At 38.1% G+C, this 285,584-nt stretch overlaps 24 protein-coding genes, 1 long non-coding RNA gene and 1 other non-coding gene across 33 annotated transcripts in view; 14 read left to right on the top strand and 12 right to left on the bottom strand.

The window, feature by feature from the left end:
• Window positions 1-24,230: 24,230 nt before the first annotated feature.
• Window positions 24,231-24,303, bottom strand: Trnar-acg (transfer RNA arginine (anticodon ACG)). Its single transcript has one exon. It is a non-coding gene; the product is annotated as a tRNA-Arg (tRNA).
• A 2,218-nt stretch (window positions 24,304-26,521) lies between these two features.
• LOC131774152 (uncharacterized) lies at window positions 26,522-31,253 on the top strand. Of its 4 annotated transcripts, none has more exons than XR_010718175.1 (7): window positions 26,522-26,726; window positions 27,324-27,633; window positions 27,773-27,853; window positions 28,554-28,636; window positions 28,986-29,055; window positions 29,387-29,451; window positions 30,235-31,253. XR_010718175.1 is itself a non-coding variant. In XM_066169660.1 (6 exons), the coding sequence occupies exons 2-5, from the start codon at window positions 27,351-27,353 to the stop codon at window positions 29,010-29,012; spliced, it is 474 nt and encodes a 157-aa protein (XP_066025757.1). In that variant the 5' UTR covers window positions 26,522-26,726; window positions 27,324-27,350; the 3' UTR covers window positions 29,013-29,055; window positions 29,387-30,086. The 4 variants fall into 4 exon arrangements, 2 of the variants coding, with proteins under 2 accessions (XP_066025757.1, XP_066025758.1); XR_010718174.1 differs by lacking the exon at window positions 30,235-31,253 and adding an exon at window positions 30,038-30,086; XM_066169660.1 differs by lacking the exon at window positions 30,235-31,253 and having other exon boundaries at window positions 29,387-30,086.
• A 5,235-nt stretch (window positions 31,254-36,488) lies between these two features.
• Window positions 36,489-38,090, bottom strand: LOC131795942 (kelch repeat and BTB domain-containing protein 8). The gene has a single exon (XM_066170047.1). The coding sequence runs from the start codon at window positions 37,947-37,949 to the stop codon at window positions 36,537-36,539; it is 1,413 nt and encodes a 470-aa protein (XP_066026144.1). The 5' UTR covers window positions 37,950-38,090; the 3' UTR covers window positions 36,489-36,536.
• A 3,215-nt stretch (window positions 38,091-41,305) lies between these two features.
• Window positions 41,306-46,734, top strand: LOC131795923 (uncharacterized). The gene is made up of 3 exons (XM_066170165.1): window positions 41,306-41,405; window positions 44,908-45,063; window positions 45,761-46,734. The coding sequence occupies exons 1-3, from the start codon at window positions 41,306-41,308 to the stop codon at window positions 46,321-46,323; spliced, it is 819 nt and encodes a 272-aa protein (XP_066026262.1). The 3' UTR covers window positions 46,324-46,734.
• Window positions 46,735-48,377: 1,643 nt separating this feature from the next.
• Window positions 48,378-88,343, bottom strand: LOC131795894 (zinc finger FYVE domain-containing protein 26). Its single transcript, XM_059113494.2, is given in 39 exon segments — window positions 48,378-48,996; window positions 49,882-49,932; window positions 50,044-50,226; window positions 50,714-50,773; window positions 51,714-52,136; window positions 52,901-53,098; window positions 53,293-53,442; window positions 53,690-53,740; window positions 54,006-54,104; window positions 54,358-54,523; window positions 55,310-55,405; window positions 55,947-56,027; window positions 57,320-57,480; window positions 58,815-58,978; window positions 59,510-59,583; window positions 60,251-60,390; window positions 61,023-61,375; window positions 61,813-61,954; window positions 62,273-62,650; window positions 63,067-63,273; window positions 63,956-65,257; window positions 66,282-66,382; window positions 67,108-67,193; window positions 68,066-68,465; window positions 68,857-68,979; window positions 69,333-69,433; window positions 69,612-69,753; window positions 70,287-70,591; window positions 71,316-71,565; window positions 73,020-73,643; window positions 79,996-80,088; window positions 80,511-80,786; window positions 81,226-82,436; window positions 83,218-83,306; window positions 83,964-84,131; window positions 84,982-85,710; window positions 86,150-86,239; window positions 86,795-86,879; window positions 88,019-88,343. Coding segments are annotated over 39 exon segments (9,792 nt in total). The 5' UTR covers window positions 88,231-88,343; the 3' UTR covers window positions 48,378-48,768.
• Window positions 88,344-88,409: 66 nt separating this feature from the next.
• Window positions 88,410-95,084, top strand: LOC131795891 (proton-coupled folate transporter). Its single transcript, XM_059113491.2, has 7 exons — window positions 88,410-88,495; window positions 89,162-89,430; window positions 90,082-90,302; window positions 91,130-91,777; window positions 92,228-92,311; window positions 92,872-93,043; window positions 93,586-95,084. The coding sequence occupies exons 1-7, from the start codon at window positions 88,484-88,486 to the stop codon at window positions 93,683-93,685; spliced, it is 1,506 nt and encodes a 501-aa protein (XP_058969474.2). The 5' UTR covers window positions 88,410-88,483; the 3' UTR covers window positions 93,686-95,084.
• LOC131795892 (DNA repair protein RAD51 homolog A-like) lies at window positions 94,562-100,295 on the bottom strand. Its single transcript, XM_059113492.2, has 8 exons — window positions 100,045-100,295; window positions 98,842-99,097; window positions 98,236-98,327; window positions 97,747-97,841; window positions 97,094-97,207; window positions 96,679-96,808; window positions 96,359-96,480; window positions 94,562-95,546 (listed from the first exon to the last, which is right to left on the bottom strand). The coding sequence occupies exons 1-8, from the start codon at window positions 100,126-100,128 to the stop codon at window positions 95,423-95,425; spliced, it is 1,017 nt and encodes a 338-aa protein (XP_058969475.1). The 5' UTR covers window positions 100,129-100,295; the 3' UTR covers window positions 94,562-95,422.
• Window positions 100,296-100,540: 245 nt separating this feature from the next.
• On the top strand, window positions 100,541-122,741 carry LOC131795937 (vacuolar protein sorting-associated protein 54-like). Its single transcript, XM_059113546.2, has 25 exons — window positions 100,541-101,039; window positions 103,194-103,474; window positions 106,858-106,972; window positions 107,107-107,144; window positions 107,725-107,862; window positions 108,798-108,940; window positions 109,387-109,486; window positions 110,291-110,433; window positions 111,130-111,265; window positions 111,597-111,704; window positions 112,255-112,301; window positions 113,261-113,363; window positions 113,883-114,004; window positions 114,384-114,513; window positions 115,437-115,618; window positions 116,031-116,110; window positions 116,212-116,250; window positions 116,871-116,943; window positions 117,775-117,880; window positions 118,711-118,798; window positions 119,240-119,361; window positions 120,487-120,567; window positions 120,686-120,793; window positions 121,526-121,620; window positions 122,238-122,741. Exons 1-25 carry the CDS (start codon window positions 100,790-100,792, stop codon window positions 122,398-122,400), a joined length of 2,991 nt encoding a protein of 996 aa, XP_058969529.2. The 5' UTR covers window positions 100,541-100,789; the 3' UTR covers window positions 122,401-122,741.
• Window positions 122,742-123,949: 1,208 nt separating this feature from the next.
• Window positions 123,950-136,484, bottom strand: LOC131795936 (ADP-ribose glycohydrolase MACROD2-like). The gene is made up of 11 exons (XM_059113545.2): window positions 136,338-136,484; window positions 134,563-134,715; window positions 134,072-134,182; window positions 132,670-132,699; window positions 131,753-131,848; window positions 131,233-131,253; window positions 130,093-130,196; window positions 128,540-128,570; window positions 127,515-127,609; window positions 126,151-126,838; window positions 123,950-125,469 (listed from the first exon to the last, which is right to left on the bottom strand). The coding sequence occupies exons 1-11, from the start codon at window positions 136,405-136,407 to the stop codon at window positions 125,276-125,278; spliced, it is 1,593 nt and encodes a 530-aa protein (XP_058969528.2). The 5' UTR covers window positions 136,408-136,484; the 3' UTR covers window positions 123,950-125,275.
• Window positions 136,485-136,505: 21 nt separating this feature from the next.
• On the top strand, window positions 136,506-150,321 carry LOC131795938 (mis18-binding protein 1). The gene is given in 17 exon segments (XM_066169419.1): window positions 136,506-136,778; window positions 138,212-139,019; window positions 139,557-139,628; window positions 139,631-139,656; window positions 140,804-140,904; window positions 141,606-141,739; window positions 142,889-142,945; window positions 142,948-142,978; window positions 143,760-143,890; window positions 144,054-144,103; window positions 144,956-145,117; window positions 145,408-146,894; window positions 147,392-147,570; window positions 148,110-148,267; window positions 148,381-148,583; window positions 149,182-149,260; window positions 149,495-150,321. Coding segments are annotated over 17 exon segments (3,987 nt in total). The 5' UTR covers window positions 136,506-136,613; the 3' UTR covers window positions 149,639-150,321.
• Window positions 150,322-153,866: 3,545 nt separating this feature from the next.
• Window positions 153,867-158,725, bottom strand: LOC131795930 (uncharacterized skeletal organic matrix protein 5). 2 transcript variants are annotated; one of them, XM_059113539.2, is made up of 6 exons: window positions 158,649-158,725; window positions 156,624-156,916; window positions 156,098-156,212; window positions 155,648-155,684; window positions 155,209-155,335; window positions 153,867-154,796 (listed from the first exon to the last, which is right to left on the bottom strand). In XM_059113539.2, the coding sequence occupies exons 1-6, from the start codon at window positions 158,722-158,724 to the stop codon at window positions 154,269-154,271; spliced, it is 1,176 nt and encodes a 391-aa protein (XP_058969522.2). In that variant the 5' UTR covers window position 158,725; the 3' UTR covers window positions 153,867-154,268. The 2 variants fall into 2 exon arrangements, with proteins under 2 accessions (XP_058969522.2, XP_066025816.1); XM_066169719.1 differs by lacking the exon at window positions 156,624-156,916 and adding an exon at window positions 156,967-157,046 and having other exon boundaries at window positions 158,649-158,717.
• Window positions 158,726-159,138: 413 nt separating this feature from the next.
• On the top strand, window positions 159,139-164,937 carry LOC136282424 (uncharacterized). Its single transcript, XR_010718274.1, has 3 exons — window positions 159,139-159,249; window positions 163,734-163,922; window positions 164,688-164,937. It is a non-coding gene; the product is annotated as an uncharacterized lncRNA (long non-coding RNA).
• LOC131795906 (uncharacterized) lies at window positions 162,478-176,910 on the bottom strand. Its single transcript, XM_059113508.2, has 6 exons — window positions 176,659-176,910; window positions 174,838-175,130; window positions 174,311-174,425; window positions 164,816-164,852; window positions 164,380-164,506; window positions 162,478-164,023 (listed from the first exon to the last, which is right to left on the bottom strand). Exons 1-6 carry the CDS (start codon window positions 176,732-176,734, stop codon window positions 163,502-163,504), a joined length of 1,170 nt encoding a protein of 389 aa, XP_058969491.2. The 5' UTR covers window positions 176,735-176,910; the 3' UTR covers window positions 162,478-163,501.
• Window positions 176,911-179,217: 2,307 nt separating this feature from the next.
• LOC131795929 (uncharacterized) lies at window positions 179,218-187,649 on the bottom strand. The gene is made up of 6 exons (XM_059113538.2): window positions 187,568-187,649; window positions 184,265-184,560; window positions 183,970-184,084; window positions 181,962-181,998; window positions 181,174-181,300; window positions 179,218-180,830 (listed from the first exon to the last, which is right to left on the bottom strand). Exons 1-6 carry the CDS (start codon window positions 187,641-187,643, stop codon window positions 180,309-180,311), a joined length of 1,173 nt encoding a protein of 390 aa, XP_058969521.1. The 5' UTR covers window positions 187,644-187,649; the 3' UTR covers window positions 179,218-180,308.
• Window positions 187,650-199,471: 11,822 nt separating this feature from the next.
• LOC131795943 (uncharacterized) lies at window positions 199,472-205,019 on the top strand. The gene is made up of 6 exons (XM_059113553.2): window positions 199,472-199,547; window positions 202,216-202,508; window positions 202,672-202,786; window positions 203,234-203,270; window positions 204,192-204,318; window positions 204,492-205,019. The coding sequence occupies exons 1-6, from the start codon at window positions 199,472-199,474 to the stop codon at window positions 205,017-205,019; spliced, it is 1,176 nt and encodes a 391-aa protein (XP_058969536.2).
• Window positions 205,020-210,538: 5,519 nt separating this feature from the next.
• Window positions 210,539-215,892, top strand: LOC131795884 (uncharacterized). The gene is made up of 6 exons (XM_059113484.2): window positions 210,539-210,614; window positions 213,119-213,411; window positions 213,730-213,844; window positions 214,302-214,338; window positions 215,064-215,190; window positions 215,365-215,892. The coding sequence occupies exons 1-6, from the start codon at window positions 210,539-210,541 to the stop codon at window positions 215,890-215,892; spliced, it is 1,176 nt and encodes a 391-aa protein (XP_058969467.2).
• A 788-nt stretch (window positions 215,893-216,680) lies between these two features.
• Window positions 216,681-222,238, top strand: LOC131795921 (uncharacterized). The gene is made up of 7 exons (XM_066170166.1): window positions 216,681-216,896; window positions 218,760-219,044; window positions 219,170-219,284; window positions 219,736-219,772; window positions 220,381-220,507; window positions 221,196-221,577; window positions 222,102-222,238. Exons 1-7 carry the CDS (start codon window positions 216,681-216,683, stop codon window positions 222,236-222,238), a joined length of 1,299 nt encoding a protein of 432 aa, XP_066026263.1.
• A 5,468-nt stretch (window positions 222,239-227,706) lies between these two features.
• LOC131795887 (uncharacterized) lies at window positions 227,707-233,369 on the top strand. The gene is made up of 6 exons (XM_059113486.2): window positions 227,707-227,782; window positions 230,183-230,475; window positions 230,634-230,748; window positions 231,201-231,237; window positions 232,087-232,213; window positions 232,851-233,369. The coding sequence occupies exons 1-6, from the start codon at window positions 227,707-227,709 to the stop codon at window positions 233,367-233,369; spliced, it is 1,167 nt and encodes a 388-aa protein (XP_058969469.2).
• Window positions 233,370-240,529: 7,160 nt separating this feature from the next.
• On the top strand, window positions 240,530-245,647 carry LOC131795886 (uncharacterized). The gene is made up of 6 exons (XM_066169902.1): window positions 240,530-240,605; window positions 242,518-242,810; window positions 242,968-243,082; window positions 243,534-243,570; window positions 244,368-244,494; window positions 245,129-245,647. The coding sequence occupies exons 1-6, from the start codon at window positions 240,530-240,532 to the stop codon at window positions 245,645-245,647; spliced, it is 1,167 nt and encodes a 388-aa protein (XP_066025999.1).
• A 4,349-nt stretch (window positions 245,648-249,996) lies between these two features.
• Window positions 249,997-264,268, bottom strand: LOC131795879 (uncharacterized). 4 transcript variants are annotated; one of them, XM_059113477.2, is made up of 5 exons: window positions 264,199-264,217; window positions 255,609-255,774; window positions 255,115-255,176; window positions 254,258-254,384; window positions 249,998-252,716 (listed from the first exon to the last, which is right to left on the bottom strand). In XM_059113477.2, exons 3-5 carry the CDS (start codon window positions 255,133-255,135, stop codon window positions 250,807-250,809), a joined length of 2,058 nt encoding a protein of 685 aa, XP_058969460.2. In that variant the 5' UTR covers window positions 255,136-255,176; window positions 255,609-255,774; window positions 264,199-264,217; the 3' UTR covers window positions 249,998-250,806. The 4 variants fall into 4 exon arrangements, with proteins under 4 accessions (XP_058969462.2, XP_058969460.2, XP_058969461.2 ...); XM_059113478.2 differs by lacking the exon at window positions 255,609-255,774 and having other exon boundaries at window positions 264,199-264,268; XM_059113475.2 differs by lacking the exons at window positions 255,609-255,774; window positions 264,199-264,217 and adding an exon at window positions 258,731-259,109.
• A 1,054-nt stretch (window positions 264,269-265,322) lies between these two features.
• Window positions 265,323-267,574, top strand: LOC136282408 (multiple inositol polyphosphate phosphatase 1-like). The gene has a single exon (XM_066170050.1). It carries the CDS (start codon window positions 265,570-265,572, stop codon window positions 266,986-266,988), a length of 1,419 nt encoding a protein of 472 aa, XP_066026147.1. The 5' UTR covers window positions 265,323-265,569; the 3' UTR covers window positions 266,989-267,574.
• A 185-nt stretch (window positions 267,575-267,759) lies between these two features.
• LOC131795883 (WD repeat and SOCS box-containing protein 1-like) lies at window positions 267,760-269,927 on the bottom strand. Its single transcript, XM_059113483.2, has one exon. It carries the CDS (start codon window positions 269,806-269,808, stop codon window positions 268,465-268,467), a length of 1,344 nt encoding a protein of 447 aa, XP_058969466.2. The 5' UTR covers window positions 269,809-269,927; the 3' UTR covers window positions 267,760-268,464.
• Window positions 269,928-274,580: 4,653 nt separating this feature from the next.
• LOC131795881 (multiple inositol polyphosphate phosphatase 1) lies at window positions 274,581-276,653 on the top strand. The gene has a single exon (XM_059113481.2). It carries the CDS (start codon window positions 274,727-274,729, stop codon window positions 276,143-276,145), a length of 1,419 nt encoding a protein of 472 aa, XP_058969464.1. The 5' UTR covers window positions 274,581-274,726; the 3' UTR covers window positions 276,146-276,653.
• A 131-nt stretch (window positions 276,654-276,784) lies between these two features.
• Window positions 276,785-279,119, bottom strand: LOC136282403 (probable serine/threonine-protein kinase PkwA). Its single transcript, XM_066170038.1, has one exon. It carries the CDS (start codon window positions 279,012-279,014, stop codon window positions 277,641-277,643), a length of 1,374 nt encoding a protein of 457 aa, XP_066026135.1. The 5' UTR covers window positions 279,015-279,119; the 3' UTR covers window positions 276,785-277,640.
• A 465-nt stretch (window positions 279,120-279,584) lies between these two features.
• Window positions 279,585-285,584, bottom strand: part of LOC131795888 (fibropellin-1-like) — a 20,878-nt gene continuing 14,878 nt past the window's right edge. The window contains exon 10 of the mRNA XM_066169867.1: window positions 279,585-281,060. Coding sequence (XP_066025964.1) covers window positions 280,740-281,060 — 321 coding nt within the window. The 3' untranslated portion in view covers window positions 279,585-280,739. The remainder of the gene's footprint in view (window positions 281,061-285,584) is intronic.
• LOC131795882 (multiple inositol polyphosphate phosphatase 1-like) overlaps window positions 283,822-285,584 on the top strand; it is a 2,103-nt gene continuing 340 nt past the window's right edge. Inside the window, exon 1 of the mRNA XM_059113482.2 lies at window positions 283,822-285,584. This exon is cut by the window's right edge and continues 340 nt beyond it. Coding sequence (XP_058969465.2) covers window positions 283,920-285,338 — 1,419 coding nt within the window. The 5' untranslated portion in view covers window positions 283,822-283,919 and the 3' untranslated portion in view covers window positions 285,339-285,584.

The following is a 285,584-nucleotide window of genomic DNA, read 5'->3' on the forward strand; positions in this document are numbered from 1 at the left end:
ACCAGAGGCAAATTATTCGGAAGTATTAAAACGACCCATACAGTCGGCAGACGACGAGGATTCGGAAGTGGCCGACCGAACTGAGAAAGAAGTTGAGCTCTTCAAAAGTTAGAGGTCAACAGAGAAAGTACAAAATCGATTTACATGAAAACGTTTCGTTAATTAAACAACAATAGCTTTATTGGTTCTCTAAAAACATCTTTTTTCTCATCTAATGAAATATTATGGGGAAGCCAGTTGTTCGGGAGCCAGCGCTGAGCCCGTAAAAGACACTGACATGTCTGAACCTTTGCCTGAATTCGAAATACGTATCAAAGAAAGAGAATTCGTTGATATCAGTGTGTAATAACGTGATCTGGAATTTTGTCGGTTCGATACAAAGAATTCTATACAGGATCCCATAATCAGCCCTTATGTTCGATAAGAAAATCCGCGCCAGCCCCACTTGGTGCTTCCTTTGAGAAACCCTGCAGAGAAACAGCAGAAGAATTTGTGTCACGGTTTTTACAGCAGTGAAAATGCATTCAAAGGTCAGTAGGACAATATTCATCATTTTGAGTACAACTTAAAAGATCCTGATTTCAGCTTGCAAAACTATCTTTTCAATATTTCAAATCGAAGCAAACACAAACAGGGTTGGATAATTATGAAGGCCACACAAGGAAATGTACATGATACAACTTTTTTATCCATGGAAATGTTTCTGAGATGAAGGATATTGTTTACCGCACAAGATAGCACAGCGACCCTAAAGTGTTTGCCGACATATCCCCAACACCAACGAACAAGCAATCTGTAGGCAATTAAGTGAAATTTCCTGCCAGGAAAGAAGCGAAAAACAACTAGCTCTAGTACTGTATTATTAAATCAATGGCAGAAACAACTCAAGTAAATCGATCTCAAAATGTAACAAAACAGATGAAACAGAAAATATTTAGCTTAGTCGTTTCCGGTGTGATTATCTGTGCTTTGCTGCTGCCTGTACGCGTACTTGGCCGTCTCCAGCACCCAGAAATAGAGGCAAATTGACTGGAAACCTGGATGCTCAGTGATACAACTTATCTGGGTTTCAGGCCATTTTGCCACAATTGCCCGATTTCCGTACAACAAGCACTTTCATGAGTCGTCGGCATTGGTTGACAAGTTCCACACTCGCACCTTTGATAATTTTATATAAAACACTTTCAGAAGCTCAAGTTAAAAAAAATTATGTTGCATTCCTTTAGATTGTACCCTCGCCTTATTGCATTTTCATGTTAAATACAAATAAATCACAAAGTAAATTAAATACCAGTCTGAGTTTCCGAGACGGTCGCATCGCTGTCGACATGTTCTGTACTGTCTTCGTGCTGATCGCTTCGGTGAACCCTACGCGGCTCATATTGTTAAGGACGTGGCCCAGACTCTCCTGAAGATTCTGGATTATCCCCAGCGCTGTCATGTACTAAGGTTAAGGCATTCGAGTCGCTATCTTCTGAAAAAACATCTTCCGAACTACCGCTACTTACACGAACTCCCACACCAGTTCTACTGGGGAATATGTGTTGCGCAATATTTTGGTTCCACTGCTTACGTCACGACTTCTCGCTATTGTTTTTATGGGAAATGGAATTTCAGTTGAAAATGCCGATTTTCTCCTAAAATAAGTCGAATTGGACAAAACTAATTTCAAATTCGTTTTCTGCGCCACTTTTTACATAGTGTAAGAAAAACATGTATTTTTGGGTTTACATGCCCTTTAAAAAGCTCAAACCGCTTGAAATTGGTAACCAATTCTCAAGCCATTTTTTTTTAATACTCGTGTAATGTAGTAGTTAATGATAATTTTTCTTTAATTCTTATTCTTACTTTATTATATCTCTAGAATAACTTTTTCCCTGACTGATTTATTTTTAACACAATCTAAAATGATTTGATGATCGATAAAGAATATCCTTCTGATCAAACTGAACCTTATTTCACTTTTATAATTAACCTTTGTTTTGTCAGTGCTACACAACAACTATAACAAGTGCTACACAACAAGTATAGAGTCCACAGATCTCCTCAGGTGAAACACTTGTGCAAACTGAATAAGCAAAAGCAAAGGTAAAACTTTTAAGTTTCTCACTATGTTAATGAACTTTGGGGAAAGCAGAAAATGTTTTTCCATGCTCTCACAGACACTTGAGAAATTGGTTGTTGGTTATTGTGCTAATATCATAGTATCCTAACAACAGTCTGATCACACAAGCACTGTGATGCCTTGTATATTTTATTACTTTAATCAAGATTCTCCTGTCAATTACAAAGCCAAGAGCAAACTTAAGTAAAGTCCAATTTTGGAAACCAGTCAGAACAAACTGTCCACAGTCGAACAAAAACTGGATAGTGGCATAGAACAAAAGTACATTATTCTATGATGATGTACTACTGCACATTTCAAATAACCCCTTATAGTTGAAAATAGGTCGCTTGATTGGCAAGCATTACATCAGCTTTGAATAGTGATGAAGATCTTCACAATTTTATGAGGGTGATTCTATTAATACACTAATACAATCATGCATAGTCATGGTCTTCATACATCAAAAAATGGGCAAGGAAGAGATATCTTCAAAATCACAATGTAGGGAAAATTTAACAAAAGAATTGTCATCAAGTGTTATGGTCCAAACTTAGAGAAGATTAATGAATGAACAAAGGCATTTTTATCATCGTTTTTACATTTGTAACATTTTGTAACTCATAAAACATTGGACTCCAACTTGAAAGCATTTTGTGCAAGCAATGTGTACTTCTTTGACAGCTCCTATCCGTATCAAGAAATGGGCCATTGTTGTGGGTTAAATTCGACTTCACAAGTTCAAACAAAAGCCTTTTGTTGTTTGTTGCGCTGAGGAAATTGTGCCGAGACTCGACGAAGATGAATTTCAAATCGTCGCAAAATTGTCGGCGTGTCAAATTAGCGGCACTCGGGGAGAGGGGTTGGAAAAGTTGCTCATAAGCGTGCTGTTCACACAGGGGTACCCAAGGGAGAAAATGCCCTTCACTATGCTTGGTCTCTCAGTATAATTTTTTCAAATTTCAATTACGGTTTTTGGTCCAAACTTCAATAAATCTACATGTGCCAAAGGATGCTTCTTTGGCACTGAATGTACCCCTCATGGGAGGTGGCAAGTTTTCCAGCAGTTAGGCAGTCATGATGCATAGATCCATCAGAATATTTTATTTCAATTACTATTCACTTATAAAAGACCTTTATGGGAAGTTCCGTTAGTTTTTGAGAGAAACCTTTCAGGATTTGCAAATTGCCATTCTTCCTTTCAATACTGTCTTCTTACTTAACATAATCTTAAACTCAGTTACTCCCCAGGTTATTAGTGGTTCACAATACAACGAAAGAAAGATGGTATTTTACAGGACTTGTTCAGACGCTGGAGATGCAAGAGTTGTGCCAACTCACTTACCATTTCCCTCAAGAGAATAGTTGTGATTAATCATGGAATACTCTGTCAATCTCAATCCCAAGTGACAGCCACACTGCCAACTAAACAGTGGTTGACAAAGAAGAGCAGAAGATACATTTTACATGTGCATCTTCTTAGCAATTATTGATCGATCACTTTAGGACAAAGATGAGGAAGTTTTGCCACACTGTTATTGGTACATTGCATAAACAAACAGATAGCACCCTCCATTTGCTCAACATTCTAGATACTCTAACTGTAAATAATTTGTATCAACACAATGCTTTAAAGTTTTTCCATCTATGGCAGAAAGGCCTGCTTAAGTGGATCAACTCCAAAATTTTCAATATGCAAGCAGTATTCTTGGATACAACACCAGATATGCTCCCAAAAAATTTATGTAAACCTTGAGTGTGCAGTAACTCTGGAGAACAAACAATTGCAAAGAAAATAAAAGCTGACCTTGACAAAACAATAGAGAATCTCGATAAGGGAACATCGAAGTCATCACTGAAAGTCCCACTCTGAACCAGAAGTACCAGCGCCCACCCAAGCAGAAATGGAAAAATTTTAATCAAAAACAAAGCCTGCTTTTCTGAGCATGGTACTCCGTATGCTGACCAATACATATTGCCCAGTCACAAAATCCCAATCCAAATTTAGCGGTTATTTAGCCTCCTGGCTCTTCATTTGAACTATTCCTCAGTGTTCTAAGTATTTTTTATTTTAAATTTATAATGTACAAAAGTGTATAAAGTATTACATTTTATGCGTAAAAAATGGTCACTGAGTCTCCAGGAACTGAGACCAATAATTTCAAACCTTAAATACAACAACCAGCGAGAAAAAGGAAACAAATTTGCTTCATATGCAATTTAGACAGCAATCTATGAAGCTCAGTAAATCAAAGTAAACAAGTGAGAAAACCTTTGTACAAGTGAGCAAAGAGAACTAGATGCTGTGCGCATACATTGTCAGTAATGCATATGCCCCTTAGAGATTTAATAGAATGACACAGTTGTAGTAATGATAAACAAATTTAATGAAAATTAGACACCTATGCCTAGAGAAAAACACTTTCTGGACTATGTAAATAGATTTTAAATCGATACTTTGAACTATTTTTATACAACCAAAGAATTCTTTTTATTGGTCTCGATATCTTGATATTTACATGTTTGCAATCAAGATAAAGTTATACCAAGGGGTTAGACTTGTCTTTGTATAGATATTCCAGACTGTATTTTGATTCTTTCTACCGTAATTTTAGCTTTTATCAATTTTTTTACTTTCTTATTTGTAATGGGTAATGATATAATTGTACATGGATGACATACATGAGTAGCACCATGCACAAAAACTCGCCACTCTCATGCTGACAAACACTAAGAAGTTCAACACATCTCCCCAGCCCTGTAGGGACAAGGTTTCTCCTATTTTAAGAAACAGCTGCTAGTATGCAATGCCACACAGTTGCATAATGCTATGAACAGCCTTGAGCCCTCATATAATAAACATTTTGCTTCCAAATTCAAACATTTTCTTTAAGGAGGCATACTTTACCTTAACTATTTAGGTCACCTCTAAAATGTGTTTTGAAGCCCAGATATTAGTGTAAAATCTCCTTTTTTTGCCATCTTTTCATCCCCTGAATTTCTGTTGTTCCCATAAATGTCAAAGTAAACCACAAGGAATACATTTATAACATGCATATCCACACCTATTATTCAAATCTGCAAATAGACGTCATGGTAAATTTCAATTCTCTGTTCAATTGTTACACAGTAGACAACTTCATTACGTTTCTTGAGTGATGATAATTCAGGTTGGTGGAAGATAAGTAATATTTCTTTGAAGCAGTGGTTGCATCTTTTGCTTGTGCTGTTGTAGGGTAATCTTCATGAAAGGATGCGCCATGAAATAAAGTGGTCAATGTTATTTTCTTGAAGAGTCCAGACATTTTTGCTGAGTTCAGTAGAGTTTCTGTGTTTTGTGTGTTAGAAAGATGCGGTGTGGTTTCTGTATCTAGTCTTGAAGTCGTTTTCTGTAAGTCTGATGTATGTCTAAGTGGTGGTGTTGTCCTCACGTGCGACAGTGGCTTGGTAGATTGGTGATGACTGGAGGTAGTTTCCGTTAAGTGGACATGTGATCTTCTGTTGGCAGCTGTAAGTTTTGCTGTCTTTTGTGTTAGTGTTATCTATGGTGTCATTGATGTGTTTGGATGAATTTACAATGCATTTGTTGTGGTTGTCAATGATCTGTTAAGTGTTATTCATGCAGCTGTAACTGATTTTGATTGTGTTACGATTAAAGATTCTTCTGAGTTTGTGGTCTTTCGGGAAATGCTTGTCTACTAGGGCAAAGAATTGGTGTCCAATATTGGTGCTGACAATTTTGTTGAATGGGAGGTTTTACCAGAGTACATTGTTCCATTGTCAGCTTTTTTTTTTGTTAGTTGTGGGTGGTTCGTAGTGTAGAGTGTACCAGTATCTGCATTCTTCGAGTGCTTATTGATATGGAGCCGCCCCTCCATATCAAAAAGCATTCATCAAGTGCTTTTTGATATGGAGGAGCGGCTCCATATCAAAAAGCACTAGAAAAATGCGGATACCAGTCCACTCTACATTATGAACCACCCATAACTAACAAACGAAAAGACAGTCAACAGAACAACATACTCTGATACAACCCCCAATTCAGCGAAAATGTCAGCACCAATATCAGACACAGATTCCTTGCCATAGAAGACAAGCACTTCACGAAAGACCACAAACTTAAAAGAATCTTTAATCGTAACACAATCAAAATCTGCTACAGCTGCATGAATGACACTAAGCAGACCATCGACAACCACAACAAATGCATTTTAAATTCATCCAAACCCTTCAATGACACCGCAAATAACACCAACACAAAAGACACCAAAACTTGCAGCTGCCAACAGAAAAACACATGCCCACTTAACGGAAACTGCCTCCAGTTATCACTAATCTACCGAGCCACCGTCACACGTAAGGACAACAGAACCACTGAAACGTACATCGGACTTACAGAAAACGACTTCAAGACTAGATACAGAAACCACACCACATCCTTCCAATACACAAAACACAGAAACTCTACTGAACTCAGCACACTTATCTGGACCCTTAAAGAAATAACATTGACCACTTTATTTTATGGCACATCTTTTCATCAAGATCACCCTACAACAACGCAAGCAAAAGATGCAACCTCTACCTCAAAGCAAAATTACTTATCATCCACCAACCTGAATTATCATCACTTAATAAACGTAATGAACACGTGTCCTCAAGCCACCACAGAAACAATTACTGTGTAACAATTGAACAAAGCATTGAAATTTCCCGCCACGCCTTTATGCAAGTTTGTAAATTATATAAATGATGGTTATGAATATTCTTCACTATAAAATCCCCTGATGAGTGAGTAATCACGAATCAGGCTTGTAGGGATGAAAGTATAGTCTCTGTTTTTCCCCTATCTCATACATAGTGCGCTCTTCTTCTACGTATCAAGCACTGTACAACAGAAAAATCAGATCACAGACTTCCTATATGTGTATCTATGTATAGTTTTACGTGAGGCATATGTCTTGAAAGGGAGCTCATGAGATAGATTTCTAGCAAGCTACAATCAACCTGACAACTAACCTGCCGAGACTTTTCTCTTGAGGTAGCGATTGTCCTCTGAGATGACCAGTAAAAAGTCCTAAACCATTATAGAAAGAAAAGAAAGGCAAACTAAAGAAACACCCCCTGTGAATAAAATTGTTGATGCAGACTCCTTAATTAATAATATGCCTTGGACACTCCACTCCACCCCACCAACAAGGAATTGTTAGGTCTCTGAGGATAATCTAGACTCCCATGAAAATTGCACTTTTTCAGTCATTGCTCCCTCACTCTGGAACAATTTACCAGACCAAATAAGAACTGTAGCATGCTTAAGTTTCCTTAAAAGCAAAGTTAAGACATTTTCATTTAGTCATTCCTTTTAGCTTTCAAACACCTCAGATTTGTTCCTGTATTAACAAATATTAAACTTATAATGTAATTTACATATGTATTAGCAACTTCAGTAGGTTCTTTTGGTCAATTAGTACAAATAACAATTATCATTACTATTATTATCATTATTACTATGATTATAACAACACCTGATACATCAAGAAGGTCATCTTTCTTTGAAGCTGACATTGATCGACCAATCAGTGAGTCTAGATTCAACCTGGCTTTATCAGAATATTGATCATAAAGCTCAGATGAAGAAAGGGATTTTCAAAGAAAGGGATATAAGCTAGTATATCTAAGCCCGTTTTCCTCAACTATCTCTATTATTTAACATGTGGTCAACTTCTATTGTTCTGAACAGTTCTCTGAAAAATGTATCAATTTTGTTGTACAGTTTCTGTTTGACTGTGTGTATCAGACAGTAGGTACATAGTTGTTGATTTATTGTTTAGCAATGTTTGCTCTACTATAAATTACTTTAGTAATTCAATCAATAATTTTTTGCTTTCTGCTTGTTCTGTATATTTAATGCCCTACAATTTCCTTGAGGCAAGTGTTTTTCATATGAAAAGCCAGTTGAAGGGCGTGGCCACCTCACACAAACAAGTAAAGAAGATTCAGAGATACCATGGTCTAACCATTACACATAACGTTCTGTCAAACCTCAAATCCATCCGATACTGAGATAAATGTAGCTGTTTACACCATGAAAAAGAACTTGATAGCCATCTTACACCACTCTATCCAAGCTGGAGATTCAGCAAAGAAACACAGGTTTTGTTCCCCCTGACAAGAACTCCTGGTTTGACAGGCAACAAGAACATTGACCGATAAAGGGATGACTGCTTGCCTCAGGTTTTTGTGGAATTGTTACACCCCACCCTTGTAATGTTAAAGTTACACAGAACTGAAATGAATGCATCAATTCTCTGGTTTGGGTTCAGTGCCCAAAGCATAAATGTCATGATGTGAACGTGATTCCCTGTGCTGTGGTTTCTGCAGTATTACAATTTTATCATGGAACTGTTAGCTGTCAAAGATATCATCAAAGACCACCATATTTTCACTCAAATATTTCAAATTTTCACTAGTTTGTACGCTTGTGGATTTTAAAGCATGTTGTAATTCTAAATAATTTTATCCGTAATTTAGTCTGTACTTTCCTAATAACTATTATAATTAGCTTTTATAATCATTAATTGCAAGTTGACTCAGAATAGACTTCTAGGAGAGGAAATAAACTACTGCATGGTTACTCTGGGAGACTAGAAAGACACAAAGGCAAAGAAGGTTCAAGTTAACCAACAAGCAAAGCAATTCTAATTCAGGCCAAATATGCAGATGAAATATTAATGCACCCACCTAATCTCCCTACTTGGAGACTTGAGGTTATTAAGGAGCAAATGGTAGATCATGAAGACATTTAGTTAATACCATAAACTCATCTGAAAGTGGCAATCCCTTCTGCCACACTTACAAGTTCTTACATATCTTTGCCTAGTGATCCTTTTTATTCTTTATATTCCCCTTTGGGAGAGCCTTCATGTGTCTGCTTTAAATGCCAAGGTTAAAGCTACCACTCAAGCCCCAACCAAAGTACAGAACATGGAAAACTAAAACCTTCCAAAGACTGCTCACAAGAATTGACAGATACAAAATTAATGTTCTTTTATACCATCTGTGTATGGCAAAGACAATTCCTATTTTTTACTAGTCATAAACGATTTTCAATGAGTAAATATCAGTTTTACATAAACTAAGTCTTAATTAGTAAATTTGATACTAATAAACATAGATTTTATAATGCAAATTTTACCATGTATAGTAGTTTTTAAGGACCATGCAGAATGTTAAATTTTTTCCAAAATTACTTTAAATTTTCTGCAATTCAGCTTACTAACTGCGATGTGATATTTTTGCATATTTTATGCCTGATAAATCCACTAAATTTATCAAATACTTATCCAGCTAAGAATTCGACCAAAGTTAATCCAACAACAAAGATAAGTCCACACTTTTGCCCCCCTCAGACCGGAAGTAGCTTTATACCTTAACCAATCACAGAGATGCCATCAGCGACACACATGCCTCAGCCTTGAAATCAATAATTGAATAATTCTACCGGAATTTTCAAGATCAAAGTGCCAAATTCAAGGTGGTATTATGTAGCTGTGTTTCTGGCCACAACAGAAAATGCTGAAAGGCTGGGCAAAAAAGCTTGTTTAAAGTCTTCCAAAAGGGCAAAGAAAGAGAGGGAAAATGCCATAAATTTATCTTGAAGATAAAAATTCCAGACATTGATTCAAGTAAAATTTGAGGTAGGCTATCTAGGGATACTATGACTCTATGTTCACAGAGCATTTGTTGTCTTTGGAATATTGCATGTTGTGATCTTGAAAGATCATTCACTCAAAAGTTTGTCTTTTCAGCTTGAGGTGTTTGTAATCTTAATTACACACAATTTTTCGTTTGTTGCCAATTTCTTATACCACAGTCTTTAAAGCACTGATTTACCTGTGACAATGAAAGTTTCAGCAATAGAAGAGGCAGTTTCATCTATAAGATGTCAACTGAAGCACATACTTGAGCAGTCATTTTTGATTCTTGTTTGCAGAATATCTGCAGCCACACTCCATTTCTGGTCATCACCTACGTTCCTGGCCTTCTTAAGATCCGAAGAACTAATTTCAAGACCTTACACTCCATTTCTGGTCATCACTTATGTTCCTGGCCTTCTTAAGATCCCAAGAACTAATTTCAAGACCTTTGGTGATCACACCTTTGCCCGTTCCAGGCCACTTCTGTTGAACAAACTGCTGCTTGAAATTCAAAACAGTCAGTGTAGCCATTTTTAAGTTGTTTTAACATTTTTAATAGTTTTAACATTTTAATATCTTTCATATTTTTCATATTTTATCGTTTAATTCCTTTAATATTTTTATATAATATTTTGTAAGGTGCTTTAGAATATTTTTATAATTTTGGTGCTCTAGAAATGTTAATTATCATTATTATTATTATTATTATTGTCCAAGACACATGAAAGCAGTGTGGACCTATTTGTTTTGTAGAAGGCAAGATCAGGGAACACGACTTTCTACTCATTAAGAAGCAATTGATTTGACTATTTTAAAAAACTTTAAAACTTGTTGAATTGGTGACGAAAAAATAAGGTAACGTGTATGGCCTTACATCAAAATGGTCACCTTTCATAGCAATGCAGATGACTCTCATACAGAGTGCATCGCTGCAGTGTGAGAGCAAATCTACTTGTATCACCGCTATTAAATGTCGTCTTTAAACTTCTGTAAAGCCAGTGATAACTATTAAGATCATGGCAACACGTTCCTTGCTCATCTTTAAGAATGTTTAATTCTTTCACAAGAGCGAACTTAATACCTTTCAACTCCTTGACCTTAAAAATAAGACGCTTGTATTCCCTATAGAAACACTTGACACCTCCGCTTTAAATTAACCACCCTGGGAGGGTAAGGTTTTTTAATTCCTTACTCCCTTGGCACGGACGACAGTCAAATGCACACGAGTCGTACCGGGCAGGAGGGGGGCAGGTTGAAACAACACATAAGCTCTTGTGCTTTATCATAAGAATTAGAATGTTTGTACGAATAAATTTAAGATAAATCAAATATTAGATGACTCGCCTCGTTTGGCTCACCAAGTGTCCGTATGTTCCCCAGACTTCGCCTTCGGCCACAAACACTGTAAACTAGAGGGAACTCACTCGATATTCATTTTTCTTCGAGGTCTTCATCCTCGTGAGGCTGTCCCCGCTTCATTACGACCCTTCCCATCACCAGCTAAAACCCTAACGGCATGAAATCTTTACTTGAAAATGCTTCCCAAGTCAATAGTCAACCGGCACAGTACAAGATTTCCAAGATCAGAGACGTGAACAACCCTCCGGCACTTTGGAAAGATGCTGATTTTTCCACCAAAAATAGCCCATTCTCCGAGTTAAGAGCTTCAACTTTTCTTTTGTAAAAAAACCAAGAGACTTAACTAAAAGATTCTGCCTACATTACGATTGCTACGATGCTAACCTCATTACCACAAAACAGCTGTTCAACCTGGCACCTTAATGTAGATTTCGATCATGAGGCCAAGCCAGTATGTAAAATTCATTCTCAGACATCTCGCATCATCGAAACCTTATAATTTCAAGGATTTTGGGCTTCATTGGGAGTCGAAAGACTAAGCGTAACTCTGTTTCGTAGGAGATTTATATGCCCCCACTTTTAACTTGCTAAAAGGTATAGATAATAGCTGTATTTAAAATTAGAAATTATCCACCTTAGTGCCTAGCGAGTTTTCCTGAATAGACCTTTTTTTGTGCATTTTATGTTATTTTATTTTTCTGAGCAATAGATATGGCCCTCGCAAGAGGTTCATATGTTTTTAATAGCGCTTTATGAGATATTCTTAAATCATGTAGTCACATATTTGTTCATCGTAAGCAGGTTAGATTTAGTTTTCTATTTCTTTACTTATTGTAAAGCGCCATTGTGCTAAATGGAAATGGCGCTACATAAATTTTGTAATTATTATTATTAGTATTATTTCAGTTATAAATAATGCTGGTTACAGGGCCTGTTCCCAGATGTTCTACTTCCTATGTAGAATAAGTACGTTTAGTCGTAGGCGCTGCGTGGTAGTAGGCAATATATTTGGATGGGTCAATCGTCATTTGTAATAAAGTTCAAGCCCTTTCCTGCGCTGACCGACAATACAATCCAACAGTTCCAAATCTCCAAACCTTAAAAAAAATCCTTATGAGCAAGTGGCATTTAGTACAGCAACAACCATTGCCAAGAGAAATCCTCAAAAAACCGATAATATCGTACAGAAACAAATGATCACTCAGACATACTCGTGAGAGAAAATTACGATAGCGAGAAAACTGAATATACCATGGTGTTTCGTGTAAACATTTGTAGCTAATACAGAGAAAACTGGACGTACTACTGAATCATTTAGGCATGTCAACCTCAATTTACACGGGAGCATTAATTAAGCCCGTTTCTAAAGCAAAGAAATACTTTTTATGAGCTCGCCTATACCTGTCCCAACCCCTATCCCGCATTCGAATCGGAGTATGTCCCGGTCTCGCCTTCCTATCTTCATCCCGCATCTCGCCTTTAAAGTATCTCGTATTCCACATCCCGCCTCGATTTTAAGCCTCATCCTGCATCCTGCCAAACCTATGTTGGACCCTCTCTATCACTTTCATTCAGTATACGGAATTCATTGTTGGATTTAATACACTGAGCACTCAGGAAATCTGCGGAGAGCGCGTTAAAGTTGTTAAAAATGTTTTGATTACCTCTATAACTAAGATGCAGTCCTCCCTTGATTAGGCCAATTTCTGTGATCTTTAGATGCTGGATTAGGTTCCATCCATTCTGACGGCAGTAGCTCTTTAGATGTTTATTCACATCTTTCACTGCTCTATTGAATTCATCCCTTGTGGAAGTAAGCCTCGATATGGCGGAGGTGGAATCGGATGAATTTTCGATTTGTCTATGATCGATTCAGCATCTTGCAACTCTTTTTATATTAAAGGTTATTGGAGCCGACATAGAGAACGAATTGGTCCGGCGAATTCTTCAGGCTAGCTTTGAGGTTGGCCTTCATAGCCTTGGAGGTGGCCCTACAGAATAACTTGACCACTGCTCGATGGCCAACTTTTTCTAGCTTATAACATATATTTGTCTTTGTTAAGGAAGCTCCAATTGATAGGGTTGTACATCAGTGTTGTAGCCACAAATGCTCGTTACATGTCCAACTTCACTTCCAAAATGGCTAAACGAAACGAAGTTCAGAAATAAATATGTAACCGGTTGCAAGAAATGGATTACAAGTTATAGTTGTCACAATTCAAGGTAAAGAAATAAACAAACAAGAAAGCAAAAATAAAGGAAAACAAAAGACACTTACAAACGTCGCACGAGATGTGGGTCAACTGCCAAATTAAAGACGATGTAAAGCAACGGAAAGCAACGTAAAGCGGCGTAAAGCGATCGACAGAGACGGCATAAGCAGTTAGACGGTTCGAATAGTTAAACAGTTGATCCGAATGAATAAAATCCGCGGTAAAGACTAATACAAGGGACATAAACAAAAGGCAATTATGCAGGAAAGAGTAACAGAATATTGATGAAAGTTATGCGCACAGAACAAAAGGCACGAATGAACTGTGACAAAAGAAGAGTACGAATTTGTAATCAATCGAATTTTTGGCGGCAACAGGAATGGAATTATCGGAGACCTTTGCAACGGACTGTGTCCCATCTTCATTGTTCCTTTGTTTTTGTTTTTTAAATCTTTTTCTTTTCCTTGCTAACAACTTGCCATTGATTGCGCATTTGTATTGTCAGAAGGTATTTTTGACTCCTCCTCATTACTTGGATTCATTGCCAGAAATAACGGACAAAATGGCGGCGGTGGTGGTTTGCTGCTTGGGAACGGAGTATTTAAAAATGGCTGGAGCGTTACAATAACATGTATGGCACAATGAACTAAATTGAAAAATAAAAATACCTCGAGATGCTGCACATGTTTCCCCGACCTCTCACTTTTTTTCAGAACATCTGACAAATTCGAAAATATAAATAGATAAATCAAAGAGACTTCCTTGTAAGGTTCAAATGCATATCAAATAGGGTGTTTTTTGCTCAAGTGTAACTCCTTCAAGTGTCTGAGATTTGTCTGAGATATCCTCAATCAAAGGTCGTAAGGTTAGGCGTCTTATGACAAAAAGTGGTTCCTCGACCTCGCAAAACATTCTCCTGTTGTTGCAGATTCTTTTTGTGTATTTCGCGGCTTCCGCCCATGTAGGAAATAAGGTCCAAGGGAACTTAAAAAAGGCAAATTTTATCCTGTAAATACGTCTGCAAATGGACTGATGTGAGTGTGTGTGGAGTTCGAGAAACCACCGTGGTCTTGCGCAAAATTTCTTTACGACGGGCCTCCAATTTCTTTCTCCCAAAACAAACTTTGCAACCTGGCTTATTCGGCTGCATAGATAGGCGGCCAATTCGGTCGTGTTTGAATGAACCGTTCATCAGACACGTGCGTTCTAATACATCGAGGAACTGGGACTTGTTATAGAAAGCCTAGATTTACACACTTGTAAATTTGATTTCAGAAATGCAGATTTCCTTCACATAAAATATAAGGAACCCAAAATACATCACAAAAATGTCAGATGTAATTTCAAGGTACATGCAGAGAAGCTATGAATGGAAAATCTTTGTCCCAGAGCCAACTTTATCATATGTAAAACAGGTAGTAAATATATCATACCTATTACTAAAGATATGGCATGAAAATGTTCAGGATGGACGTGATTACATTGAATTTCTTAATGCCACGGTTTCCAGATCATGGTTTAGAGTTAGTTGAGAGACAGGCTACCCTATCCAAGGCAAGCTAGAAAGAGAAGCAAGAGTTGTGGCAAGCAAATATGGGCAAACCAAAGGAAGAAAAAGGGAACAGTTTTAGTCAAAATATCTCACTTTAAGCATTCTATACAGTGAACTAGTGTCTATTGAGGGAGCGGAAAGGGACCTTCATCTCGCAGGAGATGAGCTTTCAGACTGAAAGAAAAATTTTAATGATCTAGAGGAAGAAACGCAAAAGCTGATACATGAAATGAGGGATTTGCAAAGAAATACAGAGGAAGAAAGGACTCTGCAAAATGAACAAAACCCAACTTATTTCTCTCCTTCACTAACGTCAGGGGAGGCATTGCTGCACAACTTCTATTTGGCTTGACTTTTATATCTCTTTGACTTGTATTCACTTCAAATTCTGCTACCTTTCAAAAGCTGAAAACTAGGGGAAATAAATATCAATCAAAATGGTAACTTAAAAGCACCTCTGAACACATTCAGTTTCATATAAAAACATAATTTAATGTTATTGATGACAAGCATGTTGTATTATGTGTTAAATACATTCAAATGTAAAACTATATATCCTTCTTTAAAAGTACCTCTATCAACCAAATATCAATGCCTCGTTGGTGTTACAAAAATTATTAATTAGCTAAAAGTTAAGTTGGTAAATATTCTTCAATGCATGCTTTAGTATTAATTGTGAGAGATACCATCTCAAGGGGCATTTTTGGTGCTTGAAGAAGTTTCCTTGCTTGCACAACGAAATGCTTTGGTGAGTTTCCAAGGTAAGCTTTCATCTTTAAAGGAAAATCATAGGCCTTTCCCTGGCCATGAGGGTCCAAATAATAATTATTTGGTGACTTTTGACCAAATTTGTCAAAGTTGTTCATCTCTTTTTTATTCAAATAAACGTGAGATGCAAATGAAGTACATACTTTCGAAGACAATATCAGTTTGAAAAAGTATGCTGGGATATGCATTCCGATTAGCGTGGTCCATGATGCACCATGCATTATTCACTGTAAAGGGTACTGGCAAACTGTTAGGCAAACTTCGTGCTGATGAAGATAATCTCAGCTATGTAAATTTTGTCTGTTCACAAAAGAACACAGAGTACGCTGAATGTCGACCCTTTTCCTCAAACGCTGAAACAAACATTGAAATGGGAGCATAACTTAGCATAACTATTGCCAACAAGAGCCTTACCTCGCATGAAGTGGCTTGGTCCTCTCAGTTCGGCAATTTTTACCCCAACAACAATCAGCCCGTCTCTGCAATGTCTCTCTGATAAGAAAGGACATGCGCACAAAGAGTTATCTTTGGGTTTGACAAAATGTTCTCATCTGTCATCAAACCGATATCAACTTCTAGAGCGTTATTAGTTTTCAGCACCAACTGGAAAGCTGACGTATCATGTTTGTATTTCGACGGTGTATGAAAACAGTTTACCTTTAAAGTTGAGTGTCGAAAGTAACTGACATCTTTTTGTGATTGGTCCTGAAAACTCGCACCATTCTTTCAACCAATCAGATGCAAAACTAAAATTAATCACGAAATGGTCGTCCGCGCTTTCCCACGCTTCAGGCCGTTTGATTACTATTACTTTATGTTCCCATTGGCTATAAAGGTTTTCTCCTTTCTTCTGATTGGCCTTTTGGGTTACTTTGGTCTTGGTTTCACGACACTCAATCGAAAAGCGCTTTAGATCGCATGCTATGTGACAGACTGCTCCGTTAATTTTCATCATGTTTTCACTTATGAATACGTTTAGCCGATGGGTATCTTGACTTTAGTTTTGTCCTAGTTTTGTTAAGTTCGTAACCGAACTCTGAGTCTCCCAATCCTGCCTGCATGTAATCATTACAGTTATGAAAAAATCAGACTCTTGAAATACTTGCCTTGCCTTCACGACGAAACTGATACGCTAGCTCCTTGAAATTCGGCAATGCATATCTGTAACAGAGCACACATTCCGAGTTGATATCATGGCATGCTGCATCTATAGAAGAAAATAAGAACGAATGCCTTAGCCTTCAGTTGTTGAGTTTACATTAAGCTGACTTTCAATAATAAGTTGGGAAAACAAGCAAACGTGACAAGCATCATAACTGGACCGGGGGTGGCTGCATTTTACTAAAGGATGACATTTTATAGAAGCCGGAGAATATTGAATAACCATTCCATGCTTTTTGATAGCAAACGCAGCAATGCTACTCTAGAAAACATAACTACGCCCCACACGTAGTATCTGGTTTTCTAACCTTGTGAAAGATGATTAAAATGATAAAAGAAATCCAGTGGCTAAAAAGTTTATTTACTTAAAATAACAGCGACCCCACCAGGATTCGAAACTGGAATCCCCTTATTCGTAGTCGGATGCCTTATCCATTGGGCTACGGGGCCTTTCTCGAGATACAGAGAGCGCCAAAGCAGACAAATAAAAGGAGTATTATGTTCTGAAATGACATCTAACCCAATCAAAAAAGAACTATTTGATTAAATTGCCTTAAAAAACAAGGGGAGATTATTGGAAGGAAGGCACTTAATCGAAGTAAAACGGCAAAAAAAAAAAGTTGTCAGGCGTATGAAATCGACGAATTTTAGCCGTTAGTCGTCAACAAAAGTTAACCGTAAAAATTTCTCTTTAAAAGAATGCAAAGAAACTAACCGTTAGCGGTAAAATGGCAAAAATTTTAATTGCTAGCCGCATAAGCCATCACCCTTCAAGTTCTAAGGAGTTACTTTGTTTTCGGAGTCTTTGCATTCGTAATCGCTTGCACTCTGAACACGGAGTAGCCATTCTTTAAACAATGTACCAAATGCTCGCACATTTTGCTCTGGACTTAGGAAACCCGCGCAATAATATTATATCACTTCTGCTGAGAAAAGTTATATGTATGTCGTTGTCTGCTGATATTTTTACGTGTTATTCATTAACGTTATAAAAACATTTTAAAGTCCACCTCTGGTGTTAATGCTTCAAGAAAATTCTAGTGCCCAGACCTAATACTTTAAATCCGGTAAGATGTCATAAAGTGACGGCATAAACACGTTACCATGCAACCAGTCATAAACAAATCAAAACTTTGTTTCGCATCAAGAGCTCGGTTCATGCTAAAGCACCGTGAAAGAGAATGCATTTTTCTTGTTTATCGAATGGTTTGAATGAAGATATCAGTTACAAAATGAACAAAAACAAGTCAGGTGACAAAGAATCTGTGAGGAAATCCTGTTCTGCGAGAATTTTCGATGAAGAAGTCAATGTCACAAATTGTTCTGCTGAGAATTATCATGAGCCTTGGGAGGCCTCACACGGGGCACGAATCATGGCTGTTGAGGTGGGCGTTTCCTATCATTAAACCTCCTTTTTTTCGTTAAAAAAGTAAGTTTAGTTGTTTTAGAAGTTACAATTTGTTATCCGAAGGGGCATGAAAAAAAGAAGCTAAAGTCATTTTCATAGCAAACGCGCAACTAGACCTGATTCTATACAGAAGCTGTGAAAATAGGTCGTAATTGGTTAATTTCAATTGTAAAACGGTTCCCTTCAAGAGTAGCTCATTTCAAAGTCTGTCCAACATTGACGAAACATTTAACGCAACTGAAATTTTTCTGCATTAAAGGCGTTCAGGTAACTGAGTTTAAAAAGCTTTTTCTTCGTGGAGAGATGAAAAAGCGCGCGCAAATGAAATTCTTAGATTATGACGCCACTCTTAGACATTCCACTATCTTCACGCGGGATTGCAAGTTGATAATGTTTTGTATCCCAGCTTTTTTGCTCTCTTCTTATTTCGTTAATTAAAAAGATACCATTTTTGGCAATTTTTTTTTCCAGTCTGCAAGAGAAAAGGAACAACTAACACAGAAGATCATCTACCTTGAAACAGATATTAACGGTTAGTTTTATGTGGTCACGCATGCATGAAAAGAAAAGTGCGCACGGACTAGGAAGCCATTTTACTAGGAGTTACCGATCCCCCCCTCCCTCCTGCTTCTCGTTCTAGATAGTTCCGTCTTTTGTGTTTTCCCGGTTAACTTTATCGCTCAGACCTTGAATTTGTTCAAACGTTTATAATAAGTAACTGCAATATTAATTTGTGTTTTAACAGCTAAAGAGAAGGAGATTGGCTTTCTTAAGCAAACCCTCTTTGGAAATGACAAAGACATTGCTGATCTCAAAGAAAAACTGTCCCAGCTAAAACATACTGTGCAAAGAACTCAATCTGATTTTGTCAAGCACATGGCATCAATAGACGAAAAGCTACCGGAGGCAAGAAACAACATTGCCGAGCTAAAGGGGGGCCTTAATTTTACTGTCCAGAAGAGTAAAACAGAAGCAGAAGAGTCCCGGAGCAAACCACAAACGGTTAATGGTGAGTATGTAAAGTGGGATGGCGTCGTATCAACTGAGTGGTGACAACGCGGTTGATACGAAGGCCTCGTCTTTATGAACTCATTTTTTATTCCAGGAAAGCGTTAGGGGACGTAATTGGAGAGGAAAGAGGGGTCTGCACCACCTATCACTGAAAATAAATCGGTTCTTTCACAAACTATGGAAAATGAAACATGACTCAAACTCAACGAAGTCAGCATTTACGGGCCTGACTTAAAAGTACGTTTCCCATTTCCCTAAAGGCATAACTTGTAAATACCATTTCCATCCTCAAGACAAGAAGAACAATTTTACCCTGGCAACTTTTCAATAATCGTTTGATTTTATTAAGAGTTCTTCCATGCAGTTTGGTTTTCATTTCTTCTTCTTTTTTTTTCTCTTTTTTTTCTCAACTAGGCAAAGTTTACTTTGACTTTCAACCATCATGGTTTGACACTCCATCCAATAACGGTGGATGTTTCAAAGTTGAAAACTTTCCAGTTACAGCAAAAGATCTTGAAGCCTTAAGGAATGTTAAATCAAATTCTAGGGCCGTCACTGAGCAAGCTAAAGGTATGAAGAAGGAAACTTGTAAAATACGATTCCTCCACAGTCCACATCTGCGCGAAAGCAGTGTAGTCTTATGAGTCACAAAACAGTTAGATACTTAGGACTGATAACATGTTCTTCCATACATCGGCTTTGATTTTTTAATTATCTTTCATCTAGACAAAGATTATTTTAACCATCAACCATCATGGTTTGACACTCTATCAAAAAACGCTGGATGTCTTCAAGTTGAAAACGTTCCAGTTAAAGCAAAAGATCTTGAAGCCATAAAGAAAGGTTTGTAGAGGGAAACTTTTAAAATACGATTCTACATAAGTGATGGTCCAAATCTGTGCGAAGTACTGTCTTCTGATAGTGACGAACCAGTCAAGTCAATTAGAATTGTCGATGTACCCTTCAACTTTAGTACTTTTGCAATGTACTCGCCTGATTCTAATAAAATGAGCAAATTACAGAGGTGTTACATCATACAAACACAGAACCAGTTAAGCCAATCAGAACTGTCGATTTAACCTTGAGCTTTAGTACTTTTGCAATGTACTCGCCTGATTCTCTTAAAATGAGCAACTTAATGAGGTGTTACATCATACAAATATAACACAGATTCCTCTGGTATTAAGGTGAACTTCTTTTCCAAGAAAGCCAAAGGCGTAACAAAACCAATACATATCCCTACTTCCAACTTTGTTTAAGCTCAGACTGTTATGATTTCTGCTGCATCAAGACTCGTGACTTATCCAGTCAGATCAACCCTTTTTCGGAGGAGGTAGCTTGAATTGAAAAGAGTTAGCCTACTCCCTTATCGAGTGCTCAAGGTTACGGTTTTTGCGGCGGTTTAGAATAAATGTCTCGCTGAAATTAATCCACTTTTGGTTCAGTAAGCTAAAAATCTCAGGTATCTTTATGTGGAAACAAAATTCTCTGCCTTGCCATCATAAAACAAAACTTCATTTATCTTTTATCTAGGCAAAGATTATTTTGACCTTCAACCATCATGGTTTGACACTCTATTGGAAAACGCTGGATGTCTTGAAGTGGAAAACTTTCCGGTCAAAGCAAAAGATCTTGAAGTCATGAAGAATGTTGAATCAAATTCAAAAGCCTCCACTAAGCCAGCTAAAGGGTATGAAGAAGAGAACTTGTAAAATACGATTGCACATATTCAACAGTCCACTTCTGTGCGAACGGTGGTGAAGTCTTCCGTAGAGACAAACCAGTTAGACAATTAGAATTGCCAGTGTACCCTTCAGCTTTAGTACCTTTGCAAAGTACCCGCTAATCTTTTTTTCAACTGTCTAAAGAGTCCATATCCTTACCATCGCCCATTACATCTTATTATGGCGAGCACTGTTTCCCGTGGAAAAAAAATAAGTAAACTGTAAAATGCATGTTATAAGCTCCCTGAGTTCAAACATTGTCGTAAGACCTCGTAAGGTGTTTGCCAGTAAGACAATATACGGAAGTAAGTGTAGTGCTGTTTCGTAAATTAAATGCCAAAAATTAACCTGTCAATAATTTAGCATTGTGTTAAATGTTCGTTTGACTTAAAATCGTGACACTGACTCGGATTCTCTTTTACATTCCACAGATCATCGTCAATGCGGGCGACCAAGTCTTCTATTTTTCTAATTGCTTAATAACTTCAAAGCCGGGCGTTGTTTGTAACTTTGAGTTTGTTTTATTCATCGTCTTTGGAAAACTTTTGTGAGCACCGAAATAAATCAACAACCATGTCTTAAGGAACAAATATTTTAATTTTTGGAACATCATTTTTAAAAGCTTTTGTAAATATGTATGTAGCGATGTCATATTTGATAATTACTTAATTAATAATAAGTGAATTTTGACCAAATTTGTCAAAATTGTTCATCTCTTTTTTATTCAAATAAACATTAAATAACACACAAATGAGGTATTTCGAAGACAATATCAGTTTGAAAAAGTATGCTGGGATATGTTTGCAATTTGATGAGTGTGGTCTATTATGCACCATGCATTATTTATTGTAATAGTTACTGACAAACTGTAAGGCAAACTTCTTGTTGATGGAGATAATCTCAGCTATGTAAATCTTGTCTGTTCAGAAATGTGATTGAAGCGACTGAAAACAAAAAGAACACAGAGTACGCTGAATATCAACACTTTTTCCTCCAACCAGACACTGAAATGAGAGCATAACTTAGCATGACTATTGCAAACAAGAATCTTACCTTGCATGAAGCGGTTTAGTCCTCTGAGTTCGGCAATTTTGCCCCAATAACAATCAGCACGCCTATGCACTGTCTCTGTGATCAGAAAGGACATGTGCACAAAGGGTTACCTTTGACTTTAACATAATGTTTTCATCTGTAATCAAACCGATATAAAAATTCTAGAACGTAATTGGTTTTCAGCCCTAACTGGACAGCTAATGGATCATGCTTGTACTTCGACGGTGTATTAAAGCAATTTACCATTGAGAGTGGAGAGTAATCCGAGATCGCTTTGTGATTGGTCCAGAAAACTCGCACCATTCTCTCAACCAATCATATGCAAAACTAAAACCAATCTCGTCTTTATCGCCGGGATTGGCTCTTGAGGTTTTTTCCTTTCTTCTGATCGATCGTCTGGATAACTTTGGTTTTGGTTTTACGACACTCAATGGAAAAGCGCTCTAAATCGCATGCCGTGTTATAGACTGCTGCGTCCATTTTTATTATGTTTTCACCAATGAATACGTTTAACCGATGGGTATCTTGTCTCTGTAACTTTGTCCCAGTTTTTTTTATGTTGGTAACCGAACTTTGGGTCTCCCAATCCCACCTGCATGTAATCATTAGAGTGATAAAAATAAAGACAGGCTTCTAGGATACTTGCCTGGTAGCTGATCCATTGGTATGTCACGACGAAACTGATACGCTAGCTCCTTGAAATTCCGCAATGCGCATCTGTAACAAAGCACACTTTCTGAGTTGATATCATGGCTTGCTGCATCAATAGGAGAAAATAACCAGGAATGCTTTAGTCTTCACTTGTGTTGAGGTTTCAGTTGAGTTGATTTCCAATAACATTAACCTGCGCTAACTCGAACCTTGCGCTAATCCAAACCAAACTCGGTCTCCCATGGATTTCCGTCTTACATCTATTGCAATGTACAAGAAAGCAAAAGCTCTTAGTCCCAAGAACATCTTTTAAGCTCGCGCACAGCCGCAAGGGAAGGGGGGGGAAGGAAGGATCCTGGAGTGACTGGAGTGCGGAGCGCACTTAGCCCCTACCTACAAACGCCAGAAGGTCGCTATCGCTGGACACCCGTCCCTCCCACCTCCCCTCCTCCTCTCCCTCACGAGAAGATCCCTCCTATACCTTAATAGACACTTTTACTTCGGATCAAAAACGCAACGCACCACCCACCCACTGTCGTGTATTATTTGGAGTACAGCTTTAGAACACACTTCTGTAACAAGTCTTTTTCACAAATGTTTTGTTCGGTTAAGTAATCCTGTCGAGAATGAAAATGTTGACGTGTTAGCCTTTTCACTCACAGGTGTGACCAAAAGGGAATATTCCTTAAATATATCATTACAATTTCAAGTACAAAGTGTTGAGAAGAAAGACCAATTAAACAAGGGGATATTGTTGGATCAACGTTAAATTCTCACAGCAAAAACTTCAAGAAATGCTTGCCTGGCGATGCAGTGAATTGATAGTTATATTTTGGAGTTAAAGGGTTAGATTTCTTACTCATTGAGTCAAAAATTTTCCAGCCTAAGTTTCATTATTGAGGATTCATCGAGGAGCTGGTATTGGATAGCTGTTTTGAAAAATACCTTTTCAAGAGGAAAACTCCCTCAAAGAGAAAAATGTTAAAAAAAAAAAAACAGTTTTGAGTAGCACTAAAAAGAATTCTTTGCTTCATTTACTTACGTTGTGCAAATTACACATAACAAAATGAATCACTTAAAAAAAGACAAGTATCATAGACTAAGCATCAGGTAAAGTTTGCTGGAAAATAAAAAAAGTGTTTCTTCCGACATTTTCATGGGATGAAACTAACTAAAGGTTCATAAACTGCAATATTAAAAAAATGCATCTTGTTTTAAAGGATAATGGTACTATTTAAAACTTACCTTAAATATTTTGGATTCACATGGATTGTTGTTGATTATTACCAAGAAAGTGTTATCTCCAATACTGAAATCTGCCATAAATTTAAAAAAAAAATAATAATAATTTCAAGGCTATAAATAACAGATGTCTGGGGAACTAAACTTTGATGCACCAATCTATACATGCACCAGTATTTGCTTGTCTCACTTGACCTCTTTCAAACAATGTGGTTAGAATTTAGGACACAATTAAAAATGTTAAAAGAAATCCAGTGGCTAAAAAGTTTATTTACTTAAAATAACAGCGACCCCGCCAGGATTCGAACCTGGAATCCCCTGATTCGTAGTCAGATGCCTTATCCATTGGGCCACGGGGCCTTTCTCGAAAAACAGAGAGCACCAAAGCATAGAAATAAAAGGAGTATTATGTTCTGAAATGACATCTAACCCAATCAAAAAACAACTATTTGAATAAATTGTTATTCTTGTTGTTGTTGTAATTGTTTGAATACAAAGCCTAAGAAACAAAGTATTTTTCGTTCTGCATGTTTTTTTCTTATTTTTTCCCTCTATTCTTTGCATGAGATAAACAAGGCATGATTTAACCCTAACTATTAGTGCTTGACTCCAGGAAAAACAAACTTCTTCCCGACTAGTCTCAAATCTTCCAGCAGGTGGAGAAGCGTGTGTCTTGCAGCATTCTGAATAAAAAAGGCTAGCAGTCGACTAAAAACTACTCTTATCCACAAAGTACTATTTACCTATAATGACTGGTCCAATACACGATGCAAATCTGACGCCAATGACAAGAAAGCCGCAGCCTCCCTCTGTTCTTTTACGACCTACACATTCCAGTACAACAAGACGCATTAAGCCCTTAAGGTGAACGTCCATGAGCACAAACACGACTGAAAACGCCACCATAGCGTTGTAGGATCCAGTAAGGGTAACAAAAGCAAGCAAATACAAAACCATCTCGTTGCTAGTTGGTAGAGTTCAAACATGCCTCAAAAACTTGAATTTAAACCCGCTGACTTTACAAAAGAAGTGGTTGCGGAAGAACGGAGCAATTCCCGTGTAGTTGTACACGAGGCTTACTCGGTCCGAAGATATGTTCTTACTCTCTCGATGCTTTTATCAAATTTCGGTTTAAAAGACAATGGAAGATTATTGGAAGGAAGGCACTTAATCGAAGTAAAACGGCAAAAAAAAAAAGCTGTCAGGCGTATGAAATCGACGAATTTTAGCCGTTAGTCGTTAACCCTAACCGTAAAAATTTCACTTTAAAACAATGCAAAGAAACTAACCGTTAGCGGTAAAATGGCAAAATTTTAAATGCTAGCCGCATAAGCCATCACCCTTCAAGTTCTAAGGAGTTACTTTGTTTTCGGAGTCTTTGCGTTCGTAATCGCTTGCACTCTGAACACGGACTAGCCATTCTTTAAACAATGTACAAAATGCTCGCACATTTTGCTCTGGACTTAGGGAAACCCGCGCAATAATATTATTTCACTTCTGCTGAGAAAAGTTATATGTATGTCGTTGTCTGCTGATATTTTTACGTGTTATTCATTAACGTTATAAAAGCATTTTAATGTCCAGCTCTGGTGTTAATCGCGTCAAGAATTCTAGTGCCCAGACCTAATGCTTTAAATCCGGCGTGATGTCATAAAGTGACGGCATAAACACGTTACGATGCAACTAGTCATAAACAAATCGAAACTTTGTTTCGCATCAAGGGCTCGGTTCATGCTAAAGCACCGTGAAAGAGAATGCATTTTTCTTGTTTATCAGATTGTTTGAATGAAGATATCAGTTACAAAATGAACAAAAATTAGTCAGGTGACAAAGAGTCTGTGAAGAAATCCTGTTCTGCAAGAATATTTAATGAAGAAGTCAATGTCACAAATCGTTCTGCTGAGAATTATCATGAACCTTTGGAGGCCTCACACGGGGCACGAATCATGGCTAATGAGGTGGGCGTTTCCTATCATTACACCTCCTTTTTTTCGTAAAATAGAAGTACGTTTAGTTGTTTTAGAAGTTACAATTTGTTATCCGAAAGAGCATGAAAAAAAGAAGCTAAAGTCATTTTCATAACAAACGCGCAACTAGACCTGATTCAATACAGAAGCTGTGAAAATAGGTCGTAATTGGTTAATTTCAATTGTAAAACGGTTCCCTCCAAAAGTAGCTCATTTCAAAGTCTGTCCAACATTGACGAAACATTTAACGCAACTGGAACTTTTTTACATTAAAGGCGTTCAGGTAACTGAGTTTAACTCAGAGACGTACGGTCTGTTTATTTGGCCTGCTTGTTTTCGTGTTTCAATTTCTCAGCTGCACTTTGTGAGATTCAGGAGAAACGACAGCTTCTAAACCTACTAACTAATGGGGTCACCTGTCAGTTTCGAACACTTTCTTTGCATCAATAAATATACCAGTCACGATCGCCACCCTTTGCTTGAAAGGAAGCTTCTCTGCGAAAGTGTCAGGGCACGGCGTGAACCCTGGTTACGAGTCAAAACACTGTCTTTACAGGGGAGGGGCAGGGAATAAATTTTAAGGTTAACACATAGCGAAGTTTTCTAACGAATCACAATCGATCGTCTGGTAGACGTTACAAAAGGAGTGTGTGAGAGAGTATTGGACAGAGTATTTCAGTCCAAAAACGTGGAGGAGAACTCTAAGTGATCGATAGAGAGGAAAGCAATCTTCAGCTGCATGTTCATTTCCTTCATACGTCCACTTAGTTATGGCGGCCGTTTCTTTGTCGAATTGCTTGACACTCAATTTGTACGGTGAGGGTCTCATTGTCATAGAAATGCAGTAACCTACCTTTTTTTAAGAAAGAGCGCAGTTGGATTTTACATTTTGCAAAGGCGCACTTTTAAGCATATTTTAAACATTCCCCAATTGGGCGAAATTGTTCACATAATCTGGATGTTAGAGCGGTGGAGGAAAAATGATGATGATGATTATGATAATGACTTGGATCACATGTCAAATGATGTCTAGCAGAGGAGGAATACCACCCCCCCCCTTTCCCCACTAATAAAGGGGCACCTAAAATATCCCAAGCCATGCTATATATTGAAATCAATTAAAAAAACCCAAACTAATAATACATACAACTAACCTTGTCTAAAGTGCACTAGATTCTCCTTAGTTTGAAACCCTGCTTATCAAATCTCTTTGAGTCTACTACTATGCATGAACCTATGAGGATTTACCAGCTTTTGGTTTGCCAGTTTATATATTGTAACAGAACTCTGAAGAATTAAGATTTAGTGTGTAACCATACATGAACTACATGAACCTCTAAAGGAATCAATACTAGGGTAATAGTTTCTACTTTACTTTTCTTAGGTGACTTTATTATTATTTATTACTTTCAGAATGCTGCTCCCAGTTCTAGGGAGTCAATGAAAATTGATGGACAGCAGGTTGACTGTTACATTGGGAGCATAATAGAAGCAGCCACATCAAGCTTGCGGGACATTGTTGTAAGGGTATCAAGCAGCACTGAACAGTCAGAGAAGGATTTTGGTATTAGTAGTGCATCATCACTAAATTTCTGTGGAATCTTGACATCATCCTATAATGAAGTGACTCCAAGTGAGAGTCTTACTGCAGTCTGTGAGCCTGAGGGAGGAACTCCAGATCCAGCTCAGAAATATGAGGCACTTGATGCCCCCAGTCAAGAAGGTAATTACTGCTGTTTCATGAGTATGTTCTATTGCAAGTAGTTCAGCCAAGGACTGCTGTTAGCCTTTTGTATCTCAGGTGGAATATTCTCTCAATCTGTACTTATGCTTAGGATAGTTAACTTGTTGTCTTACCACAGTCTTTGAGCCTGGAGGAAGAACTCCAGTTCCAGCTCAGAGTTATGAGGCATCACCAGCACTTGATGCTCTCAGTCAAGAAGGTAATTACTGCAGCTGTTTAATGAGTATGCTCTATTGCAAGTAGTTCAGCCAGGGCTGCCATTAGCCTTTTGTATCCCAGGTGGAATATTCTCCCAGTCTTTGAGCCTGAAGGAGGAACTCCAGTTCCAGCTCAGAAATATGAGGCATCACCAGCACTTGATGCCCCCAGTCAAGAAGATAATTACTGCTGTTTAATCAGTATGCTCTATTGCAATAAGTTCAGCCAAGGGCTGCAGTTAGCCTTTTGTATATTCCAATTGAAATATTCTCTCAATTTGTACTTATCTAGGATAGTTAACTTTTGTAAAATTTGCCAGTGTTTTAACCCTTTAACTTAAATATCTGAATGTTAATTCTCCCCACTAGCTGCTACTCATTTCCTTATAAATTAGTTATGAGTATTTGGTGTTAGATCAAGGTAAAAAGTTCTACCAGATAAGTTTGAGTATTCTCACTACCTGTCTGCTGGATAATGTGTGAATATTACAGGGAGAAGTAACATGTTAAATAGGGTTAAGCTGAAGAAAGGGTAATTTGCTATTATTATGCATCTGTAGACTCAGTATAAACCTCACCATGAGTGAAAATTAGTTGATGTTCTATCATGGGGAGTAATCCAAAAATTTTCTGTGAATATTTTTATATCTACTGAACATAAAAATAAACATTCAAATTATCAACCATTTGACCTCTTTATAGTGCCTGTTCAGGAGAGCTCTGACCCCCCTATTGATCAACCTCCCCAGTTCCCATCATCACCTGAGCCCAGTGGAAAGAAGATCGTAAGTAGACAGTTCAATGGAACTTGCATTTGGTATAAAAGAACCTTTGATTCATCTAATGTTTATATATTCACTCAATTATTACATAGCTTTAATTTTCACCTTCATTTGCCAAAGGATGATGTAAGAGTGTCCTTCTGCTTGTGGTGGCTGTTGATTTTCCTTAGGATAACCTAAATTATCAGTGGGCGCATCGACAGTCACCCGAGGCTTATGAGAAGGGAAATGTAAAATATAGAATGAATAATGTAGACAGTTAACCTTTTTAGCAATCAAGACAGTGGTTAAGAAGTTCAATCAACTTGGGCCGATCATTGATTAATGATGGAATGATTTTATTCTTGAATAGAAATCCTGCTGGTTCAAATGGCGATGAAAGTCTTCAGTAGTTACACCAACAACAGAGGATACTGAGAAAGGTAAATTGTAATGTAACAATCTTTGTGGTGAAAAATTTAAGGCAATAACATTCTATCATGCTCAGGGTTTTTAGTGACAGTAAGCTCTTGTATCTGATGAGTATTTTGCTATGAACGATAGATAATATACCTAAAGGTAAAAGGTTTTTTTTTATATTAACCATTTTGTATTGCATGAGATTTCAACTGCAAGGTCTGTGAAAAGTTGTGTGATTGTCTGGGTTGAGATTATTAATGTATAGGTAGTGTAAAGATTTCTTCTAATTAATGAACTACAGTTGAATTAAAAAGGAAATCTGTCTGTTAAACAAAAATTTTTCAACCCATGTAGACTCACAGGTTGGAGTACCTTGCATTGCTTTTGAACAATCCCATCTTACCTTGGACAAAAATGAGGTCAGTTCTTCCTTCGCAAAAAATGGTGATTGAAATCACAAGGGCTTGAGTTTTTAATGCATGTAGTTTAAGAAAATAATTCAATAATGGTATGATCAGGGTTTTTCTGACAGTAAGCTCTTGTATCTGATGAGTATTTTCCTATGAATGATAAATAAATACCTAAAGGTGAAAGATTTTTTTTATATTAACCATTTTGTATTGCATGAGATTTCAACTGCAAAGTCCATGAAAAGTAGTGTGATTGTCTGGGTTGAGATAATTAATGTATAATTTGTTTAAGGATTTCTTCTAATTAATGAACTACAGTTGAATTGTAAAAAGGAAATCTGACTGTTAAACAAAAATTTTTCAAACCATGCAGATATACTGGTTCAAGTACTTCAGATTGCTTTTGAATAATCTCATCTTATGAAAAAAGAACCCACATCATATTCATATATGATGTAAGCTCTTTCTTCAAAAAAAGTGGGAAGTGATTGAAATCACAAGGGCTTGAGTTTTTAATTCACATAGTTTAAGAAAATAAGTCAATTGTGGTATGATAATCTTTTCTGAAAGGAGTTTTAAATATTTCTTTATTCAGATCGCTGGGATGAATCAGGTAATGATGTTTTCCTTTTGAACACTGGGAAGGTACCTTTGGTATCAAAACTGTTCCAAAGGTCAAAATCAAAGACACTTACTGAGAATCTCTGCTCATAAGTGAGAGTATTTCTGTAATTCTATGTTAATTAATAAACTATGTCAATGACTATATTATCTAAAAGAAAACTTTTTAAGGTGGTAATTAGATGCATACTCTGCTCAAGATATTTGGAATCCAGTTGAAAGTGCAGTGCAGGTACTTGCATGATTGTTATATACCATTTGATTATTCCCTGTCTTGCAAAATGCAGTGAAATTGAGGTAAATTTTTTGTTTTCTGCAATCCAAGATTTTACATCATGTATTTTCAATCACTATAACTATAATGTGGGTTAATCATCTTTGTTTGATCTCTGAATTCAGAAATATAGAAAAGTACATCTAGAAAAATCTTGTCACTGACAGATTCACTGTTGTTATCCATGGAGAGGATGATGGTGCGAAGCTCTGTTGATTCATTTGGCGAAAATATTCTGTAAACTATTGAAAAATAGGTAAGAGAAGTTTAAACTGATGAAAACATATACTAACTTCAAATATAAGCAACCAAATCAACAAAGTCAGAAGTCAGATGATAAATTTGGTGAATTATACTTATAATTATCATCTTTTCATTTCATGCATGCCGCCCATGGAAGATTAGTTGTCAAGCTGTTACACAGTGATTGATGTAAGAATCTCTAGTTGACAAATTGTTTGGCCAACAGTAACAAGATCATGTCAGTTTTACCCAATTTATTCCAGCTTTGTCTCTGTTGTGATCATTAGGAAGCACTGAGGATACATTGTAGGGGATTTTTTAGGGTTTTCAAATTGTAGGGGCTTTTATTAGGATTTTCAAATTTACTAGTATCTTCAAGAGAATAAATTAGGACTAAGTTTTAGTCTTTTTATCATGGAGGAATGCATAATGTAACTGCGATCAAGATCAATTGTGCCTCCTAGTGGTTTCATCACAAACTGGCTGCAAAGTACATTGCATGCTTATTTTTTGCAGAGACCCTTGAGGATCTTGTTAAGAAGAGTAGCTTAACAACAGGTCTCTCTTTCTGTAGTATTCATCATTTTATTTAGTACAGAATGTGACAGCAACCAATCACTGTGCATCATGCAAAAAATATATGCCCAACTTCTTATAATGATATATAGCTAATCATTATAACAAGTTGGGCATTAATTTTTTTCACTCTTGTAAACTGAATGTTTAACAGTCTGCTTTGGTGATAATCACTTCTTTCTATAGAAAGAAGTGATTATCACCAAAGCAGACTGTTAAACATGCATACAGCTAGAGTTATGGATAAGAACTTTCAGAAGAAGTTGGGTATATATTATCTCTCAATTTTTGTAAACGTAACATAATCATGAAGGGTCCAATTAAAATGCAAGATAATTACTTCAAATGTTCCCAGAATTCTTTCAAAGATCTATATTCCCTGACCTTGAGGAAATTTTTATATCCCTGAGTTTTCCTTAAACTTGCAGCAACCATGAATAATGCTGTGAAAAAGAGATATAGCTAAAAGCGTGCACGAAGCATGTTACTTGATGCAAATTATGACTTTGACAGCGACGATTTGAGGAACTTTTAGAGTCAATGTTGTTCATAATTGTGCGATTTTTCCACAAATTATATATCAAATTGTTTCATATCATTTCATACTTTAAAAACCCTTGCCTCCAGCTACCGTAAAATGTACCGTGAACTGATGAAATAATGCACATGATTAGTGTCCATCATACCTCTTAACCTTCTACACCTTAATATCAGTAAAGGTATTCTCCATACTGTTCCCCATACATTCCGTAAGGTACTGACAAGAAGAATTTGTGTAACAATCAACAGCTTCTTTTGATGCTGATAACTTTTCCTTACTCTCATGGCCTTACCATGATGCGCACATTCAATGACGATAATTTGCATAAATTCAACGAGAACCTTTCAAACGCAAAATGATCCTTATTTCGTCACATGGAAGATCCCAATGAAGCCTATAATGATTTTATTGAAGGATACTCCAGAATCTATAACACCTGTTTCCCTTTAAAGGTTCTCAAAGGTAAGCAGGTAAACAAGTTCTTTTCTCCATGGCTTAGCCGTGGACTTCTGAAATCATCTTCCACATCTTCTGCGATGAAGTATAAAGCCTACAAAAACAAACTCACCCATCTTATTCGCATTACCAAACGTAAATACTACGACTCCAAATTTGAGAATGCCAGAAATGACCTCAAAACAACTTGGAAATTGTTAAATGAAGTTATCAACAAGCGTAAAAGTAAGTCATCTCTTCCCATATCATTCAAATCTGAAGGCAGAACATAAACGGATCCAATAGAGATCGCTGACAGATTCTGTAAATACTTTACAAACATTGGTCCCAACCTAGCTAAATCTATACCCAAGGTGAATCCTTTTCGTTCTTATCTTGGTGATAATATCCGTTCCTCCATAAACTTAAAGCCCACCACAACAAGTGAACTGGAAAGCATTTGTGACATGTTCGCTTCAAAGAAGGCTCATGGCTATGACAGTATCCCAATGCATGTCATTAAATATTGATTTCACCTTATTTCTGCTCCATTGGCAGATATTATCAATCTATCTCTGCTAAAAGGCATTTTCCCGGACAAACTTAAAATCGCTAAAATTATTCCCATCTTCAAAGCAGAGACCTATTTCTTTGTTGTCTAATTTTTCCAAATTTTTTGAAAAAGTCATGTACAATCGCTTGGTAGAATTTGCCGAAAAACACGATATACTTTACCGCTGTCAGTTTGGATTTCGGAAAAATCACTCGACATCGCACGCACTAATTCATTTGGTAAATAAAATAGCTTCTGCAATCGACCAACACGAAACAACGGTGGGTGTTTTCCTAGATCTTTCCAAAGCATTTGACACTCTCGACCATCATATCTTGTTTGCGAAATTGGAGCACTATATGGTATCCGTGACGTGGCTCTGCAGTGGTTCAAAAGCTACTTTTCTTGCCGCCAGCAATTCGCCCAATTCAATCAAGCTTGCTCTCCTATGCAAACCATCAAGTGTGGTGTCCCTCAAGGTTCGATTTTAGGCCCTCTAATGTTCATTCTATACATAAATGACCTCCCTAATGCCTCTGAATTAACAGACCCTCTGCTTTTCGCTGATGACACCAGCATCTTTTATTCTCACTCAAACCCAAATTGCTTAGAATCCGTACTTAATGATGAACTCCAAAATATTGATGTCTGACTAAAATGCAATAAGCTCTCAGTTAATATAAGGAAAACTAACTACGTAATTTTTAAACCCAGACAGAAGAAATTTAACTCCAGCATTTCTCTCTCCTTTGGAGGTAAACCCCTACAACAATCTAACGTAACTAAATTCCTTGGGGTCTATATTGATGATCATCTCACTTGGAAACACCATATCAGCTATGTATGTAAACACATCGCTAAATCAATAGGTATCCCAATGCATGTCTCGCTTTTTCTTATCCTCTACAACCAAGCTCACTTTGTACTACACCTTAATTTATCCTTATATCGTCTATTGTAACTGTGCCTGGTCGTCCACATACGTATCTAACTTAAATAGAATTTACGACTTGCAAAAGCGAGCTGTGCGGGCTATCACCAACTCAGACTATCGAGCCCATTCCGCTCCTTTATTCTCCAAACTAGGAATTTTAGATATTTTCCAAGTCAATACGTTTGAAATCGCCAAATTCATGTTTTATTATAGAAATAACTTATTGCCTCCATTGCTTCTCAATCTTTTTGTAACGAATAGCCAAATTCACAACTATGGTACCAGAACAGCCAGTAATTATCGAACGCATTTGTGCCGTACAAATCTCAAGCAATTTACAATTCTTTACCAAGGTCCTAAAATTTGGAACTCTCTTCCTGTTTCAGTCACTCGTTCGTCAAACCTTCTTAGTTTTAAGACGAAAATGCAAGAGTTTTTACTTAAATAATCCTTGAGTTGGCCTAGCCGCACATTCGCAGCACTTTTTCTTTACTTTATTTATTAATGTAAGTGAGGTGGCTCTCCCATAAGCCCGGTGGCTTCCTGGGTCTCCTCGCCTTCTAGCTATAACCGCTGTAAATAAATTTTTTTTTTGTATTATGTAAATAAGGCAAATAAAAATATGATGATAATGATGATGATGATATTGCATGATTCAGGGGTGATATTGTAAAGAGAAATTAGATGCTAGTCACTCTTAGGAGTTAAAGAGTTAATTAAACAAGCACACTGAACTATCTTTTTAATTGTATTTTTCAAAAAAGACAATGCGAGAGAACATTTAAGGAAAGTTTAAAAAAATCGTTGGATAACTTTTTTTTTCTGAGGAATCACTTTAAGACAAAGTCTTGTGTTAACATTATCTTTTTTTTCTAAACTAGTTACTATCAATGGTGACTGGAGAGTTTGTCCTCCCTGCTGGCATTGCATCTGAACAAACAAAAAGCTGTGGTACGTAAGCTGGACACAAAATTTTTTGAACTAAGTTGTTCGGAACATAATCAGAAGGTTTTTTCATTGCTACATTGCAATCCGCAAGTGTCGATTAGGGAAACTGATTTTAACTTTAATTTTATCAAAAACAAGCTGTACATTCATATAGCACAAGACGTTCCAATGATCTTTGTTTACCCCTTCCTCGAACTAACTGGGGTAAACAAACATTTACCGATCAAGCTGCGAACGACTGGAACAGTCTTCCAACTGATCTGAAAGAAACACATCTCTTATCTATTTTTAAATCCAAGCTGAAAACTTTTTTAAAAGATTTTGATTAATTTTAAACTTTGATATTTTAATTAGTTATCAATTATAAGATTTTGACTCTTTAAATTTATTTATAAACATTTCATTTTATTTTATTTATTTATTATTATTATCATTATTATTATCATTATTATTTTATCAATTAGGGTAATTAATTGAATTAATTAGTTAATGAGGGCCCCACTTAAAACTGCTGTGGTGAGTTGGGCTCCCTTGTTAAATATTATTATTATTATTATTATTATTATTATTATTATTGTTATTATTATTGTTATTATTATTGTTATTATTATCATCATCATTATTATAGTACCATGCTGGATACATGGAATCAGAGACCTGGTGTAGACATTGTGCAATAAAAAGTTCTTCAGCATAACCCTTACAACTACACCTCCCCTTAGCACACACAGAGTATGTCCATGTTAAAAGAATTCTGCTACAGTAAAGAGCTGTTGCTACCCCTAGCTAAAGTTCCATCATACAAAGGCTGCTTATCCAATCTAAGTAAGACTTCCTCAAAGAGGTAAATAATCGATTCAAGCACATTTTTAACAGTCCCATCTATTTTAATTACAGGTCTTGAGTTCTTTCAACTATAAATACAGCTTTCACACTTTCCAAGAAAGCTTAAGTTCCCTGTCAAAGACTTCTAAAGTAGCTATGTATTCTGATAATTGCATGAAAACACCCACAGTACCATCCCGGGAAAATTTGTCTCGCTGGTCAGTGTAATTTTTTTAATAATAGATTTTATCAAACGATTTTTATGCACCTCATGTGCCACCTTCTTTTGTCCTTGACACATTTTAACACCATCTGTGATCTATTACTGAACAGATAAACAGAAGAAAAACTCTGACTTACTACCCCTAGCGCAAAGTCCATCACACAAAGGCTGAATTTGACTTATGAACTTATACCAAGGCCTGTATTGCAAAGCCCAAATGAATGTTTGCTTCCACCAGGAAAACAACCCAAACGTTGTCAAGGGGCTAGCTTTTGACTTAAGCTCTGAACCTATCATCAATAGAAAATTATTTGAAAAATCACTGTGATAATCATAATTTGATAGAACACAAACAAACAGAATTTGACTTTTAAGGTCCTGAATACACAAGATTTCTATCACAAAATGTCGGTTCTCAACATTCACAAAGTATTTTTCATTGCGATTGACGAAGGGCTAACGCTCGAAACGTCAGCTTTTTTACCCTTTACAGTGGCTAATTTACGTTTTCAACTCAGTTGTTAACACTAAATTACCTGCATTTAGGACAGTTTTCCCGGCGGGAAAAAAAACTCAAAGAAGCTTCTTGTATCTGTTTCTACGTGTTACCTGAGGCATTTTGACGGTATTCCGAAAAAGTGACCTTTTAGCCATCAGTTCGTCAGTTACCCTTTAATGGCCACACTTTGTATCATGTAACCAATCACATATAAAGTACACAAATTGATATTGAATCTCTTCTCTCGAATCAGTGCTTAATTTGGTGGGCAGATAAGTTATTACAATGAAAAATGGAAAATAAATTCATTTTGTATTCAGTCAGGTAACAACAGAAAAAATTATGGTATATATTCTAAATTAATTCGTCCATTTTTAGAATCACAGTAAAAATCACGAGGCTACTTAAATGATATATTGTCATCAAAATGCCCTCCATGCAAACTGAAGTCTGGTGATACCTTCTTCACCCTGTGAGTAAACAACAGCAGCACTAATTCCGGCCAGGAAACCATACGACCCTGGTGGAGTCTCAGTGTAGAATCCTCCACCATCCCCTCCATAAGGACCATAACATTTAGGATCACCATTTTCATCTTTCTTGTTAGTGTAAAAGGAGAGGCGGTCAATCATCCATCCAGAATTAACATCAACTTTGACGATCCTTTCATTTTTTTCCAAGTGAAATTCATGGTGTTCGGACAGATCAGAGTCACTTCCCATCATAATCTCTCGGTCACCATCATGATTAAAAAAAATCTTCAGCCCTCCCAGGACAGGCGTCCCATACCAGCGTCGAATCCAAAGTTTCATTCCCTTTATGAAGACGTCACTGCCAAGATCTTCAGCAGCCTCTTTGTTGTTGTGATGTGATGTTTCAGGATGTACGTAGCCACCAGTGGCAAAGGAACACCCCCAACTGACGGTAGGTTTGGCAAACGCCCGAGTGGTCGCCCATATTTCATCGGCTGAATCTTTCTCGGGGGAATCAGTTTTTAGCTTCCGAGCCTTTGAAATGCTTCCTCTGCTGGAGTCTGCAATAAGTTTATGTTCTGAGATTTCTTCCAGATAAGACTCTGATAAAGTTGGGAGTCGTACCAAGGATAACAATTCTGGAAAATGTCTTTTTCGGTTGTCGATATCATGCTCAACATACTTGAAAACAGCTTCCAACACGACCTTTTCCCTTTCCTCTTTGGACGGAATCAGGCTCTCGATAACCACGCAAATACCTTCATCAGCAAGAATCTCTTTCAGGAAACCAATTGGAAGCGACAAAAACTCTTCCATCCGAGTGACTTTGGTAAAATGCAGCAAAAAGTGCTTTTTAGCCTCCTTCATTAGCTGTTCCAGCGCAAACAAATCAGCAAGTTGCCAGATGCTAGGACAAGTTTTATCATTAATTGCACCTTTCAGAAAATCTCCGCACGATTCCTTGACAAACTCCACTTGCAAATAATTGGATACCTCGAGCAAAGTTTGCACATTGTCTTTGCTGATGTCAATTTTTCCCGAATATGCGAATTCGATCAAATCGCTGATAGCATTCTCGTCAAAGCCAAGAACTTCTACCTCTTTTTTCTCTCCATCGTCCCAGTTTTTCCCGAACAAGGCTTCAAAATAAGGACTAAAAGAGGCCAGAACAACACGATGAACTGAAAGCCGTCGGTCTTCACTAATCTTTAAAGTGACATCGGAATATCTGCCATCTTTGTACATGGTCAAAAGCCCCTTCAGCAGACTACAGCCGTGGCTTGGATCGTTTGCATGTAAGGTTTCCAACTCCGTCGAAAAATACCTTTCCAGAGAAGGTAAACCTCTTTTCATTGCGGCCATTTTGAAGATTTTCCGAGAAGAGAAAAGTTTAAATGTTCGGTTTCGCTAACGTGGTCTGCAAAGTCTTTAGATTTTAGTTGACAGCGGAAGTCGGGGTGACTAGTTACCAGATGTCACACTCAGGTGGAATACATGATCAAAAGTCCCTTCAGCAGTTTGGAACCATGGCTGTAATCTTTTGCGTTAAAATTTCCAGATTAATATTCGTCGAAAGAGAGCTGACAAAAGAAGAAGTTTACAATCTCTTGGCAGTGGCCATGTAGACGATTTTTATACCAAGGGAAATCCTGATTTTTCGGTTTAATCACGTTGCTTGCAACCAATCAAAAGCAATATATTTTACCTTCATTTTCGAAGCTGAGTATAGCTTTGTTTCTCTATTAATACATCTGGAGAGGACCAAAATACCTCAGTTCGATTGGTGGTCATGGTAATTGGCACTATCAGTCCAGGGCCGGAATGAATCTGCTACAATCAAAACTAGAAAATTTTATATAGCTGCCAGAGCTGATGTAGCTGTGAGAACTGAATGTCATTATTTTTGTCTAGTTGCTTTGTAAAAATCATTACGCTATTCAGAAAGTTTTTGTTTCGACGCGTGATTCCCGATTCAAACTTCAACGTAGCCAAGCACTGAGAGGACAAGCTCGAAAACCCGTCTTACTTACAGTTACTTACTTGCATACCGGGTGAAAATGTTTACACGTGCACAAACTGATCTGATAATGAGAGAAATTTCTCTATTTGTGTGGAACATCAAGTAAAGCTTAGTTTGACAATATGTGCCGAAACTGAAAAATTCTGAAAATGAATTTGTTTTCCGTGTTTGATTTAGTATCAGACTCTAAAACAAGACTAATTCCATATCAAGTTTCGATAACACTTTTTTTTTAGATTGCTGACTTATAACGTCTAAAACTGACAGTCGTGTGATGTCTCGAGCCATTTGCCACTGCATGTTTTAATTTATTTCTCCACATCATTAAGTCAACGCGCATTCATAGTAATACTGAGAAAAGGGAAAAAGAAAACAGCAAAGCCAAATGAGTAACTAGTTGAGCCGAGCCATGATGAAAAGAAAACAATTCATCACATGTATCTCTTGGTAATCCAGCGTTCATGAGAATATTCTTAATGCCAGAAGAGAACAAGTTATTTGTGTTCCCAGAAAGACTACTTGGGTTGTCGTGTTGTTCGTGAACTTTCTTTCCTCCAACCTTGAACATTGACAATGATTCCCTGTGTAGCTCCATCCTAACTATCATGACCTTAAGCTTATAACTTGTGTTGAATTTTATCAATTTTTTTGAGTACACCTTCGCCACTGACTTCCGCTCCTGATTTTATTGCAAAGAGAAGCGTTTGTCTGAGAAAAACAAGCACCTCTCTCTACTTTTTGGGTCACAATCCGACAGCTAAATGATTAAAAGAATCGTAAAGGAAAAACGAAAAATACCAAATAAGACAAAATTCATAAAGAAGACCTTTCTTTAAAAAATATAATCCCCTCCTAGCAAGTTAGCTTTGAATGGCCGAGGACGATTTGGACGCTTACTAAAGCCATCCTTGTCAGTTAACCCAAGTTCAATCTCTTGGAAACTGCGCATGACCAGTGAGATAACCGGCTTAACTAACTACCGGCGTAATGAACACGAAATGGAAGCAGAATATGCAAACACACCTATGTAAACATTGGACCACCCGGCCGGCAAGTGATGAACAACTACGTCACTCGCCGCTGAACAACGACGTCTTCACTGATCTACAGGGACACTACCCACCCAGGAATTCGAATGAAATAAGTCAAACTCACACTTTTATACATTTTCATCACCTGTCTGATTGATATTGTATTGATATTGCTTGGAGAAATTCGGTCTTGGTCACTCGTGGGAGTTAAAGGGTTAATGAATGATTCAGCAGTTTTACTGTTAGTAAGGGCAAATTAGATACAAGTCACTCTTAGGAAAGAGTCAAAGTGCTTCTCAGAAAATCTAACCATGCTGATTATAGCCATTCCAAGATGTCACCAATTCATACGTCAATACTTTCACCGACTAGTGCAACTGTCTGGCTTCGTTAACCGGCGAAAACATGCATAAGCATCTAATTTCTCATCACAATTATTACCCCTGAATCACACATTTAAGTCACGAGAACAAAGGAAATGATCACCGACTAAAGAAACTCTTGATCGGTAAACAAATTCTTCATGCCTGTACTGTACTGCGCATAAACCTCACATAAACCAATAAATAAGCAAATAAGCGCGTGCATTCTTAAAACACGTTGTTGTTTTTCAACAAATGAAAAAGAGGTACCATGGTCTTTAGCTCTTGAGAGAGCACGGTACCTCTTAACCTTTTATACCCTAATATCAGTTAAGGTATTCTCCATACTGTTCCCCAAACATTTCCTAAGGTACTGACAAGGAGAATTTGTTTAACAATCAACAGCCTCTTTTGATGCTGATAATTTTCGTTATTCTCATGACCTTACTGCATGATTCAGGGGTGATATTTTAAGGAGAAATTAGATGCTAGTCACTCTTAGGAGTTAAAGAGTTAATTAAACAAGCACACTGAACTATCTCTTTTATTGTATTTTTCAAAACAAACAATGAGAGGGAACATTTAAGGAAAGTTTAAAAAAATTGTTTGATAACTTTTTTTTTTCTGAGGAATCACTTTAAGACAAAGTCTTATGTTAACCATTATCCGTTTTTGCTAAACTAGATAATCTATGGTTACAATAACAATAATAATAATAATAATAATAATAATAATAATAATAATAATAGGCTTTATTTAGAGATGGTAACAAACACTTAACAGTAGCCCAAAGACACTGATGACTCTGTGGCCCTCAAACAATTACAAAATATAGATGCTACAACTAATAACAATAATATATACCATATTAAAAAGATAAAATATAAGAAATAATTCATATATACAAAATTACGGTCTAAGGCACATTGCAGCCTTTTGTTCAGCTAGAAAGGATTTAAAAACATGGTGCTTAAAACTTGCAAGCGAGCCATTATTTCTTATATTAGCATTCATACAATTCCTGTCCTTTATAGTCCTAATAGTGAAAGTATGACCTCCTTCTGATTTTCGTTTATCCTTAGGGCACATCAGACTTATATTTGAATGTCTAGTGGCTTGATTATGAATTTCTGAATTTCTAACTAATAAATTATTTAAATAACTAGGCATAATATAGTTGTGTTATGGTGACAGGAGAGTTTGTTCTCCCTGTTGGCATTGCATCAGAACTCAAACAAAAAGCTGTGGTATGTAAGCTGGACATAAAATTTTCTGGATTCAGTTGTTCCAAACATGATTAGTACCATGCTGGATACATGGAATCAGAGACCTGGTGTAGACATTGTGCGACAAAAAGTTCTTCAGCATAACCATTACAACCACATCTCCCATTATCACTCACAGAGTATGTCCATTTTATAAGAATTCTGTTACAGTGAAGAGTTGTTACTACCCCTAGCTAAAGTGCCATGACCAAGTTCTTTTATTATTTCTTACCCACTCTCTCGGGTAATCAGTCTTTAGTTACCTGACTTATCTCCGTGAGGGAAGAACCTTCATTTTTTAATTTTTTTCCCGGTTTTGTCATTCGTATGTGAGCTGCTGTTATCTGAAAGCAGAACCTTTCCTTTTTTTTTCCACCTGGTTCTGTCTCTCTTGGGTAGCCAGTTCTGTCTGGGCTGTTGTTATCTGAAGGCAGAACCTTTCCTTTTTTTTCCACCTGGCTCTGCCTCTCTTAGGTAGTCAGTCCTATTTGGGCCGTTGTTATCTGAAGGCAGAACCTTTCCTTTTTTTTTCACTTGGTTCTGTCTCTCTCGGGTAGTCAGTCCTATTTGGGCTGTTGTTATCTGAAGGCAGAACCTTTCCCTTTTTTTCACCTGGTAATTTTTACGTCGAGGTTGTGTTTGCCTTGGTGATGTTTGTCCTCAAATCCCGTGATGTTTCAATTAAAAATAAATAACGAATTTAGGAATAAAATTACCAACGAGTAAAATACCTCTTCTCGTAACGTATTAAATTGCATTTACATTTCCAACTCTTGCTTCAGACACGAGATGTAAAATCGGTCATAGATTGCAAAAGAGATTTGTGAGTAAAGAACTTTTTCTACTCGTCCTTTTTTATTTTCTCGCAGCCTTACACATGAGGTTCGCTGTGTTCGCAGTGACGCGCCAGGAAACCACTGCAGGAAAATTTTTTTAAAGATTTTACTCCTTTAATGATCTCTTTAAAGTAAATTACTTCCATAGCATTTAGCCAATTGTATGGTGCCGGCGGAGGGTGCAAAAAAACTCCGTTATATATTTCTTTACAGGCCAATATTATTGGTAAAAACCCACACAAACAAGCAAAACGAGTTCTGTTACGCTGTGTGATCCATGAGTGTTCTCATCGCGTTTAGGGCTTGCTGTTGTTTGCGGTATTATTTTCCGGAGTGGACATACCATTACTACATTTTTGTTAGCGTTTAAAAATCGGAAATACATGGTTTTGGTAAAAAACTTCATCTTTTTCAACTCTTAACGACTGTCGAGTTGTGTGTATCAATAAAGTGGGTCAGCAAATTTGCATTCTATGTTGCGCAAGGGGCAAGAGAAAATGGTTGACTCCCCGCGAGTGAAGCTGACACTCTAGGTCGATGTCGATCCATTATTATCCTTTGTAAACAAAATTTCGATCATGGAGTTAAATTATAAAATTTCTTTGGCTTACATTGTGCGCTTTAAAGTAAACTTGAGTTGTTAGTTCCACGCGTGGGTTTAACCTTTAAAAATGCAATCACGCGAGTAAAGCTGACATTAACGCGTGTCCCTATCTGAAAAACATTCGTATTGTGACAAGAAGGGTCTACTTTAGGGTTTTGGGTTACTCTCGCCACGCAATTTGGAAGCCGAAAAGTGCCAAAAAAGTAATTACTGAAAATTTATCCACAACACCTCGGTCGTTCTGTGGGCGCGAAGTCAGTTGTTCTCTTACAGTTAATAATTGCCAGGCGGATCTCAGATCTGCCTCAGCCTCATTTGCATAAGTTCTTTTGGTGAGCAAAGCTCGTCATGGTCTCTGTAAAAAATGTTATGTGGGAGAATATTGTAAAAAGGGTAATGACCCTATCATTAGTCCTTCTCTTAAAAATATGTTGTCGTGAAAAATTCAAATTGTTCTGCTAAAGTTATTGTTAAATCTTTATGCCTCTGAAGTTCCTCTTGCACCCTTTGGATGGCGGGAAGGGATCCATGCAATTTGATTCCGTCTCGGAAAAGAGAGAACTGTTTTTTCTCCCTTCTTTTTTGTTTCTTAAAAAATATGCAATATGCTTAGTCAAGAACTTTGTTATACCTGAACACACACTGACAAAAGAAGGAAATGACGTTAATATTTAAATCCATAGCATTGAATAAAAAAGGAAACTTTGGTAATAGGAATCTATCGTTGGCCATGGAAATCAATAAAATCAGAACTAAGATTATTAAAGACAGTTTTGTCAGATACTTTAAGGGGTTTAAGATGGTGAACACTTCCTTTTTGCTTTTCAGTAAAAGTAACATCTTGCAAGGAACATTATGACGTCTTTATGTAAGTATCTTTCTAAAAATGTTTCTTGGTTCTAAGCAGCAACAACATTATCAAGCCATTGCAAATAACCCAAAGGAGGAGTGGGAGGGGTTAGTTCCTTCTAATTTGCTAACAGGAAGCTCGAAGCGGTCGCATTTTTACGACTGGGTCGACTATGATAGGATTGCATTTTCAATAGAGTTATTAGAGTAGGGTCGCACATTTTCGGGATTTTGGAGTAAGAAAATCCTTGTTAGTAGGTATTTCGAAATAGGAAGATTGAGACGTACAAAAATATTTGTGCGGTAGGTGAAGAGTAAAGTGTTCTGCATTAAGTTTACCAAATTTATCAATTTATTTTAAGGATGATATACTTAAAAGACTTCGTAAGGTAGATACATAAACACAAAGTGACTAAGTTTGGATCGCGAAAACTACGTTTTCCCAAAAGTAACTAAATTGAGGTCTATAGACTGACCACGGAATAGATTTAGACCAGAAAAACTGTTCAGCAACTCATCATATATGTTATATATAATATTAAACTAGATTAATTGCAATTTACAAATATGCATAGTAGTGTTACTTCACCCGTGCTACCGAAAGGTCATTTTTGAGATTCCTGGCCCATGACTAAGAGATAATGCAGTCAGCTCTTCTATGCTCTTGCTATCCCTCTAGAGTAAGGCCTAGTTTATTTTTGTTAGAAAAAAATATTATCGAATAAGTTGCAAAGCCATACGAAAAGTAGTAAGGAATAGTGACCCGGTACGAAGTTATTCATTAGGAGAAATTTAGCCGAATCCTAGGCCTAGTCTTCCTCACGCAGGGAAATTCTGAAGAGAAAGCCTAATCGTCCTTCGATCGAGGAGATTGGGTGAGGAGAAGATTTACGAACAAAAATTAAATTCATAACATGTTACTAGTCATTATTTATGCTGGGACTACATCGAGTCATGATTCAAAGCGTACATGTATAGCAGTTAACTGTATCTGTTTTATATGTTAAGTGGTTTTCTTTGTCCTTGGTCACCAGGTCTAATGTCAGCCAACTAGTTACCCTGTATCTTGGCTCAGAGCCAACCTCCGTTTTCTGTCACATGGGAGATTTTGGATGTGGATTTGGAGGATAGACGCCGGTCATGAAGATTAACGGCACCGAGGTGCCATAGTTTTTCTGTTGGTTTTTTTTGGTTCGGTTTTTGTTGTTTAATTCCTTCTGTATATATGTGTGTGCTTTTGTTGAGATTCACGAAGCCGTAATGCCTCCAAGACTTCGTAACCCACTGAAATAAGTGGCTTTATTTAATGACTATAAATGTTAAAGAAGCGCGTGGGAAAATTTACAAAATAAGTGATAAATGATGACGATGACGATGACGATACCGATAACGATAGCGATGACGACGACAACTGCAATGACAACGATGACGATGACAATAAAGATGATGATAATAATGGCGATAACGATGACGATGACGATAACGATGATGATGATGATGATGACGATAGTAACTACGTTAAAAAAGGGAATCGCTCTCTTCGCGGAATGATTAGGAATTAGAGCGCTTTTTGATTGAGTCTTGTAGAACCATAACCAAAGCTATCATAACGGCGGATCAGGAAAAAAAAAAAGAAATTATGAGAAGACAAAGTGACCTCGGAGTTGTCAAGTAAACTGCGCATGCCTTAGGCGCTGGGAAACGCGAGTGACCAATTTCAACTCGGAATTAGTCTGAGTTAATTAGCATTTGAAGCGGATTACTCACGACACTCAATTAAGGACAATTAAAGCTTGGTCTGATTAGTAACGATGAGATGGAGATTAGCACGGTGAACGCGTCCGGCCTGTTCCCTTGTACAGTTTAATTGAAGTGAGTTAAGGGCGATTTGGTCTGAAGTCACACCTATGATGTTAGATGATGCACTTGGTATCATCCGTTTCGACATCATACAACTAAATCACCTAATAATAGGATTCGGGTCATAAAAAGTTAGTGCAATATGTAAATACCTCAATTAGAATACTCAAATCTGAATTGAGTCTGATTCCCAGAGAAAGAGATGAAGGCAATTTAGAGCGAAAAAAATGTGATTTGTAAATATTTCGCTCTGCTGAGAGGAAATGAAACTAGAAACAGCACCAGTGATATCGAAATGAATTTAATAAACTGAGATTTAGGATCGATTTGCAAAATGTTTTCACAGAGGAGCTGAACCACTGTTTCATTACTCTTTTTCAACCCACCTTTCATTTTAACTCGCATTATTGGAAGGATTACGAAGTATACAACCTTCCCGGAGGGGAGACTGGGTTTGACGAACTGGAAACGAAACTGCCTACCTACTGGGACACATCCTTCTCCAAGATCTGTCTCGGTATGAAGATTGGAAATCAGCTCAACTTTATCGTGATTAACAAGAAGGCTAACTCTTTGTATACATTGATTGCTGATGGGCAATACCGCTCAACCTTACTGGGTCGTGACACATGGAAAGAGTTGATTGGTTCACAGGCCTCTTTGCAGCTTCATTGCAACAGGGAAGGTTTTAATGTTGTTTGTAACCGCAACCAATATTCAAAAGCTAGAATTGGTATTATTGGCGACCTCTTCTACCGAGCCCGCCGTTGCTTATTTTGCACATCACGGATTGGATTTGGTACAGGCGGTTTACCTGATTACGACAGTTCGTGTGGTAACGAAGCACGGCTGCAATCAGATAATGAAGAGAAACGTATAAGGGCCATGGGATACATTTTGGTAGAATAGCAAAACGCGGATGCAGAAAGAGTTTAATCATTAAGAGACGGAGGACTCTTGTAATTTCGAGCCCAAGATATCTTTACCTTTAGGAAACGTTCCTGGGTATGGGGCGCGGACTCATTTTTGAGTGTCACCGTAGATTTAGGCTGGGAAAACTCTCAGACAATTCTTGCTGATCTCCATTGTTTTGTCTAAGAAAATCAGCAAATCAGCATTCAAACATTATGTTACTTAAACATATTAAATATCTTAAAGAAATATTTCAGCCACAATTACCACTTGTGTTTTTTTTAGCCTTCTCAAAGTTTAACATGCACCACTCACGGGCTGGGGAAAAGAAGGCTGTGGACCTTTCTCTCTGGTCTTGAGAGTCAATTTGACTGATGTAATCTTTAATGTGAATTTGTATGGATAACACTGGGGATGCAATGTAGCTTGAATAAATACGAAGAGGTATTCAATAAACTAAGTTAAGATCGCTTGCTCCAGCTATGTTACATTTTTTCTAGTGGAATTTACAACCAGACACAGTTCAGGATTAATGTTCGGATGATCAGCTCAGAATGAGAAGTCCAGTCTGTCTTTATCTACGTCTGACTAATTTTCTACAGTTGCCTTCATCTTTAAGCCATCTCCACATTACCGAGTCAACCTTCTAATCACCTACATCTTAAGCCTCAACACCCTTTAACCATTTTACATATTTTCCAGTGTTCACTCTACATTTCCTAAGCCGCTGACAAGGAGAATGTGTTGCACAGTCAGGAGCTTCTTTAGTCGGTAGTCATTTCCTTTATTCTCATGACCTCAATGTGTGATGCGGGGGTCATATTGTCATGAGTAATTTGTTACTGCTCACTCCTAACGGTCAAAGGAATGAACCTATAAAACTGCCCCGCTTATTGCCAGACTCCTTTAGGCGGCCAGCATTTTAAATCATTCGGCCCGCGTTCTCTTTATCTCTTTATTTAGTTAAATATTTCCTTCAAACCGCTTTCTTCTCATGGTGCGATTTTTTTAGGTTCGCAGCTAGTGAGGATGCTATTTCCTGGCCGTCATCAGTTGGCTACAACTTAATTAATGATGGCCCTCCACCCCACTCTCTACCAAGCACAAAGAAACAACATGTCAACTGTGTTACACCACTGCGCAACAGAAAGGTTTACTCCAGTTCACTCAAATTGATAATTATTTTATTTTAGTTTGGATTTGTTTATATGAAGTCCATACACTTCCACAAACTTAAGGTCCACTACAGTTTTCGGTGGCTGTTTCGGGGGAAGGGTAACGAGAGAACAAAACCCTTTGCCCCAATCCTCTGAAAAAATAGGGGTGTCTTCAGACGTAACTAGTAGTTATATTTGCTGGGACGGATCCAGAAAATTTCCTAACTAACATCACTGTGGCGAGAGCGTGAGCCCCCTACTCTTCCACCCATCTTTGTGAACATACTCTCCTGATAATGCAGCACAGCACACCGCTGGATAATGTTCAATTCCAGTGTTCCTCGTTACTACATAGAAGAACGCCTGTCACATTTGAAGTTTAGCGCGAATTTTTTTCAGGTTATCCAGTAAGGAGCTTTAAAATTGTCAGGGTTGATCATATATATATATATACATATGTATATCTATCAACACGAAATATATCAGAAATGAGGAAAACTTCACAAAATAGAATAAGCAAACAAATAAACAAAACTAAAATCCTAAACGAACTCACACAAAAAAGAAATAAAAACAGTTTCAGTGCATAACAACACACAAAATAAGGCTGGGTGGGTAGGCCGAGGCCCCCTCCTCTCACCACTAAATCCCGCTTCGACTGTGAAACTACTTGTCATCACAATTACAGCCATTTTATTCTCTGCATTAATTTTTATTTACGAAACTGAAAAACCTCTTTGGACGAGAGCTACCACTTCTCCTGTTCACCTTAATTGCTGCCTCGGCAATCGTTTTCTTCTTCATTAAAACGAATTCACTTTTTATCGTGATGGATATTAGAGATGAGTAACGACAAAATACTGACATACTATAACCAGGAATTTAACTTCAATAGATGGTTTGCACAATTTATTGAATACACTTTGAATTCCATATGTGACCGAAGGTCTATAGATCAGCTGAAATAAATATACGAATATAAATTTTTCAATGTCTCTCATTTCATAATTTTCTAGTTTAATGCCCATTTTTCAATGAAAAAATACTTGTACAAAATTTGCCTATTTTTTAATAAGTTTTCCCTATATTGATCGAAACGATTTTCTAGAATTTCGAGCCAAACATGATACGTTATGTTTCCTCGGTTGTTATGTCTAATTGTTTGGTAATTTTCCATCATTTTTTTTCTAAGGAAGGGGAGGGGGTCAAAACAATCAGTCGAAAACTCTCCTCATTCCCCATGGCATGGGTCACAGCATCACCAACCAAATCGTCCGGTTGGGCGTTATCTGTTTGATTCTGCCCCGTGTTTTCGTTGTACAGCGGTTCGGCGCTCCGTGGCAGCCCTCTGCTTCTCGTACTGTGTCAAAAACTTGCAACATATCTCCACCATTTTGCTTTGACCTGATTTCTCCGCCACATCGGCGATTTCTCGAATGGCGTCCACACGATTACCTTGGACAGCGATTAGGTAGGCGGATTTCAGCTTGCCGCACATGATGAAAGCGCTTATCTTAAGGAAAGAAAAAACGAAAAAATGATAAATGGAGAAAGACTTATAAACACAGGTTATGTCGAATGGAAGGCAATTCGACTGAGGGTCGTATAACGAAATCAAAGTAATCACAATCACCAATCAGATGAAAGGAGAATATAACAAAGAGCCAATTAGAACTCAAAATAAAAACAAGAAATTGTCTGAATCCGATTGTTTGAGAAAGTGGTTCAATTCTTCTGACCAATCACGGAGCAATGGAAAACCAAACATAATTCTCGTAATACTTCCGACACTCGATTGAAAATGGCAACCCCGAAATCTGTAAGAGTGCTGTTACCAAATGCTCACAAATTCTTCCTACGACTTGTGAACGACAGAGTGAGGATAAATTCAACCCTGATCATCTTAAACTTTATATGGGTTACATGTGGTTTCAAAAGGATGAAAGAGCCCTCAGCCTTGTCAGCCGCTTTATTAACCAAACCAGATACTAGTAGTGGGAAATAAAACTATCTGCAACGTTAAAATCCTCTTTATCATCTTACTCATTTTTTGTTATACATTTATATCCTCGAGCGAGTTACATCATCCCGGGTACCTCCGCACCCTTCCCCCCACCGACGTAGCTCCACAGTTTCTTTGGTAACGTATCCTCTATATTCATCATACAATAACCCGCACTAACGCAACAGCACAGTTTCTTTAGTAACGTATCCCCTATATTCATCATGGAATAACCCGCACCCACGCAGCAGCACAGTTTCTTTAGAGCCCTACCCCCTTTATCTTCCCATCTTGGCCAGTAATAATTAAAATCCCACATGGTTTCTCAATGATAATTTCTTTATTCCAAACTGGCCTTAATTAACTTCTTTACTCTTAGGGAGAATACTGTTTTACCTTGTTGATGTCGGTCTTTAAATGTTTTATCAGTCCTTCCAGGTACTTTGCCTGCGAAGAAAGGTTACGATTTTATTAGAAAGGACACTCGCATATTTACAAACGAAAATTAAAATAGACAAACACAATCAGTGAACATATCCTCGATAAAACAGAGCCCACCTGACTTTGGTCAGCAGCCACGATGCTGACGCATGCCAAAATGATGTCGTCGTGGCATTTGTCTGTTACTTGTCCAGTCTCTCCTGAGAAATGCAGAAGTTCCTCAATGAGTGAATACTTGTATTGTCGAGCCAGCGAGCGGCCAGTGTCTACGTAAACACGAGCCGCCGGAAGGTTATAATCCTGAGAGGTAAGACACACGATAATCAAGTCTTCAGACTACAAAAAAACCCTTACTGGGAAATTATTAATTTAGGGATTGCATTAACTTTGGTTTAGCTCACACTATGAGTGGTTTAGAAAACTCCCGCCATCCTGCACACTCCTCAGATGAAAAATGGAACAAATCCGGACGTATTCACCCACACTTTAATGCACTTCGGGCAGTTTGCTTGTTTTTCCTTTGATTTCTTAATGATTCTTTGAGAAATTTTCCTCTCTTTGCATCGACCGACATAATAACTATGGTCTTGGTTTTACGACATTCAACCGAAATATGCTTTGTTGACAGTGATCTTACGTTTGTTTCAAAATGAGACGAGGGAAAAACTGAAAGTGAAGGTACGTAAAAAACGACCGAAATGATTGTGTATTAGGACAAAGTTCGACACCATCCAAGATTCACCAGACTCTCTACTAATAACAACGACAACAGAATTCAGAAACAAACCTGAATTATCCGACTCGCCAAACTAAAACCATCTTGAATTGATGTTCCAGCAAGAAGAACCTAAACGATAATAAACAAAGTACTATAGAGAAACTCCATAAGCTACTGATGCACTTGAAAAATCATATAAATACTTGACTTCAGATAAGAAAAAAAAAAATACAAAAAACCCTACTGACAACATTACACCAAACCTAAGTGAATTCTGTGTGTAATTATACTAAAGTGTAAATGCGGAAACCTCATCACGAGAAATATAAGGGGTAGTTTCCCAACAAAACTTTGGTGCTTCGTCACACACAAGGTATTACAACTAAGATAATTTAGTTTTATCAACGAAGTTGATAATTTAACTTAGCCATAGTGGAGAGTTTCTAACGCGACGTCTCGAGCGTTAGCTGTTCATTAGAGTGAATTAAGTCGAGAAGTCAGCTTAAAAAACTCTTTGCGGTGGCAAATTTATATCATCAACTCTGTTGATGGAACCAAATTATCTAGTACAAGAAATAGTTAAAAGTGTAAACTTTTCTTGATGTAAGGTGTACAATAGACGTTTTGGCGAATAAACGTAGGGTCAGGTAAACACAATGGACTCTTATGGTGGAGTACTTGAGAAAGATACCGCGGTCGATCACAGTCTGCCTTGTACATATTCAATCAAGAAATGAAAACCTAGTCGATAACGTAAGAAGCATCAGAGAATACTGTTTCTCCCGTGCGAAATTCACTATCTATACACGAGACGCTTACGTAAATTTCTGATCCTCGCTGTATGAAGGGAATTTCGGTTGAATCTAAAGTTTGGCCTATCTAATGATGACCGAAAAATATGGAACTGTGTGGCAATCATTTCTAACTAAAAGGGAAGTGTTCAATAAATATGACCAAAAAAATGCCCTATTTGGGTTGACGTTTTCAAATTAACATCTTTCTTCATGACAGAAAGTTTTTTAAAAACTAATGTCTGTTTGTGGCGTTAATCGAAGAACACAACATTTACCTGCACGACCATGTCTCCTCTCACATGTCCATTTCCGAATAAGGTAGGCAGACGACTCCCTTCACTGGCCCGTAGCAGACCGGGTCCTACTCTTTCTACCGCACACTGGTGCATGAAATTAGTGACCTCTATCTGTAAATTGATTGTGTTCAAGTGACTGTTCAACTCCGACAGTGACATGGCAAAGTGAGATGGTTCTTCAGTCACACTCTTTACACTGCCCGTGCTACGCTGGCGTAAATACGCAAACACTGTGTTTAACGTTCCCTTGGGAGATTTTTTCTCGGCGATTACAGTTTCGATGTGCTGTTTGGCTTCCTCGAGGTAGTGCAGTCTTGAGTACAAGTCTTCGTAGGACGTCACAGGGCCTCCAGCCACTCCTTCATAAAATCGGATGCAAGTTTGAGCGGCGCGAAAGAAATCCTGGAAAGGATAAAGGAGAGAAAGTTGGACTGTGTTACAACAATGATGGGTAGCCTGTGAGAGAGTAGGATAAACTAACAGGCCGAATTGGTTACCCTGGAGTAAACGTTAACAAACCCTGATGCTGTTGTGACACTTTTATCCGCCGTATTGGTGCTGGATGTCAAACAACTCAGCCCTGGCTACACATCAGCAGTCATTCATGGAGCTATTTTTGTAAGGCAAGAGGCGTAAGAGGTATGAATGATTCGTTCATGCAATTTTGTGGACCAATGATTCAAATCGAAAATGTATCGCAGTGCTTGATGCACAGAATATAGGATAGAAGGCCTAAAAACCCGTTAATGTTATTTTTTAAAGGGGATAAGTTTCTAAAGAAGCTGCCGCGCTGCGTCGTTGGGGAAGTATAACAAAATAATTGGGTATGATCAACTGAGTTGGTAATGTGGATTGGCCACCGTACAGAGTTTCTAAAGCGGACATTTCGAGCACTAGCCCTTCCAAGGATACTTCCTTCGCTCTTCCTCCTTAGGGGAGGGGCAGGGGGCTTCGAGGAGGTTAATCTCGATCACAGTGAGGTTACGTCTTATTCGTTTATGCGCGCGCATGGGGGGGGGATGGCTACTGTTTTTCTGGCAGCCACTTCAAGCCTAAACACAAACTGAGAGGAAGAGAATTCAGTTTAGTCTCACACTCTAAACATATAAACATGTATTCCTCAAGCGATATTTCTCTTTTAAATGTTGTTAGAACATGTGACTTACCCTCATAAACACCTGCACTTCATATAACAGATTGTGAAAACTTCTTCGAAGTAAAAACTTGCAAGCTGCGGTCAAATAAGGCATCCACGCTTGTAGAGTCGGATCTGTAATTTCCATCTGTTCCTTCAGCAGCGCAAATTTGCCTTTAATCACGAGGCGCATAAACAAACTTTCGATAAATACCTCAACGGAACATTGCTGAGGAAGGAAGAAAAAAAAGTTGCACGCGCAGTATCAACTGATTTTTCACGGCAGGACGATCGGTAGTACCAGTATTAAACTATGACAGACCTCTGCGCTTTTCAAGGGTTTAGAACACTCTAAAAACGAGGACAAAACTTACATTTCTCTACCTTACTCGTTTGTTTTTTTTCGCAAGAATGTTTTCATACCTGGTCCAAGATGTATCTGCAAGCCAGCTTTAGATGTCCGTGTCTGACGTAGAACGCCACAAGGGATGATGGGCTACCGTACGTGTGGAGATAATGCAAGCACTCGTCGAACCGTTTGGGATCTAGGTATGAATCACCTCTTTGGAAATTCTGCGAGCAATTAAAGAAGTAAAAATATTAAAAACATATCACACATTATTCAAAACGAAAAATTGACAATATTTCGATTATTTCCTGTCAACCGGCGTAAGCTCCATAATGTTAAAACCAGCTCGCTTGCTTCAAATCACGTTTTGTCTCTGTCTATTTTTTTAAACAAAGAAGTTCTGTTCTGTGAAACGTGTTGCGTTGCAAAGTATTATCAAAAGGTTATAACTACTGATAAAGATTATCTTACTCGACCGTGTTCCAATAGTCCAAGGAACGGAGACATGAGATCATCTGTGGACTGAAAATAAATGAAAATTTGAGATAAATATCACAAGAAGTTACAAGAAAAACCAGGCATCAGGCGTCAAGTGGAATTGATTTTAGAAACAATGCTCTGCACTTCAAAACACTTTCAGTTTTATTTACTCATTCTCTGTCGTACTTTAACAAAGTTCAGATGTACTTTCATGGCCATACTCCATCCCAGTTCCCTTGTTGAAAGGCCAACACTGGGTACTTCCCGAGGGGGGAGCGTTAGACTTAAAAACCCCATTGGCTCCTACCTGTCTATAGGCTAGTAATGGAGATGACTGTAAGATTTCAATGATCTTTTCCAGATATTGCGAGTTATACTGCTGTTGTTGTTTCCCTCCCTCTTCAGGCTGAAAAAAAGGAGGAACATTTTAAGACAGAACCAGTGGTTGAGAGAGTAGCACAAAAAAAAAACAGACATTTTCATTCCCATCATTTGCTAGAGAAGGCCTCAGAGCTTGGGAGGACGGTAGTATAAGTATATTGAATCTATCAAGGAAAGCACTAAAACATTAACAAAAAACCATCAGATTAACGTTTACTCTCCTTTCGTAATTGCTCTGAACCTTAGTTAAGAAATCATTTTCAAAAAAGCTCTTTCACCTTCATGCAACGGGAAAACTTTTCTCTAGCCCCGGTGAAATCTCCAGCCTTGAGAAGAGCAAAACCTGCTGCGCCCCACACCCCTGAGGGATCAAGGCCGCACTTTGTGGAAACTTCCATGGCTAGTGAAAGTCGCTCTGCTTCAATGAAACGGTCACGAAGACGCCTGTCGTGGGCAGAGAGAAGAAAGCAAAACTGTGAAAAACTGTGAAGTCAACGTGATGCTGTGTTATATCAGCCTAACAGGCATTCCTTGATGATTTTCCTTACGTTCCGTGGCTAGAAATCATTACATCTTCTATTTCTTGTTTCCTTTCTTCATTAGCTTCATAGATATTCATTTACTTATATTGCACAGAGAATGTTTCCCATTTTAGTCCACAGCATTCACCCAAAAGGTTTCCTCATCTTCCCACCCACATCACCAACATATGTGAAGTCGGGGTCTCCTTCTTCTTCTTCTCCTTCTTCGGGCGCTCCTTCTTTTCAATGTATGTGGGTAGTTTAAACCTTTCTTACCCATTCCTTTGGGAGCCTTTCTGAGCCTTTGCAGAGTAAGGATGCACTTGATGCACTTCCTCCTTTTCCTACAACCTTATCACTGGTTATGGAACGTATCACTTCTCTACCCTCCTTGGTTTATACCTGATATGGTCTGCGGTATGACGGAGTAACTCAAATCTCCTATCTTCGCATTCCAGTCGCAAACTTAACCCTCTCAACCCCCCTAGGATCTTAAATCAATTCTTCCTTTAATCGCTCAAATATTTCTTGAGCGTTTACTATTGTGAGCGTGATTTTCAATCGAAAAATTTTCCTGCTCGGTATTTTTCCTTTTTCTCGTCACCCTCCTTTTGCTTGTGAATGCAATTTTCATTTTATTGAGAAATTACAATTAGTTAGCTGTTCATGTACAACATTTATCAAGACCTTCCCCTCCCTAACTTTGCACCTTGCTGAATCTTGACGCATGAGATCTCGCAGTGAAGGAATATCACCACAGTTAGACTCCACTAAAAACTTCATTAAGTCCACGTGACCAAGGTACCTTTGACAAAATGAGATCAAAAACATTGATAGCATCATTACTAATTACCAATTATATATTTGATTACTTTTATTACTATCCTTGAATTTTCTTTTGGTTCTTTAGTAGAGTTAAGAATTCATTAGAAGAGTTGAAAGGTTTGGGGGGGAACTTTATTTACTATAGGACGCGGGGTTGTTTTACTACAGGTGAGCGATCTTGTTTTACTACAGGGGGGCGACATTGTTTTATTACAGGTGGGCGGTTTCGTTTCATTACGGGGGGGCGAGCTTGTTTTACTACAAGGGGCGAGCTTGTTTACTAGAGGTGGGCAAGCTAAGGTCTGTCCCTTTCTACGCACCTTGCATTACTTGTGCGGCTTGTGTGCCTATAACTTTCTTAGTAGGGAGTTGAGTCTCGTGGAGAGAGTGATAGCTTTGAATGAAAATGGGCGTTCCTTAGGAGGTTTTCAAATGAAACTCAAAATTAATGTCCCTTTAACATTCTAATATAAGCCCACAAGTCACAAAACATAGACAGGCCAAAACTGGTAGCGACTTACGTATCACAAAGTTCCACGCCTTGAGTCTCTCCGGTCTTCATCATCTTGAGTTTGGCGTTAAACAGCAGATAACGTATCATACTGGAAAATAAAAGTCATCAAATTTACAACAACCAAACAACAACAACAAAGACTACAAACAGTACAACACCGCTAATGACATATAAAAATTATGGTCTTTCTCGCCTTAAGTTACTACGTAGCCTCTTCAAGTCTGATAACCCCAAATCTTATCATATCACAGCCATTAACAAACTTACTCTTCTGCTTTTTTCATCGATCAAAACGTATGATATGTAGTATGGACGTAAATATTTGATAACTGTTCACCGATGTGGAGGTAGCTAGTGGTGGATACCGCTAGCCACGCGACAAGGAGGAATATGAAGATGTGATAGTGTAATCTGATCGTCCAGGTGAGTGTTGCCCTGAGTAATGTTGTTGGTAGTAGTCACTGACGCATCGACAACTTGAGCGGAAGTCATCAGAGTCAGGTGAATAGTTGTTGTCGGTCGAATGTTCCAGGTCCGGTTCGGACTGAGGTAAATAGTTATTTTAGTATATACTAGAACCAGTGAGATAATACAGTACAAAAAGATAATTTGAACTCATGTTTTCGCAATGATTATAACATTTTCGAACACAAATCCCGCGTGCGTCGCTCAGAGGTGAAAGCGAAGGATTTTCGGAGTTTGAGTAGCCAATCAGAGCGCGCCTTCGAAGCTATCCACTGTTTTTGTACGTAATGCATATCAATAACTGGGGACGGGTTACGTATGCAAAAGACACCAAGCCCTCAGCTTTATTCCTAAATGGAACGACCAAGACCAGTAGACAACTTATTCATTATTCTCTGCTGGTTTAATCTTTTCAACTTCGAAAAAATTCCGGACCTTGGTCCGTCTTGTTAAAAGCTGAACCGGTTACGGGCGCGCGATTAGCCAAAAAGAATCAATAATTTAAGATTGTGGCCTGCTGAAATGCTTCAGAAAAAAAAGTTGTGGGATCGTCAGAGTGAGGGTAGTCTTGATAAAGATTGTCGACAATTAAGCGGAAGTCATCATCAGAATCACGTGGGGAATTGTTGGACAATCTTACGTTATAGGTCTGGTTCATGAAAACTGATTGGTTGGTTTTTATTTTGTGCTATTGACCAGGCGACTCAAGAAATGTACGTCAGCTGTGATTGGTCGTTGCAGTCTGTCGGTGAAGTTAGATAGTTCTGGACCTGTCGTAAGTCAGGTGTTGGTGGTTGTTGACACCAGCTGGGTGGAATCTGTTCTATGTCCGCAACCCAGCTTTTTGAAATCGAGTCCTTGAAAAAACTTCGTGCTGTAGGTTTAATATTGAAGAAGAACCACGTCACCACCCACCTTATGAGCAGGTAAGGATCCAACTCCTCATTACTGATACCTGGAGCCACTGGGACCAACTTTTGAGAGAGCGAATTACAGAGGTCCAGAATAAGCTTGCCACAGGCTTTGACGTCACTGTGAAGGTCCAATATCGACACACACAAGGAGGCACTTGGGGCCTAGATACAGAATAATGAAAGAAAATAGAACACAGATATATATCAAAGTGCCCTGTGAGCAAACTCGTGAATTGACAGATGACTTACATGATTTTTTGGATTATGTTTAATTTTATCTGGTTTGGGGAATTTTGTGGTTGATTGTCATATTTAGAGTACGAGCAGTAGTTCAGTGTTCGCTAATGTAGCAAAGAAACAAAGTAAAGTTGAGATGAGAAGGCATTACAATTGAAATGATCATGTTATTACATTTGACAAGGGTGGATGATGTCATGTGTTTTAAACATATATCATTTTTGTTTCTGGTTCAAAAGAAAAGGTTGGAAGTAAATGTGGATGAAAAGTGAAATTTACTGTCTATCATTGTAAATATTGGAAAATCAAGGCAATTCTGTCTTAATAAAAACATCAATGATTCCCTCTTTATCAAATGAGACAAATGGGAACGAGTTTTGAGTGATGTAACTAAGCCCAGACTGCCACCGTCATTTTGGATTTCCGCCTGGGTAGATTTTAGTCACGTGCTATGCAACGTATAATCAAGAACAAGATAGAATTTAATTTCAGGCCTATTTATCAATTTTGTGGTGTATAACTTTCGCATTTTAGTACGTAATATTTATTTCGAATCTTCAAATTGTCTTGAAACTTAAAAGAAAATTATTCTTTAAAAATTCACTGAAAATCGGCAGCCAAAATTATTTGCTTAGGTGTTATTTGATTTTCGTGTTAACCTGTAATTTCGTCAGTCGCCGGCACCTTTTGTTGCTTCACTCAGAAAAACACACGATATGAAATGTAATGATCGATTCTGTCCCCAATCTCACGCCATAACAGAAAAGGCTTTTGAACACCTGTAAACTCCGAGCGCTTCGGAGTAAGTGATATTTTTAACGAATCTTCGGATTGTTTTCAAGTTCAAGAATTGTAAATTACATTTTATGAAAAACGAAGGTTGTTCTCTTATTTCAGTGTGAATCCTCGCACGCCTGCCAATCGCTGGCGCCGCTTGTTAAAACTAAAACGAAAAAAAATAAACTCTTTTAAGATTATCATTGGCTTCTTTTTCACTCCACCACTATTCTTAGCAATAAAGGTCGCCATTTCGTTTGTTTATTGCTCGCCAAAAACTATCAAATGCACTCAAAAGCCTAAAATCGAAAAAAAGTTTACAGGAATCGACCAATCGAGCGAGCGAGCGAGTGCCATTCTCCAAATCATATCTACAACTCGCTCTTGCGGATGCGCGCAATTCACGAGTTAAAAACGACCGTAAACGTATTGGTTACCGTAGTGAAATGTGACACCCTGTGCTGTCCGTTACGACTACTTACCTGTTCATAGTAGAACTCGTCTCTTAATGAAGAGTTGGTTTCCTCGTCTAAACCTAGTTTCCAGAGACATTTTGCATTCATGTCTTCTGTAAGGTAGCTCAACGAAGTAGTTTCCTCAAGATAACTCCTTGAAACATTATCTGGACCACTACCCACTGTATGCTCTGCAATTCCAACGGAGAGAAACATTCAAAATTTAAGCGTTTTAACTGAGCAGTGGATAAAAAAGAAAAAACAGACAAGATTATCAACATTTCATGTATGTGGGGCGACAGCTTCATTTCAATATTATTGCTTCGTTTTCTCGCTTGCACCTCGTATTCTTCGGTGGGATCGCACGGTTCACAAACTACCCAAGCTAACGATAAACCCTATTTTTATTGGGTGCCGAAAGTAAGCCGGGATTGCATTGATTTTTCTTTACTTCACTCTGTGATTGGTCCAGAAAACTTACACCTCTCTCTCGAAAAATCAGATGAAAAACTAAAACCAATCAAAACTCTAGTAATAATCCATTCTCATTACTTTATCATTCTTTGCACATTAATTAGGAAATTTTGTGTTTTATAGAAGAATCATTGTCGATCATTTGTCTATCCTTTACACTTGTATGCTGGTAAGTATATTGAAATCGCAAGGAGTAGCTAAATGCTCGTCAGTACGAGGGATGATGGGTAGAGAACCCCAATCGTTACCTTGGGAACTACGTCCCGGTCCGAGCGAAGCTGACTCTGAGTGAACTGATGTGCTAAGGTCCTCTTGAGAAGAACTGAAACCGGAGAAACAAAAGCAAAAAACAAAACAAAAAAATTCAAAATTGCTTCAACTAATTAAAAAAAGAGTGCACCCAGATTTTTGAATTGCAAAAAATACTTCATACAGCCATCAAATGCCGTGAGAAAAAGACAGTTCTGGTTTTAATCGTAAGAGTATATAACTGTGACGAGACTAGATTTTCCATCAGTTAATTCAGAATGGCAGCTAACTTGAGCGGTCTTCGATTACCTTACAGAAATTTTTTTTTTCAAACAACTAAAAAAAATTGTTGAACGATCTGTGGAACTGACGTTATTGGACAAAATCAGTGTCACACTCCACGTCGAAAATTGTGCCTTTGAATCCTTAAGATTCACAGCACAAGCATTTCGAAAAGTGGCAATCCCTTTGCAGCTCAAAATGGTTACATCAAACAAAAAAAACCTGCCTTGTGAATGGCCCTAATGGTAACCACTCTGCTGTTGCTAAGAATTGAACCATTGGCGCGAAGACGGAAAATCTGTTAAACGAGACCCCTAACGGGAGTCAAAACCAGTTTCCGCAGTATGTCACCGCACACTAAAAAGCTTTTTGTGACTTTATGTAATATGAATCAAATTTTCCCATGGTAAGATGCAATAAGGAAAGGATCTTGCCTTTTGTTTTCAGAGTTTACACACCTGTTGGTGAAGAAGTATTCATGACAAACACCGCACACTCGCACGGGATTCCTCCCGTATCCCTCAACAACGTGATTCTGTTGAGAACATGTCCCGCACACGACGCGACCACAGCGTCGGCAGTGATGACGGCGATTGAACTTCGAAAAGAAAAAAAAAAAAATGAACAATAATAATAAAAAGAAAGTAACCTGACAAAACGGAAGTCCCTCAAACTTAGCAGGAATCAACAGGACTTGAAATTTTCAATTCCATAGCTGTGAAAATATATTTCTACAAACATACATACTCACCCCGAAAAACGGATGAAATGTCTTCCTTACGGAGTTTTAGAAGTGTTAGACATTTTTGGTAAAACTGTACTTCAATAAGCTTTGTGTTAGAACAGTCTACAGTTTTTCTTCCCCTATTTTCAGTTCCGTTCACAGATTTCTGTGAACGTTTCAATTTGCTTTCGCTTATTTTACGAGACAACGATTGTTTCCTATGTTTTCCTGTGAAATTTTGCACGAAAATCAGCGCGCGGCCGGCCAGATGGATTCCCTCGCATGCCCAAAGTTTGACCGCTGTTTTCACGGAGCGACACATCGCTTAAAAGGACCGGTGCAATGCGAGTATATCGGAATCATTCGCTCTTCAAAAGAGCAAAACATAACGGATTTAACAAGAAGGCAAAAGCAAGAATTGTAAACAAAAAACTTCCAAAAATCAAGTTAAGTTTGAGTGAGATGCACTAAAACATTTCTAGCGATAGCCTTGACATATTAATTACCATGCTAAACCTCTCTTGACAAATGACGCATAGTGATACTTGCTGATCTGGCATCCAGTCCTCCATCTTTGGTGGAACAACAGGTGGAATATATGCTGACCTCCTTGTTCCCAGACTTCCAGTGGCGCGCGGGGAAGCTGCTTTCTTCTGGAGAGTGACTAATCGTGATTCGTAAGAAATCTTTCTTCTGGGAGCGGTTTGTACTTTCCTCTCCACGTTCCCAACCGTTGTATCCCGGGTCCCAAAAACGGAGGTAACAGGGGTGTACCGACCGGACTCCAGGAAGCTTACAGGGGTGGTAGGTGAGGACAAGGGAGCCTGGATCAGACTCTGCATAATACTACTGCACATTTCTGTCAAAGATAGAGGGAACTCTTGACGCAATTTTCAGTTGAGTAAATAAACTAAAAATAGACTTGCATGTCCCTTTTTTTTAATTTTGATTTTTCTGGAAAATTGGGTCAGCCAATCAGTTGGTCAATGGCTTTTTCTTGCCCTTCACACAGTTTGCTTGATCTTACATAGAGTTTTCACCAGCTTCTTTTAACATTCTCCATAGGTTCGCTTGAGCTTGCTGACTTACTCGGTTTTATGATACTCAGTAGAAGTCCGATCTAGACTTTGTAAAGCCACGAATAAGAATTTTGCGGTATCAAGCCATGCACATGTAGTCATGGTCTGATGATTGCAAGGTGAAGAGGCACTGAGGCTGCCAAGAAATCTCGACCCTTCGCAACAAACCAGGTTTCGAGATATAGAAGTTTCTAGATCTCTGATGATTATTTCTCACCCTTAGTCTGACTTTTCTCCGTCTGCACAACTTGAAATTCCAGCGCCTTGGCGGAGTAAGTGCTTAATAATTCGTCAAACGCCTTCACTGTGCACCCGTGATTACCAAGGCTTTCAACGTCCTCCATGCAACTTAGGTCGATCTGATGTAGAAACAAACAAAAAAAAGATTAAATAATAATGACAATAAAACAAGTGAAATCAACGCTGCAGCTTTATATCTATGATAAGGCTCAATGTCCACTATAACCGGAAGCAAAAACGAAACTTTTTCAAAACGTTTACGTTTCTGATATATTTCATCTTCTTTCAGACCTTCTTTAGGCGCATGCTCGACCACGCGATTCTTGCGTTGGTTATTGTTTCGTTTTTAGATTCATCCGACTTGGCGTAGACGGACGACATCTGATCCGGCTCCAGTGTAGATAGACAACTTTTAAAACACATTACCATGATCGTACCTGAATTCTCTGGAACACTTTGGCTGCCCATTCCACCTTCATGTTCATCAGCAGCTGCTCAAGCAACAGCGGCGGCCTGGAAACCAGGTGTTCATAATGCGGTCGAGCTGAATCTGGTAAGCACAGTAGGGCCTTGGCTCCCATCTTGGTACAGAGTAACTTCTCTACGCGAACCGGAGAAAGGAGGGAGGGGATATTGGTGAGCATAAACTGTATTATAAACAATGTTTGACTGACGTGTAGGTTTTGCGCCATGAGTGACTCGCAGATGTCTTGCGTCATTTCTGAGTCCTGGACACCTTCAAGGATCTTGTACGCCTTCATCTGTTCCTCTGGATTGTTACCAAGCAGGAATTTCAGGTGATTTTCCGTGATGGTCTGTAACAAAACAAACACGGCACACTTACAGTTAATAATCACAACAGCCAATCAGAGAAAAGAAAAACATGACAAGGAGCCACTGAGTGAGCTTAGTAAAACAAGCAAACGCCTTCAAGAGCGCTATTAGTTTAACTCTTGCATCTCATTGGTTGAGAGAGTGGCACCTATTTTCTGGATCAATCACAAAGCGACGTAAAGCAAAACTAAAGCAGTCTTGGATTACTATTAACACTTAACTTAATTTGCTTAAAAGCTGCTTAACTATTACTTGATAAATTAAATCATTAATTATTAATCAAATGACGGTTTAAAAGCCCTATGCAGTCTTTTTTTCAATAAGTGTTGTCGTTTTGGAAACGATGCAGTCTAAAGAATGTTCCCGTTGGCTAAGTGACCAGAATTATTTAACTTGCCTTGTGAAACTTTGGCGGCAGATTGTGCAGATGAGCCCACTCTGATGCGAGATCAAACTGTTGAGCGGACAGCAAAAACTCCATAACAACAGACGGATTTTCCTCAGACATGGACGCTACGCCTTGCCAATGTTTCAGACCGGCTGAAGACGATTCCCTCTCTTCTGCAGGCACTTGTAACTTGAACGACTTCACACACAGAGAAATCTGAAAAAGTAGTGGCAACAATACAGGTACATCATGGTGATAATATTTTCGGGGCTGGTAAATAATGGTGACAATACTTTTGGGGCTGGTTCACTGTAGTGACAATACTTTTGGGGCTGGTAGACTGTGGTGACAATACTTTTGGGGCTGGTAACCTGTGATGACGATAAGTTTTGGGGCTGGTTCATATGGAACAAGACAAGGAGAGATTACCACGTAAAGATCAAAGCTCATACCCAGATAACATGAGAAGGAAAAAGAAGAAAGGAGGCCAAGGAAAAAAGCTGTTAATATTGAACGTTAGATTGACAGGTATACAAACCGATAGAATGACAACAAGACAAATCACAAACAGGTATATGAGAGACAAACAGGTAGGATTGGCTCCAACAGTGATTATTCAGAAAGATATACAGATGATAACATATGCATGCAAAAAGACAGAAAAAATGCAGATGGTTCGGCGAAAAAACGTACAATCACTGAGAACAAGAAAAAAAAAACCAACACACAGACAAACTCACATACGGGCAGACAAAGAGACAAACGAGCGCATGACCGGACAGATACAAAGACAGATAGACGGACAAGGGAACACAGGAAACTAAACAGATAGAAGGTAGAAATATTCTAGTGTATAAACAAAAAGAGACGAAGCCAAAAGGAAAATTTTGACGTTTACCTTTTGATGCAAGGATATCTCTTTCCTTTTCCTCTCCAAGTCATTTCTTCGGGCAGCGTCCTTGACCGAACGAGACAAACACAAATCGATCAAGTCAATGCAAGTATCAGCTTTCCACTCTTTAAGCTTCCTGAGGACGAGACGTGTTAGTTCATCGTGATCTTTCATTCGAGTTAAGAGGACCCAAAGTTTTTTGTTAAAAACATGACCGAATTTTAACTCTGGAATCTTAAGTTGATTGAAAATTATCCTGAGTTTCTCCTGGAGATTAGATCTTGTTCCTCCTTTACTTAGAACGGCCGAGCTCAACAAGAAATCAATCGAAGGGCCTGCTACTCCATCACCACGAAGATCCGATGAACAGATTAACTCCAAGAGTTCTTCAAAGTAGCCTTTCCGCAAGAAAAAATCGCTCGCTTTGAGGATAGCATTCTGGAGTGCGAAATTCCCTTCGGATGCCAAAGCTACCGAGAAAAGAGAGATGTCCGGAGGTCGCATACCATCTTGTAAAGTTTAAGGGTTTGGATCTAACTTGATGAAATCATAACTGTCAAAGCTTCCACCCTGCTCGTTTGAATCTGCTGGAGAAAGCGTCAACATGTCTGCTATTGTGTACAACTTAGAGGCGATGTATCGCTGGAGACACGGAAAGTTTGCAGTTTTCTCCAGAGCAAATCGGAAAGGAAAGTCGGTTGTATCAACTCCAGATTCTAGGGTTTCCTTTGAAAACTGGGATCTCTCTTCCGATAAAATATTCAGTTTTGCAGGAGAGGAACACACCAAACTCGTTAACGCGGCCACTAGCGGTGATTTTTCCTCTAAATATTCAAGCGCTGTTTCGTTCAAGCTAAACAATCCTCTTTTCCCGACTTTTTCCAGTCTTGTTTGAGCAAGGACAGACAACTCCATGCTCAGAAGAAGATTTTCCGGCATAGAATTAGACCGCTGCAAGCTTGATACCGAAGAAGAACGCTCGCGCATCACTGAATCAAATCTGTAGCCGAAACTCCAGCAAAATGGCGTGAAGGTGATTTCGGCGATGTTCGGTAGCATTTGTTGAAGAACAGCGGCAGTATCCGGAAAAAGATACGGCTCCATCTGAAGCAAGAGAGAAACATCGGGCGCTGCACCTGAGGCATTACTAAAATCATCCATGGATTTCATTTCAAAGTCCTTTCTGTACCAATGAAGAATTTCTGGCAATGTTATCTGTCCAGTTTGTTGGTTCAAAGATACGCGGGAATTGATATATGAAACCACAGCGGTAGAGAGCTGGGCATCTAGTTCATCTACATCGAAACTCTGCAGAGAAACAGATGCTGGCATTAGGAAAAGAACTGGGCGCAGTTGTTCAAAGGACGAATAACGCCATCAAACGGATACTTCGTTATCCAGCTGGTAAGTGTTAACAAAATGCACTGCGCCGTGCACCGGATAGAGATTTATCGAGTGGATAGGGTTAACAAAAGCAGTTCCAACGCTTAATCACAGCAAACAGTAGGACCAAAATTAACCACTGAGAAATCACGATAAATGCTTGTAACGTGGGAAAACAATCAGAACATTAGCAGTCGCGGATATCGATAAATGTTTCACTTGACTGGTTGACCAGGGCCCAGTTGTTGGGTTAAATTGTGATTTGGGTTAAATTTTAAGTTGGGTTTCTTTACAGTGAATTTTCTTTTAAAGCTTTCAGATCTGAAATCCAATTTCATACTAACCCTGGGTTATCTTAACCCAGGGTTATCTTAACCCAGGGTTATCTTAACCCAGCTTCGAACAACCCGGCCTCGGGGTTTAATTAATTACCAAGAGAGATTTCAAAGGCAAAGGTTAATCAAGTTTTTTTAACACCAAAGTGAAGATAACTTCGACTTGCCAAATATCGACTTATGAATTTCCCATTAACAAACTTGAGCTTGCGAGCGATAAACTCAAAAAGTAAAACCAACAAGGGGAATCATTTTAAACTGGCAATAAGTATAAAAATAAGAGTACTGAAAGAATAAGTGAGACTAACTCTACATCGTTGAGAGAAACCTTTGGTAATCCTTCGCTCTGGCGAAGGGCTAACACTCAAACCGTCAACTAATTCTACAACGCCGAGAGAAACCTTCAATAACCCTTCGCTCTAACGAAGGCCTAACGTTCAAAACGTCAGCTTTAGAAACTCTCTACGGTGGCCAACTGACATTATCAACTCAGTTGAAAAAACGAAATTATCTCGTAACACCCCCCACCGACGCAGCACCATAGTTTCTTTTGAACCTTATCCACTCCTTCACTATATGCCGAGGATAAACTAAAAATACATTGGACTCTTAACCTGAAGCTTTGGAGAGGAGACACAGCCGTCACAGATAGCGAATATGACTCGTCTTTCCGGGGTAGTCAGCTTGTACTTTTTAGCGTCATCTGTAAATCGTTCTGAGGGATGTGACAATAAAATGTAATTAACTTAAACCAGCACATACTGGGAGATGAGATTTTACATTTTCCAGCCTACCTGGGACATTATAGAGAGCTTTAGATCTGACTACGAGTACGACTACGAGTTTTCCTCGGTAGGGGAGTGGTGCAAACTCTGAAAAGGTCATTGCCTTCTGATTCTAACTACGAGTTTTTATGAAATCTCGCTGTCTCTTTTCAGATAAAACCATTTCAGGAATAATAATAATAATAATAATAATAATAATAATAATAATAAAAACCACAGAGAGTTGCAAAAAAGTTACATTCAGTAAGGCTTGACGTCTATTTGTGAAGCGTTCTCCTAATTCTGAAGAAGTCACGCTCTCGTGTGTTACGTCATGTTAAGACTGGTGTCACTCTACTCTCGGCCAAAACTCGTAATCGTACTCGTAATCAGATCTAAAGCTCTCTAACATCGCTGGAAACCGGAAGAAGCTGCAGTTTGCCCTACGTTCCTAATACGACTGACTAACCAACATCTTTCATATCCAAAGATTATAGATTAGTCACAATTTACAATATTTCCTAATCTATTTACAAAAACGAGGCTTTCAACAATGTTGATCGTAGCGATGGTCTTGCCATGGTTTTCTTGCGTGAGCCTGTTAAAGTCTGTAATATGCGCAAACATTTTCGAGTCGTGCCATCAGAAACACAAATAAGAACTGCCGTTTTCCTACCTGGAAAACACATGACAACACCTTCTCCAAATGTGCTTGGCGGTACCAGTCCTCTGTGTAAAATAACGAACTGCAGGTCGAATGCACTGAGAATAAAAGGGTAGTCAAAATAATGAGCACATTCAATAAAGATATTACGCCATTATCATCGTATCCACTGTGCTCACCAACCAAGGAATTTTCTTGGTTGATGGTCTATTCTTCGAATAAAAAGGTAAAACAACTAAGAATTAGAAAAAGATCCATTAAACCATAACTAAACACGCGATTTAAAATTTTTTGGACGAGAAAAACTTGCTTGAGAGGCTTGATGTTTGATTTCTAAATAGCATGTCAATCTTCACATGAGACCAGTAGGAATCTGTTGCATAATTAACAACTATTATTCCACGAGCGCGCGTTGGATATGAGATGATATATCGCCAACGAGGCCCGTAATGGGTACATTGGCTAATGATGGCTAAACCAATGAAAACTCTTGAATTGCATTATCCAATGATCCAGTTTTTAATAATATATGATAAGCTGAATTACACAGGCATTTTGATTGGTTCTTACTCATTATCTATCGGAGGGCAGATGCATAGATGACATCAATATTGACAACAATTTGCTTTTCTATCATATGAAACAAATAGATTCCATGTTGCCGTGAATCTCTTCGATAGTAGATCACAGAAGATGTCACAATGTGGTAAGAACATCAGTGATGAACTCAGCTGCGCCTGGTGTGCCACTTTATTGTTCTTGCCACATTTAGACGTCACCTGTGATCTATAATTGAACAGACACACGGCAATATGCAATCTATATGCCATCAAGAGCAATCAAAATGAAACTATAAGCAAAGTATGGAGGTTAACACAAGGGATGGTTTTCCAAACGCTGACAAATGCTGTCCATCCCGTAAGCAACTCAATGGAGCCAGATCTTTATCACTGTTGTCTTATATTCTCACCTTACCACACCCAGCTGACCGATGCAGTAGCACTGCTGTTTAAGAAATGCAATCCTCTCTAGGGCAGTCAAGGGAACTGCATCACCGACTTTCTCCTCTCCTCCAGAACTTGACATTGCGTCCATGAGCCGAGAAAATGAAGCATGCCGGGTAATGGAGCGTACTGCTTCGCTTGTACCATCCCCAGAGCTGTCCGAAAACTGGATCAGTGACGCATGCGCAATCAGAAGATTAAGCGTGTTAAGGTAGAAGCACACTTTAGCGGCATCTGAAGAGAGCGAGTCAAGATCCACGCACTGAAGCTCTGCAGTGCCTCGTGAAATTGCTTGAAACTCGGGCGTCCTTGTGATATTAGCTACTGAGTTTGAGTCCACCACATCGCCGTTCTTCTCTGCCACATCTGTAGCCCAACAAATATAGAGAGGTTAAGCAAGCTGAAAATGGCTTAATTACTTTTTTCACCTTCGACCTTCAGCTGTTAATAAATGCAAAAGCATTTATAGTTGTTGTACATAAGAATATAGTTGCCATCTATTTACAGGGATTGACCTGTGCGGTTTACATCGATTAAACAGTGAGCCACAGACTGGGGTAGGGCACATTGCATATGCCTAACATAGTCAATAAAGATCACTGATACCTTCCTCGGGCCTCTGGGAAAGTTTTCCTTTCCAGTTAATTTTTTTTTCGTATAGCTTGAATTACAGACAATTTCTTTTTCTAATCTTTACGTATTGCTTCAGGTTGGTTCATAATTGTACGTGCTTCAACAAATGCTGTATGAAAGATACCTTTTAGAAGTTTAATCATTCTGGATAGCAAGTCGTTAGAGACAGCGTTAGGATCTCGAACATTCTCTGTCCATCTGCTCCCAGTATTCAAAATAACCAGGTCAGAGGATGGCCAGCAGACGTCTGTTAAATAAAGTACCGTGTTATATAATCATTAGATCATTTATCAGAATTGGTTATTCCATAACTGCTTAAGTCAATAGCCTTTGACAGCGCTTTGTGGCTCCAACCCCGTTGACCGAAAACGCGCATGGGCAGATGGTAAAACTACTGAGAAAAGTTTGGGCTCAACCGGTTCCAACCGGTGCGGGTGGAGGAACATAAAGATTGCACAGTTCCTTGCGAAAAAAACAAAAAAACAGAAAAACAAGGAAATTTCCGGTAAATGTTAGAGCGTTAGAACATTCCCTCGATACCTTGTGAACATGACCGCAGACACATAAATAACGTACAATGACACATTTGGGTATACCGACCTCTACGTGAGATTCCCCCGTGTGAAGGCACAGCCGGACAGCAGTTGTAAACGATAACCTTGGCGAGATTCACGTGCAATTGCCTTGCCACAGGCTCCAAGCTGACAAAGGAAAGTTCATCGTTACTTCCTTTAGAGAATCCCCACGCAAAAATCAAACAAATTTGCATTTACTTTCCCTTAGACTCAAAAAATTAAAGCTCTGTACTTTTACAAACAGGTAGCTTAAGCAATGGGTAATTTTTCCTTGACAGTCGAGATATTTCGGCATAAAAGTTACCTTTCTGGAGAAATGTCTTTTTCAAACATATGTCTTCCGAGGGTTTCCGCGATGCCTTCATTCAACACAACAAACGGATTGGAAACCTTCAGAGCACCCGGCCGATTTAGATCTATTTTTGGAGGAACACTCGATGAAGAGTCTGAAAATAAAACACAATACACAATACGGGTCGAGATTTTAAAAGTGAAATTGCCACGCTCAATAATTTCGCACGCTTGCCAGGAAACTGGGTCTAAAACACAGAGTAAGGGCTAACTGGACACAAAGTCGAAACTAGCAGGTAATCCTTCTAGGAGAAATGCAGATCTGTTGGTGGTAACCTATTAAATGAATAGAAAAGCCAAACCGAACTAGTTAGAAATGCCGTGGAACGTTTGACGCCTTATTTTTTTGGATGTTGCCCGTATCTTCGTTTTCTATCTATATATCATCTGAAATCTTTGCGTATTTGCATTTGATAATGGTGACATTTCGTCGCTGAAACGTTTGTTTTAAAAGCGTTGCTTTATATCCTTAAATGTTCAACAAATTTTTTCGTCACACGAATTTAAACCATAAAATAAACAACAACTACAACAAAATATATACTAAAAAACACAGAGGGAAAAGGCAAAGTTTTGGTGACATCCAAGCCTGTAAATATCTTATTAACGGAGAGTTATCTACACATACCTCCCGCTTTTGACTTCCAAAACAGCAAAAGCGTCGCCAAAGTCTCTACGTGCTTAACTAAACTTGATATGTAGTCGTATCTCTGTTCCAAGCCCCCTCCTCCTGCGGTAGTGACGTAATTAGCACTATCAATGCAATCAAACGCTTTCTTTAACTCGATCATGGCGACTCTCACAGCCAGGCCCTTCTCCATCAGATTAAACGAGGCCTGCCTGCCGACGTGCCTGTGGCCTGGGTGTTGCTTGGCAACCTCATCCACACTTCTGATCTGCGTTTCACCTTCTTCCAACGCCTGCTCAAACCGTCTGAGACGAAAGCAAACAAATTTACCTGTCTCTTCACTTGCATCTTGCGAAACATACCCCCACCCCCACCCCCACCTTGTCCTCCGAATACTAGTGTCTCTTCAACAAAGGGGAGATATACAAAGGTCACATATGTTTCCTTCTCGAAACCAAAGTTTGTGTTCTTTACCTCTGGATAAACTGTTTCGATTTTTTTCAACTTTGAATAAATGAAATGCTTCAAGCTGATACTATTTTTGCCTGTCTCTGTTACTCTACTAAGTCTGCATATGTTGTTTCACTTAGCTTACACAAGAAGCTCGCCAAAGAAGGTTTTAGGTGTCATTTCCTAAGCCTGCTTCCACCTCACTTGCTTTGTATTCCTCGTGGCATCTCGTCCAATTCATATTTATTACTCCGATTTCGCTTCTTGGGTATTTATTCCCGAAAAAACGTTACATTCATTTTTTGTCGTTTTGGAAAAGATGCGGTTTTTGGAGGTTAACGTGCACAAGCATCACAATCTTGCTCATTGTTTAAGGGAAGAGTGGTTTATCTGAGAGTTTTATAAAGATCAGGATGTCTCAACGGTTTCAGAGAACAGACAAGGGTAATAAAAAAGGGTGTTGGGGGGGGGGGGGAGTTCCACTGGGCTCTAACCATCCCTCATCCCGCCTTCAACCCACATTCCAAGCAGTGAAACGGTTAACCTCCGCATAACGCAATTCTTAAACAAAGTCTTTACCTAAAAGATTCTTCTTGAGATGCATTAAGTTTTCTGTGAGCCTCCATGTCCTTGGGCCGAATGGGATGTGTCCCGACAAGAAGAAGGTCCACTGCATTGGGTTTAGGGGTGACGGATATGGTGATGCCACCAGACGGGTCCTGGGCATTACCACGCGACAGTTCTTGATTCAAAAGCTCTTCTAGTTGATGCATAAATGGTTTTATACCGCGGAGGATTCCACTTGATTTGGAGGAAGATGGATGTGGCTCTGGAAGGTAAAAAAATAGTAAAAAAAAAATTTTTAAATGTACAGAGCGCTTTTTAATCCTTTAAACCCTAATGTAACCAGCTTTTCATTTCTGCTTACAGTAATACTGCTAAATCATTCACTAAGATCATGCGAATAAAAGATATGATTGCCAACCCAAGACGCTTCAAGCTTATAAGTTATAACATAGCTAGTACATTTGTCTAATCAAATTCAATTGCGTGAGACAGAGGTGAACAGTAGAGCGATTGCATTCACAACTGCATCTAAATAATTCAGTCTCCTGGAAATGTCATGAAGTCTGGGGTCACAACTGAGGCAATCATTTCTCGTCTAGCTGAGCTAGTACAACACTCAATTGCTTTTCATTCAGAGGCAACTATAACAAACAAAGTAATGGCGTAGCCATGGGTACTAAAATGGGACCCATTTAGGCCAATTTTATCGTAGGTTTTGTCGAACACCAATTCTTTAGTCCATACAACGGCCCCCAACCTGAACTCTACGGTCACTACATTGACGACTGCATCGGCGCTACCCTATCTACCAGAGAGGAGCTCACTCAATTTATAACCGCCGTCACATTTCACTCTCTCAATCCTCGCAGTTAAATGTATCATTCTTAAAAACTTCAAATCATTTCCAAACGATTCAGAGACTGGTACTATCTTTTCGCAACCTCCACTAATTTTGTTCAAACGTGAAAAAAACATAGGCAACTTTTTGGTCAGAAGTTCATTTCAAACCAATGACCAACGTGGAACTTTCAAATCCGCTCACTCACAATACAAAACTTGTCCTTTCATTCCTAACGTAAATAAAATGTTGGGACCAAGAGATCCCTTAGATCATTGATTCGTCACTTTACGTGTACCTTCGCCAGTGTCACCTACTGCATAACTTGCACTTATTGCAAAAAGTTATACATTGGTGAAACAGGAAGACGACTTAGCGACCGATTCTGACGACCGATTCTGAGAACACCTTCGCGACGTAGAAAAAAATGACAAGGACGCATCCAAACAAGTCGCTGGACATTTTAATCTCCCTAATCATTCTAAGCGGCATATGGTAGTTTGCGGCCTTTTCTAACATCTAGGCAGTTCGGAGAGCCGCAAAACTCTAGAACAAAAATTTATCTTTCAAATCGGCACTATTAATCCAAACGGTATCAACGAGCGCATTTCATTCAAATAATTTATTCTTGTTTTCTCGTCACCATATTCCCACCAATAGCGTAGTTCCATTTTCTGCATATAAACCCACACACAACCCACAATTCGACTAATCGTTCTGACGAAGGGCTAACGCTCGAAACGTCAGCTTTTAATCTCTTTACGGTGGCCAATTTACGTTATCAACTCAGTTGGTAATACTAAATTACCCTAAGGCAATCAGGGATTTTTATCAAACTCTGAATATTGCTCCTGATATGTAATACATTTATCTCTCACCTTCGGTGATGCGACTCTTTCCCATGTCCAGCAGCGTCTTGCAGACGGACCAGGATACAGCTGCTGTACTCGCCAGATCTACACATAGCATCGTCGGAACCATTTCCGGATCCATAAACTTCACCAAAGTTGAATTCCCGTTCGCCAAATTCTCTGGAGTGAGACTAGGGTCTAGGACCGCACTCAAAGACGGCATTGCCAGCAGCTCGTCAATCAGATTGGAAACCATTGAATTGCTGGCACCCGAGGCTGCTGCCATGGCAACCGCCCCCAGACCCCCAAGAGGTTTACGAGATTTAAGGAGGCCCTGGCTTTGGACTCGTCTACCTTTGGGTTGTAAACTTTCCAAATGTTTTATAGTTTTACTGTACTTCTCTGCAAAAGCCAGAGCTTGCGCACTGGGCTTCTCTGCCATGTTAAACATTTTTATAACTTGAAGCGCTCGTTCGTAATTGTCTTTTCTCATGCACATGTATATCAGCGTATCGGGAGAAGAGAGCATGCGTGCTATGACGCTATCATCTTTGATGAGTAAAGTACAACCTTCTGAAGCAGACGTTCGAGAAGTCAGCCGGCGATGACGACTTTTCCTCCTTCTTGTTACCTCTTTGTTATTTTCCGTTCCTGAAACAAATGTATACATCATTTGTGAAGCGAAATAATGTGAGCTTGGGTAGGAGTCATTATTTATCGCCTTAGATGGGGGAGGAGGAATTTGGTTTTTAGGGGCGGATGGAGGGAAATCGGTCGTCGATTACAGACTATAAAAGGTGGGACTGTAGAAAAGTGACCGTCAATTAACCCCCCTCCCCCCTTCCGTAATAAAAAAAATAGCATCCCTTAGATACACGGTTTAAAACAAAACAAATTGCCCCGTGCAGACAACGTTCCGCAAGGGGCATAATGGCGCGAGAGAGATAAACGGAACCTAACGCATCATGTTCGACAACAGACATGATTCAACGCATAGAAAGGAGGCTTGGAAAAAAAATTGCTTACGACCTACACTCCGTAAGGTGAGGACGGTTGACCTTCTCACAAGCGGCAGAGAAAAAAAATTCCCGAGTTCTCACACATGCCAAATTACATACATACTTTATTAGTATTCTTCAGGGGGCTTTTCAATACTAAACAGCAAAGAACATTATAATACAAAAAAAAAAACAAACAAACAATAAAATTATAAAAAGCGGTCAATTAAAATAGTTCTCCAGCAAGTGCGTTTTCAACTTTTTTTCAATGATGTTAAAGATAACTGTTTAAGAGGCGATCTCTGTAAGAGCGGTCCAGGGCATTTCGCATCGGAAAAAAGTTTTCCCTTAAACTTTACCCAATAAACTATCTTTGGTAACAAGTAAATAAAACCACATTAGTTTTTGGAAATACCTCAAAATAAAATTTTTAGAGCTCTCAAAAGTCAAAGCTGCAAAAGGCCCTTTTTTGACCTCTTGCGACATCGAAAATTTCAAATGTTGAATAGCCCGGTCATCGTATCACACCGCATGCAACAAAAAATATTTTGTATTCTTAAAGTGTGTGATATATAAGGTGTATAAAATGCATTTCAATTTTAATATTCGTTTATTCAGAGGCTCGTCATAATTTATTTAAAAACACTCGTTGGACAGCTTTCTGAAATTGGTTAAAAGTATTCTTTCTTTCTCGATTGATATTGCTCAAGTCCAGACCAGACCATTAAAAACTCCGCTTGATTTCTGCTAATAAGATGTTTGGCTGCAGAAAAATATAAAAACATTTTGCACTTATTGATTTTCTTCGCCGAGGTGACTTCGAACTTTTAGCGATATTGCAAGCGTGACAGCCGATTATGCAAATTAGTTCATTGAGCAAACTCCGACCGTTTTATGTGAGTAGCTCAATAAATCTTAGAAGTAGAAAATATAATAGAAAATATAGTAGGACAGAGCTTTAAACCACACCGATTAATACCTTAAACATTTTAAAAGGTCAAAATTTGACAAATTTTATTATCTCGTGACGAAAGACGTCAACAACAACGTATCGAATATCAATTTGATTAGCGCTCGCAAACCCCTTTTTTAAAAATTTGGCTTCTGTTATTTCATATTTGAGTTCTGATGGCTTACGCTATTCAAACCTGTATGGACATTTCAAAATTAAACTACAGGATTCTATTTAGTGTAACCGGCGATAACAGCACACACTGAAATACACCGTGACCACTGTCACATAATTAAATTGTACATGTGTAATTATCCTCATTTGCTTCTCCCTTCTTAATAAAGCAGCGATAACATCGCCTTTTGGATCCGAATTCTGGTCGGCAGGAATAAGAGAAATTTTGTCTGCACACCTGTCTTTATGAAAGTTTCTATTCAGAACTCTAGGGAGTTCTTGTGGAAAAGGACCACGCGATTTTTGAGGAAATAAATTATTACGTTACGTGTGACCTCATTTTTCCAACAATTAGCTATATCTATACTGTAAAGTGCGTAATTATATTAGCTGTAATTCATATTTCTCTTTCGGTACTGGTTTGCTTGGGATTAATAACACTAAATTCTTGAAGTGGTATTCGCCAAAAGAAGTCCTGTTTTCAGTCGCGTTCTTCAGAAACTTCGTTAGAAGACTCACGAGGAGTTTCGGGTTTGTTTAACTTGCCTCAGAGTACTGACTCAATAAAGAGTCATCTCTGCTTAATCCATTTGTCAAAAGAGAGTTTCACAGAAGGAGAGCTTATCTTTGCAAGGGCTGGCCTGTTCGATGCAGAAGACTCAGTTATGGCAAAATGTGGGTCTGCGCAAAGCATAGGCACACTTATGGGAAGTTCTGGCGCCAAAGTTCAGCGTGCCAGTATCCGACACACCCTGGTAGCGATTCCAAAGAGCTAAAGAGCCGGTATTCTGTCAATTTGCAAAAGTCAAAGGCCATTTCTAAGATATGTGGTGTTATATAGAGGTTTACACGATACTGCAGCTGAGGGAGCGGATGGTTTCAAGGATTTTCTCCAAGTTATAGACGAATTGGAAAGCGTGGGAGCAGAAAAGGACTAGTGTAAAGAAGTTCGGAAGAGGCTTCAGGAGAGCAAGTTGTATTTGAAGACTACATACCGTAATCACTGCGAAGAGGACGATAGCAAATGTGCCGATCACTGTAGGGTCTTTGCACTGAGCTATGCTGGTGACACTGAAGTTCAGAAAGTATGCAGTCACAGTCACAACGTGAAGTGTGAGGATTGTGAGATGCTGAAGAGTGTTCTTGAAGAAGTAAAAGGCGCTATTTCTGAGTACACAATGCAATTGGGTAGGTTTCAAGCAGAAGACTATCTGTATGAAGCAAAAAATGCTGCCGCTAAGACCTTTGAATGGAGAGGGTATATCCTGAGAGCAGAAACCAGGATCAGTACGAGCTGCAAATTTTCGATACTTTGGAGGGAGATGAAGCATTTATAATAGTTGACTGGACAATGAAGTTCATATCGATGAAGTTCCAGGAAAAGCAAGCAGAATGGTTTCCCTAGAGGGAAATCAATTGGCATGTGAGTAGCGCTGTTGTAAGACAGGAGGAAAGCCTGGAAGTAACCTGATACGTAGACCTTCTTAACAGCTGTAAAAAAGGTTTTCAGTGCTGTCAGTCCTAGAAAATCTCTTTGTCACCATAAAGTTAAGAAATTCAGGAATAAAAAAGGCCCTTTATAAGATCGGATGAAGCAGGTTGCTATCGCAACAGTAAGCTAGTATCAACTCTACGAGGGCTCGGACATCACGATTGCCACTTTCAGCAACTTACACAAGAGGGCCTGCGCGTTTGGAGAGCGTTTAATGTTGGGTCTGGAAAGTTTATTCGGTAAAATTAAAATTGCAATTTTTCCACAGAAAAAATGACGGATCTGGTGAAGGAGATTCCATTTTTCCCCACTACTGCTCGACGAACTGCATCAGCAGGAGAAAGCAATGATGGCAACGACGGTAGTTCCTATCAATGCCCTGAACCTGGTTGCGATGAAGATTTTAAGACGCAGGCCGACCTTGACTTCCATATGAACTAGCTAGTTCATCATGTAAGTCCTGTGCCTGCGAGCATGACTTAAAGTCTTTGTGACAAAGTGAAGAAGTAGTGGGTTCATTACTTTCAGTCATTGTCATTAGAGGGTGAAAGTTCGACTGAACTGGTTGCAGTGGCCACAGAACCCTTGACAAGTACATCAAAGCTTCCCATGGGATGGGCTCTTCATAAGAGAGGTGCAAGTGAACGGCTTTCGCAAAACGTCAGGCAGTACTTGAAACAGAAATTTAATATCGGATGAGACACTGGCAGAAACCAAACCCAGTGAAAGTAGCAAAGGATATGCGAACTGCTTGCACAATAGATGGAGAGAGAATGTTCGATAGAACAGAGTGGTTATCCAACATACAGATTCAGGGTTTCTTCTCGAGATTGTGCCTTAAACAGCAATCTAAAATACAACAAGAATCGGATGATGCCACCGACGCAGACGACCACTTGATAGAAGCATCCGCGTCTGATGTAGACGAAGGGTGTTTGAGAGAGGCGAGGAACACAGTAATGAATGAGATAGATTGAAACATCCAATCATGTTTGATATCTATGATGTGTGCTCTTTGGCAAGAGAAGCAAGGTTGTCTAGTCTCAAAGTCAAGATGCTAAGAGACATATGCGAACATTTTGAGCTCGCATTCAAAATGCAAGATACAAATGCAGCACCTCTTGCAAAAATGGAGGAAATTATTTCAGAGTGCAGTTGTTATGCAATCTAGTTATGACGTCCACCCGTTATGCGAATGCGATATCTTTTTTTACAAGAACTCTTCAAACTTATGAACAGAGACTGTTATGCAGACAGATGTGACGACCAAATATCATTTTTTCCCTTTCAGCGAGAAATCCGAGAAATCGCTGCTTTATTTAGACGTGAGAAGTATTCAGGACAATTACACGAAGGAATTACGTGACAGAGTCACTGGTCACGGTGAATTTAGTGTGTGCTGTTATCGCCGGTTACACTAAATAGAATCCTGTAGTTTAATTTTGAAATGTTCATACAGGTTTGAATAGCGTAAGCCATCAGAACTCAAATATGAAATAACAGAAGCCAAATTTTTAAAAAAGGGGTTTGCGAGCGCTAATCAAATTATGATATTCGATACGTTGTTGTTGACGTCTTTCGTCACGAGATAATAAAATTTGTCAAATTTTGGCCTTTTAAAATGCTTAAAGTATTAATCGGTGTGGTTTAAAGCTCTGTCCTACTATATTTTCTACTTAAAATGGCTAAAATCTAAGATTTATTGAGCTACTCACATAAAACGGTCGGAGTTTGCTCAATGAACTAATTTGCATAATCGGCTGTCACGCTTGCAATATCGCTAAAAGTTCGAAGTCACCTCGGCGAAGAAAATCAATAAGTGCAAGATGTTTTTATATTTTTCTGCAGCCAAACATCTTATTAGCAGAAATCAAGCGGAGTTTTTAATGGTCTGGTCTGGACTTGAGCAATATCAATCGAGAAAGAAAGAGTACTTTTAACCAATTTCAGAAAGCTGTCCAACGAGTGTTTTTAAATAAATTATGACGAGCCTCTGAATAAACGAATATTAAAATTGAAATGCATTTTATACACCTTATATATCACACACTTTAAGAATACAAAATATTTTTTGTTGCATGCGGTGTGATACGATGACCGGGCTATTCAACATTTGAAATTTTCGATGTCGCAAGAGGTCAAAAAAGGGCCTTTTGCAGCTTTGACTTTTGAGAGCTCTAAAAATTTTATTTTGAGGTATTTCCAAAAACTAATGTGGTTTTATTTACTTGTTACCAAAGATAGTTTATTGGGTAAAGTTTGAGGGAAAACTTTTTTTCCGATGCGAAATGCCCTGGACCGCTCTTACAGAGATCGCCTCTTAAGTCTTTGTCTAAATTGTTCTAAATGTTGTCTATGGAGGAAACGTCACTGGCCTGGCTTTGTCGCTGTTTCTAGTGTTATGCAGGGCGTGAAATTAATTTTTTTTTCTGATAGCCACTTGGCTCCTAAATTCTTCAAAATGGTAGCCAATTCAAAAAAAGTTGGTCGCCATTTTCAAAGACAAACAAAACCTTTTTTTACGCTGTCAGCGTTCTAGAGAGACCCTCCAAAATTAAGTTAGGGGAAAGATCTTTAACGTGCTACAAAGTGGACACAAGGAGGGATGATATACAACTCTCAAGCTCACCTAAATTCAAGATGGCGTCTAGTTATCGATCGAGATGTGCTGCGTTTTGGAAACAAACATAACGAGGAAGTTTGCCGCGGATTTATCTTTGCAAATCTTTTTAATTCACGATATCTCTTAGTAAGGTTATGATGAAACATTCTAGTCGCCAATTTGGCGACTAATTTTCAGGATTTGGTCGCCAAAGGGAAAAATTTAGTCGCATTGGCGCCTGTATTAGGCGCAATTTCACGCCCTGTTATGATAGTGAATAGACTTCAGAGAGACTCACACAAGTATGTGGGGGCCAGGCCCTTCATGCACTTAAACGTCCTTATAGTGTAGTGAAGATGCTCATTTACCGGTAGCCATTTGATTTCGCGTAACGCAGGTGTTATGCGCTCAAATTTCCTTCTTTTTTCATCGTAAAGTAACCCAAAGGTAAATCAACGCACAACAGAGCAATGAGCAATTTTCAATTAAGTGTCTAAAAACCAAAACCAAACCAACCACGGGAACTAATCAGAACAAAGGTTAACAATATAATTAACCAATGAGAACTCAAAGTGAAAACAAGCAAACCGTTCGAAGCGGCCGAAAATTCGGGCGACCAAGTAGCCATTTTTTTTTATTTTGCGTCTGACTGGTTGAGAGGATGGATGCGAGTTTTCTGGACCAATCACAGAACAAAGTTAATTTAAAACCAAAGCAATCCCAGATTACTTTCGATGCTCAATTGAAAATTGCTCTAAATGTGGCGTTTGTGATGTTTATGTCACCTGTTGATATATCCTGGCTAAGATGAACGCTTGAGCTCGATTCACCAGAAGTCTCTTTCGGGACCGCTGCTTTCTGTCCTGATTTTCTTGACACTTTAAGAAGAGAATGAGGAGTGAAAGGGACATCAGATTACAAACCAATGACTGTGAATATATAAAAATCATATATGTGTAATGTTTTTTAAGAAATGAACATGAACGCGATCTTCGCAGCAATAAAAACTACTTAAGCAGTAGTGATAATAAGGCCTGAAAAAAAATCAGGCCTGTACGGGATTTGAACCCATGACCTCTGAGCTAACAAGCCAACTGGGAGCTGGTCATATGTTGGTTTGTAATAAACCCATGAATTAATGAATCAATGTCTGTGAATATTTGGAAATCATATATGTGAACTGCGGTTTAAGAAATGAATTTGAAAATGATCTGCTTAAGTAGTGCTCATTACTGCCCCCGCGTCGCCAACAAAATTACAGAAGAACTCACATTAAAACAAAAAATTAAAAAACCCTTACTAGTTGCACCATCCACATCATCTGAATCCTCATCCTCAGCATCTTCTTCTTTAGATTTTTCATCCGTTCTTACAATTTGCTTGATTTTTCTGGAAAGTCTTTTCTTGGAATTCCTGGTGGTCTGACCTTTCGAGGCATTTTTCCATGACACCAGCTGGAATCTCCACTGAGCCTCATTGATGAATTGGCCTAGTCGTGAAATACGCTGCTCCATGGAATTGCGAGGTACGGATGTCTGGAGGAAATCTTGGCGAGTTGTGAATGATTCTGACTTTTCTGAAACAAAAATTGATGGCGTTGTAACGCAAACATTGACTTGGTGAACAAGGCTCTGTCATTGGCTGAAAGCAGACCTCACCCAAACTACTCAGCCAATGAACGGCTTTGTCACTTAAATTTTCCCGGGCTTGGTCGCGGCCCTGTGCCTTAACTAAAATTCTATTGGTTCGCCTACTTAATGAAGTGAATTCAAGCCTAAGGAAATCCCATCGACCGATCAAAACAGGTTTGCAACGAAAGAAACAAATATAAATTTTAAAATTCAAAGATCGAAGATAATAATTGTCTATTCGAAAAACATAATATTCTTGACTCTATAACTTAAGTGTCCACCCCCAGCAGAGCAGCTTCGATCTCTTTATGACACATGCACGTCGAGCTCATCTACGAGAATGATCGAAGCGACTCTGTCAGTGGGATGGAAAAAATGACAAACCTTTCTTCAGTTCATTGAACTTCGCCGTATTTAGTTCCATGAGACATTCTTTCAATGTTGTCAACATGTCTGGTACAGTCGCATCTTCAATCACAAATTCATATTTCAGATCGTTCTCTTCCTCTACAACAGCTCTTGACGACCCTTTACTAAAGATTAAATTACCACCGTATGATTCCTCATCTGACAGCCTTGCCCTGACTGTGTTGCTCGCAGGTGGTGATATAGGAGGCGCTATCGCTTCTCTATCTGACGATTTCTTTAACAGAGCTGAATCGGATTCGGCCCTGTTATTTTTAAACAACTGCCTACGAGAAGGGGAATCCATAGTTGACAGCACGGTTGGACTTTTCTGCCTTAGGGTGTCGGGAGTTGGAGGCTGTGATCCTGTTAAACTAGCCGCCTTTTCCTGGTCTTTCGCAGGGGTATGCGGCCCATGAACGTCAAGCGACAAATCCAGGGAACTGGCGAGGCTCTCCCAGCTTCCAGTCCGACTGCTTTTGGACAAACTCCTGGTTTCTTCATCCATGGCTTCCACATCATCACTTTCATTGTGATGGGTTCTTCCCTCGTAAAGATCCTCGTAAGTTGTAAACAGAAGACTGAAGATATTCTCCAGAATTTCAACTCTGTAAGTCAGTGGGTAAACGTGGGCTAAATGATACTTCCCAGCATCCAGTTTATTTCTAACTTGTCCGCAATACCTCTCCTCCGGACAACTCTCTTCTGAGTTCGTATCGGAATACTCGCTTCCACCCGAATTGAAAGGTTCAACACTTTTCCCTTCGCCCAGAACTTGTTTGGTTTCTAAACTTAGTTCACCAGAGGTCTCCACAGAGGAAGTAACAGCTTCCATAAAATTTCTAAGTGCGCAGTAACTATGGTACAGGAAGACATCTCTTTGCACTTCAGGATGAATTTCAGAGTTTTGATCCAAATCCTCTTTGCTAACTTTTTCCCTTCCTCCTTCTGTCTTTTTTTCATCCAATCTTTCCTCGCTGCCTTCGCCTGAGGGTTCATTTCCGTCTTCCTTTAGAGGTGTAAAAACAGGTCTCTTTCTCAAAAGTTCAAAAACTTCTTTTTCAGGAAGGTGCGCCAAACTGATAGACTTGTGCAGCACGTGTAATACGGAGTGTGACTCCAGACCTTGGAACATTTCTGAGGCTTGCTGATGACGAGTTGAGCCTGGTTCAGACGAGGCCAGCAAGGGCCTATCAACGGGCAACAACAGTATGCGGTTAATAGAGTAGATTCACCTACCCCTCCCCTAACTGAGCATTAACCCTAACTACTTATAATCTAACTCTTATTGGGCTAGGAGAGGGGTTGGTGTGTAGTTGCTCAGATACTGACATTGATCCGTGGTTGATTAGAACTCTAAAGCACGCCGAACTGTTAAGGTCAGAGAAGTCGTAATAAGGTCTGTTGTTGGTGCAAACGAATGGCGTTTTGACAATGTGAGCGCAATTCGTCCCTTATGAAAGTCAAGCGAGGGGTTCATTTCCAGTCGGTTTCCACAAAACAGACTTCAAAAGATTTAAATTGGAAAAATCTCTTAATTTTACTTCGATGACGAGCTATACTTATTTCGTCGTAACTTCAGTAAAATATTGCTGACTTCACATCTACAAAGACTCGAATTTTTGCCAGTTTAAAAACTAATGGGCCTCACCTCCGTGTGAAAACGCTGTCTGAGCCCCCCTTACACCCCACCATCAGTATGAATATTCACCAAAGTGTTCTCCATACACTTACAAAGGTGCTGACAGGGAAAATTTGTTTAACTTTGGAGAGTTTGTTTGATCATTTCCTTTATTCTCACAACCTTAACGTGTGATTCAGGGCTGATAATTTATTGTAAGAAGAAATTAGAAGCCAGTCACCCCTGAGGAGTAAAAAGTTGAAGGAAAACTATTGCATGTCAAGGTCTTTGTGCAGCACAAGGTATGATACAACAAAAAACTCTAAAATTTAACCTCCCATTGCACTTACCGAGCTTTCTCTGTACACCACTGAACCAGTTGGACTTGATAGGCCAGTTTCTGACAAGCTTGGTGAAGTGATGGATGGGCAGCCTTCTCCTAAAATCCCAAGCAAAATAACAGTTGGTTATAAGCTACTGAGCCATATGCAGATCATTGCAGATTTATCAAAATAGCTCTGACATGTACTTGTACAAACCTGCCAAGTGGGCTGCATCACTGGAGCTCTGGAGCTTTGAATTTATCTTATTTAACCATAGTGTAAGGAGACCACTGGTTTTCCTACATTGTACTTCCCCTAAAGGGGATGTTCGCTACTCTATTATTGGCCTGTTCCAGACCTTCAATTGATAACTGGGCACAGTGGTAGCTCCTTATTTCCCTTTGTGCTGCTATCATACTCTGTTTTCTCACTGAATGCCTGACACAAAGTAATCTATCCTGGTTAATTACCCCATTGCCACATTGCAGGCACCCTCCCCCTAATGACTTGCTGATACAAAGAAATCGTTCCTAACAAAGAGGGTATCATCCAAGAACAAAACACAATGAGCCCACACCCTCCTCCCCCCACCATTACACTTGGATTTTCTGTTTCCTCAATTGTATGCACAAACCATAAAGGCAACATATTTATAATGGTATTCAAACATAACTTTGCATTTTTCAATTTCAACAGTATGTAAGCCCTTAATTATGGCTAAAAGGAAGTTGAAAAAGTAAAAAAAAATTAAAACAAAAACAAGTAAACTTTACCGCTGGGTCCCAGAGAGCTTCCAGTAGATTCTTAGCATTTTCACAACTGTAGCAGTAAGGCCAGCCCAAGAGGAGAACAAGTGGCTTGAGTCTGGAAAACTCCACTGGAGACAGAAGCTGTGTCAGCCTAGCAAAGTCACTTTCTCTTATGAAGACAAGAGCTGTTTCCTAAAGCACATTGTAAACATGGTGACATTTGTATTGACACTAAATTTTCATTTCCACAATGAGGAGATACTACAGTGTCAAAGATAAAGTCTGCACTATTGGCTCACCCAGATGGAGCTTATCCTGGTTTCTGAGAAGCATAAAGCAACTAAGAGTATTACTACTCTCCCCTGGATGGGATGTGAGCCATTGCAAAGTTAACACCCCTCCCCCCCCCTCCCTCCTCCCCCAACATTTCATCAGGCTTCCCTGACAATTCAACAGTACCTATGTATGCTCCTGGGTGGAGAGGGGTACTATATGAGTAAATTGTTTTACCCAAGAACACAACACATGACCCACCTAGGTCTTGAACCCAGACCTCTTGACGCGGAGTCCAGCACATTGACCATTTGGCCACTGCATCTTAAAAGCAGTGTCATAAGCTACATTGTGTATCATTTTATTTACAAGCCAGTATGCTCACCACTAACTCAACCTTTTAACTCCCACAAGTGATAAACATGTAACTTCTCCCTATAATATCCATATAATATCCAACAATCAGGTTATGAGAATACTTGAACTCATCAGCTGGAGTTGTTATCCTGATTTAACACCGAATTCTCATGACTAAAGGGGAGAATTAAGGTTAACCTCAGCCTGATGTCCTCTCTCCTCAACAGTTTGCCAATACCCCGGGTTGGAGAGAGGCACTGTGACAGTGAAGTTCCTTGCTTGGAAACACGAAACAATAACCTGCAGTGGCTTAAACCTGGAATTCTCATTGTCCACAGTAACCAAATAGGTGTAATGCCTCATTAATCTCTTGAATGATTCCAATGATTATGTACAATGGATATCTACTTACCATCATGTTCTCTAAAATATGATTTCCATTTAGAGCATGGAAGAACAGAAATTTCCAGGCTTCTCTCCTATCCTCCATAAAGGATTGAGCATAACAAACATTAACAGTGAGACCATCTAATGCTGATGGTTGCTTGAATCTTTGCAATGTTGCTCTTGACAATGGTAACTCTGAACGATCATTCACTACAAACCGCATCTGATTTTCAATGAAACAAAACTTTTCCATCAAATAAGTTGATGTCTGGCTGAGGAAGCAGGAATATAAAATGCCTCTGTCTAAAATAGTGTCTCTCTCGTTTGAACTTCGAATTATGAGGTTCCTGAAAAGATCGTCCAGACACTTGGAAAGGCTGAGCATTTCAGGACTTGGGTCCATGTAGGAAAGCATTTGATAGATGAATTTACATTCTTTGGTGGTACACTTTACAGGCATGTCATCTTTAGGTACAGAGGTGGTACTGGTACCATCAACTTCTACAGCTCCAGAGTCTAAGGCCATCAATTGCTCGTTGATGAGGTCTAAATACAACTGTTGTAAGAGCTGGTTATTTTTCAAAAAGCCCTTCCCTTTGGAAGTGAGATCATTAATCACAGCATGTCCAAACTGAGGACTTTCAGATAGCAGCTGTTTCAAGTATGACAAAGTGGAAGAAGGAAGGTCAGACACTCCAGAGGCAAAGAGGTCAGGATCTCTGTAAACAATTTGACTGTGGTAATCATCTATATCCTGCAAATTAATGGAAACAAGTCTTTTTTGCCACAGTGAATTACATGTAACAGTGTTCTATTTTATTAGCAGTAACTGGTAAAAATTGCCACCTGTAGTACTTCTAGTTACTGCTTAGAGTAGCTTGGAATTGCAAAAATACCTTTTATAAATTTTCTTCCACCTGTTGTGCTTAAAATAAGGAAGAACACTGAGGAATCATCATGATTCTTTTGGAATGCAAGTAAACTTTCCCACAAGTAGGCTCTTATTAACCCTTTAACTCCCAAGATCTGATTGTCAATTCTCCCCACTAGCTGCTACACATTCCCTTGTAAATTAGTGATAAGAACTTGGTGCTAGATCAATATCAAGAGAGCTACAGGGATTAATAGTAATTGTTTTCACTTTGAGTGGTAATAAGGGCATGAAAACTGGACAATTGTGAAAGTTTAATTACTTGAATCACAACTTGAGGGGCATTCTGGCAAGCAAGGTAGAGAAGAAGGCGAAATTCCACTTTCTTTACAATAGGCTCTGGAATCTGGTCCTGTGTTGCATATCAAACACAAACAATAGTTCAAGAGTCAGTATTAAATGTACTAGTAAATCATGATGATTAAGATCATTTATAAGCACAAGACTCTATAACTACTGTTAGTAATATTAATAGTGTTATTTAATTCATAAATTTTATTTAACTTTGTGTCTAAAGTCTCAGGCAAACATGTTTCAGCTGTATCTCTGTTATCCTGCCTCTAAACAAAGAGGACTTTTCCTTCTCTTTCAGTTTCTTTGGTTAACTAATAAAAAAGACACCTCTGGCCATATTTGTTACACTTTTTGTGGTTCATGTGAAAACTCTTTAACACAAAATGGTTTTGTCTTAATTTTGAAGTAGGTAGATTTTGCTGTATAAGCACAATGTAGACAGCATTTGGTAAGAAGTTTGTCCACAGTTGATCCACAGTGTTTACGATCTTTACAGCTTAATCATTACAGAGTACCTAATGACTGAAGCACAGAAGCCAGGAAAACCCTGCAAGGTAATGAGCTAGGGATTAAACAAATTAAATTTATAAAAATGTTAGAGAAAAATACTTGCCTCTTCATCAGTGAAAAGATCCAGATATTCCACCAAACATAACCATGATAAATGGAATGGAGATGGAACAGAACACGATCCATAACTGTTAAGACAGTAACAGTGCATTATGAGTAATCATAGAATACTGTATCTCCATGAATAAGCACCTGGAGTTTTATTTAAGATTTTGCTAAAAGAGGGGTGCCTGCTGGAACGAGGGTGCCTAGGTGAGAAGACACTTATTAGGAAACTATTAACCCTTTAATTCCTGGAACTGATTAACATGAAACTTCTCCACATAATATCCATACATAATTCCGCAAACAGGTAATGAGAATATTCAACCCTATCAGGTAGAAGCTGCTATCTTGATCTAGCACCAAATTCTCATAACTAATTTACAAGGAAATATGTAGCTGCAAAAAGGGAGAATTAACAATCAGTTCTTGGGAGTTAACTTATACTCAGATTCTGCTGTAGTTGAAACTTAAAAGGTTATAAATAGAGGGCTAGGCACTTATTCAAGGGGAGTGCTTGTTTGATATCATAGCTTAGGGGGGTAAACACTTATTCAAGGAGGGTGCTTAGTACAGCATGGACACTTATTCAAGGAAATATGGTATGTAAAATTCAAAATCTGGCAGTTTTGCCAACCATTTTAAATAATTCCTTAATATAGGAGGGAAAGATTAACTTCCAGATCTTATATGGTTATCAATATCTATCACTGGCTTGCTAATAACCAAAGTAACCCTATGCACCTAAACATCAGTATGCATATTCTCCTTACTGTTTTCTGATACATTTCCTAAGGAGTTGAAAAGGGGAATTTGTTGAACAATCAAGAGCTTCTCTAGCAGGTGATAATTTCCTTTAATCTCCTGACCTTAATGCGTGATTCAGAGCTAATACTGTAAGGAGAAATCAGATTCTGATCACTGTTAGGGGGTTAAAAGGTTAAGAAACTGTCAGAACTGTTATGAACTGTGGAATATCATCAATAGAAAAACAATTTTCACAAAATATTAACTTTTTTGAATATCCGCGGATAAATGGCGTTTGGTGAATATTTCATAAAATCGAAAATAAAAATGTATCAAAAACGTGTAGGCATTTAAAACTGCCGTCACAGAACACAGATCTACTGACAGACCTGAATTTGAAAGTACGTGAATACAAGAAATACGATATTAATGGGCGCTTCCCGGGCTCCAGTCGCTTCGATTGTACGAATTTTGTTACCTTGCATGATGTGGCTGATCAATGATTGCCCTCATTATCTCTTTCAAAGGTTTCTCGAGTTTGTCGCGCTGTTCGAACAAGCCTCGCAAGCACACTCGAGCAAGTTCCCATTGACCCAGGGTTAGGTGATTGCAGAACGCAGTAAATAGTTGTTGAAGAGAAGTTTCCTCCTCCCGATCGAAAGGATGGCTCAACGGCAGTTGTTCACTCATACTTGGCTGAAATTTTATTCAATGGTATGGTCCTTGCTGTGATGAAGATTAAAGTGTGTCCTAATTTTACACAAGTTTATGTCGAATCCTTCCTCCATGTTCGATGTTTTTCTAGTCACAGAGCCCGGCACGTGACTGGGAACCACTTGCTATAAAAAAAAAATTTCATGTAAGAAGTCCTAAAGAGTCGCATTGGTGTTCCAATCTTGTAGCAGAATGTCTTAACTCTGTCAACTGTTTCGCCTATTTCATAATGTCGAGTGAGGTGAGTATTTCAACACCTAATTACTTTGAAGCTTTTTTTCACTTTCATTTACACGTAATGGGTCGGACAAGTCTTTTTTCCTTATCACATTGCCCTTGATGCAGTGCGAACTTGTAACGCGTGACACTTAGATGTGCGTAAACTCGTCAGCTAGCTAGTCGTGCACTGTCAAATAGCTTCTGATCGTAGGCTTTGCAATGTCGTACAGAAAATATGACATATGTTAGTTGAAGTCTTTTTTTCAGTGTGCGCGTTGAGGTTAAATTTGAAGATCGTTGCGGGAAAGTGAAATGATTATGAAATCGAAAGTTAACCGGCCTTTGGAAAGGGATAGATAACTTGCTGCTGCAGATACGATTGGTTAGGAGAAATTTTTAAGCAATTCAAGACCTTCAGGAAAATTAGAAATACAAGGTTTATGCATTGGAGGTAACTTACCGCAGGAATAGTAGTGCAATATTCATCGTAAGTTCAACTATGGCATTTTCCTTCCCCTCTCCTCACACCACACCCCCAGGCCACCCCTGTAGAGGACATCGTAAGACCCTACAGAAAAAGCCATACAAGAGACTAGTTTTACTGGTGATTGATACAGAGTATAAAACAGAATAGAATCAGCTCATTAAAAATTATTTTGTGTTTATATCTGTTTTGATTTTGTTCTAGGAGCCTGTTACAGCCAATGAAATAGAAGATACCCCAAATGGTACCACTGGAACATCCAGTAACCACCAGCCAATTTCATGGAGAAATAATCCTCACAGGTTGTTGACTGTGGAAATAGTCATTTTCCTTTATCTCACTGGTATCATTTTGGAAATCCCAGTTATACAACAGTACTTATATGACAGAGCTAGGGAAGAACTGAAAGTACCTGGAGAAGATGAAAATGATACCATCTGTAATCCTCGTTATGAAAATAGTTCTGAACATAGGTAAGTACATATTATACTACAGGCAGTTTCTGTATAATTTCGTCAATAATTATTACTTTTTCATGATTGGGAAATCTTGATAGGCTCAGGACATACAGTGTAAATCCATCTTTTTCAGTGAAGGAGGAAAACAAAATGTTTTTTTTTAAGTGGCCAGTATGATAAAATCCCAGTGCAGGAAGATAGCAACCTATCATTTGAATTATGGTGCCACACTCCTCTCCCAATAGATATGGATTAATTTCCCCATCTGATCTGACTCACCATAATGCCTTAGCTGGAGACTCAGGCATGAGTTGTGTATTTATTTAGTGGCTGTTATTAAGCAATTGAAATTAGACAGTGTGAAAGACCTGGTGAGAAAAAAATTACAGGGTTCTTTTCTTTTATGAGAAAGAGGAAGCCTTACAGTTTGTCCTTCTCCCAAGATGTGGTTGCACCTAGCTGGTGTTGGGATGGTACAGGTTTGAATCCTGTTGCTTTTTTCTGCGATTGCTAAAATTGCAGTCCACCTGCTAGGATCATTCCTTCACTTGTTTAATATTTATTTATTTAATATTTATTTTTTTCATCGGCAGGTGAAATGAAATTTATTTCTTAACAAAATATTATTAATAGCTGTTGTCTTTTTACTTTCTTTAAAAAATACAGCATGGATGATAAAGTGCACAAAAAAGCCTCACAATACATTTTATGGGTGAGCATGGCACTTACACTCCCTGCCATATTCACGGCTTGTTTCCTTGGTTCATGGTCAGACAAAAGGGGACGAAAGGGACCCATGATAACTGCATCTGTTGGAAGTGCTTTGGATGCCTTGATTATTCTGGCAGCAATTCATTGGAAACTTCCAATCTATGTCTTTATGATAGGTGTGTCTGATTTCTGATCTCTTTTGTGTATCTGCATGAGTGTCCTGGTTAGGTCCAGGGTGAAAGGTTAATTCTTTCTCCTTCTTAGGAAAAATAAAAATTTTTATTCCAATGAAATTTTATCTTATATGATATTTCCTCAAATAAGCCCAATACTCAAATAAGCACCCACTTGGAATAAGTGCCCATCCCTTGGGCTATAATGTCAGACAAACACCATAATCCTAATGCTTCTTACTTGCAGTAAAAAGTAAAAAAACCATTTACCCCTTTTTAATTCAATGAAGCTCTTTCCACAAACATAACACTTGTTATATCTAACTTTTAGAAAAGTATTAATAGTGAAATGTTGATTGAAATGAAACTAGAAATTGATCCCCAATTCAAAAAGGGTCCATGACTGAATTATTTACAGAAGAGATCAGATAAATTTTGAGTTGTTTCATGAGTCTTGTCTTGTCTTACTAAGCTTCCCACCCATCAATAATTTTCAGCTGATCATTGCCCAAACAAAAGGCTAACTCTTAAAATGTCAGCTGTAGAAACTCTTTACAGAGGTGAATGTTTAATCACCTTAGTTGATAAGGCCAAATTATCTTGTAATATTTCCACTGACCCAGCACCACTGTTTCTATAGAAACTAACCCCTTTTATTGATCTGCCAGTATATTCTCTCCCACCTCTAAGTCAGATGTATGTAGTTGTGCTTAATCATCCCAATCTGACATTAGCTTGGAAAGAGTGCATTTCGTTTCCATTTATTATTTATTTATTATAATTGTTCTTAATGTTAATTCTGTTAATTCTGTTCATTTTCTTACATACAGCAAGTGCATTGGCTGGCCTAGGTGGCTATTATCCTACTATGGTTCTTGCACTGCTTGCGTATGTTGCAGATACATCCCCACCAGATTCCAGAGCTCTAAGGCTTGGTATTCTAGAAGCTATTGCATTTATTTGTGGAACAGTAGTGTATTTTGTCAGTGGAGTATGGATCAAGAATTATGGCTACCAGTCTATATATCTGGTGATACTGTCTTTACATTTACTCAATCTTGTGTATGTTGTAATCCTTCTCCCTGAATCATTACCCCAGGAACTAAAGAAGAACAAAGCAGTCTTATCCTGCAATAGTATTAAAACCATTTTTACAGTTTACTTTAAGAAGAGATTCGGACGTTGGGTCCTCATCACTCTCCTCGTCTGTGCAGTTGTTGTTTACTTAGCTGGATTTGTTGTACAAACATTGTTGGTTCTCTTTGGTAAGAGAGACCCTCTCTGCTGGGAGTCATCTGTTATTGGTTATTTTCTTGGGACAGCATTGTTTTCGAAAGCTGTTGGAGCTGTGGTTGGTATCAAACTTTGTTCATGTTTAGGCGTTTCAAACTTTGGTGCTGTCCAAATTGGAATTATTTTTCTCATGGGGAGTTTAATAATGATTGGATTTTCTAGGACCACATTGGAAATGTTTCTAGGTGAGGTAAAATTTGTTCTAAGCCTTGTAAATTTGATTAGTCTACTACTTGCAGAAAAGTTTTTCATATCATGATTAAATTTACTCTTTGTAACCTTTTGACCACATCTGAATGCATGTTCTCCATACTGTTCTTTGTGTATTTCCTAAGGAGCTGACAGGAAGAATTTGTTTAAAGATCAGAAGCTTCTTTAGTTGGTGATCATTTCTGTTCTTCTCTTGACCTCAATATTTTATTCAGGGGTGATATGTGGGGAGAAATCAGATGCTAGTCACTCTCAGGGGTGAAAGGGTTACTGGTAATGTGTAGTTTTACATTTTACTTGAAGTCTGATTCTTTGAATGTCTTTTGAAGACTGTGCCTATGTTTTATTGTCATGACCACCTGAGTAAATGCAGATATGCATCTAGTTACTTATTATTGATAGAAGATGTTATTTTTAACTTGTAGCCACCATTGTTGGTTTCTTTAGTGGTGTCCCACAGCCTTGTATCAGGGCTGAAATGTCCAGGTTGGTCAACAAAGAGGAGCAAGGTACATGCCCTAAATACTTAGTGAGACATTAATCTCCTCTTTTAAAACAAAACCTCAAACCCTAAGGGGTTAATGTATCACTGTGAATAGAACTTGAATCCTGTTGCATTGATGAACCTTTCAATTAGTTTCACTGTCCATTCAATGTCTACATGAGGAATGATCCATGAGGACAAATCCAGGGAAAGGATCCAGTGGGTTTACAATCCTCTTCTCCCCCTTTCCCCCCCCCTCCCCCCCAGTAAGACTTGTGGGGGGTTTTTCACTACTGGTACTTTTCTGAGACCTAAATTTTTTCAAGACAGAATCACATATTACCCCTAAACTCAAGGAATTTAAAATTACTTGTCTTGAAACACTTCATCAATTATTAAGGCTCTAGTGTTTAGAACAAATCCTGTTTATTTCTGAATCAAAGTTTAGACCCCTCTCCCTCTTACCCCATGCTCATTTGCTGGATTTCTTGGGCATTATGACTTGATAATAAATTCATGTCATCTAACTTTTAGATAAACATAACTAGTTTCATTGTTTTTTGTTTTGGTTTGTTTTTTGTTCAGGTTCTCTTTTTGCTGTTCTAGCATCTCTGGAGAGTCTGTGTAATTTTTTTAGTCAGCTGATTTTTAATCCACTTTACACATGGACTGTAACTGAACTCACAGGAGAATATGTGGCAGGAATTACCTTCTTCATCAATGCTGGTCTCCTTCTCATTCCTATGACTCTTATTTTGTAAGTAACTCAAATTTTAATAATTTAAATCATTATGATAAGAATAATTTTATCAATATGGTTGCCACTTATTGAGTTCCCTGACTTTTCCCTGACACGAGTCAAATTTCCCATACCAACTCAATTAATAACTTTGCATACCAATCCTGACAATGGCCTCCAATTTCCACTCACAGCCATCCTGTCAACACAGAACTTCTATGTGTACCAATCCAAACCTTTTATGTTTGTGAAATGTACCAAAGAATTTAAAATGTTGGAAAAAAATGAAAATAGAGAAAACAAATAGTACATGATTTCAGTCATAAACCAACATGACCTAGTATTATGAAAGGAACAGATGAGTACTACATGTAATTTCAAATACCAGTAGCTATTTTGTTTGCAACAAGACATAATCCAATATTGTAACCACACAGGTAAACAATTATCGGCAGTATCAGGAAAAACCCTTTTCAAAATTCTGAAATGAGAATACAAGTTCAGTTATGTGCAGTCATGTTCTTTCCAATTTTGACTTTTTTCCTCTCTCTTTTCATTAGGGTCATTCAGAGGAGTAAACCTTCAAAGCCAAAGGAATTTCCTCCTCTTCTTGACAATGAAAATCCAGCAAAGTCATACAGCAAGCAGGAAAGGATCTAACTTCAAGTCATCTGGTCTCAGTTGTTGAAATGGTGCATAATGCAGTATATTTTGTCAACATTTATCAGCTGAATACTTATTGATATCTGTTGAATAGCATTATCCACCCTTTTAATTACTGGGCCTTGCTATGCTAACATGAAAAACACAGATATGTATAACCAAAAACTGAACGTCAAAAGATGGTTTAACCAACTATCTTGCTGCTTTATTTGCATCACAATTGTCTGAGAACTGATTCCATTTTGTGTGTAAACAGTTAGCTATTATCCTTTCAATCTACGCAATGTTAGATGTCTTTTGCTATTAGAGCAGTTTTCAATGGAGTATTTAATGTGATCCTAAAATACTTTAGTTACTCTGTGATTGGTCTTGCAAAAACTCTTGCCACCATCTTAACCAAACAGATTCAAAAGTAAACCCAACCCCAACTTGGTCACTTTTGTTTTCCAGTGCTTCAAGCAGGTTGCCTGTTTTTTACTTTGAGTTGTCATTAGTTAATGATGTTAACTTTTTGTTCTGATTGATAATTGTGATTACTTTGGTTTTGGCTTCAACTTTCACTTGAAAACTACTCTTACTGTTACATGTACATCATTAATTCATTCAAAACATGGAAGGAAGACATAGTGTAATGTACTATTTGCATTAGTTACATGATGGGGCAATTGAACTGGCGATTTTTAGAAAAACACAGAATGAGTCAAATATATAACAATTAGCAAAATGTTCAATACAAGTTAATTTGGCAGCAATGGCCACAAATTTTACAAAATCCAGAAAATGATATAAATTTTTCTACATGAATGTAATGCAATAAAATTTTGTAAATAGTGAGAAATTGTAGATTACAAATGGAGCAGTTTTTGCCAGCACCATTATCTGGAAAAGTCAGAAAACCATGAACCTCTAAAATGCTAAGGGAATGTTTGGTATATAATGAGGAGCAACAGTCAACTTGGTGATTGTAACTCACAAGCAGACAACAGAGAGACAAATTAGTATCTACATGCCATTACTACTCCTGTGTACTGTTTATTCTTGTCCCCCTCACATCTTTGGACTTGTTTGTCACTGTGCATTAACAAACAGAAATATTTATAGTGTTCATGGTTTTCTAGAACTTGCAGTAAAAAAGTGTATATAACTGAAATACATGTGATGCTCATTTCTAAATTCTAGATGTTGAGAGTGACTTTAGCCAATGATTTTCTTTTTTGTCAAATCAGCAGTGGTATGATTTTTATTATTTACAGCAGAGTTATCACCAGATTAGAACATCTGGTGGCAGTATCAAGGATACAATATTTAATTTTCACATTAATGTTTAAGACAAGAATTTCAAAAGTTGAATAAATAAAATAGCAAAGAAATAAAACAAATACTATTCAGGATTGTATGATTGTTGTTTATGAATCTTATTTTAGCAAAACAAAGTTGGCTTCTCCATGATGACTTCAAGATGGCAGCCCAGTAGTTTGCAAGCAGCCCCTCATTGTGAAATGTGTTTTAAATTTGTGTTTCTCTGCCCACAGGAAGATTTAAGATGAGTCACACTTGTCCAGAAGGGATGATAATGAGGGCCTGCCAGCACCCTATGATGGTATTAGCTAAGTCCTTATGGAACATCACATGTTTAAATCATCTAGTGGTACTAGATGCTAAAATAGAAATGCGCTCATCTGAGACTTTTAATCCTCTTTACACCATATCCAAAAAATTTTGCCTTTCCAGTTTTTAGTCCTTAGCATCTCCAATACCATCTGCATTGATAGCAAACATGGCTTCAGCCTCAGGCAAACATGGCGAGTCATATATCTTACATATTCTTGTCTCCCCTCTTCCCTTCCTGAGGTACAATCTGTAGAGGATAAGGAGCAGAATATATACTTATTACTTCCAAGCCTGCAGGAAATCCTAGTGAGCTGACATCCAAGTTTTCCTTTGATGACAATGTACCTGTTGTTGACTTCACTGGTAGCTTCCTTTAAAACATGTTTTAAAAATGGATTTAGCTGCAGCTCATCATTTGTAAAACTGAATTTGCTTTCTTTTTCATCTTGTTTATGGAAATGTAATGTACTGACTCAATGCTACTATAAATTGAGAAAGACAACATACAGAGCTTGCTTTTGTGGAAAAAGTCAAACCTTATTCAGCTTTGTCCACAGTCAAGATATGTAGTTACCTCATTCCTTCATAAACTTACATAATGTTCGCATGCATGTATGTATATGTAGTATGTAAAAAACTATGTTTACTTAATTGACCACTCCTCCAAAGGGCCTTTTCAGGGCCAATACAAATGAATGAATGAATCAACATGGTGTTTTAAAGTCACCTTTGCTTAAAAATTGTGTGACACTGAAAATCCTTGGTAAGACAAACATGAGTCAAGGGCAGTCATTTAGAAACATTGCACCCTAAAATCCTAAGATATAGCTGAGACCTTCGTAGCACCACAAGTGATGATCAATGTCAGTTTGTATAGTCCATAGTTAGTTTGAGCTGTATCATCAATGCAAACAGACCCTATTACAAAAACTTAACAACAGCCCTGATGATTTCCACCCTCGCAACTCTACTACTGAAGGTAAGTCTGTAAACAAACTACAATTGTGAAGTCAGTTGAGAAAAGTTGTCAAAGAACAGGATTTTGTTATTAGCCATTACCTTGTTGTTGATGCATGTGCCATGATGTTTCCACCTATTGGCTTTTTGGGATCTGCTTGGAACATAGAAGCACCATCCACCTGTGCTACAACTTGGTTTGTGATAACAACAGCTATACCAAACTGAATGACAATGGTATCACAATCAATTCACATATAAAAAAAAAAACAAGGTTTATCACTACTTGAACATTCATAGGTAAAACTACTCAAAGATGCAGTAACAGGCAGCAAGCAAAAAAAAAGAGAGAAGAAAAAAGTGTGATATTGCATGTACATGGTCTATACAGGGTAAAACACAAAATTAGGTAACATATGTACCTCATCTGCAAGTTTTAGTAGTGTTCTAAGGAATCTTGCCAGGTGCATCTGCCGGGCAGACAGTTCTCCACGACCAGAGTAGTCTGTACGATACAAAGCTGTTGCACTGTCAACAATCATAAGAGCATATCTGCAATGATGGGTGATGGAGAAAATAATTTAAGAATACTGTACATGTATTTTGAAAATTGCCAGAGTGCAGAAGAGTGACTGTCATATGCCACACAGGTCTAGAGGTAACTAATTCACTCAGGGTTTGGGTATTACTGACCATCTGACTAACGAGTCAAGAAGTCAGGCTAAGTGGCAAGGGGAAAAAAAATTACAGTTTACATTGCTTGCAGAGTTCAATAGTTGTATTTAATGCATGGTGTATTTCAGGACTACATAACTACATTTATTGATCAAGCAGTACCTTGATTCAGACATCATAGCAGATGCATGTATCAGAAGCTGAGACTGATGGTCTGAATTGTAGGCTCTCGCATAGGCCACATTATCAAGCACACTTTGTCCCGAAAGCCCATATCTACATCACAAAAACAATATGATACAAACGTTAATTCACAAGAACACATTCGGATCAAACAATTGTTTTAAAAACAATCTAGTTTATCTTATGAGATCCTAAAAAGGGGGGAGGGGGAGGGGAAGAAAGCAGGGGTGAGCCTTATCTAAAGAGAGTGAGAGGAAAAACAAAAGAAAGACTAAGGGCACAAAGGACAAAGACTGTAGAGGAGACAAATAAATATATAATTTATATATAATTATGTATATTAAAAAGTCTAATCAGTGCAAATTTAATTGTCTGGAATTATGCACAGATATAGCTATATCAAATAATTCTCTTAAGGTGGGGTAAGAACTGCTGTTTGGTAAATTTTGAACAATGAAAACTTTTAGAAATGAAGGAAAATGAGCATTTTGTTAAGGATGATGAAGGCGATCAGGGTAACACTTTAAAAATTCTGTTCTTTACTATCAGAACAGAAGTTTTTCTTAGTCCTTAAAGTCAAAAGACATAGTAAACAACATAATGTAAATTAAAATGTGGGTTGCTGACCATACCTTTCAGCAACAGCTACCAGTCTTTCAGGTCGAAATGTGCCCTCTGTATCAATGTAGAGACATTTTCCTTCTGCCCCACCATGGTCGATGGGAAGCTGTAAGATAAAGTAACATTATGTTATTGGACATAAGAACTACTGATTTTCTTCTATGCATGTACACAGTGTAATCATGTTGTGGAATCCCATTATATCAAACAATTAATTTTTTTTGTTACACACTTTTCAATGTACATGCATAGGACTGTACTTCCCAAAACTAGTAATTAGTTTTGGGAAGTACAGTCCTATACATGTACATTGAAAAGTGTAAAACAAAAAAAAACTGACTGTTTGATAAAATGGGATTCCACAACATGAAATATCAAATAGGGACAAATTAATATTATTTGTCCCTATTTGAGGTACATGTATGACACAATTATAGAAACTTTCAGGAACATTTGAAATCTCAACCTTGTCTTGTGATGATAAGTTAAAGATTGATTACCTGACATGTTACGGCCATTGTGTGACACAGTTGTGTTTTTCCAGTACGGAATTCCCCAAACATTTCTGTGATGCTTCCAGTTTCAATACCACCTTTGGATCCAAAAGGAAAGTTATGTCTTTCAAATGTAAGACTAACAAAACATAACACGATCTAAAAACAAAATGTCAATCCACTTCACTTCAATAGTACATGTCTTGACCCTTAGACCCCTTAGATGGCCTAGCTTCTAATTTATCCTCACAATATCACCTCTGAATCACACATTTAGGCCACAAGAATAAGATCAATGATCATCAACTAAAGAAGATCTTAATTATTGAACAAATTCCCCCTGTCAACTTAGGAAATGCATAAAGAACAGTATGGAGAATATACATACTGATATTAGGGTGTAAAGGGTTAATCATTTAACCTCCTGATTCATATTTCACAAACAATACCATGCAAATTTTAAACTAAAGGCAATTAACCTTTTGGTCAAAAATCTATTTAGGCCTTTTTTCCTGCTATTCAAAAAAAATGTAAAATTTCACACAAATAAGCCATCAATCAATATTAAACTAGAGAAAATATATAAGCACTTGACAAAAGTTTCAAACCAACCTTGCATAAGTTTGTCTAACTCTTTTGACCCTGTAGTAATCATCACTAATTCTGATCTTCTCTGGTGAAATTCTGTGGCAGTAGTGAATCCCATTGGCACCAGCTTAGAGGCTTCATTGAGAAGTTTGTCAGCTTTAGCCTCACTGATTCCTTTAATACCAAGTAGGGCTTTTTTCGGTGTGTAGGCCACTGCTTCAATGGTGTGATATCCAGCTTCTTGCAGCTTTTTTACATCATTGGCACTAATTCCATGCTCCTTATGAAGGAAAAATGTCAGTTATGACTAGTCATCATTCAATATCATCACATCAACATAATTTTTCATAAGCTGTACACGTAAGCTTACAAAATAACCCAAATATCACACACACTCATGCTGTTCAAATACAATCATTTATCATGTTGAAAAGTGAAAATTAGAAAAAAAACAGTTTGCAGAAACATTTCCATGTAACCCCATACTATTCTGAAACAAAGTCCTAGAAGCCTTGGATTCTGAAGCAGTCCATCGTTTTCTTTATCATTTTTTTCATCCAAGAACTGTATACACGATTAAGTAAAAGGCTCCGCGGAAATCTTGCTCAGCTTACATGCATATCTTCAACGAAGAGAGGTCAGCTTATACTGACATTTCAGAATGGATACGTAAAGGAGTCTACCCTGATCAAAATCTAAACCGCAAAAGACATACAGTAAGAACATAAAAAAAAAGAAATTAGATATATTCTGTTCGCAAGAAATTCGAGCATAGTCTTCGAGGACAATCACAAGGAAGTCTTATAAAATTAATAACTTCACATCTTCATAAAGCGAGCAATTCTATCATCATGGCGGCGTTCAGGTATGGTAGCTAGATTTATTAATTTATTACAAAGTCACTTTCCTGAAGACTCTCGATTCCTTATAGATAAATTTCAAACAATCCGTTATAGCAATGATAAAAATGAATTCGGCAGCATTCAAGGGAGATTCCAACGAAAATCGGTCCTCTGGAGTGTACTGAAACTGCTAGCGTTAACTTAGCGTTGAGCCAATCGAAATTTGCAAGAGGTACGCCTCATTACCCGTGGCAAGTTTGATACGTTTTGGCTCAAAAAGAAATAGAAATTTCAGATTTACGCGGGAAATGCCAGAAATATACCCCTGAGAATAATCTTATCTGTAATGACGAACTACAACGCCATATTATATTTGCCTCAGTACCTCGAGTTTGTTGATAAGCAAAGGTCCCGCGTTTTCTTCCATGACGTCGTCATGTTCAGTTTCTTCTTGCCTTTCCCGTTGCATTACTTCCGAAAAAAACTTCAAAATAACCAGCCGATAAACACTTAAATGCTGAAAAGGGCAATATAAAGCCTTATCCTTGTCTTCAAACAGGTAAAAAGCTCAACTCTTCGCCAGAACTGCCGCTAAAGTTTTTGAATCAGAGCGGGAACCGCTGATACGTCATGTAATTATGAATAAGATGTTCTCGTGCTGACTCACGTGACATTAATCTGAGATACAATAGAACAGACAAATGTAATTACATTTGACTTTTTCTTTAGGATTCAAGCTTTCAACTAGCTAGACACCACCATACAGCATGTGAACTTGCAAAATGATAATAATGATTTTTTTCCCTAAAATTAAAATGAGGAAATCAACAGAGATCGCAGTGTCAAATATAAAGTGGACCCACTTTTGGTGACGTAGCTAAATGCGAGGTTGCTAAGGATTACAGAATCGGCGAAAGTTGTTGGAAAAATAGAGTTCAACAAGTGATGTATTTTTTGTCGCCTCGCCCGGTTACCGGTTACCGAAAGGATGAAACATGGGTTGACGTAACGGACAGGGAGTACACATCGTCAAAATCGAAAAAGACCAATGAATCAGATCAATGCAAAGAGATCATCGAGGTATGATTTATTAAAATACAAGAGGCGAATTGGTTTCCAGTCGTCTAATTATGTTACGACTAGTGGACCCCAATGAAGCTAAACCATGGCAGAGCTGTGCAATTTGTAGCGACAAGATATTTTTCAGGACACCAAGAGAATTTAGTTCTCATCTGAGACAGTTGCACTGCACAAAAGAAGGAGGATCGTTTGTTTGCCATTACGGTAAAAATGGCGTTTGCCCTTCCTTACCTGTTGAAGGTGTCAGCGACAAAGATTACGAGGATCATGTAAGGAAGAATCACACAAAACTGGAGGAGGGTAAGTGTATAGTTAACAGTTTAAATATTCTGATCGTTAAGAATAATTCCCTTGTGTTATTTTCTTGACATCATTAATTGCATCTAGTTCTCTGATTCCTCGTTAATTTTGAAATATATGAAAACATAGACGGCTTACACGAATTCTGTTTTATTATGATGACTGGACTCCGAGTAACATAAGGCAGTGTAGAAGAGTTTGCATCTTGCCATTTATTCGTGCGCGTTTTATGAATTAAAACTCAAGTAGACTGCATTAAACTCACACAAAAAGTCGAAGTCTTAAAAAATTGGTAGCAAATATATGTACATTGATGTACATGCACTACTAAATTAAGGCACCAGAATCAATGTTACACCGAATATATTTAAGATATATTTTATCCAAATTTTTTTTTAACCCATTAACTTCCATGATTATCCAAGACAGAATTTCTCAGTACAATTTCAAAAAATTATCAAGCAGACAATTTATGAGAATGAAAAAAAATATCAGTTACATGTTGGGGATCTTTAGCTGATCTAATACTAAATTCTACCAACTGAGATCATAGGAAATGCAGGGTAGATGGTAAAGAGAATTGCTTATGAGGTCTTGGGAGTGAAAAGGGTTCAACCTCTATTTGGAGGATAGAGAGTTTTTTATTTTTCCTTTCACTTTTATCTTTTGCTTTATCTTAGGTTAATTCATGATACAGGAAGTATTCTAGTATTTATTGTTTCTGAAAAAACATTTTTTATTTATATCAACTTTTCTTTTCATTATAAGTTCTATAATTTGTTAACTGTGTTCATGTAAGTTACAATGTCTTTGAGTAAGGCTACTTTTCTATTTAACAAAAATGCTCTATGTTGCCATGCTGTTGCCATCTGTTCAGGAATAGATCACAGATGATGTGGAAAAAAAATGATCAGCACAAGAGGCACAGCTGAGTGTGTCTCAAAGGTTCTTGCCATCATTATATGTCTTCTGTGATCGAATTCTTTACAGGGACTCACAGCAACATGAAATCTATTTGTTTATATGATTAAAAAAGCAAAATGCTAGTGATAGCAACGTCATCTATTTATGTCTGTTCTCCAAAAGACTTAGTTCAGGGTTTTCCCTAGTTTTTAGCACAACAGATAATGGACCTTTTCAAACCAGTAAAGCACATTTGCAGCTTCAGGCGGCTGGTCATTCTCAACTTTGTCATTTCCTAAAGCATACAGTACATCACGCTTATCAAAAATTCTCCATTGAAAAACTCATAATGTGAATGATACACCTTTAGGTTCAGAGGTTGAACAAAACAGTAAAATTTTGTTTAAAAGCATTATATTTGACCATGCCCTTTCCAAACTGCTTATAATGTAAACTGGTCTCCCTTTGATTTTGGGTGATATCTTTGTCGTCACTTACATGGCATATTGCTGGAAAATCAGTGGTGTCAGCTATAAATTGCATTGCTATGAAATCGAATCACATTGATTAGCTGAATTCATGTTCTAATCGTCTCAAATTCAGAACTTTTACACTGTTGAGAGATTTTATTTTCAAGGTTTCTTTCAAACCATTGTCTGAATCACATTTCAAGTAGAATTTCATGATGAAGACTAGCTTTGTCCTCACATGTTCGTTATACAGCCAGCAATTGTAGAGCTGTCAAAGCAGTTATTTCTGGCGATTGGCTGCTTTTCATTGCTAGTATGTAACCTTTGTTTTGTTTACCCCTAAAATTCTTGTAAAGCTTACCAGCCACTCTTTATGACCTCTTGTTACTGGACAGAAACGACAGCATTGTTTGCTGCCATTTCATTGTAGAAACTGAACAACTAAACGACATCACATTTGCACATGCAGAGAACTGACAAATGTCATGAGATTTAGCAGAAAGCCCACAAAAAATCACTCTTGCTTCGAAATCCGAAAGGTACCAGTCAGTGTTAGCTAACTAAAGCACATGTAGATCTATAATAGTACACACTGTTGGCTTGTTATTACACTTTCTTACCAGATTAGCTCACCATAAATGTGTATTTTTTTACAAGTGGTAAACCAGTTACCGCCTGATAAGGAGAACCCTGATAGTTAAGAACCAATCAAAATGTGAGTATTAAACTCAGCTTATTATACAACTTGATTAGATGCTTCAATGCGTTTGTTATTTTTCAGTAAAATCAGAGAGTCATGCTTCTGTTACCACTGATGAATCACTATATCCAAGACCCAGACTACCACCCATCTCATTTCCTAATGCAAGTTCTTTCACTGTATATTCCTCGACACAAAACCTTCCTGCCATCTTAAATGACCCACGACTGCTCAAAAGACAGACAGACTTCTTCACCAAGACATGGGGAGAAGATTTTATATCACAAGATGTTCCACCTCTCACATTACTTCCAAACATCCCAAAGGCTTCTTTCGATGACTACCTCAAGAAAACTGAGTTTGTGAGTAACCTTTAAATTCATTTGGAATCATTTAGAATATTGTTCTTTTATTATTAAGACATTTAGCTTAGTTAGTAATCCTGAAGAGGTCTAAGGTACAGTTTGTGGAAAACACCATGCAATAACTTTTATGTGGTCATCAAATCCATGCTTACAGTTTTTTGTGAATGCTCATCCCTGGTGAAAATCTTTCAAGGATCTTTAAGGATCTTACAAGATCTTCATGAGGACCTTTGAGGATCCTCTTGAGGATCTTCATGAGGATCTTCAAAATTCTTGTTAAGATCTTCAAGGATCCTTCATTTTCTTGCCAAGATCTTCAAGGATCCTTCATTTTCTTGCCAAGATCTTCAAGGATCCTTCATTTTCTTGCCAAGATCTTCAAGGATCCTTCATTTTCTTGCCAAGATCTTCAAGGATCTTTGATTTTCTTGCCAAGATCTTCAAGGATCTTTGACTTTCTTGCCAGGATCTTTAAGGATCTTTCATTTTCCTGTCAAGATCCTTGAAGATCTTGTCTGGATCTTCAAAGATCTTTACATGAACTTTGAAGATCCTTTAAAGATCTTTGAAAATTCTTTGAGGATCTTCCAAATTCTTGTTAAGATCTTTCAGGATCTCTCATTTTCTTGCCAAGATCTTCAAGGATCTTGTTGAAAATTTTGAAGATCCTTAAAGATCTTGGAAAGAAAATAAAAGATCCTTAAAGATCTTGGCAAGAAATTGAAAGATCTTTGAAGATCCTGGCAAAAAAAAGAAAGATCCTTGAAGATTTTGACGGCCAAATTAAAGATCCTTGCAAGAAATTTGAAGATCCTTAAAGATCTTGACAAGAATGTCAGGAATCCTTGAAGATCCTGGCAAGGAAATGGAAGATCGTTGAAGATCTTAGCAAGAATGTTATAGAACCTTCGAACTTTTGACAAGAAAATAAGCATACTTAAATCCTCATACTAAGTTAAAAAGAAAAATTGAACCAAACATAAAAAAATGAAGATAAAACTTTTTTATTGCTAAACAAGAATTACCCATCCTTTTCTAGTAGGACTACTTCTACACTATTTCTGTTCAGATTTTAGGTTAGTACTAAGATTTTCATTTTCCAAAAAATCTGGCAACAGTCCAGCTCAAAGGTAAAAAGACCAAAATATATGTGTTAAACTTGTCTAGGACTAGACTATGACCAGACTAAGACTACTCTTACAGAGGGGGTAAACATGAAAAAAAGGCAAACAAGAGTACTTCAATGACTATATTTCTGAACCATATTAACCTATAAACCAAAGGAAAGCTTAGGAATCACACATACTGAATATAACTAATATGTTGCCCTAAACTAATTTGTTATTTGACATCAGATCAATTTGTCCACCACATGGTGTGAAAAACCTAGGTATACTTGAGAAAAGATAACTGCACAAAGATTGCATGAAATCAAGTGTTTTTAGTGTCAAAACAAAGTACTAGGGTCGTTCTTTTGGATGAGCTAAGGAACTTTTGGAGTCGTTTATATTATGGGCACAGTGCCCGTTCAAAGTTCACCGAGATTATTAGGTGAGTTATTCCACAATATCTTACTTAAAATTCAGCTTATGGAGAAACTGTCAGCTTATCCAACTCAACTCAGTAAGAGGATACAGCCCTGAAAACTTCAGATTAATTGAACTAATACATCCTGAGGTACAAAATAAGTGTTTTCGGGAATTCATATGACAACCTCTAAAAGAGCTTTTTAAGTTGTTACACAGAACCAAGTAAATTCACACCTTCTTCAGAAACATGTCCTTCAGTGAGCGTCGAGGAGAATCTCTCTAGATCGATAAGCCTTTATCCTTGTCCCTGTAACACATCATTTGCATCCTCACTCTCCAAGAGCTCAGAGCAAGAATCATTAGGCGAGGATGGCATCTTCATTTTCTTTCCAGAAGTACCAATGAATTCTTTTCATTAAGCCTCAGAGTCAGAGCAATCGCGAGACCTGCTTGGAGTTTGATTGACGATTGCGGTTATTTCTGTCTCTCTTTTCGCTTGTTTCTGAACTCCAGAAAACGCCTTTCCTTTACTTTTATTTCTGTGTACATTTTCCCCTTAGTTCCGACCATTGTCGATGATATTTGCCGTAACAACGAGCTTCTTATGTTTTTATGCGACCGTTAAAAATCTCGGCGCGTATAAATTCCTATCCCATAATGCAAAACCCTATTTACTGTCATGTAAGTTGTCACAAAGTTTCCCTAAAGCCTCAAGCATGGCGTTGCTATGCGTTAACCTTCATTACACTTATTGCACAATAATTTTCTGCGAAAATTCCTTGTTGTGTTTAAATTATCCATATCAGATTAAAAAGGATCCTTGCAAAGAGCTGTACAAAATCATGAAATGAATCTTTTAAAGATATTTGGAAGATCCTTTTCAATTCCTTGAGGATCTTGAAGGATTGTAGAACAGATTGTGCAAAGATCTTGACTAGAATTCTTAAGGATCTTAGCAAAGATCTTAGCAGGATCCCTGACAGGTTCTTTTGAAGGTCTTTAAAAGATCCTCATTAAATCCTTGAGGATCCTGAAGGATCCTTGAAAAGATCCTGCAAAGATCTTGACTTAAGGATCCTTGTAAGATCCTGAACAAATTCCTAAGGATCCTGGCAAAGATCTTTACAGGATCCTTGAAAGGATCTTTTGTAGGTCTTTAAAAGATCCTCATTAAATCCTTGAGGATCTTGAAGGATCCTTGAAAAGATCTTGCAAAGATCTTGAGTAGGATCCTTGTAAGATCCTGATCAAATCCTTAAGGATCCTTGCAAAGATCTTAATAGGATCCTTGAAAGGATCTTTGGAAGGTCTTTAAAAGATCCTCATTAAATCCTTGAGGATCTTGAAAGATCCTCAAAAAGATCCTGCAAAGATCTTGACTAGGATCCTTGCAAGATCCTGATTAAATCCTTAAGGATCCTTACAAAGATCTTGAAAGGATCCTTGAAAGGATCTTTTGAGGGTCTTTGAAAGATCCTTGATAAATCCTTGAGGATCTTGAAGGATCCTTGAAAAGAACTTTGCGAGGATCCTTATGAGGATCTTTGTAATATCCTTTGAGGATCTTTATCAAATCCTTGAGGATCTCAACAAACGTTTTTGCTTACAAAGATCTTTGAGGATCTTTTACAGATCCTTTAAAGATCTTTTAAAGATCCTTGTCCTTAAGGATCTTTGGCAGGTCTTTGTCAATCCTTGAAGATCCTCAAAGATCCTGTGAGGTTTTTCACCAGGGATTAATCCTTTGACTCTTTGAGGGTGATTTTGTCTCATTTTTATTAAACTTTTAGCACTCTTTCACTGCATGTACATGTTCAAATTTAACTAAAAGAATCCCTTGAATTTTTTTAGAGGATCAAAGTTCATCAAAAACTCAAGAAAAATTCAGTTGGGGGTGGGACTACAGCAACTCCTGGTGACACTGGTTTTACAGCAGCTGCAGTTGCTGCAGCCAAAAGACAGAGTGGTTAGTGGTTAAAGTATCTGTTGTGGAATATGATTTTATTAGAGGTGGAACAAGCTAGTTGAAGATGAGCTATCTTTGGTTGATCTTTGATTAATGAATTAGGACTCACTTTGCTTGAAATTTTTATTTTCCAGTTGACAAAGTTGCATCTGATATCAGCCTAATACCAAAGGTTTGTTGTTCATTGTAAAACAATTTTTGTCTTTAATTGTTTACTGTTGGTAGAATTGTGACTTGTGTGACCTTTTAAAATTCCTTTCCTGTATTTTGTCCAATAAGCACTAGGGCACTTGTTTAAAATTTTGGCTCAAAGGAAAGGTGCTTGTCAGAAGGAGGGTGCTTAATCAATGGGACACTTTTTATTCTCCTTTACTGATTTTGCTGTAGTTAAAATTTACAAAGTTGTAAATTAAGTCACTGTGGCTATAGAAACTGATTTTCTTTGTACTCAAGACTACTGTTTGGGTGGGGCACTTATTTCCCATTTCAGCCAAGGGATGGGTGCTTTTTTAGGGAAGGGTGCTTATTCAAGGAAATACGAACATTATCTAATTTTTCATGGATGGTTTAATTGACTGAGTAATTGTGAAATTCATTAAATGATTGATTACCAGCAGTTGTTAAGGATCCTGTAGAGGGCAAAGTGGAAGGGTGGTTTCATACAAGTTTATTGGAAATTACAGACTGTAACATAATTGTATTTTGGTCAGCATGGAGACTTCATTGAGTTGTTAAGTCTTGGTAAATTTCAGGTGTTCCTGATGCCCAATTTTGCTTTGGAAGACCCAGAGATCTTTAACAGTGTCCTTCCTTGGAGTATGGTGACTCAAGAACCAGCTGAGAGTACAAGGGCTGTGCCAAGGAACTCAGCAAAGCTTCTTCAGGAAAAGGTAGTGATAACTGTTCTAAATATTTAGAGAGGGTTGAGTTTGAGTGGGACACCAATCTGCATGACTGTAAGTTTGTACTGACTGGTTGATGTGTCACTATTTGTCTGCCTAAATAAAGTTTGGTTCAGCAGCCCAATATTGGTAGAACCGACATTGTATCTTGGCAAAGGTATTTGAGTTTATACTCAAGCTGAGTGACCCATACAGTTGGAGCTTATCCTGGTTTTCATCGTATGAAGTTACAAGGAGTATTCCTCCCTCCTCTCCTCCCCCCCTAGATGGGGTGCCAGTCTATTGATAGGTAATCTTCCCCCCCCCCCCCCAGCATTTCTTCAGGCTTCCCTGACAATTCTCCCGTACCCATTTGTGTTCCTGGGTGGAGAGAGAGGCACTGTGAGAGTAGAGTGTGTTGCATAAGAACAAAACACAATGACCCTGGTCCTCAACCCAGACCTCTTGAGCCAGAGTCTAGCACACTAACCACTACAGCACTGTGTCTCCTGATAACTTACCTTGGTTTCTATGATATTTTTGTCATCATCCCCTTGGGATGAGATAATCAGGCCTATTTGATATAGAAAATTGCCCAAAAATTGGTTTTAAAAGTTTCCTTGACAGCTCCAAGATATCTTTTTATACTCCTGGGAACAGAGTGATACTTCTGGGAACAGAGTGGTACCAGAAGAATTTAGTTTCTTCCCCAATAACACAATATTTTAAGTTGGTACTCTCACTGTTAGGTAGGTTTTTCCTCATTTTCTTTAATTCTTTTTCAAATTATTTTTTTTGCCTGAAACCTTGAAGTAAAATACACAAAGAACATTTACATCAAGTTCTGTATTGAAGCAATTGGTCACCCAGGAAGTGCTGAAATGCCAAAGTTTTTTTTTTGTTTTCAATCAAATGAACCATTTGTTGTTTAATTCTTTTCTCAGTTGTCTCACTATTTGGACATCACAGAAGTGAATCTGGCTCATCAGATCTCACTAAGATCAGAAGATTTCTTCAGTGCAATGGCATCCCAAGATCAGCTGCAGGATCATGTTGGAGGGACAGTCAGTGAGATCAAACATTTAAGGTACAATTTAAGTTTTATTATGAATTGATTTGTGTATCACCTGTATGATCCAGAGCATTTTTATTAAAAAACTTTTGACAAAAATCCTGTATGAGGGCACGGTGGGACAGTAGAGATGTGTGTGGGAAGAAGATTAGGCTAGAAAACAAAGGGCAAAAGTCATTTGATAAAATGCTCATTGGCTTAGTTATGTCATGATAAGGTTGGACAGGAAAATAATTGGCTCTGGATGATCATAATGCACGCACTTGGTCAGGCTTGCTTGGTCATCATGACTTCCAGCCAAACATTTTCCAGCCTGACCTTCCCACTCAATCTATAAGTGCATATTCATCTATTACTGTTTTGTGGCCTGGATATTTTAACTTATGATAATGTTGTTGAAAATGTTTGTACTTGTGTTGTTAATGTTAATTAATGCTTGCTTTATTTCTTAATTTTCTCAGAATGAAGGTGCAAAAAGTTCAAGAGGTTTTGTGTTCAGGATTCCTGAATGTTCTCAGGCTTTCATCTTTGAGATCTAAATATCTCAGTGTGTTTGAAAAGGTGAGAGGAGCTAATAACCTATTGTGGAACCCTTATCCATCTAACACCCCCAGATATGAATCGGGATGAAAGTTAAAGAAGCCCTTTTTTGACTGTGAGCTGAATTTTGTGTGCCTTGTGTCAGTGTTCCAGTTTCAGTATGATAACAAATACTTGTAATTAGTTGAAGGGAAGAACGATTTCGAATGTTCTGTATAATTCAGGCTCAAATTGTTTTCTTTCTACTGCCTTGGCTCCCAGGAGTGATTTACATCTAGTTTCTCCTTACAATATCTACCCTAAATCATTCAGGAAAAGATCACCAACTAAAGAACCTCTTGATTGTTCAACAAATTCTCCCTGTCAGCTCCTTAAAAAATGTATAAAGAACAGTATTGAGAATATACATATTGATGGGAGGGTTTATTTTGTCATTGTTCATAAGGAAAGTTTGAATGAAGCAAGCAAAAACTTAGTTGCTTTCTTTGGTTATCACAGAACTGCAAAAACAATAAAGGTAGATTCAGAATAGGTATTGTCAGATAAATTTTATCAAGCAATCTGGACTCTTAAATTAAGGCAAAGAATAATTTCATTCAGTAATTATAACCTTTAACTCCCAAAAGTAATTAAAATTTAAGTTCCCCATAATATCCATACATTGTTAAGCTAGCAGGTAATGAGAATGCTCATCAGGTAGAAGTTGTTATCTTTATCTAATCCCAAATTCTTCCAGCTAGAGGGGAGAATTAGCAATCACATCTTTGGAGTTAAAATGTTAGCATTTAAATGTGAAGGAGTGGTGATAATCTATGTTTTCTTCAGCTGAAAATGATGGCCACAGTTCATCAAACACAGCCAACAATTCAGCTGCTGTTGTCAACATCTGACTTTGTTGGTGCACTGGACTTGATCAGCACTACTCAGGAAGTATTACAACAAGAACTTGCTGGCATTCAAAGCTTTAGGTATCTTAATAATTCTAGCTGAAATGGTCTGGCCATAACAGTTTTTCGCCTCAGTGAAAGGGTTCACTAAATTCTATTTAGAACTTAAAGTAAACATACCAGTACTGGAACAGAAAATTTCTTCAAAACTCAGATGTAAGGCACATAACAAACTGATTGAAATTCAAATGTCATGTCATGTACTTTAGGTGGTTTAAATGTTGCACAAATATCCACAATTGAGGTATTTACCAATTATTCTCTGAGTGCACACTGATATATGAGATGTTAGATAGCCAATGAGGGGGGTGTTTCGAGTTGGATATGTGCAATCTTGTATCCAACAATTGCAAATGGAATCATCAAGTTCCATTAAATCCTGAGTATTTGGAACTTTTTTAAACTCCACAACTGATGGCGCAATGCATTTCCTTGAGGTGACTTGCAATATTAGCTGATAAGCGGAGTTGAGTGAGCCAATCAGAACACTAGAAATGCAATATTCGGAGTTGAAGATTTGAAAACACAGTATGTAGCTGAACAGTCTGTTCATAAACGTCATTTGAATATCTTCACGTTTGTTTTTGCAATTTAGTATCATCAGCATAATGAATGAAGAATAATTTCTTGAAATTGTCTGTAAGAAGAGAGTATTATTATTTCACTTACAATAACCTCTGTGATTTTTTGCATTTTTTATTTCTTTTTGTGACTCAGACACTTGGGCTCACAACTGGCAGAACTTGAACGAGTGATTGAACGAATGATGGAAGCAGATTTTGTGGAGTTTGCAACAGCTAACCTTAATAGGACATCCGAGGATGACATGGAGAGTGAGGGACTTGTTGACGAGGTACGACATGTGAATACAATACCCTGATGAGCAGCAACCTTGAAACATTGAAGATGACTTCGTGTCGCTATCTGAGCAATCCCTCCCCAAGCCAAACATTAACCCTAAGTTGTCATCTGTAAACTGTTGTTCGGCGAGGGGAGGGATAGCCGAGGGGAGGGGTAGGCGAGGGGAGGGGTAGGTGAGGGGAGGGGTAGGTGAGGGGAGGGGTAGCCGAGGCGAGGCGCCGATACTGACGTTGATCCGTGACATTCTATGTGCTGAAGTGCTTTTATTTTAACTGAGTACAGCATTGGATTTTTTAAAATTGTTTGTTTTTTTGCTAAAACAGGATAGGCTTGTGTCTGTATTATTTGGCCTTCTCCGGAAACACAAGCTGCACTTTCTTCACTTATATCGCGATGAAGCATATGCTACAATAAAGAGTACAGTTAGACAGGTTTGTTGACAATGGAATCAAAATTATAATCTTAATAGGGGCCTGAAGCAACCTATGACAATGACGGCAATGAAGACATGGGAATATAAAACATCTAATGGACAGAACAATATCTCAGTAAACCGTGTTCAAACTTTGCAGATTTCTCAACCGTTCTCTGCAAACAACAACGTGAAATCACCAAAATTTGCGTGGTTTGAGAACGGAAACCCTGACAGCAAATTATTGATATTTCTATTTGAAACTCAACGCAGCTCACATAAATGTACAGAGCTCTGCACGTTATGCTGAAGTTGAGGTGTGGCGGCGTAAAAGACGGTAAACGTATCCAGACATTAGCGAAAATACAAAATTTTCGTCTAATCGACGTCTTCCTCGTCGTCCCCGCGCTGACTCCTCACAAGGTCCCTATTAGTATCTTAACCGACTACTCATACTCTGACTTAAGAATCTCACACTCAAGATTCTAGATCAAGTATGACCTGAAGTGTGAACTTTGAATCTCTACGTACATTCTTATGTTTTAAAATGTTAAAATATGTTTCAACAGACAGTACAAGATATCGTCTCAGACAGCAAAGAGAACGAAGAGGAAAGGTAATATTATGGCTATAAGGATAATGTCACAGATCTAGCGGTGTAAATCTAAACTAAGTCAGTGTAGTCTAGGGATAAACTATTAAATATATCTGTGGGGGAGTAGGTGGGCAAGATGTGAGTGGAATATGATAACTAACGATTGAGTTCACGCTAGCTCTGTGGTGAAGCATTAGATTGCTGCGTAGGCGTCATATTAGGGCGATTTAACGTTACAAGCTTACGATCGTTTTTCTGGCCTGCTAGGGTAGAGTTAGAAAGGACGGTAGGGGGAGTGGGCGGGGAGAGATGCCCCATCTCCTCCCTTCTCCTTCCTTTGGCCATGGCTTATCCCCTAAAAGGTTCAGACTCCTTTCTCTTCCTAGCCTCCTGCTGCAGTCAAAATCGAAGATGGCAGCTATAACATTCACCAAGAAAATACGGAGCACTCGTTCGCCAAAATCACGCTTGCTCTGCAACTAGTAGAGTATCGGAGCTCAGAATCGGAAGGTCCAGTTACGATTCCTCGTTGGAATCCAATTTTTCTTTGTTACAAGCTCGAGACAAGACTAAGAATATCTTTCTTGTAAACAAAGCCATTCATGTAACCTTTGAATTCCTCAATCAGTTAATGACGCACCGTAAGATTGTTAGTTACTGATCACATTTGCAATGACACATAACATTAAATAAGCAGAATAAGAAAGATGTTAAGTTTTGAGCTCAGTAAAGAAATAGACCGAAGATGTTTGTTCGCTTGTCACGAGCGTGGGACAAAGAAAAAATTTTGAGTCCCCATGAGGAATCGAATCTCAGATCCAAAGGTGTGTCTCGGGTTCGATTCCTCATGGGGACTCAGAATTGATTCTTTGTCCCACGCTCGTGACAAGACGATAAACCATCTTCCTCTAACATTAAGTAACTTTCTAAATATCTAATGACCAGTGATCTTTTTAACCAACTGTCTTCTTTCTCATCAGTCCGAGCATTACTGATGCAATGAGAGGCTTAGATTTCCTGCAGTGGATGAACATGCTAAAGGAAGTGTTTAACGCCTCTCTATGTGTCCTGCGAAGGATGAAGGTAAGCTGCAAACACATCAGTTATCAACCCGTTTTCAAAGGAGAAGTGTGTACCGCTTGAAAAATAGTTTTAAAATATCTGAACTTTCTACCTAATGTGTCTACGTTGCTCCAAGAAGTCTGTGAATGATTGATTGTTCAGTTGATATATAGTGAATTCTTTACCCATTTAACTCCTAGAGGGGATTAAAATGTAGTTTTTACTCAACATTTCTTTACATCAATTTTTCTAGCATTTTAGGCAGAGGGTGCTTTCTTGTTCAGACATTAAATTCTCTTAACTCGATTATAGGGAAATTATAGCATCTTGTAGGGAGAATAAAAGTGAGACATTCAGGGCTGACCTTAATTTGGAGAATTAGCCCTGTGTGGTGGGTGCACTAATTTCCTTTGTGATTCGGGTACCTTTGTAAAATCCATTTGAAAGTCTTGTCATGCCTTCCAACGCTTTTCCGCCTCTTCATGAAATGAAACCTGTAAATGTTGTTTGAATATTCAACCTTTGCGATTCCAATTCTAGGTGTTGCATCAGAGCATTGTACGAGTGTTGATGATAGCTGCTGGAGGTGTCACAACTCACTTCGATCCAGATGATTTGGAAAGTTTTGGTATTCCTGAATCAGATTTTCTTCAACCTGTCTGGTAAGAGTTTGTTAAGGCTTGTGTTAATACATTTGTAGCCGGCAAACGGTCGTCATGTATACTTGCAACATTCAAGCATGTGGATCAAAGTCTTCTATTTTACATCAGCTAACTTTTTCTTACCAGTTTCATTACGCATCGCGAGAGACCTGCACGAAAATAGCCTTCAATGACATATTTTCTGAAATTACCCTCGAGAAACGTAGCTCAAACCAAACCAAGATGAGAAAAGTCATTACAAATAATCGTGATATCCCGAAACCTCTTATTTTACCAAGGGCATAGAGGAGAGGGAATAGTATCAGAACTCTCCACGTAGAAAGTGTGTGAGATTCATTGGCAAGGAAACATTTACATGATACTTTCTTATGTCATGCAGCAGTGGAGTGGACATCTTGATAAGCACAACTGATTGTAAGAAACTGACGCAGGAAAGTAAGGAGCTGCTGTGTGCAGGTTGTGAAATGGCACAGCTGCGTTGTGCGAAACTTATTAATGTGAGAGGAAAGGTAAGAGCAGCTCCTCTCTGTGAAGTGTCTTCTTACTTAGGTATGAGGCTTCGCTGCGCGCGCTGCGAGTTCCGCTTTGAAATGTGTAATTCTTCTTTTAAGCCAAGAGGTTCATCCAGTCGGAGCTTTTCCTTTTTTCCTAAGCATGAAGCCAGTAGGAGTATCGCTACTTCCCCTGGATAATCCATCGCAGGTTAACTTCTGCTTCCTTGAGTCTATTATTCTATTACTGTTGTTTCAGTCAAACCAATCGCCCTCAAAAATACCGTCAAAAATACTCATCGGTCTGATGCCACAGCACTGAACTATAGAGAATTGATAAGAAGTCAGGTGGTATACCAGGTTCATAGTTGGCAAACGTCACACTAAGGTTATAAGAGTGCTGAGTGTCGGTTTCTTTCTTACACAGAGGAAGGTGATAAATGGAAAGCTTTTTATGTGGGGCTTTGTTAGTACCATTTGACACTTTAGTTACAGTTTTTGCTATTGTGACACATGATGGCATGCGTTCCATTCCTAATTCAAGATCACTCCCTCAGACTTCGATCAGTTTTAGGTAAAAACTCGGATTAGTGTTGTGAGCTGTGATGCCGTCCCATTGCCCTGTTCATATTTAGTTACTGACTGAAACGTAAACCCGCAAAGCCAGGGCCTACACTGTAACCACTTCTTCTAACTTGCCATTCATGTTTAAACGTCGTAATTCGTAAGATGACTTCTAGCGTTAGCCCTGCATCAGAGTGATGCGGAACGTCAGCTTTAGAAGGAGGCTAATCACGGAGGCTAATTCACATTATCAACTAAATTGATAAAGCCAAATTATCGTGCAATATCCCCCCTCCTCCCCCACTAATGCAGCACCACATTGTCTTTAGCAACTCACCCCCTTCATTCATGTAAAAACATCGTTTTGTTGTTAACAGGCTGGTTACCTGGACAGCTTATCCTCAGCAGAGTTTGTCAGGCTGACACGTATGGTGGAAGACTTTGTTATGGACTGTGAGAAAATATGTGGACGTCAGAGCCATAGTCTTAGGGCCACTCTTTTGTCACAAGCTAAAAAATTTGTCGAAAGGTTCCACGAGGAACGCAAAAATAAGTTAAGGTGAGGCGTTTGTTCTCATGCAGCTCAAAGTGCACCGGAAAATTTGTATCTTCAGCTTTTAGATTGGGATGCAGAGATGGAATCTTGAGAATTATACCAATTTATTAGGAGAAAGGGAGACCATTTTATTTGATAAACCCCATTCGTATTTTGAGCCCTTTGATAGCTTCGGAAGCGCGGGAAAACACGATTGGTGTTTGGTTTGAATCTGATTGGTTGAGAAAATAGTGCTAGTTTTGTTAGACCAATCACAAAGTAAAGGAAAACGAAACCAAAACAATCCCGAATTTCTTTGAACACAATGAAAATCGCTCTCTTTCTCTCGTCAATTTGATGTTACTCTAAGAACATGAACCAAATTGCATTATGTGTATCGATTTAACTTTTTTTTATTTTGGGGATTATTTTTTAGTTTGATATTAGATAATGAGAGATGGAAGCAGGCTGATGTACCCACAGAGCTCCAGTCTTTAGTGGACTCCTTAGTTGATGGTAAGATTAAACTGAAATTCCCACTGTTCAGGTTCATTATATTTCTAAATTTAGTGATTTTCGTTTTTTGATAAATAGTTATTTTTTTAATCTTTTACCAGGTGTTTACCCCCGGGGCAAGGAGCCAAATTTTTCTATAGGTATGTTCAAAGTGAAGTGTTGATGTTTGTATTAGAGGTTACAGTTAACACTCCTTTAGTTGCCAGCGTGGTACAAATAGGAATTATGTTTCGTCTGTCAGGACTCTAACTTCAGACCTTCCAATTTCTCGGTTCGATGCCCTCCTGACTGAGCTTCAGTGAACCATTAACGAGCGAGGCTATGTAATACTGAGAAGGTTCATAGAATTTTCAATTGAGTGTCAAACGTGATTCAGGACTGCTATGGTTTTGCAAAACTACGCTCTGTTATTGGTCAAGAAAAATTATCGCGCTCATTTTTCAACCATTCAGGTTCAAAACTAAAACCAATTGCAACTTGGTCACGTGCGGTTTCTCGCGCCTCAGGCAGCCTGTTTATTTCCAGTTTGAGTTCTCATTGGCTCCTTGGCTTCTTCTGATTGGCTGTTGTGATTGCTTTGTTTGTTTTTACAGAACTCAATCGAAAAGTGCTTAATGCAAAGACCAATTTTTGGTGTAGCGTATTTCTGTCATTGGAGTATATCGGGAAAAACTGTCCTTCGGTTAATACAATAGTACAACAGTTATGTCATGTCCTCTAAAGTGCTCGTTTTCATGTTCAAAATTGAAATTCTTTCCAGGTCCTACGGCAACTAACGACAGCAAGCCATCTCCAGTTTTATTTGTAAATGGGGACAAATTTGCCGTTGTTGGGTAAGTTAAGAAATGTGTTAATTTTATTTTATAATTAAATATATATATATGTATGTATATATAAGTGTACTATAAGGACGTAACGAAGAGGCCAACTCTTGACTGTTCTGGACGAGTTTAATGCACGACGTTTTGGCCGTTCGGCCTTCTTCAGGATAAAAATTAAAAACTAAAAAGCTATTTACAATGATTGCGACTTATATACAAAACAGAAATTTTAAGATAGGTTACGTAATACAACAAGGGTCTAAATTACAAACTGAGAAGGGTTAAACGATGAAAGGCAAATAAAGAACTATGAGTGACATGTGAATACAAATGAGGTGAAGACAAATAAGTGACAAAAACTAGAGAGAAAAAAGAATCTAGCTGTTATCATTTTGATTACATTCCTTCAGAGGCTTTCAATGGGGAGCTTGTTACTCCGGAGTAAACAGTTCTAATTAGTAATCATTTTGATTACATTCATTCATTCATTCGATCTGGCCTCCGGCTCGTGATTTACAAACTTTCCTCGTGTTCTCCCAAGATCCCGGGTGGGTTATTACACCGGTAAACCGATGGAGAGTGTCGTCTGTTGTTTAATTGAGTTAAGAACTATTTACCTTCATTACGTGTTGCATTAGTCACCCTAATGATTACAAGTAACTGCGGAATTCATTTGTATTTTTCTCGTTAGCAGTTCAATCATAATCCTCGCTTTACTTGTATAGCCTTTAATTCGGATACAGTCATGGAGATTTCACGGCTGTAATTCGACGACTGTGTTGGAGCGTAAACAAATCTTCTTTCGCAGACCATTATGCTTCCTTCGTATGTTTCTTTTTACAGGACAGTGCTTTTATTAGTGAACATGTTAGTGGATTACTGCCAGTGTGTGGATGACACCCCGATGCTGGTCACAGACATTATGAATAAGTTGTTTGAAACTTTGAAGGTCAGTGACATATTTGCAGTTCATGACCACCAGCAGTTAGTCGTGTTGTAAAACAGCAGAGGACTGGGAACGCAAATTTACAAACTATTGAGCTGAAAAAATAAGCTTGTCAAAGGAAAACAATTGAAACATTAGTATTTTAGTAATGTGAGTGTTAAAGCGGAATGTGTTTTGAATTTCAGTCTGAATTAGGCCTGGATACTTTTTCATGTGGTAGAGTTCAGTTTTTTTTTAGTCTAACTCATTGGATTTTAGAAATCCATCCCCAGTTTCCTTTTCATTGGAGCACATCTCGATCGAATGTCGTAAAAAAACAATTTTAAAGTAATCAGTTTAGCCCCTCAGAACAGAGGAAATGTCGCAAAGAGTTCATGAAAGCTCAAATCTGAAAAAAAAACTGCCCAAGGCGCGGGAAAAGGCGAGTGACGAAGTTGCGACTGGTTATACTTTTGAATCTGATCGGTGGAGAGGATGGCGCGAGTTTTCTGGACCAATCACAAGAGCGAAGTAACGTAAAACCAATACCATCCTGAATCACTTTTGACACTGAATTGAATATTGCTCTATGTTATTATTTTTGTCGTGTGATTTGTCATGCAGCGGTGGGTTCCAGTCTCTTAGCAGATTTCAGCAACACACTGTATCCATGTCGCCCAGGATGCATGTTTTGTCGCCCTTTTCATGTATTACACGTTTTCTCTTTATTGTCATTAGCTACAACTTTTCTCATTCTTACCACCTTGTCTTGCTTAATTTCCAGTCTTTCTCGCCAACGTTTGTTTTATATTTTCTTGAGCCTGATGGCGCCTTATTGTGTAACGTTTTCATAGATGTTCAACTCTAGAACATGCCAGTTGGTTCTTGGAGCTGGAGCACTGCAGCTTGTTGGACTAAAGACGATCACAGCCAAACATCTAGGTAATCGGAAAGAAGAACTTCTTACTAACCGAGTGTGAGAGTCGTACTTGAGAATGTTGGTCCGATGTCGCGGCACGGGCAGAGTACAGCGAAGTCCTCAAAAAAAAGAATTCGGCTAGTATCCAGCCATGTTGGCCTCACGCTCGGTCAATAACGCATATATACCATTTAGGGGATATCATTTGATTTAACGCTAAAATTTCACTGTTTAAATTAAATTAGATAAATAGCTGACAGTTTAGAAAATTGAAATTCTGATCACGGGAGTGAAAGCGGTAAAGTAACCTGACGAAATGTTTGGGGGCCTACCTGGGATGGTGAAGAGTACATGATGCTTCCCAACCTCAGCAGTGATGAGCTTCTTGCCTCGCTAAATTTAACGAGGTTGTTTTAATGTTTGGCTCCCTTGTTTTCTTGTTTGTTTGAATTTTGTTTTGTCAGCTCTTGCTGCCCGCTGTTTAGAGGTGGTTACAATTCACATTCCAGTCTTCAAAGCGCATTTCGAGGAAAGGCTACCGCCAAAGCAGTACGTTTTACTGTCGCAGTTTGATCAAATTCTGAAGGTGAGCCGACGGCATGTAGTGTAATTGCATTCTTCATAAAATTGTTAAATACAATTACCCCAATAATAATATGCATGAAAAAATTACTCAGTTCTGACTGGTTAAGATAAAGGCAGTATTCAGGTAATTCAGTGCAAGAGAGGGTTCATTCAGCGCAAAGAAGTATAAAAAACCAGACATTCTGATTGGTCAATAAACAAACTCACAGATAGCCAATCAAGTGCGAGCCTTAGTTGTCGCAACATTTGGATACGCTGAAAATTTGCGAGCAAAACAATGGCCGGCATTTCAATTAGGTTTTCTTTCGCCACCGTAACAACAATACAGCAGCTGAGAAACAGCTCTAACAACGAAGACACTGTAAAAAGCACTGCTCTTTGGTTGTCGGTTTGTATAAAACTCTGGTTGTACTTCATATGTGAGAAGGAATGGCAGGAATGAATAACTCAACAACAATCTCTACTTTGCCAGAAACTTTAGCCTCGCAATCCCCTCATTGACTTTTCAAAGCTGGCCACGGTTGTTCGAGGGGTGAACAGTGCTATCCACTGAATAAATCTTTATCAGTAGGTGGATAGCGCAGTAAGTTTTGTTACACTCATCCATTGGATAGCGATTTATCTTTTGAATAGCGTTATGTACTCTTTGAACAACTCAATTGTCCATCACTGCAGAGCATGTTGGACTCTGACCGGAGCCAAAGGTCTTCTTTAGAGTTCCTGCTCGGAATCGTTGTGTAGTATTCGTGGGAAAAAAAAAGCACTGGTCTCGAGCGTGCCTCACTTACTTAAGAACCCGGACACCTTTCAGAGTCGATGATGTGGGTTGGCAACCGTAAAGAAATTCTAAAGCCTACTTTCGAGCGTTACCCCTTCGTCAGAGCGAGTAAGTCTGACGAGGGGGTAACGCTCAGCCTTAGCTTCTCTTTACGGGGGCCAGTTCAAATCATCAACGTAGTTGTTAAAACCAAATTATTTTGTAATAATCCCCACCGCAACGGTTTCTCTTTTTTTTTAAGTGACTTACCTCCTCTATCCTTTCAAAGTCCATTGCTCCCAACGAAGGGACACACAACGTTGCCCACATCGTTGATTGAAGACGTTTAATTTCCGTCTTGTTTCTCAGGATTACAACAACCATCGTCAAGAGTTGTTCAGCAAAATCGTAAACCTGATGGAAGAGCTCTTTAAAAATATTTTCTCCAAGGTAAACTGTAAAGCGTCGCTTGTTGACAATACTTTCAACATACGGTAATTTAATAAGATTGACTTCGTATACTTTCAGTATACGTAAATTTAATAAGATTGACTTCGTTCCCTAACAGTGGGAGGTCAAAGCTCCAATGCCGTCTCAAGCCATGCGCGGTGCGGTTAAGCAAATCACAAAACTCCACGAGTCCGTGTCACTTGTTTTACCAGAAGCACAAGTTGAGGTGAGTTTGTAATATCGTATAGAAACAGAACCCCTCCTTAAGCCGCCTGGTGATTTCAGTTGGAACAGTGGTAGACAACCACCCTTTGAAGGTTCCCAGGCCGAGATCGGACCAGTGCTTTCAATAAGAATTGAAGAAGGTGGCTACATTTGTAAAGCACCCGCCAGAGAAAAAAATAAATTACAATTTCCCACTAATATCCCATTGCTTCCATTCAGAATAAACTGGCTTCAGTAGAAGTTTTCGGTGTTACTTCCGCAGTTGATCGTTAAGAGTTGGTCCCCTTTAAAACAATTGTTTAACTGATCGTTTTTTTGCTGGAAATCTATGAAACGTATGCTTGAATATGTGATAACACAATATTAATCATTTTCATCAAAAGTCGTTTATAAAGGTAAAAGTCGAATGAAAGAACTCGAGGTGTTTTAGGTCTCACTCCGTGAGTTTGCTTGAAAGTATCCAAGATATACCCGGTTGACCCGGCGATTCCCAACAGAATACCTGCCGGGGCTCCGGCGGGTGCTGGGTCTTATTGAAAGCACTGTCGGACTAACACACAGAGTCATAAAATATATGAGGAAATGAGCTGCGCATCGGCTCATCACAAAGTGAATGTAACGAAGTTTCCGATATTGTTGACAGATGTCTCAACAGGTCTACTCCAGCTAATCACAGTCAATCTGCAACCCTTGTGTATAAGGTGTTTTGAATGTTGTTGTTTTTGTTGTCCAGGCCATATTCAGAGACATCAAAAGAGCTTTCAAGGAAAGTTTGGCCCATAAATTGGATAAGTTGGGAGTCACGAATGATGGTGGTCCACAGCATGGGTAGGTATTCTAACAGTAAGACAAAGAGAAAAGAGTGGGAACCGTGCGCGTTATCACTTATGTTCTTCATAAGGCCTCTTACACAATAAAAACGATTGACCTCAAAAATACTAGTCGAGAAACTTGCGCATGTCAGATGTACTTGATTGTTATACATATTCGAGCCGCTGAAATTAATGCACGTGAACAGGGCGTGAAGAAAAACTTCAAGAGGATTGTTATGGGAGGTAATGAGTAAGTGCCTGTTCTTTTCTGATCCCTCTACAGCTTTTTGTGAACGGATAAAAGATTAAATAAAGGGTTTATCCTCTCGTTTTGGTTGCAAATTGTGCAAATGAAAGAACACTCCCATTTTTCCTCTTCTTTCTCCTTTAAGGAATAAATTACCTTACAGCGATCTTAACCCTGTAACCGCTAAGATTCACTTAGCAATTCTCCCTAACTGACTGATATGCATTTCCTCATAAGACAAGGGAATATGGTTTTCTATCACCTTCTGGCTGACAGGTTTGTTAGTTCCCATAACCTATTTGCAAGACAACATACTGAGATCACAAGGAGAATCTACATGTTAGTCACAGTTGGGAATTAAAGAGACGATTTTCCTTTTAATGCAGACTCGTCACGTCGGATTTAGCTTTCTTCAAGGAAAGCCTAAAGAATCTGAATGGAATGGGAGACGTTAAAAGAAGCCTGGAAGACTTGTGGAGGACTGTGAACGAACTTAGAGCTAGTAGAGCTTCACCAGCAACTGGACGGAAAATTGTCTCGCAAAGATAGCATATGTAATATGTTTAGAATTTAATTCATCGACCAATACGTCATTGTTCTTCCGTCAGTGCTCAATCATCTCTATTCGCTAAACGTTTTCGAGGCCGTGTTTTGTTTCTTCAGTTTTAAGAGGCAATATATCGGCTGTTTAACTATCAAATGTAAATTACAATTCAGAAAGGCCAAACATTTATAGAAGAGTGTTTATAAACGCGATGAAAGTGATGCTGTCATTCGGTGAAGAAATTTCTTGACCGGACAGGCACCACTAAATACGTCTGTATCTTTCAACTTTGTATTTAAGTAATTTTATGATTGAACAATTACAGAGTGATTAAAGATACTTAGTTCTCTACGAGACCTGGCATAGACTCCTGACAGGAAACAATTTTTACAAAACGTCATACCAGCCATAGGGGAAGTGCGTCAATAATAAGAGAAACAGCTATATTTTAGACGGTCATTCTTGAATATGCTGCAAAAAATAGTCCAACTCCAGATCTTGCATTTCTAGTGTTCTGATTGGTTCACTCAGCTCCGGTCATAAGCTCATATAACGAATCACCTAATATGGAAAATTATTTACTCAGGTGTTACTAAGCTGGGTTTACTTTTGGCTGGAAACAAACGCTTTCCGGTGAATTGCGGATAATTTAGTTTGATAAATCGATTATTCCTTTCGCGCTCATTGAAATCTGCAAAAGGATATAGAAGTAGGAATTTTCGAACACAAAGCTATTCAAATACGGATATCCTGTTGATTTATCATTCAGATTTGTGCATTGTACACTTAGGGAAAAAAAAGGGCTCAAGTGGCCCGTGTGGTGGTTTTTAAGGCAACTTGGTTCTGACAGCCTGAAAGCACGCCTTCTTGTCATTATAACGTTGGCACATGCGCAGACGTTTTCCCGATTTTAGTAACATCCTTCCGCTGGTCTGGGGCTCCGTCCACTCGTATCCGTATTCGTTTCAAAAAGCAACTTTTTTTCTTCGTTTAAAAAAGAGCTTTCGCAGTACGGCTTGGCCCTTTGAAATCAGTGGACAGCGTTCTTTACTTACCCTGTTAATAGCGAAATATATAATTCCTCTCGAGTTATTGTAAGCTTTTGCTCAGGTTTGGATGAGATTATCCCATGTTCCGCATCGCATAATTTGCGGGAGATGTTCAGAACATCGGCTGAGACCAACAATGAAGGGATGCACTTCTGCCAGAGGTTGAACGGACCTACGGCGTTCTATAGGATACCAAAGAACTGCTATAGATTACAAAGGAACTGATTCCCAAATTGGCGACAGGTATTTGTTCCGATTGTTCTAGCGGTAATCCCAATTAATTCTTCTAAGGTAATTTGGTGTTATCAACCGAGTTGGTGACGTAAATTGGCCACCGTTAAGAGTTTCAAAGCTGACGTCTCGAGCGTTAGCCCTTCGTCAGATTAATTCCCACCAGAAATTTGAGCGATATAGCATGCCAAAAATATTTCTGCCCACAAAACACGAAATCGAAAGTGCTGCGAGGTAGGACTACTTTAAGAAGGATAACATGAGTTACGTCACCTTGATATAAGTCTTTTTTATTTTTATTTCCTTTTTTGCGATTAGGAAAGCTACCTTAAAATCGAATAAGACTTTTAAATAAGAGGAAATAATGCATAGAAGAAAGAAGGATGGCCAATGTTGGAGAATATGACAACAGATTGCAAATCAAAAACTTTTCCTCGTCGATCTCTTAACTCTTTAACTCCCAACTCAAATTTGTAATTCTCCTTACTGTCAACCATACAATTCTTATAATGTTAGTTCGGAGAATTTAGTATTGGATCAATTGATTATCCCCAAATTGATATTTTTCTTTGTTCTCATCGATTATCTAGTTGATATTGTATTGATATTGTAAAGAGAAATTCTGTCTTGGTCACTTATGGGAGTTAAAGGGTTAAAAGAACAGGTTGTGTTCATGGACGCGATCGGGCTGGCTCAATTATAGGGCTCGATACAAAAATCGGTTGTTTTTTAAGATTTTTAGAGTCAAACGGGATTTTTAGAAAAGTTGAGGAGTTTTGGACTTTTAGGGCATTTTAGACGATAATGTAAAACAAATTATCGACAGCATAAAAACATATTTACTTAGTTCTTCTTCCACTGTTTCAAAACAAAAATGTCAACATTTTTTGTCGTCATTGTTTGTTTGAAAGAGACCGAAATATGTAACGCGACGAAGCTGACGAACCACTTCTATTGTCTAGTAAATAAATGAACACTTTAAATCAGTTTGAAGGAGCTTCCACACAACTCGGAATCTCGCAATATATGCAAATTAACTAATTATTTTTGAAAAAAAAATGGAAATACATCGGGATTTTTAGAGGAAATTTCGAGATTTGAAAAGACAAAATAAGATTTATACGCATTTTTTTGGGAAATTTCCAGTTAGATTTTTCAGCCATTTTTCGCAATTTTTGTATCTAGGCCTACCCTGTCACAATTAAAGTATGCACACCACACAAGTGGTCCAACCAACGGCAGCTTATCCTGTCTCCGTCTAAAGTGACTAAGAACATTGTTCCGTCTCCTGGATGGGATGCCAGTCCATCGAAAGTAACCCCAAACCCTCCTGCATTTCTTGGTAAACGAGAATGAAATTTCTCCTCCGAACACTACAGCCCGTTTAAAGGAAATTCTTACATGACGAATAACTGGGCAGAAATTTCCCCTCAAAGCAGATGACAATGATCGACCTACACCTCGAGCCTTAATATAGAGATCACTTGGTGAACAGCTTGTATGAAAGAGCCCTGATACGAATCACAATGTTCATATATCTAGGTTCTAAATTTGTCGTTTTCCTCTATAACGTTATTTTTCATCCTACACTATCTCTTTCTTATATTGTACAGGACGCACACGAGGATTTACCATCCTGTCCTTTGGTGCTTTCAGTTAGCTCCTCGTCCATTTTTGTTTCTGAGTCCTGACCATCTGGCGGACGATTTTGGTCCCTCGTCTCGCTATCGACACTCATAGGCTCATCTTGTGATTCCAGAGTTTCTTGTGGTTCCTTCGCGTCAATAGAGATATCTGTGTAAGAGGCAATACTAAGTTTGTGACAAGAGATAGCGATATTCAAACCGGTTTTCAATGTGGCGTAGCGTATTCTACAATGGCGTTCAAAAATCCTTAGGACAGTTATAGAAACCTTCCCTGAATAAGGGGGGGGGGGAATTCTCCCCTCGAAGATATCTTTTTCAATGCAAAGATGTGTTTACTTGGCTTCCCCTTCCACCTCAAACAATGTAGTGAACAACAATAACACCAGTCCAGTGATGGTATAACGCCAGGGTAACGTAAACACGCAGCATAAATTTTACCATTCTTTGGACAGTATTAGAGATTTTACGAATGACGTTACGGCAACAGCAAAAGCGACTTTAAAATTTCTAATTCTTTCTCCACAGAAAAGGTAAGACAAATTTCTTTTTGGCAAAGTGTGATAACAGATAGATAACATAGAGATATCATCTAAACTAAAACAAACAATGAATGAATCACGGGGATTAGTTTCTAGAAAAACTGTGGTGGTACGTCGGTTGGGGGTAACATAAGATCACCTGGTCTTATCAGCTGGGTTAATAATGTAAATTGTTGACACTGTAGAGGGTGTCTAAGCGAACGTTTCGAAAGTTAACCCCTCACCAGTTTGTAACGTCAGTTTAAAATTCTTTACGGCAGCGTAAAGCAAATAGGACTGTCACCACAAACCTTTGGGTTCTTTCTCGGTGTTACGATTTTCTTCGAACGCTCCCCCTTCGACTTTCTCACTTATCGTGCCCACATCTTTTTTATCTTCCTTTTTCTTTCCGTCTTTCTCTTCGTTGCTGTCACTTTGCTGCCCACCACTTGCCAGCTCTTCCTCATTTTCATCTTCGTTTCCTACCCCTTTCTCAGCAACATCTTCTACGCCACCGCTCTCTTGATCTCTGCTTTCCTTGTGGTCTTTACTTTCCTTGTGGTCTTTACTTTCCTTGTCGTCTTTGCTTTCCTTGTCGTCTTTGCTTTCCTTGTCGTCTTTGCTTTCCTTTTCGTCTTTGCTTTCCTTTTCGTCTTTGCTTTCCTTGTCGTCTTTGCTTTCCTTTTCGTCTTTGCTTTCCTTGTCGTCTTTGCTTTCCTTGTCGTCTTTGCTTTCCTTGTCGTCTTTGCTTTCCTTTTCGTCTTTGCTTTCCTTTTCGTCTTTGCTTTCCTTGTCGTCTGTACCTTCCATCTCTTCAATATCTTCATCCTCTGGCGAAGATTCCTTTCTTTGTTTTCCTATTTCTTTTTCATCACTTTTCCTCTCCCGGCCGTCCCCTATCTGATCATGCTTGACCTCTAAAGGAAAGTATCTTGGCAAAAGGAATTTATAGACGTCCAAGTCCCCAGCCAGAAAAACACAGAAGATAATTCGATCCACCTGCATTTGATGGAATAAAAATGATCTTGATAAGTAAATAAAATAAACCTGTATATCGTTTATTATTTCGAAAATGTATTTTGGGCGACATATAAAACTAAGAAAGTATCTCTAAAAAATTCAACTGTTCATGAAATGGAAAAGAGCATAAGAAAGAGAAAAACAGACAAGGAAGTGGAGTCAGTGATGAAAAAAGTGGGGTTACTTATGTACTCGTGAAGAAGAGGGAGATTTTTTTGGCCTTGTTTTGCGCGTGGGGACCAAGCGGAAAGAACTATGAGTATCCCTAAGGAATCTAACTCCAGATCTTCGGATACCGTTCTCCAATGTTCTACTACTTAGCCATAAAGACTGTGTGGTGAGCTAGGCTATTACGAACTTTCTTATGTAACACGCGTCCTGCACACCACTAGATCAGCGGCGTCGAAAGTGTCAATATGCCTGCATCGAGGCCAAATGGCCCATGCAGCTAGGGCTAATCTGGTTTCCATTGCATAAAGCGATTAGGTGTATTTCTTCTCTTCCCTAGATGGGATGCCAAACCATCGCAAGGTAACCCCCTCGAAAGGACAATGACCCGGCCAGTAAATACAACAAGAAAAATCCAACAAGGAAGATTTTGCATTCTTTCACGCTCGAGAAAAGAGAAAAAACATCTTTCTCTATCCCAAATTACCAGGTCAGCATTTATTTTTCCATCATCAGCGTCTTCCTCAAGCCACGTGCGGACAGTTTCTAGTGCTACGCAGGAAGCGTCGTAGATAGGATACCCTGTAAAAATTGTTTTATAAGGAGAATAGTAAACTGGCGGTTAACATGTAATTTCTTAGGCTAAGTGTAGCCGTACCCTCCCCCTCCAAGAAAAAAACGTTACTCCTGGGGGGGGGGAGAGGGGAGGGTACGCTTACAAACAGGCTGGTAAATTCTCCTTGCAATACATGTACCAGCTTGTTAACAGGTTATGAGAACGGACAAGCTTATCAAAAATAATGAGTATTAACCTGATGTAAGACCAAATGCTGCTACCTTCTTAACGAGGAATTATGTGGCAGCCAGTAAAGAGAATTACTAACTACAAAAATACATTTTTCAGGAAAACTATGGTAGTACAAGAACCAAGAATTTTCAATTAATCATTTTGCATGCGATCCGGGCTCAGGAGTTAAACCTGAAAGGATAACTGTGAAACAAATATCCAAAGAACAACAAAGTGGGGACTTAGGCAAGGGAAAACCACATCACAAGTTAGAGTTGTGGGTTAGTAACCCCTCCCCTAGAATACCAGTTCTTTCGTAACACAGAAGCTTTATCGCTACACAAAGATATGAAAGAAGTAATACCAGTTTGTCTTGCAGTTTTTAAAGATGAAAAAAATGTCTTTCTGAAGCAGTTTTGCGTGGAGATCAACACAAAGCTCTTCTTGACGCAAATTTTACTATTGTACAAACATTTTTTCTGTAAAAAGCTTCTGACATTTTCAGGTCTCTAAACCCTGCATAAGCTTGCAGTCCGACCTGCTCTGAGGGTCGGCTGAATCAAACTGCTATGATGTCTTTAAAAAATGTTTGCACTTCATTTTATTGATTGGATACAAGAAACAAAAATCTTTCTCTTAAAGACATATTGTGAATAGACAAACATATATATCCTACAAGTTGAAAGATATCATGACATAAAAACAACCACTTTGGACCAACTCACCATATATACCAGTTGAAATACAGCAGAATGCCTTAAAAACAGCAAAAAAAGAAGATGCATTTAATGTAGAACAGAAAAAAAGGGGGAAAGTATATAGTTTGTAATTAAATTTTCAACTCTGAGTATGGCATTCCTAGTGTTCTGATTGGTTCACTCAACTCTGTTTATCTACATGGAATACATTGTGCCAACCGTTGCAGAGCTGAATCAAAGTGCTCTGTGAGCAAACTCGTGAATTGACACATGATTTTTTGGATTATGTTTAATGTTATCTGATTTAGGGAATTTTGTGGTTGATTGTCATATCTAGAGTACGAGCAGTAGTTCAGTGTTCGCTAATGTAGCAAAGAAACAAAGTAACGTCGGAATAAGAAGGCATTACAATTGAAATGACCATGCTATTGCATTTGACAAGGGTGGATGATGTCATGTGTTTTAAACGTAAATCATTTCTGTTTCTGGTTCAAAAGAAAAAGTTGGATGTAAATGTGCGTGAAAAGTGAAATTTACTGTCTATCATTGGAAATATTAGAAAATCGAGGCAATACTTTCTTAATGAAAACATTAACGATTCCCTCTTTATAAAATGAGACAAACAGGAACGAGTTTTGAGTGATATAACTAAGCCAAGACTGCCACCGTCATTTTGGATCTCCGCCTGGGTAGATTTTAGTCACGTGCTAGGCAACGTATACTCAATAACAAGATAGAATTTCATTTCAGGCCTATTTATCAATTTTGTGGTGTGTAACTTTCGCATTTTAGTACGTAATATGTATTTTGAATCTTCAAATTGTCTTGAAACTTAAAAGAAATCTGTTCTTTAAAAATTCACTGAAAATCGGTAGCTTAAATTGCTTGTTTAGGTGTTATTTGATTTTCGTGTTAACTTGTAATTTCGTTAGTCGCCAGCATCTTCCGTTGTTTCTCACAGGAAAAACACACGATACGAAACGTAATGATCGATTTTGTCCTAAATCTCACGCCGTAACAGAAAAAGCTTTTGAACATCTGTAAACTCCGAGCGCTTCGCAGTAAGTGATATTTTCAATGAATCTTCGGATTGTTTTCAAGTTCAAGGATTGTAAATTACAATTTTATGAAAAACGAAGGTTGTTCTGTTATTTCAGTGTGAATCCTTGCGCCGCTTGTTGAAACTAAAACGAAAAAAAAAATTATTTTAAGATTATCATTGGCTTCTTTGTCACCCCACCACTATTCTTAGCAACAAAGGTCGCCATTTCGTTTATTTATTGCTCGCCAAAAACTATCAAATGCACTCAAAAGCCTTAAATCGAAAAAAAGTTTACAGGAATCGACCAATCGAGCGAGCGCAATTCCCCACATCGTATCTACAACTCGCTCTTGCGCATGCGCGCAATTCACGAGTTAAAAATGGCTCAACATGTCCAAATGTTCAAGATTAATAAAAAATTAATTAAACAATTATTCCATTTGTGCTTGTTGGATATGAGATTGGTTACCTGGCAAACTCATTTTAATAAAATAATTACTAAATAATTGATTTACAGTACAGTAGAATATTTCCTTACCACTGATTTGACCTCATGTTTTTTTACAAGTTGTAAGCACTTCCTGTAACAGCTTTTTAGAAGGTTCTCTCGCTGACCAATTGGCCCAACAGTATGAATGACATCTGTAGAAATAATAAAAACATAGAGGTAATAAATTATTTGGAGTATGAGAATTCATTTGGTTTTTTTTTCAGTATTGGGACGATTGTCTAAAGAAAAAAATTGATTTTGTTACATTAGTTGCCCCATAAGTACATATAATATATATTTTTTTTATTGTATACTCAGGAAAAAAGGACACAAAGAGTATTCACTGAAGAGGTCAGGCCCAAAATTTATAATCTGCAATCAATCCTCAAAGGAATGATCAGTCAAAGAAGCTTAGACTTCACTCTGCAGACGGATTCATTGCTGGGTTCCTTGACATGCTGTGGTCAAAGGGATTGTTGAATAAAAACTTCTACAACAAAACCCTCAAAAGCTTGATAATTATTTTGATTTTGACTTTATTACACCCATTTTGAAATCACCGGTGGTCCCTGTGATCTGATTGGCTCTAATTGGTGCGATTTATTTGCAAATTGCACCATTTTTTGCTTTAAATTGCATCTTTTTCCCAGCCAATAAGGAGGCTACACTAAAAACAAAACAAACAATCAGATTTCAAGGCTTGTTTAAATTAACTGATCAAATTGCAGGAAAATGAAAGACAAAGAATATCATGTGGTAAGTTTTGCAACCTTTTTTTCCAAAACTCTTATTTTTTCCTCCCAAAATATGGATGAATTAAATTTCAAACCAGCTCAGTATTGCATCAATTTGAACTGACCAAGTCCTGTATTTGGGTGATTTCAAAATGGATGTAATAAAGTAGTAATTGAACCTCCTGTTGTGCAATTTTGGTCTGAAATCATACTTGTGATTACAAATCAAACTTGTGCTGCATGCTCATTCGATTTTGAAATCACGCATATGATTTCGCCCAAATTGCACTCCACTCAGTTCAATTACCATTATTAATTGAATTCATGGCAATAAGGCAGGCATGTACAGTTTTCTATGTCTTATTGCACACTACTTTTTTGCAGTTATGCAAAGAGTAAATCAGTGTACATGTATTTAATACAGAAGGGTTATTATGAACAGAATGGTACTCACACTTTGCTGGCAACTTATGCCCTGTTACAGAAAGAAATATTAAACAAATAAATTCCTTTTAGTGGTGACACTACTAAGTGGGCCACTATCCATTCAATTTAATTTTGATTATTGAAACGCAACTCAAGACTTTTAAAAATTTCTACGATGTCAACATTTCAATGGAGAAGTTGCAGTCAGCACTCATAATAGGGTGCCTGAACCCAACAATATCCAATTAAAAATATTTATTGGCTTCAAGAATATAATTATATCATTAAAAAGAACTTATGTTATAAACTCCACAGTTATTATCAAGGGGTTTCTCAAAGGACCTTTTTAGCCACTTCTTGGATGTGACTGAGAAAAATTTTTTGCTTATTTCTTGTTATGGTTTTTCTTTATTTGTTGCAAAAATTCGTAATGCCTGGAAATAACATGCACCTGACATGCATGTAATGCCACAGTAGTGAGCAATACTTGTGTGGATAGTATAAACTATGTAACTAAAGAAGCTTTAAGAAACACTCAGTGTACTAACCTGATGAGATTTTTGCATCACCAGTAGGGCAGCCATGGAGACCTGCACATTCATCTCGAAGAGTTGAACCAGCAGCACGATGGATACAGCCATCAACTGAAAAACAAATGAACACACCATATCTTACAGGGTGTAGAATTTCGGGCTAGACTTCAGGCACTTAACTAAAGTCAGAGGCTGGCTGGCCAAATAAGTCTTCTCATGGAAATAATTCTACAAATTCATTTATTAAATCTGTTAAGGCAATTTTTGACTAATTCCTGTCAGTAGCGACCTAAAACTGTGATGAATAGATGTTGACGATTTTAAAATATAAACATCTTTGAAGACTGAATTAAAGTTACATGCAGGCTCACTCTCTGTTACTCTTTGTTTCTCCCAAAGACAAGACTCTTCAAGGGAGGAGCGTTAGCTTCCCAAACAGTGTGGAATGTTTTCTTTGACCCTTTGAATCTTAGGAGTGATCAGCATGTGATTTCTCCCTACAGTAACACTGCTGAATTGTTCATTAAGATCAGGAGAATAAAGGAATTATGATTGAAAATGTTAAAAGCTTTGATTGTTATGCAATTTTCTTCTTGTCAGTGCCATAGAAAATGTATAAATGTATACATAGATATTAATGTATATTAAATGTATTCATATAAATGTATGAGAAGAGTATCAAGACTAAGGATACTAATGTTAGGTTGTAAAGAGTTAAGCAGTGGTAGGTAGTGAGAGCTTCCTATGTACTGTAAGACAATCTGTTGGCTGCTCCTTATAAATTATGTTTTTTTTTTTCTTTTAAAAGAAAGGTTGTTGCTGTTCATCATCATCAACATGATGGACTGTATCCAATTGTACATCTGTAGTGGATTGTAAAATGTTAATTGTGCAACCCATTTGTTTATAAGAAATCATCTTCATTTAAGTACCTCCACCTCCACCAAGAAGAGAGTTGTTTGCTATTGAAAAAGAAAAAAAAAAAAAAAGAAATTATGCCCTGCATTACAAGAGAGTAACATTAGCCTAATTACTCAGTATTGCATTGTGTATCCTATACTGCACATAAAAATAATGTAATAATAATGCATAAAAACCATATTTACATGATGAAACAAGCACTAAATCATATATGGACCAAGGATATAACAATCAGGAGACCCAGTGGCCTCATGATCAGTGCACTGGACTCCGGGTTGAGAAGTCTGAGTCGGAAACCTAGCTGAGTCATTGTGTTGCATTCTTGGGTGAGACACCTTGTCTCACAGTGCCTCTCTTACCCATTTGTACCCAGAGGTACAAATGGGTGGGGAGGGGAGAGGGGGGAGGGTGTTAAATTTGCAATGGACTAACATCCCATCCAACGGGGAGTAGTAATACTCCTTGTTGCTTCATGGTTCAAGGAAACAAGGATCAGCTCCAGCGAAGTGGGCCGATAGAAACTGAGTACAGACTTTGCCTCATCTAACAATCATTTGTGTGACAACAATAATACTAAAAGAAGTAGTTTCACTCTTTGGAGTAGGAGAATTTTAAAGTTTTCTATATAGAGAATAGTACATGGGCACACATAGATAAGGAATTTCTCTTTAAGTGTTTATCTTGATAGCTCAGAAGTAAGCACAGTGAACGAGTGAGATGTTGAGTTGAACGCAAGAAGTGAAATTTCATATCTACAGGCAACCATATATTATTTTGTTTACCATATAAACACAATAGCCCTTTACTTGCAAGATAAGTCAACTTAATTAATGAATGAAATTCGACAATCTCTGAATAAAAATCATTAAGTGCATTTGTGCTAAGGCTCAAGATGAAAAAATGTGCTGAAACAATACAAAAACAAACAATGGGTGTAATTTTCAATATAAAAAATTCTCAGTTATTGAATTGGTCCTCACCAACAGAAGAAATCAGCCTGTGGCAAATCTTCCAGTTGTCGATTTTCTTTCTCAGCTGTGAGAAATGCCATTAACAAAGTCACTGAATATGTAACTTTCAGTTTTTATTTCTGTATATCGGTTTTCTTCCCCCTCTAAAAAAGTTTTAATGTCACTATCTGTAAGTGATATGGATTTTTCAGTGTTTTAACAACCATAATCCGAAAAAATTCCAACAAACAACCTTGGCTTGTGGATAGTGAAGGCTTTACTGTACATTCATCAACCTGAATGAGTGGCACAAAAGGTAAGTGACTTTTCAGCAGCTGATTTATGATATCAAGCACAAGTGAAAAAATACAATATTTTTTCATGTGTAATGTTAAGGCTTTTCTCAGAGCTGGAAATCCTTGTTTAACACCATAATTTATATGATAAAATAATATAACCTTACCTGCATTTACAATGGCATCAATCTCTAGTTTGGTTATATCACCTTGCCATAGTGAAATTTTTTCATTTAGGGTTTTGTTCACCTCAAACGCTTGTTCCTCAGGCCTATTTTCTGAGAACAAATATGGTATATAATGTAAATTCACCAAAGACATTTTGGGGTTCTTGAAAGAGACATTTTTGGTAATGAAGTAATTACCAGGTGGGAATCCACTTTTATAACTGTTTACCACCATGATGACTTTGACAATTCAGACCTTTGGCCCCTGAGAGTAACTAAAACCTAACCTCTCTTTCCAATGTCACCCCTGAATAAAACATTAAGGTCATGAGAATAAAGGAAATGATCACCAACTAAAGAAGCTCTTGATTGTTAAATAAATTCTCCTTGTTGGCATCTGGGGAAATGTATATAGATCAGAATAGAGAATCTGCATATACTGATGTAAGGTGTAGAGGGTTCATAGATTGTAACCCAATGAATTTAACTACCTTGCTTTCCAGATATGGATTCTGACCAGGATTGGATCTTGTCCAAAGTGACAAAGTCTTTACCACACTTGTAAAGTTTTCGCTTATCATTCAAGGAAAGTGCATCATATTTACTGTAAGGTGCCTTCTCTTCACCTTCTTCAGCCTCTGCATCTAAAGGATATGTATGCACAGGGTAAGTCCCTAACTTTTATTCATTTTCTTAATCTATCTTGTTTGGTGATGATTAAGAGAAGACAAATAGAAAAAGAGATTAAAAGTTTAAAATGGCAGACAGAAGTAACTAACCACACATATAACAAAATTCTTCATTAGTACAAATCTAAAAGCATTCTATCTGGAATGCCACATTATCTGATGGGTTAAACTTCTTGCTACCTATTCCATGATTGATTGAGAGTAAAGGAGGTACATGTACCTAACACTGTGTGGTTGTAAACAAAACCAAAAAAAAAACACCATCCTGTCTGATGTTATTGAGTTTTGAAAGACTTGTAAATTATTACAAAAACAATTGGATGATTCACTCTCCATTTTGATTCAGATTTTTGATTACGGCTTTGCACTCAACAATTATTATGCTCATAACAAGTCATTGTTCAGATTTTTTTCAGTGGCATTCCAGGCAAGGCAAATAAAGAAGCAAACCCATAAAAATATTAAACAAGTTAACCTTTATTTATCAGTGAGTCTAGGTTGATCAGTATAACCCCTACCTTGACCTTGATTATTCTGGATATCACAAAAACCTCATTCATTAACAATTTATTATCTAGCTAGCCAGCCAACTGATTGACTGATATGCGTATAGAGGTAATTTAGCATGACCCTGATGGTGAGAGATGAATACAAACTGTGCATGTCCCCCTAATGTTGGATTTTCCAATCCACTGATACATTACATGCCTTTAATACTGTACATTTTTTCAAATCAGTTCAAGGATGTTTTGTTGATTATCACAAATACTCCTGTATATTAGGCAGGTATTATTGTATGCTATTATGCGACAAAGTAATGTCTGAGAAAGATGTTTTGTTGATTATCACAAATACTCCTGTATATTAGGCAGGTATTATTGTATGCTATTATGTGACAAAGCAATGTCTGAGAAAGTGAACAATTCAATATAAAGTGTCACTCAAATTGTAGTACATGGTGTATACAGGAGACTGCCTTTTACACACTGCACGGTTTTGTGAGTACGAACTCGGCAATACTGTAAGCCTAAGCATTTTAATCTGCTGCATTGGCATCTCACTGAATCGGAATTGTGCCGGTTCTGCTTTTCCTGGTTCTTCAAAGAATGCAACTGCCCTGAAGGTTATGATCGAGTGATTTTAACTGAACATACAGGATGATATTTCATGGACTTCCCGGACCTGGCCAGGGAAGTGGGGATGGAGGTGGAGAGAAACTTCTCGACCTGACTTTTTCCTCATGAGGCATGAGAAAGTACAGTACCCTTGTCAAAATAGTTAAAACTTTGACTAAAGATACCTACTCTTAATTATCATATACATAGATACAGACTTAGGCCTTTACACCATAGAGCAAAACTGCATAAAAAACGAGATAATTCATATCCATATTGTGACAAGATATATGCCTAAAAGGTACCCTATACCAGAGTACAGAAAACGCGGTTCCCGAAAACTTGAATACCTGAGTATCTGATCCGAACCCCTAGCCATGGATGGCCACAAAAAGTATATAAAAACTGATCAATACGCTGTATGAAACTAAAATGACACACCGGAAATGATTGAAATAATACCTGGTGTTTCAGGAGACTGTGTCTTTCGTTTAGCACTTGGTTTAAGATACCCAGACATCATATCCCCCATCCTCGACGTCGAACAACTTTAGCACTGACAGATACGTTTGGGTGATCATACAGGAAAAAGTATTTCCTGAAGAATTATATCCGCTGACCAAACTTATATTGAGCCAAATTTAATACACTTTGGCGCGGTTTTTACTCGAAAGTTTTTCCTTAACTTTTGGGAGTCTTTTCGCCATGGGCTGATCTAAAACAAGGAAAAGTTGTAATATGGAACGTTTCAAGTTGTCTACACCGCAGAAAATTCCTACAGGAAGCAATGCTAGTCGAGAAAATCCGTCTGATACGGATGAAGCAGCATCCTGTTCCGATAAGGGCCTTCCTCGCGTCCACAGTCGATTCGAACAACTCTTCCTCTCAAGTCCTCGAGCTAAGGTACTGTAACGAGCGTCTGCCACCGACGAACTGAAGCGCTCAATAACCGTTACATGATTGCATGCTTCTGGTGTCTCTACCTCAAACAGTTTTGACCAGTAACTATGTTTTGACATCAAAACATCATTGATCAAAATGCATGTAGCCCCGCGCCTTTATAACAATTAACAGATGATTTGTCTCGATCTCTCGATCGTCGTTTGATTTCTGAGAAGAGTTTTTTGTTGAAGCTGGTCAATTTGCAACTACTCCTGTATCTTGAAAACATCATTAGAATTAACTTTTGTGGTAGGGTCGATTAAATGCGTGCATGCATCTCATTAGGCGCTTTATAAGATACATGAAAAAATTACGCGCGTCTGATTGGCTGAAAGCGAGTGCATTTTCCATGTAACGAGAGTGGAAAGTTGTAAGATGAATGCAAAGTACAAATAGCAAGCATGCCACCAAAACTTTTTCCATCTTGATTTTCTCAGATGTGTTTTTCATGTAAATTATTAACAAGTAAAACATGATTTCAAGTGCAATTAATTTGGTGTTAATAAGCACTTGTAAATTTTTCAAATTTTTTCATGGGCTTGTGCAATTTTGTTGTCTTTGAAAAAAGTTACCTGTGCTTATTAACACCAGATTGCCCTCAAAATCATGTTGTTACCCATACTGATTATAATACTGCACTACACCTCTAGACATGATTTTAAGAATGCTATCATGAGTCTCCTTGAGCTTTAATAAACCTAACATCTAATGCTAATTAAAGATGCTGTTAATTCACAAACAGATGATCAACTACAAATATGTGTAAGGTCAAAAATTATTTGTGATTCAGAGTTTTCTTTGGCTTTAAATTTTCAAACAAAAGGGATAATGTGAATCACACAACCCTGTCAATGCAACTTACACTGAAAAGTGTTTGATTTTCCCGTCTGTCTTGAGAGCTGTCACCATCATTATCATTATCATCATCATCATCATCATCATTATTTTCATGATCAACTAAGTCATTTTTAAATTTAACAGTAGGTGTGAGGGTAATATGTTGGCATAATGGTCAGTGGGTTGGATTGCAGGAGGGGATGTGTTGGTGGAAGCTTTAGCAGGTCATTCGAGATGTACATTATATGCCTGACTTAGATTAGACACTATAGTTGTCTATCATGGTGTCTCTCTGTGTGGGATCATGGATTAAGGGAAACACTCAAGCGAACCTTACTTGATGGTGAGGTAGGGAGGGGGGGGGAAGAACAATGAACTACATGTAATACCCCATTCAAGGAGAAGAGTAATAATACTCCTACTTTTTTCATACTAAGGGGGTCATGATGAGCTCCTGCATTACTCCAGAACAAAAGTCTTTTTTTTGCCTTTTTTCACCAAGATATAATACACTCTATCTCTCTTAATTATATTAAATCTTTGCATTTTTATCACAGGAAATATATGCAGCTTTGAATAATCCAGTACCAAGGCCAACACCACAAAAGTCAGCTTTGTCAGAACTTAGGGCTGTTGAGAATCCAACTCCTCAAAAGTCAAAAACATTCCGAAGTATTCCTGGTTTTGATAAGGTGGTTAATATGGCCAGTTTTTTCCACAATAAGTACTCCCATAGCTCCAGCAGCCATTTGCATTCATCTGATCATTTAGTTACACCTGGAAGATCAAAGTCTTTCCTTGATTTGCTCAGTGATAAGGAGTTTGTTAATAGTCCATTCCAGACATCTGTGAATGACTCAGCAATTAGAGACAAAGTAAACATGGCTATCAGCAGACTAGAAGAGGATTCCAGTGCTGAACATACCTTACAGAATAGGTATTCTCAATTTAATGAACAGCCTAGTGATTCTGGTGTAAGTGGCCAAGCAGTATTTACAGATGTTATGAGCAAGAGGAGTAGAATCACCTCACAGCAAGGAAGGTCATGTCAAAGGGACACAAGAGATGTTGATAATGTGGCAAGAGCTCAAACTGTTGATAGGGGAGAAGAGATTCACATCTCTTTTGAAACTAATAGCGATGATGAAATAGATGTTGTGATGAAAGATTCAGAAGGTGCAAGGGATGAACACAAAAATGTGAGAAAGAAAAGTTCAGAAAAGACATTCAACAATGCTACAGTGTCAAATTCAGGGCTATCAGGTATGCATGTACCAGCAGAAAATGGGGTCAAGGACAAAGGAGATATTTCAAGTGACACTTATTATTCTGTAGTGGATGAGATCATTCCTGGGACACCTGAAGGTAGTACTGTACTCTTTCTTTTGTTCGGTTAATTTTTGAACGCAAGTGCTGCAGTGCATTTGATCCTGTGATGTGATCACCTGGGCACGGTCTGTCTGGGTAAAGATTGCTTTTGTTGGCAGGGCCTGGCATTTTGATAACCTTATTGGAAGTTACCACCATCACACTTGGCCCTGATGATGGATTTGACATCTGTAATCATCAAAACATCAGTCACTGTCATGCGTTAGAGTGCTTGTTTAATACTACAAATGTACCTTTACCTTGACAATCACAGTACATGATCAACATTTTTCTTCAATGTTTTAAATGTCTTTTCTGAAAAGGAAGATGGTCTCATAGAGGAAGGCCAGAAGTTAATTTATCAAATTATCTTTTAAAATAAATTATTGAAAAAAGTTTTAAAAAAATAATTTCAAACAACATTTAATGAATTGCTAATAATAGCAGGCTTTTCATGCAAGATTGGGCCAAAACTTTTCTTTTTCTGTCTGTTAAATTTTTAAGGAATCTCTGAATTTAAACTAAATTTTGCAGAGATTGTTCGTGGAAGAAGAAAGAAAGGTGCTAAAAGCCAAGAAAAAGCAGAGAGAAGGAGATTATACCAAGAGGGTCTGATGGTTCCTCATCAGACAAGGTAAAAATATTCATGTTCTATAATTATTTCCCTAGTGTTACTGTTCATGCACATACAAGTCATGTATGTCTTCCTTGATTAGTAGAGAAAATATTATGTTTCTGGTAGCAAGTGATATTTGGGGAGTTTTGAAATATCATGAGCTGATGTTTATCCTACAGTGCAAATACCCTGAAGAAACCATATATTTTGTTTATACTACATGTACAAATCAAATTAAATGAGTTTTCTCTGTATATGACATACACTTACTTGACACCATTGTTGTCTTGAGTGAATGAGAAATCTTCCAAAAACATGCAGTGGTGTTCCTGGCAGCCTTGTAATTCAAAATGCTGCATCAAAAGAAACCACATAGTTGCTATCAGAGAATTCCATAACTGGCCCTCTAAGGAGCCCTTTGGACCACAACATTTCTTCACCTTCATTGGTTAGTGCCAGTGATGCATGGGGACATTTGTTGCAGCCCTCATGATGGAAGGGAGCTTTCCCTTTATGTACTTTGCTGCTGTTAACAAATTCTCTGTCCTTAGTAACGGAAACACTGTCACTTGCTTGCAAGTGACTCTAGTATTACCTGCAAACTGTCTGGCTTATAGTCCAAATCGTCCTTCTTTCTCATCTTGGTGAAAAACTTCTCCAGCTTCACATCTAGTGGCTTGGATTCTTATCTCACACTATCCTGACTGAATCCTTCTTTCTTCAGCCCAAGTTGTCCAAACTTTAAGCGAGATCTTTGTGCTTTTCTTAGTGTTGGCATTTTTTGCTTGTAGTATAATTATTGTTATTCTACCACTATAACCAATCACAAGGTAATGTTTCTTGAGTGTGTATGTCCTTTGCATCCTTTTGTGTGGTGGTCTGGTAGATTCAACTTTTACCTTTAGAACCTTAATATCAGTATGCATATTCTCCATGCTGTTCCCCATACATTTCCTAAGGTGCTGACAAGGGGAGTTTGTCTAACAACCAAGAGTTCTTTAATCAGTGATCGTTTCCTTTATTCCCATAACCTTCATTTGTGATTCAGGGGTGATGTTGTAAAGGGAAATTAGATGCTGGTCACTCTTAGAGGATAAATGTTGTAAACGTTTTTGGATAAATGTCATCCTTGAGATTATTGTCTCTGTATGCATGTACATTGTAGACTGCACAGAGGTCAACAAAGATTAACATTCTTAACACATGGTCCATAAAAGCTTTGAAGACTCAGACACACATGGGAATCATTGTGGAAGGACAGAGAAGGTTAGAATGTCTATTCACAAACTTAATTCACCATTAAGCATGCAGTACATGTAGCAAATGATTACAGATTGCTGTAAATTGTGGATATGATTTTTCATGTAGTAAATTTCTAAGTGGTATCTCTTACACTTTTCAGGGAGTTGTTTGAATGTACAATCAGTTTGATTTACATGTATTATCATGGAAGGTAGAGAAAAACAGTGTATTAAGATTGGTGGTACGATACCCTGTATTCCAAAATTGTGGCACTCAAGGTGAAGATAAAGTTTTAACTGCATATCTGTATAATCAGTTTTAATCTGACTCATTAATGTACAATATGGTTATGTGGTTTGAGGGATTTGTAAGCTTGAAAGAAAACATGATCTGCAAAACCTATACTTCTTGCGAGCACAGTCTCATGCTGATAGGGCAAAAACTAAATAAGACAGATTTTGTGAAAAGGCACTGCCAAAATGAGATGTCACTGACTTTCTCACCCATTGTACTGTACAAACCCATGGCAACTGGGAATCAATTTGTTTTAAGTAATAAAAAGCAAAGTTTTTGTAATGGTGACATCATCTGTGTCTGACCTCCAGTAGATCGTACTGGAAAGTACTGATTAAAATGCATGTTTAATTTAGCTTATTATGTGGAACCAGCCACTGTAGTAATATTTGTTGTGAAACAAGAGCAACAGTGTTATATTTCATTTACAGTGAGGATCCAGTGGGTGAGTGGTGGCATAGTACAGCGATTGTAGAAAGAGTTAATGCAAGATGTGTACAGACTAAGAGTGGATCTCAATACAAGCTACTTGGACCCATTAATGAACCAGTCACCCTTCAACAAGGTAATTGGTGTCTTCTTCCTGTTGTTGTTGTTTTTTCTCTCTGTCCGGTGCCAATTTTGTCAATCAAAAACAATGTGGGCCATGTTGCAGCACTTTTGTACAGTTGAACTTGTGTTGTCTGACCCTTCAGATTATCCAAATTTTGATTATCCAGCCTCAACTCTCTGGTCCCATATTTGAGATCCATAACAACTGGTCCCCATCAAACAAAGCACATTTAATGAAACAATGTTGAGCTTTACAAAATAATAGAATTAGTGATACACACACTGCAGTTTCTTGAAACAAACTGATCTACAGTGTAGGTCATTGTTTCAGGTTTTAAAACCTTGTTGTTGAGCTTAATACATGTTATAACTTTTTGAAAATACTTTTGGCAAATGCAAACAATATGTACAACGATTTATATGATCTGTATTCAGTTCAATAATATTCACATTTCCGATTATGTGGACTCTCAAATATCCTGACTATTCAGCTTCATGAGTCAGGATGATAGTGCTGTGACTGTATAATTTTATCAATGGTAACCTAGATCAAGTTCAATTTGCACACAAAATTAACTTAGTCCTGTTTCTGGGCGAGACTTCAATCAGTGTCTTGTTTTATTTTTAGCAGGTCAGTTCGTCTGTGTACATGTATGTTGTGTTACCAATAGTTTGTTTTTAAATGGATACAATGTACCATATTTTCTAGTAGAATGACTTTTTTATTGTGTCCTAAATTAGGACCTTTTTTTTACTGGAAGATACATATATATGTACATGTACTTTATATCCTTTTTGATTTCTTTCCAATTTTGAGATATTTTTTTTAAAGGTCTGGTTTTTTAACTTGTCAAACTTTCAAATGGCCTGAAGTAAATCTAAGATGAGAATTCAGAGCCAATTTGCACTCATTCTTTGAACGCAAAAATCAACAGCTAAGTTTTTTGGTTCATCTGTTTTTTTCCCTTCATTTTTTTGTTTCTCTTCCTGGACTGAATTAAACACATCTCTGGCTAGTTGTGAAATTATAATTATGTGTTACAGTGTATGTGCTTCTCTACTAGAAAAAAAAAAAAAAGGAACATGCTAAAAAGCTTCAGCTTTGTGATTTGTTAACATGAGGCAAGGTGGCTGATTATCATTATATTTTTTTTTTTGGCAGGATTCCCACCTGACTTTGTCAAAGCATTTAAACGAGGCTTTCCTTCCAACTGGATTTCTCTGTGGCTGACTACTTCAACTCTCAAAGCAGGTTTGTGAGTGATTCAATTTAACCTTCTTCACCCAAACATCAGTATCCATGTATTTTCTATACTCTTCTCTGAACATTTCCTTTGGGTTTGTAGGTCGGTATCAATAGCTTCTTTAGTGGCCAATTATTTCCTTTATTTTCGTAACCTTAATGTTTGGTTCAGGGCTGATATTGTGAGGAGAAATTAAATGCTAGTCACTCAGGGTTAAGTCTTTCCAAATACTTCTTTCTGAGACTCAAATCACCCATTTGGTATGTCAGAATTACAACTGGCAAAAAGTTATTATTGAATGTTTGCGTCTATTGTCAGAATATTGAAGTCAAAGGAAAAGGAAAGGAAAAGTAGAACTACAGTACCTGGAACTATTTTAGACTTAAAAAGAATTATCCGGAATATGCATATAGAGATCAGATTCTGAAAAGTCTCTGATTTTCTATGAAAGGTGAAGGACGTTCACTTTGGAAAATTGACAGTTGAATACTACAGGCAAGAATTGTAATGGGTTTGTTGTGAAAGCAAAATGGGTTTAAACAGTGTTTGACCACACTACGGTCTAAAAATATTGTTAAAATGGAATGGAAGATTAAAGAGTGCAGTTAATCCGTTCAAACGACTCGGTTGTTTTCTTATTTTTCATTTTCAGGATTTCTTAACTATAGAGTAGTTTGTATATTTGTTATGTGATTTCATTTACCTTATCTAGTCTAAAAAGTGCGGCAAGCGAGAAAAAAATATCAAGGATAATAACGTTTTCATTGTTACCCATTTAATCAGTGCAAGTGAGGAGGAGGAGAAGCAAACTCAAAAGCATCTTGACAACAAGAAGAAGAGAGAAGACTTAAAAGAGGCAAATCATTCTTCTGTAACGACTCCAGCTGAAACCGGAGCTAAAAGGAGGAACAAAGCCTCAGGTATTCTGACTAAACGCAAAAAGTGCCGTGATTTTTTAAACTTAGTTGTAGATATACTGTACATTCAAGGTGCATTACGCCATCTGACACTTGAAAGGGCTTAGAGGCCCTTAAAAAGAATTAAACATTTACAATTATATAACGTTATTCCTTTATTTTGTAGCATTGGAGACCCCAGAGAACAAACCACTTCCACAAGAGGTGGAAATGAAGGTACGTAAATGTAGTACTGAATATACTGTACACGTGTACAAATCTGAGATTGCTTCTCTTCTACCTTTATAGATTCTGAAGGGCAGTTAATGAAAATCAACGCTATGAGTTTTGATTACTTTACATGGAGAATATCACGTGGGCGCGCGTAGATATGGGACTTCTCGTCAAGTGTTCAACTCAATATCTCACGAGTGTATGCAGCGAACGAGTGAGTATCGAGTTTAACACTTGACGAGAAGTTCTATATCTAAAAGCTACAAGGAATAATTTTTTCTATGACATAAACACCATAGGCCTTTACTGACAAGAAAAATTTGACTCTATTAATTGACTAATGATGAACGCCATGCCATTCATTTATCAACCTGTCAAAATGGCGCGAAGGGCGAGTGGTGTGTCGGCAGCTGATTGGCGATACCAAACACACGTAAGAATTATCGTTATTTGACACGTATTGCAGTTACGGCTTTTTTCAGGGCTGGAAATCCACGTAAAACACCGCAGTTCAGGCGGTAAATCATATGGTTTGTGGAGAAGTTGTCATATTTGACTGAACTTTGCAATACAGATGGATCTCCAGCACACTCCAGAGCTTACGATCCTCTCTCAGTCATACACGCACTGAGTTCTTACAGATTCCTGATCTGTTCAACCTTGCAACCATGAACGTCCTTACTTACGCACTGGCTCATCCAATCCGCTTCGGAGCCATCTCCCATGCCAGCTCATGCAAGGAATCTCCAGCTGACTCAACTACTGAGTGCCACTGGGGTTGTCTGAGGGTTTATCCCTTTGCTCAATTTGATTTTTTACCGCAGTCATTTAAAAAATGTTTTTAATTTTTCACAGACAACAAGGAGTGGACGTATGGTAAAGCCACCTTTAGCCTGGTGGCGAGGACAACGTATCTTGACTGATGGACATCATAACTTTGAGGGCATTGATCCAGGGTTAAAGGAACGTACTCCCCTTTCTTCCATGTACAAAATCAGCATTAAAATTCCCATCACGGTAATTCTTTTTCTTTACGTTTAAACATGAAATGTAATCCAAAGTTAAGGGAGGTAAACGAGATAGGAAAAATTCGTGTGAGGGATCATTATTTTGGTCGTTTATTTACTCTATTCATTACACCGGCCAGAGTTAGTATTTGTTTTGAGCATTTTGCTGTGATTACTGCAAATGTGACAATTTTGCTCGCTGTTTTTACTACCTACTATAGGTTTTTGGGCGCAAGGGGAAGATCTCCAAGGGTTGATAGAAACAGAGTACAATCTGTTTTAATTTTCATTGCTTTGTAGAAGAAGGAGAAAGGGCAGGCTGTTTCTGGAAGTGAAAACAGTGATACATTGCCAAGAAGAAGAAGGAAAGGAAAAACAACACAGAATAAAAACAAGTCTAGCAGCAGCACTGAGAGCGATAGTAATGAGAATTTAAAAAGGCCTTTGTGCTTCTCGCCAAAGAAAACAGCTCACAAAAATCAAACTCTGGAGAATACTAGCCCCCAAAAGTTACCTCAACGGAAGTCGTTGAACGCAAGTAAGAATGGAAGTCAAGAACGTAGTGACGCAAATAGTGCACTTGATGGTTCAGAACGTAAGGATAGAACGAGGAAGCCTGATGTACTTCAAGCCCCAGTCATGACGCCAAAGAAAAACACGACTAAAAATGCGCTTGCGAGTGTGGATCGAAACAATCAAAAGGGCAAGAAGAAGAGCAACAATGAAAAGTTACCAACAGGCAGCGAGAGTCAGAAGACTCCTTCACCATTTAAGCGTGTTTTAAGATCTCAGAGAAGCACAGCCAGTGACTTGACAACAAATGCAAACTCTTACAAGTTGTCTGATGCTGATTCCGAGGATTCCCAGAGAGACACTTACCCGAAGAGGAACCCGAAGAAAAACGCTTCAAATATTACGAACTTGAAGACTTCAGAGAGTGAAGTGATAGTGTCCTCTTCCGAGGAGAGATCAGATAATGCTACAAAGAAAGGAAGAATAGTCAATGCGAATTCTAATAATAATAAAAACGGCGGGAAACGACTGATGCATAAAAGATTTGAAAAGTTTGTTAGAGAGACAAGCACCCAATCGTCAGAGGAAGAAAATGACCGAGCTTCCCAAAAGCAACCAGAGAAAGAGGAGGTTCGTCTTAGAAGTTCAATATCCCGTAAAGCAAAGACACAAACTCTCTCTACATTGGAGAAAGACAAAAAAGTTGAAACTGGCTTCAAAAGAAAAGGAAAAACTCAATCTGGTAGTGAAAAGGTTTCAGGCAAGAAAAAGGTATCGAAAGTTTCCCGTCAGACAGCAAACAAAGACAGCAGAAGGAGAAGTAATGAACTGACTGATGAAACACCGTTGAACGATGAAGAGATCCAAACGATGAAAGGCAAATTGGAGAACGACAAAAGGGTGGAAACTGGCTCCAAAAGAAAAGGAAAAACTCAATCTGATATCGAACAGGTTTTTGGCAAGAAGCAAGCATTGGTAATTTCCAGACAGGCAGCAAACAAAAACCTCAAAAGGAGAAGCATTGAACTGTCCGATGAAACTCCTTCAACTGATGTAGAACTCAAAAAGCTGATTGGTACATCGAACAAAGACAATAGTGTTGAAACTGGCTCCAAAAGAAAAGAAAAACCCCAATCTGAGAGTGAAACGGTTTCATTCAAGGAGCAAACATTGAAAGTTTCCAGACAGACAGCAAACAAAGACAGCAGAAGGGGAAATGATGAACTGTTTGATGAAGCTTCTTGGACCGATGAAGAGATCAAAAAGCTTAATGAGTATGTGACAGAAAAACTAAAAGTTTAAATATACATGTAACCTCTAACTTATTTAATATTTTTAGGATCCAAAGTTTGTTTAACGTAAGCTAAAGATGGTACAACTCTTTAGCATTCACCCACCAAAAGTTAGTGGTAATCCTTTTTGGGGAAGATACATAACTGTCTCATTGCTTGAACACCATTACCAAATCGTCAGGGGCACTTTCTTACTAATTGTCGTATAACCAAAACCATGCTTGTCACAATAGCCAATCAGAACCAAGGAAAATAGTCAAAGGAGCCAATGAGAATTCAAAATAAAGATAATCAAACTAGCTGATGCGCGGGAATTCGCAAGTGATTAAGTCGTGATTGGTTCAGTGTTAAATCTAGTTATAATGCAAAATAAATGTAATCGCGGATTATTTTCGATACTCGACTGAAAATTGCTTCCAAAGCTTGGTTACACCTCTTTTTTTCTATTTTCGTAATGGTTCCTCTAATGTTTTACTCAGAGCGCTGCACTCCATACCTGGTAACACACCTATGTTTTGGCAAAAGATCTCCAGGAAAGTAGGAACACGGACTGCACAGGAGTGTCAGTCCCATCACCAGGGGCAGGTTCTCGTCTCCAAAAAGAATAATCCAGCAGCTAAAAAAGGCTCAGCAAAGACGAAGGATCCAGGGCAGAAAGGTAAGGGTAGAACAATATGATTGTTGCAATAGCACCAATGAAATGCCATATTTAATGTTTTACTGTCCAAAGGTAACTAGAATCTCGATACTCAATTTCCGAAATATTTAAGCATCGATTCTCTGGCCGAGTTTCGCGACATTCGAGGCCGTATTTGAAATTATCGAGGGCTTTAGATAGTCATTCAAAATTTCAGGAATAATCTTAACTCGATTCCATGAAATCGAAGATCGTAGCTTGAAACTCAGCCTCGAAATTTTATTCTGGATTCTCGAATACCAAAAATTTCCCTTATGTTGGGAGCAAGGCGAATTAATTGCGATGTCATCATTAATCTTCATCCTTAATCATCGTCAGTTATTGTAAGATAGCGGGAAAGCGGAAAATTTTACCTCGGTGTTTCTTGGGCAGACGAATCCATTTTTTATTTTTTTTGTGTGTGTCTTGAGAATATTAGACATGAACTGCTGAAAGTACTGTCTCGCGAAAAAGTGTATTTAATTTTTCTTCTCCTTATTTCTTTAATTGTTTTGCTGTAGGGTTAGCCGCCTCCCACCAGAATGTGAAGACAGTCACCGGTGGGGTGGGCACCATCAAGCGAAAGCGAGAGCTTCGAGAGTTACTTGAGCAACAGGATGTAGACTACGAGGATGATATCTTTGACTCAACTCCATTTAAAAGAAAGAAAGATCTGAAGGTACGCCTTACGTACGCCGTGGACTACTCAACCATTATTTGCATCCACAGTTCAGTAAGATTTCTTTCACCACAATTTTTATTAACTGTATTGTGTATCATGTCTCTCGTCAGCTCCCGTTCAATCTGAGCTCTAATGGCAGCGATGAAGAAAACAATGATGGTGATGATGCGAGTGACACAGAGCATAGTACCTCATATGTGACACCCAGTAGTCGCACACCCAGTAGCCGGTTCCGCCCTTTGGGTCCTTTGTCGATATCGTCCACTCCTGGAGCAGAGTATGTCAGTCCCAGTCTCTTGCAGCAAGTCAACAGGTCAAAATTATGACACTTCTTTTGGTGCATCTTGTAGTTGACTATGAAAATGAAGAACTTTTCGGTTCACATACCCCAAACCAAATCCAATGGAATCATAACAGTAAATCAGAGAAATGGTTAAGATCACGAAGAGCCAATGAGAACTCGAAGTTCATCGATTAAAGCTGCCTTAATCAAATAGTGGCAAAACTTCTGTATTTGATTAGGCATTTGGGAACTTGAAAGCAAAACATTTTCTTTAGACATTAAAATCTAATTGACAAATTAAATGCTTACGCTTTAAACAGACGGCTTTTGCGAGGTTCTTTCCTAACTTTTTACCTTGCCTTGTTCCTCACGTTGATCATGACTGTAGAAAGGCAGGGAATTGTTAATCTTGTAACTCCTAGAGGTGATAAACGAGTAGCTTCCCTTCGCAGTGTCAATAAGTTGTCTAGCAAAGATATGATGAGAAGAGATACACTCATCAGCTGGAGGTTGTTATCTGGATATGATATATCCTCCTAGCTGTTAGTAGAAGACAGTAGAATTTAGCAACCTTTAATCTCACTCGCGACGGTGTTGTTAAATGTATATGTGCTTCGATTTGTTGTAGGAAAGACATGGATCACTACATTTACAGAATGCAGCAAGGAAAGCGAGGGACACAAGCATCTGGAAAACAGAAGTCAAAGGTGCAATTTACAGCTCCAAATCGAAAATTTATGTAACTTTATCCCTCCCCGATCACGCTGGATTCCATCGGGATCTAGCTTGGATACCTTTCAGTTCAAGCCGGTTTACGTGTACGGTTACAATTGCAAAAAGAAAAAAACAAACAAACAAAAAAAACAAAAAATAAATAAATAAAACAGAACAGAATATTTGTTTGTAGAGGTGAGCAAGATTCCTCTTTTTTTTCTTGACAGCTGATAAGGACATCTACTCCCAATAAACAGTTAAAAAGAAGCAATTTCCCTGTAATAGCCGGGTTAGACTTGTTTGAAGTACATCCTGCATCAGATCAAGAATCCGACGACGGATCCCAAGACGAGTACTTCTCCGACGAATAACAGATGAACGCACAGTGATAGTTACATACAGACGACTGTCGTCTTGAGTCGAGGAAGTTACAGGGCTTGCTCGTGGGTGCCATAGACAACTATCTAAAAAAACGTGATATCGAAAGCAGTTTTATGCCGTAGTTATAAAGAAGAACAAGAGAGCCATCTTAGTTAAAGTAATTGAGCTGAAATGACCTTTCAACTCCTAAAACCCGATTCTTATCTACCCCTCGGCATATTTAGTGCTACAGTAGTTTGTTGTTGTTGTACCATGAAAACTCCTTCAAGATTTTACATTAGTCTCTTCTAATCTCGTCGTTTTTCTAATCATGTTTTTACATTGTAAGAAAAAGTTACATTTTACATGAGTCATGTCTTGGAGTTACGGATCGTGTTACTCAAAACCAAGTTATGAAGGAAAACAATTCATCGCTGAGAAGATTTAGAATTATTACTGCCTAAATCATGTCGCTAAAGATGCAGGTTCTAATGACGCTTCGGATTATTCTTAAAAGGTTTTAAACTAACTAAGTTGGAGTACATTCTATTTAAAATCCCAGACACTTAAGTTGGGACATTTGCAGGGCCAATTCCTTGTTTGCCGCCGAAATACTGAGTACAAAAAGGAGGGGATCTGATCATGTCTGAGAGTATAGTTCATTTATTCCAAGAGCAACGGTTGAATAAACTCATTTAACTACTACCATGATGTTAGTGTTGGTGTCAAGAAAAAGTTTGATGCAGACATCCCTCTAACCGTAAGCCTGTATCAGGACTTATCGTAATCGTGCCGGATGTATATTGAAATACTTAACCGGTCAGAGGCACGTGTGTTGCTCTTGATTCAGTTTATTCAAATCGAAGTGAACTTATGAGAGATTTGGCGCGAATCTATATCAGGTGAATGCGTTCAACAACGTAATTAAGTTCTCACCAATTTACAGCAGCAAGAAACCTGTAGCCAGTCAATTAAGTCAGAAGACAAACAGCTTTAACACAGTTGAAGAGGAAGCTTCATCTTGTTTGTTCAGCTGATCTCAAATGGATAAAATGCGAAATAGTCACAGAGCAGACCTCCCGTTTCCCTCTGTGAAGAAGAACATTAAAATGTAGTCGATTAACGACAGTATCTTGATGAAAACTTTCTACATGTCACTACTTCAGAGGTTAACGAAAAAAGTTTGCTTCCGAGCTAATATTGATATATAGTGAATACATGGGCGCGCCTAGATATGGAATATCTCTCCGAGTTGAACACGAGAAGAGAATCGCAAGGTGCATTGGCGCTAAGGCTCAAGATGGAAAAATGCGTTGAAACAATATAAAACAAACAATGGGCGTAATTTTCAATATACATTATTCTCAATTATTGACTTAGTCCTTACCGATAGAAGAACTCTCTCAGGTACACGGCCAAAATCGGCCTGTGGCATATCTACCAGTTGTCCATTTTCGTTCTCAGCCTTGAGAAGTGCCATTACCAAAGCCAACGAATACGTAACTATCGGTTTTACTTTCCATATTTTGGTTTTCTTCCCCTTCTAGGAAAGTTTAAACGTCACTCTCTGCGAGCGTTACGGATTTTTCAGTGTTTTAGCGGCCATATTCCAAAGGAAAAATTCCGAGAAATGACCTTGAATTGTGAATGGCGAATGCTCTACCGTTCATTCGTCAGCCTGACCGAGAGGCGGGAGAGGCGAGTGACTTGTCCGTAGCTGATTTGCGATATCAAACAGACGAGAAAAAATACGATATTCTTTAAAGTTTAAAAAAGAATTGTTCAATTTTTTTTTCTTTCTGAGGAATCACCTTAAGGGTCAATCGTTGGCTCTTCAACAAGTTTAATCATAAAAATGACAATTTCCTCGATTGGGATTGGTTACACCAATAGCAATGAACCAACGTGCTACAAATAGCGACACGTAAACAATCGATCTCATCGCCCGAGGAAGACTAGCAGTACTGCAGTCGAAACGTCGCGATCAACATCCGAAGTGACTCCGTCGTGAGATAAACGCATAAAGTTCGTCTCCTATCTTACACCACGATGAACAATAACCACATATTTTATCACACATTAAAAGTTGTAGTTTAAATCAACCAATCACAACCATCTAACAATTTACGCCCCCTTTCTCAGTCTTTTGATGCAAATTTTCCCATTCTTTCATGACTTGACTTGTCTTCTTTTCTCGGAAATGGTAATTTTTATGATTAATTTGTGGTAAGACCGGTCTGTAATCATACGCCTGATAAACAAATCGGTCTCCCGCTGCGCAGACGTCCGATATTGTTATCACTCGTATGACCGAATTGGACTCCACTCAGTCCTGTTACCATAAAAATTTCAAACTTGTTATTGCTCAACAACAAAAATTTTGGCTTACTACTAAAACGGAAGAACTTTTATCTTTGTTTTGCCTGTTGGGTATGGCCAACAGATCTGCTTTTATCGTGGTTGATTAACAGGGGTTCGTCATTAAGTTGTAGCCAATTTTGATGGCTGCTAAAAAATCGGGTAGACAGTTAGGGTATCGTGACAGGTGTTTCTATTTTCAGAGCTGGACTTCCTTGTTAAACACCACAGTTTATATCGTAAGAAGGTTTTTCCCTATTTGACTTTCGTTTCAAAGTTACGGCCTTTACAGTAGATGGAAACGTCCGACAGCATGTGTGAGGGTACAGCTAAAAAACTAGTAATAAAAAACTAATTCGTTCTGAACTAGTCACCATCTGTGAAGGATAAAACTAACCTCAAGAAAGAAAATGATGACCAGCGCCTGGAGATCTGGATCTTGGAATCATCAAAGATTTGAATTGGCTAATGAGGTAAAGTAGAAAAAAGCTCAGACGAGGGCTTCATCGGAAAACAGGAAATGTAGTGAACAGACTCGAAGAGCTGTATTTAAGGAAGAGATTTAGTTTTTAGCAGCAAGTTTTTTTCAGGAGTAATAATAAGAGGTAGTCAGATATAAATCTAGCCTGGACTTTCATCTTGGACTCATCAGTTGACCTCTCGTTGAGAATTATGTAATACTGAGGACAACGAAGAATACAACTTGGGTAAGGTAATCCATTTTATTGAATTGTGATGTAATGTAAATACATTTACTCTTCAAAGCATAATCAATCCTTCTCATTTCAATATTTTGCACAGAATTTTGCGATAAACCTGACCATTCGAATACAGCGGAGCTACATGTTTGTTATCTTAACTTTTAAAGTGATATTAGGTAGAAACAGCAGATTTTTAGCTTTCAATTAGGATTTCGGCGACTATGCAAGCCTTGGACATCCCCTTTTACCAAAGTAACATTTTATTATTGGTTTCACTCACTGTCGAAAGTTCTTCTTCATTGTATCAAGATGTATCCCATGGCTTTGATTTTACTGTTTCCTTGATATGGACTACAGCTGGCCTCGTTACCAAACGTGTTGCACTCGGCAATAGCCTCTCCTGTGCCAAACTCCTATTATAGCCATCGCCAGAAATCAAGGACATTTCGAGCCCGCTAACAATTATCAGCGGTATATCTTATTACACTCCGGAACAATAGAATATCAAGAGAATTCAATATGCTGGCGATCACGGCTCGATCTGCAAAGAAGAGTGTTTCGTACCATGACTTATACAATTTGAGTACCGCAGATCTTCTATTTGATGAAAAGAAAAAGAAAAGAAGACCTGCAAGTAAATCTTTGGGATTTTTCGAGGCAGAGCGATGACATGATGTCAGAATTTTGATTTGCTTTAATTTAATTTTCGCGCTAAGACTACTGAATTTGCATTCAATGCCTGGCACATTTTTATTCCGAAAAGGACCGAGAACTAATTTATTTCCCTGCAAGAACATAAACAAATATGGCCGACGATTCGAAGATCAGCGTTGCTCGTGTTTAACTATTTCAGTCATAGTTTTCAACATGGCGTCTCGTCACTTACTCAACATGGAAAATAAGGGATATTCTGGCGCGTTGAGAACTTTTTTGATGGGAGGAAATGGCAATTTTACAGGATATTTGGACGTTTCGAACTCTGTAGCAGTCAATTCGATCGAGAGCAGTTGATTTTATTGATGCACTTTCCTGTAATAGGCGAGTGTTTGGGATGGAGAACGACGGATTTTGAAGAACTATATGGCGACCCAGGTCAATGATCAATGACAAAAGAACTGGCTCGGGAAGTGAGTGGTTTTTATTCATCGAGTCCCTCGCCTCGCCTCCCCCTATACCTCGGACAATCTGTTTTGGAATATAAGTGAATAAACAACCTTGCATACATATATATATTATAAATATCTGCGAGAATTTCGCAAAAGATCTATCATCCATCGCCTTGTTACTCGCTGAAGCTTGAAACCTTACAAATATCACTGTTTAACATGGCTGCTGGTTAACGAACGTTTATTTACGGACTGGTAACATCTGGATCAGCCTTAAGAACAATTTAAAAGCTTGTTTCTCGGTCAAAGGTTTTGAACATTAAAGAGACAGTCTCTTTTTAATCTGCAATTCTATTGTACTATGTCCTCTTTTAGTTGCATGTAAATAGCGGCTGAAGAGCCCCGTGGGAAGATACTACTATATAAATTATCTATTCATAGGAGCTGCTTCCTTTTGAGAGTATCGGTGTTACGTGTTACTGCACTAGGATGTACCCCATGCCCGGAGTGCGCCTGTCTCCATTATCTCCTTTTACATATGCCACGTTACCACACGCTACGGTGTCTTCAAAATATCCCCCTGTACCGAACCCTATCCTTGAGTCACAGGTCTTACAATCATTCTCCTGGTTAGCAACGATGCCAATTCTTGCTTCAGAATGGTAAACATCAATACGGTTAACATCAACAGTATTGAAACCTTCCCTGTTACAATTTAACTGTAAGGAGGCAATTGAACCAATCAGGTTTTTCCACGTTTCTCGACCAAGTGAGATGGCACGGTATTGACCGTCAGCGATCAGTGAGTACAGAGAGTCGGCCTGCTTGTTAATGACAGTGAACCTGAGCTGTTGTCCGATCTTCATACCGAGGCAGATCTTGGAGAAGGATGTGTTCCAGTAAGTCGATAACTTTGTCTCCCGTGAATCAAACCCAGACTCCCCTCCGGGGAGGTTGTATTCAATTTTATTGCTCCAGTACGTGCTGTTGTAATGAAAGGTGCCCTTTTAAATCAAAATAATTTCATAGCTGTAAATGCAGTTCAATTTCATGTAACGATCTTTCACCCAAGCTTAGCCCGTTTTGGGCTCTAAATCAAATCAATGGTATTAAAACAGACAGTGACAACTGGATGACAATCATTTGTTTCTATAAGCTAAACGCGAGCAATTTCAACTCACGAGCGTGAGCTTATCCAAAGCCACCGGCATGGGTGACTATATCGTCAAGAAATATTCCGGCATTTCTAAATTTGCATCTATCCAATTTCCTTGCCCGATTCAGGTAAACATTTCTTGATTGTTGGAAATTATTTAGATGCGTACCTCATTAGTATGGTGGCGCATTTTTCCACATGAACAGACTTCCCTACTGGTTATGAGGCCTGTCTATCAGCTAAATCAACAAGAATCTTACCTTAGTGCCGTCAATCTTCATGACCGGTGTCCATCCTCCATTTCCACATCCAAAATCTCCCATGTGGCAGAGAACGGAGATTGCTTTGGAGTCCAGGCGGAGGGTTACCAGTTCACTCACATTAGAGCTATTTACAAGGGATCAAAAGGAGGAAGCTGATTGCATATAGGTTTTTATGATTATTCTAATTCCAAGAATCAGAAATGTATTGGTACGTCTGCTTTATAATCTAAAATATTTTTGCATAAGTACAAGTGTATATGCTTCTCCCTTTCTGCCACAATAACATTGAAAGTTTGTCTCTCCCTTAGGACAATCCTGAAGGGAACTGGCGAGGGATTGGAGGGAAGGAGCATGGATATAACTTCATTTCTCACCGTTGATATTTGCTTAAGTGGATCATACTACGTTGATTATCTTAGTAAGGCTTGTAACTTACCTATTTAAGTCATAGAGCTCCTTGCAGGACGTAATAGCTAGAAGATAGAAGGTAAGTGTTTCGGATTTATTGGCAGGAAATTAACCAGGTTTTTAAGCTAAAATGAAATGGTGACAATGTTTTGAAGGCCCGACCAAGAAAATAAAAAAAAAGAAAGTTACCTTATTCTGTCGAATCTTCTAACTTTAATCATTACGTTTTTACGATGATTCCTCGTCACTTGGTTAATTTGAAATAATTACGTACTATAAGATTAATTCAACAAATAATTACATGGAGGGTATTAACTATCAAGTCTGGACTTAGCACAAATCAGAGACATCAGAACTAAGGAGCAAGCAGGGCACAGCAAAAATAAAAGAATCACGTGAGGATGAAAGAAATGTCTTTCCAGAACAACTTTTAGGAAAAGGTTTTTGACTGAATAACTCGAATATAATCACATATTACCTTTCTCGCAAAATTCTCCCACGAAACCTTCTTCACAGAGACATTGGCAAGTAGTGTATTTATAATTCGGGATGCAGGTTCCTCCGTTTTGACATGGTGAAGAAGAACAAGGAGACTAAAATAAGAAAAACAATAAAAATACTATTAAATGTTTGAACAGCAATTTTGATAAATGAATCCGATATCTCTATTTCTGAATGATAAACTGGCGATCAGCACTGCAAGAACTTAGAGGGTAAAAACTTGTTTTAATCGCTCCTAAGAGTACGTTTGTCACTAGATACATCTAGAATTCTTGGGAGTATTGAAACTAAGCGGAGGACTATGTGATCCGCGTGTCTCGCGCTTTGGGCAGTTTCTTGTCTTTAGTTTGAGTTCTGATTGGCTCTTTAAGGTCAAGTCTTTTCCTTCGTCCTGATTAGCCATTGTGTTTATGATGATTTTGGTTTTGCGTCAACCAAAGAAAAACAGCGCCAATCTGTAAAAGCTCAAATTTTAATGAAACTCACTGTGTAGAAGTCCTTACCAGAATAGACAAATGATGTGAACTCGTGTTTTCTTTGTAGTTCTCAGCGTCTCTGTACTTATCAGAGGACAACAATTCACACCAAAACCTTCCATCTGCTTCTTTGGAGGCAGCCATGTTTATTGAAAGGCACAATGTATTTCTTACACATTGAAATAGGCAATCCAACTGGTTGTACAAAGTAAACATTCCAACTCGAGCTACGTTCAGAAAATGGAGTTCATCTTTTGAAAACAGACGCTGTTTAAATGTCTTGTCAGAAGGGAACCAATCTTCTTCCAGTGCGTTTATTTCTAGAATGAGAGCAATGAATTAGATATTTAAATTATTAATAATAACTTACTCTTTGCTGGTCCAATTTCTCTGGATTTACTCGTCTTGCCATCTACTCAAGCCACTGATGTAAGCGTTTTAGTAGTTACGCTGGATGGGATAAAGTAATGTAAACAATGTTTTCAACAAGTCGAGCAATATATAATTGATAGCGTTTTGCAAACGTTAATTATCTCTTGAGCGAATTCTGATGACATAGACCTGTTTTAATTCCGATACACAACTATCATTTATGATCGAATTCTTTTTAAGTTTTACTTTAGTAGCTACCATAAAGGCGAAGAAGTTCTTCAACTGCTTTCTTAAGTACATAAATGGTTAAATGTACGCATATTTAAGACCCATGTTAGGCTCTGGCTAATTGCCCGGCAGGTTTAGTTGTTACGCGGCAATTGGAAATCTTACATTAATATCACCGACTTTCGGAACTGAAAATGTCTTTCAAACTTCTTGAAAGTGCCAGATTTTTATCTAAATTACCCAGCAATTTTGAAAATTACGCTGATTTTCTTTCTTTCTTCTTATTGTCATTTTCCGTTTTGTGTCCATACGAAGAACAGGTGTAAAAAACCAATCGCCACCAGGTGAAGGATTTCATTTGCGAATTAATCGAGCAATGCACCTTAGTACACTCAAAGTAAATTTTCCCAACGAAAAAATTTTACGAGCCACCAGAGATATTTCCATTTGATCCATAAAAATATCTGGTTTAGAAGGGATTATGTTTATTTATCGAATTGAAATAATTACCCGACAGCGTCTGGCGAGTTCAAAGTGCACTAATACTTTCTTTGTTGCTCAACACTAAATGGTTCCGATGGTAAAGGCTTAATGCCTTTTTAAAGTAAAAATGTTTAAGTAAAATTTAGTCCATAGTAAATCTTAAGAGATTTGTGTCAAGAACGGATTCAGTTTTGTTCTTTTGTAGGTGTACTTGAAACAAATTTGCATCTCCATAGCTTGAACAGTGGGCCTAATGACAAGAATCAACGGAAATGCAAGCTGTTCTAACAGCTTTTTTTCCGCAAGTTAAATTAAAGTTTCATTTGCGAAAATTTGAAAATATAATTTTAATTTTACACCTGACGGTCTTAAAAAGAGAACGAGATTGAGAAGGATATGAATTATTTGAGGAGAAAATGCTGTACGTCAAAAAATTAACGAGTACATTTAGGTTTAAAGCAGGTGCCCGATGGAAATGCGTGGAATGAGGCAAATATACTCGACATGTACCCTTCTTCATTTCAACTTAAAGCATTATACATTCACTTTAATATTATTCGTATAAATTCTAAACTATATCTTAACTTCAACCGACCGCATCACGATAAAAATATCTTTATTGTTAAACAAAATAGTGTGCTGATCCCCTTATATGAGTAAATAGGCCTGAACAACGATAATACTTTGCTAAACTGAAATTTTAATTAGGTACACCTTGCAGAAGCGAAAAAAAATTCATTTTTAAGTCTTTTGCTTCAACATACGTTTTGGCGTGCCCATCTATATTTCGAAATATGTTGATTGTTGGTAACGCAATACGAAAACCTTGAAAGTAAATAGTGAAAAAAAATTCATTGTTAAGTCTTTTGCTTCAACATAAGTTTTGGCGTGCCCATCTATATTTCGAGATATGTTGATTGTTGGTAGCGCAATACGAAAACCTTGAAAGTAAATAGTGAAAATACTTACTAGCAGAACATTGGGCGTATGTGAGGATCGACGAAAGGAAAACCAAAATGAAATGGCGCTGAAAATCAGCAGACATGACGGATGGTTAACGAGAGCGCTAAATGATAAATGATCGGGAGGGGGGGGGGTGGGGGGCATTATTCGAATCAAGTGCGTAATGGGGGTGCTTGGAACTACAAAAAGCATTTTGCCGAAAGGGGACCGTGTTACAACCACTTGAATTAACTTATTGTACCCTATAACCACTTATTCGAATCAAGTGCGTAATGGGGGTGCTTGGAACTACAAAAAGTATTTTGCCGAAAGGGGACCGTGTTACAACCATTTGAATTAACTTATTGTACCCTATAACCACTTATTCGAATCAAGTGCGTAATGGGGGTGCTTGGAACTACAAAAAGTATTTTGCCGAAGGGGGATCGTGTTACAACCATTTGAATTAACTTATTGTACCCTATAACCACTTAGATTACATGCATATGGAAAATGGATTGAAACTCATTCTGCGGTTACAATTCATGGTTCATGGATGGAAGAGGAATAAAGATTGAATCAATTACTAGCAGGGCAAATGAGGCAAGAGACATTAGTCTTACGCGAGGTAATTTATGAATATCCAAAAATAAAAAGGTTTTCTTATTTGCGTGAGATAATAGCCTTCCTCCGAGTCTATTTGGGAATTTTGAAACGTGGAGAAAAGTGTTCTGGCTAGGCTTTAACAGGAGTATTGTCCAATACCTGGAAAGAGGGAGAAACACAATATCTCAAGGTATAAACTTGTCTGCCTTGACTTTCGTATGAAGTTGTTAGCAGCGCACATGATATTTTCTTCTTTATTTTAAGCAAATATTTAATGTTGAAAACGGTGTAATCGATGATGGAAGATTGGCAGGTTACAAAAACAATGTATTCTTAGGTGGCAACCAATCGCTAATGAAGATAGTATTTTCGTGAATGTTCTGCATCAGTAATTAGCTACACTGAAGTCATAACCAAAGATTACTGATGTGCGTTCGATTCATCTTAATGAGATTTGAGGTTAGCTTAGGATTATAGTCTTGTACCGTGTTGTTGTATTGTTAATCTGAAATCTATATCATTACTTGTTTCGCGATAAACAAAAAAAAATTTTTGCTAACTTATGAAAATAAGATGGCCAACCGATAGCCTGAGTTAGACATCCGTAATGAGTACCTATTACGTGTACCAGCTCATTTTTCGGACCAGATAATTTTATTTCTTCCATAAAACGTTATGACGTTTGACGTTTTCTCGCGTTTCCGTTGCTGCGTATACAACGGAACCGGACCACTTTTTGTGCATGTTTCCGTCAAGTTTCAGCTAAAGGAAACAAATGTTTCCGCAATCGTAATTTCGGGTCATGTCTTTTCCATGTTTCCGTTGACGTATTCTACTGAATGGGTGATGGAACCTGCGGAAAAACAAGAAACCGTTCCGGAAACTGAGGTTTACATCTCGGAAACGTGTTAATTCAAATTTATCTTACCCTTGCGGAAACTTTCTAGCTTTGGTAAACCTTTTTTTCCCTCTTTCTTTCCGAAACGCACCCTTATAATGTTCATGGTAGGTGGAAAGTCTTATTAATTAATTTACAGAACACCTCTTATGGCGTTTTCCCCTTCAGTCAAAGAAATACTACAGCTATATTTTGCCAAAGCGTCATTTATTTTTCTTCCATAAGATAAGGTTGTAGTTAAATAGAGCTTCAATTCATTACAGAGCCTACTATTCGCAAAATACTTGTAGTATATACATCTAATTTGGTCTCTATGTCAGACTGGGAAAGAAAACTTTTCATCATTTAACAAATCGCATTCCAAATTACTTTTGAACAAATGTTACAATGGCTGTTCTGAGCACTATAAATGAAAACAGGCATAAAGTTTGCCAAGAACAATGAACGTCTTTATAGTGTTTTCTAAAATAATGTCTATTCTTAGGAACCTCTCAGTCCAATTTTCGGTACGAATTGCCTAACGAGGGCCATTGGTGGGGCAAGGCCGTACAGATGGCTCTTCCGTTCTGGTCAAACGTGCACTTGCACGACGCTGCTTTTCGCTAAGTCCTTCCAAATAGGCCTCGTCCAGTTTTGCTTTCAAATTCTTCAGTTTACTTTTCCCCCACACCAGTTTACGTACTTTCCTTGGTTTCGGACCCCTAGATGAAGCAGGATCATCGTTGTCGCTTTCTTCCGATGACATGAAGTCGATGGCATTTGGCGAACAGAAAATTTCTCTTGCCTTTTCTTTGTCGTTGTCCGACAAGATAGCCTTCTCTAAGCTTGAAAGGCGTCTTGATAGTTTCTAAACGATATAAACAGAGAACAAAAGTGTCAAAAAATGCGCAAGGAGCATTTTGGCTATCACCAATGACACCTTGCTGTTACAAGATATACATGTACTTCCCTCTGGTAAAGATTACACTTTTCTTTTTCAACTTAAATTGTGAGTATTATACAAAACAAAGTGTATATATAAAAATTGATATGTTTCTTTGACAAAGCAACACAGTTAATTAAATGACATGTTATCAAGGACAAAATATGTATTTATCGTGTTAAACCATAGAAAAGAGCTCGAATACAGGGATTCATTTATTAGAAATAGCTGTAACGCGATGTTGCATAGCTAGGATCAAGCTCAACATTCCTGAACATTTGCTTATATGGTTCTCAATCTGATACTTACTCTCTTTAATCGATTTTGTTGCTTCATTTGACTTCGATGTTCTTCAAACTTTTTATTTGTTTTTCTTGTTCTGTCATCCCGAAGAGATTTCCAGTATTGATGAACCGCGCCTAAAAATGAAACAGTGCTGTTCATTACTGTCACGTTTCATCAAAAATAACTAAGAGCATGACCGTTTCATTTAACTAGCGCAGAATTCTCGCCTGCCTTTTAGGAAAGATCACGTAATTCATTATTGACGTAAAGTATGACAGTTCTTTGTTCCGTCTATCGATTAACTACCTGGTCACAGTGTCGTCGGACCGTTATCAACATTCTAAGGAGCATCTGTCACCCGCGATGATCAAACAGAAGCAAGCAAAATGTTAGCTGTGATCTCAATCAGTTTTTATGCTGCTTTCTAGGAGTGATATTGAAATATTTACATCTGGAAGACGTTCCTATTTACACTGTCGGCAAAATGTCATTAATTCATGATCTCTGATTTGGATTCTACCTCCAAAAATTTCGTGCTATTTAAGTTATTCCAACCTTTTCAGACACGGAGATAATTTCACTGAGTTGACGAATCGCGATGTAGGTGTGCTCTTGAAATATTTGCATCGCGGAGACGTCTTTCATAACAATATTGGCCGAACAGCAGCGAGTAAGAGGGCAATAAAGTAGAAGTTACTAGATATATAAGTCGTCCTGCAATCCTTGAAGAAAGGAAGTTCTCGACAAACGATAAATCAGGCGAAATCCGTGACCACTTTTCTCGAGGGTTAGTGAAAACGTGGTTTGTGATGGGATTAATATAGGGATGATTGTTTCTTCAGCAACGTTGTAGAAGGAGTATGTTCAAAAAGAAGGACGAAAAACAAGTGAAAACTAGAAAATTTGATGGGGATGATTTTTGCCCTTGAAAGTAAATTACTCCTCACTTTGGTATTCAGCAAAGTATAGCTTTTCTGAAAACTTAGTATATCAAAGCAAGTGATATGTTAAGGTCAATATTTTCCCCGGATAAATTTTCTGACATAAAATTAAGTTTTAATTTATAGTGATGTTGAACTAAATCCAAAGCCTACGTTAACAGCATTTGCTTTATTTAACACAAAGATTAATTAAGTGAATTGGGCTTAAGGCCATAAACTAGCTTATGGCCATCTTTCGTTTGTTGATGCTGTTATTCAGAAGTTATTTGCTACTCTAAATTGTCAACTTTCTTTTCATGATGCTGGTATTCGGTACTTGAGAGACCAATAGCTAATTACAACCAAAGTAAAAGAAACTAACGATGGGAGAAACAACAATAACAGCTTTTAATAAAAAGGAAAAGGAGCTATGAATTTTGATAATGCGGAAGTTAGAAGAATAATCATTTATTTTCGATGGGAAATACCAAGTTTTCCCGTTTTTCTATACCTACCGGAGAAAACCTTTGATCTTTTCTATTTCTTCCCTCAAGCTTATAAAAGATAAACTGAGCCAGCAGGAGATATGAAATTGTCAGAGGCAAGCAGAAGGGTGGATAAATAGGCAGAGCGGAAATAACCCAGGGATACGGGCTTGCACAGGAATAAGGCATTAAGAGTTAAGGAGGAAAGTTACATTCAAGTATCATTGTATTTCGGTGCCATCGAGGATTTTATTAGATTAGCATCCTGTAAGACTATCTTGGTTTTGGGTTCTGGACATTTTGCGCTTTTAACCCTATATTGAAAATTACTCAATCGCTGGTTTATTCCGCTGAGGACAACGGAAAAGTCCTCTGGAGCAGGGTATTCTATTCTAATGAATAATCGTTCACACAAACATTTAGGCTACAAAACATTTTTTTTCATTTCAATCCTTTAAAAAGAACGATGAGGTAATTTTGGTAGGCTAAAGGCAGGAATGAGGTTGAGAAACGACGAATCTTCGTGCCCTTGTTCAGAAACAAATTTCAAGGAATTATCCAGAACTTCGATCGATGTTTTCAGCCTTTAAAATTGTATGAATGATGTTGTAAATAGCAAGAGAAATAGTTATCAGCTGACAATTGTGGCTTACACGGATAAATTCTTAACTTTCGCTGGTACAGATTCAAACGACTCATATGTGGACATATTCGATTACCAAAGCATGCAAATTCTGTTTTATAAGCTGAGTTTTTCTAATTCCTCACTGTACCAGGATGTATCCCATGGCTTTGATATGTTTTATCCCGTTATCCATACCACTTCGACTTGCCTCGTTACCACAAGTGTTCGAATCGTCAGGGTTACCCCCTGTGCCAAATCCGATCCTTGAGTCGCACGAGGAACACTCATTCTGGTTGTTGCTAACAATACCAATTCTGGTTTTAGAATTTTCACTCCAACTACAAACAGCATTGAACCCTTCTTTGTTGCAGCTGTACTGTAATGAGCCTTGCGAGCCAATCAACTCTTTCCACTTGTCACGACCCAGTGAGGTGGTGCGGTATTGCCCATCAGCGATCAGTGAGTACAGAGAGTCAGCCTTCTTGTGGATGACAATGAACCTGAGCTGTTGGTCGATCTTCATACCGAGGCAGATCTTAGAGAAGGATGTGTTCCAGTAGGTGGGTAGCTTTGTTTCCTGCTCGTCGAACCCAGTCTTTCCTCCGGGGAGGTTGTATCCTTTATAATCACTCCAGTAATGTGCATTATAGTGAAAAGTGGTCTGTAACAAAAAGAATCAAAGAATCCCTTCCTTGCTTCTTTAATATTCATCACTGGTATTAACATAACTAATTGTACTCGCCGATGTTGTTTCCAACCTTAGAATGATCATTTCAACATGCATTTTCCTCAAAGATTTTTTTTTGACTAATTTAAAAATGTTTTTTTAATTAGTCAAAAGAAAAAGAAAAAAAAAAGAAAACGTGCTAGTCACTAATTTTGTCTTTTTAAAAAGACCTATAAGAATTTTTCAAGTTTGATTCTATCTGTATTAGATCGTATTTCCTGTATACTGTTTAAGTTTTAACGCTGCAAGATTTATGGCTGTGCCATAAATCGGCTCTAATTATTATATACCATATTGCCGTCCATCTTCATGACCGGCGTCCATCCTCCATCTCCACATCCAAAATCTCCCATGTGGCAGAGAACGGAGATTAGTTTGGAGTCCAGGCAGAGGGTAACCAGTTCACTGACACTAGAGCTATTTACAAGGGATCAAAAGGAGGAAGCTGAATGCATATAGATTTTTATGATTATTCACGTCCCAGTATCAGAAATGTATTGGTCTGCTTTCTAATCTAAAATATTTTTTGCATAAGTACAGGTATATATGCCTTCTCCCTTTCTGCAACAATAAAATTGAAAGTATGTCTCTCCCTTAGGACAATTCTGAAGGGAACTGGCGAGGGATAGGAGGGAAGGAGCATGGATATAACTTCATTTCTCACCGTTGATATTTGCTTAAGTGGATCATACTATGTTGATTATCTTAGTAAGGCTTGTAACTTACCTATTTAAGTCATAGAGCTCCTTGCAGGACGTAATAGCTAGAAGATAGAATGTAAGTGTTTCGGTTTTATTGGCAGGAAATTTACCAGCATTTCTGAGCTAAAATGAAATAGTGACAATGTATTGAAGGCCCGACCAAGAAAATAAAAAAAAAAAAAAAGAAGTTACCTTATTCTGTCGAATCTTCTTACTTTAAGAGGCTGTCTCTCTTATTTCCAACCGGTCAATTTCGCGTCAAAAATAATTTTGCCTGAAACTCTGTCAACAGAAAGACTTTACCCAGGAAAGAACTAAATTAGATTTGGTTTGATTTGAAATAATTTTCTGACTGCATTAGGGGCCATAATTATTTCCCAGTCCGTATGGACCATCGCAACGTCTCGAAAATTGAAAAATAGGCATATTTTGTAACATTGTAAAATATTTGATTCGCATAGTTAAGCAACAGAATTTATATCAGATTGCTTAAAAACCTTTCTAGTTTGCCAAGAAAGTTAGAATTTGCCCCTCAATATATTTGAAAAGGCGAATTTTAGCATATTCTGACCACTAGAAATCGCCATTGGCCGATGGCCGTAAATAACCTTGATTTAGACGCTAAGTTTTGGGATTTGGGACCTGGTTGACGACTCTATCCTACGCAGCCGTTAAGTTTAGACCTTTATAGGCAAAAGTATGCAAAAACCCCTGTACGTTTTCGATTTTTCAAAAGTTATGACCGTTTGAATCAGCACATGTACAAGCATTCGCGATTCTATCGCCTACACCAAAATCGAACCACTGGAGCAGATTTCGCCATAAATACAGCTTACCTTCGGCGCATCTTGGGTTTATGTGAAATTTCAGATATTCCTCGCTCCCCAAACTGGTGAACTTTATGATAACTCCAGCAAATAACTCCAAACTTCAGCGGTCGGCATCTATCGATACTCTTCTTTGACGCGTTGTTACGAACTAAACTCGAAAACTAAAGCCGTGTTTCGCGCTTAATGTCCTGTTGAAACTTTGGATTGCAGCTGCATTCTCTTCAAGAATCAGTCATAGAACTCCTTTTGTATTGCAGCTGCATTCTCTTCAAGAATCAGTCATAGAACTCCTTTTGTAAGTCTATGTGTCGAAGTTTGGGGGCTAAAATTTGGAATTTAAAGCTGAACGATTGCACTATCGCGCACAACAGAGGTCCTCATTAACCATTGCGGGTGAACCCGCTGACCCTTTATTTTTTCTGGAAGGCCTGCAAGTGTAGTAAGGCATGCAAGTGCTTTTTCGAAACCAGAGAGGCTTCAGTTTGTAGCAAGTTTTTCGCGAGGTTGATAAAGCTTTCAGAATGTAGAAGTGACATCAATGATCATCTACAAGCATGTCACTCAGGTCAGCTTAGAGGAACGGTACGAGAATATGAGCTTATCGTTAACAGGTTAGGGTTGCCACACGACCTTTCCCCTGATCAACTTGACGAACTTTGGATCTGCGAAAATCATAGAGGAAACATGGGTAAAGACTGGCGACCACGTCGCACTTGCCAGTACCCGCTGCACAACGGCCGGAAAAAGCAGCTAAATACAAGAAATGCAGTTCATCTCGACATGTCAAGGGAAATTAACACTATCTTTGCAGAACTCGTTCCAACAGGTTCCCTTGAGTATGATTTTTATGTAAATTCTAGCTTACCAACTAGGTATTGTCCTGAAATGTGGGGCAGGGTTTAAATTAAGATAATATCTAAACATATATTGTATGGAATCCTCGATTATAATTCTGAACTCTTTTAATGGAAACTTCTACTTCTCTAATCCTGCTCGTAATAACAACCCAGTGCGCATACTCGTAATGCAATATAAGACACTACATCTCTCCCTTCCTCTAAGAATGAGAAGGGTAAATGTCACTATGAAAATGTCACTATGAACAAAAACAGAACTCAACATATCGTTTCCTTAGACTATCTGTCCAAATAATGTTCAAGTTACATAGTTCTTGAAATGTTCCAGACAAATGTTCAAGTCACATAGTCCTTGATGAACTGCTTCATCTGCTTCATGATATCCTTCAGCTACATCAGCTGCTTCAGCTGTCTCAATGCCGGGTGTAAATTTTTCTTCCTCGTCACTTGGAGTGAGTTGTACTGGTACGCTGGAAGGCAGCTTTTTGAAGAATGACGCATTTCTGGTTACAGTGCGTTCTGCGTTTTGGGCCGTAATCATGCTTCCTTTCTTGTCTTTTATCTCAAGTGGCTCAGGTTTAAATGATGTGGACATCTTGTTCTGCTTGGGCTGTTTTAGCAATACTTTGTCACCAACACTTAGGTCTGTGTTTTTGGCATGGCTGCACCTATCCGCATATTCTTTCATCTCTGTCTTTCTCTTGGCATCGGTTTGTCTAACCTCTTGAGGTGCCAGATCGTGTTGTATCTGAGGTAGTGTGGACTTGAGTTTTCGTCCATTCAACAATTCAGATGGAGACTTTCCTGTGGTGCTGTGGGGGGTTGCCCTGTACTGCCGAAGAAAGGTGAACAGCTCTTGCCTCCAGTTCTTGCCTTCTATGACGGCTGTCCTAATTGCCTTCTCTAGTGTTCTCACCAGTCTCTCCGCCTCCCCATTTGCTCTGGGCCACATAGGAGTTATTCTGCGATGAGTGAAACCAAAGTGAGTGGAAAACTTTTGGAAATCTTCGCTGTTGAAAGGTGGACCATTGTCAGTTCTTACTACGTTGGGAATTCCTTGTCTAGCAAAGATACTGTCAAGGTGTGGAATTACTGCTTTTGCTGATGTTGACCTCAGGATCTCAACTTCTGGATATCTGCTGCAGTCATCAGTCACGACTAACAAGTAGTCTCCATTTGGAAAAGGACCACAGAAATCCATGGATAGCTCTTGCCACGGACCTTGTGGTAATGGGGACATTTGTAGAGGCTCAGAAACCGGCTTTGCATCATGGTTTGCAGCTTGACATGGTAGACACTCTCTTACCATTTCTTCAACCATTTTATCTATCCCTGGAAACCAGACTGAATCTCGCAGAAAACGCTTCGTCTTGACGATGCCTTGATGTCCACTGTGGGCTAACATAATCACTCGCTGTCGTAGTCTTCCAGGAACTATTATGCGGGTTCCTCTCAGAATTGCACCATTTGATACTGACAGCTCCTGTTTGATCTGTTGGTACTGACCGACATCCTTTCCGACTTCGTGCCACTTTTGAGTTGTTATCACCCTTGCCAGGTTCTGCAATGTTTCATCTTTTGCTGTCGCATCTTTGATCTCTTGAAGGGTAACGGCAGATGGCATAGCATTAGTGATCACAAAGTTGACATCAACTCTCGATAAATGACGGGGGGTCTGTGACTGCTTGGGATCAGGATGACGACTCATGTAATCGGCTGGGTTGTCTGCTCCTGGCTTGTAAACAACTGCAGTTTCATATGGCTGTAGGCGCAGCTGTAGTCTTTCAAGTCTCGCAGTTGCCTTGCAGGTGGGGTTGTTAAAATTGTTTCTAATGGCTTGTGATCTGTGATGACGCGAAAAGATGATCCACACAGGTACAGGTGAAAGTGTTCAACTCCCCAGATCACTGCAAGGGCCTCTCTTTCGGTTTGACTGAAACGGCTTTCGCAATCAGTGAGTGAGCGACTTGCATAAGCTATAATGTTCATTTCTCCATCTGCTGTTAACTGTGTGAGAATTGCTCCCAGTCCAACAGGGCTGGCATGAACGATCAGCTCTGTTTCCAACGAGGGGTTGAAGTACTTCATGACTTCTGGAGTTGCCATGCGAGCCTTAAGACAAACAAATGCATGTTGTTCTTCTGGGCCCCACACCCATTTGGCATTTTTGTGTGTGAGTTGACGGATTGGAGCGGAAATGGATGCAAAGTCCTCGATGAAGCGTGCAAGGTACTGGGCCAAACCAAGAAAACTGCGTGCCTCAGTTGCATTCTTGGGAGCACTGGCATTGATGAGGGATGAAATTTTCTTGTCGTCTGCACTGATGCCGTCTGCAGAGAAGTGATGGCCAAAGAAGTCAATGGATGATTGGAACAGACTCTCTGAAGAACAGCTCGTAGAGCCTCGTCATGATCAACTTGGTTCTTGCCAAACACTATTATGTCGTCAGATATGTTTCTTGCACCTTCAACTCCCTGTAATACCTCTTCTATAGACTTCTGAAATATTTCAGCTGCTGAGTTGACTCCAAAGGTGAGTCGCTTGTATCGAAATAAACCAATGTGCGTGGCAAAAGTAGTAATGCCTCGAGAATTTTCTTCCAGCTCAAGTTGATGATAGCCTTGGTTTAAGTCTATCTTGCTGAACACAGTGGATCCATTCAGATCAACGATCAGGTCTTCTACAGTAGGTACTGGGTGTCGTTCCCGTTCTATAGCCTGATTGGCCGCTCTCATATCGACGCATATGCGTATTCCTGTCTTCTTTGGAACTACCACTATCGGGGACACCCAGGGAGTCGGTCCTTCAGCTCGTTCTATTATGTCGAGTTCCTCTAGATTCTTGAGCTCAGCCTCGACTTGTTCGCGAACGTGAAATGGTAGTCTACGGAACTTCTGAGCAAGTGGTCTTGCACTACTATTGACATGTAATTTCGCAGCTTTATCTTTCATCTTCCCCAGCCCCTCAAAGCAATCTTTGTATTCCCCCACGATGTCATCCACCTGCGGTGCTGATACACTGTTTACTATGCGCAGCAGTCCGAGATCAGTTGCCGTCTCATAGCCTATCAGGTTTCCATCGTGTCCGTCAACGACACAGAATTGTGCGACCTTGAATTTGTTGGTCACTCCCGACTTGATGTTGGCTTCGAACGTTCCAACGACTGGCAAAGGCTCGGAAGATCTGTAGCCATAGATCTTCTTTAAAGTAGGTGAAATGTGAATATTCTCCATCTGATTGAAAGTATACGTGTCAATAACATTCACTCCCGCTCCTGAGTCGATAAGACATTTCACTGTCTTTTCTCCAATGATAACTTCAGTTAATGGTTGTGCCTTCTCACGCACGGAGTGGAGAGTGATAGGGTAGGTGTATTCTTCATCAGTGGACTCATCACTATCTCCTTCACCCACAGTGTTGACTTTCTTGGCAGTTAATCTACTTCTGCACACTGTAGCGAAATGACCCTTTTTGTGACAGTGCTTGCACGTTTCTTTCAGGGCTGGACAAGGTCGCCCTTTATGAGGGTAGTGTTCGCCACATCTGTAGCATTTCTTGTTTTCGGACGTTCGCTTTTCTGTCTGGACTGGCGATACTTTGGCTAACTTTTCGTGCTCCTCAATACCTTTCGCTTGTTTGTCAGACATTTCTAGACCCTGGCCATAGGCAAGTAAGTCTTTGAGATTCATATCTTCTCGTAGAGCTCTTCGCCGCAGTCGTGAAGATGAACAAGAGACGACTATGTGTGATTTGATTTCTTCGTCTTCATTGGCAAACTCACAGGTTTGAGCCAGGCGTCTGAGCCGTGTGCATTAGGAATCTGGCAATTTACCAGGATTCTGGGTAGCATTTCTGAACATGTAAATTTCGTACGTCTTGTTTACTTTGGGCTGGAATTAAGCATTCAAAGCGGTTACGGCTTTGTCGTATTCTTTCTCTTCGCCCTGGTCTGGAAGTGTTTCGAAAATGTCGGCGACTTCCTCACCAGCGGAGTATAGTAGCAGCGCTCTCTTGCGTGTCGGATCTTTCACCTCATGAGCAGCGAGATACATTTCAAAACGCTTCAACCATTTTTTCCAACGCGGACCGACTGAAGCATCGTCTTCATGTACGGAGAATGGAGGAAATGGAGTTAAAATATTCGCCATTTCGCTTCAGCAGTTGTGTAATCGTTCGGTGTAATCTTGTTATGCAATTTTCCGGGGAATCTTCCGTGGCGAGTGTATATTATTGTTCAACTGAATCGAGAAGTCTGGATTTTCACCTCAAAACAGTTTCAAGATGGCGGCCAGCGCACGTGGTGGTGAGAAGAATGTTGTTTTTCCATTGTTTATCCGATGTAGTTGTTTCGAAATGACTGTTACTTGAGTTGTAGTTGTAGGTGAGCTCGTTTGGGATATCCTCGTCGCCAGTTATGGAATCTTCGATTATAATTCTGAACTCTTTTAATGGAAACTTCTACTTCTCTAATCCTGCTCGTAATAACAACCCAGTGCGCATACTCGTAATGCAATATAAGACACTACATATTGAGGTGCGATAAATGTCAGAATTCAGTATTTTGGAATTTGATTAACATTTGGGCCAAAGCTCGCACGCGAGTGAGTATAAAACAAAACAAGTGTTGTGATTTCGTCCCAAGATAGGTACCGTGATACCATATAAAGGCCATGTGGCAGCTAGCACAATTTGATAAGTTAAATCGTACTTTGATTTGTAACATTGCTCTGAAGCAAACTTGAAATCTACAACCTAAGTTTCCAACATCACAAAATTGTAACGTTAGTCGATTATGTATATAATCGGGAAACACAGCGACTCCACTGAAAAATATGTAATACATTGAGTTTTACTGCCCTACCTTATCTCTAACATCTACATGTTTACAAAAGCATTTTTTTATGTCATACACGCAAGGTGAGATACGAGATAAATAAACTTGGAGAGTAATTTGACACCAATGTTTACGCCGATGCAAGATAACATTCCTTCTGTTTTTGACATTTATACATTTACCAAAGCCCTTTTGTGTTATTGATATAAAAACGAGCATGCACCCATTTTCGTCCTTTTATCCCTAAATAGAGTCAGAGTTCAACAACCTTTGCAACACATCCCCTATCCGAAATTTAAGAGAGTACCCCGGGGTATAGGATGACAAAACCTTAAGAGGCAGCAATACATTGGTAAAGAAAGTACATACCATATGACGTAATTTATATTAAGCACCAATGTCAAACGTCCCTTCAAACCATGGAATCTCAAGGGTTTTATGATCCTCGCGAAAGGCGTGTGGTCAAGCGTCGTTCAAAGGGCAGCAAGGAAACAGAGAGTACAACGCCATTGTTTGAATGCTCTGTGCTTGGATGTGTTGAAGTGTTCGAAACGTTTTCGCAGCTAGAGCTGCACCTAAACGTTGGAAAGTATACAGTCAGCAGATTAAGCCAGTATGATGCAATCAAAAGGGACTGGGCCCTTAAGTTCTCATCGATAGATACCGCTGGTATCGAGTGTTCGAGCTGTTCGTTAGATTCCAGTACACCACTCACTTCTCCCGGGGATACTTCGCCCCACTCGTCTCTACAAACAGGGTGGGCCGTAAGCAAACCAAGGGGCAGCGTTAGATTTTCAGAGAAGGCTAAAGAATACCTAACGACACGGTTCACACTTGGAGGAAGAACTGGGCGAAAAGCAGACCCCGCCCAAGTTGCAGTGGACATGCGAAATGCGAAAAATGAATCAAATGCACGTTTGTTCACTAGAGAACAGTGGCTGACAAAGAGCCAAGTTCAGAGCTTTTTCTTCCGGCTAGCAGCGATGCGACGAAAAGATCAGGGTGCGTCGGGATATCGCTGGATGAGGAGGAAGATATCCAATGCGTCCAGGAAGATTCCGAGAGGCAAGATCTGGTAGACAAAGTTAAAAAAGAGATCAAAGTCTCACATCCAATCTACTGCGACACATAACCTCTGTGAACGTTACCACAGTAACACACTTCAGAAATTCAATGTGGTTTTGTTGAGAGCCATCTGTAGTGATTTTGAGATCCTTGTAAAATTGAGAGACAAAAAACAGATCCTCATAGACAAACTGTCGGACGTGATTAGTGATTGTCAATGTGTTTTTCAGTAGACTTACGTAAACGGTGGCTGAAAGTGTAGAATATGCTTTACAGATACAAACTACCTTTAGTTTCGATATCAAGTTCTGACGGCGTTGTTATAGTGTAATATATTATAATATCTAGTAGTAAGTGAAATGCTTTGATGAAAACGATTAAAAATATACCAAAAGCAACACTTATAACAACTGTTCATACGAAGCATGTGTCAAAGTTTTTATCACGTCGGTAGCCGATTTCTCCGGCTATTGACAGGTTGCTGATGTGTGGACACAATCGACGCGGAACCGAGAGAAGCAAGCTCAGGATATTTGAAATTGATTTATTAGTTATATAATATCAAACTCCAGGTAAAAGCATTTATTCTTTTCATCCAAAGTTTTTCTCCCCAAATATTACATTGGGATGTAAATTGGGATTCAAAACATACGGCACAACTTACGGCACAAGCTATCAGCGGTCTTCTCTCTTGTGCGGACCTTTGGGAAACAGTACAACATGGAACTGGATCGTCGTGATCTAAATTTAACCGATTATTTCTTCACTTCAGTAACCTAAAACCTTAATTTCCGCCTCAGCTTCCAGACATGGAGAGTTTATATTCTGATTTTGGAAAAAATTCAGTTCTGTAGCGACGTTAAATGGGTGATTCACCGCGAAATGTGGCCAATTCTGACATTTGTTTTGATACCACGAATCGCGATGGATGCCGCCTACTTTTCGAAGGCAATACCTAGCTATTTGTTGAGGTTATCATGGATTTCACCAATTTGGTAATTAGAAAAATTCTGAAGTGAGTCATGATGCCAGGCTGCAAAGCGGGTAAGCTGTATTTATGACGAAATCTGCTCCAGTGGTTCGATTTTGGTGTAGGCGAAAGAATCGCAAATGCTCGTACATGTGCTGATTCAAACGGTCATAACTTTTGAAAAATCGAAAACGTACAAGGGTTTTTGCATACTTTTGCCTATAAAGGTCTAAACTTAACGGCTGTGTAGGATAGAGTCGTCAACCGGGTCCCAAATCCCAAAACTTAGCGTCTAAATCAAGGTTATTTACGGCCATCGGCCAATGGCGATTTCTAGTGGTCAGAATATGCTAAAATTCGCCTTTTCAAATACATTGAGGGGGCAAATTCTAACTTTCTTGGCAGACTAGAAAGGTTTTTAAGCAATCTGATATAAATTCTGTTGCTTAACTATGCGAATCAAATATTTTACAATGTTACAAAATATGCCTATTTTTCAATTTTCGAGACGTTGCGATGGTCCATACGGACTGGGAAATAATTATGGCCCCTAATGCAGTCAGAAAATTATTTCAAATCAAACCAAATCTAATTTAGTTTTTTCCTAGGTAAAGTCTTTCTGTTGACAGAGTTTCAGGCAAAATTATTTTTGACGCGAAATTGACCGGGTGGAAACAAGAGAGACAGCCTCTTAATCATTACGTTTTTACGATGATTCCTCATCACTTGGTTAATTTGAAATTTTGAAATAAGTACCTACTATAAGATTAATTCAACAAATAATTACATGGAGGGGGCATTAACTATCAAGTCTGGACTTAGCACAAATCAGAGACATCAGAACTAAGGAGCAAGCAGGGCACAGCAAAAATAAAAGAATCACGTGAGGATGAAAGAAATGTCTTTCCAGAACAACTTTTAGGAAAAGGTTTTTGACTGAATAACTCGAATATAATCACATTACCTTTCTCGCAAAATTCTCCCACGAAACCTTGTTTACAGAGACATTGGCAAGTAGTGTATTTATAACTCGGGATGCAGGTTCCTCCATTTTTACATGGTGAAGAAGAACAAGGAGACTAAAATAAGAAAAAACAATAAAAATACTGTTAAATGTTTGAACAGGAGTTTTGATAAATGAAGCCAATATCTCTATTTCTGGATGATAAACTGGCGAACAGCACTGCAAGAACTTAGAGAGTAAAAACTTGTTTTAATCGCTACCAAGAGTACGTTTGTCATTAGATTCATCTAGAATTCTTGGGAGTGTTGAAACTAAGCGGAGGACTATGTGATCCGCGTATCTCGCGCTTTGGGCAGTTTTTTGTCTTTAGTTTGAGTTCTGATTAGCTCTTTAAGGTCAAGTCTTTTCCTTCGTTCTAATTAGCCGTTGTGTTTATGATGATTTTGGTTTTGCGTCAACCAAAGAAAAATAGCGCCAATCTGTAAAAGCTCAAATTTTAATGAAACTCACTGTGTAGAAGTCCTTACCAGAATAGACAAATGATGTGAACTCGTGTTTTCTTTGTAGTTCTCAGCGTCTCTGTACTTATCAGAGGACAACAATTCACACCAAAACCTTCCATCTGCTTCTTTGGAGGCAGCCATGTTTATTGAAAGACACAATGTATTTTTCACACATTGAAATAGGCAATCCAACTGGTTGTACAAAGTAAACATTCCAACTCGAGCTACGTTCAGAAAATGGAGTTCATCTTTTGAAAACAGACGCTGTTTAAATGTCTTGTCAGAAGGGAACCAATCTTCTTCCAGTGCGTTTATTTCTAGAATGAGAGCAGTGAATTAGTTATTTGGATGATTAATAATAACTTACTCTTTGCTGGTCCAATTTCTCTGGATTTACTCGTCTTGCCATCTACTCAAGCCACTGATGTAAGCCTTTTAGAAGTTACGCTGGATGGGATAAAGTAATGTAAACAATGTTTTCAACAAGTCGAGCAATATATAATTGATAGCGTTTTGCATACGTTAATTATGTCTTGAGCGAATCCTGATGACATAGACCTGTTTTAATTCCGATATACAACCATCATTTATGATCGAATTCTTTTTAAGCTTTACTTTAGTAGCTACCATAAAGGCGAAGAAGTTCTTCAACTGCTTTCTAAAGTAAATAAATTGTTAAACGTACGCATATTTAAGACCCATGTCGGCAATTGGAAATCTTACATCAATATCACTGACTTCCGGAACTGAAAATGTCTTTCAAACTTCTAAATTGCCAAGCAATTTTGAAAATTACGCCGATTTTCTTCCTTTCTTCTTATTGTCATTTTCCGTTTTGTGTCCATACGAAGAACAGGTGTAAAAAACCAATCGCCACCAGGTGAAGGATTTCATTTGCGAATTAATCGAGCAATGCACCTTAGTACACTCAAAGTAAATTTTCCCAACGAAAAACTTTTTACGAGCCACCAGAGATATTTTCATTTGATCCATAAAAATATCTGGTTTAGAAGGGATTATGTTTATTTATCGAATTTTAATAATTACCCGACAACGTCTGGCGAGTTCAAAGTGCACTAATACTTTCTCTGTTGCTCAACACTAAATGGTTCCGATGGTAAAGGCTTAATGCCTTTTTAAAGTAAAAATGTTTAAGTAAAATTTAGTCCATAGTAAATCTTAAGAGATTTGTGCGAAGAACGGATTCAGTTTTGTTCTTTTGTAGGTGTACTTGAAACAAATTTGCATCTCCATAGCTTGAACAGTGGGCCTAATGACAAGAATCAACGGAAATGCAAGCTGTTCTAACAGCTTTTTTTCCGCAAGTTAAATTAAAGTTTCATTTGCGAAAATTTGAAAATATAATTTTAATTTTACAGCCGACGGTCTTAAAAAGAGAACGAGATTGAGAAGGATATGAATTATTTGAGGAGAAAATGCTGTACGTCAAAAAAATTAACGAGTACATTTAGGTTTAAAGCAGGTGCCCTATGGAAATGCGTGGAATGAGGCAAATATACTCGACATGTACCCTTCTTCATTTCAACTTAAAGCATTATACATTCACTTTAATATTATTCGTATAAATTCTAAACTATATCTTAACTTCAACCGACCGCATCACGATAAAATTATCTTTATTGTTAAACAAAATAGTGTGCTGATCCCCTACTACTTTGCTAAACTGAAATTTTAATTAGGTACACCTTGCAGAAGCGAAAATAAATTCATTGTTAAGTCTTTTGCTTCAACATACGTTTTGGCGTGCCCATCTATATTTCGAGATATGTTGATTGTTGGTAGCGCAATACGAAAACCTTGAAAGTAAATAGTGAAAATACTTACCAGCAGAACATTGGGCGTATGTGAGGATCGACGAAAGGAAAACCAAAATGAAATGGCACTTGAAATCAGCAGACATGACGGATGGTTAACGAGAGCGCTGAAGCTTATCAAACTTTTCATGCGCATCTAAGACCGTGAAGATTAGTTTCAAGTAGTTTACTTTTTGGTGATGATATTGATGATATTCCTAAAGTATTGTTCAGCTAGCTTGCGTTTAACACCGAAACGATGGCTGACGATATAAAACAAAGAACTGCCTTCTAGAGCGTTTTGTCTAAAGGCAAAAATTACTTCCTGTTTCCATCAGGGGGTACATGGGAAAATCAGTAGCAGCTAGAAAGTGACAGCTGATTGAACAAAGAATTGTCTTGTTCTGAGAGATAGAACAATCACATAGATGTCACCTAGTTTGCATAAGTTCGGAGAAATACTAAAAGAAAATTAATATGCGAGTGCTATTAAAAATGCCTTTGGATTTTGACTCTTTATTGTCTATTGTCTCAAAGGCGAATTACAAGTCAACCAGACTAACTGTCATTCGGTTAATTAGTGTGAAAAAAAGAGATATGAACTTATCGAATGGCTGTGAGGTCGTATCTAAAAAACATTTTTTGTTTTTACTTTTAATCCGTCCCTCTTTTTTTGTTGTAGATTATTTCAGTCTATTATTTTAGCAGGCTATGCACATCACAGCGATAAATGATGGGGGGGGGGGGGGGGGCATTATTCGAATCAAGTGCGTAATGGGGGTGCTTGGAACTACAAAAAGTATTTTGCCGAAAGGGGACCGTGTTACAACCATTTGAATTAACTTATTGTACCCTATAACTACTTAGATTACATACATATGGAAAATGGATTGAAACTCATTCTGCGGTTACAATTCATGGTTCATGAATGGAAGAGGAATAAAGATTGAATCAATTACTAGCGGGGCAAATGAGGCAAGAGACATTAGTCTTACGCGAGGTAATTTATGAATATCCAGAAATAAAAAGGTTTTCTTATTTGCGTGAGATAATAGCCTTCCTCCAAGTCTATTTGGGAATTTTGAAACGTGGAGAAAAGTGTTCTGGCTAAGCTTTAACAGGAGTATTGTCCAATACCTGGAAAGAGGGAGAAACACAATATCTCAAGGTATAAACTTGTCTGCCTTGACTTTCGTATGAAGTTGTTAGCAGTGTACACGATATTTCTTTCTTTATTTTAAGCAAATATTTAATGTTGAAAACGGTGTAATCGATGATGGAAGATTGGCAGGTTACAAAAACAATGTATTCTTAGGTGACAACCAATCGCTAATGAAGATAGTATTTTCGTGAATGTTCTGCATCAGTAATTAGCTACACGGAAGTCACAATCAAAGATTACTGATGTGCGTTCGATTTATCTTAATGGGAGTTGAGGTTAGCTTAGGATTATAGTCTTGCACCGTGTTGTTGTATTGTTAATCTGAAATCTATATCATTACTTGTTTCGCGATAAAACAAGAAAAAATTTTTGCTAACTTATGAAAATAGGATGGCCATCCGATAGCCTGAGTTAGACATCCGTAATGAGTACCTATTACATGTGCCAGCTCATTTTTCGGACCAGATAATTTTATTTCTTCTCGCCTGTCTTTTAGGAAAGATCACGTAATTCATTATTGACGTAAAGTATGACAGTTCTTTGTTCCGTCTATCGATTAACTACCTGGTCACAGTGTCTTCGGACCGTTATCAACATTCTAAGGAGCATCTGTCACCCGCGATGATCAAACAGAAGCAAGAAAAATGTTAGCTGCGATGTCAATCAGTTTTTATGCTGCTGTCTAGGTGTGATATTGAAATATTTACATCTGGAAGACGTTCCTATTTGCACTGTCGGCAAAATGTCATTAATTTATGATCTCTGATTTGGATTTTACCTCCAAAACATTCCGTGCTATTTAAGTTATTCCAACCTTTTCAGACACGGAGATAATTTCACTAAGTTGACGAATCGCGATGTAGGTGTGCTCTTGAAATATTTGCATCGCGGAGACGTCTTTCATAACAATATTGGCCGAACAGCAGCGAGTAAGAGGGCAATAAAGTAGAAGTTACTAGATATAAAAGTCGTCCTGCAATCCTTGAAGAAAGGAAGTTCTCGACAAACGATAAATCAGGCGAAATCCGTGACCACTTTTCTCGAGGGTTAGTGAAAACGTGGTTTGTGATGGGATTAATATAGGGATGATTGTTTCTTCAGCAACGTTGTAGAAGGAGTATCTTCAAAAAGAAGGACGAAAAACAAGTGAAAACTAGAAAATTTGATGGGGATGATTTTTTCCCTTGAAAGTAAATTACTCCTCACTTTGGTATTCAGCAAAGTATAGCTTTTCTGAAAACTTAGTATATCAAAGCAAGTGATATGTTAAGGTCAATATTTGCCCCGGATAAATTTTCTGACATATAAATCAAGTTTTACTTTATAGTGATGTTGAACTAAATCCAAAGCCTACGTTAACAGCATTTGCTTTATTTAACACAAAGATTAATTAAGTGAATTGGGCTTAAGGCCATAAACAGGCTTATGGCCATCTTTCGTTTGTTGATGCTGTTATTCAGAAGTTATTTGCTACTCTAAATTGTCAACTTTCTTTTCATGATGCTGGTATTCGGTACTTGAGAGACCAATAGCTAATTACAACCAGAGTAAAAGAAACTAACGATGGGAGAAACAACAATAACAGCTTTTAATAAAAAGGAAAAGGAGCTATGAATTTTGATAATGCGGAAGTTAGAAGAATAATCATTTATTTTCGATGGGAAATACCAAGTTTTCCCGTTTTTCTATACCTACCGGAGAAAACCTTTGGATCTTTTCTATTTCTTCCCTCAAGCCTATAAAAGATCAACTGATCGCGAGAGAAGAAGACATGCTTACCAGTAACTAACTATAGATATGAATTTCAGAGCCAGCCGGAGATATGAAATTGTCAGAGTCAAGCAGAAGGGTGGATAAATAGGCAGAGCGGAAATAACCCAGGGATACGGGCTTGCACAGGAATAAGGAAATGTGGTAAAAAGACGCAATAGGCATCAAGAGTTAAGGAGGAAAGTTACATTCAAGTATCATTGCATTTCGGTGCCACATAGGATTTTATTAGATTAGCATCCCGTCAGACTTTCTGGGTATGGGTTCTGGACATTCTACGCTTATCAGTTAACCTTATATTAAAAATTACTCAATCGCTGGTTTATTCCGCTGAGGACAACGGAAAAGTCCTCTGGAGCAGGGTATTCTATTCTAATGAATAATCGTTCACATAAACATTTAGGCTACAAAACATTTTTTTTTTCATTTCAATCCTTTAAAAAGAATGATGAGGTAATTTTGGCATGCTAAAGGCAGGAATGAGGTTGAGAAACGACGAATCTTCGTGCCCTTGTTCAGAAACAAATTTCAAGGAATTTTCCAGGACTTAGATTGGTTTTTCCAGCCTTTGAAATTGTAAGAATGATGTTTTAAATAACAAGAGAAATAGGTATCAGCTGACAATTGTAGCTTAAACGGATAAATTATTAACTTTCGCTGGTACAGATTCAAACGACTCATACAATGTGGACATATTCGATTACCAAAGCATGCAAATTCTGTTTTATAAGCTGAGTTTTTCTAATTCATCACTGTACCAGGATGTATCCCATGGCTTTGATATGTTTTATCCCGTTATCCACACCACTTCGACTTGCCTCATTACCACTAGTGTTCGAATCGTCAGGGTTACCACCTGTGCCAAATCCGATCCTTGAGTCGCACGAGGAACACTCATTCTGGTTGTTGCTAACAATACCAATTCTGGTTTTAGAATTTTCACTTCTACTACAAACAGCATTGAACCCTTCTTTGTTGCAGTTGTACTGTAATGAGCCTTGCGAGCCAATCAACTCTTTCCACTTGTCACGACCCAGTGAGGTGGCGCGGTATTGCCCATCAGCGATCAGTGAGTGCAGAGAGTCAGCCTGCTTGTGAATGACAACGAACCTGAGCTGTTGGTTGATCTTCATACCGAGGCAGATCTTAGAGAAGGATGTGTTACAGTAGGTGGGCAGCTTTGTTTCCTGCTCGTCGAACCCAGTCTCTCCTCCGGGGAGGTTGTATCCTTTATAATCACTCCAGTAATGTGCATTGTAATGAAAAGTGGTCTGTAACAAAAAGAGTCAAAGAATCCCCTCCTTGCTTCTTTAGTATTCATTACTGGTATTATCATAACTAATAGCACTCGCCATTGTTGTTTCCAACCTTAGAATGATCATCTCAACTTGCATCTTCCTCAAAGAGTTTTTTTGACTAATTAAAAAATGTATTTTCAATTGGTCAAAAGAAAAAGAAAACGTGCAAGTCACTAATTTTGTCTTCTTATAGACCTATGAGTATTTTTCAAGCTTGATGCTATCTGTATTAGTTCATATTTCCTGTATGCTGTTTAAGTTTATAACGCTGCAAGATTTATGGCTGTGCCATAAATCGGCTCTAATTATTATATACCATATTGCCGTCCATCTTCATGACCGGCGTCCATCCTCCATCTCCACATCCAAAATCTCCCATGTGACAGAGAACGGAGACTGGTTTGGAGTCCAAACGGAGGGTGACCAGTTTACTAACATCAGACCTATTTGCAATAATTAAGAACCCTAACTTACGTATCAAAAATAATGATTTTGTCTTTATGATCTAATAGATAGATGCAGTCCCACAATAAAAACAAGTAGATTTGAGTGCCTCTCAGAGTAAAGATAAATATTTGTTGCTAAAATGCCAGCCTTCTCCTTCTCGCTCTATACATGTATATCTCCTATCGAATATCGGGACTTTCCCTTTAGAACGCTTTTAACGGGGAACTGAGATGGGAAGGTTATTTTATGTCTCATCGCAAGTGCTCCATTTCACTGAAAAAAGACCACTCGTGCTCAACAGTCTCTTCCAGTCTCGCAGTCTACTCAACTATACCGCAATAGTAGAAAGAAAACACGACAACAATGGGAAGAATACAGCATTTTTGTTGCTGTTGCTCTTTAATAACGTTTACAATATTGCACGTATTAGTTGTTGCATGTGTCTTCAAAGATGAGCTTAAGCATTAGAGAAGTTTGCATAATGGGTTATGTCATTAACACAAAGTTCTACTAACATAGGGGGAGGGGGGGTGGAGAGGCTCAGGTAATAATGTGATATCATTTGCATCGAGAAAAACAAGTGATCTCGTCAAATGGTTTGCTTGATGATAGTTTTTGAGTTCAAGTGACAAAAAACATGTTAGGAAACAAACTTACCTGTACATTTCATACAATTCCTTGCACGACTTCACGGCTTTGGGAAAAAAAGATGATTTGGAAATATCAACTGGGTTAATAATTAAAATTAGCTTTCGTAAAGAGTTTCAAAGCAGACGTTTCGAGCGTTAGCCCCCTTGTCAGAGCTCGGGTAGGATATTTGGGATGTAAGTGTTTTTATGCAGAAAATGGAGGTACGCTATTAGTGTGAACATGGTGACGAGAAAGACAAGAATAAATTAGTTGAATGAAAAGCATTCGTTGATGCCGTAGGGACTAAGAACGCCGATTTGAAAGATTTTATTTTGCTCTAGAGTTTTGCGACTTTCCGAGCTGCCTAGATGTAGGGAAAGGCTGCAGATTGCCATGTAAATGATTAGGGAGATTTAAGTGTCTAGCGACTGGTCTGGTTTGGATGCGTCCTTTGCCATTCCTTTCGATGTCGCGAAGTTGTCCTCGGGATCGGTCACCTAGTCGTATACTGTTTCGCCAATGTCCATATTTTTGCATTAAGTGCAAGCTATGCAATAGATGACATTGGCAGGGGTGCACGTGAAGTGATCAGTAATCTTAATGGAACCCCGGGTCTTGGTGTTTTCTCTACGTAGTGAATGAAAGGACAGGTTTTGTATCGTGCGCGACCGCATTTGAAAGTTACAGGTTCGTCATTAGTTTGTAATGAACTTCTGACCAAAAAGTTGTCTTTTTCACGTTTGAATGAAATAAGTAAAAGTTGCGAAAAGATCAAGCCAGTCTCTGAATCATGTTGAAGTAATTTAAAACGATTTTTAGAATGACAAATTTCACCGTGTAGCTGTGAGGCATCTTCCTTCTGTGCCGTTTGTAGTGCTGACTGTCGATCAATTTGTTGGGCGTATTGGTGGCCCACTTTAACAACAGAAACAGGATAGCCACGTTTATCAAAAAACTGGTACATTGCCTCTGAACTGTCGGAAAAATCAGAGCCGTCGCTACATAAACAACGAAGTCTAAGAAAGCGAGAAAAGGAACAGAATTCTTGATGTAGGATAGATGTGAAGATAAATACAACAAGTGACGATGTGAGTCTGTAGAGTCTGTAGGTTTGTAGTATTGGCAGTACAGTTGAAACTTTGATATCTAGAAAAGTCAAACAAATGTCGGAAATTTCCCAGGTATATTTTAGGGCTGGGTGATTGGCAACTGTTATAATTTGAATTAGCTCCTCTCTGGTAGCCGGAGAAGATAGCGCCGATACAGTCGTTAATTAAGCGACCGTAGAGTCCAGGTTTGGGGCCGTTGATTTGACTGAAAAATTGGTGTACGATAAAACCTACGAAAAGATTGGCGTAACTGGGTCGTAACTACGCCATTAGTTTTTTTGTAATAGTTGTCCCCGAATGAAAAGTAAATAAGTGTTAGTACTGGTTCGGCGGAGTAATGTTTCAGAGCCAGGTTCCTCAACAGTTCGTCGATCAAGTAAATGTTGTACGGTAAGGGGCTAATATAAAGTATAAAGAGATATAATATCCATAGTGAAAAGAAGATTGTCTTGGCCAAGGAAATTAAAGTCGCGAAAAATTTCAAGGGCATGTTGCAATCACCTTTTAAACTATAAAGTGCACGTGTAGTGTCACGTGAATTTCGATGTCCGCAAAAGTTCGGACATTGAGTCAACCACCCACTACCCGTGTTCGAACCTCGACTTCGGTATTCTGTTGATAATAATTTCCAATGTCGTGAAGCGTTGCTATGCTCAAAATTGACTTTTTTTATGTATCATATGTTTGATTATGTATCAAGCGAATTGATATTTCTCTACCGCTAACGTAGATGCGAATAATATGGCAGGAAGCGTTCGAGCATGAAATAATCAAACTAATTCTGCGCGCGTACAGTGATGTATCTGATCAGGTATTTTCAGGGAGTTGAGGGTCAAAGAGATTGTTAAATAAAACCACTTCTGATGGGAAATTGGTGCTCACGAATCGCTGAAAAAGAGATGAGGGAATACTGACATATCAGTTACCTTTCTCACAGTATTCTCCCACGAAACCCTGTGCACAGAGACAGTCATAAGAGTTGAAGTCGTAATTCGGGATGCAGGTTCCTCCGTTTTGACATGGCGAAGAAGAACATGGAGACTGAAATAAGTCAGGAATATTGACCATTAAGACCGACGAATACTTGAACAGTAGATGCGACATATGAAGCATATAGTTTTAGAATTACCAACAGCATTTCCGTTCAGAGCGTCATTTTCATCTGTTTATGTGTTGATGCGAATGAGATACATACTGCTTCAGAATCAAAAAGGTTCTTACCCGAATAGACAAATGATGCGAACTCATGTTTTGGCTGTAGTTCTCGGCGTCGGCTCTGTTCTTATCAGAAGACAATAATTCGCACCAAAGCTTTCCATCTGCTCCTCTAGAGGCGGCCATGTTTATTGAAAGGCACAGGGTATTTCTCACACATTCAAATGTGCAATCAAACATGTCGTTCGAGGTAAACATTCCAACTCGAGTTACGTTCAGATAATAGAATTCTTCTTTTGAAAACTGACGTTGTTTAAATGTCTGTCTGAGAGGACGCCATCCTTCTTCCGAACTTTTTATTCCTGGTGTGAGAAACACAAGAGGAATGTTTTTGTCGAATAATGCGATAAAATTCTCCTGAATATACAATGTACAAGGCTATAGAAATGAGGTTATCGCATGACAAAATCGTTGTAAGGTTTCAGTCGCTTAAACCTTAGATTACAATAGATTATTACAAATGCCTTTACGAAGGTTAATAGGCCTGCCTATTAAACGTCTTGTGTAAAAATATATTGTAGTTTTGGTGTAAATTTCGATAGAGATCACAGGTTTCGCTGAGGATCGCCCGGTGCCTTTGGTCCAACTAATAACATCTAATTGCCAAGCAGTTTTGGGACTTAAAATATATAAAAGACAAAAAAAAAACCATTAATATACAGGAAATAGTAAGAGTATTTACCTAGAGAAAAGTTGGCTGCGGCAAATATCAAAAAAACAAGTAAGATAAAACGAGATTGCGCTTGACATCCGCAGACATGACTGATGGCCAATTAGACAAAGGTACATTCCTGTTAGTTTGCTCTATGGAATAAATACTGACTGAACTGTGGTTAACTTTTCTGTTGCTCACCGGCGACACGGTTGGCTTGTTTTTGTGCACTAGCAACATAGGTCACGCACCACGCAGAAAACCGGCAACCAGTCGATTCGGATTAGCTGATAAGACTGTAATTCAGCTGATAAGCTGATAAGCTTCGATTCAATTGAAGGAATGAGAACCTTTAATTTGTTCAATCAAAATTTTAATGAGTCAATAGACATAGAGGGTTTTAGTCGCGCTATGGTCACAGAATCGACAGTTTTCTTCTGGAAAGAACAAAACGGGCTTTATGTGTATTGTAGCAAATTGATGACAGTCACTTAACCTCGCAACTAATTAATTATACAAAAATGTAGCACATTTGAATCCCTCAAAAGACAGGTGAGAGTAAAGAAGTATACACGCGAACAAGAGCAGACTTGCATCTTGAAGGGATAGAGGAAAATTAAAGGAGAAAGAACCAACACACTTTTTTTTTCACTCGAGTGTTAAAAAAAATTATACATCACCTTTATTAAACGGACTATAGTTAAAAAAAATGTCAAAAATACTAATTGCAAATTTCAAGGCCCTCAGATTTCTACCCACCCGCATGTTAGAGCTCAAAGGTAGGTGTCAGATCTACTATACTTAGATTCCTTGTCATTCCGTCGAAAGATGGCTGATGAGGCATCGACCCACTTATTATCGACTGGTTCAAGTTGTACATCTTGAGAAATTTGGCCTAAACATTGAAATTATTATGTTCAACTTACTGCTTTTTGGAATTTTTTGTTTTACCTATTGGTTAATTACCTCGCCCGTTAACTGAGTAAGTTACGTATTTGTAGTCCAGTAGAGAGACACAAAAACAGAGAGAACGAGAAGGTAGATGAGGAATAATTTAGCACATTTTGTAACTAGCTCTTGTTACGCAACGCTTTGCCCGAAACAACAGCTGAGTGGACAAGCTTGAAAATGTGGTATTTGTCGTTCACAAAATGATCTACTTTTTATCTATTCCTATGTATCTTCCGTTGATGTAATCATTGTATATAGGGTTTCGTACGAATTTTAAATTGCAACATCTAATAAAAGATGTCGCAGTTTGTGATGGATATAAATTGCAATTTCCTGTACTTTGCAATTCTCAATCGGTTTGTGTGGTTAATTATCTTCCCTCTTATGTGCTGAAGGTCTATTCATCAAAGCAGAAATAACTATAGAAAACAATGGCTATTATATCAAGGCTTCCATACTCATATTCAGACGAACTTTTTGTCATGATCATATATCCACTCTAAGACTATAGAATATTATAATTACAACACATTGACCGGTGACGCACGAAGTTAAAGTGTATTTAGACAAAGGCACTTGGTGGCTTTAAGTCCTTTTGAAATAAATCGCCAAAACACGTTGCTGTAAGAAAACAAGATCCTTTGACATTAGCTTTGCCTGTTACAAATCTTCTTGAGGCTTTTAGGAAGATTGTCGCTTTTTTGACCTTTGACAAAAGCTTGACTACAAGGTTTGCAATCTTCCAGAGGTGAAATTTCCATATTGAATCACCACTTCATTTTTACGGCAAAGTAGCAGAGGAAACTTTAATTTCGTCGAGGCATTAATAATAAATATATTTCCCTGAAGACAAGATGATCGTAGTCAACAGGAATGGAAAGAAAAAGAAAACGAAATGGCGCATGAAATCAGTTTTTTGTCTATTATGGCCATTCCGAGAGGTTTTCTTTTCACGAGAAAAACTGAGTGATCGATTGAATAAGAGGCGAATGATTTTAAAAATTACGTCCCTTACTTGTGGCAAGTAATGAAAGCGTTTTCCTTGTGTCGTCGCCTAATGTTTCAATAAAACATGATTTTACATTTACGGCAATTACTGATGTAAATCAAGTATGTACGAATTAGGGATTAAATAAATTTCAATCACAATATTCACAACAGCTATCCCTTAACCTTGCCAAATGAACCAAACCAGCGAAAAAAATTAAAGTAAAAAAGTCTAAAGTAAAAGCAGAAGAATTTGATATTAAATCTTTCGATACTGAGAGTTTGATGGCTTGAAATCTGTAATGTTGTAAATCATACAGTAATACTCTCTTGAGACAAAATAATACTATTGATACTCTGAACGAAGCTTGACTATGAAAAGGCTAAATATGATAACTATCTTTCTGTATGCATGTATTAATCCAGCGTGCTGCATGAAAATCCTTGCAAACACATAGGGGTAGTTCTCAAGCCCTCGACAACAGTTATCGCATTCGTATTCCGAGAACACGATATACAATGCCAAAAGGTTATGGCGATGAGCACTGAACTTTCCTTTACAATAAACCAGTACTATTGAATGCACTGACTCGTGAAAATTGTGTAGGCACAGGTGTAGCTGGGAATCGACAAATGTATTTGGTCTACCTTATTGCCAAGCATTTTTGGGATTAAAAAAAAAAACTTCGAATAACAAAAAAAAATAACAAAATGTTTACCTGAAGAAAATTGGGCCGCAGAGAAGATCGAAGACAAGAAAATCAAATTGAGATAACGCTTAAAAACAGCAAACATAACGAATGGCTGACGCACAGGGGCAGCGTTTGACTGCACATGCGCCTAAGGTGCCGTTTGATGGTCACGTCCAAGTTGTTTGTTGAACATATTAAAAGTTTTTGCTATTATTAGAAAAACCTCTATAAATAGGTGAAATAAAAATATTTCATATCATCTTAAATATTTAGAAACGATGAATTGAAAAATCATGTACAAATTTCATTGCCTACAAATTTCGATTCATTCACGTCTAAAAGATCGAAGGCAAGTTTTAGGTCAGCGACGATTGAGGTTTTTATCACCTGTTAGCCTATCTCATTTAATAAATTTACTTTAAGGGATTATCACTCAGTTATCCCAGCTTCAAAAACTCATTAATAATTCATAAGCCCATTAACCTATCAAATGGTAGATAATAAATCACGTGCAGTGACTTTATATCGATAAACCTCATCCTTATTAGTATGCGGTGTTTTATCAGATATAAAGACACTGCTCGTGACTTATGAATATTAATTAATTATCAACACAGAAACTGACACAACAAATGGTGGGAACATATTTAATGTTCTTTCAACAAATTTCACACAGTAAATTTACTTTTGCACCAAATTAATAGTACAGTTGTGAAATACACATCTGGAAAAATTCTCTATTCCATTAGTACAGTAATCTGGTAAAGGCATATTAGACAATACATCATCTGAAACTGAAATCTGTTTTTCTCGTATGCTAATTTCTAACGTTCACAAAAGCATAATTGTTATGAACTCTCTTGACACACGCTTTTCCAAGAATGTTTTTGAAGCCGTTCAAAAAACTCACAGCACGTGTTTTATCGGGTCAAAAACCCGATAAAACACTCCTATTAAGAAAATACAATGAAAGGTTGTGTTTTTGAAAAGAAGAAAAAAAGCAAGAATCAGAACAAGAAGGGAATTAAGAATAACATTTCACAAAGTGAAGAAAGTTGTTTTTGTTACCTACGCTGTGATCAAAAACAGGTGCTGAATGGAAGTCACGTTTTATAAAGGAAGCCTTTACCCTCCACAAAAATTTCTAATACAGATCTATTCAGATGTACTTATAACAGGTAAATCAATTAAACTATGATGCAGGGTTTCATCTTTGAACTAAAAATTGCCACATATGCAGAGTTATTTATAGAGGAAATGTGGCAATCTTTCATGAAAATAAATTGTAAGAGGAGTGAGACAATAGAAATGTCTGAGTGCGTGCGTATTGCGAACTGATTTGTTCAAACGTTCAACTTCACGTCATTCGCTAAAAAAGTGACAATTGAAGTTTGTTTTCACCTGTTAGCTGTTTGCCTAACTCAATTAATAAGTATACCTAAAGGATTTACCACTTAGTCATTCCAGCATAAAAATTTCATTGAAAATACAGTGGAAGGTTGTGTCTTTGAAAAGAAGAAAAAAAACAAGAATCAGAACGAGAAGGGAATTGAGAGTAACATTTCACAAAGTTAAGATTGAAAAGAAATCGCCACACATGCTGACTTTTTTATTGAGGGAATGTCACAGTCTTTCATGGAAATAAATTGTAAGTAAAGTGAGACAATAGAAATGGCGGAACGCATGCGTATTGCGAAATTTGTTTCATAATAAACATTCAACTTCCAATCTTTGAAGGTTTTTCACTTCACTCTTCCATGCTGATCCATTCGAAAACATGCTGAGGTTTTGAGTGCCGCTCTCGCTAACAGCGGTCCTCTCGACTTCCCGTCAGAAAAAAGTTTTATTTTATTTTTTGCCCATGAAAAGGGGTTTAGGACACATGTTTCAAAAATAGTTTAGTTGTTCTCCAGTTCTCTTTTTTTGCGTCGCCACAAGCCAAAAATGATTTTTGGCCAGACTACCCCTGTGAACAGCGATCGAAAGTGTAAATTTCAAAGATTTTGTCCAGCGCGCAGCGACGGCAACAGTGCAGCTCACGGAATTCTGTCTTGCTTCAAGTTACAAGATGCATTCAGTTAGTTCACAGACAAGTATGGAAACTTCAGCTGAAATATTTTTCATACCAGCGTGATCAGAGGAGACCCTTCTCTTCGGCCTAAATTTGCATATCAAAAATTCATTACTTTGTACGAAAGAATTCTCAAAAGGCAGGCGTTCATCGGGCTGAAAAAGCATATCAGTGCATAGTCTATACACCAATCAGGTCACGGATTGTCTCAAACCCGCGGGTATATCTCTAGCTTCCATCTACCAACATCTTAAAAACAACGCAAATCCATGTGTTTTCTCAATTGCGCTAGTGTCAAAGATCATTTGTATGATTCTAAAAATTGACCAAGATATCCTTTTGACCGTTCAAACTTCGTTCGTTTATCTTCTACGTTGAGGATTTTAGGTTTTCATAGCAACTGAATAGAGAATAGATGCCGAGTTGTCCTAAAACGTTGCGTAAACGTGATCGGTCGTAACGCTTGCGCGCTTGCATAACTTACAATGTAAACAAAGGTGATCGGAATGCGCCTTCTCGATAATTTACGTTGAAATATCCACAGGCGGCCCAAGCTCACGTCTCGAGAAAAAGCCAACGATAAATTCACGAACGCTTCACGCGTTGTGTGACTCGGTGTTGAGTTATGGGAGGAACCACAGGCGGCCCAAGCTCACGTCTCGAGAAAAAGCCAACGATAAATTCATGAACGCTTCACGCGTTGTGTGACTCGGTGTTGAGTTACGGGAGGAACCGTTGAAAATTTGAACACGTTATAAGGAATAGTATGGGGAACGAAATATGGTCGATTTACAACGATAAATATTTCGAAATATGAATATTTTACACGTAAAATCAATAAAAACTTACTCGTGCCCTGTGTACCGTCGTAGTTTCTGGCGATTTCTGCCGTTTTAAGCTTGCTTTACCATCACTGTTATCCATGTCAAAAGAAAAAACATCCATCCATCACAACACAACGTTCCTCAATAAAGGTAAAGAAAAACAGCCATTTCGTTTCAATTCTTCCGCATTTTTATGGAGAGTCGAACAGTATACGAAAGAATTAGATGCGAATAAATTACTGCACTCGAACTATTGAAATTGTTCCAGTTAATCTTTGCTTCTTCTGATGCGAATCAACATTAATACGAAACTTCATAAAAATAGTAGAGACTGTTGCGTCCAGTCACAAAAATAACTCAGTCTGATTTTCTAATTAAATAACATTAAACAGTCTCTGAACAAGAACGAAGTAACAACTCCTACTACAAGTCGTTCGTAAAGCCTATGATAAGTAAAAATATTTCTATTCTGAACTATTGGAACTCTAAGCTTATTATTTTCAAATGCAAATCAACATTATGTCTACGTCTTAACAAAAGTGGAGACTATTACATCGAACTCAATCTTATTTTCTAATTTTAACGAATATTAACCGTTGAGGGATCCGAAATAACATCATAACAATTACGAAGACGTTTAGAGTCTAACGGTCTGCAGACAATGCAGAGCCACTCGCTCCCCGGGGCAGTCTTAAATCCCTCGTAGCTCATGTGCAGCCATTCCTCGCACAACTCGCACTGTACCATGTCGTCCCAACACTCGGGCATCGAGCAATGACAAAACATATTAGTGTCAAAAGTTTGTCTCTTATTACTCGGGCTTTCCGAAGGTAACTCCCGAGGTATAAATTCGGCTTCGTTTTTTTCTTTTTTTTTTTTGCGTTCAGTCACAAAACGCAGTTCCACTACAGTGCATGCGTAGAAAGAACCGCAGAGCGTAGATCGTATGGTTTAAAGCAATGGCTGCCTTCGTGGGCAATTCTTTGCTTGATGTACGCGAAAAAAGTTCGATGGCTATTACGCTCAATATACATACAAAGTCATACACCATTCGCGGTAGACCCACACTAAAACTTGTGGAGCGTTGTGGGAACGGGTCGGTCCGCGAACTTTACGAAAGATCAATTTACAAGCGATCCTTTACTAGTGAACTTTCTATCGAGAAATAACAAGCGAAACCTGCTATATTAAACGAGCTATCTAATATTATGTTTACATGTAAACACAACCGTGTATTTAGACGTGATGGAGAACCCAGTAGAATACCAGATGCTACTCTGAAACGTCTCAGAAGAAAGGGCAGAAAACTAAAGGAATTTGTTTATGAGCGTATTCGTCCAAGGATACCGAAGTCCTCGTGACTACGTCGTTATGTGAAGGTTAGAAGAGTTACAAAGGATTTTTGTAAGCTTAATACGAAGAGGGTAAGATTAAATAAAGTGACACAACATGAGAAGAAGTATTTGTTGCATTGTTCTGTGAGGGTATATCAAAGAATAATTAAATTGGAGTGTAGATCAAGTCGGTATTTATCACTGTTTTCTTGTAATAGACCCATGTGTCTTAATAAGAGTCAGACACACGTATCAAACTATTGTAAATTTCAACTGAGTCCAGATATCCATAAAAACCTTAGTCCTACTCCAATGTACATTGACCCTAGCAAAGCAATAACGGCACCATATAGCCAAGTGTGACGATAGGGTTTTCGCTCGCTCTAACTGGACTTTCGCGGGAAACGTACAAACGGGGGAAAATAGCTCGGTAGAGACCACTCGGCTTACGAGAACGGAAACTCGTCACGATTTCCTGGCACACGGAGATCTTCTTCGAGTGAGCTTGCAAGGACGTCAAGGATGAGACAGCGTTTTGGTTCCACCATAGACTTTAATTCTAGGTCAGGTCAACAAGCGACATGACCTCTAGCGTACTCAAGTTTGTAATCATCAAAGCTGTACAAGGTACTTGCTTGTGAACTAACTGGTGTGAGGTGCTATTGTTACACAAATCACAATATTTGAATAAGGACACAAAGGAGCGGAAAAGGTCTCTTTGATGATAAACGAAAATTACTTAGATATTCCATCTGTTTCTACGACGAAAATAATCTCAAGATTAAAAGACGGATGCAATAAACTCAAGGCCATTAAAGTAGGAAAATTAGGTGCGAATTCACAGCTCTGGTATAGAAAATAATACCTATCTTGATTACGGCAGAACAGCTTAGGAAATAAAAACAGAAAAGCAATTAAAAGTTTCTGCTTATCTATGCAGTGTTGGTGTGGAAACTATCGTACGAAAAGAAATTAAAGTTACGAGTATAAACTCAGCTGCTAACTACCAAGAAAACCATTTTTTCCAAAAAGACCATTAACACTTATATTTAACTAAAAAACCCATGTAATAAATAACAAAAGCACCGACAAGAAGGCGCATATAATGAAAGGGAGTAACAAACAAAAATCTATTCCAAAAGCTACTGTGGTTCTTATACATTTTTTGATTTACTAAAATGAAAGGACTTGAAATGGTTAAATGTGAAAGTTTACGAATAAATATGTTCCGAATAACAACCACACGGAAAAATCAGTAAGGATATCAGTACCGTACCTCCTTAGATAGAGCCTTTCAATCAATTATGTCCGAAAATTTCAACAATTTCGTATTGACAGTAGGATGTACTGCAGTTGCTATCTATTGTAAAGGTAATGTGGGCATTGAAAAGTCCTTAAATTCCAACCTTTGGCATCTTTAGGAACCTATTCCTATATGGTAATATATTATTTTGATTGTTGTCTAGTACCATAACAACATTCATTACACTCCAGCAGACAAAAATAAACACAAGTTGACTTATTCATGACCGGCAATGACAAAATTGCGTGACGACAGTAACAATGGCAATATGGCAGTCCCGTAAAGATAACTCCAGATGTGCGATATTGAAAGCCCGAGTTCACGCAGCTATGCGTCTAGTTGAATCTAGTGGTGTTCGACTATCGCGGAAAAGGTTCAAAACTACCTTTCTCCGAACCTTAAACTAAATGCTTGCCTATTTTCCCTTGGTCAAAACAAAACGTCCGACGGGTCATTTCCAGCTGCCAGTTGCATGTTCTGAATGAAAAACATACTTTAGTATGCATTGGAACGTAAAGTATTATCTATTTCTGTTAGAACGTCAAGGATGACGTTTTCACTGAGTTTTGTTGGGGGGTCCAAATCCGCTGGGACACCTGTCCGGCATTTCAGGAGAGAAATAGGACTGAAATACTCAAAGCCTCTCCAATCTTTGCTTTCCATGAGTCAAGTAAACCTTTTCTTGCAATCTGAGCATCAGGGGCTTTATTTTTTAGGCCTTCCAAAAATGACTTCTTTCTTTGTTCACTGATGTCACGCTGGCCTTCCTTTCTGGGATCAAAATTCAGCCATGCTTCGTTTATCAGTCCTTCACTATCTGCTTGAGCTTTTGAAGCCTTGTCTCTTCTTAAGTTCAAATCAATAATTTTGCTGGGCTCTACATCTTTACGTGTGGACTGATTCCAACCACATGGAATTGATGTGCAGGCAGGATTGTTGTATCCATTCTGCACTGCATAATCCACTTTATGCAATACAGCAATCATATGGTTACAAGTAGCACTTGTACCTGCTATGCATGTACACCATCCACACACTTAAGAACCATTGTGAAAATTTGTGATATTTACAGAATCTATATTCTATAAGCTTTACGAGTGATTTATAGTTTAATCCCTGGTTTTAAGGTTGTGCACGTAGGACGAATTTTCCGGAAGGTACCCTAATTTGTTAGCAGTAACCTTGAGTAAATTCCTTAGCTTTGCACTGCGCATCCTGTACCGCGCTTAAAAATCACGTAATTAGCGGAATGAGCGCGCGCGCATTCCAAGACACGCTGTTGTTTTTCAGTCCATGGACCAGTTATGGCTATACTTATTTCGTTTAACTTTGGTTTACAATTTATCCCCTTTAAATTAAGAAATTAAAAAAAAAAATTAAAAACTAAGTTTTTTCGTTTGTCTTAATGTTTTATAAGACTTCACCCTGAAAACATCAACAGGGATAGTGGAATAGAAATTCCAGAAGCGTGGATGCCCACGATCAAAAAACACAACAACAAGAGAGCCGCGCGACAGCGGACCGTCGAGGGAGCAAATCAATGAGCGAAACAGCAAGGATCGAAATACACCAATCAAAGCTGTTGGAAAAACAACTAATCACAGCAGAGCATCATGTGCTATGCTCATCGCCTGAATAAGACTAGCAGTATACAGTCGAAACGTCGCGATCTACATTACACGTGACTACATCGTGAGACAAACGAAAAAACTTAGCTTTTATTGTTTTTCACCACGATGAATAACCGCAACCTTTTTTTCGAAATTTAAAAAAATTATTCGAAGGGAAAAAAGATAAAGCTAAAAGAGTGCACGAAGCCCGTTACTCGAGGATGCAGATTACGATCAGATGCAGAAACACTTCGAGTCTCTATCGTTTAAATTTGCGTAATTCTCCCACAAATTAGATATCAAATTGTTCCATACGCTTGAGAATTTCTACCTATCAAGTCTTATTTCAATGTTTACATAAAAAACCCTTGCTTCCGGCTGCAGAAAAATGTACCGTGAATCGATGAAGTGACGCGCGTGATTAGTGCCATTACAGGCAAAAATGGGGTAAGCTTTGCCCATCATATCTCCTAAACAAGAACAGTGACCTATCTCTTTTATTGTATTTTTCGGTATTTAAGGAGAACTTGAGGAAAGTTCAAACAAAGAGTTGTTTAATAACTTTTTTCTCTGAAACTAAATTTTAGTGATTCTAAAATTGATTAATTATTTTGATCATTGCATAAGTCTGTTCTTATTGCAGCAAGATGTATCCCATAGCTTTGAGTTAGATTAGTTTTAGTGGCAGTAAGATTTCAATCGGTTGGTCCTATTCTCCGTAACTTAAAAGAGAGGTTAGTTTTACCAGTAAACAGATCAAACTCTGAATTCTCACAAGTAACACTATTTGAAGACTTTTCATCACTCGTTTTTCCTGACTCGTTGTAAAAATATCTCATTAAAGCGGCGAAAGGTTGGATGGTTGTCACTCGTAAATAATTGATAACAAAATAAACAGAAAACAAACTAGCTTTACATGAAGGTTTACGATGAAAACTACTATGAAAAAGTGAAATCAAAACATTTTTCTTCGTCTTAAATATTAAAAAACGATGAATTGAAAAATCATATACAAATTTCAATGCCTTCAAATTTCGATTCATTTACATCTAAAAGATCGAAGGCAAGTTTTGTTTTATTTTGTTTTTTTTTTTCGGCAAAGGAGAACGACCAATCTTGTGTAGCTAGTTTTTAGCGGAACATCTGCTGGGCGCCGGACACATGGTAACTCAGCAGTAATGCATGATAGGGATGGGTTGATTGGGACATCTGAAGGACGTAAAGAACTGAACGATCAGCTTCAGGCAGATTATTAGGCATCTTAAGCGGCAGATCAAGAGAAACAATGGGACAAGGAAGCAAACAATCGAAGACAAACGCTTAGAATGTCAAGGATGAACCTTTTCCAGGATGAATCAGCTACTGACAAGAGCGACGAGTAACGGTTTATGTGCGCCACCCAATCCTTGGTCTTGTTAGGAGAGCATTTCCACCCAACTGCATAATTTTGGCATTGTATGATGGGATCACTTTCCACCAATCCGGAACATTTTTCTTTATGTTTCAGTAGGCCTTACCTTATCCGGAAGAAGATATAAAGTCTATCGAATCATCAGTGCTTTGCATGTCTGAACAACAATTTCCCATTTTCTTGCGCAAAGATAAAGTTGAAGTTGGGGTTTTCAGTGCTCAATCAGAGCCTAATGGCAGCAGTCACGATGAAACCTTGCCCAACCAGGAGTTCTTTGGTGTAGCAATCGACCCTTACAAAGACCTTGAAGGGGTCCTGTGTCATCCCCCATGGCAGCATTTGGAAGATGATCCCGAAGCCTCTGTAATAGAGCAATTAAACATTTACATGTTGGAAGGCCTAGACGCCAAACGAAGAAGAATGGAGGAAATTCCTTAAACATAGAGCAAATTCTTCTGTAAGTGTCTGAGACTGACTTCATTTCCAAGCCATTTATGTTCATCACCAAGTTTAGGGAAGGAATGGGATCCTTCTGGGGTGGCGTTAACCCCGAAGAAATCCAAGCTGTGTACAGTATTTTTCCTCTAACCCATACCAACATACTAAAAACCTCGAGGTAAAAGCTGCAGATCAACAAGAAGACAAAGTCTCAAGGTAGCTCACCCACCATATCAAGAGCAAAGAGCACAAATTGCTGTGTCGATTCCTTCGATTTTGTACGGGAAGCGATGCGGTTCTTCCATAAAGAAAGATGCAAGTTCAGTTGGTTAATATGAGCAGCGCAGCGATGCGACCTTAGGCGCAAACATGCTTCAACATTAGCCAGGAACTACAGAAAACTAGCCCAGCTAACTGAAAATGTTGATTTTGTTATGTATAATCCACATTTGTGGGAACTAAATGACTAATTCAGTTGCCGTCTCTGAACAATGAAAGTAGTTTCTTGAAAGAATCAAAATATATTTTCATGGGTGTGACTCCAATTTATGCTCAAAGTATTTCAGTCTACTTTTGAAGGTTGAGGACCGTAACCTCCTATTGAATAAAGTCATTTCAAACTGTATGCCATTAACACACGTAAGATGCCAGAGGAAGGCCAGCTGAGTGCCATATTGAGTTACTGAATTTACCTTTTACATCATATCACTTTAAGCATACAAATAATACCTTATATCATACTCTCGAGATGGTAAAGAAATTCGCTGTGAAGAGCGAAAAGACATTCTACATGCAGTGGATCATCGTCTCAGTATAAACCAACCTCCATTAGATTTTTTAAAAAATTGATCCGCCAATCAGTACCATTCTTTCGAAGAAAAGACCACCAAGCTTCAATTCGTTGATTGGAGACTGAACACCCATACAGAAAAGTCTTCTCTCCAGCCACTGAGTCTGTACCCTCCATCCTAAAAAAACGCTGCATCGCTGTAACGTTGACATTTTCAGTTCCTCTATCACCACGTAGGGTTCATCGAACGTCACCGACTTCCGTAAGACAGTCTAGGTAGTAACGTGCCACGATTCGAGGGTTATTATTTGATAACCCGTCCTCGAGCCATAGTATACGTTAGCTGTAGCCATCTATAGCTCCATGAATACTGAAACAGAAAGACTTAAGTTTTCATAGCCGTCTAAATGCCAAACAAAGTTAGGCCCTTTGTCAAAGTACGTCCTTCTTTTTAACCGGTGCCGTGATCGCCTCTCAACTGTCGAACTGTCTCTCTGCCACTTGACTCTAATAATGATTTCCGCTCAGGTTGTCGAAACGTCAGCCACCAGTACCGACAACAGTCCTTCTCAAGACTACACTCACCCGGACGATCAAAATACACTATTATATGTCTCTCTGCTAATCACCAAGCCATAGTCAACTCGAAGTCTTTGATGCATCTGCCGATATCCGATCAAACCACCGAATCCTTCGAGCTCTTTCTCGATCACAGCAACGATCACTTGCTTGCGTCTGTAACGTGTATCAGAAGAAGAAAGCTTAGGATATCTAAATAGTACAATCCAAGACTGAAGTATCTCTCAATGGGACAACTGCGGTCAGAATTCGTCGATGTTACAGGTAGGTACGAAGGCATCATGCCCTCTCCACTTGAAAGCCATAAAATGAAACAGAAAAGAGATAAAACAACCTTGATTGTTGCGGCCATCTTGTTCATTTTTAAATGAGTCCGCATTTCGTTCAGCAGTGAAGTACGACATTGACAAATAACTTGCGTTTTGGAGGAAAAATTTGGGTTTTAACAGAAAGTCAAACTTATAACAAAACCTTAGGTTTTTAGGGAAAAAACCTGAGTTTTGGTTAAAAAAAACCTGAGTTTAGGAAAAAAATCTGGGGTTTTTGTGGTAAAAAAAACTGGGCTTTTGAAAAAGATTTGAGTTTTGAAAAAAAAAAGATGGTTTTGGAAAAAAAAAACCGGAACAAAAAAATTATCGAAACAACAAATATAACTCAAAATAAACAATTGGGTTCTATTGACCCGCACAGGCCACAGTATGGTTTCAATTAGAAAAAAAATAATATCTCGGAGCTTAATGGTTTTTGAAGTTTCCTTCTTATTTGCTAAGTATGTTGAAGAGTGACTAAACAGAAATGCTGTACATTTTATCGGCGCAATAGTTGCACAACTGACTTCGTGTATCCCTCTGGTTGGATTGATTTGAGTCGCATGAACCCGTATAGTAGATTACAGTTAAAACTGCTTTCAACTATTTTCACCATGTATCTGTGCTTACTATAATAATAAAAAATAACAAAAATAATGGAGGGATGAATTATTAAAAGTAAAACCTTCAAACGCTAAGAATAGCTTTTTTAAGATGCGCACACTGAGCCATTTGGTATGTGTAGTTGTTTCTCTTTTTTCCCACTTGTTAAATGGAAGCTAAGTTAGTTTAGCTGACTGGCGACTGGGCTTTGCGGTATTTCAAAATGACGAGTCGGAATTCAAAGCTATCGAAATTTTGAATAGCATTCTTAAACTGAAATTTATTAAATATCACTTGTAATTTAGGCGATATTAAGACATTTACCAGATGGTGTGTCTCCCAGGAGAAGGCAGCTCTTTGTTTACTAAGCTAACTCCTTTAGGGGTGCTATTGATTTGCCCACACTCCCTGTTGTTCCAAGCAGATTGACGCAGGAAGTGAATTGTGCCATATAATTGCAGAATTCCTCAAACAAATCGCATAATGAGGTAGTTCCTTCCTTAATTTAGTCAGCCTTCGTTTCGATATTGAACCCTAGCAAGCTCAACAATTTGTTTTAGAATATCACTTTGTTTGCCAATTGTTGAAGACCAAACTACTTGCAAATAGTCTTACACACTTTGAAAAGCTAAACTTCATTGGGCGCGTTAACTCTTCATCATGTATTCTGAATTCAAGCGTCATCTCATTTTGCTTTTCTTGTCATCGATCTTCACTGCAGCCCAATGTTCCTCGGGTAAGTATTTTTATTATGTACTTCTGCTTTTCAAGGTTTCTCCGTTACGCTACTGAAAGATAACGTACGTTGCAATCTAAGTGGGCATAACAACAGTTTAGGAAAAACTTTTAGAATGACACTCTTTTTTTGCGTTTGCAAATAATTCTTATTTTTCAACCCAATTATTCCGTTTAATAAAAAGAAAGATGGATCGCCTACAATCGGTTGAAGTCTTGTTAAAGGTTAGATTTACCTTTAATACACTAAGTTCAAACGAAAGCTTTATAAAAGGGTATGTTTGGAGGAGATTTGCCTCATTCCAAGTATTTTACATAAGGCACCTGCTTGGAAACTACCTGCACTAGTTAATTTTGATGTGTCTCTTCCTCGTTCTCGTTTTAAGACCGACAGGGGTGAAATTACTATTTCTTTTTTTTAAATTGAGTTTCCGATCACTTTTTGTCAAATTTTGTATCAGTTGGAACTCGCTCGCTAAGCTTCGCACTCAACCCATGAAGATGCAAATTTGTTACAGGTTTAAAGCGCGCGTAATAACGAATTAGGCACTTTCTGGACATACTTTTCACAAAAACCCCTTAAGGCTGTTTACTTTGGACTGTATTTATTAAGATATTTAGCTATCGGCACTGGAACTATTCAGTTGAGCGACAGAGAGTAACTTTCTAACTCGCAAAACGCAGGCAGGTAAATTTAAATTAAATCGATAAGCACTGTAAAATGTAAATGAGATCCTTTATGAATCGAGTGAAATATCACTGCGTCGTGGAGATAATTCGCCCGGAGGCGGTTTGTTTTTTTCCATTTTTCAGTTCCGAAAGTCAGTGATACTGATGCAAAATTTCCGACTGCCGTGAATAAGTAAACCATAAGTAATAAAAAAGTAGCCGTTTCTGTACTGATGAAAGCAGTCGAAGGAATATTTCGGCTCTATAGTGGCTGATAAAATATGGCTTTACGAAATATTTTAGAATAATAAAATATAGCTTTACGAAATATGAAAGACATTTTTCAGTTGTAAAAGTCAGTGATACTGATGCAAAATTTCCGACTGCGTGTATTAAGTAAACCACAAGTAATAAAAAAAGTAACCGTTTCTGTACTGATGAAAGCAAGGAATATTTCGGCTTTATAGTGGCTAATAAAAATATAGCTTTACGAAATATTTTCTCTCTTCCAATTGGATCATAAATTGTAATTTTTCGGATTTAAAACTAACATATGTCATCAGAATTCTCTCAAGATTAGACTTACACAAAACGCTATCAATTATTTAAAGCTCGAGCAGCTTATTGCAAGCAATTGTTTCAGTACATTGTTTTGTACCACCCGACTTAAGTTATCCTAAGGATATCAACGACCAAATTGTCAAATATTTGATGATCGCGTGTTACTTACCTAAAAAACAAAGTTTGTTGCTTCCAAAGATTATAATCTTTTTTTCTGCCTTACATGCTTTCACGCTGTTTTTGAAGCCTAAGCCACATACAAGTAGCAACGTTGTGGCGAATGTCAGGCACGTTTGGGTCTTAGGAAACTGGTTGGAAAATATGACTATCACCACACTTCTCGTAGTCTTAACCCTATCTTTTCATCGGTGTTTGATGATTGAAGACTAACTACTGAAACAGCTTATGTCAAATGATCAATTCAGAACATCTTGAAAATTTAGACTTCGGGTTTTATTAAAAATTTTCAACAGATACATACATCTCTAATCCGTTGGCATTTAATCCGCCAATGCTTTGTTATTTATTATTATTTATTATCAATCTCACCGTCCTACCTTAACAAAGTTTGCAATAAAGTTCGGATATAACTCTCTACACTCTGGCCGCTTTCTGCGTACTTTACAACAGAACACAACTCAGTCAAGACTTCTCTTCTTTTTATATTAAGTTTTCAAAGCTTCTAGAGGTAGGTAGACAAAAATTAAAAAAAAGAAATTACACACGATTCATGCACTTAATTTTTCATGATAATTTTTCCTAGACCTAGAACTTTCATTTCATTTGAAGCAGAAACATCAACGTGTACTGGCTTATCGCTTAAGTTCTCTAAAATTTTCTTCTACGAGAACGAACTTCACACTGGATACGTAAGTGACACTAGATATCCTGCACATACTTCAATAATCTTAAATTGCCACACCCTGAATACTGATTGTGATGATCAACAATGTCCAAAGAGTCGTGAGAGTAAATAGAGACAGACCAAGGAAACATCTTTTCCCAATTTATTACCGAAATAAACATTAACGATCTCTCTTGTTCTATAATAACATGATGCTTTAGATAGTGCTGATTCTCGCAGTTTGCAGGATGCGTGTCTCAGATAAACGGTAGTTCATTGATGGAGTATCGGAGCGCGGTCACGAAAGGTTTGAAGTTCCATTATAAATGAGCATTCAGAATGATTTCCTTTTGTCCCGCGCTGGTGCCTAAAACATATAAACAAGCGATAAGTTAAACAGTTCTAAGGCCTGAAAACGTTCAGGGAATCCTGCTTATTGACGAACAAAGGCTTCAATCTGTAGCCTTTATTTCAGGGTATAATTTCAGCAAGACGTCTTAGTCCACCGAAATTGAACTAGCAAAAAGTTATTTATGATTGATGGCTAAAAGTTATTAATGACTAAAACTGTAAATCCTCACTGTTTATTCTTCAGACATAAACGCCTTGGAAGGAGATTGGTTTCCGTCTGAAAAGACACTGAAACAGCGTCTGTTTTTAAAAGATGAGCTCCATCATCTGAACGTAACTCAAGTTGAAAAACTGACTGTGTCCGACCTGTTAGATTGCATAGTTGAATGTTTAAAAAATGCTTTGTGCCTTTCAATAAACATGGCGGCCTTCAAAAGAGCAGAGGGGAAGCTTTGGTGTGAATTGCTGTCTTCTGATAAGTACAGAGACCCTAGGAACTACAAAGAAAACATAAGTTCGCATCATTTCTCTATTCTGGTAATAGCTTTTTCAAAGTGTTTTTTTCGAATTTGAACGTTAACAGATAGAGCTCGTTTTTGGTTTAGTGTCGTTCTTGCAGTGCTGTTCGGCTTCATTTATCAAAATTCTGTTCAAACATTCCCCGGTTTATAAAAACAACATGTTTCTTTTCTTATTTTAGTCTCCTTGTTCGTCCTGGCCATGTCAAAACGGAGGAATCTGCGTCCCGAATTACAAATATTACTCTTATCAATGTCTCTGTGAAGCAGGTTTCATGGGAGAATTTTGTGAGAAAGGTAATATGCCATTATTGTTCGACCTATTCCTGATAACCTGTCGCTAAAACTTTGTTCTGGAACAACTATTCATTTCATCATCATGTGATTCTCTTTTCCCTGTGTCCTGTGTTTAGACTGTATAAAATGAACACCAACTTTATGTAGTTATTAGTAAATAAGTATTACAGTATTTCTTTGAGTTCGCCAAGTGGTGAGGAATCAGCAAAAAAATAGAATAAGAGGACTTGATTGAAAAAAGTGACTCTCTGTTTAAATCTTGGCTGAGCCGTCAGTGAATGTCACAACTTGATTAAGGCTTGAAAAGCTGGTACATTTCCTGAACAGAAAAAAGAACACAACAAATACACAAAACGCATACAACTGCGAGGAAATTAGACTTTAGATATGCTAAGTAGGAATAACTGTGTCACAGATAAAAAAAATTATTTCATTTCTATCTCGTAGCTATTACGTCTTGCAAGGCGCTCTATGACTTCAAAAGGTAAGTTATAGGCCATACTGAAAGAATTAATGTAGTAAACACAGCGGCCAACCATTGCGCACGCACGAGAGTTTGAAAACGTTAGGAGGGATGTCCGAACGCGTGTCTCGCGTTACCGGTAGGGAACAGAAGATTGAATTCCTAACTATTCCAATGCGTAAGACAACTTAAAAAAGGACTTTGGAGGAACATTAAATCTTGGCTTTATTTTATTGTGAGATATCTCAACTGTTTTAACGCGGACGCTTCGTTTCGGTGATAAAGGAAAATGAGAGAACCTTTCTTCTACCCTTGCTGCACGGCCCACTGTCCGCTATCAACATTGACTTGTGATCGTCACAAATATCCTGTGTGGCTCTGGTTCTTTCTTTTCTCACGCATTTCCCTCGGTGTCTACCGGCAACTCTACCATGAGCACAAAAAAGAATAACTACAGCTAGTACGGCCAAATTTACGGACAACTTCATCGCCCCGCCGTGAAAAGTGTAAATAAAAAGGACGAGAGTGTAAACTAACACAGTGAGTGAAGTTCAAAACAACAATGTGTACAAGTCTCAGCCTTAGAAACTTCGAACTTTCCTTAGAAACTGCGAAACACTACGCCTTACTTGATTCTCCTTGTTTACAATATCAAATTATCCACCATGGTGCGCATGTGCAATAATTTTACCGCTGTGTTAATGTAGAATGAATTCATCTGCCTGCCTTTACCCTACCTTCCTTGGCTGCCTCTCCTCAAGTTTTCTTAGAGAGAAAGATTGGATTTATTTCTATCAATGTCATAAAGAAAGGAGTGAGACGTTATATGCTCATACAATCCAGCAAATATCTTATTGTTTAAAAGCAGACGTACCAATCGATTGATGATAATCAAGATAACCCATAATATTTCGCTTCCTCTGATTGATCCATTGGAAATAGGTCTAATGTCAGTGAACTGGTTACCCTCCACCTGGACTCCAAACCAGTCTCTGTTCTTTGTCACATGAGAGATTTTGGATGTGGAAATGGAGGATGGACGCCGGTCATGAAGATTGACGGCACTAAGGTAAGATTAATCTTGATTTTGCCAGCAGGGAGGACCGTTTATTGAGAAAAACGTGCAGCGTGATTCGGGAAATTAAGTTAAATCGGATAATGTATTTCAAACCGACAACCGTTGAAATTATTTTGGCGAAACTGAATGGCCTAACGACTTTTGAACTTCTCTCGTTTTGACAGAATACCTTTCATTATAACAACCCGTACTGGAGCAATAAAATTGAATACAACCTCCCCGGAGGGGAGTCTGAGTTTGATTCGGAGGAGACAAAGTTACCGACCTACTGGAATACATCCTTCTCCAAGATCTGCCTCGGTATGAAGATCGGACAACAGCTCAGGTTCACTGTAATTGACAGAAAGGCCGACTCTCTGTACTCACTGATCGCTGATGGTCAATACCGCGCCATCTCACTTGGTCGAGAAACCTGGAAGAGTCTGATTGGTTCAGATGCCTCCTTACAGTTAAATTGTAACAGGGAAGGATTCAATACTGTTGATGTTAACCGTTTAGACGTTTACCACTCTGAAGCAAGAATTGGTATCGTTGCTAACCAGGAGAATGATTGTAAGACCTGTGACTCAAGGATAGGGTTCGGTACAGGGGGATATTTTGAAGACGCCGTGGCGTGTGGTAATGTGGCATATGTAGGAGGAGATAATGGGGACAGGCGCACTCCAGGCATGGGGTACATCCTGGTGCAGTAACACCGATACACTACATACATCTATACACTCAGTAGCATAGAGAGATACTGTTAACAACGTCGCACAGGGCTTTTCAGTCACTACTTATATGACTAACTAACGATAACATTTAAATATATCAGAAAAGACGTACTGTTGACAAAAACTTGTTTATTTTTTAGGTGTTTAAAAACTTTTCGCCTTTAATTGTCATCTAAGTTCTGTAAATATATGTTCATTCACCAATAGCTGTTTTAAACCGCGGTATTTTTAGGGTATACAAGCACTATTGGAATGGTAAATTTCTTTTTGTCAACGCTTCCAATGTAGGTGTATGGTGTAAATGTTCAGAGTTTGAATGGAATGGAATTTCCTAATTCCACCAAACTGGTTAAAAGCGATCTTTTCGCAAATCTTGTTCGCTTGATTGCTTCACTTTACTTCAACAAGCGGACAACAGGTGGCAACAATCCCCAACGGTCGACTCCTTTCTGTTTATTTGATCTTCTGCAAGTGTAAAACCTCTCCGCGCCATTCTGTAAGTTCGGCAAGGTTTATTTGCTGTATGAAAATCTATATGTTTGAGTTGTTTACCACACCACAGCGGACGGACTTGCAAAGAAGAAAAAAATCCAAGAGTAAAGAAAAAATACTTACCAGCTCTCAATATGAAAATACCTCATAGTCATCAACAACATTCGATATCTTATTTACCTTCGAATATTGAACTGCTGGTAAACAATTTTTTACTTGATAACCATTGTAACCATCACTTGTCTGGCTCAAAATGATAACAAAAGTATTAACTTAGCATGCTGGTCATTGAAGAGAGAATTTGATTTAGGCATAAAATTCTGTCGTTAATTAAGAAAGAAAAAGAAAGAATGCGACTGAGAACGACTGCGAAGCCTTAAAAGCTGTCAAGGATAAAATAACATGGAAATTAATTAATTCAAAGAGTTAGCAATAATAATGAATGTCATTTTTCACGACAATAAACAACTAGTTTCTCGTCATGTGCAACCAAAAGCTGGGGGCGGTACTCTTTGTAAAACAAATTGTTCTCCTTTTGCGAACAGTTAATAAAACTAAGAAATCGATCAAAACACGAGGCGTAAATGCTGCAATAAGAACTGAAAATTGACTATTACGTCATATCCCTGGAAGCCTCACTCTTAACAGATAACCAAGATAGCTCCTCCCGTAAATCATCGATCATATCGTTTGATCTTCATGATATTAGTGTCAAGCAACTGTTTTTCGGGTAAGATTGCATGTCTTCCTTTCCGCGATAATGTATATCTTTGTTTCTTATTTCAACACTTTTTGCAAATTTAAATCCTCGAAGACTAACCTTATCTCACAATTATAGTGGGTCTTTAACACTATTGGCAATCTTTCCCACGGTGTTTTCTTTTCGGTTGACCTCTTTTTCAGACGTAGAAGGCCTATGAATATTACGGGTGCAGTTGCTGGAAACCCTAGATTCCATCACCTAAATACTGTATTGTGTTCAACTGTTTTCCAGATAACAATCGTGCGATCGTATTGAGCCGCAATATGTTTGGCATGTTGACACTTTTAAAGCTTGCGCTATGTTCGTACCCAAATTTCGCGCGGTCAAAAAACCCTACGGAACTTCCTTAAATGAGATGCGAAAACAAAAATTCTTCGGCGGCCAAAAAAAAACAACTTTTGTTTTTACGCGGGTAACCTCTGCTTAGATGAGTTAATAAGGTGTGTAAAATTTTGGGGTTTTCATGAAAATTGGTCAGAATTTTCCTTAGATATTAACTCACAAAGGTGTGCGAGGCTCCTACGTGACGCCCCGGAGCGTGACAACAACTGAAATACTTAACGTTGTTCAACTTTAGATATATTTTCTCAGGAACCAGTGGGATTAAGGAGAAAGCATTACAACCTTTGTTAGCCTATTATCTACTGAGTGATACTGTTCAGTTTGTTTGGAGGTCGGCGGTTACACGGAGACTGGTAATTAAGTAAAGCATTTACAGAATCTATATTACATAAGCCTTCTAGTGATTTCCAGTTTAATCCATGGTTTCTTTTAAGGTTGCGCACGTAGAATTAATTTTCCGGAAGGTACCCTAATTTGATGACAGTAACCTTGAGGTAGCTCCTCAGTTTTGCACTGCGCATCCTTTACTGCGCATGAAAATCACGTAATCAGTGGAATGAGCGCGCGCGCATTCTGAGAACACGCTATTGTTTTTCAATCTATTTTTATTTTGCTTAATTTTAGTTTACAATTTATCCCCTTTAAATAAAGGAAATTTTAAAAAAATTTCGAAGGGAAAAATGATAAAGCTTAAAGCGTGCACGAAGTGCGTTACTCGAGGATGCAAATTATGCCCTTGAAAGGAACGAGTCGAAGAACGCTTTAAGTCTCTGTCATTTAAATTTGCGTGATTTTCCCATACCCTCGCTCCATACCTATCAAGTTTTATTCAATGTTTACTTTAAAAAATCCCATTCTCCGTAACTTGAAAGAGTTGTTAATTTTATTAGTGAACAGATTAAACTCCGAATTCCTACAAGTGACACTGTTTGAAAACTTTTTGTCACTCGTTTTTCCTGACTCGTTGTAAAAATATCTCATAAAAGCAGTGAAAAGTTGGATAGTTGTCACTAGTAAATAATTGATAACAAAATAAACAGAAAACAATCTAGCTTTGCATGAAAGGCAGAAAAATATCCTAAATTTTTAATAAAGAACCCCTATTAAAACTCTTTAGCTTTTTAGGTTCGAATTATCATCATCAGGATCTCAAAGGCAAGTTATTTATCGACAAAAGCCAAGGGTTCTTGGTCAATGATAGGTGAGGATCGACGAAATAACAGGAACAAATCGGATAAGTCAGAGAGGGACTAAATTAGCCAAACAGACTGGAAGGAACGGTATCGAAATGAAGTTTCGTTCGAAGCAGGTGTTCAAAGGAAGCGCGTGGAAATGTGACAAATATTGTCCTCGATACACAATGCTAAAAGGTTATGGCGATAAACTTATCGTATCAAAAAAGCGCTGCAAGGTTTCAGAGCACCGAACTTTCTTTTACATAAACCAGTGCAATTGAATGCACTGACTCGTGCAAGTTGTGTAGGCACAGGTGTAGCAGGGAATCGACAAATATATTTGGTCCCCTTTATTGCCAAGCAGTTTTTGGATTAAAAAAATCCCTTCGAATGACAAGAAGAAAATAACAAAAATATTTACTTCAAGAAAAGTGGGCCGCGGAGAAGATCGGAGACAAGAAAATTAAATTGAGATGACCCTTTAAATCAGCAAACATAACGGATGGCTGACGCACAGGGGGTAACGTTTGCACCTGGAAAAAAAAAATAAAAAGCTTGAAATGATTATTACAAAAACTACTATAAATAGGTGAAATCAAAACATTGCAAGTCGTCTTAAATATTAAGAAACGATGAATTGAAAAATAATGTACAAATTTCAATGCCCACAAATTTCGATTCATTCACATCTAAAAGATCGACGGCAAGTTTAAGGTCAAGTAGACCTAAAGTCCTTGTCATTCGGTAGAAAAGTGACGATTGAGTGATCGATAAATACCAAAGAGCACAGTTAGTACTTTTTGAAAAAATTTAGCCAAGACACCGAGGATAATTTTTTCAACTGGTTTTGTTTTGTTTTGTTTTGTTTTCACCTGTTAGCTGTTTGCCTATATCATTTAATAAGTATACCTAGAGGGTTTACCACTTAGTCATTCTAGTACAAAATATTTATTGGAAATACAATGAAAGGTTCTGTCTTTGAAAAGAAGAAAAAAAAACAAGAATCAGAACGAGAAGGGAATTGAGAATGACATTTCACGAAGTGAAGAAAGTTGTTTTTGTTACCTACGCTGTGATCAAAAACAGGTGCTGAATGGACGTCACATTTTGAAAATACAGCCTTTATCCTCCACAAAAATTTCTGAAATAGATCTATTCAGATTCACTTATTACAAGTTAATCAATTAAACTATGCAAGTTTTCGTCTTTGAACTAAAAATTACCACACGTGCTGACTTATTTTTATTGAGGGTATTTCGCAATCTTTCATGGAAATAAATGACATTTTCTTGTGAAGTGAGACAATGGAAATGGCTGAATGCGTGCGTGTTGCGAAATTTGTTCCAAACGTTTAACTTCCAATCTCCGTATGTTTTTTCTCTCCATTCTTCCGTGCTGACCCATTCGAGAACTTGCTGAAGTTTTGAGGTCTAACCTCTATTTAAGGAAAAGAGACTAGTGAATACCATAGCTATTACTTGAAGCCTTGCAAACTTTTATATTCAAAATACCTTTTTGTATTTTAAATACCTCCCTAACGCCATGCTGTGAGAGAATAAGATCCCTTGACACTAGCTTTACTTCTTACAAATCTCTCATATGTTGTTAGCAAAAGTGTTGCTTTTTTTGCCTTTGGTAGCAGCTCGACTATAGCGTTTGCAATCTGCCAGCTGTAAAATTAGCATATCAATTTTATTACAATATTTACAAGTATACAGTAAGGTAACAGAAAAAAAAAACCTACACAGTATCGAGTTTTAATCATGAAAAGGTTTCCCAACAGAAAAGTTGTTTGCAGTTAGCATGGAAATAAAGAAAAATATAATGAGCTGGCGCATGAAATCAGCAACCATGATAAATGCCCAACGCGCGCGGCAAAGATTCGCTTCTTGTGTTGATTAAAAGTCAACTTCAGACTGCCTCCTTCTATAAACATATTTCCATGCGTGGTTTCAATTAGCAAAAAAACAAAATATTCAGGGCTTCATGGTTTTTACAGAAGTTTCTACAAAAACAGAAATACAATACATTTTATCGGCGCAATAGTTGCACAATTGACTTGTGTATCCCTGTGGTTGGATTAATTCGAGTTGCATGAACTCGTATAGTAAATTGCAGTTAAAACTGCTTTCAACTATTTTCACCATGCATCTGTGCTTACTATGATTATTAAAATAGCAAAAATAATAGAGGGACGAATCATTAAAAGTAAAACCTTCCAACTCTAAGAGTAACTTTCTTAAGATGCGCACACTGGGCCATTTGGTATGTGTAGTTTTTTCTCTTTTTCCGCACTTGTTAACTGGAGGTCAAGTTAGTTTAGCTGACTCGTGACTAGCCTTTGCGGCATCTAACAATGACGAGTCCAAATCCAAAGCTATCGAAATTCTGAATAGCATTCTTAGACTGAAATAGATTAAATACCACTCGTAATTTAGGCAAAATTAAGACATTCACAAGACAGCTGTTTGTTTATCTGACTTACCCCTTTCAGGGTACTATTGATTTGCCCACAAGCCCTGTTTTCCAAGCAGATGGACACAGGAGGTTAATTGTGCCATTGAATATGCAGAATTCTTTGGAGAAATCTCATAATGAGCCCTAGAAAACTCAACAATTTGTTTAAGAATATCACTTTTTTGCCAATTGTTGAAGACCAAACTACTTGCAAATAGTCTTACACACTTTGAAAAGCTAAACTTCACTTGGCGCGTTAACTCACCTTCATGTATTCTGAATTCAAGCGCCATCTCATTTTGCTTTTCTTGTCATCGATCTTCACTGCAGCTCAGTGTTCCTCAGGTGAGTATTTTCATCATTTACATCTGCTATTCAAGATTTCTCCGTTTCGCTGCTGAAAGATAACGTACGTTGCAATCTAAGTGGGCATAACAACTGTTTTGGAAGAACATTTATATGGAAATTTGTTTTTGCACTTGCAAATAATTCCGTTTAGCGTAAAGAAATTTGTATAGCCTACAGTCAGTTGAGGTTTGGTTAAAGGTTAGAGTAACCGTTCATGCACTAAATTCAAACGAAAGCTTCATAAAAGGTATGTGTAGAGAAGATATACCCCATTCCAAGCATTTACATTGGGCACCTGCTTGGAGACCACTGTACTAGTTAATTTTGATGTGTCTCAATCTTGTTCTTCCCTTAAGACTGACAGGGGTGAAATTATTCTTTTTTTTTCTTTTTTCTAAATTGAATTCTCCTGTCACTTTTTGCTTTGTCAAATTTTGCATTAGTTGTAACTCGCTCACTAGGCTCACCGCTCAACCCACGGAGATGCAAATTTGTTACAAGTTTTAAGTGCGCGTAATTACAAACGAGGCACTTTTTGGACATGCTTTTCACAAAAACCCCTTAAGGCCGCGACAGAGAGTAACTTAAAATTGGCACATTTCTAACTCGCGAAGCGTAGGCGGTTATATTTAAATTAAATTGATAATCCGGAGGCAATTTGATTTTTAGTACCTGAGCTATGAAAGAATAAAAAAATGCAAAAATGATAATGGGAAGAACGACGTAAACCACAAAATCATCATAACTGTCGCAGTTGTATGACAATTCCAGACAAAAATGTCGTACTTTCCAGAAGTATGAAAGACATTTTTCAGTTGCGAAAGTCAGCAATACTGATGCAAAATTTCTGACCGCGGGGAATAAGTAAACCATAATTAATAAATAAGAAACCATTTATGTACTGATGAGAGCAATCGAAGGAATATTTCGGCTTTATAGTGGCTAATAAAAGACAGATTTACGAAATATTTTCTTTCTTCCAATTCGATCATAAATAATCGCTTTTTTGATTAAAACTAACATATGTCAACAGAATTCTCTTCTGATAAAACTTACACAAAATGCTATCAATTATTTAATGCTCGAGCAGCTTATTACAAACAATTTTTTTAGTGTATTGTTTTGTATCACCCGACCTAAGTTATCCTATGGAAATCAACGACCAAGTTGTAAAATTTTTGACGATCGCGTGCTGCGTATTTAAAAAAACAAATTTTGTTGCTTTCAAAGACGATAATCTTTGTTTCTACCTCATATGCCTTCACGCTGTTTTTGAAGCCTAAGCCACATATAATTGGCAACGGACGTGGTGATGAATGTCAAACGCGTTTGGGTCTTAATCAAGGAAATCGTTGGAAAATATGTCTATGTCACCATCCTTCTCGTATTCTTAACCCTATCTTTTCATCCGTGTTGATGATTGAAGACTAATTACTGAAACAGCATATGCCGAATGGTCAATTCAGAACAGCTTGAAAAATTTTGACCTTGGGTTTTATTGGGATTTTTAACAAATACATACATCTTTAATCCGCTAGCATTTAATCCACCAATGCTTTTTTTTGCCATCTATTTATTATTATTTATATTATCAGTCTCACCGTGCTACTTCATCAAAGTTTATAATATAGTTCGAATATAACGCGCGCTGTTATAACTACGTCTCGTGTTTCTCCCTAATTTTATTTCGTGGTCTAGCCGCTTCCTGCGTGCTTTACAACCAAACAGAGCTCAGTCACGACTTCTCTATTTGTTCTGTTGAGTTTTCAAAGCTTCTAGAAGAAGACAAAAATTTAAAAAATTACATTGGTCTTAAGCACTTAATTTTTCATGATAATCTTTCCTAGACCTAGAGGTTTCATTCTATTTGAAGCAGAAACATCAAAGTGTATAAGCTTATCGCTTAATTTCTCTCAAATTGTCTTTTACGAGAACTTCCACACTGGATACGCAGGTGACACTATCCTGCACTTGCTTCAATAATTTTAAATTGCTACACCTTGCATACTGAGTATGAGGATCAATAATATCTAAAGAGTCGTGTGGGTAAATAGAGACAGGTCAAGCAAACATCTTCCTCTACTTTGTTACCGAAATTAAAATTCATCATCTCTCTTCAGCGTTCTATAATAACATGATTCTTTAGATAATGCTGATTCTAACAGTTTGCAGGATGCGTGTCTCAAATAAACGGTAGCTCATTAACGGAGTTTGGAGCGCGGTATCTAAAGGTTTGAAGTTCCATTTTAAATGAAGTTTCAGAGTAATTTCCTTTGTCCCATGCTGGTGCCTAAAACATATAAACAAGCGTTTAGTTAAATAGTTCTAAGGCCTAAAGACGTTCAGGGAATCCTGCTTATCGACGGGAAAAGGCTTCAATCTGTAGCTTTTATGTCAGGGTACAATTTAAGCAAGACGTCATAGTTCTCCGAAATTGAACTAGCAAAAAGTTATTTATGATGAATGACTAAAACTTTATATCCTCACTGTTTTTACTACAGACATAAAAGCCTTGGAACAAAATTGGTTCCCTTCTGAAAAGACACTGAAACAGCGTCTGTTTTCAAAAGATGAGCTCCATCATCTGAATGTAACTCAAGTTGGAAAATTGACTGTGTCCGACCTGTTAGATTGCATAGTTGAATGTTTAAAAAATGCTTTGTGCCTTTCAATAAACATGGCGGCCTTCAAAGGAGCAGAGGGGAAGCTTTGGTGTGAATTGCTGTCTTCTGATAAGTACAGAGACATTAAGAACTACAAAGAAAACATGAGTTCGCATCATTTCTCTCTTTTGGTAATAATTTTTTAATTGTTAAAATTTGAACGTTAACAGATAGAGCTCGTTTTTGATTAAGTGTCGTTCTTTGTAGTGCTGTTCGGCTTCGTTTATCAAAGTTAGCCCTTCGTCTATCGCTCTGACGAAGGGCTAACGCTCGAAACGTCAGCTTTTTTAAGTTTTCAACCCAGTTGTTGACACTAAATTACCTGCTATACTCTCCCACCGACGCAGCACCACAGTTTCTTTAGAAACTTACCCCTTTATTCGTTTATCAAACTTCTGTTCAAACATTCCCCGATTTATAATAACAACATGTTTCTTTTCTTATTTTAGTCTCCTTGTTCTTCGTGGCCGTGTCAAAACGGAAGAATCTGCATCCCGAATTACAAATACAACTCTTACCAATGTCTGTGTGAACCAGGTTTCATGGGAGAATTTTGTGAGAAAGGTAATATGCCATTATTGTTCGACCTATTCCCCATAACCTGTCGCTAAGCCTTTATGCAGGAAAAACTCTTCTTTTTATCATCATATGGTTCTCCTATTTTTACTTGTGTACTGTGTCGAGACTGTATAAATGAATACCAGCTTTATGTAGCTATAAATATATAAGTCTTACAGTATTTTTTTGAGTTCACCAAGTGGTGAGGAATCAGCAAAAAGTAGAATAAGAAGACTTGACTGAAAAAAGTGACTCTCCGTACGAATCTTTTCTTTCTTGGTCGAGCCGCGAATGCATATCACAATTTCATTAAGGCTTGAAAAGCTGGTACATTTCTTACACAGAAATATGAACACAAAAGATATACAAAACGCATTCAACTGCGAGGAAATTAGGCTTTAGATATCCTAAGTAGGGATAACTGTATCATAGATAAAAGAAATATTTCCTTTCTATCTCTTAGCTATTACGTCTTGCAAGGCGCTCTATGACTTCAAAAGGTAAGTTATAGGCCATACTGAAAGAATTAATGTGGCAAACACTGCGGTCAACCACTGCGCATGCACGAGAGTTTGAAAACATTACCAGGGATTTCCGAACGCGCGTCTAATGTAAAGTAAGGAAAAGAAGATTAAATTCCTCACTATTCCAATGCGTAAGACAACTGAAAAGAGGATTTAGGAGAAAGATTAAAACTAGGCTTTATTTTATTGTGAGATATCTCAACTGTTTTAACGCGGACGCTTCATTTCGGTGATAAAGGAAAATGAGAGAACCTTTCTTCTACTCTAGCTGCACGGTCAACAATGATATGTACAAGTCTCGGCCTTAGAAACTTCGAACTTTCCTTAGAAACTGCGAAACACTACGCCTCACTTTGATCCTCCATGTTCACATTTTCAAATTATCCACCATAGTGCGCAGGTTCAATCATTTTACCGCTGTGTTAATGTAGAATGATCCGCTTAAAAACGTATTAACCATGAGAAATAAATTCATCTGCCTACTTTTGACTTATCTTTCTTGGCTGCCTCTCCTCAATTTTTCCTGGAAAGTAAGATTGGATTTATTTCTATCGATGGCATGAGGGAAGGAGTGAGACGTTATACGCCTATACAATCCAGCAAATATCTCATAGTTTAAAAAGCAGTCGTACCAATCAATTGATGATCAACAAGACAACCCATAAATAGTTAGCCTCCTCTGATTGATTTATTGGAAATAGGTCTAATGTCAGTGAACTGGTTACCCTCCGCCTGGACTCCAAACCAGTCTCCGTTCTTTGTCACATGGGAGATTTTGGATGCGGAAATGGAGGATGGACGCCGGTGATGAAGATTGACGGCATTAAGGTAAAATTAATGTCGATTTTGCCACCAGGGAAAACCGTTTATCGACAAAAACGTGCAGCGTGATTCAGGCAATTAAGTTAAATTGGAAAATGGATTTCAATCCGACAACCGTTAAAAATTCTTTTGGCGAAACTGAATGGCCTACCGACTTTTGAACTTCTATTGTTTTAACAGAACACCTTTCATTATAACAACCCGTACTGGAGCAATAAAATTGAATACAACATTCCTGGCGGGGAGTCTGGGTTTGATTCACGGGAGACAAAGTTACCGACCTACTGGAATACATCCTTCTCCAAGATCTGTCTCGGTATGAAGATCGGACAACAGCTCAGGTTCACTGTAATTGACAGAAAGGCCGACTCTCTGTACTCACTGATCGCTGACGGTCAATACCGCGCCATCTCCCTCGGTCGAGAAACGTGGAAGAGTCTGATTGGTTCAGATGCCTCCTTACAGTTAAATTGTAACAAGGAAGGATTCAATACTGCTGATGTTAATCGTTTTAACGCTTACCACTCTGAAGCAAGAATTGGTATCATTGCTAACCAGGAGAATGACTGTAGGAGCTGTGACTCCAGGATCGGGTTCGGTACAGGGGGGCATTTTGAAGACGGCGTGGTGTGTGGTAACGTGGCATATGTAGGAGGAGATAATGGAGACAGGCGCACTCCAGGCATGGGGTACATCCTGGTGCAGTAACACCGATACTCTCCATACATCTAGACACTCAGTAGTATAGAGAGATACTGTTAATAACGTCGTAAAAAGCTTTCTTATTCTTTAAGTGTCTAAAACCTTTTCACTTTTAAATTTCCATATAAGTTCTTTATTAACAGTATGGAGAGATACTGTTAATAAAGTCGTATAGGGCTTTTTAGTCACTATTTACATTACCAACTAACGGTAACATTTAAATATATTGCAAAAGAAGTACTGTTGACAAAAACTTGCTTGGTTTTTGAAGTGTTTAAAACCATTTCACTTTTAAATTGCCACATAAGTTCTGTAAATATATTTTCGTTGACCAGTTGTAGTTGTAAAGCAACACCCGTATTTTTAGGGTATACCAGCAATATCGGAACGGTAAATTTCTTTTTGTCAGCGCTTCCAATGTCGGTCTATGGTGTTAACATTCAGAGTTTCTGTGGAATGGAATTTCCTAATTCCACCAAACTGATTAACAGCGATCTTAAGCGAGCGTTGTTTGCTTGATTGCTTCATTTCATTTTGAAAAGAAGAGAACAGGTGACAACAGTTCCCCGACAGTCGTCGTATTTTTGCCTGGCGAGGTAAATAAAGAGTGCTTGACACTGAGAAGATTCTGGCCTAAATAAGGTATGAAGTTGTGTAGCTACTATTAACACATTGCAGGCCAAGTATCATGCGTTTTGCGGGCCTATTACTTTTTTTCTCTCCACTTAATTTAAACTCACGAAATTTAAGGCATAATTATTTCTCACACCAGGAAATAAAGGTTTCGAACGAAGATGGCGTCCATTGAGACCGTCATTTTAACAACGCCAGTTTTCAAAAGGAGAGTTCCATTTTCTGAACGTCGCTCCAGTTGGAATATTCCCTACGTACTACCTGTTGATTGCAGATTTGAATGTTTTTCACCTCCTTGTTCCACATCACCGTGTCAAAACGGAGGAACGGCATTCCAAGTAACAAATATAATTCTTACGGCTGTCTCTGTGAACAAGGTATCGTGGGAGAATATTGTGAGAAAGTTAATTCATATTTCAGCTTTGCTCTTGCTTTATTCAGTGTAAGAAGGACATTAATGGATAACTTATTTTATAAACCAATAAAATTTCCTTTTTTCTCAAAGCCTTGAAGTCGTGCAAGAAATTATAATACGTCTGCAGGTTAGTTTCTTTCCGGATTTATGCATTTACCGTGAGATATGAAGTCACCCTCTCGTCCTAATTTCCTTTTGGCCGTCTGCTGGAGAAAAAGTCTAGATGCAAATTTTAAGGGAGGTATGTATAGGAGTTGAGGAAGAGAAAGCTAGCACATTAGCAACACAGAAAATATCTTTACATTAGCTTGGAATTTTACATTGGGACTGCATTGATTTATTTCATTAAAACAATGAAACAACAATACCAAGTACCTTCATTTTCGTTACCATAAATCTAACAAAATTAAATAAAACACGATGATGACAACAACAAAAAAATTAAAAATAATAAAACTTAGACGCTGCGATCCAAATCTATCTATGCGCACACAAGCCTAATTGCATTATTTTCCATCCCCATGTCACGTTTCGCCTCACAGTCGCTCAATAAGCATTTACATTGTAACCAAATGATCTTTTTACAAGGTTTTCTCTCACTTTCTTTTCAATTAAAACCTCAAAATTTTTCTTTCTCAACGCAGTTTATGTGACCGCAAGTTTTTCTCACTGATTAAAATTACACATGTGGTAGTGAGTTTGCAAAACAAATTATTTGCCTCTTTCGTACAGTTATTCAAAGCCATGGTGAAAGACATCTTCGCAGTAATGATATTCGTATATTCACAGTCGTTTTAGAAGGCATCCTTTACATTCACAACAAGCCGGTCACAACAGGTTCATCTCGATATCAAATAGCTCGATGAATGGGTGGACGCAAATGCTGTGAAAATAAGAACCGAATACTGACTCAAATCTCATATCCCTGGAAGTCTCGCTGTTAACGGATGACTACCATAGTTCCTCGCGTAAATAATCGATCATGTTCACTAATCTCTGTTTGATCTTCCTGTTATTACTCACAAACAACTGTTTTTCGGGTAAGATAACATATATCTCTAGTTGCTGTATCCACACATTAGCACGTCGAGAACGTCGAGAAGAATCCTCCATGACTACACCAGCCTCACAATCTTAATAGGTATTTCACACAATTAAATGATCTGCACGAGGTCAAACGCGTCAGTTTTAAAATTTCACATAATGTTAGTTTTCAAGAGAGAAATTATTTCCTTCATGGGACAGAGAAACCGTTTCACTTCAAATTAGCTTAACGCCGGTACAAAGATGTCAAGGTTTCGACTTATTTTGCTACGTAATGTTGGTCTTGCCCTCGAGCTAAAAAGAATCGTGTCTGTAGGAAAGTAGATTTGGTGGGAAAAAAAATTAAATATAATTAATCCCCTTCGTGTGATTTCTTTAATATTTCGTAGCCAAATTTGACAAAACAGCAAAAACGTTTAAGGTAGCTTGTTTGACACAAGGTTTAAGATTGTACCTTCTCAAGCAAATTCGTAAATAGCACTATACCTTATGAGATTTTCGATAAAGGTTCTAAGGGGAAAGAGCTGGCTTATCCATCGCTAGCGATTGTTAAGCCCTAGAGGGGAAGCTTTCAATTGCCACCTGCTATATTGCAAAAACTTGAAATGTTTTTCCCTTCCCTTCTCTAAGATACTGCCAAAAAAGGACCGGATTGGAAATGTATATTATTTTAATTTTGATAGGGTACAAGAAGCCTAACTCCGCTAAAGTGAAATCGAAAGTTATGTTGCCCTAGCGGAGTCTAAACTACGAAAAAGTAATTTTGTTGTTTTCACGCCAGGGTTCAAAACAAGGATGGCTTCCCTTCGAGCACACATCTAGACAGTGCCAGTTTTTTCAAGAAGAGTTCCACTATCTGAACGTAGCTCGAATTGGAGTATTTACTTTGCACAACCTGTTTGATTGCACATTTAAATGCTTAAGAAATGCTTTGTGCCTTTCGATCAATGTGGCCGCCTCCAAAGGAGCAAATGGAAAGCTTTGGTGCGAGTTGCTATCTTCAGATAAATACAGAGACGCTGAGAGCTACAACGAAAACATGAGTTCGCATCATTTGTCTATTCAGGTATAGTAGAACTCTTTCTAATGCAGTTGCATTCGATGATTTTCAAGAGATAAGCATCATTCATTACAGTGACTGTTCAAAGCATCCAACGGTCCAAGCAATCAAGATTTGTTTATTAATTTCAGCTTCCTTGTTCTTCTTCGCCATACCAAAACGGAGGAACCTGCACACCGAGTTCCGAATACAATTCTTACAAATGTCGATGTGAACAAGGATTCGTGGGAGAATATTGTGAGAAAGGTAATTGTATGTCTTTCTTTCTCTCAGTAAGTATATTTAGTGTCAGCTGTGGCTAAAAATTAACTATTGCTTGTTATTGTAATTGTCTTAGTTATTATTTGGTGTACTTGCCCCCGGACCATCCATTCCGATTTTATGAGAAAGTTCCAAGTGTCGCCACAAATTGCAACAATCAGGTTTATTAGTGAGTGCTATAGACAGCTTTTTTAATAAAAAGTGAGACAGGTGAGACTAGGTGTGACATTTTAATTACTAAAGTGTGACATGACGATCGATGAGAAAGCCAGCCACCACGTGTAAGAAGTACTTTTTAAGTGTGTGGTCTCTGTATTCAAAGGCTATACGCCAGGCCACAATCTTCTAAGCTTACTAAATTGAGAAAAAACAAAGACAGAAAGATTTAAAGCAGCTTGATTAGGAGCAATAAATAATTCTCCCTTTTTTCCTTAAGCCATACATTCGTGCAAGGATCTGCATGATTTCTACAGGTTAGTTTCTTTCCTTACATGTTTTTGTGACTTCAGCCAAAACACTATCACCAGGCAAAACATTTTATAAAACTGCTATTGTTTCTCCATAAAATGACCTCAGAATTTCTACTAAAGCACTTCCCCCTTCCCTCCTGTGAACAAAGCTTTGTGTTAGTGATCATGACATAATCCAGCATGTGCTCCTCACTCTTGCGTATGCTCAGCTTGGAAGGCACATGCAACAACGAATATAAACCATTTTTGTAAGAAATGTGAGATAAACACGGTATCCTTTTTCATTAAATCCATGCTCTCCTTCCCTTGTAGCAGTGTAATATAACTAAGCGAGTTGCGAGGCTGTACCAGTGAAATCTAGTAATTAACACGAGACATGAAGTCACTTTCTGTCCCAGGTCCCTCCGGAGGAGTTCTAGAGGAATAGACAATGCGCATGATAGATCAGGATCCGGCGAGAAGAAATTAAGGCTGACAATTTATCAACACACAAAATATCTTTGTAGTAATTACAAAACAATCCCGTTAACTCTTTTTCATACTTTGGACTACATTAACTTAATACATTGTAGCGATTAAATCATTTGATGCGTCATTGTTAATGTCAATAGGTCTGACGTCAGTCAACTGGTCACTCTTCGTTTGGACTCCAAACCAGTCTCTGTTCTCTGTCACTTGGGGAATTTTGGATGTGGAAATGGAGAATGGACGCCAGTTATGAAGATTGACGGCGCAATGGTGCAATTTGGTCACATTTCAGTTTCTTTTCTGCATATAATTGTTAGAGCCGATTTAAAGCACTGCCATAAATCTTACGGTGTTATAAAAGTATTCAGCTTGACGACCAAAATATTAACTTCTGACAGACCGAGCGCAAGGGCCCTACAGGGGAATATTGGCCCGAGATCGTGCAAGGTTATTTAGAAGTTTTTGATATGGCACTCGGACAAACTTTTTTTTATTTTGAATCTGCCGTCTTTTGCGAACAGCGGTCTGTATGACAAACTCCCGACGAACTGATGAACCGATCAGAACGCTCTGATTTGCTTCAAGATTACCTTGCCACATAAAGATAATTTATAAAGACTTCAAAAAAACTAATGTATCTATCAAAGACAAAAACGGACTAGCAGCTTCCATTTTTAGTATATTTTAATAAGTTTAAAAAAAATTACCGCAGGCTTGAAAGTTAAGACAGGCTGGTTTTAAATGGTTTTATTTGTCTGACCATAAATCTAGCAATACCAGCATGATGATGGTTGCGAAGATCGTATGCATAACAATAGATAGGATTATCAGAGTAATTATTAGGATACATCAGATCTGCAACCAATAACTTTCCTTTGAACGAGAAATTACGTTAATTGAGTATTTCTGATCTAAGGATTATTAGGAGAGAAATGAAGGAATGATTAATTCTTTTAAGACAACCTTTCATTATAATGTGAGTTATTGGAGTGATTATGAAGAATACAACCTTCCCGGGGGAAAGACTGGATTTGATAAACAGGAAACGAAGCTGCCCACCTACTGGAACACGTCCTTTTCCAAGATCTGTCTCGGTATGAAAATCGGACAACATATTCAGTTCATTGTCATCAACAAGCAGGCTCACTCTCTGTACTCACTGATCGCTGATGAGCATTACCGTTCCACCTCACTGGGTCGTGGCACGTGGAAGAAGCTGATTGGTTCGCAGGCCTCTTTACAGCACAACTGCAACAAGGAAGGGTTCAATGTCGTTTGTAATCAGGAGGAAAATTCTAGAGCAAGAATTGGTATCGTTAGCAACAATGAGAACGATTGTGAATGAAAGTGATCCTCGCAGTAATTTGCACTACTTAGGCAGTAGTGAAATAAGGCCTGAAAAAAATTCAGGCCTGAACGGGATTTGAACCCATGACCTCTGCGATACCGGTGCAGCGCTCTACCAACTGAGCTAACAAGCTGGGTTCAAATCCCGTACAGTATTTCACTACTGCCTAAGTAGTGCAAATTACTGCGAGGATCACTTTCATTCACTTCTTTATCCGCAGTTCAAATATATGACTTTCATATATTCTTAACCATTTATTCAATCACTTCACGGGTTTATTTAGAACCAACTTCATGACCAGCTCCCAGTTGGCTTGTTAGCTCAGTTGGTAGAGCGCTGCACCGGTATCGCAGAGGTCATGGGTTCAAATCCCGTACAGGCCTGAATTTTTTTCAGGCCTTATTTCACTACTGCCTAAGTAGTGCAAATTACTGCGAGGATCACTTTCATTCACTTCTTTATCCGCAGTTCAAATATATGGCTTTCATATATTCTTAACCAATGAGAACGATTGTCACTCGTGTGACTCAAGGATTGGATTTGGCGCAAGAGGGAAGCACGACAACTCTAACACGTGTGGTAACGAAGCCATGTACTCCACAGATAATGGAGATAAACATATTAAAGCCATGGGATACATCTTGGTACAATGAGAAAGAAATCTTTCACATAATATCAATAATCTATTGTATCGATGAGATGACGATTTCTCGAATTGTGAGGTTGCCCTCTTGGATTTGGACTTGTGTCAGTATATAACAGGAGTTTTACCCTGGATCAATCTTCATTGAGCAATTTCTGCCCATCTTGAGAAAATCTGAGATTCTTTTGTATAACACATCTTTTATTGTCACAGAAATCTCAATTGAAAGTTTAAATTATGATGATCTGTTGTCAACCACGGGTGCGAGACCGTACCTGAATTTCTAATATCATTCAAAAATATAACTTGGCGCACATGTAACTTAGCAGGTAGAGGTAGAGGAGTCACACATCAGCAGATAAATAGCTGTAGATGTAAAGTTAACTCATAAGCCCAGAATGAGACTGGGCTGGAAAATTACCTGATAATTTTCCCAGAGTCACTGAAAAGACTTGCTGCTTGAATATAACACTTCTCCTCAATTGAACTTAGCGACGAGCTTATTTGACTCACGTTATACTAACCAGATGGAGACGGGAAATCGTTTGTACCTTTATCTGGTTATTGGTGTTACTGGGAAACACAAAAACATATTCCTGTTTAGTTAGATTTCCACATTCCAAAACAATTTTAAAAAACTTGTCTTTAGTTGCAAGCAAAGATATTAAAACTAACTTTCAAGAGGACCACACTACAGTCGTGCATCCATCATTTGTACTTAATCTGTACGCGAAATGATTTCAGTGCCTCTTATTTCTTGCATGTTCAGTACATGAAAGGTAATAATTCCCTTATTGCCACAACGATATTTCAAGTTTTCTATGTTTAAGTTACCGTAAATAAAGTGCGCAAAAGACCGTTTCTACGGAAATTTATTCTGGCAAACAGGAGAGCTGTGATTGAGGTGAAATGATTTATATCTTTGCCGTTACAAGTAAAACCAATGTGCAAGCTAAATTATCCTGATGTGATTACGAAGAAATCTACTTGTGTAATGTGCTACAATTTCGATTTTGTTATGGTCTCATAATACAATTTAGTTACTTGATATGATAATTCCGTCAGACATAATAAACTTATCAAAAATTTCGAGATATCAAACCAAAAACAGATAAATTGAGCTTTAAATGTTAATACCTTTTCCTGTGCCATTATATCTAGCAGTTCTTGGCCGAAAGCGGAGTGAATATTGTTGAATAATCCCCGAGATGAGGTCGGGGGGATTTTTCAACAGTATTCACTGAGCCTGAGGAAAATGATTGTGGTAATTATCAAGCATTGCGCATATTTTGTTCTAATTGCGGTGATTACTCGTGTAAAGATGGGCGAGGAGTTTTAATTAGTAGGTTTATTTCATTCAGTCAGCAACTGAAACTTGATATCTTTCCTTGGAAAAGTGTTCCAACAAACTCAGTACCTGTTGCTCTTCGCAATTACGTTTTCTTCCTACGCGTTTATCACTTCCTCTGAAATATTGACAAACATGAGGCAACCAGTTTGAAATGAGCGCCCCTGCCCCTCGCGCGAGGCGATTCTTGCGAGATATGACGCAATCCTCTATCGGCTGCGCCTCGTGCAGCTCTTACGCTTCTCCGTGCTCTCCGGTTGAAAATAAAATAAATTTCTATTCTGTTAATCTAATATTGGTCACTTATTACAAAAATGTAATAAGAAAAGCTTCAAGTCAGTACTTGTTGTGAAGAATATGTATCAGTCGCATTTCCACGCACCTTCATGGAGCACCTGTTTCGAACCAAACTTTGTTTCGATAAAGTTTTGCATCGTGTGCTGAAATGTTTAATATCATTTATTCCATTTATTTTTCTTTGAAGAAGCCATGCCGAATATTAGAATTCCTTGTTTATTGCTTAATACGTTGCTAAAACAGCCCTGTTGATAGAAACAAATTAGGTACTTCCTGCTAGGGAAGGGTTCCCTGTAAAAGTTCCCTCCTGAAGAGATAGGCCATGATTTCGAACTCAGTGTATACCACGGTACCTATCGGAGTAATAAATTGAGTTTCGAGCCGAGATAGCTAACATGAAATTAAGAGCGAGGGAAACTCCAGCTTTGTTGCGAGTGATTTGTTTAGCCGATCACTCTTATTTCCTTCGGCCTTAAACCGATTTCAACAAACAAATTCTACTTTCAACATGAGACATCCACTTTATGTTCGAAGAAAAGCTGCTCTTAAGCCTTGAGAGTATTTAAGTAAACGCTGGATTTTTGATGATCTTTAATATTCTATAAGAAAGCTCTGGTACCAAGCGAAACTAGTATCCGGTCTCACTGGCGCACTATTTCAATAAGAGATAGTCCTCTGTCATCATAGGTCTAATATCCGAAAGGTAGAAAAACAGGAAACGATGAGGACGACGCCAGAAGAAGAAGAAGTTTTAGAAACGCATTTTCTGTTTGTCTTTTAATACTTTCCTATATGTTTAAGTAAGAAAAGTTTCCAACTTGCCGAATAAAAACCCATAGGATGAGAGAGTGCCCTCCGAATCACAAGGAAAAGCTAAACATTAGCCGACGCAGGGAATCTGAGTGATATGTTTGCTTTACAAATTCGACGCAAATAAAAAAAGCTGGAGAGGGGAAACGGAATTAAGGGAAGAAATTGCCCCATGTTAAGAGATAAACGATTCAAATTAAAGACGTTGCGATCACTCCAAGTGAAATCACAGATCAATTCCCTGGAAAATAAATATTTGTAGACATATCTTTTAAAAGTTTGGTAGGCAAGAAAAGCAATGATAAACAGCTTAATGTAAAGAAACTAAAAGCAATTCGTCATCTCCAAATTTCTCGCCCATTTTCAGCCATTTTGAACACATTATTCTATACAGAATGTTTAATGTAACAAATTATTAACGTTTTTAACCTAGAGAGGTCTAGATTCAACTCCAGTGACGTAACTGGAGTTCAGACCTGAAAATAAAAGGTCAAAAGCAAATTAATAAACAAATAAATCAAACAAAAGCAAAAATACTTGTATAGCGGACGTTCAGTTTCAATTCACCTGCTTAAGACAAGAGGCGTATCCAGACCATATGTATGAGTTAAGGTCTCCTAACGGTATCAGTGATTTGTTTGTATCGATAAGTAATGCAAACGAAAGATGAGATAATGGCTTTTAAGGCTAAAGATGAAAATTTTAGCCATTTTAAGGCTAACGGTCAACTCTCTTCCTTGTGATTAGAAGAAGAACTTTTTCGTGTAACATTTTTTATGACTAACGCCTGGTTAAAATTGGATACTTTTGAGTGATACTGTCCAGTTTGTTTGGAGGTCGGCGGTAACGTGGAGGTTGGTAATTAAGCAAAGCAAACTTCTTTAGTCTATTGCACGTTCGCGCGCGCTTCAATAAAAAAAACTGTGAAAAATTTTGACATTTACAGAATTTGTATTCTCAAAGCTTTCCAGTTTATAGTTTAATCCGTGGTTTCTTCTAAGGTTGCGCGCGTAGGACGATTTTCTTGAAGGTACCCTAATTTGTTGACAGTAGCCTTGAGGTAGTGCCTCAGTTTTGCACTGTACATCTTGTACTACGCATGAAAATCACGTTATCAAGGGAATGAGCGCGTGCTAGCATTTAAAGAACACGCTATTTTTTTTCAATCCATGAACCAGATAAAGAGGTAAGATGGTCCTAAGCTCTTGAGCGAGCACGGTGGCTGTATTCTGTTCGCTTTAGTTTGGTGTACAGTTCATCCACTTAAACTGGGCAAATTAAAAAAAAATTAATAAGTTATTCGAAGCGAAAAAAGATAAAGCTAAAAGCGTGTTTTTGAAAGGAACGACTCGAGAAAGGCTTTAAGTTTATGTCGTTTAAATTCGCGTGATTTTCTCACAAATTATACATCGAATTGCTTCATACACTCGAGACTTTCTACCTATCAAGTTTTATTCAATGTTTACTTAAAAAATCCTTGCTTCCAGCGGCAGCAGAATGTACCGTGAGCCAATAAAATGACGCGCGTGATCATGATTAGTGCCAATACAGATGTTTTAAGTTTGGCCCATTATATCTCCTAAACAAGCTCGGTGACCTGTCTCTTTTATTGTGTTTTTCGAAACAGAGATTGGTAGAGAGAATTTAAGGAAAGTCCAAAAAAATATTCGATAACTTTTGTCTCTGAGGAATCACCTTAAATCTTAGTGATTCTAAAATTGATTAATTATTTTTTATCATTGCGTAAGTCTGTTCTCATCGCACCAGCATGTATTTGCGGGGTAGTAAAATTTCAAACACTTGGTCCTATTCTCCGTAGCTTGAAAGAGATGTTTGTCTTATCAGTAAACAGATCAAACTACGAATTCCCACAAGTAAAACTGTTTGAAAACTTTTTATCACTCGTTATTTCCGACTCGTTGTAAAAATATCTCATTAAAGTAGTCAAAGGTTGAATGGTTGTCACTCGTGAATAATTGATAACATTACAAACAGAAAAAAAACTAGCTTTACATGAAAAGCGATAAAAATTTCTTTACTTTTTCGTAAAGAACCCCTATCTAAAAGATCGAAGGCAAATTTAAGGCCTAGTAGACTTAAAGTCCTTGTCATTCGGTAGAAAAGTGACCATTGAGTGAGCGATAAAATACTAAAGAGCACAGTTAGTACGTTTTGAAAAAATTTAGCCTAGACATCGAGGATAATTTTTTAATCGGGTTTTCGTTTTTCATTTTTTTCACCAGTTAGCTGTTTGCCTATCTCGTCTAATACGAATACTTAAAAGGGGTTTACCACTTAGTATAAAATGTTCATTGAAAATACAATGAAAGGTTGTGTCTTTGAAAAGAAGAAAGAAAACAAGAATCAGAACAAGAAGGGAATTGAGAGAACATTTCACAGAGTTTAGAGAGTTGCTTTTGTTACCTACGCTGTGATCAAAACAGGTGCTGAATGGACGTCACGTTTTGTAAATGAAGCCTTTATCCTAATATTTGCACAACTGACTTCGTGTATCCTTCTAGTTGGATTGATTTGAGTCGCATGAACCCGTACAGTAGATTGCAGTTAAACCTCCTGTCAAATGTTTGCGCCACGCGTCTGTGCTTACTGTAAAAATAACAAAAATGATATGGGGATAAATTATTAAAAGTAGAACCTTCAAACGCTGAGGGTAACTTTCTTAAGATGCGCACACTGAACCATTTGTTATGTCTGGTTCCTTTTTTTTTTTCACAATTGTTAACCAATTTTTAACCTCCCCCCCACCTCCTCCTGTTGTCTCATGCAGATTGACACAGGAGGTTAATTGTGCCATTCAATTGCAGAATTCCTTAGATAAATCGTATAATGAGGCAGTTCTTTGCTTGAAATAGTCAGCCATTGTTTCGTTATCGAACCCTAGCAAGATCAACAATTTGTTTAAGAATATCACTTTGATGCCAATTGTTGAAGGCCAAACTACTTGCAAATAATCTTACACACTTTGAAAAGCTAAACTTCACTGGGCGCGTTAACGTTCCTTCATGTATCCTGATTTCAAGCGCCACCTCATTTTGCTTTCCTTGTCATCGATCTTCAATGCAGCCCAATGTTCCTCGGGTGAGTATTTTCGTTATTTACTTCTGCTATTCAAGGTTTCTCCGTCTCGCTACTAAAAGATAACATACGTTGCAATCTAAATGGGCGTAACAACTGTTCAGGAAAAGCATTTATAATGACATTTTTTTTACGTTTGCAAATAATTCTTACTTTTCAACCCCATTATTCCGTTTAGTAGAAAGAAATTTGTATCGCCTACAATCGGTAGAAGTGTTGTTAAAGCTAATTAGATTTACCTTAAATACTCTAAGTTTAAACGAAAGCTTCATAAAAGGGTATGTTTGGAGGAGATTTGCCTCACTTCAAGCATTTACATCAGGCACCTGCTCGGAGAGTAACTGCTCCACTTAATTTTAATGTTTCTCATTCTCGTTCTCGTTTTAAGACCGACAGAGGTGAAATTACTGGGTTAGATTAATTTCGTATTACTTTTTTTCAAGGTTTAAGCGCGCGTAATAACAAACGAGGCACTTTCTGCACATACTCTTCACAAAAACCCCTTAAGACCGTTTACTTTGGACTAAATTTATTCAGAAATTTAGCCTTTGGCACCAGAATTATTCAGTTGAGCGACAGAGAGTAACATTCTAACTTGCAAAACGCAGGCGGGTATATTTAAATTAAATCCATAAACACTGTAAAATATAAGCCAAATACATCATGAATCGAGTGAAATATCACTGTTGGCTCATAGCATCTGTTTCGTTATGAAATTTTATTATGGAGGTAGTTCACCTGGAGGCGATTTGTTTTTTCGTACCTGTGCTATGAGAGGATTAAAAAAAATGTAAAAATGATAGTAGGGAAAACGACGTGAACTGGAAAATCAACATAACTGTCGGAGTTGTAGGACAATTCCAGACAAAAATCTGATACTTTCAAGAAGTATGAAAAACGTTTTTCAGTTCCGAAAGTCATTGATGTTGATCAAATTTCCAACCGAGGGGAATAAGTAAACCATAAGTAATAAATAAGAAACCATTTATGTACTGATGAGAGCAATCGAAGGAATATTTCGGCTTTATAGTGGCTAATAAAATATAGCTTAACGAAATATTTGCTCTCTTCCAATTCGATCGTAAATAATCGCTTTTCGGATTCAAAACTAATTGAAGCCATCAGAATTCTCTCAGAATTAAACATACACAAAATGCTAACAATTATTTAATGCTCTGGCAGCTCATTGCAAGCAATTATTTCAGTGCATTGTTTTGTATTACCCGACCTAAGTTACTCTTAGCAAGTCAAGGGCCAAATTGCGAAATGTTTGATGATCGCGTGCTACTTATTGATAAAACAGTTTGTTGCTTTCAAAAATTATAATCTCTGTTTCTACCTTACATGCCTTCATATTGTTTTTGAAGCCTAAGCCACATATAATTGGCAACGTTGTGATGAATGTCGGACGCATTTGGGTATTAAGTAACTCGTTGGAAAATATGACCTTCACCAGACTTCTCGTATTCTTCACCCTATCTTTTCATCGATGTTTGATGATTAAGGACTAACTTCTGAAACAGCATATGCCAAATGGTCACTTCAGAACAGAACAGAAAAATTTAGACTTCGGGCTTTATTAACATTTTTAATAGATACATACATCTGTAATCCGTTGGCATTTTTTCCATCTATTTTTTGTTTTTATTAGTTTTGTTTTTACTTCATCAAAGTATTAATTTTGCATCCTAATTAGAGATATTTCTACATCGAGTTTTCAAAAATTCTAGAAGTAGACAAATTCAAAAACTTTCATCGGGTTCATACACTCAATTTGTTTATGACAACTTTTCCTAGACCTAGAACTTAAATTCGTTTGAAGCAGGAACATCAATGTGTACTGGCTTATCGCTTAAGTTCTCTAAAATTGCCTTTTACGAGAACTTCCACACTGGATACGCAGGTGACACTATCCTGCACATACTTCAATAATTTTAAATTGCTACACCTTGCATACTGAGTATGAGGATCAACAATGTCCAAAGAGTCGTGTGGGTAAATAGAGACTGGCCAAGGAAAAAAAGTTCTATAACAACACGAAGCTTTACGTCATGCTGATTCTTGCAGTTTGCAGGATGCGCGTCTCAAATAAACGGTAGCTCGCTGATGGAGTTTAGTGCGGAATATCGAAAGGTTTGAAGTTCCATTCTAAATGAGAATTTAGAATGATTTCCTTTGCCCTACGCTGGTGCCTGGCATATATAAACAAGCGTTTAGTTAAACAGTTGTAAGGCCTAAAAACTTTCAGGGAATCCTGCTTATTGACGAACAAAGGCTTCAATTTGTAGCTTTTATGTTAAGGTACAATTTAAGCTAGATGTCATAGTTCAGCGAAATTGAACTAGCAAAGAGCTATTCATGATTAATGACTAAAAACGCATATCCTCACTGTTTTTACTTCAGACATAAACGCCTTGGAAGGAAATAACTTCCCTTCTGAAAAGACATTGAAACAGCGTCTGTTTTCAAAAGATGAGCTCCATCATCTGAACGTAACTCGAGTTGGAAAATTGACTGTGTCCGACCTGTTAGATTGCACAGTTGAATGTTTAAAAAATGCTTTGTGTCTTTCAATAAACATGGCGGCCTTCAAAGGAGCGGAGGGGAAGCTTTGGTGTGAATTGCTGTCTTCTGATAAGTACAGAGACATGAAGAACTACAAAGAAAACATGAGTTCGCATCATTTCTCTATTCTGGTAATAACTTTTTCACAGTGTTCGAATTTGAACGTTAACAGTAGAGTGCGTTTTTGATTGAGTGTCGTTCTTTGCAGTGCTTTTCGGCTTCATTTATCAAACTTCTGTTCAAACATTCCCCGGTTTAAGATAACAACATGTTTCTTTTCTTATTTTAGTCTCCTTGTTCGTCCTGGCCGTGTCAAAAGGGAAGAATCTGCGTGCCAAATTACGAATACAACTCTTACCAATGTCTCTGTGAACCAGGTTTTATGGGAGAATTTTGTGAGAAAGGTAATGTGCCATTATTCTTCGGCCTATTCATAATGATAACCTGCTGCTAAGACCTTGTTCTGGAAAAACTTTTCATTTTTTCATCATGTGGTTCTCCTATTTTTTTCATGTGCCCTGTGTCGAGACTGTATAAATGGATACCAGCACTATGTAGTTATTTGTGTTTAAGTCGTACAGTACTTCTTTGAGTTCACCAAATGGTAAGAAATCAGCAAAAAATAAAGTAAGAATACTCGAATGAAAAAAGTGACTCTCCGTTAAAATCTTGGCCGAGCCGTCAATGCATGTCACAATTTCATCAAGGCGTAAAAAGCTGGTACATTTCCTACACAGAAATATGAACGCAACAAATACACAAAATGCATTCAACTACGAGGAAATTAGGCTTAAGATATCCTAAGTAAGGAAAATTGAAACATACATGAAATAAATATGTCATTTCTATCTCTTAGCTATTACGTCTTGCAAGGCGCTCTATGACTTCAAAAGGTAAGTTATAGGCCATACTGAAAGAATTAGCAGCAAACACAGCGGTCAACCACTACACATGCAAGAGAGTTTGAAGATGCATGTTAACAGGAATTTCTGAACGCGTGTGGCGTATTGTGAGATATCCCAACTGTTTAAAGCGGACGCTTCGTTTCGGTGATAAAGGAAGATGATAGAACCTTCCCTCTACCCTTGCTGCACAGTCTGCTTTCCGCTTTAAACATAGACCAGTGATCGTCACAAATATTTTGTGTGGCTCTGGTTCTTCCTTTTTTCACATATTTTCCTCGGTGTTTACCGGCAACTCCACCATGAACACAACAGAGAATAAGTACAGCCAGCACGGCCAAGTTTACGGAAGACTTCATCAACCCACCGTTCAAAGTGAAAAAAAAACCAAAAAAAAAAAAAGAAAAAAAGAAAAAAAAGCACGAGAGTGTAAACTAACACGTAGTGGGTTAAGTCCAGAACAACGATGTGTGTAGGTCTCGGCCCTAGAAACTTCGAACTTTCCTGTATTAAACTGCGAAAACTACGTCTTACTTTGATTCTCTTTGTTTACAATATCAAATTATCCTTCATAGTGCGCATGTGCAACATTTACGAAGGCACTTTCCGTCCCAGGTCCCTTCTGAAGGCGTTCTAGAGGGATAGACAGAGCGTACAATAGGTCAGGATCCAGAGTATTGGGGCGAGAAGGAAAAAGGCTGATAATTTATCAACATCCAAAATATCTTTGCAGTAGTAAACAAACAATCCCATTAACTTTTTTTTTCCTTTTCTAGACTGCATTAACTTAATACAATGTAAAGATTAAATCATTTGATGCGTCATTGTTAATGTCAATAGGTCTAATGTCAGTCAGCTTGTCACCCTCCGTTTGGACTCCCAACCAGTCCCTGTTCTCTGTCACATGGGAGATTTTGGATGTGGAGATGGAGGATGGACGCCAATTATGAAAATTGACGGCACAAAGGTGCAATTTGGTCACGTTTCAGTTTCTTTTGTGTATATAATAATTAGAGCCGATTTATAGTGCTGCCATAAATCTTAGAGTGTTATAAAAGTGTTAGCTTGATGGCGAGAATATTACCTTATAACTAACCGAGCGCAAGGGGCCTACGAAGGAATACTGGCGAGGTTAATAAGTAGTTTATTACATGGCACTCGGTCAAACTTTTTTTATTTTGAATCTTCCGTCTTTTGCGAACAATCATATGGGGAACGTTATATGGCAAGACTACCTTGCCATAAAATGATAATCAATAAAGACTGCAAAAAACCAACATATCTATCAAAGACAAAAAAACAGACTAACAGCTTCCATTTTTCCTATATTGTGATAAGTTTAAAAAAAATTATCGCAGACTTGAAGGTTGAGACAGGCTGGCTTTAAATGGTTTTATTTGCCTGGTCATAAATCCAACAATACCAGCATGATGATGGTTATGACGATCATATGTATAACAATCGATAGGATTATTAGAGTAATTATTAGGATACATCAGATCTACAAGCTATAACTTTTCTTTGAGCGACAAATTACGTTAATTGAGTATTTTTGATCGAACGATTCTTAGGAGAGAAATGAAGGAATGATTAATTCTTTTTAGACAACCTTTCACTATAATGCGGGTTACTGGAGTAATTATGAAGAATACAACCTTCCCGGGGGAAAGACTGGATTTGATAAACAGGAAACAAAGCTGCCCACCTACTGGAACACGTCCTTCTCCAAGATCTGCCTCGGTATGAAAATCGAACAAAAGCTTCAGTTCATTGTCATCGACAAGCAGGCTCACTCTCTGTACTCACTGATCGCTGATGAGCATTACCGTTCCACCTCACTGGGTCGTGGCACATGGAAGAAGCTGATTGGTTCGCAGGCCTCTTTACAGCACAACTGCAACAGGGAAGGGTTCAATGTCTTTTTTGGTAAAGAGGAAAGTTCTAAAGCAAGAATTGGTATCGTTACCAACAACGAGAACGATTGTCACTCGTGTGACTCAAGGCTTGGATTTGGCACAGGAGGGGCGCAAGACAACTCTAACACGTGTGGTAACGAAGCCATGTACGCCACAGATAATGGAGATAAACATATTAAAGCCATGGGATACATCTTGGTACAATGAGGAAGAAATCTTTCATATAATACCAATAATCTTTTGGATCGACGAGATGAATATTTCTCGAATAATGAGGTTGCTCTCCTGGATTTGGACTTGTGTCAGTAAATAACAGTAGCTTTACCCTAAGTCAATCTTCACGGAGTAATTTCTGCCGATCTTTAGAAAATTTGGGATACAAAGATTCTTTTGTAGAACACAAAATCTTAATTGAAAGTTAAAATTCTGATGATTTGTTGTCAACCACGGGTACGAGATGGTATCTGAATTCCTAATATCATTCAAAAATATAAAATGGCGCACATGTAACTTCGCTGGTAGAGATGGAGGAGTCACACATTAGCAGATAAATAGCTGTAGATGTAAGGTTAACTCATAAGCCCAGAATGAGACTGGGCTGGAAAATTACCTGATAATTTTCCCAGAAGCACTGAAAAGACTTGCTGCTTGAATATAACACTTCTCCTCAATTTAAGACCCGGTGTGTCCTTTACTACATCACCTGTTTCCGTTGAACTTAGCGACGAGCTTATTTGACTCATGTTATACCAACCAGATGGAGACGGGAAATCGTTTGTGCCGTTATCTGGTTATTGGTGTTACTGGGAAACACAAAAATATATTCTCTGTTTAGTTAGATTTCCATATTCCAAAACAATTTTAAAAAACTTTTGTCTTTTAGTTGCAAGCAAAGATATTAAAACTAACTTTCAAGAGGAACCTTTAGACCACATTATAGCCATGCATTCATCATTTGTACTTAATCTGTACGCGAAATGATTTCAGTGTCTCTTATTTCTTGCATGTTCAGTACATGAAAGGTAATAATTCCCTTATTGCCACAACGATATTTCAAGTTTTCTATGTTTAAGTTACCGTAAATAAAGTAAGCAAAAGACCTTTACTACGGAAATTTTATTCTGGCAAACAGGAGAGCTGTGATTGAGGTGAAATGATTTATATCCTTGCCGTTACAAGTAAAACCAATGTGCAAGCTAAATTATCCTGATGTGATTACGAAGAGACCTACTTGTGTAATGTGCTACAATTTCGATTTTGTTATGGTCTTATAATACAATTTAGTTACTTGATATGATAATTCCGTCAGACATAATAAACTTATCAAAAATTTCGAGATATCAAACCAAAAACAGATAAATTGAGCTTCAAATGTTAATACCTTTTTTCCTGTGCCATTATATCTAGCAGTTCTTAGCCGAAAGCGGAGTGAATATTGTTGAATAATCCCCGTGACGAGGTTGAGGGGATTTTTCAACAGTATTCACAGAGCCTGAGGAATGTGACTGTCTTAATATAATTGTTCAGGTGCTTTCGAATTCTGCTGTAAATTCTTTAAATAAAGAAAGCATTGCGCATATTTTGTTCAAATTGCGGTGATTACTCGTGTAAAGATGTGCGAGAAGTTTTAATTAGTAGGTTTATTTCATTCAATCAGCAACTGAAACTTGATATCTCTCCTCGGAAAAGTGTTCCATCAAACTCAGTAGTTGTTGCTCTTCGCAATTGAGTCTTCTTCCTAAGCGTTTATCACTTCCTCTGAAACATTAGAGTGATTTAGCAAGAGGACGGGAACGTCATTTCAGAACGGGAAAGCGCGCGGATAGTCTGGACACGACTCTATTTCGTCTTCTGGTGTTAGCGTTGCCGTTCTCCCCAACAAGTTCAGGACGTCATTACGCTGGTTTTCCCGTCGCGATCAAAACGCCTGGGATTTGCGCTTATAAACGAGATAATGCTGTTTGGAATTATTTCAGAACTCATTTCCAGGATAACCTGGTCCCTTCCTTTGGTTTATTCGGTGTATTTTGGGAAAATTTACCGCTTCATTTATGCTAAATTTCCGAAAGGAAACATAATCGTTGGCAAACGCTGGATCCAAGTTTTTTAGGGCTCAGCACACTTGTTATTGAGCAAGGCTTAAAACAGCAAAAGGGCTGTTCTTTGATACATTTCTTTGATCCTGTATGAAAACTTTAAGAATGGGACGCTTTTAATTTTATCATGAATCTATTCATCAATAAATTAAACTTGCTTCATGTTGAAGTTTATCAAAATGAAATATCACGACGCTTACCTACTGTATTATTCTATGTGATTTTTTGTTATTGTCGTTTTCACCGTGATTGAAAACTTTTCTGCGAATTGAAGTCAGATATGAAATAAAATTGAGAATAGCTCAGGTATGCACTTTTTTATGTTTGAAATTTTTGATCAGCGCCGATGAAATGACAATCAACTTGATTTCGGCACGGCTTTCTAAATCGATTAATTTGATTCAGTCTTGAACGACTTCATTCGTTAAAAAAAATTAAAATAAACAAAAACGGAAGAAAAAAACAGGAACGAAGTCTTATTCCAAAGTCTAACCGTTTCTTTGGTGACTAGTTTGAGTTAATTTCATTCTTTCACGGATAAATAGGAACTCATCGTAGACAACTACATGGTTGGGTCGCTTGGTTTCTACATGGTTTCGCCATAACTTCTGATAATTCTGTTCAAAATGCATTTCAACTCAAGGTGGTGCTCAAAAGAGATGTCCTGTCATAATTGAGAAGAATATTCAGTAAACAAGGGGAAAAACGACGACGATTTCCAAATTATCCTTTGATGAAGAAAAACGAGTAGTGCTGAAATCTAGTAACACGAAAGGAATGACAGCGACACAAATCAAAGAAAAAACGATTTCGTGGGCTTCAAAATGTGATAGATGAATCAGCAGACTCGAGACTAAACTGGAATGGAATAGTTTCAAAGTTTAATCGCCCATGTAGATTCATATTAACAACTTACTTGCTGTATCTATAACTATCCTCTGTTTGCACTTGTTACATAACTCTCATAGAGGATAATTTCGTTGTCCTCAGAGTGGTCTATAAAACCGAAAATTCAAAGGTGATGGTGATCTTTAAAAAGCTGAGGTGAGGATTTTCGTTTCAACGACTGCTAAATCACTTTTCAACACAACGCGACGGCGTTCTCGACCCAGTTTCTTGTCGACATTTTTGCTGCGCGCGCCGTTCTGAAATGACGTTCCCGTCCTCTTGCTAAACCACTCTATTGACAAACACGAGGCGAGCAGTTTGAAATTAGCGCCCCTGCCCCTCGCGCGAGGCGATTCTTGCGAGATATGACGCAATCCTCTATCGGCTGCTCCCTGAGCAGCTCTTACGCTTCTCCGTGCTCTCCGGTTGAAAATAAAATAAATTTCTATTCTGTTAATCTCATATTGGTCACTTATTACAAAAATGTAATAAGAAAAGCTTCAAGTCAGTACTTGTTGTGAAGAATATGTATCGGTCGCATTTTCACGCACCTTCATGGAGCACCTGTTTCGAACCAAACTTTGTTTCGATAAAGTTTTGCATCGTGTGCTGAAATGTTTAATTTCATTTATTCCATTTATTTTTCTTTGAAGAAGCCACGCCGAATATTAGAATTCCTTGTTTATTGCTTAATACGTTGCTAAAACAGCCCTGTTGATAGAAACAAATTAGGTACTTCCTGCTAGGGAAGGGTTCCCTGTAAAAGTTCCCTCCTGAAGAGATAGGCCATGATTTCGAACTCAGTGTATACCACGGTACCTATCGGAGTAATAAATGGAGTTTCGAGCCGAGATAGCTAACATGAAATTAAGAGCGAGGGAAACTTCAGCTTTGTTGCGAGTGATTTGTTTAGCCGATCACACTTATTTCCTTCGGCCTTAAACCGATTTCAACAAACAAATTCTACTTTCAACATGAGACATCCACTTTATGTTCGAAGAAAAGCTGCTCTTAAGCCTTGAGAGTATTTAAGTAAACGCTGGATTTTTGATGATCTTTAATATTCTATACGAAAGCTCTGGTACCAAGCGAAACTAGTATCCAGTCTCACTGGCGTACTATTTCAATAAGAGATAGTCCTCTGTCAGCATAGGTCTAATATCCGAAAGGTAGAAAAACAGGAAACGATGAGGACGACGCCAGAAGAAGAAGTTTTAGAAACGCATTTTCTGTTTGTCTTTTAATACTTTCCTATATGTTTAAGTAAGAAAAGTTTCCAACTTGCCGAATAAAAACCCATAGGATGAGAGAGTGCCCTCCGAATCACAAGGAAAAGCTAAACATTAGCCGACGCCGGGAATCTGAGTGATGTGTTTGCTTTACTAACTCGAAGCAGAAAAAGAAAAAAGCTGGAGAGGCGAAGCAGAATTAACGGAAGAAATTGCCTCATGTTAAGAGACAAACGATTCAAATTGAAGACGTTGCGATCACTTTAAGTGAAATCACAGATCAATTCCCTGGAAAATAAATATTTGTAGACATATCCTTTAAAAGTTTGGTAGGTGGGAGAAGAAACAGCTTAATGTAAAGAAACTAAAAGCAATTCACTCCAAGTGAAATCACAGATCAATTCCCTGGAAAATAAATATTTGTAGACATATCTTTTAAAAGTTTGGTAGGCAAGAAAAGCAATGATAAACAGCTTAATGTAAAGAAACTAAAAGCAATTCGTCATCTCCAAATTTCTCGCCCATTTTCAGCCATTTTGAACACATTATTCTATACAGAATGTTTAATGAATCAAATTATTAACGTTTTCAACCTAGAGAGGTCTAGATTCCACTCCAGTGACATAACTGGAGTTCAGACCTGAAAATAAAAGGTCAAAAGCAAATTAATAAACCAATAAAACAAAAACAAAAATACTTGTATAACGGACGTTCAGTTACAATACACCTGGTAAAGACAAGAGGCGTTGCATCCAGACCATATGTATGAGTTAAGGTCTACTAACGGTATCAGTGATTTGTTTGTATCGATAAGTAATGCAAACGAAAGATGAGATAATGGCTTTTAAGGCTAAAGATTAAAATTTTAGGCATTTTACGGCTAACGGTCAACTCTCTTCCTTGTGATTAAAAGAAGAACTTTTTTGTGTAACATTTTTTTATGACTAACGCCTGGTTAAAATCGGATACTTTTGAGTGATACTGTCCAGTTTGTTTGGAGGTCGGCAGTAACGTGGAGGTTGGTAATTAAGCAAAGCAAACGTCTTTAGTCTATTGCACGTTCGCGCGCGCTTCAATAAAAAAAAACTGTGAAAAATTTTGACATTTACAGAATTTTTATTCTCAAAGCTTTCCAGTTTATAGTTTAATCCGTGATTTCTTCTAAAGTTGCGCGAGTAGGACGATTTTCCGGAAGGTACCCTAATTTGTTGACAGTAGCCTTGAGGTAGTGCCTCAGTTTTGCACTGTACATCTTGTACTACGCATGAAAATCACGTTATCAAGGGAATGAGCGCGTACTAGCATTTAGAGAACACGCTATTTTTTTCAATCCAAGAACCAGATCAAGAGGTAAGATGGTCCTAAGCTCTTGAGCGAGCACGGCGGCTGTATTCTGTTCGCTTTAGTTTGGTGTACAGCTCATCCGCTTAAACTGGGGAAATTAAAAAAAATAAGTTATCTGAAGCGAAAGAAGAAGGCTTTAAGTCTATGTCGTTTAAATTCGCGTGATTTTCTCACAAATTATACATCTAATTGCTTTATACACTCGAGACTTTCAACCTATCAAGTTTTATTCAATGTTTACTTAAAAAATCCTTGCTTCCAGCGGCAGCAAAATGTACCTTGAGCCAATAAAATGACGCGCGTAATCATGATCAGTGCCAATACAGACAGAAATGGGTTAAGTTTGGCCCATTATATCTCCAAAACAAGCTTGGTGACCTGTCTCTTTTATTGTGTTTTTCGAAACAGAGATTGGTAGAGAGAATTTAAGGAAAGTCCGTAAAATTTTTCGATAACTTTTGTCTCTGAGGAATCACCTTAAATCTTAATGATTCTAAGATTGATTAATTATTTTTGATCATTGCATAAGTCTGTTCTTATCGCACCAACATGTATCCAATAGTTTTTTTTTAGATTTATTTGCGGGGCAGTAAAATTTCAGACGCTTGGTCCTATTCTCCGTAGCTTGAAAGAGATGTTTGTCTTATCGGTAAACAGATCAAACTACGAATTCCCACAAGTGAAACTGTTTGAAAACTTTTTATCACTCGTTATTTGCGACTCGTTGTAAAAATATCTCATTAAAGTAGTCAAAGGTTGAATGGTTGTCACTCGTGAATAATTGATAACATTACAAACAGAAAACAAACTAGCTTTACATGAAAAGCGGTAAAAATTTCCTTAAGTTTTCATAAAGAACCCCTATCTAAAAGATCGAAGACAAATTTAAGGTCTAGTAGACTTAAAGTCCTTGTCATTCGGTAGAAAATTAACGATTGAGTGAGCGGTAAATACCAAAGAGCACAGTTAGTACGTTTTGAAAAAATTTAGCCTAGACATCGAGGATAATTTTTTAATCGGGTTTTCGTTTCTTATTTTTTTCACCGGTTAGCTATTTTCCAACCTCGTCTAATACGAATACTTAAAAGGGTTTACCACTTAGTATAAAATGTTTATTAAAAATACAATGAAAGGTTGTGTCTTTGAAAAGAAGAAAGAAAACAAGAATCGGAACGAAAAGGTAATTGAGAATAACATTTCATAAAGTGAAGAAAGTTGTTTTTGTTACCTACGCTGTGATCAAAACAGGTGCTGAATGGACGTCACGTTTTATAAATGAAGCCTTTATCCTAATATTTGCACAAATGACTTCGTGTATCCTTCTAGTTGGATTTATTTGAGTCGCATGAACCCGTACAGTAGATTGCAGTTAAACCTTCTGTCAACTATTTGCGCCATGCGTCTGTGCTTACTGTAAAATAACAAAAATGATATAGGGATAAATTATTAAAAGTAGAACCTTCAAACGCTAAGAGTAACTTTCTTAAGATGCGCACACTGAGCCATTTGTCACGTCTAGTTCTTTCTCTTTTTACACAATTGTTAACCTCACCCCGCCCCCGTTGTCCCAAGCAGATTGACACAGGAGGTTAATTGTGCCATTCAATTGCAGAATTCCTCAGATAAGTCGCATAATGAAGCAGTTCTTTGCTTGAAATAGTCAGCCATCGTTTCGTTATCGAACCCCAGCAAGATCAACGATTTGTTTAAGAATATCACTTTGATGCCAATTGTTGAAAACCAAACTACTTGCAAATAATCTTACACACTATGAAAAGCTAAACTTTACTGGGCGCGTTAACGTTCCGTCATGTATTCTGATTTCAAGCGCCATCTCATTTTGCTTTCCTTGTCATCGATCTTCACTGCAGCCCAATGTTCCTCAGGTAAGTATTTTCATTATTTACTTCTGCTATTCAAGGTTTCTCCGTCTTTCTACTAAAAGATAACATACGTTGCAATCTAAATGGGCGCAACAACTGTTCAGGAAAAACATTTAGAATGACATTTTTTTTACGTTTGCAAATAATTCTTATTTTTCAACCCTATTATTCCGTTTAGTAGAGAGAAATTTGTATCGCCTACAGTCGGTTGAAGTTTTGTTAAAGGTAAGATTTACCTTTAATACTCTAGGTTCAAATGAAAGCTTCATAAAAGGGTATGTTTGGAGGAGAGTTGCCTCAATCCAAGCATTTACATCGGCCACTACTTGGAAAATAAATGCTCTAGTAAATTTTAACGTGTCTCATTCTCGTTCTCGTTTTAAGACCGACAGAGGTGAAATTACCGGGTTTTTTTTTTCAAAAAAAGATTAATTTCGTATCACTTTTTTTCAAGATTTAAGCGCGCGTAATAACAAACGAGGCACTTTCTGAACATGCTCTTCACAATAACCCCTTAAGACCGTTTACTTTGGACTAAAATTTATTCAGAAATTTAGCCTTTGGCACTGGAACTATTCAGTTGAGCGACGGAGAGTAACATTCTAACTCGCAAAAAGCAGGCGGTTATATTTAAATTAAATCCATAAACACTGTAAAATATAAGCCAAATACATCATGAATCGAGTGAAATATCACTGTTGGCTTATAGCATCTGTTTCGTTATGGAAATTTATTGTGGAGGTAGTTCACCTGGAGGCGATTTGTTTTTTCGTACCTGTGCTATGAGAGGATTAAAAAATGTAAAAATGATAGTCGGGAGAACGACGTGAACTGGAAAATCAACATAACTGTCGGAGTTGTAGGACAATTCCAGACAAAAATCTGATACTTTCAAGATATATGAAAAATCTTTGTTTCTACCTTACATGCCTTCATACTGTTTTTGAAGCCTAAGCCACATCTAACTAGCAACGTTGTGATGAATGTCAGACGCGTTTGGGCCTTAAGTAACTCGTTGGAAAATATGACTATCACCAGACTTCTCGTGTTCTTAACCCTATCTTTTCATCTGTGTTTGATGATTGAGGACTAACTACTGAAACAGCATATGCCGAATGGTCACTTCAGAACAGCTTGAAAAATTAGACTTCGGGTTTTATTAAAATTTTTAACAGATACATTATTCCGTTGGCATTATTCCCGTCTATTCTTTGTTTTTATCAGTTTTGTTTTTACTTCATCAAAGTATTAATTTTGCATCCTAGTTAGAGATATTTCTACGTCGCGTTTTCAAAAATTCTAGAAGTAGACAAATTCAAAACATTTCATCGGATTCACGCACTCAATTTGTTTATGACAACTTTTCCTAGACCTAGAACTTTAAATTCGTTTGAAGCAGGAACATCAACGTGTACTGGCTTATCGCTTAAGTTCTCTAAAATTGCCTTCTAAGAGAACTTCCACTTGGATACACCGGTGACACTATCCTTCACATACTTCAATAATCTTAAATTGCTTCACCTTGCATACTGAGCATGAGGATCAACAATGTCCAAAGAGTCGTGTGGGCAAATGAGACAGGCCAAGGAAACTTCTTTCACCACTTCATTACAGTATTTAAAATTCATCATCTATCTTCAGTATTCTATTATAACATGAAGCTTTAGGTCATGCTGATTCTCGCAGTTTGCAGGATGCGTGCCTCAAATAAACGGTAGCTCATTGATGGAGTTCGGTGCGCAGTATCGAAAGGTTTGAAGTTCTATTCTAAATGAGGATTTAAGGGAATCCTGCTTATTGACGAACAAAGGCCTAGCTTTTATGTTAAGGTACAATTTAAGCAAGATGTCATAGTTCAGCGAAATTGAACTAGCAAAGAGCTATTCATGATTAATCCTTACTTTTTTTACTTCAGACATAAACGCCTTGGAAGGAGATATTTTCCCTTCTGAAAAGACACTGAAACAGCGTCTCTTTTCAAAAGATGAGCTCCATCATCTGAACGTAACTCGAGTTGGAAAATTGACTGTGTCCGACCTGTTAGATTGCATAGTTGAATGTTTAAAAAATGCTTTGTGCCTCTCAATAAACATGGCGGCCTTCAAGGGAGCAGAGGGGAAGCTTTGGTGTGAATTGCTGTCTTCTGATAAGTACAGAGACATTAAGAACTACAAAGAAAACATGAGTTCGCATCATTTCTCTATTCTGGTAAGAACTTTTTCACAGTGTTCGAATTTGAACGTTAACAGTAGAGCGCGTTTTTGATTGAGTGTCGTTCTTGCAGTGCTATTCGGCCTCATTTATCAAACTTCTGTTCAAACATTCCCCGGTTTAAGATAACAACATGTTTCTTTTCTTATTTTAGTCTCCTTGTTCGTCCTGGCCGTGTCAAAAGGGAAGAATCTGCGTGCCAAATTACGAATACAACTCTTACCAATGTCTCTGTGAACCAGGTTTTATAGGAGAATTTTGTGAGAAAGGTAATGTGTCATTATTCTTCGGCCTATTCATAATAATAATCTGTTGCTAAGACTTTTTTCTGGAAAAACTTTTCATTTCTTCATCATGTGGTTCTCCTATTTTTCCTTGTGCCCTGTGTCGATACTGTATAAATGGATACCAGCACTATGTAGTTATTTGTATTTAAGTTGTACAGTACTTCTTTGAGTTCACCAAATGATGAGAAATCAGCAAAAAATAAAGTAAGAAGACTCGAATGAAAAAAGTGACTCTCCGTTAAAATCTTGGCCGAGCCGTCAATGCATGTCACAATTTTATTAAGGCTAAAAAAGCTGGTACATTTCCTACACAGAAATATGAACACAACAAATATACAAAACGCATTCAACTGCGAGGAAATTAGGCTTTAGATATTCTAAGTAAGGAAAATTGAAACATAGATAAAATAAATATTTCCTTTCTATCTCTTAGCTATTACGTCTTGCAAGGCGCTCTATGACTTCAAAAGGTAAGTTATAGGCCATACTGAAAGAATCAGAGCAGCAAACACAGCGGTCAACCATTGCGCATGCACGAGAGTTTGAAAATGTTAACAGGGATTTCCGAATGCGTGTGGCGTATTGTGAGATATCCCAACTGTTTTAACTCGGACGCTTCGTTTCGGTGATAAAGGATGATGATAGAAGCTTTCTTCTACCCTTGCTGCACAGTCTGCTTTCTGCTTTAAACATAGACCTGTGATCGTCACAAATATCTTGTGTGGCTCTGGTTCTTTCTTTTTCCACATATTTTCCTTGGTGTTAACCGGCAACTCCACCATGATCACAACAGAGAATAAGTACAGCCAGCACGGCCAAGTTTACGGAAGACTTCATCACTCCGCCGTGCAAAGTGCACAAGTGTGTAAACCAACACACAATAGGGTCCAGAACAACAATGTGTACAAGTCTTAGCATTAGAAACTTCTAACTCTCCTTAGAAACTGCAAAAACTACGTCTTACTTTGATTCTCCTTGTTTACAATATCAAATTATCTTTCATACTGCGCATGTGCAATCCTTTACGAAGTCACTTTCCGTCCCAGGTCCCTTCCGGAGGCGTTCTAGAGGGACAGACAATGCGCATAATAGGTCAGGATCCAGAGTATTGGGGCGAGAAGGAAAAAGGCTAACAATTTATTAAGACCCAAAATATCTTTGCAGTAGTAACAAAACAATCCCGTTAACTTTTTTATTTTTTGGATAGCATTAACTTAATATAATGTAAAGATTAAATCATTTGATGCGTCATTGTTAATGTCAATAGGTCTAATGTCAGTCAGCTTGTCACCCTCCGTTTGGACTCCCAACCAGTCCCCGTTCTCTGTCACATGGGAGATTTTGGATGTGGAGATGGAGGATGGACGCCAGTTATGAAGATTGACGGCACAAAGGTGCAATTTGGTCACGTTTCAGTCTCTTTTGTGTAATTAGAGCCGATTTATAGTGCTGCCATAAATCTTAGAGTGTTATAAAAGTGTTCAGCTTGATGGCGAGAATATTACCTTCTAACTAACCGAGCGCAAGGGTCCTACGAAGGAATACTGGCGAGGTTAATAAGTAGTTTGTTACATGGCAATCGGACAAACTTTTTTTCTTTCGAATCTTCCTTCTTTTGCGAACAATCATATGGGGAACGTTATATGGCGAGACCACCTTATCATAATTGATGATCATCAGTAAAGACTACAAAAAAACCAACATATCTATCAAAGACAAAAAAACAGACTAACAGCTTCCATTTTTCCTATATTATGATAAGTTTAAAAAGATTACCGCAGACTTGAAGATTAAAACGGGCTGGCTTTAAATGGTTTTATTTGCCTGACCATACATCTAAAAAATACCAGCATGATGATGGTTAAGAAGATCATATGTATAACAATCGATAGGATTATTAGAGTAATTATTATGATACATCAGATTTACAAGCTATAACTTTTCTTTGAGCGAAAAATTACGTTAATTGAGTATTTTTGATCGAACGATTCTTAGGAGAGAAATGAAGGAATGATTAATTATTTTTAGACAACCTTTCACTATAATGCGAGTTACTGGAGTAATTATGAAGAATACAACCTTCCCGGGGGAAAGACTGGATTTGATAAAAAGGAAACAAAGCTGCCCACCTACTGGAACACGTCCTTCTCCAAGCTCTGTCTCGGTATGAAAATCGGACAACATATTCAGTTCATTGTCATCAACAAGCAAGCTCACTCTCTGTACTCACTCATCGCTGATGAGCATTATCATTCCACCTCACTGGGTCGTGGCACGTGGAAGAAGCTGATTGGTTCGCAAGCCTCTTTACAGCGCAACTGCAACAGGGAAGGGTTCAATGTCTTTTTTGGTAAAGAGAAAAGTTCTAAAGCAAGAATTGGTATCGTTGCCAACAACGAGAACGATTGTTACTCGTGTGACTCAAGGATTGGATTTGGCACAGGAGGGATGCACGACAACTCTAACACATGTGGTAACGAAGCCATGCACTACACAGATAATGGTCATAAACATATTAAAGCCATGGGATACATCTTGGTACAATGAGAAAGAAATCTTTCATATAATACCAATAATCTTTTGGATCGACGAGATGAACATTTCTCGAATAATGAGGTTGCTCTCCTGGATTTGTACTTGTGTCAGTATATAAAAGTAGTTTTACCCTGGATCAATCTTCACTGATAAATTTCTGCCGATCTTTAAAAATTTGAGATACAAAGATTCTTTTGTACCACCGACATCTTTCATTGTCACAGAAATCTCAATTGAAAGTTAAAATTATGATGATCTGTTGTCAACCACGGGTACGAGATGGTATCAGAATTTCTAATATCATTCAAAAATATAACTTGGCGGTAGAGATGGAGGAGTCATACATCAGCGGATAAATAGCTTTAGATGTAAGGTTAACTCTTAAGCCCAGAGTGAGACTGGGCTGGAAAATTACCTGATAACTTTCCCATAGGCACTAAAAAGACTTGCGGCTTGAATGTAACACCTCTCTTCGACTTTAGACCCGGCGTGTCTTTTCACTAAATCTCCCGTTTCCCTTGAACTTAGTGACGAGCTTAGTTGACTCACGTTATACCTATTGGATGGAGACGGGGAATCAGTTGTGCCGTTATCTGGTTATTGGTCTTATTGGGCAACACAAAAATATATTCTTGTATTGTCAGATTTCCACATTCTGAAAATATTAGAAAAGCCCTTGTCTTTAGTTGCAAGCAAGATACTTTTAAGGGGAACCTTTAGACCACGCTATAGCTATGCATCCATTATTTGTACTTATTTTATACGGGAAATTATTTGCCTCTTATTTCTTGCATGTTCAGTACATGAAAGGTAATACATTTTATTATTGCCACAAAGTTATTTCACGTTCTCTATGTTTAGGTTACCGTAAATAAAGTATGCGGAAGACTTACTACGGAAATTTTATTCTGGCAGACAGGAAAGTTGTAATTGAGGTGAAATGATTTCTATCTTTGAAGATAGAAAGAAGTTTGAAACAAAACAAATCTGCTGAGATTTTCGTTAATCCTACTCTCGCTTTTATTTCTATTCCTTCGAGTCTACCTTCGTTTTTCAGCTGTTTTTAGCAGTTGACCGCAAAATGAGAACAAACGTTAGCTAAGCAGATCAGTGACTTGCCTCAGAGCGATTGAACGACGATCGAAATTCAAAGGCAATGAAATTTGCATAGGATTATTAATTTACGCCTTCCTCATATCACTTGAAATTATGACAACGTCACCAGTCCCTCGCAAGTATAACACTTTGACGAAACATTCTTTCTCAATCGATCAGAATGCGTGTTTTATCAATATTCGTGGTATCGGTCTCCAAGAATGCTTTCGGTAAAAAAATTAATACCGCACTCTCTCATCTGTCCTAAAAAGACATTTCAATGAATTTCATTGTGTATCATCATTGTCACGCAAAACAAGGCCTAGGCATTTTGTTTCTTCTACTAATCAACCAATTTTGTTATTTTTTGCAATCATTAGTAAGCTGCAAGGTTATGAGGAACCACCGTCGCCCACGTGATTATTTTTTCCAAAGGGAAACGGAAAGACGATTTTGGCTTCCTATTCAGCCTTCTGTCATCATTGTGAGAAGAAAAAGAAAACGTCTCATTAACTCTGTTACAACTATTTGTTTTATCATGTAATTAAATGGCTCCAGGATTTTCTTGCCCCCTATCAATTTGTTAGAACTTGATAAGGAGCCAGCCATTATGGCCCAAATTCTTTCCGACGGAAGGAAACTGGGAGTCAACGGTAGCGCCCATCTACACAAAGTTTTGCTGTCGAACGATAAAAGATTAAAAAATTCGTATGGAATCGGAAAAGAAGAAATAATAAGAAAAGATGAAAGAGGATAGGCATCAGAATTTAAGCAATCTAGGCTTAAATTCTAATGATGGTCAATTAATAATAATTGGTTTTTGTTATTCAATAAGTCTTATATACTCAAAAAAGAAAAAAAAGAAAAGAAACGTTATTTTTTTGCAGTTTGGCCTTGGAGCGAATTCTTGTCTTTTGATAAGGACGAAGACGGCGAGAATTACAACGAAAAAATGGGTTTTTATCATTTTTCTTTTCAGGTAGGCACTTTTTCCGACGCAGGTGTTGTTGATAACTTTAAGAAGAGAAGAGCGTCATTCATCCCCGACGTACTGTTTAAGCATTCACTGGTCTTGACGATAAATAATTTTTCTTTATTCCTTTATTGCAGTCTCCTTGTTCTTCTTCACCTTGTCAAAACGGAGGAACCTCCCTTCCGAACTACGAGTACAACTCTTTCGACCGTGTCACTGAACAAGGCTTCGTAGTATGAGATAAGACCATTTATTTAACGTCAAATACATAGGAGGTGGTCTCCCACTCTCCCAAGCCCGAGGCTCATGATATAAGTGTTTCACAAGCTAAGAAAATTAGGACTATAAGTGATAAAAGCGAATAAACCTCAGAATGGAGTAGAAATAACTTATAGAGATTACATACATTTGTATAAATAATTGGTAAAGTCTGAAGTCAGTTGTGATATAATGAGCAAGAGTGTGGTTTATATGAAAAAGTCTTCTCATTAAGTCCATGAAAAAAATGTAAATTGTCACAATTGAAAACATTTTTCTGCTTTTTAGAGGATTTTTTTATTTTCCTGTTTTTATCTCCCACTTTTCCTTATTTTGTACCCTGTGTGTTTTTTATTTACCTCCCACCGCTATGTTGTCAAAAATGTTTACCTCCTACTGCTACCCGTCCGTGAATTATTATGAAGACCGAACTATTCCCCGAAGTGGAGGTGAATAGAGGGTGAGAGTTACAGACATTAAGGTGAAAAACATTTCCTAGTATACGTATATATAATCTTTCAATACGGTAAATCGTCGAACTCTATATAACCTTCTGCAATTAAAGAACGGAAGATGCGCATTTCATAATAACAATTAGCACCCTTGGTAATAAAAGCAACTGTCGCACTTTTTATGAAATATTTTGTCTATCTGTGACTGCACCACTAGCAAGAGCCCTTGTATTAGGATCTACAAGGTTCGATTTTCACTGTTTTGAACTGTTCCGTTCGAAGAATGTGCTATGACCCGCGAGAATATTTATGACTTGAGGTGGTTTTCTACTTTTCGTATTTTTGTTTTGTTTATCTTGTCTTAAAAAGATGGGTACAAATTTCTTACATAAAAATATGCACAAAAATAAGTAAATTGTAACCTCGACGTGACTTCTCGAACTTTTTTCGTTTAACGAAAAAACAGTTCCCCTACACGTTTCCACAGTAAGGCGAGCCATCTAGATATTGTTAAGTTTTTTTCAGGCCACTCAATCTCAGTCATCAGGTGCACAAAAATACACAAAAATGATCGAAGAATTCAGTGATTAACTGGTTGTGGATATTATAGTACGTATTATGAATTACTAAAATTAAAAGTGTTTGGGAACTACTAAAATTAGGAACTGTGTTCTGACTAAGTGTTTGGGAATTGTTTAGGCTTGTTAGATTATGCTGGAATCCTACTGCGAGTCTTGTGAGCCTTGCTTTATCAAGCGCTGCAAGACCTCACATTTATTTTTACCTTTGAGTTATGTGTCCTTGACCGTTGTAATAGGACTTAATTCTCCTGAAAAATCGTCATCGTTAGTATTGTTTGGGCTTGTCTTTGACCTTGCTTAGAATCCTCAACGACAAGTTTTGTTTAGGTTTTAATTCACGACGGTTGGTTGTTCTTCAAGTACTTTGTTGTTCATTTCGAATGTCCAGTGAAATTGTTTGGGTTAGGGTTCTAAAAATATGTGAGCTCTGCCAAGGTCAGTTGTCCTGTAAACCCAAACATGCCTACCGATTGGATTTTTAAGAGCATGTAAATAGGGCTGAATGAGACACAGAGACTCGGTTAATAATGTTTCACTTAAACTCTAAATGTGAACTTTGTACGTACATAAATTAATAATCAATTACGACTTTTTTCCTTTTTCTGTACGCCGTAACGGTCGTGTAAGGAACTTTATGACGTCCACAGCTGGGTTTCTTTCAAAGTATATTAATATCTCTTAACCCAACCCAAAAATTCTAATCAAGCAACACATTTGATGTTTTATTCACCTAAAGTATTTTGTCTCTACTTGCCAAATTCATGTTTCAGTTTCTCTTACGTATTAAAGCTTACTCACGGTACAATAGCCAAAAATCGCACAGTGTTACAACGAGCTTTATAGAGAAAATCTTAATCAATGAATATTGCTAAAAATATTCTTGAATAACTACTGGATCTATCAAAGGCAAAGTAGAGACTAGCCGGTTATTTTTCTCTGTATATTTTGATTAATAGAAAAACTATTATTACTAACTTTGAATTAATCATTGCTGAGATTATGGTTCTAAAACAGGAACAACATAGAACATGGCGTAGTTGAAACACTTCATTTAGGAATGTTTATCACTTAGAATCAATGAAGGGGCTATAATTCTTTGTGATTGAGTGTGGACTGATATGATTTGAGTCTTTTTAACGTTGACGAGATTGGCTTCAGTAGGATAAAAATTTTTTTCATAAGGTCTATTTGATTGGCTCGACAGGGCCTTACGGCTTTTTATCAAAGAGCCATGCAGGAGAAATTTTCTAGTTTTCTATTTTTTTATTTTATATTGTATTTTATTATCTATACTGGCTCCTTGTTGCGCAGTTATATGCTGCAATGGGAATTCTTGCTTCCTTAAAAATTTATCATTCCCCCTCCCTCTGTTTTCTTATAATGTCACAAAATGTGCGCTTTTCTTTTATCCAACCTGGCTGTGTTTTGGGCTGCTTTGACTCTACTAAAGAACCACCTTAAGCACCCCTCCACCCTCCAACTCTTTGAAAGAAAAACTGCTGCAGCAAAGCAAAGCAACCAAACAAACAAACAGACTCTAATAATTCAGTAAACAAAAGCATGAGCTAAATATTTCAGTCTTAATGCTGCAAGATACGAAACACAAGATTTCCACAATTTTATTGTGAAGAGATATTATGTGAATCAAAAAGGAACAGGAAGAGATGTATTCAGTGGTACTAAAGACGATCTACGTCGAAAACTGCTCTTTAAAAGAGGTACAGGGATGTTTCAAATGCTTTGAAGGCTTGTGCATTATTCACAAGGAACCCAAAAAGATGGCTTTTTACAAGCAAGTTAGTTACAAGGTCATCAACAGTTTTCTGTAGGAAGGGAATCTGTCGCAGAATTCTCATCTCTTTCAATTTTTGGTTCCTCTTCCTCGGCAATGTCTTTCGGTTCATCGGAAGAACCTTTAGTTCGCGAGAGCCAAGTATTAATTAACTGACGCATTCTGTCTGAACTCCGCATTTTCAATAGTGGTGGGCGTCTCCTAATCGATTCACCCTCCCCTTCGTAAACAGTTGATTCCTCAACAATATCTTCCATCATGCCTTGACGAGGATTTTTCCTCTCCGGTTTTGTTTCCGGAAGATTCGAGAAAACGTTAGTCCGCCGGCCTCTTCGAGGGAGAGGTTTTGGCTCCTCGTTAAGCTCCCCATCTGTTTCGAAAGACTCACATTTCATGGGTTCTTCGCTGGCTTCAGTTATTTGCTGAGCAAACGAGGAAATAGCGCTGTTTATGCTAGCTTCATGCATGGCAGAAAATAAACTCTGTCTTCGACCCCTCCTTGGTCTAGGAGCAACCGCTGGAGCCATCGCGTCGAGCTGCGCAATTTGATTTTCGACAGTTACCTCACGCATATGAGAAAACAAATCTTGCCTTCTCCCCCTGTCCCTCTCTTGAAATGCTTCGAAAACAGGGGGAAGGACATCATCTTCATCGTTGCCTTTACCAGCAGTTCTCTTTTTAAAACTACTTCTACTGACCACCACAATTGTCTCTGAATCATCCTTAAAGACATCTGCGATATCAGAGATCGTTGCCCGTTTTCTACATCTGTCAAAAAACGATCGAACTTTTCGAAACGCGGAACATCCGTCTATCGAATCAAACGTTTGTGACCGAGAATCAAACTCAGAAACTTCATCTGCAGCTTGCTTTACTCGTGATCTCTTGGCGCTAACCGTGAAAATCAAGACGCAGGTTATAACTTCCCCAGTGCGAAATAACGTTTGCAACGTCCACCAGTGCCAGGCGTCCACGAATTCAATGTCTGTATACACACCAAAAACACCCACTGCGGTGTAGATCATAACGCCGCAAATGAAAAAATTTGCCGCGGCAGAGGCGTAAATGAGAAATATATATACTTTATCTCCCTTTTCCTTGATCTGTTTATGACTGAAGAGTTGCTTGTCGAGTTTGTACGCGAGGTTTGCGTATCCGGCACCTAACGTAATCCCCCAAACGGAGAAGAATAACTGACAGAGTAAAATCATGATTTTTGCTTCCATGTAAATAGAAACGATTGTGTCTGAAACGATAACGAGAACAAAATGGAATGCAATCACGATCGAAATTGTTTCGAGCCTCTGAAATCTTGGAGGCGCAATGGACACACGAGCGGTCTCTACCAGGGCCAAAATTATGAGGGAGTCAGAGGCGGTGAGACAAGGGCCGCCGATGGACCATAACAGGCGCATTGTGAAAAGAGCCTTTATTAAGCTCCCTTGATGATACGGATCCAAAAACAGCACAAAGGCCCTGGTTGTACCAAACAGCAGAACCATACCGTTTAAACAAACACTAAGGTATTTTCCTCTTAAGCCGTCGTAAATGTTCAAGATGACGTAATAACCAGCATAAGATCCAATGGCGAGGAAAGCGATAGCGAAGAAATAGACATGAATGTACCAAGCTGCCCTCCATTTTTCAAAGGCCTCACTCCATCTTGGCCCTGGCTCCGGCCACGTCTCTGGTTCTACATATGGTTCGGATTCTCCTGCTTGTTCACTTATTGCAGTTGACTCGCCTTCTGCCCGCGCCTCTCCTTCAGTATGAGGCTTGGCCTGCGTAATCTCTGTTTCAGGACGAGGTTCGGTAGCGGGAAGGGTGTATGCCTTGTTGGTAGTTACTTCTGTTTGAAGTGAAGCTGAGGCTGAAACACTTGATCTCACAGGAGTTGGCGCTGCCCTTGCGGTAACTATCGAAGTGTCCACTGAAATTTGAAACAAAATACCATTTAAATCGGAGGACAACATTAAAAAAGGTGACAGTTTGCTGGGAAATGCGTAGCAGCTAAAGGGAAGAATTAACAGTTAGATCTTGTGAGCTACCCTCTACACGAATACTAATACATTGTAGTTATCTCCTTGATTCGGGCTAAGTTTCAACCGTACTGTCCACACCACCTGAACACCACCCTCATCAAAAACGGAGGTTTTCGAATCCACTAGGATAGTGATCATAACGATCCATGATGACGCATTTATCTAGCACAATCTCCACATAAATATTCTCCAATGCGCCTAACAACACCTTGCGATGGACTTTAGCCAAACTGAATTTAGTAGTTTACAATGGTTTTGAAAATACATTCTGCAGGTGCACCAAGGTTAATAATTTTCTGGAAATAAGGCCACATAACGAAAGTACGAACAGCCAAAACTGATTGCGTGGCTTTTTAAATGTCACCATCTAAATCCGTATTTTTCGAAAAATTTGATAGGGGCCCATTAAAGTTACTTATGATAATAACCCTAATGTAGTTCATATCCAACATTCGCTTCTTGAAAACATTTTATGTCTCTCTACCACATTCATATTTAAATATAACATTATTTACCGGCGAGGAGGTGATATTTTAATAGACACTGAGGTAAATATTGTTTTGGTATACATCGGATAATTTCAATAGCTAGTGCACTAAACGAATTCTTAATTTCTGTCATTTTACTGATAGATGGTCGGAAATTAGACTGATGAATTTTTCCTCGAGCAATACTTATTTGTGCTCAACAGTCTCATTGTTTGAAAAGCTCTCGTTTCTCTTCGCTGCTGAAAGGTAAGACTTTTGAAGGTTTCTGTTGCTTCATCAATTAGTGCAACTAATTTAACACATTTTAAGTTACGTCTCCCACTTCGATAGCGCTCTCCATCTGCTCTTTAACGATCTTTGTTTTTTTTTTACATCAAAATTTCTATGCTACGCAATCAAACCAAACTTTGCTGTCATTTTTGTATCTTTTGTGAGCTCTGTTAACGAACACATTTTCCGTCTAATACCCTATGAAATACAAGAGCCATTTTATACTTCTGTCTGTTCTCCGAGCTGAGTGGTACTTTGCTAATAATCTCCGAGCCAGCCAATCGGCGAACTCAGAAGAACTATTTATATACTGCTACACATTATGTATCCAAATAAGAAAAACATCTAAAGAATAAGCCGGTAAGTTTTTACGATCACTATTTCAATTAAATCGGACAAGCTCCCTGTTTTGGCCGCTTATTAACATCGAAAGGCATTAAAACATATTTACTCCCCCCAGGTCAAACAGATGAGAGCCACCGACGAAAAACAGTATGTAAATCGATATACTTGACTCTTGGTGTCAAAGTGATGTCTCAAGATTAACTACTTTAACAAAAACCATGTAAAAGCAAGTGATAAATAATGCATGAAGATGCAACCGTCTCAACTTTTCATCGTTGCGGAGAGAATAATATTTTCTGTAACTGTAAATTTTAATGACATTTTACCTGATATTGTTGGTGTAACTGATACGACCGTCCTCTGCGTGAAAGCGGTTGTCCCGGAAGAAGAGGGCGGCTGTATTGCTAGGCAGTACACAACATTCAAACATCCATACCATACGGTTATAAAAACCTACGAGAATAAAAATATTAGACCACGCAATTCGCAATTTAGTGTGACAGAACTGCATTTTAATAAACGTGGTTTTTTTTCAAGACTATTTTAAAAAAGTAAAATGCGAATTGGGTTTAAGACTTGCAGGTGTTTAATAAATTAGATTTCGCGGATATTATTCCGAAGACATCATTTTGTTATTATTTTGTTACAAAAAATTCTCGACATCTGCAGCGATATGGACAGCGATCCCGCAATTAGCAGTCTGTGGAACGTTTTGAATAATTAAAAATGCAATTTCGGGGAAAAAGAGCAGTGTTGAAAGAGATGGTATTTGCTGTAGGCGAAGTTCTCCATTCAGATCTGAACTGAAATTGTTTGATAAAAGATACATCCCACAAAGGTTGTGAATCTTAAGGTTGTAATGAAATGATCGTAGAGGGAAGATAAGAGTGGTGTGAAATTGAAATTGCTGGTTAAGGAGGAAGCGCCTTAAATTTTTATGTGTATTCTTAATTTCATTGAACAGGAAAGTGCTTTTTTTTTTATGACATTCAAACTTTTGTTTTCATTATCGCTTGGAAAATCGTCGTTACTTTTCAACGGAACAATTTTCCCCGACTACAATTCGGCTGTGGTTTACGGGAATTCAGATTGCTGCTCTTGCCAAAAAAATTCTGCTATTCACATACACAGGTGAACATCGATTGGTAATATTGAAAACATGACCGATAGTTTCTCCGCTTACCGAGTAAATCCAGATTTGCATTTCCTCCAACTAAAAGATCTTCAAGCCCCAGTAAGTGCTCCCTTTGATTGAGAAAAACAAAGCAATATTATCAGCAAAATCTTATCCGACTGGTACGTTTTACGACGTCGCACTTTTTCATTCTCGCAGCATTTATTACATTGTGTTGCTTCGACAGTATTTAAATTTTTTCGTCACTGTATGTTACGACTAGAAAAGCAGAACACTTCATCTTCTCTTTGTTTACAGGAAATAGACGTATGCCATATTTTCTTACTTCAACAATAGATAGCCTGCCGAGTAGAAAGAAAAATTACTCTTTGTAACGGAGCCCACTCGATGAAGGTATTTTTCTTTTCTAAGTTGAACACAGGATGAATAGAACATAGGGCATTTTAGCGCCTTACATCTTTCAAAAAAGGAAAAAAATAAAGCAAACAACACCCTGACAGCTAGTCTACCGTGCAGCATTTTCGTTCCTAAAATCAGCTTACCCATAAAAAAAGAATCTTCTCATACTGGGTCTTTTTGCGGATTCCATCCTTCACAAAGTGGACCAAGCAAAATCTTGATCGAATGTATCATCATTCCAAAATTAAACCTAACAGCTCTTTTTTACCAGCTCGCCATTTTAAGGAAAACATTGTATAATCACTAAAACTGTCGAGAAAAGAACCTGGTAGTTAGGAACCAATCAGAAGAAAGTAAACACCTCCATTAACCTCGTTATCTGTGTTGATGATTTACCAGCCCAAAAATTATATAACACCATATCATGTGAGACAGCAAGCTACAGTGCTGCATAGAAAATTTTCGAAAGCGTCTTAAAAGGCGAAACAGAATGATCTATTAACGAGCCAAATTACATCTTTGTGTTGAAACATTCAAATCACTGAGTCCGCTTAAACGGAAAACAACCCCACAGCCATGAAAGATGAAAGACAGGTGGTCTGGACAGGCAAATAAACGGCTATAATTTAATATAAAAAGACAATTTGTTGGCACACAAGTGGCTGATGCATCACGGAGGCAAAAAATTGTCGTAGGTAGAGCCGAACACATTTTGAAGACTAAAAAATTATTAAAAATTGTACGGTTTTTATAAACGAAATATCCTCTCAGGTCCCGAACCTTCCTTTTGCTGAATACTAGTGAAGTCAAATGAAGTTTAAACACGAGTTAAGTGGATTGCTCTGTCCCTATCTATCTCCACCTTACGGATAGCATTTCAATCAAGTGAAACTTTCTCTATCCTCCGACAATTTCCTGACATTTAGCCGGTTCTTAATTTCTACTCCTGGCTGTAGCGAGGTATTTACAGAGCATAGTTTCTTTCCCAGGAGTACACCATAGTTACCATGCCAGGGGCTCGTTCCTTGAAAGTCGCAGTTGACACCGGTTTAGATTCAGAAATGAGGCGTTGTGAGGATTACAGAAATATAATAACATGCAAGGTCTGGCCTTGACCGTTGGTCTCGGAAAACTAGGCCGCTACACTCCGTGGGATATAAAAGCACTGGTTCTGTGTCGGCCACGAGGCGGGAGCCCGAGGCTCACATTTTCCATCTTTATTATGTCCATTACTTCTGGTTTAAAATCTGTTTTTTCCTCACGTCTTTAACGGTTGCTTCTTTTATCTCCCTCTAAACTTTTACGATAGTGAGTTCGTGCATATTAAATCAATTTTTTTATTCCATTATGAATATACATATTTTTTTACCACGTTTAGACTGTGTATAATAAACTGCGATTGTAGATCATTTGTAAAGCAGTAAAGGAGAATATTTATGTTTGCAGTCATTGCCTTGCGCAGAAGTATATATTCTTTACGACTTCTATGTATTCATGGAATTTAAACTGAATTTACCGAACGATAAGAGACATCGTAAGGAAAGGAAAAGATTCTGGGAATGAGGTTGTCAAATTTGAATACGGACACCCCGATTCTTAAAAATGTTTTGTTATTTTGAACGTCCGCTGAATAGGAATTTGGGCCAAAATTTTCCAAGCAAGATGAGCACTAAATCAGAGATGAGTGGCATAAACATTTTTTGTCACATATAACATTAAAGAATAAAATCATAAAAAATAAGAACTTTAGTGAAAGAAATTGCAAGAAATTATTGATGATTCAATGGTATTCGAAACTGCACCGCCCAGGTGCCGTGTAATTTTTCTCTGCGTTATGAATGAAAGGACAAGTTGTGTATCGTGAGCGAGCGCATTTGAAAGTTCCACGTTGGTCACTGGTTTGAAATGAACTTCTAACCAAAAAGTTGCTTATGTTTTTGTCACGTTTGAGTGAAATTAGTGCGTCTACCATTTATGCTACGAAACTATAAGTTTGGAATTCCGAGCCAATAAAATCACATGTGCATATGTAGCCTCGCACGTAAATTGGGGTCGGCATTTCCTGAGCAAGATGAGCAGAAATAAAAAAAATTAACTGATATAGCATATAGCTTCAGAGGAAATCCAGGAATTTGAATAGTTACTAACATCACCCCCATAAAATATTCAGAACTGAAGACTGCTAGTGAGGAATTACAGTCACAAAACGAGCGTCAATTTGAGCATGAATATCTGACATGATTTACCGGGAGACCGACGCATGCGCAGTACTCTACTGTATACACGCACGTCTTATATGTTTTTGTTGTTTTTTTTTTTCAACTTTAATCAGTAAATCCATCGATTAAGGATTAAAAAATTGTCATGCCTTAGGTTTAAAACAGTCCCCTAAAATAACTTGAACAATTCCGCAAGCCTTGATCACGGTCAACGAAACGTTTTATCTTCAATTTCAGATCTGGGTAATTTATCAAAACGCGCTCGATACTGAGTCATATTTGGTTGAGAGGACCACCACAGAGTTTTTTTTTTATCCTCTCGGCTAAAAATATTCTGCCCTTAACAATTTTATACCTTGATATTGAGCCGTTAATTTAGGAAATCAATTTTGCTTTTCTTCGCCGCCTTGTTAAACATTGACTCAGCATCGACGTAATTAACAAAACAGAGCAATCTTACACGAAAAATATTAAGAAGAGACATTAGTTTTATATCCCACGGAGGATCAAGTGGAAAGCACGTTTGAGGAAGACTTGTTTCATAATCTTATCCAAACAAAACAGGTTTGCGTGCGCTATTTGGGTATTCCGGTTTAAACTTTGCATTTGCTGAAAGGATTCTCAAAGGAACAACAGATTAAAGCTTAGATGAAGCTTAATACAAAAACAGGGCCTGGGAGAAAACAAGTGCACATATCTTATATCTTCCATTTCAAACTTAGCTAGTTTGTTTGTTTTGAAAGAAAATGTCTACTCTCCTTTCGTCACCCGAACTGCCAACTTTTTTCTTTTTAATGCGGCGCAATTTGACTAACAAAACACCAACACATTTCAATTTTTCAAATTACATTAACTTTACTCTTCGTTTTGCGATAAGTTAGTTGATTAAAGATATACGAAATGAACTTTTTTCCACCAATTTTTGACAACGGTTTCTAGATAAATTTTCGTATAACCAGATTTACACACTGCTTTTTTTTTTTTTCTCGTCGAATGCGACAACGGACAAGACAAACATCGGTTTATAATAATTCGTGTTCGCTTACCATTCGTTGAAGAGCAGCTGAAGTCTATTTTTCGTCCCAAATTTGCACTGGTATCTTGCCCCAAACTAAGTCATTCGATCGTGGGTGATTCACAAAAGAGGCTGGATGTTTTGAAATTAAACTATTCACTGAGGAAATCGATGTTTTCACGGGATGCCGCGAAGAAACTCATTTCGATTGTACTTTACATCTCCGAGCCAGCTGCCCGTGCTGTCAGAGAATTAAAGAAAGGAGGACCAGAGACGCAAAGAGAGGAGATGTCGGTGTCTTTTGGTCAGTAAGTTCCCATTTTTCTTCCTAATTGAATGCAAGAGACGCTTGAAATTCCCTAGGCGACCATGTCAACACTTATTATTCCCAACCCTGAATTGCGCTTGTTAATATTTTTAACATTTCACGGCCCACGGTCAATAATAATGCTTTTAAGTGTGTCATCTTTTCTGCCAATGATGAAGAACTAAGTCATGAATTTATTCGTTACGTTGACAAGCGACCGTTTACTCAATTGCGAACAAGCTGCCAGAAGGAAAGGCAATGAAAAATAAATGAATAAATAAAATAGAACAATAAATAAATAAGTCTATATATAAATACGTAAATAGATAAGTAAATAAATAGATAAACAAGGCAGAGGATTGAGAAAGACCGCGCGTCTTTAAGAAATGTTCGGTTTCCGATACAAATCCGCATTAAGATTTGCACAAAATTGTAATGCTAGTAAACTTGAACTGCTATTTTTTTTCAATTAATTAAAATTTTTCCAATGTTTACTTTTCATTTTTGGTTATGTAAAGATTTCTCGCGTAATATCTGTAGAAAATAATATTTGATTCTTTGTGACTAATGAGTTTCTCACCCTAAAACAAACTACCCATTAATTTAAAAATTTTTAACAAACCTGAATTAAGAATTGGCTTTGATGGAAATATCAGAAATATTAAAAGAGTGATGAATTCTTGTCATGTTGAGAGGACAGTAAAAAAAAAAAAAAAAATTTTGATACGTTTGACATGCATCGTGACCCAAAGAACACTTCAAATTTGGAATTACAAGCTTCTTTAAATTGAATGGCTGATATGAGCAATAAAGGCAATGTGCTTCTAGGATAACCATAATGTACCCCTATTTCATCTCTATCTATTTACTTTCTGTTAAATGTCCTATTGTTTACCGAGCTCAACAGCGGATGTTATAATTTAGAAATGTCTATCACTTTTACTAACAAAAATGGCAAGTTTTGGCGACTCTAGAAAAGTGCGATTGACTTTTACGCAGAGATTAAATGTCAAATATGTATTAATATGTTTTTTGCATCGTGAAACGAGAGCGTATGCCCTAATTTATCACTGGTATTGTTAAATTCAGAATCAAATTCGAAATAAGTTGTATAAACGAGTGAAATTGCGCGCCTACTCAAGCGACAGTAAATTATGCACATAATTCATTAGGCTCAAAACCAAGTTTATCCATTGATAATATTTTCGAGAGGTTTTATCTCAAGCTTCTTGAGTTAATTTTGGGGTAAACGTTTATCAATAAAATATAAACCTTCCACTGGACTGGCTGGCAAGGTACTATGTGTTTTTGTTCGCTTACAGTTTTGTGAAACACAGTAAACAAAAGGTCAAATCGCTGTCACTTTCCAGATCTGTACATGGGCACCGATCTTATTAGAGAAAAAAAAGAAAAAACAAATCATGCCCTAGCCGAGTATTTTGTTCAAAAGGAAACTACGGCAATGGTTTATTTGATAATTTCATCCTGATCACTATGCGTGTTTTGCCAAAAATGATTCGTAAATAAATCAATCTATTCTATGTAATGTATTTCGGTTTCGTCGCATCTTTCTAATGCATATTTAAATAATATGCGACTAATACATCTATCTATCTAATTATAACAGGTACCTTATTTAGATGTCATTCAATTGTTCATTTTTTGTCTAAAGTAGAAAAACAAGTCTTTTTGATCAAAATTTCATCAATTATATAAGAGTTGGAGGAAAAATGCTATGACATCCACTGAGCTTTTACTCTGTTTTTCGTCTAATTTTCCAAATGCTTGCAATAGAAGATCTAGATTTAAACCGTCAAGTCTGAAGATTTACCAAAACATCTCACTTGTCAGCGTTGGTTCAATAGCGGGAAAAAAAGTAGAAATTTCTAGATTTTTTTTAAACCGAAATCGGTGAATGAAAATCCCTCCTTAATTTCTAAACTGAGGCGGGACCAATTTTCTCTTTGTTCACATGAACTATGCATTCATTTTGCGATCGTACAATCAGTGAGTAGTAAGGTCTTCGGAAGCATAGCTTTTTCCCCTACCTTACTGCTTTTGTGTCTACCCCTTCCCCTCTCCCCCCCCCGTCCCACTACCAATACAATGTTGAGTTTTGTATATCTGTCTTTAAGGTGGCGGGGAAGGACGCTTTAAAATGGATGGGAACTCCAAAAAACAAAACACCTCGTTGAGGAAAAATATTTTACTCAGCAACTCAATAAATAACTTTTGGGGCTATTTGCAGCTGCTAAGACTTTTAAACCCAGATTGCTGTCTTGCACGTCGTCTTGAAACATCCGCAACACAAACCGCAGAAATTAAGGCTCTAGACTGAAATTTAACACGAATTTTCACAGACAAGTTTCCATGGAAGTATATTTAAGTAGTGTGGCAACTTTTTTCTCAGTTGGCAACTCTCCTTGACCACTTTCATAAAAAATTGACAGACCAGTTTTCCGAAAGGAAATGATTTGGTTGACAAATTTACTGAGAAAATGTCCGCAGAAATTCACTTATTTACCTCTAAAGTGCGCTTGCGACCTTTTTCCGAAAAGTAATTTAAAAAAGGTTAGAAATTTTCAAAAGAAAAACAAAGAGTGGTCGCCTCAAACACAAACCTGTCTCGCGGTTTTTATATCTAACCTACTAAAGTCACGTCAAACATTAGATTAGCCGCAGTTATTGTAGTTAGAACAAGTTTCTTAAAGTTTCATGGAATAAGCCGCAATGAAAACTTAAAACAACCTTCTAGTAGAAATGACATGAGTGCTTTCTTGCAGCGCACTTAAAATTACTCGTAGAGCGTTAACGAAATACTCACTTCACGTACGTCCGTTTACGCTAGCCCCAAAGAAAAGTGCATTATTTTGAAATCAGTAAACGGTATGCTCTGTCTCATAGTTGCGCAAAATGGTCTATTTCATACTCGTATGAAGCCTTTTTAGTATACAACACGCAAGTAAATAGTGCTTTTCTCGCTCTCTGATTGGCCTCCTCCAAACTGTCAAAGAGACAAATTCGAGCGTCCCAAGTTTAATTTCTGAGCTTTTTTCGGTAAATTGACAGAAATAAGGTAATTTAGGGGCTCTTTCGGGGTTTATACTAAACCAAATATTTGCGTCGTTATCGGTAGGAGTGGGGATACTTTCTTAGCCTCGAAGCGGCGGAGTAAATATCCACCTTTATTCACCACCACTTCCGTGAATGATTGTTGAAAATCAAAATAAGGCATCGTTCATAACTTTTTATTAGCAAGTTAGTTTTACCCAATCCCCCCCTCCCCCCCCCAAAAAAAAAAAAAGAAAAAGAAATAAGAAAAGAGCGGAATCGAAATTCATATGAAAGAATGGAAGTTTGTCAAGCTAATTTGGTTCCAGGATGATAAAACAAAAGGGGACATTGCATCCTGCTACCCGGTGGGAAAGCACGAGTTATCGGGAGATAGCTAAATTTACCGCTAGGAACAAGGGGAGAGCGTTAAAGTAAACGTGATGTCCCCTTTTTTATTTGATGCGGAAAAAAAACTGACCAACACCTTAATCCACCTTTATTTACCATAACTTCCGTGAATGATTGTTGAATATCAAAATAAGGCACCGTTCATAACTTTTCATTTGAAAGTTAGTTTTACCTAATCCCCCCCGAAAAAAAAATAAATAAAAAAGCGGAATCTTAATTCATATGAAAGGATGGAAGTTTGTCTAGCTAATTTGGTTCCAGGACGATAAAACAAAAGGGGACATTGCATCCTGATTACCCGGTGGGAAAACACGAGTTATCGGGAGATAGCTAAATTTACCGCTAGGAATAAGGGGAAAGTGTTAAAGTAAACGTGATTTCCCCTTTTTATTTGACGCGGAAAAAAAAACTGACCGACGCTTTAATCACGGTACCTTGACAATAATTTCTGTGTGATAGATAACTGCAACTTAATTGCAAAACAATCCAGCAATCAATTAAGCAGACCAGAAATATATCGAAAGTTGTTGACATGGCGGATTTTTCAACTCACAAAGATACTTAAATCGCTCTCTAAAACACTTGTATTAATCTTAGAGATCTGAATATGAAAAAAAAAACATGATATTCTACAGGAGACAGATGTTCTTCGTCTTGTCACAAACGCGGAACGAGGAAAACATTCTGAGTACCCATGAGGAATCGAACGCCAGGCCTTCAAATTCGGCGCTACGATGCTCTCTCCCACAGCTTAGGAGAACTCTCTAATGCACTAGGTAAGGCTTTTCTTAGTGCATATGTGTGAGTCGGTCCGTATCACGGTTTCGAGGGGGTAAATCGAAGAGGAAAGATTGCAAATTTTTAGATCGATAATGAAATAAAGGAAAACGTTTCTCGTCTTGCTGCGAGCATGGGACAAAGAAAAAAATACGTGTAAGAAACGTGCCGTCACGTCTCATGGATCATCTATTGCCGTTTCCCACAAGCAAAATCCAAATGATTAACTCTTGATGTCACTAAATAAAGAATTACCCGGACAAGATAAGCAAAACAAAGGTTTCAAAACATCTGTTGGTCTTCGTCGTAAAACAAATAATGTAAACATTTACCATTTAGCGAGGTGAGAGCACGCGCAAATGTCAAGAGAAATTAACGACCAAAACAATAGTATTTTATTTTTGTTCTAAATTAATTTGACCTGGAGCAGTTCGTGAGGCAGCATTTCGGATGACTCTAACTGTTGTGGAGTTCAGGGTAGCCTTTTTCTAATTCCGTTTGTTCAGTGGAACGTGCTCATCGAAAAATTTACGTTCGTAAACTTTTTTCCGCAATCGGTAATTAGTGGACCTCTCCGTAGGAAGTCAGTCGATTAATTTCCGCGTTAGACCTGTTTTTCTGTTATTGAACGGAGTCTTCTAAATAAGAAAAAAATCCAAAATCCGTCGATCTGGGATTTTTCTGCAAAGCAAAGCTTACAATTTCAAAATGCGAAAATTGACGAGAGGGAAATACGTTTTCTATTTTGATGTAATTTGCGACAACGACCACGAAAATGCAGACATATTTTTTTTTCAACGAATGCAGATAATACAGATGCAATTACCTAACATCAGTTAAGATTTACACAAACTTTCCAGTAAATCCTCGATGCTTTTGACTCCTTCTTTTGCGATGAAACTCTGAAAGTTACCCTGAAATGAAGGTATATCAACGAAACACTTCATACTTACGAGTAGTGCTTGTTTATCTCGTATGACAGCCTTCATGATGAGTTACATGGCCTCAGGTTTAGTTTTCGCGTTAGTCAATGTATTCAGTTTGAAAGTTTATTTAAAGCTGCTGCCGCTGACACGACCAAATGCTTCCACAGACCTCCCCCGCAATCGTTAACATAAGAAAATTGTTAACCAGTTTCCTGGTTGGCTCAGATAGTAGAGCACCGGACCCACTGCCGTGCGGGAGGTCGAGTGTTTAAGCTCCAGACCAGAACAACATTGAGCGTCTTAGAATAGTTGAGGAGAATGTGCAAGCTATTGCTGTGACCTCTGCAAATGGTTAGACGTGCTGGTCTTCTCAGAAAAGGAAAATAAACCGTTGAGTTTGATTGTTGCTCTCGGTGTTGTACTGTGGACTTGATTCCGAAATTGGGAACGTCTGCAAAAATGTCTTTCAAAATTGTAAACTGATCAATGCAGTCTGGCTAAAGTTTCCCGCAAAGTGTTGTAAAGTGTTATGAGCTAATGGATATGGCGCTATCGAAATCGTCAATTAATTATTATTGTCATCATCATTATAGTTCTGCCTGTCTAGATTCCTTTAAACCAATCACCTTCGGGGAATTGTCATTCATAATCCCCAGTCAAATGAACTATGATGAAATCACACTTTTACCCTCCAATCTTTAGATATTCAAGGTATATTTTGAAAATTTTAAGGGCAGGCAGCATATGGTTAAGACAGGTATACCTATTTTTCGGAAGAGAGTTCGATGAAAAAATAATAAACAGATAAATAAATTAATCAATGAACGAATAAATAGATAGATGAAAATAATTGAATACTCAAACAATTAATTTAAAAAGACAAAGAATTCAGTTCAAGGCTGCTTCAAAATTAATTCAATGTTTTGGATCATAGTGCTGTTTGTTTTTACTTCTCACGTATGGAAAAACATAAGCAACACGAAGGGAAACGGAAGCGAAACTTTTACTTATAGTTTATTGTCATCAATTTTAATGAGCTCGTTTTCGTTCATCGTGATGTTTTCTTTTTCGTCAAACCATAATTTACCACGAACACGGCTTAATGTATTCTTATTTTTCTAAATATAATTTTATCCTCAGCAGAAGTTCGCTTTTCTTTAGGAGTCTAGTTGTCACTATCAGCGATGGGCTCCCAGTATGAGCATCACAATCTAGGGAAAGGCGAAGGAAATCTCAGTTGCCCATAAACAATGACGTCATGACGTTCTTTGACGTGGCATTTTGTGTAGCTCTATCGGCAAGCGTTACATTTCAGCTATGCATCAATATCCCTTAACGTTGTTATGGTTTAACCATGCGTACTCGGCCGTGTAAACACAGCCACGAACGTCCCTCAACATGGCTTTGAAACTGGTTTTATTCTCTATTATTCAATTATTTTTCTTTCAGTATGCTGGAGGCTCGCAAACGTTTCGCCTTGGAACGAAAACAGCATACCACTTCAACAATTCTGCTTCCTCGATAACACACCCCGACCGATGTGAACCTATTCATCTCAACATGGTGATACGCCACGGCTCTCGACTTCCAAGTGATGGCGATATGGAAGAAATTGATGCACTTTTAACCAAGCTGAACCAAATCTACACAAAAGATTCGCCATTCCGCTACCAAAATCTCACGTTACCATGGATCAAACCACCGCTGTGGAACGACGGTAATCCAGGCGAGTTAACAGCCGTTGGTGAAATTGAACAATACAGTATCGCCAAAAGGTTTCGAGCCCGTTTTAACAGAGTCTTCGACAAGAAATACTGGAATAAATATTACAGTTTTGTGTCTTCAGATAAACCTCGTACGGCTCAAAGCGCCATGGCGTTTGCCCACGGATTATTTGAATCCCAAGGTCCTGTAAGCCCATCAAAATTTCAACCCGTTGCTGTCATGTTTTCTGGTCGTCAAAACCAGGATAAATTATTGTCTTCTTACAAAACATGTCCTCGGTACGAGATCGACGTTGACGAGAATGGCCTTGATGAAGTGGAAAAGTTTTTGAAAGGGCCAGAAGCTAGGAGTGTAACAGAACGACTTGAAAAAAGACTCAAGATAACCGGAAAGATGTCACTGACGTTTGATCTTGTCGAGAAACTTTTCCGGTTGTGTGCGTTTGGAGTAATGAACCGTAACGACAGCAGCTGGTGTGATTTGTTGGAAGATAATGATGTCAAAATAATGGAGTATCAGGGTGATCTGGAAGCGTATTACGAGCACTCATACGGAAACCAGCTAAATCTGAAGATGGAATGCACTCTGCTTTCTGAAATCACGAAAAATTTGCGTGACTTCTCCGCAGGTCAAACCGATCTTCGGGGAGTATTTCGATTCACGTCATCAGGCACTTTAGTTGGGTTGTTGACAATTCTCGGACTTTTCAAAGATTCCATGCCTTTGCGGGCAGACAATTACCTCCAAATGAGAAAGCGACAATTCGTTTTGTCTAACATGGTTCCTATGTCGGGCAATATCGCTGTGGTTTTATACGCGTGCAAATCCTCAGGAATGGCGGAAAAACGGGATCACAAAGTGCAGGTGTTGGTGAACGAGGAACCAGTAACTCTGCCATGTTGTCATGGAAACGTAATATGTAGTCTTGACGAATTTTTGTCATGTTTTAAGGAGACTGTTGACAGCTGTGATTTGGAAGCCATGTGTTCTCTACCGTCAACTGATCAACCAAAGGCCATGGCTACTCTTCTTTATCCCCGGCAGATTCTATTATCATTTTTCCTTGTTTTTACTCTTTTTAGTAGATTCTAACAGCCTCGTCTCCATTCTGCATACAGGGAGAACCATTATGTAAATAAATTATTTGCCAACTCAAAGATCTGCACCAGGCTGTAGCCTGTTTCAGGTACCTAGTCTGTGAAGAGCAAATTAGCTAACAGTTGCAGTCGTCAAGGCAAACACTTGCATTTGCTGTTTTACATGTGCGTGCTTATGGATCAAGAGCTTGGCACAGGCTACCCAAGGAGTTGGGTAACTCTTTAGCTGATCTTGGCCCATGGCTATACTTAGGAAAGAGGACTGAGTTGTTTCTTTTTTGTTTTTTTCTTGTAGGTCTGTTTACGTTGACCACGACTCTTCTATTTTTCTTGTAGTTTTAGGACTACTTAGGAAACAACTGTCAACTATATGTGAAATTATAGATCCTCTTTTATTCTGCAAGATTTCCCTAATTCCATAACATTTAAGTGTGCCAGATCATCAACGAAAATTCATAATAAATATACCTTACTACCATTTGAAAAAAGGTTTACTTGAAAATCTGCATTCGAGGCCAGCAGTAATGCTGCATTGCCAGTTGTTGAGGCAAGGGGGGTGTGGGGGGGTGTGGTCTGGCAGTCTTGTCATAATTCTTTTTATGATCTGCCACTGTCATTTTTTTCTAGATGAACTGACAATTCATGCAGTGGAGCTGTATAGCTACAAATCTTAAGTGCAAAGTAATAGCTCTGAGTAATGTTAAGAACATTTTTTATCTAACTCAGATACAATGAGGGATAAATTGACCTCATTCAAACTTATAAAATAAAATAATTTACAGCATTGATATCAAGAAATTACATAGTTTTTTGGTGTTGGAACTAAATGGCTTGAAATTCCACGTGTTCCTATGTTTTGCCTGTTTTTGTTGCAAATCTACCACAACATTTCAAAAATTATCAAACATCTGAAGAGAAACAAGACCTCAATTTGAGAAAAAACTCTTTACAGCTGAAAGAAGTTGCCAACGAACAGATTGGAATGTTGACTACATGGAAGATTAGTCAAATTTGGTATTATATATTAGAAACATGCTAAATAGTTTTGAGACACTGGTGACAAATACCTAACGTTTTTAAGTTTCAATTTCATATTAGACCTATTTTGGAAGATAACAATTAAACTGGTTCTAAATAGTGTGAGAGAGATGGTAAGTTTGAGCTCAGTAAAAAAATAGAGAAAGGTGTTTTTCATCTTGTGACAAGCGTAGGACAAAGAAAAAATTTTTGAGTCACCACAAGAACCGCAGGCCATGCTCCAATGCTCTACCACTGAGCCACAGAGACTCTATGATGAGTGAGTGACACCTATTACTAGGTACATATGACACATGTCCTGTGTACTGCTAGGATCAGCAATATCGATAGCATCATGTTTGTGAATAGAATAGGAAAGATGGTATGGGCCCCCTCACCATAGAGTCTTTGTGTCTTAGTGGTCTCTTTAATGGCTACAATTTGCTTCGGATCTTCAAGAACATTCATTTACTCTTGTACTAGCAAGAGGTGAAAATAATAGATAAGCTTTTAAGTTTCTTGGTAAGGGCAGATGTGTCACTTGTGCTGGTGGAACCAACCCATTAATCACTAAACGACATAAATGTTGCAGTTCAAATTTTAGAGGCAACTGCCAGATCCGAACTAAGCCATCACTCTGTCCAATGGCCAGTTCATTACAGCTCCTTGCAAAGGCAACAGAACATACAATGGTTGTGCTTGACTCATTAGAAACAGAGTCTAGCCTGGCATCAGGTACATGTATTGAACTTATCTCATAAAGAGTCTGTAACAGTTCTGTTTCAGTTACAATAACTTTTCCTTGTGAAGTACCAAAGGCTAACAAGGCACCATCTGCACTGTATGAAAATGCTGTCAACTTAGTTGAACCTGTCACAATCTTTGTTTCTGTTACACATTTAGTGTTACCATCTTGAATATACCAGATCTGAAAAACACCATCCTCATAGCAGGCTGCAAGCTTTTGAAATGGAAAACAGGGAACAAAAGAACAACTGCAAGCATTTCTTGCAACATCAGTCCTAATGGCAGACAGCAACTCTAAATTTTCACTTTTCAGAACATATAGCTGACTCAAGGAACTGGAAAATGCAACAAGGGAGCTGTCTGGTGAAAAGACACAGCTGATCAAGTGACCGGAAAATCCTGGAAAAACAACTTCACAAATGACTCTCCCTGAACTTTTTAGCTTTTTCTTGGACTTCACCTGCCATAGCCAAATATCATTTGTTTCAGTACCTCTGTGAGATTCTAGCGTAACATTGCTCACTGTCACGGCTTTGCGGCCGTCCGGAGAAAACACGCAACATAAAGGTCTGGTCAGACGACTTCTATCGCGATATTCACCTTTATCACAGTAAATTATTAACGGTTTTAGAGTACAATCGTCTGTGCGCTCAGCCAAAATAATTTGTGCGTGACCTGTGCCTAAAATAATCGACAAAATCTCCCCATTTGGCGAAAAATTGCAAACGGGAGGCGGTGAGCACGTGAACAGGCTGTTATCATGGGTTTCCTCGAGGCTATCGAGGTCCCAACATTGAACATATCCTGCTCGAAAATGTCTCAAATCATGGCCACCAAACGTTGTAAGTGACAGCAAACTTGTATCGTCGTTCGGAGAAAAGGCACAGGCTGTTACCTTCAATGGGTCTGAATGCTTTAGTTCCGTCAAGATGGTAAAGGGTGGAGGAATTGGTTCGCCTTTCAAATGAAATGACCGGTAAGTTGTCGTGCAAAGAGCCAGTTCTGTTCCGTGAATATCTGATTGGTTTGGTTTTGATGAATCCAAACCCATGCCTAAACTTATTCCTAAATCATACAGTTCGCCCTAAGCGACACTTTTCAGGTAAGAAGTTGAAGAACGGCATGAAGTGTTAAATCTTCACGAGTTCACAAAGGCGTACATAGAGCGTTCTCCATCTTTGTTTGTATTTTGGTACCCAAGCCTCCCGCTTTTTGGGATGAGCGGTTGCAATGCCATGCTATAGGCGATTCACCTTAGCGGTTCCCATGCGGGGAAACCCACGGTAACCCTGAAAATTGGCAAGGGAGATGACACACTGTAGGTTGATCTAGGATGAGCGGAAGATCTGAGTATCGGGGCAACAAATAACATAATAATATTAAGTAATTAGAAATTGTTATAAGACACCAATCCTATTAAAGAACAGCGAGTTTGCAGCATTGGAAAATGGCAAAAAATATATCGCTCGATTACAGTTAACGCAAATATAATTCAACTTTTGGGCAAAGTGTCTCCAAGCCCATGGCAAGAAGTTCCATTCTTCCCGTTTGCGTTAACGTCATTCTTAGCCTCTGATAATCCAACAGCCAAACAGTACCAGAGAAAAAAAGATTTATTGTAACATGTATACATGATAATAGTTTTCGGTTCTCTACCTTTGGAGTTTACTAATATTTCTAATATTACACCATACTATCAACACACGCTGGCCTCTTCTCTAGTCTTTATCACACGGCCTAAAAAACACATGGTTCGTAATTAAACACGTATCTCGATTATGCAATAAATTCATTTGATTATCCAACCTTTGTGTTAAATACAATTCTTTACTGGCCGATTTCACAATATTCTTTTCAATTTTATACCTGCACTTCTATTAACCATCGATAACTTTTGTATAACTTGTCTTTTCTTAATTCAATCCAAATTTACAATATTAAGCGAGCAACAATGTCTTACTCTGGTAATCACTTCATTCTTCCTCTTAATTACTGTCCTCTTTACAAATAAATATTCCATGCATGGTCAGCTATCTTTGTTTTAGCCGTTTTAGCAGCATTATTACATACAAATTTCTTGAGCTTACAAGTTAAACTTAACACATTGTGTTGGCTTTGCTTTCTGACAAGAACGAAATACAACATAGTATGAAAAAATAAATAAAATAGCATTGGTCATAAATCTTTGATGTCAGGCATTTTGATCAATTCTTACATCCCAGCGTTATTTATTACAATAAATTATGCGTTTAAGTTCTGCATGAACTCAAAATGAACTCTATTTACATTTTTTTCGGTTTGTTCGCATGTGCCATGCCCGCGAAACCTCAATAACACGCAAACTCTGAACGTGAAAACCAAACTTTCTTTTTTTCTACCGTAGACCTTTATTGTATAAACAAATGAAAAACAAGACCAAAAGGAATCGGAAAAAAGCAATATGAATCGATAACTACTGCAATACAGACACACGAGCTTAACGTTTTGAACTCTCAGAATATCAAACCTGCTCTTCTGGGTTGTCTGTAACATGCTTGGAAGAAGGATAAAGTGCAATTCGAATAATTTTTGTTGAGATGTGTAATGAGCATGTCGTTGAAGACGCAGTAAAGTAAAACTACATTTGAAGAAATTCAAGCGATTCGGCATATGTTACTACTCGTCTGCTCTCTTAACAAAGGCCCTCCAGAAATGCTCTGTAGACTATTCGATAAATACCGATACCAAAGTCAAAACTCCTTCCCAAGTGTAACAAAGCCTACCACCTCTATCGATCACAACCCATTATTCTAATCAAAGGTAAGTATCAAGCCATTCTTTGGACCGCTTTACGTCACAGGCGCTTGTGCTTGCCCCAAGAAAACGCTCTGCTCCCAAGGATCCTTGGGAAAGATCATCGACTGAGCACACACTACTAGTCTCCATATCTTTGACTGTCACGGATAAGTTTCGGAGATCTGGTGCCGAAGAACTTTTCGCAAGATCTCTTTGGCCCATGCTTTCCGCGTCGCTCAAGAAGGAGAGGTCGAGCAGTTCTCGGTCAATTTGAACTCTCAGAGCATGTAGAGAGGCGATATCGTCACGGCACTCCACAGAAATTACCTCATCACAGGGCTAAGAGGAAAGAATGAGATGAATATTTAAGAAATGGTCAAATTTCAAGTGCAGGAGATGCATTCACAAAAAAGGCCATCGTATGGTGGCTTATGACGAATGTTAGTGTGTTTCTGGCGATTTTCGCCTAAAAGTAATCGTCCTATCTATTTAAAAAATAGATTCAATTTCACCGGACGTCTTTTCACTTTGAAGTGAAAGCTGCCGCTAAAATTTGGTAAGAACAAAAAAGCGGCACACGCGCCATGGGCAAGTCACTCAAGTTCTCACCACATTTTGGCGACACGTGTGATCCGTTATATGATGCATGATAAAGTAATTTGATTGGTTTTCGCATGACAGCGGAGCTATCAAGGTCCTGCCTTGTGTCATCCGTCTCACTCTTCCACTCCTTAACTGATTCCCGTTATCATTCCACGCCAGGCCTTCAAATTCGGCGCTACGATGCTCTCTCCCACAGCTTAGGAGAACTCTCTGATGCACCAGGTAAGGCTTTTCTTAGTGCATATGTGTGAGTCGGTCCGTATCACGGTTTCGAGCGGGTAAATCGAAGAGGAAAGATTTCAAATTTTTAGATCGATAATGAAATAAAGGAAAACGTTCTCGTCTTGCTGCGAGCATGTGACAAAGAAAAAAATACGTGTAAGAAACGTGCCGTCACGTCTCATGGATCATCTATTGCCGTTTCCCACAAGCAAAATCCAAATGATTAACTCTTGATGTTACTAAATAAAGAATTACCCGGACAAGATAAGCAAAACAAAGGTTGCAAAACATCTGTTGGTCTTCGTCGTAAAACAAATAATGTAAACATTTGCCATTTAGCGAGGTGAGAGCACGCGAAAATGTCAAGAGAAATAAACGACCAAAACAATAGTATTTTATTTTTGTTCTAAATTAATTTGACCTGGAGCAGTTCGTGAGGCAGCATTTCGGATGACTCTAACTGTTGTGGAGTTCAGGGTAGCCTTTTTCTAATTCCGTTTGTTCAGTGGAACGTGCTCATCGAAAAATTTACGTTCGTAAACTTTTTTCCGCAATCGGTAATTAGTGGACCTCTCCGTAGGAAGTCAGTCGATTAATTTCCGCGTTAGATTGTTTTTCTGTTATTGAACGGAGTCTTCTAAATAAGAAAAAAATCCAAAATCCGTCGATCTGGGATTTTTCTGCAAAGCAAAGCTTACAATTTCAAAATGCGAAAATTGACGAAAGGGAAATACATTTTTCTATTTTGATGTAATTTGCGACAACGACCACGAAAATGCAGACATATTTTTTTTTCAACGAATGCAGATAATACAGATGCAATTACCTAACATCAGTTAAGATTTACACAAACTTTCCAGTAAATCCTCGATCCTTTTGACTCCTTCTTTTGCGATGAAACTCTGAAAGTTACCCTGAAATGAAGGTATATCAACGAAACACTTCATACTTACGAGTATTGCTTGTTTATCTCGTATGACAGCCTTCATGATGAGTTACGTGGCCTCAGGTTTAGTTTTCGCGTTAGTCAATGTATTCAGTTTGAAAGTTTACTTAAAGCTGCTGCCGCTGACACGACCAAATGCTTCCACAGACCTCCCCCGCAATCGTTAACATAAGAAAGTTGTTAACCAGTTTCCTGGTTGGCTCAGATAGTAGAGCACCGGACCCACTGCCGTGCGGGAGGTCGAGTGTTTAAGCTCCAGACCAGAACAAAATTGAGCGTCTTAGAATAGTTGAGGAGAATGTGCTAGCTATTGCTGTGACCTCTGCAAATGGTTAGACATGCTGGTCTTCTCAGAAAAGGAAAATAAACCGTTGAGTTTGATTGTTGCTCTCGGTGTTGTACTGTGGACTTGATTCCGAAATTGGGAACGTCTGCAAAAATGTCTTTCAAAATTGTAAACTGATCAATGCAGTCTGGCTAAAGTTCCCCGCAAAGTGTTGTAAAGTGTTATGAGCTAATGGATATGGCGCTATCGAAATCGTCAATTAATTATTATTGTCATCATCATTATAGTTCTGCCTGTCTAGATTCCTTTAAACCAGTCACCTTCGGGGAATTGTCATTCATAATCCCCAGTCAAATGAACTATGATGAAATCACACTTTTACCCTCCAATCTTTAGATATTCTAGGTATATTTTGAAGATTTTAAGGGCAGGCAGCATATGGTTGGCCGAGTGACTGGGAAAAAAATGTTTCGTTTACTTAAGACAGGTATATCTATTTTTCGGAAGAGAGTTCCATGAAAAAATAATAAACAGATAAATAAATTAATCAATGAACGAATAAATAGATAGATGAAAATAATTGAATACTCAAACAATTTATTTAAAAAGACAAAGAATTCAGTTCAAGGCTGCTTCAAAATTAATACAATGTTTTGGATCATAGTGCTGTTTGTTTTTACTTCTCACGTATGGAAAAACATAAGCAAACACGAAGGGAAACGGAAGCGAAACTTTTACTTATAGTTTATTGTCATCAATTTTAATGAGCTCGTTTTCGTTCATCGTGATGTTTTCTTTTTCGTCAAACCATAATTTACCACGAACACGGCTTAATGTATTCTTATTTTTCTAAATATAATTTTATCCTCAGCAGAAGTTCGCTTTTCTTTAGGAGTCTAGTTGTCACTATCAGCGATGGGCTCCCAGTATGAGCATCACAATCTAGGGAAAGGCGAAGGAAATCTCAGTTGCCCATAAACAATGACGTCATGACGTTCTTTGACGTGACATTTTTGCATTTTGTGTAGCTCTATCGGCAAGCGTTACATTTCAGCTATGCATCAATATCCCTTAACGTTGTTATGGTTTAACCATGCGTACTCGGCCGTGTAAACACAGCCACGAACGTCCCTCAACATGGCTTTGAAACTGGTTTTATTCTCTATTATTCAATTATTTTTCTTTCAGTATGCTGGAGGCTCGCAAACGTTTCGCCTTGGAACGAAAACAGCATACCACTTCAACAATTCTGCTTCCTCGATAACACACCCCGACCGATGTGAACCTATTCATCTCAACATGGTGATACGCCACGGCTCTCGACTTCCAAGTGATGGCGATATGGAAGAAATTGATGCACTTTTAACCAAGCTGAACCAAATCTACACAAAAGATTCGCCATTCCGCTACCAAAATCTCACGTTACCATGGATCAAACCACCGCTGTGGAACGACGGTAATCCAGGCGAGTTAACAGCCGTTGGTGAAATTGAACAATACAGTATCGCCAAAAGGTTTCGAGCCCGTTTTAACAGAGTCTTCGACAAGAAATACTGGAATAAATATTACAGTTTTGTGTCTTCAGATAAACCTCGCACGACTCAAAGCGCCATGGCGTTTGCCCACGGATTATTTGAATCCCAAGGTCCTGTAAGCCCATCAAAATTTCAACCCGTTGCTGTCATGTTTTCTGGTCGTCAAAACCAGGATAAATTATTGTCTTCTTACAAAACATGTCCTCGGTACGAGATCGACGTTGACGAGAATGGCCTTGATGAAGTGGAAAAGTTTTTGAAAGGGCCAGAAGCTAGGAGTGTAACAGAACGACTTGAAAAAAGACTCAAGATAACCGGAAAGATGTCACTGACGTTTGATCTTGTCGAGAAACTTTTCCGGTTGTGTGCGTTTGGAGTAATGAACCGTAACGACAGCAGCTGGTGTGATTTGTTGGAAGATAATGATGTCAAAATAATGGAGTATCAGGGTGATCTGGAAGCGTATTACGAGCACTCATACGGAAACCAGCTAAATCTGAAGATGGAATGCACTCTGCTTTCTGAAATCACGAAAAATTTGCGTGACTTCTCCGCAGGTCAAACCGATCTTCGGGGAGTATTTCGATTCACGTCATCAGGCACTTTAGTTGGGTTGTTGACAATTCTCGGACTTTTCAAAGATTCCATGCCTTTGCGGGCAGACAATTACCTCCAAATGAGAAAGCGACAATTCGTTTTGTCTAACATGGTTCCTATGTCGGGCAATGTCGCTGTGGTTTTATACGCGTGCAAATCCTCAGGAATGGCGGAAAAACGGGATCACAAAGTGCAGGTGTTGGTGAACGAGGAACCAGTAACTCTGCCATGTTGTCATGAAAACGTAATATGTAGTCTTGACGAATTTTTGTCATGTTTTAAGGAGACTGTTGACAGCTGTGATTTGGAAGCCATGTGTTCTCTACCGTCAACTGATCAACCAAAGGCCATGGCTACTTTACTTTATCCCCGGCAGATCCTATTATCATTTTTCCTTGTTTTTACTCTTTTTAGTAGATTCTAACAGCCTCGTCTCCATTCTGCATACAGGGAGAACCATTATGTAAATAAATTATTTGCCAACTCAAAGATCTGCACCAGGCTGTAGCCTGTTTCAGGTACCTAGTCTGTGAAGAGCAAATTAGCTAGCAGTTGCAGTCGTCAAGGCAAACACTTGCATTTGCTGTTTTACATTTGCGTGCTTGTGGATCAAGAGCTTGGCACAGGCTACCCAAGGAGTTGGGTAACCCTTTAGCTAATCTTGGCCCATGGCCATACTTATGAAAGAGGACTGAGTTGTTTCTTTTATGTTTTTTTCTTGTAGGTATGTTTACGTTGACCACGACTCTTCTATTTTTCTTGTAGTTTTAGGACTACTTAGGAAGCAACTGTCAACTATATGTGAAAAAGTATAGATCCTCTTTTATTCTGCAAGATTTCCCTAATTCCATAACATTTAAGTGTGCCAGATCATCAACGAAAATTCATAATAAATATACCTTACTATCATTTGAAAAAATGTTTACTTGAAAATCTGCATTCAAGGCCAGCAGTAATGCTGCATTGCCAGTTGTTGAGGCAGGGCAAGGGGGGGGGGGGGGAGAGTGTGTGTGTGTGTGGTCTGGCAGTCTTGTCATAATTCTTTTTATGATCTGCCACTGTCATTTTTTTCTACATGAACTGACACTTCATGCAGTGGAGCTGTATAGCTACAAATCTTAAGTGCAAAGTAATAGCTCTGAGTAATGTTAAGAACATTTTTTATCTAACTCAGATACAATGAGGGATAAATTGACCTCATTCAAACTTATAAAATAAAATAATTTACAGCATTGATATCAAGAAATTACATAGTTTTTTGGTGTTGGAACTAAATGGCTTGAAATTCCACGTGTTCCTATGTTTTGCCTGTTTTTGTTGCAAATCTACCACAACATTTCAAAAATTATCAAACATCTGAAGAGAAACAAGACCTCAATTTGAGAAAAAACTCTTTACAGCTGAAAGAAGTTGCCAACGAACAGATTGGAATGTTGACTACATGGAAGATTAGTCAAATTTGGTATTATATATTAGAAACAAGCTAAATAGTTTTGAGACAATGGTGACAAATACCTAATGTTTTTAAGATTCAATTTCCTATTAGACCTATTTTGGAAGATAACAATTAAACTGGTTCTAAATAGTATGAGAGAGATGGTAAGTTTGAGCTCAGTAAAAAAATAGAGGAAGATGTTTTTCATCTTGTGACAAGTGCAGGATAAAGAAAAAATTTTTGAGTCACCACAAGAACCTCAGGCCATGCTCCAATGCTTTACCACTGAGCCACAGAGACTCTATGGTGAGTGAGCGACACCTATTATGAGGTACATATGACACACGTCCTGTGTACTGCTAGGATCAGCAATATCGATAGCATCATGTTTGTGAATAGAATAGGAAAGATGGTATGGGCCCCCTCACCATAGAGTCTCTGTGTCTTAGTGGTCTCTTTAATGGCTACAATTTGCTTCGGATCTTCAAGAACATTCATTTACTCTTGTACTAGCAAGAGGTGAAAATAATAGATAAGCTTTTAAGTTTCTTGGTAAGGGCAGATGTGTCACTTGTGCTGGTGGAACCAACCCATTAATCACTAAACGACATAAATGTTGCAGTTCAAATTTTAGAGGCAACTGCCAGATCCGAACTAAGCCATCACTCTGTCCAATGGCCAGTTCATTACAGCTCCTTGCAAAGGCAACAGAACACACAATGGTTGTGCTTGACTCATTAGAAACAGAGTCTAGCCTGGCATCAGGTACATGTATTGAACTTATCTCATAAAGAGTCTGTAACAGTTCTGTTTCAGTTACAATAACTTTTCCTTGTGAAGTACCAAAGGCTAATAAGGCACCATCTGCACTGTATGAAAATGCTGTCAACTTAGTTGAACCTGTCACAATCTTTGTTTCTGTTACACATTTAGTGTTAGCATCTTGAATATACCAGATCTGAAAAACACCATCCTCATAGCAGGCTGCAAGCTTTTGAAATGGAAAACAGGGAACAAAAGAACAACTGCAAGCATTTCTTGCAACATCAGTCCTAATGGCAGACAGCAACTCTAAATTTTCACTTTTCAGAACATATAGCTGACTCAAGGAACTGGAAAATGCAACAAGGGAGCTGTCTGGTGAAAAGACACAGCTGATCAAGTGACCGGAAAATCCTGGAAAAACAACTTCACAACTGACTCTCCATGAACTTTTTAGCTTTTTCTTGGACTTCACTTGCCATAGGCAAATTTCATTTGTTTCAGTACCTCTGTGAGATTCTAGCGTAACATTGCTCACTGTCACGGCTTTGCGGCCGTCCGGAGAAAACACGCAACATAAAGCTCTGGACAGAAGACTTCTATCGCCATATCCACCTGTATCACAGTCAATTGTGAACGGTTCTAGAGTACAATCGTCTGTGTGCTCAGCCAAAATAATTTGTCCGTGACCTGTGTTTAAAATAAACGACAAAATCTCCCCATTTGGCGAAAAATTGCAAACGGGACGCGGTGAGTACGTGAACAGGCTGTTATCATGGGTTTCCTCGAGGCTATCGAGGTCCCAACATTGAACAAATCCTGCTCGAAAATGTCTCAAATCAAGGCCAGCAAATGTTGTAAGTGACAGCAAACTTGTATCGTCGTTCGGAGAAAAGGCACAGGCTGTTACCTTCATCATTTGATCAGTTCCTAATGGGCCTGAATGCTTTAGTTCCTTCAAGACGGTAAAGGGTGGAGGAATTGGTTCGCCTTTCAAATGAAATGACCGGTAAGTTGTCGTGCAAAGAGCCAGTTGTGTTCCGTGAATATCTGATTGGTTTGGTTTTGATGAATCCAAACCCATGCCTAAACTCATTCCTAAATCATACAGTTCGCCCTAAGCGACACTTTTCAGCTAAGAAGTTGAAGAACGGTATGAAGTGTTAAATCTTCACGAGTTCACAAAGGCGTACATAGAGCGTTCTCCATCTTTGTTTGTATTTTGGTACCCAAGCCTCCCGCTTTTTGGGATGAGCGGTTGCAATGCCATGCCATAGGCGATTCATCTTAGCGGTTCCCATGCGGGGAAACCCACGGTAACCCTGAAAATTGGCAAGGGAGATGACACACTGTAGGTTGATCTAGGATGAGGGGAAAATCTGAGTATCGGGGCAACAAATAACATAATAATATTAAGTAATTAGAAATTGTTACAAGACACCAATCCTGTTAAAGAACAGCGAGTTTGAAGCATTGGAAATTGGCAAAAAATATATCGCTCGATTACAGTTAACGCAAATATAATTCAACTTTTGGGCAAAGTGTCTCCAAGCCCATGGCAAGAAGTTCCATTCTTCCCGTTTGCGTTAACGTCATTCTTAGCCTCTGATAATCCAACAGCCAAACAGTACCAGAGAAAAAAAGGTTTATTGTAACATGTATACATGATAATAGTTTTCGGTTCTCTACCTTTGGAGTTTACTAATATTTCTAATATTACACCATACTATCAACACACGCTGGCCTCTTCTCTAGTCTTTATCACACGGCCTAAAAAACACATGGTTCGTAATTAAACACGTATCTCGATTATGCAATAAATTCATTTGATTATCCAACCTTTGTGTTAAATACAATTCTTTACTGGCCGATTTCACAATATTCTTTTCAATTTTATACCTGCACTTCTATTAACCATCGATAACTTTTGTATAACTTGTCTTTTCTTAATTCAATCCAAATTTACAATATTAAGCGAGCAACAATGTCTTACTCTGGTAATCACTTCATTCTTCCTCTTAATTACTGTCCTCTTTACAAATAAATATTCCATGCATGGTCAGCTATCTTTGTTTTAGCCGTTTTAGCAGCATTATTACATACAAATTTCTTGAGCTTACAAGTTAAACTTAACACATTGTGTTGGCTTTGCTTTCTGACAAGAACGAAATACAACATAGTATGAAAAAATAAATAAAATAACATTGGTCATAAATCTTTGATGTCAGGCATTTTGATCAATTCTTACATCCCAGCGTTATTTATTACAATAAATTATGCGTTTAAGCATGAACTCAAAATGAACTCTATTTACATTTTTTTCGGTTTGTTCGCATGTGCCATGCCCGCGAAACCTCAATAACACGCAAACTCTGAACGTGAAAACCAAACTTTCTTTTTTTCTACCGTAGACCTTTATTGTATAAACAAATGAAAAACAAGACCAAAAGGAATCGGAAAAAAGCAATATGAATCGATAACTACTGCAATACAGACACACGAGCTTAACGTTTTGAACTCTCAGAATATCAAACCTGCTCTTCTGGGTTGTCTGTAACATGCTTGGAAGAAGGATAAAGTGCAATTCGAATAATTTTTGTTGAGATGTGTAATGAGCATGTCGTTGAAGACGCAGTAAAGTAAAACTACATTTGAAGAAATTCAAGCGATTCGGCATATGTTACTACTCGTCTGCTCTCTTAACAAAGGCCCTCCAGAAATGCTCTGTAGACTATTCGATAAATACCGATACCAAAGTCAAAACTCCTTCCCAAGTGTAACAAAGCCTACCACCTCTATCGATCACAACCCATTATTCTAATCAAAGGTAAGTATCAAGCCATTCTTTGGACCGCTTTACGTCACAGGCGCTTGTGCTTGCCCCAAGAAAACGCTCTGCTCCCAAGGATCCTTGGGAAAGATCATCGACTGAGCACACACTACTAGTCTCCATATCTTTGACTGTCACGGATAAGTTTCGGAGATCTGGTGCCGAAGAACTTTTCGCAAGATCTCTTTGGCCCATGCTTTCCGCGTCGCTCAAGAAGGAGAGGTCGAGCAGTTCTCGGTCAATTTGAACTCTCAGAGCATGTAGAGAGGCGATATCGTCACGGCACTCCACAGAAATTACCTCATCACAGGGCTAAGAGGAAAGAATGAGATGAATATTTAAGAAATGGTCAAATTTCAAGTGCAGGAGATGCATTCACAAAAAAGGCCATCGTATGGTGGCTTATGACGAATGTTAGTGTGTTTCTGGCGATTTTCGCCTAAAAGTAATCGTCCTATCTATTTAAAAAATAGATTCAATTTCACCGGACGTCTTTTCACTTTGAAGTGAAAGCTGCCGCTAAAATTTGGTAAGAACAAAAAAGCGGCACACGCGCCATGGGCAAGTCACTCAAGTTCTCACCACATTTTGGCGACACGTGTGATCCGTTATATGATGCATGATAAAGTAATTTGATTGGTTTTCGCATGACAGCGGAGCTATCAAGGTCCTGCCTTGTGTCATCCGTCTCACTCTTCCACTCCTTAACTGATTCCCGTTATCATTCCACGCCAGGCCTTCAAATTCGGCGCTACGATGCTCTCTCCCACAGCTTAGGAGAACTCTCTGATGCACCAGGTAAGGCTTTTCTTAGTGCATATGTGTGAGTCGGTCCGTATCACGGTTTCGAGCGGGTAAATCGAAGAGGAAAGATTTCAAATTTTTAGATCGATAATGAAATAAAGGAAAACGTTCTCGTCTTGCTGCGAGCATGTGACAAAGAAAAAAATACGTGTAAGAAACGTGCCGTCACGTCTCATGGATCATCTATTGCCGTTTCCCACAAGCAAAATCCAAATGATTAACTCTTGATGTTACTAAATAAAGAATTACCCGGACAAGATAAGCAAAACAAAGGTTGCAAAACATCTGTTGGTCTTCGTCGTAAAACAAATAATGTAAACATTTGCCATTTAGCGAGGTGAGAGCACGCGAAAATGTCAAGAGAAATAAACGACCAAAACAATAGTATTTTATTTTTGTTCTAAATTAATTTGACCTGGAGCAGTTCGTGAGGCAGCATTTCGGATGACTCTAACTGTTGTGGAGTTCAGGGTAGCCTTTTTCTAATTCCGTTTGTTCAGTGGAACGTGCTCATCGAAAAATTTACGTTCGTAAACTTTTTTCCGCAATCGGTAATTAGTGGACCTCTCCGTTGGAAGTCAGTCGATTAATTTCCGCGTTAGATTGTTTTTCTGTTATTGAACGGAGTCTTCTAAATAAGAAAAAAATCCAAAATCCGTCGATCTGGGATTTTTCTGCAAAACAAAGCTTACAATTTCAAAATGCGAAAATTGACGAAAGGGAAATACATTTTTCTATTTTGATGTAATTTGCGACAACGACCACGAAAATGCAGACATATTTTTTTTTCAACGAATGCAGATAATACAGATGCAATTACCTAACATCAGTTAAGATTTACACAAACTTTCCAGTAAATCCTCGATCCTTTTGACTCCTTCTTTTGCGATGAAACTCTGAAAGTTACCCTGAAATGAAGGTATATCAACGAAACACTTCATACTTACGAGTATTGCTTGTTTATCTCGTATGACAGCCTTCATGATGAGTTACGTGGCCTCAGGTTTAGTTTTCGCGTTAGTCAATGTATTCAGTTTGAAAGTTTACTTAAAGCTGCTGCCGCTGACACGACCAAATGCTTCCACAGACCTCCCCCGCAATCGTTAACATAAGAAAGTTGTTAACCAGTTTCCTGGTTGGCTCAGATAGTAGAGCACCGGACCCACTGCCGTGCGGGAGGTCGAGTGTTTAAGCTCCAGACCAGAACAAAATTGAGCGTCTTAGAATAGTTGAGGAGAATGTGCTAGCTATTGCTGTGACCTCTGCAAATGGTTAGACATGCTGGTCTTCTCAGAAAAGGAAAATAAACCGTTGAGTTTGATTGTTGCTCTCGGTGTTGTACTGTGGACTTGATTCCGAAATTGGGAACGTCTGCAAAAATGTCTTTCAAAATTGTAAACTGATCAATGCAGTCTGGCTAAAGTTCCCCGCAAAGTGTTGTAAAGTGTTATGAGCTAATGGATATGGCGCTATCGAAATCGTCAATTAATTATTATTGTCATCATCATTATAGTTCTGCCTGTCTAGATTCCTTTAAACCAGTCACCTTCGGGGAATTGTCATTCATAATCCCCAGTCAAATGAACTATGATGAAATCACACTTTTACCCTCCAATCTTTAGATATTCTAGGTATATTTTGAAGATTTTAAGGGCAGGCAGCATATGGTTGGCCGAGTGACTGGGAAAAAAATGTTTCGTTTACTTAAGACAGGTATATCTATTTTTCGGAAGAGAGTTCCATGAAAAAATAATAAACAGATAAATAAATTAATCAATGAACGAATAAATAGATAGATGAAAATAATTGAATACTCAAACAATTAATTTAAAAGACAAAGAATTCAGTTCAAGGCTGCTTCAAAATTAATTCAATGTTTTGGATCATAGTGCTGTTTGTTTTTACTTCTCACGTATGGAAAAACATAAGCAACACGAAGGGAAACGGAAGCGAAACTTTTACTTATAGTTTATTGTCATCAATTTTAATGAGCTCGTTTTCGTTCATCGTGATGTTTTCTTTTTCGTCAAACCATAATTTACCACGAACACGGCTTAATGTATTCTTATTTTTCTAAATATAATTTTATCCTCAGCAGAAGTTCGCTTTTCTTTAGGAGTCTAGTTGTCACTATCAGCGATGGGCTCCCAGTATGAGCATCACAATCTAGGGAAAGGCGAAGGAAATCTCAGTTGCCCATAAACAATGACGTCATGACGTTCTTTGACGTGACATTTTTGCATTTTGTGTAGCTCTATCGGCAAGCGTTACATTTCAGCTATGCATCAATATCCCCTAAACATGACGTTGTTATGGTTTAAGCATGCACACTCGGCCGTGTAAACACAGCCACGAACGTCCCTCAACATGGCTTTGAAACTGGTTTTATTCTCTATTATTCGATTGTTTTTCTTTCAGTATGCTGGAGGCTCGCAAACGTTTCGCCTTGGAACGAAAACAGCATACCACTTCAACAATTCTGCTTCCTCGATAACACACCCCGACCTATGTGAACCTATTCATCTCAACATGGTGATACGCCACGGCTCTCGACTTCCAAGTGATGGCGATATGGAAGAAATTGATGCACTTTTAACCAAGCTGAACCAAATCTACACAAAAGATTCGCCATTCCGCTACCAAAATCTCACGTTACCATGGATCAAACCACCGCTGTGGAACGACGGTAATCCAGGCGAATTAACAGCCGTTGGTGAAATTGAACAATACAGTATCGCCAAAAGGTTTCGAGCCCGTTTTAACAGAGTCTTCGACAAGAAATACTGGAATAAATATTACAGTTTTGTGTCTTCAGATAAACCTCGTACGGCTCAAAGCGCCATGGCGTTTGCCCACGGATTATTTGAATCCCAAGGTCCTGTAAGCCCATCAAAATTTCAACCCGTTGCTGTCATGTTTTCTGGTCGTCAAAACCAGGATAAATTATTGTCTTCTTACAAAACATGTCCTCGGTACGAGATCGACGTTGACGAGAATGGCCTTGATGAAGTGGAAAAGTTTTTGAAAGGGCCAGAAGCTAGGAGTGTAATAGAACGACTTGAAAAAAGACTCAAGATAACCGGAAAGATGTCACTGACGTTTGATCTTGTCGAGAAACTTTTCCGGTTGTGTGCGTTTGGAGTAATGAACCGTAACGACAGCAGCTGGTGTGATTTGTTGGAAGATAATGATGTCAAAATAATGGAGTATCAGGGTGATCTGGAAGCGTATTACGAGCACTCATACGGAAACCAGCTAAATCTGAAGATGGAATGCACTCTGCTTTCTGAAATCACGAAAAATTTGCGTGACTTCTCCGCAGGTCAAACCGATCTTCGGGGAGTATTTCGATTCACGTCATCAGGCACTTTAGTTGGGTTGTTGACAATTCTCGGACTTTTCAAAGATTCCATGCCTTTGCGGGCAGACAATTACCTCCAAATGAGAAAGCGGCAATTCGTTTTGTCTAACATGGTTCCCATGTCGGGCAATATCGCTGTGGTTTTATACGCGTGCAAATCCTCAGGAATGGCGGAAAAACGGGATCACAAAGTGCAGGTGTTGGTGAACGAGGAACCAGTAACTCTGCCATGTTGTCATGGAAACGTAATATGTAGTCTTGACGAATTTTTGTCATGTTTTAAGGAGACTGTTGACAGCTGTGATTTGGAAGCCATGTGTTCTCTACCGTCAACTGATCAACCAAAGGCCATGGCTACTCTTCTTTATCCCCGGCAGATTCTATTATCATTTTTCCTTGTTTTTACTCTTTTTATTAGATTATAACAGCCTTGTCTCCATTCTGCATACAGAGAGAACCAATATGTAAATAAACTATTTGCCAACCCAAAGATCTGCACCAGGCTGTAGCCTGTTTCAGGTACCTAGTCTGTGAAGAGCAAATTAGCTAACAGTTGCAGTCGTCAAGGCAAACACTTGCATTTGCTGTTTTACATGTGCGTGCTTATGGATCAAGAGCTTGGCACAGGCTACCCAAGGAGTTGGGTAACTCTTTAGCTGATCTTGGCCCAT

The sequence above is a fragment of the Pocillopora verrucosa genome, chromosome 7 (assembly GCF_036669915.1).
Source record: "Pocillopora verrucosa isolate sample1 chromosome 7, ASM3666991v2, whole genome shotgun sequence".
NCBI classification, from domain to species: domain Eukaryota; kingdom Metazoa; phylum Cnidaria; class Anthozoa; order Scleractinia; family Pocilloporidae; genus Pocillopora; species Pocillopora verrucosa.

Coding starts and splice junctions, on each gene's coding strand:
- LOC136282403 (XM_066170038.1), bottom strand. CDS start 279,014: ATGAGTTTAGGCATGGGTTTGGATTCATCAAAACCAAACCAATCAGAT.
- LOC131795930 (XM_059113539.2), bottom strand. CDS start 158,724: ATGTCTGCTGATTTTCAGCGCCATTTCATTTTGGTTTTCCTTTCGTCG. Junction 156,213..156,623: donor CACATCATTTGTCTATTCTG/GTAAGGACTTCT, acceptor TTCTTATTTTAG/TCTCCTTGTTCTTCTTCACC. Junction 155,685..156,097: donor GGGAGAATTTTGCGAGAAAG/GTAATATGTGAT, acceptor TCTATCTTCTAG/CTATTACGTCCTGCAAGGAG.
- LOC131795921 (XM_066170166.1), top strand. CDS start 216,681: ATGGCGTCCATTGAGACCGTCATTTTAACAACGCCAGTTTTCAAAAGG. Junction 219,045..219,169: donor CGCATCATTTGTCTATTCAG/GTATAGTAGAAC, acceptor TATTAATTTCAG/CTTCCTTGTTCTTCTTCGCC. Junction 219,773..220,380: donor GATCTGCATGATTTCTACAG/GTTAGTTTCTTT, acceptor TAATGTCAATAG/GTCTGACGTCAGTCAACTGG.
- LOC131795883 (XM_059113483.2), bottom strand. CDS start 269,808: ATGGGTTTGGATTCATCAAAACCAAACCAATCAGATATTCACGGAACA.
- LOC131795937 (XM_059113546.2), top strand. CDS start 100,790: ATGTTACGACTAGTGGACCCCAATGAAGCTAAACCATGGCAGAGCTGT. Junction 113,364..113,882: donor GTGTCCTGCGAAGGATGAAG/GTAAGCTGCAAA, acceptor TTCCAATTCTAG/GTGTTGCATCAGAGCATTGT. Junction 115,619..116,030: donor GAACGCAAAAATAAGTTAAG/GTGAGGCGTTTG, acceptor ATTATTTTTTAG/TTTGATATTAGATAATGAGA.
- LOC131795879 (XM_059113478.2), bottom strand. CDS start 255,135: ATGCAAATCTGGATTTACTCG. Junction 254,385..255,114: donor TGCAAATCTGGATTTACTCG/GTAAGCGGAGAA, acceptor TTATTCTCGTAG/GTTTTTATAACCGTATGGTA. Junction 252,717..254,257: donor AGTTACACCAACAATATCAG/GTAAAATGTCAT, acceptor TTCAAATTTCAG/TGGACACTTCGATAGTTACC.
- LOC131795884 (XM_059113484.2), top strand. CDS start 210,539: ATGTATTCTGAATTCAAGCGCCATCTCATTTTGCTTTTCTTGTCATCG. Junction 210,615..213,118: donor TGCAGCTCAGTGTTCCTCAG/GTGAGTATTTTC, acceptor TTTTTACTACAG/ACATAAAAGCCTTGGAACAA. Junction 214,339..215,063: donor GCGCTCTATGACTTCAAAAG/GTAAGTTATAGG, acceptor TATTGGAAATAG/GTCTAATGTCAGTGAACTGG.
- LOC131795906 (XM_059113508.2), bottom strand. CDS start 176,734: ATGTCTGCTGATTTCAAGTGCCATTTCATTTTGGTTTTCCTTTCGTCG. Junction 164,853..174,310: donor GGGAGAATTTTGCGAGAAAG/GTAATGTGATTA, acceptor TCTATCTTCTAG/CTATTACGTCCTGCAAGGAG. Junction 164,024..164,379: donor TGAAGATGGACGGCAATATG/GTATATAATAAT, acceptor TTTTTGTTACAG/ACCACTTTTCACTATAATGC.
- LOC131795887 (XM_059113486.2), top strand. CDS start 227,707: ATGTATCCTGATTTCAAGCGCCACCTCATTTTGCTTTCCTTGTCATCG. Junction 231,238..232,086: donor GCGCTCTATGACTTCAAAAG/GTAAGTTATAGG, acceptor TAATGTCAATAG/GTCTAATGTCAGTCAGCTTG. Junction 232,214..232,850: donor TGAAAATTGACGGCACAAAG/GTGCAATTTGGT, acceptor AATTCTTTTTAG/ACAACCTTTCACTATAATGC.
- LOC131795892 (XM_059113492.2), bottom strand. CDS start 100,128: ATGCAACGGGAAAGGCAAGAAGAAACTGAACATGACGACGTCATGGAA. Junction 99,098..100,044: donor TGCTTATCAACAAACTCGAG/GTACTGAGGCAA, acceptor TTCCTTCATAAG/GAGCATGGAATTAGTGCCAA. Junction 97,842..98,235: donor CAATGGCCGTAACATGTCAG/GTAATCAATCTT, acceptor TTTATCTTACAG/CTTCCCATCGACCATGGTGG.
- LOC136282408 (XM_066170050.1), top strand. CDS start 265,570: ATGGCTTTGAAACTGGTTTTATTCTCTATTATTCAATTATTTTTCTTT.
- LOC131795886 (XM_066169902.1), top strand. CDS start 240,530: ATGTATTCTGATTTCAAGCGCCATCTCATTTTGCTTTCCTTGTCATCG. Junction 240,606..242,517: donor TGCAGCCCAATGTTCCTCAG/GTAAGTATTTTC, acceptor TTTTTACTTCAG/ACATAAACGCCTTGGAAGGA. Junction 244,495..245,128: donor TGAAGATTGACGGCACAAAG/GTGCAATTTGGT, acceptor AATTATTTTTAG/ACAACCTTTCACTATAATGC.
- LOC131795942 (XM_066170047.1), bottom strand. CDS start 37,949: ATGGCCGCAATGAAAAGAGGTTTACCTTCTCTGGAAAGGTATTTTTCG.
- LOC131774152 (XM_066169660.1), top strand. CDS start 27,351: ATGAAAATTGATGGACAGCAGGTTGACTGTTACATTGGGAGCATAATA. Junction 27,854..28,553: donor TGATGCTCTCAGTCAAGAAG/GTAATTACTGCA, acceptor ACCTCTTTATAG/TGCCTGTTCAGGAGAGCTCT. Junction 28,637..28,985: donor AGCCCAGTGGAAAGAAGATC/GTAAGTAGACAG, acceptor ATTCTTGAATAG/AAATCCTGCTGGTTCAAATG.
- LOC131795936 (XM_059113545.2), bottom strand. CDS start 136,407: ATGGGGGATATGATGTCTGGGTATCTTAAACCAAGTGCTAAACGAAAG. Junction 128,571..130,092: donor AACATGAGGTCAAATCAGTG/GTAAGGAAATAT, acceptor GCTGTTTTTAAG/GCATTCTGCTGTATTTCAAC. Junction 126,839..127,514: donor GAAAAATAAATGCTGACCTG/GTAATTTGGGAT, acceptor CATCAAATGCAG/GTGGATCGAATTATCTTCTG.
- LOC131795923 (XM_066170165.1), top strand. CDS start 41,306: ATGCTGGATACATGGAATCAGAGACCTGGTGTAGACATTGTGCGACAA. Junction 41,406..44,907: donor CTCCCATTATCACTCACAGA/GTATGTCCATTT, acceptor TTACAAAATAAG/TGATAAATGATGACGATGAC. Junction 45,064..45,760: donor TGATGATGATGATGACGATA/GTAACTACGTTA, acceptor ATGTTTTCACAG/AGGAGCTGAACCACTGTTTC.
- LOC131795891 (XM_059113491.2), top strand. Junction 89,431..90,081: donor GAAAATAGTTCTGAACATAG/GTAAGTACATAT, acceptor TAAAAAATACAG/CATGGATGATAAAGTGCACA. Junction 93,044..93,585: donor ATTCCTATGACTCTTATTTT/GTAAGTAACTCA, acceptor TCTTTTCATTAG/GGTCATTCAGAGGAGTAAAC.
- LOC131795881 (XM_059113481.2), top strand. CDS start 274,727: ATGGCTTTGAAACTGGTTTTATTCTCTATTATTCAATTATTTTTCTTT.
- LOC131795929 (XM_059113538.2), bottom strand. CDS start 187,643: ATGTTTGCTGTTTTTAAGCGTTATCTCAATTTGATTTTCTTGTCTTCG. Junction 184,085..184,264: donor CGCATCATTTGTCTATTCGG/GTAAGAACCTTT, acceptor GACTTATTTCAG/TCTCCATGTTCTTCTTCGCC. Junction 181,301..181,961: donor GAATTGTATGAAATGTACAG/GTAAGTTTGTTT, acceptor TATTGCAAATAG/GTCTGATGTTAGTAAACTGG.
- LOC131795943 (XM_059113553.2), top strand. CDS start 199,472: ATGTATTCTGAATTCAAGCGTCATCTCATTTTGCTTTTCTTGTCATCG. Junction 202,787..203,233: donor GGGAGAATTTTGTGAGAAAG/GTAATATGCCAT, acceptor TCTATCTCGTAG/CTATTACGTCTTGCAAGGCG. Junction 203,271..204,191: donor GCGCTCTATGACTTCAAAAG/GTAAGTTATAGG, acceptor CATTGGAAATAG/GTCTAATGTCAGTGAACTGG.